At 40.8% G+C, this 265,933-nt stretch overlaps 7 protein-coding genes across 9 annotated transcripts; 4 read left to right on the forward strand and 3 right to left on the reverse strand.

Annotated features, from left to right (window-relative positions):
- Positions 1–19,310: 19,310 nt before the first annotated feature.
- On the forward strand, positions 19,311–39,847 carry nucks1a (nuclear casein kinase and cyclin-dependent kinase substrate 1a). Its single transcript, XM_084927462.1, has 8 exons — positions 19,311–19,635; positions 28,347–28,396; positions 29,843–29,927; positions 30,863–30,909; positions 31,007–31,159; positions 34,415–34,564; positions 35,192–35,341; positions 37,151–39,847. The coding sequence occupies exons 1-8, from the start codon at positions 19,619–19,621 to the stop codon at positions 37,402–37,404; spliced, it is 906 nt and encodes a 301-aa protein (XP_084783588.1). The 5' UTR covers positions 19,311–19,618; the 3' UTR covers positions 37,405–39,847.
- Positions 39,848–49,009: 9,162 nt separating this feature from the next.
- slc45a3 (solute carrier family 45 member 3) lies at positions 49,010–59,642 on the forward strand. Its single transcript, XM_084927463.1, has 7 exons — positions 49,010–49,750; positions 50,539–50,780; positions 52,300–52,412; positions 52,868–53,337; positions 53,416–53,681; positions 54,938–55,207; positions 58,527–59,642. The coding sequence occupies exons 1-7, from the start codon at positions 49,591–49,593 to the stop codon at positions 58,668–58,670; spliced, it is 1,665 nt and encodes a 554-aa protein (XP_084783589.1). The 5' UTR covers positions 49,010–49,590; the 3' UTR covers positions 58,671–59,642.
- A 4,130-nt stretch (positions 59,643–63,772) lies between these two features.
- Positions 63,773–72,725, forward strand: LOC146386422 (uncharacterized). Its single transcript, XM_084927467.1, has 3 exons — positions 63,773–63,955; positions 66,523–67,695; positions 69,892–72,725. Exons 2-3 carry the CDS (start codon positions 66,590–66,592, stop codon positions 70,058–70,060), a joined length of 1,275 nt encoding a protein of 424 aa, XP_084783593.1. The 5' UTR covers positions 63,773–63,955; positions 66,523–66,589; the 3' UTR covers positions 70,061–72,725.
- Positions 72,726–80,175: 7,450 nt separating this feature from the next.
- Positions 80,176–102,192, forward strand: elk4 (ETS transcription factor ELK4). The gene is made up of 6 exons (XM_084927466.1): positions 80,176–80,413; positions 91,033–91,247; positions 93,813–94,586; positions 96,762–97,004; positions 98,516–98,635; positions 98,724–102,192. The coding sequence occupies exons 2-6, from the start codon at positions 91,041–91,043 to the stop codon at positions 98,820–98,822; spliced, it is 1,443 nt and encodes a 480-aa protein (XP_084783592.1). The 5' UTR covers positions 80,176–80,413; positions 91,033–91,040; the 3' UTR covers positions 98,823–102,192.
- A 3,482-nt stretch (positions 102,193–105,674) lies between these two features.
- Positions 105,675–121,699, reverse strand: slc60a1a (solute carrier family 60 member 1a). Its single transcript, XM_084927465.1, has 10 exons — positions 121,275–121,699; positions 117,226–117,424; positions 115,802–116,056; positions 112,266–112,389; positions 112,060–112,175; positions 110,759–110,932; positions 108,355–108,502; positions 106,845–106,915; positions 106,386–106,506; positions 105,675–106,052 (listed from the first exon to the last, which is right to left on the reverse strand). The coding sequence occupies exons 1-10, from the start codon at positions 121,502–121,504 to the stop codon at positions 106,000–106,002; spliced, it is 1,491 nt and encodes a 496-aa protein (XP_084783591.1). The 5' UTR covers positions 121,505–121,699; the 3' UTR covers positions 105,675–105,999.
- Positions 121,700–124,014: 2,315 nt separating this feature from the next.
- Positions 124,015–187,384, reverse strand: cdk18 (cyclin dependent kinase 18). Of its 3 annotated transcripts, none has more exons than XM_084927469.1 (17): positions 187,242–187,384; positions 187,008–187,155; positions 161,220–161,355; positions 155,598–155,734; positions 152,739–152,870; positions 152,292–152,348; positions 141,786–141,900; positions 140,751–140,845; positions 140,595–140,657; positions 139,300–139,423; positions 138,791–138,911; positions 137,995–138,092; positions 133,561–133,666; positions 133,086–133,128; positions 132,909–132,999; positions 131,429–131,506; positions 124,015–130,222 (listed from the first exon to the last, which is right to left on the reverse strand). In XM_084927469.1, exons 3-17 carry the CDS (start codon positions 161,335–161,337, stop codon positions 130,188–130,190), a joined length of 1,413 nt encoding a protein of 470 aa, XP_084783595.1. In that variant the 5' UTR covers positions 161,338–161,355; positions 187,008–187,155; positions 187,242–187,384; the 3' UTR covers positions 124,015–130,187. The 3 variants fall into 3 exon arrangements, with proteins under 3 accessions (XP_084783595.1, XP_084783594.1, XP_084783596.1); XM_084927468.1 differs by having other exon boundaries at positions 187,004–187,155; XM_084927470.1 differs by lacking the exon at positions 187,008–187,155.
- Positions 187,385–222,323: 34,939 nt separating this feature from the next.
- On the reverse strand, positions 222,324–231,446 carry LOC146386426 (uncharacterized). Its single transcript, XM_084927271.1, is given in 4 exon segments — positions 222,324–222,567; positions 222,570–222,986; positions 222,989–223,081; positions 231,186–231,446. Coding segments are annotated over 4 exon segments (1,005 nt in total). The 3' UTR covers positions 222,324–222,333.
- Between the last annotated feature and the right edge of the window lie 34,487 nt (positions 231,447–265,933).

Consider the following 265,933-nt stretch of genomic DNA (forward strand, 5'->3'; position numbering starts at 1 on the left):
CCAGGACTGCAACTCCGACAGAAATGGAGGAAGTCCACTGGCAGTGGGACAAGCTGTTATGATTGTGGACTCTAATCTGCCTAGAGGCCTTTGGCCTGTGGGTACCATTTCCAAAGTTTTCCCAGGGACTGATGGCATTGTTCGAGCTGCCGAGGTCAAGGTTAAAGACAGTACCTATGTTCGCCCGGTAAGTAAGCTGGTGGAACTTCCCAAAGTTCCTGAGAACTCAAATGATACTGTCTCAAAGTAGAAGGACTTTAGGATGAGTGTATTTGCATACAAATACTGGGGCGGCTGTTAAAAGTCCACTCGTTTACTGCACCTTGTTTAGACTAAGTCACCCACGATGCACCTCGGTATTGTACTTCCGGTTGGGAATGTGTTCAGTGCGGTTCTGCACAGCTGAGAGGTGCATCGGAGGAGTAACGTATTTACTTGCATTCCTGTGTGAGTTAATACTGTGTGCGTGCTTACCACATGACTACACACATACACACACTCACACCCCCTTTATTTACATTTGAATATTGTAATTCAATCGCATCCCTACCAACGCTGTTCATCCTGTTGATGCCATCTGCCACCTCCTTATTAAAGTTATTTGAACTACATCACTGTGGAGTACCATTCCTTCTGACCGAGGAGAAGCATGATCGGCAATCAGTGCAAACATATATTACACATCCACTTCTATTTGAAAATCATTTCATGTTAAGGATCACTGCCATTGAAGAGAGCTGGGTCTCCAACAACAACCAAGTGGTTTCATCAGTTTCCCCTGGAAGAGTGCAAAGTTTCCAAAACCAAAGTTGCACAGCTGGTCTGGAGCAAATCTGGGAGCAACTGAATTAGTCCCCAATGAGTTCTACCATAATGTGCAGAGGAATTTGAGTAGTCTGAGGGAGAGCAATCAGCAGAAACTTACTCAACTATGGTAAGTGCCAACTACCACAGACAACACCAGAATTTTTTAGCCACACCAATCTTTGCTTGCCCTTAGTCCTATTTGCTAGATTTATCTCCATGTGGTTCTCTCCACTTCCTGAACATGGAAATGAAGGATCACCATTTTGACAAACAGGATGAGGCCATTTAACACTATAAACCTATAGACTACAGCCCTACACACCAACACAAATCCCTGTCCTAATGAGGTCACACATGATCCTTCCTTTAGTATTTAGGTATGGACACAAAACTGAGAACACAAAGTAAAGCAGAAAAACGACACAAAGAGACTTTAAAGCTGATGCCTGACTGGTCATCATTTCATTACCTAAGTTCAGGGTTTGGCTACTGAGCTGGAGTTTATATTTGACTAAGCAATAACATCACTCTGGGTTCTTGGCTGTATAGCTCACTTTTCACCCAAAAAAGCAAATATCAGCCAAGTGCAAGTATCAATCAAACATTAAACAACATGTTTATTTTTAAAGGTGCCTAAGTAATACTTCAGTCAAGTTTTATTCTTCTGGCAACTTAAAAGACTGTAAGGGCAAAATAAAGCATTGTGTCTCTGATGAAAAATGTGGATAAAAAGGGCAAAGCAAAGCATCTGCATTTAACTTTTATCCTCATTTTAGTCTGGGCCAGTATTTTAATAACTAAATCAGGTTTACCTTTTTCTTTTTTAAAAAACACAAAACACTTTGGCAGAAGTCATAACTGAAATTAAGTACTTTAAATCAAACTCACATTTTTGTTTCTTTGTCTGATTAACATAACAGTGTATGCCACAGTTAGAAGTTTAACTATAACCCCAGACTTATTTCATGACATAGTCTTTTGTTGGGGGCTGTCTTTCCCTTTGCAGAGTTGAACGTGTGACTGTCTGTGTCTGCCTGACATTTTCATTCGCTGCATCAGCTCTTGGTGCTTCTTTTGAGCTCTCTGGCCATGAAACACGTTGCATTCCATCTCTTCCCATCACTGAGAATACATCACTGTTGTACCAACAATGGATTGCTGTACTGTGTCTCTCCTTTTCCCAATGGAAAGGTTTGCATACTCTGTGTAGATACTAGTAGATACATACTGTGTAGAGTGCACTTTTGTCCTGTGTCTGTGCCATTTTAATTCTGATGTGTTAATACTGTCCATCCATCGGCAGAGGCAGGATGTCCAATTTAGTCTGCATTGGCATCCCTCTGAGGAGATGGAAAGGGTACCCACCAGTTGTAGCATAAGGGTAACCCAATAACTGTGAAGAAGTTCTGTAACCACAGTTTTCCAGGCTCGTTGTGTAGCTTGTGCTTTCTGAATAGAGTCCTTCAGTACTCTGTTAAAGTGCTCCACACCTCCGTTCACCTGAGGATGCGATCCGCTTGTCCTGATGTGGTTAATGCCATGCTCAGTCAGAAAATCAGCAAAAACAGAAGTTAGGAATGCAATCACAGTTGCAGTTGTGGCATTTGGGGTGAATGCAGCTTCAGGCCACTTACTAAAATAGTCAATAAGGTTTTTGGTAACTATTGTCCTGTTTTGTGTCCTGTGTCCTGTTTGTTTGTATATGTGTTTTTCTTGCTGCTGTTACAACCAAATTTCCCCTTGTAGGACAATTAAAGGATTATTCTATTTTATTCTATTCAAACCTCCAGTCATAGGTCTAATGTTCAAATGGATCAACAATGTCAACTGCAACATGTTGGAATGGACCTACTGGAAACTTGATGGGTTGTAATGGGGCAGCTGAAACAGTAGCTGTTTTATCACAAGCCTGGCAGGTTGTGCATGCTGAAAGAATTTTTGTGGACAAACTCATCCATGTGTGGCCACCAGTAGGTGGTGTTTGTTGCGAACCATGCCTTGATGTCCCACGTGGGCCAGGTGCACAACTTTTCCTTGCAGAGATTTAGGAACTATGAGTTAAGTTCATTTCAAGGTTGAGGCTTTAGCTTTCAGACTGATGCCCTCACATTTGACTCTAGAATAATTTGGTTTATAGAGGAATTCATCATTGTCTCAATGACTCCAAGGTACCCAGTTTCTGTGAGTACATAACAAGCCTAAATTGTCATACCTCCACCACCTCATCACCTCAACAAGTGGCATCACCTCTCACCCCAACCGGTCGCAGCAGATGGCCCCGCCCCTCCCTGAGCCTGGTTCTGCCAGAGGTTTCTTCCTGTTAAAAGGGAGTTTTTCCTTCCCACTGTCGCCAAATTGCTTGCTCATAGGGGGTCATTTGACTGTTGGGTTTTTCTCTGTATGTATTATTGTAGGGTCTTCCTTAAAAAAGCGCTTTGAGGCGACTGTTGTTGTGATTTGGCGCTATATAAATAAAATTGAATTGAATTGAATTGAATCAGTGTGTGTGCTGATGTGTTTTCCCAAATGTGGTAATATGTATATGTGGGGTGCTCCATCTGGTGACACTGTTGTCCTACTGGGAGATTTCAGTTATCACATGGTCATTGACAGCAAGACCGGTAGGCCTGTAATTGGGATGAACAGCCTTCCAGATCTGAAACTAATGTGATGTTTTGTTATTGCATTTTTGTGCAAAAGGGAAAACTCAGGTGTGGGAGGAGGTCAGTGAGGCCATTGAAAAGGACTTTTGATCTGCCTTGAAGCAATTTTGGCAAAGGTGACTAAGAAGGTAACTCATATGGTGTACACTGAGGGTGAGGTGCAGCTGACTTCAATTGAGGACATAGTCTAGTGACAAAAGAAATACTTCGAGGACCTACTTAATCCCACCGACATGTCTTTTATAGAGGAAGGAGAATCTGCTGATGAGGAGGACAAGATGCCAATTACTAGGGGTGAGGTCACTGAGGCAGGTAAATAACTTCTTGGTGGCAGGGTCTCTGGTGTGGATGAGGTTTGCCCTAAGTTCCTAAATGCCCTGCATGTATAGGGCTGACCTAGTTGACACGCCTCTACAACATTGGTTGGCGATCTGAGGTGCCGCCTCTGGACTGGTAGACTGGGGTGATGGTCCCCATGTTTAAAAATGAAGACTGGAGAGTGTGCTCCAGCTACAGAGGGTTCACGCTCCTCAGCCTCCCTGGGAAGGTCTATGCCTAAGGGTACTTAAGAGGAGAGTTTGTTCTTACTTAAAACTTGGATGCAGGAGAAACAATGCGGTTGTCATCCTGGTTGTGGAACGCTGGACCAGCTGCTTATCCTCTTGAGGATATTTGACGGTGCGTGGGCATTTTCCCAACCAATCTACATGTGTTTTCTGGGCTGGGACAAGGCATTCGATCGCGTCCCTGGGAGTATACTATGGGGGGTGAATCAGGGGCGTCTGACACGTTGCTACTGTTCATTCAGCCACTGTATAACTGTTGCAGGAGCTTGGTCCACATTCCCAGTAATAGGTCAGACTCATTCCTAGTGCGAGTTGGATTCTGGTAGGGTTTCCATTTGTTACCAATTCTGTTTAGAGTTTTTAAGGACATCCCTAACTACATCCCTAACCTCACCTATGGTCACAAGCTCTGTGTAGTGACTAAAAGAATAAGATTGCAGAAACCAACAGCAGAAATGAGCTTTCTCTAAAAGTTGACTGACTTCTCCCTTAGAGATTGGGTAAGGAGTTCAGTGATCTGAGAGTGGCTCAGAGTAGAGCCGCTACTCCCCAACATGAAAAGAAGTCAGTTGAGGTGGTTTGCCTCCCAAGGAGGTGTTTCAAACATGTCCCACCAGAAGGGGGCCCTGAGGCAGACATACCCCTGGAGAGATTACATCACTCAGCTGGCCTGAGAACGCCTCTGTGTTCCCCCTAGATAAGCCAGAGGAGGTGGCTGGGGCGAGGGGGGTTGGGGCATCTTTGCTTATGCTGCTGCACCCTCAAGCCAGCCGTAGGTAAGTAGAAGAAAATGGATGGATGGATGGGATGAATAAAAATAACCCCCCCAAAAAAAACACCAAAAACATACTAGATACACCAGGTTATACACATGATGGCCCTCCTTCCTTGTGTAGGCCTGCTGTGTTTTTCCCCCATTTGGTCCCCCTGTGTTGCGTTGCAGGTTAGGTGGAGTTAATCAGTGCTGCTGATGGTGGTCCATGCCTGCAGCATTTAAGAGCTGTCTATCTCAGCTTTCTCTTTCTTTCTATCTCCGTCTCCCTCTCTTACCAGACATCCAACCCATCCAGCACTATGTTTCTTGTTAGGTTGACTTTGGCATTGCTCCTGTACAGCACCACCACTTAACAGACAAACACTCATTCAACTGCTGTCATGCCAGGAACCTTTTAACACATTTCATAACATCAATTATGGTTTCTGGCTTTTCTTTTCTTTTTTTACAACTGGCATGTAATTTTTCATGAACAGCTGGACATTTTGCAGTCTGAGCCCTCACAGTTGTGCAGTGGAGGGATCTGCCTTATTATATGTTCTTGTTAAACAGAGAATGTGAAGATGTAGAGCAGCGGTCCCCAACCTTTTTTGCGTCACGGACCGCTTTAATGTCAGACAATATTTTCATGAACCAGCCTTTAATGTGTCGGGGATAAATACAACCAAATAAAATGATACGATCAAAACAAAAACTGTGGTATTTTGTAAATATAATAATAATAATTATTAGCAGCGTCCTCCTGAAAATGCACCAACAACATTGAGAGTAACATCATCCTCTCTGCCCTTTAATGCTCTCTGGTCACTATAGTAGTGCGTAAATATTTCTTTTGAAATAAGACACACAACTACAACACGGGAAAAGACCCAGGTAAACCAAGTTAACGATAAAAACCCTGAAAACCATAAATTTCACACCTGAGCCTCAACTCTTGCAGCCCAGTACCAAACGACTCAAGGACCGGTACCGGTCCGTGGCCCAGGGGTTGGGGACCGCTGATGTAGTTGTTGTTGTTGTTGTTAATTTATTTCAAACATGTAAACAATATACAGGTACATTTAGTAAAGAAAATAAGAGAGAGAGAAAAAAAATACTATACAAAAGTCAATACATTTCAATATAGCTACCGTCCTGATTCATTTACATGTTGAAAGGGAGTGGGAAGAAGTACACACTTATTTAATCCCACCCCTTTGCCAGAAGTTATCAGTTAATATTTTGTCATCTTTCTTACTGATATAGTCTGTAATAAAAATAGTGAACAGATTTCTGATATAATATATACTATATACTATAAAATCACATCATGAAACTTTTTAAATAGAGACATTCACTTAATTTCAATATTTTCCCTTTCTTTATAGTTCGAGAAGATCATATTTTTTTTAACTCTTTTTGAACTGTTTTATGTTTGGAAGTTGCTTTAATTCCGTATTCAAACTGTTCCACAGTTTCACTCCATGCACAGAAACACAAAAGCTTTTTCTTGTAGTACCTTCCCTGTTTTGAAGTTACAAAAAACCCTTAAATTATAACTTCCTTCTTGCAAAAAAAACATACTCTGACTATTACCTGGCAGTTTTGCTTTGAATAGAATTTGTGCTGTTTGGAATTTCACTAGATCGTCACTTTTCAATATTTCAGACTGCAAAAATAGTGAGTTTGTATGTTCCCTGTAACCTGCATTGTGGATGATTCGAACTGCTTTTTTTTTTTGAAGAGTAAAAAGTGAATGTAGTGTCGTTTTATAGTTGTTTCCCCAGACCTCTGCACAATAGCTTAAGTATGGTGAAACCAGTGAACAGTAGAGAATATGAAGTGATGTTCTGTCTAATACCTGCTTTGCCTTGTTTAGTATTGCAATGCTTTGTGATACTTTGGAATGAATATATCTTACGTGAGCTCTCCAGTTAAGTTTTTCATCTATTATTACCCCCAGAAATTTATTTTCACTGCCTCTTTCAATATCAACACCATTTATTTGAATCTTAGCATTTGTATTTAAACTACTACGTAGTAGAGGACAGTTAGCTACTTGACTTTTAAAATTTAGCAACATTTTGAGTGCTGTTATTCCCTCAATTTTTTTTTTTTTTTTGGGGGGGGGGGGGGGGGGGGGCTAAAAATGTTTAATGTTTTGATAGACACACACCTAACCTGACCTAACCTCTGTTTCAGTGTCTAACTGCTGGTCACTCATTTGCACCACCAGCTACATCAGTCACTGGCTTTAACACAGACATCCAGGCCTGACTGGCATGTCGTCAAAACTGACACAATGAGCATCTTATCAGACACAAATATTGTGCTGTCGGCTGGTATTAGTTTATTTTCTCAGTCTGAAAAGTCACTTCTTTCTGTCATGTGAACTTTTTAAATAAGGTTATGAATAACCTTATTTATAAGAAAAAACAGCCAAAAAAAGCCCAGCCATGACTCATCTGTGACACACAGCAAGCATAGATGGTTTGTGTTTCCAAGACTTTACTTTTTAAATAGCAGTCGCTGCTGGTGTGTGTGTTCTTTTTTTCTTACAGTGTAATTAGGTGACTGAGTTCTCAGCAACACTCACATTCACCTTATCTTTTCCATCTAAGTTAGCGCATCATGTTGGATGGGTCTTAAAGTGGTCTGAAAAAAAACATTCTTGAAATGAATACGGTGTGTATAAATATATATATATATATATATATATATATATATATACATATATATATATATATATATATATACATATATATATATATATATATATATATATATATATATATATATATATATTTGCATTATTTTAAGATGAAAGTGAGAAGGATTAGTTGTTTCCACTGAATTCCAGCTTGATGTTTTACTGTGCAGAAGTGGGCATCTAAGATCATTTCCCGCTCATGCCTGTGCTTTACATAAATCAGCCAGTTAAGAATTAAGTTAAGCAGCACAGGCTCCCCTCCATCTATCTCTCTCACGCTCTCTGTATTTCTTTTTCCACTTATCCACAGCTTTGCCTGCAGCTACTCATCTGAGAACAGAGCAGAGAAAATGAGGGAATCAACTCCAAAGTGGTGCAGGATGATATGTAAGAACAATCATTGTGCCAGGAGGCACGATAAGCCTTTGAAAAGGAGGCTCATTTATGGAAGTTCTTTACCCTGTTGCTTTTTCTGTTTCCCTCTCAGAGCATCAGTGGGTTGTTTGCAGACTGTCAGACAATGAGTTCATCAACTGAGGGTGTCACAGTCAGGTCAAGAGACATTTTAATCAGACGTTCACACACACACAGGCAGAGGTATTAAGTCAAACATTTGGCCAGCAGGCATCCACCAGTAGTGGCTGACTTGAATTTGTAATATGTTCCCTGTGCCGCCAGGCTGTAATCCAGCCCAACTGCAGTCCTGCACTGCCCTCTTTAGGTCAACATGGGAAGTGACGAGGACAGAGGCAAAAATGTAAAAAGGTCATTTTGGTCCCGTATTCAATAAATGTCCAAATTGTCAGGAGTAAGACTATTTAGTTCAAGCATGAATTTAGCGCTAACCTTATTTACATTTAACCTTTGAAATTTAAAGTGCAGTGAGAGCTGTTATTGTAAAGTCTAGATGAGTTCTGTTATGTTGAATATTGACACCAAAGTTGTAATGGTGGAAAGTAACTGAACGACTTAAACTAAACTAGCAAAACTTGAATTCAGTTGAACTTTTTGTCAATTTTACTATACGTATTTAATTTCATTTATTGCTTTAAAAATGATTGAAGTCTTCTTAAATCATTTCAATTGTAGATTAATCTTCTGCCTGTACCTCAAACAGTTTTACACCACACTCTCGCTGAACTCAATCCTCCTGTGCAAGTATGCTGCAGCTGTTCATTACAGTGAATTGTATTACATACTCATTTTTAATATCAATTGTGAATATGCCCCATGAAAAGCAGTCAGAAACACTGAATAACTCTGTGTTATGCAGTAGCTCCACATTTTTGAAGCTTATATGATGATGACTTTATAGATGGGCTATTTAACAATGAGCTGCTAACATATTTATAGTTTGAATTGGACAACTAAAGTCTTAAATGCATTTTTTTTTTTATAAGAAGCTAATCTTGCTGTTGATGCAGAGTAGGTGACAAACCACTGTGCCGTGCTCACCAGACACCAGATTACCGGGAAAGAAAATCATATCTGGAGATTTTTTTTTCTTCTGATAACAGACAGGCAGCCATGCATGATGTCTCTATGGACAGATGAGGTGTACAGGTTCTAAACCATGATTTCTGGTGTTTCATGTGACAGTAACGGACATTTTCTAAATTATTTGCCTATTTTCTAAAGATTTATTCACTATAAACAGGGAACAAGTGGTAAAATCCAAAGCTATAGGTGCATGTGAAATCGTGTCATGCTCTGCCACTTTGAATTGTCCAGTTGTTCACTCACTCATTCACTGTATAATATTTGCTAGAAGGTACAGTAATAGGGAACAAGTGCAGACAGGTACTAATACATTTCAGACACCACATGGATGTTGTGCTACTACATAATATGCCCTGATATCCCTGATTATTTTTTATTTTAAAATTGTATCAGAATATCTGGGGCTATGGACAAGTCAGGATTTCTGTTTTTGACTGCAAACACTTGCATTTCACATTTTAACTAGTCCGGCCACAGAACATTTTCTACTTTGCCTCAGTCCATTAGAAATTAGCTTTAGCCCCCAGAACAAGGTGGTGGTCTGGATCATGTTCATTTATGGGGTTTTTTGCATGATAGAGCTTTAACCTGCATTTGTTGATGGCACTGTGAACTGTGTTCAGAGGCAATGATTTCTGGAAGCTTTCACGAGCCCACACAGTGATTTCCATGACAAAATCGTGCCTTTTTTAAATATATTGCCACCAGAGGGCACGAAGATCAAAGGAATCCAGCGTTTTGGGGGTTTTTTGTCCTTGTCGCTTGTACACAGAAATTTCACAATTTTTTTGATATTATGTATTGTAGATGTCATGTTTCGGCTGTGTGCAGGCAGGAATTGGACCCAAACGCAAACTCACTAGAAACGGGATTGAACTCAAAATGGCAGCTTTTATTGCTGAACAAAGAACATCTACAAAACCTAAACTGAAACGAATCGACCAAAACACACAGCATGAGGGAGATCACAACACTGACACAGACACACAGGGCTTAAATACACTGGGAAATAATGAGGGGAATGAGACACAGAAGGAGAGCACAGCTGGGAGAAATCGGACATAACGAGACCCAAGGGAAGCGAAACTCAATACATTCACGTAGGACACAGACCTTCAAAGTAAAACAGGAAATGTAACATAGACGCAGACTTGACTAGGGGAGACAGAACAACTAAGAAACACAGAGAACAATAACAAGGAGACAGAGGGCAGCTAAATACTCAGAAAACTAAAGAGAATACAAGAAATCCAAACTAAGACACTAGACTAAAGAATAAACTGGGGCAACAAAGAGAACTAAGATCATAATGCAAAAACTCAGAGACACAAGAAACTCAAAACACTGGGTCACCGACCCAGGACCGTGACAGTAGAAGATGAAATATTCACAGTCTTCACAATTTTATGTTGAAGGAGATCATTCTGAAATTGTTCCCCAACTTGTTGATGCAGATTTTTGCATATTGGTTAACCTCTACCCATCTTTACCTAGAAATCCTTCCTCTCAGCATCAGCAACATCCAACCTTTAGGAGTGGTCAAATCAACAACCTGGTTCATTTTTAAAACGAACGAATCCTCTGGGCACACACACAAATATAAACACAGTGGTATGAAAAAGTGTTTGCCATCCTGTTTGCCACACTTAAATCTTTCAGATCATCAAACAAAATTAAATATTTGACAAAGATAACACAAGCAAACACAAAATGCAGTTTTCAAATGAAGGTGTTTATTATTTAGCGGAAAAAACCCAAACCTATGTGACCCTGTGTGAACGAGTGATTGCCCCCCTTTGTTTTAACATAAATTAGCTGTGGTGTATCACATCTTTGGAAAGTTGAGTTCAGTTTCTCAGGCCACACCGAAGCCTGATTATTATTATAAGACCTGCCTGACAAAGTGGAGTAGACCAACTGATCCTCAAAAGCCAAATATCATGCCCTGATCCCAAAAAATCAGTAAGATCCAAAGAACTGTAGGCCTCACTTACCTGAGTTAATGTCAGAGTTCATGACTCCACCATAAGAAAGAGATTGGACAGAAATGAGTTCCAAAGACAAAAACACGGCTCAGCAAATGGAACATAAAGGCTCGTCTCAGTTATGCTAGAAAACATCTTGATAATCCCCATGACCTTTGGGAAAACACTTTCTGGACTGACAAGACCAAAGTTTAAATTTTTGGAAGGTGTGTGTCTCATAACATCTGCGTAAAAGTAACACAGAATTTCAGAAAAGGAACAACATACCAACAGTAAAATATGGTGGTGCTAGTACAGTTCCAATCAAAAGTTTAAGACTGTTGAATACAACCATGCAAAAAAGTCATATTTTGGATTTAGAGCTTCAACGTGCAACAAGAAGAAATTGGAGTGAGACAAAACATTTTTTGAGCATTCAATTTATTGAAAACAACGATTAAACTGAAACAAGCTGTTTTACTTTCAATAGTTCAGGACAACGTGCCTTTAAAAGGCCAAATCTGTGAAAAATGTGGATTCATTGTCATTTTCTGTCAGGTAGTCACACTGTCATGGCATTCTGATGGCAAAGGCAAAAAAACCCATTTCCTTTTTGAACATGATCGGGTTGTTGAGCTATATAAGCGGGGCCTCTTGTTGCTGAGGTGGGACGCAGTTAGACAGTCCTTTGGAATTTCTTAAGTGATCCTGAGGGTTATGGAACAAAAAAGTCAAGCGGAAGACCCAATAAAAAATTCACCAGCACCAGCAATTGGCTGTCCGTCAAGACACGACGGACGATCCTCGACCCAAATTACGGCTGTTACTGGTGCCAACTACAGCCCCATAACCATAGCATCTAAGACTGTAGGGCTTCAAAAACAGTAAACGTCTTCAAAGCCCTCGTCTCCTTGAACGCCACAGAACTGACCATTTGGACTTTGCAAGAGAGCACCAAACATGGGACACTGAAAGGTGGAAGAAAGTTATATTCTCTCATGAGAAAAAATGTAACCTTGAAGGTCCTGATGATTTCCAACGTTACTGGCATGATGAGCAGATGTTTTCTACATGCCACACAGGAGGGGCGCCGAAATGGTCTGGGGTGCTTTTTCCTTCAGTGGAACAATGGAGCTTCAGGAGGTGCATCAGGGTGTCAAACAGCCGCTGGCTATGTCCAGATGTTGCAGAGAGCATCCCTCATGACTGAGGGCCCTTGTCTGTGTGGTAACGACTGGGTTTTTCAACAGGACAACGCTACAGTACACAATGCCTGCAGGACAAAGGACTTCTTCCAGGAGAATAACATCACTCTTTTGGACCATCCTGCATGTTCCCCTCGTCTAAATCCAATTGAGAACCTTTGGGGATGGATGGCAAGGGAAGTTTACAAAAATGGACAAACAGTTCCAGACAGTAGATGCCCTTCGTGCGGCCGTCTTCACCACTTGGAGAAATGTTCCCACTCACCTCATGGAAACACTTGCATCAAGCATGCCGCAACAACTTTTTGAAGTGATCAACAGTAACGGTGGAGCTGCTCATTACTGAGTTCATGTTTGGAACTTTGACTTCTGTTTTGACACTTTGACACTTCACCTGTTGCCTACTGGTGGTGGTTAGAGGGCCAGTGTCCGATAGCCTCGCCTCTGTCAGTGCGCCCCAGGGCAGCTGTGGCTACAATGTAGCTGCCATCACCAGTGTGTGAATGTGTGTGTGAATGGGTGGATGACTGAATGTAGTGTAAAGCGCTTTGGGGTCCTTAGAGACTAAGTAAAGCGTTATACTAGTGGTTCTTAACCTTGTTGGAGGTACCGAACCTCACCAGTTTCATATGCGCATTCACTGAACCCCTCTTTAGTGAAAAATAAAATATGATTTTTTTTCAAATTCAAGACATAGATATGTTTTTTACTGGTGCACAAAATGAGCTGTGCATGTCACGGCGGACGCTTTGCCGAACCCCTGAGACCAACTCACCGAACCCCTAGGGTTCAATCGAACCCAGGTTAAGAACCACTGCGTTATACAAATACAGGCCATTTACCATTTGGTGGGTTTACGGGCCTGTTTCATTTTAAGCACTGTTTTCAATAAATTGCATGCTCAAAAAATGTTTTGTCTCACTCCTATTTCTTCTTGTTGCATGTTGAAGCTCTACTTGGAACCTTGTTAAGATGCAAAATATGATTTTTTTTTTTTTTGCCAAGTGGTCTTAAACTTTTGATCGGGACTGTATGATGGTCTGGGGCTGTTTTGCTGCCTATCCTGGAAGACTTGCTGTGGTAAATGGAACCAAATTCTGCTGTCTACCAAAACATCCTGAAGGAGAATGTCAGGCCGTATATTCTTGACCTGAAGCTGATGTGCACTTGGGTTCTGCAACAGGACAATAATCCAAAACACCAGCCAGTCTGGTGTACTTTGCTGGTGTGTTTACTTGGTGCTAATTCTGTGTAAATGAGAGGGAGACAGATGTAAGAGATTGAAGACACAAGGAGGAGAGTTAGTGAAAATGAGTGAGTTTAAATACCTGGGGTCAACTATCCAAAACAACAGACAGAGCACAAGAGAGGTGAAGCCTCTAGCTTGCCTAAGCTGTTTTGCAGTTTTGTGGATTCAAACAAATTCAAACTTGTGCACCTAATCCTTTTTCTTGTTAAGTCATTAAGATGTCTGCTGTACAATCACTCCATCCAAAGAATAGTTCAAAGAAATCATTAAAATCTCAAAATTACTCTGACATTCATCCATTCTCCCTCACTATCATCAAAACACCACATGATATGTTTCATCAACCTGACTGTTTCAAACACAGTAAGAACCCCTGAAAGGTTTCCTATCTTTAAACACTACCTCTCAAAAACTGGATGGTAGTATTTGAGGTATTTGAACCTCTGACAGGGTCCTTGATGACCAGGGGGAATCTGGTTGTATTTACAGGAAGTATTTTTGCTGCATTGCAGTTGGCTAAATGGGCCACCTGGTGTCAGTGTTACACAGATGAGGACACAGAATAACAAGCTCCCAACTCCTTGTTTCTGTCTTGCACTTAACATTTTAGTGTGATTGGCACTTAAACATAGAGCACTAGATGGTTTAATCCACAAACACTGTTTGGAATTTTTAGCTGGAGGTCAGTGCTGTTATGATGCACAAATGACGTTCATCATCAAACTTTGAAGAGGTTTATTACCAAGGCTGAAAGGGTCAAAGGCTTCTGCTGTAGTTCCATAGTGATGGTTACAGCGCTCAGACTTGAGCATGAGCCACTGGCCAATGTGAAGCCACCAAAAGAGAGGGAGATGGAGGTATAGAGAGAGCGAGAGGGGGGCTGGAGTTTCTTCCCTGGTTGCTATGGAAACATACCTGCTCCTCACTCACAGCATCATCACTGAACACAGAGACAGAAGTCTGTCTGATGTGGAAGAAACAGAAGACACAAGGCATGCATTCTAACAGTGTTTCATCACGATACACAAAACTCCTAAAACACTGATCAGAATTCAACAGCCTGTCTCCTAAAATCCAGGGTAGCATCATCACCGACACACACGCACACACAGTATAATGGGAATAACTCACATTCCAAACAAACCCTCAACACAGCCTACAATTTGACAGAACCTACTCAAACTCACTGCACGCGTGGGTGGACCTGAAATTCAATGAGCCTAGAAAACAAATGTTACTTCCATTCAGTGTCAGAAAACTCAACTGCAATTCTTAACAAAAGACTGTATATTTCTGTGACAGTCTTAATTTTATATACTCTCAGTAACTGATTAGTTAGTGTGTAAATACCGAACAATTAAACTGCTGTACCTGACAGTTTACCTCTCACATGGCCCGATCAGGTCCAGCCCTTATCCTTTGGACACCAAAGCATAACATACGCAAACAAACATTCTTAGTGATGATATTTAACAAATCTGAATTATTTCAGTTACAATCGGCTTGTAGATCCACTGACCTTCGCATTTCCACTTTAGAAACTGAATGCGAGTTTAATTCACTTGTTCAAGCAGAAAAATTAAACTCACTGAACAAGACTAAACAGCTAAAAAAAAATTGCAAAAGAGCAATCAAACTTTGTATAATTAAGAGACTGAAAGTTCACAAAAACATGTACATTTTGTTTGTGACTGCTTTTTGGGAATGTTGAAAAAATGGTGAATAATTAAAATTTTATTATGCCTCTCTCACATTTTTCTAATGGTAATATCTAGTCTTACTAATAGCAGTTTATAAATAGACAAATTTAATATTGCACAAAATTGAGTTCGGCTTATTGGTGCAGCCCACCACAACAGTGTCAATTTCTCATAAAAAATAATTGCCCACTCCTGGTTTGAAAAAATATGACATAGACCTCTGGGGGCTTAAACCACATCATAAACTGGTTTATATAATTACATAATTGCTCATAGATAAATATAGCCACAATTACAAAATTGCATAAAATACATTTTTCAGGTAGAAAAGTTAAGTTAAGAGAGATGCTTTTGTAAATACACCTTGAGACGTTGCCACAGATGTATGTGTCACTGTCCTGTGAGTGCAGACTTTCCGCATTACATTTGTTCTGTAATTTTCAACCGAAAGCATCCTTTAAAGCTAGCTTCACAAGCTGATGAATGTATTTTGTTTCAAATAGACATTTTTCAGAGTCTTGCTGGACTGACTGACTGCAGCTCAGGGGGTGTTGGGTCATCTATTAATTGGAAGGTTGGTGGTTCAATCTCTGGCTGTAAGAGTCTGCAAGAAAAGTATCCTTGGGAAAAATACTAAACCGCAAGTTGTTCTCTGATGTGTCAGTGTTACACAGAAAGCATTTAGGTATTTGTCTGAATGAGGCACAATGTGTAAAAGTGCATTTAGTCCTTGAGCAGTACAGTAGTAGTGACAAAAGTCAATTATGAGTTATGAATTTCTATTTAAAATGGACTGTAGACAGATGAAACTGTTTCCAAGTGAACCCTGTAGCAAAGATATTTGTTATAGATCATCTCAGTCAAGACTGCTATCTGCAGATGTCAGGTGAGCCACAATCATACATTAAAACATTAAGTAAAAACCCAGCCACAGGCAGGCCACAGGTCAGTGTATTCCTAGTGCCAGTCCCAAGCCCGGGTGAATGGGGAGAACTGCTTCATGAATAGTGTCCAACGTATAATCCTGGCCAAATCAAACATGCAGATCATAAAGAATGAGATTTTTACATTGGATTGGTTAGGGCCTGGGTTAACAACAACTGTCTCGGCTGTTTGTTAGACAACAGAGACAAATGAAGATGAATGAGGGAAGGCATGTTGAGAGGTAGTGAGAGAGAAACAAAAGCTGGAGTATGGAGATGAGAGTAGCGACTCTAAATGTTGGTACTATGACTGGCAAAGGGAGAGAGCTAGCTGATATGATGGAGAGAAAGAAGGTAGATAAACTATATTGCCTGAAGTATTCACTCACATATCGAAATCACTGAATTCAGGTGCTTCTCCATCTGGCAAGCCAACGGACAAGTCTGGGTTTGGCACCTGCCAGGAGAACAGTACTTATCTGACTCCATTATGGCAAGTATAAGGTTTGGTGAAGGGAGGATAATGGTGTAGGGTTGGTCTTCAGGAGTTGGGCTCAGCCCCTTAGTTTCAGTGAAAGGAACTCTTTCACTATAGACAATTTCATGCTCCAAACTTTGTAGCAGCTTGGGGATGGCCCCTTCCTGGTCCAACATCTCTGCCCACCAGTGCACAAAGTAAGGTCCATAAAGACATGGATCATGTCTTTAGTCTGGAAGAACTTGACAACTAAAGGGAACACCTTTGGAATGAATTACAGTTAGAGCGCAAGACAGGCCTTCCTATTCCTACTAACATGCTCCTAAACCTTGTGGAAAGCCTTACCAGAAGAGCTGAAGACATTATAGCTGTAAAGGGTGGGGAGACATCATATTAAACGGTATTGATGAAGAATGGGATGTCACTCAAATTAATATGCAGACAAGCAAATACTTTTTGCAATATAGTGTCTCAGCTGTTTCTAGATGATTGTATTTGCCAGTTTAGCACAGTTAGCAGAGCTTTTAAAAATCATGACTACGACCAGTATGTTGATGCAACCTAAAATGTGACTTTGTTACCTTTCAGTGTCTTCACGTACCTATATGGCTCAAGTACATTGGGTATATTCAGAGAAAGTACCTGAATTTTTAGATCACTCAGATCAATGAAAAAGAGAAAGTGTGGTTCATTTGGCAATATTACATTGTTGTAGTCATTCAATTATATATTCTGTCAATAGAGTTGGTCATTAGAGGTTTGCTTACTCTGCCTGACCAAAATGTGTGTTTAATAGCAATAAGCAGATCCACCATCACTTAAGGAACTACAATGAATTTGATATCTATATTTTATAGACTTTTTACATCAACAACTGACTAATTCTGGTAATTTGACCCATGAATAAGAGAATGTAAAGATCAGCAAGTATCTGAAAAAAAAATTACAATACAGACAAGAAAACAGAAACAGAAATTCATCATAGCTTTTGTATGTACATGTGCTGTCAATGTATTGCATATGTGCCCTTCATTCAAATGTGTGTTAATGAAGAGGACAATCCCTAATTAGATAACACTAGTTGGCTTCTGATTTTATTTCAAATCATATACATGGTTGGTATTTCAGGTTGTTAAAAGCCTTTTTTGGTTCTGTTTTGTTGTTTTGTAGATTTGATACCAGTGAAGAATATCAATGAGAACTAGAAGGGACATTCTGAATTATGTGCCCCTCCACTGTCCTCCAGACTCTAGGACAGGGGTGCCCAACTCCAGGCCTCGAGGGCCAGTGTCCTGCAGGTTTTAGATGTGTCCTTGAACCAAGACAGCTGATTTAAATGGCTAAATTACCTCCTCTACATGTCCTGAAGTTTTCCAGAGGCCTGGTAATGAACTAATCATGTGATTCAGGTGTGTTGACCCAGGGTGATATCTAAAACCTGCAGGACACCGGCCCCCGAGGCCTGGAGTTAGAAACCCCTGCTCTAGGATGTTGATTTCCAAATGAAATGCAGCATTTACTTTCATCTGAAAAAAAGGACTTTGGACCACTAAGCAACAGGCAAGATACCTTTAAAGTCTCTGGTTCAGGAGCAGCTTGATGTTACGAATGCTTTCCTTAAGATGTCTGTGTACGGTGGATCTCAGTCCACTCCTTGTGACGCTCCCCCAACTTTTTGAATATATTTTTCTTGACAGAGCTCTCAAGGCTCCGGTCATCTGTCTTGTTTTTGTATCACACGTTTCCCTTCCAGACAACTTTCCATTAATGTGCTTGGATACAGCACATTGTGAACAGCAATGCTTTTCAGCAAAGATCCGTAAAATAACCGATTGTATTCTGGACAACTTGGTCAAGGCGTCAGTCTTCCCCATGACTGTGGTTGTATGTACAAAACTAGACCGAGAGATAGACACTATTTTAACTCTTTGAACAGTAATTTACTCAAATTAAATGAAATATTCTAATAGTTTGAGGTAATTTCAATTTTGTTTGTTTGTTTGGGTTTTTTGGGGGGGAGGCTAAACAAGAATAGAATAACATTACTTTTGGTTTTTGAATAGCAGGAAAAAAAAATATTTCTAATCATAATTTAAACGAAAATGGAGCAGTCAGCGACAAGTATAAACCCAGGTCAGAAACAGGGCCATTAAACGTAGCCTGAACAGCCCAGTCCAGTCACAAGAACCTAAAAGAAAGGCTTATAAGGGCTCAGTCTGCATTATGAAAGTGGATTTTATTTAGTAGTTTGGAGAAGAAATCTGTTTTCACATCCAGGAGGCTACTAGATTCTCACAGCAGTCTGAGGATGAAACATATGCACAGCAGTATAAATTCTTTTACTGAGACAGGGATAACATGTTAACTACAATGTGGGCTATAAATGTATAAATGCAACCGCTACCTGCGCTTCATGCTGCAGCAGTCTGCCAGGTGAAACAGAGGAGAGAAAGGCTTGTCTTAGTAACAGCCACATCAAAGAGATTAGTGAAATACGATATATGTTCATATGAACATACATGCACATTATAACCTATTGATGCAGCGTTGCTTTATGGTCTTGTGGGACCCACACTGAATTGAATGTATGTATCCAACCTGAGGGCCTCTTTTTGTTTTCTTAACAGTGTCATTTCAACCGAGCCTGTTAACGGAGGCGGGGAACTGTATGCTAAAAATGCTCTGATGAGCAGCTAAAATATCCAAGAAGAAGAAAAGTCGTCGTTTAAATCAGCCAATGGCAGCAGCGGAGCACCGCGCTGCGCCTCTCAGGGTTCATTGGGGGGCGGCCCTTGCCGGGGAGGCCCCACCCCTCAAGGCCGCGTAGTTTGGTTGAGCACAGGCTGCAGTTTCAGTTTGTTTTATTCACCATTTTGAAGGTAGCTGGAGGTAAAAAAAAAATATAAGAATATTTGCGTTAGGAGGACTACTGGCTGCCGTACTTTTATTTTCACGCGCTAGCTCGGACGGTGGAGTTGTGCGTCAACCTCACTCCCCTCGGTATTTTGCAGAGCGGGAATCTATATTCCTTTCCCCCCCCCCTGTGCTTTTTCTTCTCCCCCTTTCTCACATCCTTAACCTCCACAGTATTCCTGCAAAATGTCAAGACCAGTGAGGTAGGTGTGCTAAATATGTCTTCTGCTCTCTCCGAGTTAATAACGACACTGTGCTGGCGCCTGGCGTAGCCGATAACGTGCACGTCTCCACCATGTTGTGTTTTATGAGCTGGGAATTTGTTTATTTCATGAAAAAATAATGGGAATGTGTGCATGCGTGTGTGTATGTGCGCTTCTCTTCTCGCGTGTGCACCCTCATTTTTTTCTAATATGGATCCCAGCGCTGTGGACTGTTCGCCATGTCTTGTGTGGAGATACGCGCAGCCCGCCGCCGTGTCGTGTCTATCATGCTTTTAAACGGATCCATGATGTGCATTGTTGGCTGCTATGTAGGCCAAGCGGAAAATTAGTCGGTGTGATTTAACCAGCTACGTTTTACGGCTCACTTAAGCCAGGCCAGATAACGTTTTTCCCATTTTGTTTGAGAATGAGAATATGGCTACCCATTCATCCAGGGTAGGCTCCAGAAACGCTAATACACCCCCACACGAAAAAAAAAAAATCTCCGGAGGAGGTGGTGGTTGGCCTCGGGATTTGATCTTGTTACCGCGCAGACTGTGCGTGTCGTGTTGTAGTCGCCATTACATCGCATTTCGGGGGGGGGGGTTCGTACTTTGAGAACATTTTTAAAAATGGTGTCAGCCAACGAAAATGTCGTTGTTGTTGGGGGAGGAGGAAAAAAGAGCACTGAGAGCGGGTCTACATTTACAGAGCTGGCAGTAAATTAACACTGCTGGCTGATGTCAGAGGAAGGCGGAGAACTACAAGAAGTCACCACACCCCCTCCAACCCCCATCCCCATTGCAAGATCCCCGCTGTGATTATAACGCACGAGGTGCATTCAGACCTTTTATTCAGATTAAAATGCCTTTTTACGATTACTGTAAATCACATTAATGCTAATCTAATGTAAATTCAGTTCTCGAAATTTTGTGGCGACAACATGGAATCTTTTACTGGGTCATTCTCGCAGAGACAATTGGGTGAATATTTAGGGACTGTATGAAAATTACTCCTTATTTTAAAAAAAAAAGCTGTGAAGTTAAAAGAAATCCGACATTAACTAATGTTCTTCTTAATCTTATATTCGGGTTGAGAAAACAGGGTTTCTGCCTTTCAGAGTTTCTAAGCTTTTAAAGGCATTGCATTAAAATAAATTGTAAAAATAAGGGCTTAGTTGGATTTAAAATGTCTTGAGGTATTTTAAAAATGTTAAAATATGCTTTGTAGGATTTTAATATTTACTTTTTTTTACATGCTTAACACAAAGTCTGTACGTGAGCCCTCAACAGGTATAAAACTAAACATGTCGATTAAGACAGGTGAAGTCAATGAACTTTGGACAAAATAACACTGCCTTACTCTTTTTGTCAACACTCAGATTACAGCAATCACATTTGAATAAACTTTATTGGAATTGTTACTTAACAAAGCTTGAACATGTGCGCCATCCAAATGTTGCATGCCATATACTCATTGTCTGGCAGTAAGTGATGGATTGCAGGGCTGCCTCATATAACTGAATGCTGCACTGTGAAAGATTTGGGACAATGTGCGCCAACATAAAATCTGAAAAGGATGAAAGAATAGTGCTCTCAAAACGATTAAAAAAAAAAGCAAAACTCAAATGTTTAAGCATTGAGTTATAATTTTAAAGTCACGAGGATGACCAGTAGAACAGGACAAATGTCTTTAGGAATATAAATACTTTCATGCTGAAAAACAGCAAAACAAATAATTAGCATGCGTTACATAGAAAGGGCATTTGATACCTTGGGCAAGCTCTGCTGGAAATAGCATGTTTTTTCTGTTTTTGTTTTTTCTACACATAAATAAAAAAAAAATAAAATAAAATCAACTCGATTAGACATTTCCACAGATCCATTGATGAAGTCATTGCAGTTAAGATTTTTGCATTTTGTTCTTTACTGAGGTTGCCAGAAAGTCAATACTAAAAATGACTGTTGGACTAGATACTCATTTACAAAAGTGTTGTGTCCCTCAGCCGAGACAACTTCACACAGCACTGTTGCAGATACACAGGCACACAGCCCCTCCCCTCACTAGCAGCTAAACACATGAACAATAGTTGACATTTAAAAAACTTTGAGGAATTTTGTAAAGCTCCATTTTCACCAACATTGACGCATTACATTGTTATAATAAATGCTAACCTGCCACTGTACATTTTAATGTTAGCTGTTAGCCGCCATCCAATAGCTACATTAGCTGCCTGTTAAATCCTCATTAACGTGGTGGCTAGCGACAGTGGCTATTAGTAAAATAATACATTAATATGGGAGCTATGCTGCAGGCGCTGTCAGTTCTGCCCATCTGTATCATTCATAGACAGTGTTACTTTAACATAATGCAATTATTTGTGCCTATAGTGTGTTACATTTACTCTTAAGACAAAAATTGAAGCAGTCTGCCAGAAATGATAGCAGCCTACTTTACCAACTCTGTTTGATTAGAAATGAAATAAGAAGCCATGTCAGCAGAAGCACAGCTATACCTCAGACACCTTAAAAATATTCTTTTTGTTGTGTTGCACCACCCAAAAAAATCTTGAACACATTCTTTACAGGTATGTTGCTTGTGTTACTCATGCTATTGTTTTTAATGCTCAAATCTCCTGATCAATAATTTACTACTAGTTTAAACAAGGAATAATTGAGACCAATTAACTAGTCTAAAAAGAAAAAAAAGTTATTCTAAACTCAGCAAAATCTAATGGACAAGGTTAAACATTGGCCAAAAAGCTGCATGAGACTATAACATTCCTTGATAATCAAATGTTTTAAATATTAGTGAGAAGTGTGGTACCTTGCGCTGTGTCTACAACTGCAGTATATGGTGATACATTGCTTTGGTAGCGAGGCTTTATCAGTTAACTCTAATATAGCCAACTTCATGTATCTTTTTTTTGGAGGGGAGGCAAGAGCTCCACCTAGACCTCGGCAGCATAGCTTTACGTTTTCACAACCTACTGGGCTACAGAATTTAACCATAGAAAACTAATTACCAGGATAAAACAAATGGTAACTGATTATATCATTTATATAATTAAAGTTAAATTAATAAGCCTATGAAATGGTCATAACTTGTTCGATACTAGCATGATAAAATTGTTTATATACCCTGCCAAATAAACAGAATGTACAAAATACAAAAAGATAAATAGAACTGAGAAAATAAAAATAATAGAAAATGAAATAATAAATAGAATAATTAATAGAAAATAAAACAAATAAATAAATAAAAATGTTATGATTGGTATGGACTAGTTTATTTCTTAAAAAAAAAAAAGTTTTTCTTTTGATTCGTTTGATAAATTATTTGCAGTCATTTGCATTTTCTCAGGGACAAGGGATCCACTGGTGCTATTATTTCCCTCCATGCTACATCATGCCTGGATTATGGTTCGATTGGAAATACACTACACTTTGACCTACGCCGTAACCTGAACTGGAATATCATTAAAATGGTGTTTTTAAAAGAAAAAAAAAAGATGCAATTGTACACTTGTGTGTTCAACCCAGCTGTGATGACAATGGCACAACGTGCCAGATTCTAAAAGTTAAGAGGTGCACAGCAAGTCAGATGGCCACAAAAGCAGTGGTGCATGCTACATGATGTGATGTCAGAACTCATCCCGGGCCACCCACGGTGGGTCACGTGGCGAGAATAAAAACACCATAAGAAAACGAAAGCTGTCAGTCAAATGGTTGACCACTGTCAGGAGAGCTATTGTGTGTAATTAAGAGCTGTTTACAACTGTTAATTTGCTTGTTTAATAAACAAAATCTAACGTTGTGCATAACATTGCGCACACAGTGTCAGATTAATTTGGAAATGTTGCTAATGTCAGCATTGCTAGCACCAGCAGCCAGGGTTGTCAGCCTGTGTACAGGGTGGTTGACTGTTACTCCAGTTGACTGGTTCAGTGCTCATTATTGTGATTTGTCCCCCCGGAGCCTGGTTCTACTGGAGGTTTCTTCCATTTACAAGGGAGTTTTTCTTTCTTACTATCACCAAGTGCTTGCTTACAGGAGTTGTCTATTTTAGGGTTTTTACCTTTACGATATAAAACACTTCTAGATGAATGTTGTTGTCATTTAGCGTTATATGAATTTAATTAAATATGCCAATTCAGTCAGATCAAATGACCAGTTCTGTAGCAGCTTTGTCAAATTACTTAGCCTAATAAACTGTGTGGTTATCTACATCTTAACACTGCTTGTTTATGAGCACATTATTTTATCACTGAAATTATAATGGGTTCTGTTGTAGATTAGTGGAGGTAGCAATTATTCTTTGTCTACCATCTGTGCTTGTATGCTAACATGAGATTGAGTCTGATATTCATTATACTTATGCCACATTTTGCTTCACTGGAGCTCAGTTTGCTTTAATTCTTGTATGAACTGCTAGCTGCGCTCCTTTTTTTTTTTTTTTTTCTTTTAAATGCAGCTGGTAGTTTTACTCATAGGCAGTATAAAAGCTGCATTCTTTTAAACGGCCACCGGGGGAGATACAGTTGCTGCAAAAAGACTGCCAACCCTTTATAGTCAGCATGTGTTGATCTTTTTGATGTTACATCACGTTGCGTGCGCCACTGTATTTGAGGTGCTTCAGTCAGTCGTGCCCCGCTTCATTTTTGTAACCTGGCGTATTGTACCACGACCGTCACAGCTGGATTGAAGACAGTACGATTGTGTCAGTGTTCATCATTTTAATGATGGTCCAGTACAGAAACTCAGTGCTACAGGTGATTGTGTGATGATGACGTGGCAGCAAGCTAAATGACCAATGCAGAGGGTATACTGGCGCCCTGTCTGTTTGAAAACGGCTTTCTGATTTGACTTCTCTGAGTAGTTTCCTGTTAAGTTTGTGGTCTGTTACTATTTTCAGGCTGTGTTGAATAAAATATCATGCCCGCTTTGTAATACTTAGTCATACCGTGTTTCAGGGTAATACTGTGTATCAACGGTATACTCATTAGTTAGAAACTTCTGATTGACAAGGCACTGGCCAATTATCATTCACATCCGGTTTCAAAACACCAAGATGGCAATGGTAAAAATCTTCAGAGAGTTCAAAACAAGATTTCTAATATCAGTTGGTGACATTGTTTTGCTGTATCCATATTTTGTACCGTTTTAGGTTTCAGCAAAGTAACATTACCGGTTTAATAAAAGGCAAAAGCCCACTGCTGATCTTATTCAGGACAGACCTGCTGTTTCGCTCTGGGAAAGTTGCCGTAGTCTAGTTCTTGTTTTCTTCCCATAATCTTGATCATCTGAATAAATTACACTCAGCCTCATTCACCATTAACCTCCTAAGACCCTAACTCTTCCACGGCATGCATTTTTAATTTCTCTTTGATATTTGGGCTGATTGGGGCCCGATGAATGTAAAAACAAAGAATTACCAGATTTTTTTTTTTTTTTTTGCCTTATTTTTGTTTTTAAGAAAAATAAGAGCCACATCTGAGGATATTCGTTTAAAATTTTGATAGAACAGTAGCAGTATAATGTCCTTGTAAGTGGATATCAGGCCCTTGCAGAGCAAAATTGAGTATTTTGGTCTAAATAAGCCAAAATGTGATGTCCACATATGTGGACGGCAGGTCCTAGGAGGTTAAGAAAATGTTCTTAAACCGAAGAAAACATAGTTTCCTGGAAACTTAACCTTGGAGTCATGAAATGTGTGTACCACAGAGTTCTGTCCTCCCCACTATGAGCATGTTAATACATCTAAAGTCATCAGTCTAAATCAGCAGGCTCGTGCTCATTGCCACGCCTCTATTTTGCTTTTGAAGGAAACTCTTTCTCTGCTTCACCTGCCTTGAGGTGAAGTAGGGAAAGAGGGAAAACAGACAGGCTTCAGGCTTGGCTCAGAAGTTCTCAGTGGAAATCAGTTTTTGTGACAGCTCAGGTAGTGTGAAGAACCTCAATGGGAGCAACTTTTCTTTTCTTTTTTTTTTAAATTTCTTTATTCTCGCTTGAACTTGAGCACAAAACTGCAAAACTAAATTTAGACAAGAAGCCAGGTGAATGCGGATGAAAGTCCCATTCCTTGGTCAGGTGACATAAATGACTAAAGGCTCATATGTGGTCCAGTATGGAGAGATCTTGCACAGGACTGCCAAGGAGGCAGTAGTGTTACGATAATGGGATAATGGGCTGGATTAATGCAAAAGGTGTCACGAAGTCTGAAATTTACAGTTGGCACCCTAAATACCTGTTGATCTGCTGAAATATTGGCTGAGACGACTACCAGAGAAGAAATATTCCAGCATGATGAGTCAAAGACCACTGGCAACATCAAGAAGACTTTCTAAGGAAGAAAATAGTGAAATCCAAACTTGAGTTTTATATCAGTTCAGCAGAACGTCTTTGGGGTATTTTAAAGAGAAATAAAGAGCAGCACAACCTCTCCAGCAAATAGCAGCCAAAGTAAATGTCTCTGAAGAATGGCAGATCATCTGTACAGAAATATAAGCGACACTGTGCTTTCTGTGCTAAAGAGATCGGTGCTATCATTAAAATAAGTACTATGCATATATAACTTTTTCAATAATAAGTAATGTCCACAACCCAATACAAGAAGAAAGGGAACTACTTGTATAGGTCAATCTATTCGATCCTTATCGTGTCTTTTTATACGTAAAGAAATCTGATTAAGTAGAAGTGATACAGAATCAGCTCCGCAGTGACAAAAACCTCTAACAGCATTTATCTGTTTCTCAACCTGACCCGGGAAAATGTCCAAGCATCAGGACCTCTAATCTTCACTCCCGCTTAGAGACTAAACATCTTGTAATTTTATCCTTTTAAGGTGTTTTTAGACTCAAGACACAGTCACCAAGCTAGCTATTGAATGCAGTTAGTCTAAACGTGCGAACATGCGTTTAGACAAAGTTTTGACAGATTTAAAAATAAGTTAAAGCTAATATCTTTATTTTTTGGAAGATGCTTTTAAATTACTTTACATTTAAGTGATATTGCATATTGGCCATGTATACTGTTAAATACAAGCATTTGTTTTAATGTATTATTTGCATAAATGTATCTTGCTCTAATAAAGTGGATTCAGTGTAGGGCTGGGCAATATGGCCTAAAATCCATATCACGGTATAATTTGAAGCATGTGCGGTAACGATATATATCGCGATATATTCCTTTCTTCTATTTACACACTATAAGGCGTGCTTAAAATCCTTTAAATTTCTCAAAAATCAACAGTGTGCCTTGTGTATAAATTCTGGTTGTGCTTACTGACCTCGACCGATTTCATGTGGTACACGGCACTCAAAAATCTGTCCAAAATGTTTTAGTACGACTTTGCTAAGCTACGAAGCCGCACCGCTTGACGGCTGCCGTATTCAGGAGCCTCGCAGAGTAATCTGGGTCCTAAACTCCGTCCGATTCAGGTCCCAAAGTCAAACGAACACTACGGCATCACTGAGAGTTAAAAACTGTCTAAATTCTTTCATCTGTAAATAAATGATCAGCGTTGCTGCTTTACCAGGTGTAACAATTACATTTAACATCCAGGCATCCATGAAAACAGAATTTATTAAATTCAGTTAAAGTTAGCAGGAAGTTAGCTCGCTAGCTTCCACCTAAACATGATATAACATGTTCTGATTGAGAGATTTCTGAAACAAATTCAAACGTACAGCTCTGCTATCACTTCAAACATAAATGAAGACAGAAAACTAAACAGCAGTGACGTTTGTAGGGTTACTGAAGTTGGGCTAGCTGGTATATAATGATGTGCTACGTGATCGCTAGCGACACAGCTATGTTAGCATAACATAAACACAGTGAAGCTGGAGGATGAACGCTAACTTTTTTCCACTCGATAAAAGTTAAGTGAGGGTTTCTGGTGGTTGGGGACAAATGTAATCGCATGGCAGGATGCTATAAACGGGCCAAACTTCAGTCAGGAGAACAACTGAGATAATCCATCCACAATACGAGGTTAGTCATTAATATACTGCAACAACACGGGAATAGAGCAGCTGCGAGAGAATTCAGCATTAATGAATCAATGGTAGGGAAGTGGAGGGAGCGCAGTTTTTGGCTTTCCTCATATTCCAAAATTGCTTCGTCTCTTTGCTTTTACTGTCGCCCGGCATAATTTGCAGATGATGTTGTTTGCAGCCGCTGCAATGCATTCGACCAAAACAGGCACAGCTTGATGACACCATCAACATGCGCTATCGCGGTAGAGCGGTATAGTCAAAATCTCTACCGTTGGCCAGATTTATATCGTTTCTACCGTATACCGTGTATACTGCCCACCCCTAATTCAGGGGTAAATTTTTTCCCAATGATTTTAACCTGAACTGTCTGTTTGTCTTGGTCAGTGCTGCTCTTCAGTTTTCCAAAGAGCGTGTTACCTGAAGTGTAGTCAAATACTGTCACTGAGACCTCCCCCATACACTTGGCCAAATTAGCCTTTGTAACTGTAGAAGGTAGACCAGTGTCCAGTTCAGGGCCCCCTGGCTGGAAGGCGTTTTATGTCTCGTACCAAATAATACGATCGAGACATTCATACACAGCCAGCACGTTGCCACTTGCACCACCTGAACTGCTGGACATTACATATGATAGCTTTGTTGCACTCTAGTCTACACTGTCTAATATCGGGTTAAGGCAGTAACTTTGTAATCTAATGCAGTGTGTTCTTCTTCACAGGAACAGGAAGGTGGTGAACTACTCACAATTCAATGAGTCTGATGACGCAGGTAAGTGAGGCTTCAGATGTGTTTCATTACAAATGGAGTGACACAAGGGCAATGTACAGATTAGTCTCTGCTATAGATATTTAGCATCAGTGCACAGTAATGACACAATTTAAGGTAAAAAGTATGAGGTAAAAAAAAAACAAACCTGTCCTGTGAGGCGATACTGTGTTTTGGTACATTTATATGCGCACCGTTTCTCTTTACTTTGTGTCGACCAGTAAATAAATACCTCTGCAGAACAAATGTTGGACAAATCTGTTCCAGTTTTGTGTCTGAAAGTAAACAGAATTTCAGCTGAGATATCAGATTTTAAATCCCCAAATATCAACGTTGGTTTTTAAAATGCTTCATCAGTTGGAATCTAAAAGATATTCAGTCTCCTGAGAAAATCATGGTCCAAGTTTCCAAGTTGAGGCAAAGTGTAAGTTCTTCATGTACTGGTTTGGCTCATGGGGCGAGAAGGTGGCTGGGTACGGCTGCCTTCCTGACCACTCGTTACTGCGATATCCAGCCAAAGCAACAAGGATGAACAAAGTTAATTTGCGCATTTTTGTCCATCCTGTAAGTACAAAACTAATGGTCTTCTGTTAGTTTTAAGTATAAGCAAGCTAGCAATAACTGAGCCTAACAGCTGGTTTTATTCTGGTAGTGTTTTTCTTTTAATACAAAGAAGCGGTTTGTTGCTGCAACATTTTTGCCTGCTCTGGATTATGGAGATATTCTATATATGAATGCTTCTGCTCAGTGTTTCTGGATGGTTGATACTGTGTCTCATGCTTCTCTGAGGTTCAGCACAAACCGTAAATTTCAGTTATACCCTCGGGTATGATGGCCTGCTTTGGCCAGTCAGTCTCATTTATACAGTTTTATATATTAGGCGATACTCGGATTGCTGCCTTCCTATATATGTTCCCTGGTTGCAGTGAAACATGCTGGTCATTATTCTCTTCGTCCGCATGGTTACTTGTTGCTTTCTGTTCCATTTGCCTGAACTGAACTTGGCAAAAGAGCTTTTGTCCATTTAGCCCCCTCGGTTTGGAACGAGCTGCAGAACAACGAAAAAATGACAGAATTCGTTTATTAAATGATTTTAAATCAGAACTAAGAATCTTTGAGGCCAGTTCCATAACATGCAACTGTTTCAATTAGATTGCTTGTCATTTTAATTGAATTTTATTTCATTTATTAAAACCCCCCCACAATATTTAAAATTTATTTGTGTGTGTGTGTTGTTGCCTTTGTTTAATTGTGTAATTTGTGTAAAATCTCAGTGGGATCTTCCTGGTTAAATAAAATAAAAAAATTAAAAGTCATTGAGAGTAATTTAGAGTGGTGACGTTAGCATTTAACTCAAAGCACTGTGATGTCTTAACTGGTATCTTGTAGAGCTGCTAGCATGATATTGAGTTGTGTGTCTTAAAGGTTAAAAGTGCGCTTTCTCCTTAGATGAGGAGTATGGTGACGACAAGCCGAAGAAGGTGCGACCAGCCCCTCGTGAGCACAAGCGCTCAAAGAACTCGCAAGATGACAGGTGAGCACTAAGTGGAGATTTGGTAGGATTGTTGGTGTCTGGTTACAGTTTCTAATGCAGCGTCAGACACTGTGATCGATTTTACACTTTATCACTTGGATCTAAAGGTCCGGCAAACATGTACATGGTGAAGCGTATGGCGATCCGTCCTGATGAGCTGTAGACCTGAGCCTTTATAGGAAAATAGAAAACAGGAAATAAATTGTTGATTAAATATATGTTTGAAAAGGAGAGATCCAGGTGACAGTTATCAGTTTTTCAGACAGGGCTGGAAGAAGGGAGGACAAAGTGGAACCTACATCACATGTTGTGTGTATCATGTAGTTGGCACATAGGAAAAATCAGGATATCAGAATATGCATATTTTTGTTAGTGAAAGATCTCAATGGGAGGATATTAACTGTGCCAGAGACAAACACTGGCACCGTTTATCAATTTGTTTAATAGTTCTTGGATATCAAAGCAAGTGCCAGTGCAGTTATAGTGCTGAGTCTCTTACTGCTGCTGCCACCTGTGGCCCAGCCCACCACAGGTGGCCTTTATTCTCTCTATCATGTGTGATTATCGCGCTGTTTAATCGGCATGTTGGTGTGTTATTTGGCAGATAAAATCACAGTTATGTGAATAAATTAGTCAAGTCTGAGAGACTGAATAGAGGGGAAAACGGTTGTTTTGTATTTTTACATTTTTTACTCAGCAATGTAACAGTAGGCAAAATGAAACATGCTTCCCACTGAATGAATGATGTTGAATCAGTGAGAGTAACACTGGCTGGAGCTTATCAGGACATCTTTCAGACCAGTCCTCAGCACATTACGCCCATATTATTTCATCCATGCCAGTCCATTGCAGTCTGTCTTGTTGATGAGTTCCTGGCTGCCTTTCCTCGACTTACTGAAGACACTGTTTTGTTTATTTCTTGTTCTGCTCCCCAGTGAGGACTCTGATGACAAGCTCTCCAAACCCAAAAATGATTCAGCAGGTAAGTCAGTCTGAGCTACATGAAAAAGGTTGACTCTCTCTGAAAACAGCTGGAGTTTGATTAACGCTCACTGACTTCCTCTGTGTCGATACTAAAGATGACTTTGGCAGCGATGATGAAGACAATGACTTTGGAGAGGAGGAGGATGAAGATGGAGGAAGTGACTATGAAGAAAAAAGAGGGAAAAAGGGAAAGAAAGCCAAGGTGGAGAAGCCCAGCAAGCGGGGGCCGAAGAGAAAACGGGCTGCAGGTAACGCAAGTTTGTTTGAACGCTACTTCTAATTCTCTGCTACAACTCTGGCAGCATGAAACACTGAAGACGTATGCAGCTTTTAATGTTGATCAGCTTTGTTTGTTGTATATGGAATTTTACTTTGGACAGTGTTATGCACACACACGGTCAGATTGACTAAGAGGGGCAAATGATGATGGGCTCGCAATCTCAGGAATGCGGTGATGGAGAATGGGAAGATCTGGGAATGCTCTCAGGGCTTCAATTGGCATTATGCTAATTTATAAACAAAAGAATGCAACAAATCAAATAATGACCAGCAAACCTTTGCAAGAGTGGTCGGAAAACAAGCAATCAATCATATCAAAAAAATTCCGCATAAAATTCAGATCACTTAATGGCAGCTGAGGAAGAATCAACGTTCTGATGTGAATGTGTTTGTGGTCTAACTGATCTAACAAGCTCTGATCCAGACTGTAGCATCGAGGTAGGTCTGGATCAGGGTTTAGGTGGAGATATTGAGGTGTTATTTATCTGTTAAATGCCAGGTCTCTCTTGGAAATGAGACTTTTACCTGGATAAATAAAGGCCTAATAAAAAAAAGTTTGAGTGATCGAGCACATGATTTTGATTTGCTCAGCTCTCGTCAACCCTCTTGAGTAAAAAGGTTCAACCTCTGAGAGCGGTACACGGCGCTTATGTGTTTAACATTTCCACAAAGTGTTTTCTTGAGAAAACAAAACCACTCAAGGAATAAGTCATCGTTTTGAGATTGATATTAGTCATGGACTCTTTACTGGTCGCCTGGTAACTGGTCTAAAGGAAAAACTAACCAAGAGCCTCTTGGTAAAAAGCTCTACCTTTATGTTTAGTTTTTTAAACTCTCAGAAACATGCTGTAGTCTGAGCTTCAGATGTGGCGCTATACATTTTAGCCGCATCAAAGAAACAAAGGAGTTGGCAGCTAAAATGTCAAAACTGTCTAAAGTTTGATCGGTTGTGCTCTGTCTGTATTCTTAGATGTGACCAAACAAGGCGGATGTCAGTTTATCAGCTGTGTTCTGTGTAGCCATGGCGGTGTGTTATAGCTTCAGGAGACTCCACAATGTTATCCTCGTGGTTTTATCTTAAACGATAAAGAGATCATTGACATCGATCGCTTGACATTACACATCCAGCTGGAGGATATCTCACTCAGCCCACCACAGCTCGAGAGCACTGGATGTGCTCTCCTGGACATTTATTCCTCCCACACTTTCAACTGATTGAAGCGTTTGCTGTCCTACAACGGTCCCCGACACTGTGATTTATTATTACTGTGAATGGAAGCTACGGTGGACGAGGCTGATCAGTCACTGTCATCTGCTGAGCTGCGACTATAAATACTGACAACATATCGGTATTTGTAATTAATATATTAATTAATTGATGGTCCGGACAATATCCTGTTCGTATCTGCTGCCCACTTTTTAGTTATAGCGGAGCCTGTGGAAAACAACTTTATGTTGCTGATTTACCGTATTTCCTGGACTACAAAGCGCACCTGAATATTAGCCGCACAAGCTAAAATCAGGGGAAAACCCTGTTTTGTACATACATTAGCCGCACCTGACTAAAAGCCGCAGGTGTTTCAATGTTGACTTATCATATGTAAGAGAATATGCACAAAGGGAATTGTCAGGAAAGAGATGGCTGTTTGGAGACACATCACTTTTATTAATATTTTGAAAAACAAGTTATGGGTACATATTTGCATAACTTTTTAGGTATATGTACAAGTAGAGGTAATTACAAGTACGGAACATGTACTGTGCTTCATAAATGAGTAACAAATGTAGTACATAACAATAACCTACAGCACACCAGAAAAATAGATTGGACTACCTTTTAGGCTCAGGTGCAGTGACACGGCTTTAACAAGAAGAAAAGTCAGTCATTCACCACCATCTTCCTGCGCACTAAAACCACCAAAGTCCTCTTCTCCAGTGTCGGATACGAACAGGCTCAGGATGGCTTCGTCATCCACTCTCAGCTTCTTTCCTTCGTTGTCACTTTCAAAACCAAACAAATCCTCGTTGTCAGTGTCGGAGTCGAACACCCTCAGAAGGGCCGTGGCGGTGTCCTCCTCTCCATCATGCAGCAGTCCAGCCCTTCGAAATCCGTTGGTGATCATGGATGTTTTCACACTTTTCCACGCTGTCAGATTCCACCGGTGGAGTTGAGCATAACTTGCTTTTCGCAAGTTTATCGCCGCTTGTCATCCACGCCTCCTGCTGAACGCGTAGCGCTACTTGTACGGCACTATGTTGCCTGGCGGATGGACATGTGACCAACATACCACTCTTGAACCCCGATACTGTGTGTCTGATCACATGCCCTTCCGCCAGGCAACGTAGTGCCGTACAACAGCGGAACAAACAAAACAAATCGTCTTACGATATGACAAAAATCATGGACAATCCATAGAAAAGCCGCACCTGACTAAAAGCCGCAGGGTTCAAAGCTTGTGCAAAAAGTAGCGGCTTATAGCCCGACAATTACGGTAAATCAGCCTTTATATTTCTGCCTCATCAACAAACAAGTGAGTAGTTACACACAGAGAGCTCTGTGTGTGTGCATGTGCAGTGGAGCCAGCAATGTGGGCCTTCAGATGTCCTACATGGCATAAATGGCTTACCTGCAATGCTCCACTGTGACTTTTCATTACACATCAGGGTTGTACATGTTGTGTTTGTGCTGTATTGCTTTGCTGCTAAGCTGTTTAGGCATTATCCCCTCACGTATGTTCATTAGTTACAGTATGGATGTGAACCGTGCGCTCATGCTGGTAGCCTGCGTTTGTGGTATTCATACTGGAAGTGACTCCTCAACAGCAGCAGTAATAAGTTTTCTGTGTTTGGGGCACTCGGTATACATCATGGAGGGTGGATGGCACCGCCTAAAGGCCACAATATACCAGTGTTAATGGGTGCATGCTAACCACCAGCCTGCACTGGCATGGCTGCAGCTGTTTTGGTTTTTGCTGATCTCGCAGAGGAATGATGGGACAGTAGAACTGTCCTTTTTTTGTTTTTTACGACCAATTGATGTGGAGGGTTTGTTGTGGAATTAGTGGATAGGTCTACGTCTGAATAGAAATAAAGTTGCATGATACCGGAGATCAAATAAAAGCACTATATAGAGCAGCATTAAGGCACTGTTTCCGTTTGTCTTGTTTGTTTTACCCATCATCCTCTGAGTCGTTGTGTAACTGTCTGTGTGTGTTCTTGTGTAGATGACAGCGATGACGACAGGGAAGTGAGTCGAAAGCGTACAGTGCGTCAGGCGGCCTCAAAGGCCGTGTCCAAACAGAGAGAGATCCTGCTGGGAGATGGAGGCAGCGAGGATGAGGAACACGAAGATCAAGAGGAGTCCTACATGGACCGTATGTAGAACACAGCACACTTTGATACAGCAGCTCATGTCTTCAGTAAAAACAATGTTCCTGTATCTTCATTTGCTAGAACAAAGGCAACAGTGAGCTGTTTTTGTAGTATGAATTTTGATCATAGCTTAAATACTATTTTAACTAGTAATTGTTTTCAGACTTTAGGTCTGTTGGTTTTTAGTTTGATCTATAGCCTCCATTCTTCGTGGCAATAGTACTCATACTGTGAGCATGCATGCACCTTTTTTGGCCTCTTTAAACCATAGATAAACCATCGGTCACTACTCCCATCTTTTATGTATAGTCTGTGCTTCCCAGAAACAGATGTAGTAGTTAGGTATCAGTAGACTCCCAAGTCTTGCAAATTGGGTGTGACCCAGAGAGCCACAACAGTCAAACTGGAAATGGAATCATCCTCTAAAGCCGCAGTGCTATCATGGTATTAACTGGAACTGGATGAAGACATTAAAGTAACTCAGTGTTTGAAATGGTTTTTGTTTTAAACTGAAGCTGGGGAGGCTTTAATATTCCAGGCATGCTGTGTATGTATGTAAACAGTGACTCTTGTTCAGTTGGATACCCTCTGTGCTCGCTCTCTGAGATTCTTCTGTGTCCTGTTTGCAGCTGACGAGTCTGGCAGCGATGAGGACTTCATGGTGGAGGATGACGATGACAGCGACTACGGTCACTCCAAGAAGAGAGGCAAGAAGGTGATTCGACGGCGACGGACAGACAAGGAGAAGAAAAGCCCCAAGCCACGGCTAAAGGCCACAGGTGAGGCAGCCAATCAGAATACAGGTGCAGGAAGATGGGTCCCAGTATGCCTGTGACGTGGCTTCCTTGCTCACAGTAACTTCATTGTGCAGTCACAGGAGGTCACTGCAGTATTCTCCTGAACAATAGGTGTCGCCATTCAGACAGTACAACCACAAAAATGCTGATGTAGGAAGAGAAGTAGTCAAAACCGGAAACAACGACTTTCCAAGTGTTTTTTTCCCCCACAAAGTTTTCAAACAGCTGCAACATTTCCCTCTGTATATCTGTGTATCTCTGAGCACACAAAACCTTCAGTTTTTACACCCAAGTTGTTTATTTTAGGAACTGTCAGAATATTAAATGAATATGTTAAGTAAGTTGACATGCTGACTGTGAATCCTGTTCAGAAGTTACAATCTTAAATGCTTATACAAGGCTGGGTTGCAGGCAGAGAAGCCCAAGCCTTCCTCTCAGTCACGTCCAGCTTATCTGGGGAAACACGGAGGCATCCCCGGGCCAGCCAAGCAATATGATCCTTTCAGTGAGTCCTGGGTGAGGTGTTCTAGGCATGTCCCATTAGGATTTGACCCAGGGGGTGACCATCTCCAAGTAGCAGGGCTATTTTGAACCCCTCTTGAATGACTTAACTCAGAACCCTATCGGTGAGAGAGAGGACAGTCAACCTTCTAAGAAACCTAATTTCCACTGTTTGTGTCTTATTTTTGCCTTCAAAATAATGAACGATAATAAGCTGCAGCTCCATCTGGTGGCAGATGGCTACGTAACATTTAGGACACAGCGATTTGTAGCATTTTCAATGGAAATGTTAACAATTAGATTAAATAACGAGTGTGTCGGGTACTAGTGACAATAGCGGCGATCAGTCGACTAGTCATTACCCTGCCCTCCCTTCTCTCACCCCAACCGGTCGCAGCAGATGGCCCCGCCCCTCCCTGAGTCTGGTTCTGCTGGAGGTTTCTTCCTGTTAAAAGGAAGTTTTTCCTTCCCACTGTCGCCAAAGTGCTTGCTCATAGGGGGTCATATGATTGCTAGGTTTTTCTCTGTATGTATTATTGTAGGGTCTACCTTACAATATAAAATGCCTTGAGGCGACTGTTGTTGTGATTTGGCGCTGTATAAATAAAATTGAATTGAATAGTCGCGCACATCGTGTTTTGTGTGCTCTAAAATGAGAGCTGAACAAAATTTTCTTGACAAATGCAGGAGAAAAAACCACACTCCGTTCCTCATACTGTCAGAAAAACTTTCCTGTCAGGATCAAGTTTGTGCAACCCGGCACATTCAGAATAATCCACCTTGATGAAACTACAGCACATCACCACTTCACTCAATTAGTACTGCTCACTCAGCGCAGCCTGTCCCTGAAAGCATCACATCCCTCTGTGTTTATCCGAATCTTTGTCTTGTGAGAGGGAAAAAGTGCTCATTTCTTCCAAAAGTACAAATATGAATGTGGATAATGACATTAAGTCATAAATAAAAGTAAGTCGCTGCTTGCTGACAGAAATACTGCAGCAGGCTATTACAGGACTACACATATGCAATGTACATTAACAAGTACTTGTTAAGGTTGATGGTGCAAAATTGTGTCACTGAGTGGATCCTGATCAGAAATGGAAACAGAAAATATGAATTGGTTTGCCTTTGCTTTGCACCTTTGCTTCAGGTGTGTGCCAGTGCAGAGCAGTGGGTACCGACCAGTGTTAAATATATTCCTCATTGTGAGTCAGAGTTACATGGCAGCCCACCTGTGTGCATTTACCTGTGCGATTAGTCACTGACTGATTTGTGTCCCTCTCTCTGAAGTGACCCCCAGCCCAATGAAAGGAAAGGGGAAGGGGCGCCCCAGCACCAAGGCGATGGAGAAGAGCTCACCCAAAGAGGAAGAAGAGGAGGAGGACCCAGAGAGTCCCCTGGAGGAGGAAGAGGAGGAGCCCGAGAAGAAGGAGAGTTCCCCAGCTCCCAAGAAGACAAAGGAGGCCGCAGGAGGAGAAGAGGAAGAGGAGGACGAGGAGGAGGAGGATGGCTCAGAAGAGGAGGCACCCTCTGGAGAAGACTAGAAGATGGTACCCATTTGAAACCCATCCTCCACATCTCTCTCTGTCTGTTCTCAGTGGGTTTTTTCTGTTCTTCTTTTTGTTGTTTTGTTTTTTTTTTCTTTTTGTTTTGCTCTGCGTTTAGACTTTTGTTTGTTTTTTGTTTTGGTTTTTTTGGTTTGTGCCGGTGGCCTGGCTCAGTGGTTTGGACTTGGTGTGCTTCTTTAACCTCCCCCCTCCTTCTCGCTGCCTCCAGCTTGGACATAGTGCTCCTGTGGCTGTACAGCATATGTAAGGACTTAGCATTTTCTCTTCATCCTTTCTGGATTTCGTGTGAAAACTGTCAGCGCTAGCAGGCATCCGTCCCGAGTGTGAACACACCCCTTCACTGCTGTGTATCTTTGTTTCCTCCTCGCGGTTATCAGGCATGACTGGCCACACTCTTTATTTTTTTTACTGATATGTGTCGGTAAGTTGAGCACTGTATTTGCAACATGACGTTGAGTGAGCACGTGCAGGCAGCGGTCAAGCCTTCACCCTCTCTGGTTTGTTTTTTTGGCACCAGGTGGTTGTTTTAGACGGTTCTTTGAGTTTGAGCAGCGTCTTTTAAATTCTTTTTAAAGCTAGCTCCGCTTCCTTCAGACACTTTGATCTACATAGTTTGCGGCTGCTGCTTCGTTAAAAGTGTAACTGGGTGTTCGCTACATGTCAGACTGCCACCGTTGCACATTTCAAGAAGACACACGCGTGTGTGTGCCTTTGCATACACGCTTAAATTTTCATTGGGGTACTTTTTGTATTTTTCCTCTAAGCCCATCAGCTGCCTTTGTGAAATGGTTTCTGTTGTTGTACATCAGGCTTTCTAATAACCTCCTTTTAAAAAACACACACAATTTCTATTCCCTGCATGGCTACAGCATCTTCTGAACACTCGAGCCCTTGTGCCAGGCATCCTGAAACCGTTTTATTTTAAGAAAGAGGTGTTTTTGTTTTCTTTTCTTTTGTCTTTTTTTTCTTTTCAGAGTTAAAAAATGAATGTTTTTCTCCTGTTGGTTATTGTTCTAATTCTCTATTCAGATTTTTTTTGTAATGTTTGTTTTTTAAGAAAAAGAAATAAAATGTATCTTGATTTTAAAGAAAAAAATGTCGACCCTATCCAATCTGTTCTTGCCTGATGGTTTGATCAGCCATCCCTTCTTTGACTTATTCTGTCCTTTTCATCCCCCCCTCCCACCCCCAAACACATCAGCTTTAGCGAGGTCCATGTTTCCTGGAGGCTTTTTTTTTTTTCTTTTTTGCCCACATTACTGTTTCCACAAGTGGACACCTTTTTGACTCCAGATTTCCACAGTCCTGCGACTCGGGAGTAGATTAAAAGCGGGCAGCTCGGTATATATCCGGCATTTGTTTCTCTGTCAATGCCTTAATTTTCATTGAGTTTCGGTCGTGGCTCTGATTATATCATCACTGGAGGCCCGAGAATGTAATCTGTCCTCAAGTTTTAGGTCTTTGCTACAAACGGCAAATTAGGCTTAAAACGAGTCAACAATCTGTACGATCAGCAATCCAAAGCCATAAAACGATCTCAAAACTAGTGACTCGGAGATCAGGTGCAGCACTTGTGAGATTAAACGTCTTTTGTTGTGTTTTGTTGTGTTTTTTTTTTTTTTGTTTTTTTTTTTTTTTTTGCAACAAATAGTGTTTGATGTCAAAGCGAAAAAACAAAGAAAAAAAGCAAAACAAAAAAAACAAAAAAAAAAAACAAGTGTATTGCGGTCTTGGGAGTGTGTTTTCACATCAAGTCTGAGGCTGCAGTAAACGTCAGTCCTGGATGTGTACAGGACCCACTCGAACCTAGTCCCTGGTTCAGAAGCACATTCGATTGTTTTCCGACTGTCCTCGTTCGCAGGTTAAAGTGTTTTTTCTACGTTCAGGTCCTGAATTGGCACCCATCTGTAGCTACTGTCATTTTCTGATTGGAACTTAAAAAAAAACAAACCTCTGTTTATATCAACCTAACGCTGTTAGCGGTAGGGTCAGATAGCGGCTCGTAGTTCACAGCACTGAGGGCTTGAATGACGTTCCTATCATCTTCCCGCAGGAGCCACATGGCATAAGGCTATGAATTTCTCCTCTCTCATTCATTCTACAACTTCTGTTCTCTTTCTGATGTCTTTTTTGTTTTGTTTTTCTTTCAATCTACCTTCAGTTGTACTGGCAATGTAAATGTAAGCCAAGTTGTGATTCCTACAGGAGACCAAGTGGAGAAGATTTTGTCAGTAGTATGGAAAAGGAACACTGAACTCTTGAATCTTTTTGCATGTTGTGGAAAAGTGCGAAGCGGTGATGATGATGGTGGTAATGGCAATATTGTGGTCTTACAAAAAAAAAGTATTAACAACGATGTTGATAATGTTTTTGGTTTCCCAGCTTCTAATAAAGGCAACCTACTTTTTATACAGATTAACTACTTGTTTTGTGCCGTTGAGCTCTGTGTGGGTGGTGACTGGAGGGATGAGCAAGAAGGGTTTGATGGGTAATAAACTGCAGTGCCCCCTGACTACCACTTGGGGGCGGCGTGTTCAACAGCACCACTATGTTTTCAGATGTTGATCAGGTCTGGTCACCAGATGCTATATTTAGATGGGCTTAGTGACAGTGCTGCTGAGGCACTCCTAACCCAGAGGGGGTAGGAAGAACATTTGATTTGTGTGTGTGTGTGTGTGTGTGTGTGTGTGTGTGTGTGTGTGTGTGTGTGTGTGTGTGTGTGTGTGTGCACGCATATATTCCCTCAATTTTACACTAAATGTGGGACCTTTCTATCTAAATAGATTTTACACAGAACACAGTACAGTTTTGTTTTGTTTTTAAGCTGGTCCACAATTAATTATAAAAAGCCCCAGCCACAAACCATCAGTCTAATGCCACCTGAGCTCTTTAGAGCTTTACACAACATAAACTTTAGTAAGGCCTTGAAAGCCAATAAAACAGGATATAATAAAAGTGAACTTACAACACTGATAATATAAAGTGAAAGGTCAGAGGCTGACTAAAACTACAGCGAGTGGAAATAAGGATTAAAATAAAGTGCAGAGGTAGTTTGGTGTAAGTCAGGGGTCCCCAGTCCGCAAGGGCAGGTGTCCCTGCAGGTTTTAGATCTCACCCTGGGTCAACACACCTGAATCACATGATTAGTTCATTACCAGGCCTCTGGAGAACTTCAAGACATGTTGAGAAGGTAATTTATCCATTTAAATCAGCTGTGATGGATCAAGGACACATCTAAAACCTGCAGGGACACCGGCCCTCGTGAACTGGGATTGGGGACCCCTGGTGTAAGTGTTGCACCTTGTTGCAATCAGTGTTATAGTTGAGAAAAACTGAACCATATCTAGATGTGGTAAAATGTTTAGAAACTGAAATACAAACCAAAACGGGAGTAATGTTGTGTACTCAAGAGTACACTTCAAAAAATTGAAAAAAGGAACACTTTTTAATCAGTGTGGCATAAAGTCATTAAACGTTTTGTGATATTGATCTGGTCAGTGAAGTAGCTGAGGGGTGTTAATGAGATTAACAGATGGTGCACAAGAGAGGCAGCAATGAGACAACCCACAAAACAGGAATGGGTTTAAAGGTGGAGGCCAAGAAACATTTTTTCCTCATCTTTTCTGGCTGTTGTCTAGTTTTCCAGTCGGCAAGGGTCAGTGTCACTACTGGCAGCATGAGGCGGTATCTGAACCCTGCAGAGGTTGCGTACGTCCAACTCCTCCAGGATGGCACATCAATACGCGCCATTGGCAGAAGGTTTGCTGTGTCTCACTGTGCATTCTCAAGGAGATTCCAGGAGACAGACAGTCATTCTAAAAGAGCTTGACGTGACCGGAGAGGGTCCTTAACCCATCAGCAGGACCAGTATCTACACCTTAGTGCGAGGAGGAACAGGATGAGCACTGCCAGAGCTACGAAATTACCTTGAGGAGGACACTGATGGGAATGTCTCTGACCAAACAGTCAGAAAACGGCTTCATGAGGGTGGGCTCACAGTCAGGCACTCTGGAGCCCAATTGATATTTGCCATAGAATATCAGAATTAACAGGTCCATTGCTGGCCCCCTGTTCTTTTCACAGATGAGAGCAGGTTCATTCTTAGCATATCTGACAGACTTGAAAGGGTCAGGAGAAGCCGTGGAGAACATTATGCTGACTGTAACATGGTTCAGCATGACCAATTTGGTACTGGCTCAGTGATGGTCTCGTGATGCGTATCCACAGAAGGACTCTTTGAGTTCAGCTGTCTTAAGGTTATTAGTTTTAATTTCTCTAAAATGATGTGGCATCGTTTCATTCCTAACACATTACCCAGACCTTATCAGGATTTATTTTTTTCCACATTGCGATTTAATGTGTTTTCTTTGTGTTGCTTTAAATTTTTAAAATAGTATATAAATGACATTTCTTTAGTTATTGTCAGTGACTTTATCTGCGACTCACTGAATTTTGGTATAGTTCTGCAAAATGATGCCCAATGCCCTTTTGAAACAAATCAATTTGTGAAATTTAGCTTCTCCTAGATATTCCACTATCATGTGTGAGTGATAGTGGAAAATGGAGGAATCACAGCAACTTAACCACCGTAAAGAACGTAGGTACAAACAGGGGTCGTTGAAGTCCATAGTGCATCTCAAAAGCTCCCCTGGCATTAACATCAGCACAAAAACTGTGCTGGGAGCTTCATGGCGTGGGTCCCTCTGTCTAGCGGTCTGGTGGACATGTCTGGGTTTGGGAAATGCCAGACGATCATTACCTGGCTGACTGCACTGTGCCAACTCTAGAGTTTGGTGGGGTAGGAATCATGCTGTGGAAAATCTTATTGCTTTATCTCACCCAGACATTTTGGATAATTCTATGGTTCAGATTTGTTAGAGCTGTTCTCAGACCCATATAGCAATTTTAGGGTAAACTGAAACAAAAATTGCTCTCATCCAACATCAGTGCCTGACCTTACAATTTCCTTTCTTCATGCATGGACAAAAGTGTGTCCTACTCTCCAAAATCATAGAAAGCCTTCCCAGAAAAGTGGAAGCTGTAATATCTACAAAGGAATAGGAGCAATCCAATGGATGTAGAATGAGATGTCATAAAAGCTGCTGGAGGTGAAATGTGTAGACGGCCCAATACTTGTCTATGTAGTCTTGTCTATGTGTTCTTTCTTTTAACTCTCTGGTATGTCATTTATGGAATCACCAGCAATCAGCTGCGTTGATTGTATAACAGCATGTCTCAAATTAAAGCTCATATTCAATATTTTTTAATACAGACAGTGGAACAAGCAACTGTAGTGTCGGTGCCCCAAATTGTTGTCTGCACTGCAGAGCTAACCTCGCCTTTGTGACAGGTTTTTAAAACTTTACGAGAGTTGTGTTTTGGTTTACATATTTAGTTGAAGCAGGTTTTTGTCCAGAAATGTCTAAAGGAGTGTAGAGAAATCAAAAACCCCAAAATGTCACGTGTCTACAAAAACAACTCAAAGAGGAAGGCTATCCTGCTTGGTGTCTGTTTGATGCTTAATAGTTAGTTACATTAGTAACATATTAGCCATCAACTTTAGAGAAGATATTTGGTTAATGTAATGTATCTCTTCCACACAACCACAAAATATTTTAATGTAATTTATTGAAGGTAGTAGTCTAAAGTAATCAATAAAAAATTACTTAACCTACATTTTCATTTCTGTTTGATCACGCTTGGCATGTTTTAAATGTTTCTGGTAGAATTTGTTCATTTCCTACAAAGAAGATGAAACTTTAAGGAAGAAATGGTGAAGTGTCAGGGTATCAACTAATGCTTGCAAGCTTGGCTCGCAAGCTGCATCCATAAACTGCAAAAATTCAACACACAGCCATGTGTAGCATCCAATTAGAGCCAATTAGTAGAATAGTGAGGTAACAGAATTTGACTGTTCACTGTAACTGAAATACAAATTCGGATGAATGGCAGGCTATATTGTTTGTGAGAAAATGTCATTAAAATGCTAGAAAAGACACCAACTGCATAAACACAGTGAGAGGTTCAACTATCAAGGCCTTCCAGACAGCTATCAGCAATACTGTCCATGGTCCTAATTCCTAACAGCTACCTCATAGTTGGGTGAAAGGGTGAAACTGTCCAAAGAGACCAAAAAAATGGTCTCTACCAGGCTGTAAACATGCTTTTTAATGCTGTAAAGTTGGGCAATTCAACATGGGAGCCAATAGGGATTTACTCTGTTTGGAACTAGCCTCAAGGTCCCATTAGTAAAAGTGCAGTTTTTACCATGCCCTGGCTTCATTTTTATGCTGTGTGGGTCGCCTCTCTTGGCCTGTGAAGTAGCAATGCAAACACACATGTATGTATCGATAATGACAAATTCTTTGGTCATCTTTCTGCTGATTCCTGATGAAAATGTTTATATACCTGTGCTATTGCGCAGGTCAACTTACCGTTACTATTAACAGCAATTCATCTAAGCTGGCAATGCAGCCTGACTGTATCTATGATTCTGGCAGCATCTATGCATGTATAGCTATGAGTTCTCGACCTTGCAACACTAAATCTCCCCATGTTTGCTCTGACACAACAGTGGCACCAATACCCTCTCTGCTGTCTGTGCTTGTGCTTCTTTGTGTGAAGGCATAAGCACATGTTCCCTCTCAGCTTCCCTTTTTACAACTTGTGTACATCTCGGCTCCTCAGCACTTTTTATTGCTGCATTGTTAACACTATGAGTTGAACACACAAAACACACAAACCAAGTCGTATTTAAGGTCACAGCGGTAGAAGCCAGTGACTGCTAACCAGATGGCAACATGCTCGTTTTACTTGGAATAACAAAGTGAGTAATATTGATTTTATTCTTACTGTCTGCAGTTTTGTGGTCTCCAACGCACCAACACTGTGTTTCTTACACAGCTATCTTTCCCTCTATTGTGACTTCAGAAAGCAGCATGCTCTGTAGCTTTGGGGCTCTAGGACTTCTTTTCTAATGTGTAGACATTTTTGAATAAAAAGTAAATAGACTACAGAGCTTGAAAAGCTTCTTCAGAACTGTAGAAGCTTCTCAGATGAGAGGTGAAAAATCTTCAATAAACTTAAAGAAGTCCAGTCGCTTTTCTTTCCAAGCTCCTTAGATGACCTGGATGACAGAACCGACACAGACAGTACACAATAGAGTTTTTTACTTCCACATATCCATGCTATTACACTGGTATAAAGTTCAAACAGATATAAAGGTCATAAAGCTATCATTAAAAATGGCAGTTAGTCAAAGAAAACAGCATTTTATTCACTCCTGAAAACTGAAGTGCTGCCTATCAACGTCAGGAAAAAACAAAAAAAGAAGTAGTTGACTGCTTTTTCAGTTTCTTGCTAAGCTGTAATAAGCTGACACCTCTGCTGCAGTCACTGACTTTAAATGCTAAAAACATGGGAAATTATCAAAAAGGTTTAAAAGATGCATCGACCAGCGAATCAAAAGCTTCTGAATTTTACATTTGTAATTGTGTACAGTGTACAGTTGTGTTTATTACAGGGTTTATGTGTGGGATAGAGAGAGTTTTTAGTAACTTTCAGCCAAGCGGAAATCTGAAGAATGAAGCCGACATTAAAAACACAAAAACAGAAAACCAACAGTTACAGTTCCTCTAATGCCCACTTGAGGCTGACTACAAAAGTGAGTCAATTCCCTTAAACCTGGACCTGACCTCCCCACTGCGTTTGGGGTGTTGCTGCTTTATGGCTGAAGCTTGCTAGCATTAGTAGATATCATAAGCCCCTCCTGCACATTTTGGTTTTTTTTAATTACAATTCAGTACTACCTAATGTGCGTCATTGTCGTCATAGCAACCCATTTGTGGGTCCCGCAATGTAATTAATATGGCACACGAACGCTACAACGCTACAACAAAGATGGACGTCGAAGCAGAAATGTACCTGCTGCTCAGTCTGTGGCTTTTCGTCAGACTCTAGGACCATGATATCGTTTTTTGCAGCCATTGCTGGATTTCAAAAGTGACAGGTTTGATTTTTGTGAATGAGAGGCTCTTGTGACTCATCGAGTGATGCTACTGACCAGCCAATCTGTGGCATGCAGTCTGCCAATGTCACATTTTAGTACCTGCTTGAATCACTTGGGACCCCGGCCGAGCAGGTACTAGAAAAGTACCTGGTACCAGGTACTTTTCTAGTACCTGGTACCAGGTACTATGACCTAACGGAAAACCCTTAAAACCGTAGCGACCCGTGCCGAATCGATCCGAGTAAGTACTAATGGAAAAGGGGCTTTAGTGTTTGGAAACAGGGATGTGGCAGGCAGAGGGTGGATCAAAACTGACTCGAGGCTAACGGGAGGTGACTGTACATTAATTTCAGTTCGGTTTCTACCTACCCTTTATTTGCAGTTGGCCATATTTTGATTGGGCATTCAAGTGCAGCACTGGGAAATCATGGGACAAAGTCCAGATGTTGTGCAGCAATAAGGTGACCATTTTTCCAGAATTTCTCTTGTATCTGCACAACCACAGTGTTACCTGTCTCCTTCATTAAAGCAGCAGCATTGTTTTTATCATTTAGACACGATGCTCTTCCATGCTACTGTGTCTTCTCTTTCCCCTTCTTTCTCTCAGTTGTCTTCTGTTGTTGAAGTAGTACTGCACTGCACAGGTGATGGTCTGCATCAGCTTGTAGAAAAACTTCTAAAACTGTAGAAACACGTCATCCTCCAGATGTAAAGACATGTCATAGATTTCACTGTCCCATCCTGGATCAGTCTCCTTCCTTTTATGTCTGAGTAATGAGCGAATTTGAAAAAAAGATGCAAATAAATCTGATAATAAACACTTTCAAGTCAGAGAGTCTTCCTGAGCATACAAGCTGCAGCATGAGGTTTAAGCAGTGCCGATCGCAATGAACAAATTGTGTATTGTATCATCCGCTTGAATGGCAATGAAAGGGGCTGGTAATACCTGTTTGGCAACCTCCTCTCGATACATTGGACATGTTCTCCAAATGTTTATTTTGAATTGTTTCGGAGCCTTTGAAATAGGGCTGTGAGGCCTCCAACATTTCCACCTCTGCAGTATACCAATGGCACTTCTGTAGAGCAGCCATTATTAGCATTTTCCTGTTCGGCTGTATGACATCATTTCACGACTAGCATGAAGAACTGCTGCTAGCCCAAAGGTACTGCTCATTTTCCTAAGAATCAACAAACTGTTGCTAAGGTGTGTACCAACATGAAGAAGGGACATGCCATTTACGCATAAACAATTACTACTACTAATAATAATACATTCTATTTATAGGCACCTTTAAAGAACTTCACAGTCAACTTACATTAGTACAACAAAATAAAAACATAAGGTAAGCAAATAAAAAACAACTATAAAAGTTAATCGAGGTAAAAAACACAATAAGACCAAGTCATAATAAAGGGTATGCAATTCTGAATAGATCAGTTTTAAGATGTAATTTTAAAGCAGAGAGTTTGTAGTTGGGAGATCTGGTAGAAGTGCATTCCAAGGACTCGGAGCTCAAGCTAAAGGCTCTGAGTCCCATGGTAGTGAGGCGAGCAGGTGTAACAGACAGAAGGGAAGCTGAAGAAAAGCAGGGAGGGTACGCATGGAGAAGATCAGATAAATATGGAGGAGCAAGGTTATGAAGCACTTTGAAAGTAAGAAGTAGGAAATTCACTCTTAGGTGAGCTGGAAGCCAATGGAGCTGTTTAAGAGCGGGTGTTATTTGTTCAGTGGATCCAATTCTGGATATAATACGAGCAGCTGAATTTTGAACTCACTGCAGTTTATGGATGATTTATGAGGTAGACCATAGAGAAGAGAATTACAGCAATCTAAACAAGATGTGACAAGAGCAGCAACAGGTATGGTGGTACTGTTTGGAGTGAGTGAAGGCGAAGGCAGTTAAAATTACTAAGATTAAAATAAGAAGACCCTGTGATATTATTTCTGTGTGCCTTTAAGGAGAGAGTGCTGTCGAGGATGACACCAAAACTCTTAACCCAAGAGGAAGATGTGATGACAGAGAAATAAATATAAAACACAGACATAAAAATAAGGAGTTTGGATTGATTGGCTAGCACAAAAAACAATGACCGTTTTATTTATTCATATTTACTGTTGAACCAGTCAGAGCATTATGCAATAATTTGCATCGGGCTTATGCTACAGTTACAGGAAGTGACAAAAGAAAATGCACTATAGATTACTGAGTGCTGAGTTTCAAAGTAAGTTAGTAATAGTTAAAAAAAAATAATACAATGAACACATTTTTCAGTTGTTCCAAATGTAGCCCCAACAAGTGTCAGCCTTTACAAATCAACAGTAGCTGAGCAAATCATATGAACACACATGTAAAAACAAACCCAACATAGGAATGTCAGTACTAACTGTAGTCCCGCCCACATCCTTAACAGAAAGCGTGACGTGGGTAATAATCTCACCTTTGTTGTCATTTGCAGCACATACACAGCTGTATACACCACAGGCTACTGAACTTTAAAGGAAGAAAACCAGTAGCCACTGCTGGCTTTTCAAACAACTTTTGCTGCTCGAAGAAAGATCAAAGGACTTTGATGAGGCAAGTGGAAATAAAAATACTAGTGGTTTATTGCTTAATGTTTTAGAGTGTGTCTCAGAGAAAGAGGAGCTTCTCGTTTAACAAGTGAGTGAATAACACACATGCACACACACAGTGTGCCAGATGAAATCATTAGGAAATGAATGAATTGTGTGCAATAGCTTACAGTAAGCAGGAGGCATACATACCACAAAGAAACAGACTGTTACATATTAACAAATTATGCAGTTTTCTTTGTCGGTCATTCTCAGTATTATTAACATTGTGAGAATTCAAAGAGCCATAAAGCTCTGTGTACTTATAGCAACACTTAAAACCATAATAATCATCTACATCCCTGACACACCTTACATTCTATACCTCTCTACGTCTAACGCCTAAAGGTACTATTCATTTTCCTAAGAAACAACAAAGCGCTTCTAAGGTGTGTGGGAAGGGACATGTCACTTATGGATAGGACGAGCTCAGACTATAGCCTCAAAAGTCCTCAAAACCAGATGATTTTACAGTCATGTTTACACCTTCACTGAAATCTATAGATAATAGTGTAAGTGACACTAGACAGCAAGAAACACACTGAAACCACATTTATGGCGATGTTCATAGATTTCTAAGCAGTGATGATACTTCCTAAAAAATGAAAGGAAGTCAGAAAGTTCTATCAGGAATAAATACTGAACCAGTTAAAATCCTTTTAATTGCCACTAAGCACAAGATTTCTCATTAAAACGACAAATATCCTTTATTAATGTGCGTGACAGAAAAAAACAAGTTGTATTACATTTTTTAACATACGGATACATACAGGTAGTAAAACTAAGCATGTCACCTCCATGTTTTTATTTTACTCCGTTTTCGAAATTCACGAAATTGTTCTTATTAGTTTTTAGAGTTAGAGGTTTTTTTAAGTCTTTTTTTTTTTTTTTTTTTTAGTTAACTAAAAGGTTTTTCACATGTAGTTTTAGTTTTCAGTTATCTATACATACCTTGATGCACAGTATTGTTTCAGTCAGTTTCCATCTTGTTCAAAAGTCTAGTTTTTATGTACTTTTTCTTCAGTGTTTCTTTAATTCTAAGTTTAGTTTTAGTTCACAGTGATGGTCTGCCCAACAGAAAATGACTCAGTAGATTGATGTGAGTTGGTGAATGGCTAAAATGGGAGTTGAGGTTTTGCTAATAGATTGAACAAAATGACTTTTCCCCATTTCACATTTAGATATAGAAGGTAATCTTTTTCCAGATTTTACAACGATTTTTTCAGGCTTTGCTGTGCTTTCTTTGAATTACGCAGGAAGACACCACACTGGCAGGTGAAGATGCCGGCCTCTGCTGGGGCGCTAATGGAACCTCAAATAAAAAGGAAACTTAAGAAAGTTGTCTTTGCTGTTCTCTGATGACCGCTTCATTCACAAAGCACATCATGACAAGGAAGCTGTCCAAAACTGATGACCAGCCAAAACCCCTCTGGGAAACCCTTTTGTTTAATAGTTGTCTTTACATTAACTTAATATTTCATATCAGGACTAAAGACATTTGTACATTCAAATAAGACACTAAATAAAAAATTGAAGAGCCAAGATGGTTGTGAAAAAGTGGTTTCAGTGTCAGATGTGGAAGTTGTTGCTGGTGAACACTTTATCATGTGGCCTGGAGGTGTGCATGGCTACCGGGACTGTCTACATCCCACCTCTACTGCTGCAGGCCGGCATGGAGGAACGCTACATGACTATGATGCTTGGTAAGTGGAGGGAAAAAAAAAATCACACAAGCATTACAATTTTATAGATGTTCTGTTTGTGTGTTTGAAACATCTGTTTGAAGCACCAGTGCTGACGGTGCATGTCTACAACTACTAACTAGGAAATGTATTCAAATAGCTTCATTTAGTTTTGTCATTATATAATGATTTTTCATTATCAATAGTTTTCATATATTCATATGTTTTTAAAACTAGCGGATCTTAGGTAGCTTAGTTTCAATAACGACTTTGATCCATGGACAGAATCAAAGATGGACGTAGCAACTGTGACATCACTTGTTGCTTTGTCAAGTCTTGTTTTTAAGCCTTACATTGAGGTTTTTCACAGCTGCCATATTGGTTGCCTGATAATAATGGTCGTCTCTGGTTTTAAAACCGAACAGCATGCAGTTTGATCAAAAACAAGAAAAGCAATAACACTGGAGAACCCCGAGTACTGTGGCTATTCGTTAGCAAGATAGCAGAAAGCTAATATTTATTAAGCTAACAAATGGATACACCTAAGTCCTAAGTTAAGCGGAAAAATGTAAATGTCTTTCTTGCTAGCTAACTAACTAGCTGACTTTACTGTCGCTGGGCGGGCTGTAAACCTTTCCCAGACTGTTGGTATCTGTAATGTCGTCAGTGCAGATAAAGTACGACTACAACAGAAGTTTAAGTGCATTATACCATAAAAATAATGACTAGATCCCATCTGATACTTCCCTGGTAAATGATTGAGCTTTGAGGACCACTAAGAAGGTTAACAGGGTCTTTCTTTTTACCAGCTGTGACTCCAGTTTTGGGCTTGATCTTTATACCCATGATCGGCTCAGCTAGTGATTCTTGGAGAGGGCGCTTCGGTCGACGCACGCCCTTTATCTGGATCCTGAGCCTGGGAGTTTTGCTAGGCCTGCAAATAATTCCCCAAGCCAGGCGCCTGACTCTACTGATTTCACCACAGCACCCTCACTGGGTGCAAGCTGGCATGCAGGCTGCAGCTGTATGCCTTGTCGAGTTCTGCGCACAGGTGAGTAAACTTTACAAGTAAAGTTGTACAAAAATAAAAAATATATACTCAGTTATACTATTAATTCTTATTCTCGTGCTTCTTGGGAACTAGATGAGGGATTAACAGGGATCTCTTCCAGGGGTCCAGTTGTAACCAACATGGACAGAGCACAGTCTCGTGTCCTAGATGGCAAATCGGTCTGTGCAGTCAACACCTCCTCTGAACAGGAGATACCCGACATAGCAGATCATTACTGCAACCCGGCTGATGTAAATATATTAAATGAGCCTAGGGCTGCAACAATTCATCAAGTAATCCAAATGTGTAGATTTTATTATTTTTTTTTTTAATCCTGGACATCAGTTCTTTGCTTCGATGCTTCGTGGATTTAGAGTCTGTTTACACACTCACCCACGAAGAGCAAAGAGGTGGAGCCATTAGCAAGTCAGTGAGCTAAGGGGTAGAGAAAGAAAATGTTTTTATATTGTTTAAAGCAGCAGTGCTTGTTCCTGTAATCACCATTAAAACCTTTACTGGGAAAAAGCTAGCGGCAGTCCTTCATCAAGGCACCTATTTAACAAGCACTGACGTGAAGAAAAGTAAACTTTGTAGCTGCTCAATCCACCGCTGTTTGTTTTACACTGAAAAGGAAAGCTACAGCTGTTGTAATAAAATATGTAGATGGACTGTTAACCTCTTAAGCCCCAAGCCTACCTGATCTCCTGCCTTTTGCCCCCGTATCAGGGGGCATTGGGGCTTAAGAGGTTAACTTAAACCATGTTTAAATCAGGCAGCATGCTGAAGGTTGGCAGCAGCCATCCTTTGATACCTGCAGCAAGCAGGGGCGAATCTAAAGTAGCGCATGGGTACTAGATCATACTCATTTCAACACTTACATAACATTATTTTTCAGATTTAAAGTGAAATAACATGAAATATATTCATAAAATGATATTAGTATTTTTTTAAAAAGAAAAAAAGAAAATATTAGCTTTTTCCCAGGCCAATAAAAATGCTCATGGAGCAGTAAAACTCTGAGCCACTAACCTGGGGCTGTTAGGCTGGACATTATTAATATCTGCACCCTCAGAATGTCTGTTTTCAACTGTACAAAAAAACGAGTATTTCAGAATGCTGAAATACTCGTTTTTCTTCATTCCAGCCATCACATACACGTAGGCACACAAACATGTACAATAACACATTCACATGAACACACACCTAATCTACGTCATCCAGCAAATACAGTACAGTCAGAAGAAGATATAGAAGATAGAATATTTTATTGCTAAATTAATCAATTTACTGTATGAGATTCTCTGTCCCGAGGCTAAATTTGTAGTTAATGTAGTTATGAGTGAATTTTTGTACCCCTAAAATCAAATCTAGACCTTCCTGGTTCACTTAATAACTTTGGCAATTAAACACTTGTATTATTATTTTTTATTTCTGAAAGAATAAGTCTTTGTTCATTTCGGAGGCTTTGGTTGAGTATCATAATTACATGTGTCAGCTAACTCTCAGGTTGTCTCCTCAGGCCTGTCTCACCCTACTGCTTGCCCTGCTGTCAGATCTGTTCCCCGGGGAGGAAGAAAACCGAAAAGCATTCTCAGTTAATTCCCTGATGACAAGCCTGGGGGGATGCTTGGGGTAAGCCACTTATTATCTTTTCTTCCGAACTGGTTGTGTCTCATACTTCATTTCAGTTCAGTTATCATTATATAGTGCCAAGTTGCCTCAAGGTGCTTTATATTGTAAGGTAAGACCCTACCATAATACAGAGAAAACCCTAAAATTCAGATGAACCCGATAAGTGACCACTTTGGCGAGAAAGTGGAAAGGAAAAACTCCCTTTTAACAGGAAGAAACCTCCAGCAGAACCAGATTCAGGGACGAGCAGCCATCTGCTGCAACCGGTTGGGGGTGAGGGGAGAAAGACAGGACAAAGACACATCATTATATTAGTTGTTGTACCTATGGTACAGCTGTATTAATAGTAAGATAAAAAAAAATTCTCCAACAGGCACAATACAGTCACAGCATCCAAGTAAGTGAACAGACCTAAAAGACCTAATATTTCAACATTTAAAATGTATTTTTTCCAGGTTTTTGCTTCCTTCCGTGGACTGGAGCCAGGCGCCCATAGCAGCATATTTGGGAGGGCAAGAGGCCTTTGTTTACACCCTGCTCACCCTCCTATTTTTCGGCTGCCTCCTCTCCACAACCTGCATCAAGGAGGAAGCAGGAGTCAGAGGAGAGAGGAAGATTCTTGTTCATCCCCCTTTAAAAAGTTTGGGGAGCAGATGCTGCCCGTTCCCCTTCCTACCTCGGCCTCGTTGTTTACGTGATGTGCTGTGTCGACGTGCATCAGAGGGTCTTTCAATGCTGCATCATTTGTATGTGGTGTGCATACATGTGCCACAGGTCATATGGAGACTTTTTGTGGCGGAGGTGTGTAGTTGGATGGCACTGATGAGTGTCATGCTCTTCTTCGCTGACTTTATGGGGGAGGGATTGTACCAGGGAGTGCCGGGTGCAGATCCAGAATCACAGGAAAGGAAACACTATGATGAAGGTAGGCTAAGTTCTTCCAACCGTTGAAGTCAGTCAGTGAGATTATGTTTTGCATTAAAACCACTTGATTCTTGTCCAGGTGTGCGCATGGCCAGTCTGGCTCTCTTCCTGCAGTGTGCAGTGTCGGTGCTGTGCTCTACGCTAATGGACCGCTGGGTGGCTCTGCTGGGAGCCAAAGTGGTATACACTAGTGGGGTGGCTCTTCTGCTATTGGCCACCACCGTCATGAGTGTCTCAGACAGTGTGATGATGGTCACTGTCATGGCTGCTGTGACGGGGTACACACTCTGTGTCCTGCAGGTGCTGCCATACACACTGCTGTGTCTCTATCACTCAGACAGAAAGGTTAGTTCTTACTTACACCGTGTGCAGCCTTGTGTGTGATATAGTGGGAAATCTGCAAGAATGAAGAATGAATATTCAGGAAGTCCAGTGTTTGTGAGGAAAAGGATACAAAAAATCTTTTAATATTTATTTGTTGGAAATAAAAAGCAACAAAATCAAAAGACAGAATATGAATATCTGCTGTCAGTCAGGTTGTTCTTTTTAACATCAGCACTGATCCAGAATTTTACATTCGGTGCTTGGCTGCCATTTATAATTAAAGCTTACATTTAGCTCGTAACAGCTCTGTTAAATTTACCATTGCATGCATTTCCCTTTGAGAATTAAACCACTTACAGTCATGGTGAAAAGAAAATGCATCCTTTTAAATCTTAAACGGAAGAACTGACAGAGGGTGTATTGTCTTTTTACTGTATAGCATGGCATCACAGGAACTTGTTGTGGATGCTGCTTCAGCACTTGATGGGTGTATATGCCTGACCTTTTTGGGGTCAGGCATCTTTGGGGCATAATTACCATTGTTACAACAACTAAGAAACCACAAGGCAAGTCAAGTTAGCAGCTAACAGTTAGCATGAGACAAGCTACCTGCCTGCTGTTAACGATTCCTCACCACCAACTTTCTGTTACTACTGGATGTAAATCACAACTGGCTAATCACCATAATTTATATTATTTATTTAATTACAATTAATATACAATTATAAATAATTGTTTTCCAAATTATTACAAAGAAAGTGACACACAAAAACTATTTTAAAGCATTTTTCTTCTTTATAGCTTCAAATTGGAGCCAGCAATCGGTCCTCAGCAACCCACCTTGATTGGTTTTCGCAGCCTTTAATCACACTGTTCAGTCTGGTCAATTATTCAGTCATTAAATCTGGCAGGCTGGACATTGCTAGAATGGTAAATGGACTAGTATGTATATAGTGGTTTTCTACTCAAAGTGCTGTCTTACTACTAGCCCCATTCACCCATTTTCACATGCATTCATACAAGCACCATTTCCTGTGCCTAAGTGCTGGTAATCTAACAGTCACACACACTACTCTGATGGATACATCGGGGCAACCCAGGCTTTAGTATCTTGCTCAAGTTTACTTTGATATTCAGACTATTAAATGACTTATGCTCTGATTAGTAGACACATACACATACCAAGTAAAATCACGAAACATAGCAAGTCCCCCTTACATCAGATGATATTGTTTAGTGATGACAGTGAATGTAATTGGTAACCTTTTCTCTTTAAGATTTTCTTCAAGTCATCCAGACCCAGACCTCTTGAGCGGACTGAAAGTAATGACCCAACACTTGCTAAGCCTGTTCCCTCATGTGGTCCACCTGCTAAGCACCAAGCTGTGGGGCTGATACCTCCTGTGGCAGAGCCCTCTGTTGAGTCGCCACATCTATCACTTTTGGTGGCTGGAGGTGATAGAGCTGAAGCAGACTCCACACAAATCTCAAACAGAGGGATGGGCTTTGACATGGCAATACTGGAAGGCGCGTACCTTCTCTCCCAGGTATAGGTGGGCAATTGGAGCCGAATTAATTGGTGGTGTACCTGATCTCATTTCATGTGATATAAAGTATATTCAGATCTTCTTTGAACAGCTAATTGCATTTATTGATCAGTTAAGTTAATCAGTTGGAGTTAATCAAGTAAAGTTATACCAAATCTCGCCGCTTGGTTGGCTTCTTGAAATACTCCTGGTGTCACTGCCAGACAGTGTTGGGCAAGTTACTTTGAAAAAGTAATTATTTATAGTTACTAGTTACTTCTTCAAAAAAGTAACTGAGTTAGTAACTGAGTTACAAGATTCTACAAGTAATTAATTACTTAAAAAGTAACTATTGCGTTACTTAAAAAAAAAAAAAAAAAATGTTTAACCCTCTGTGGTCCAGGGTAAAATTGGCCATTTTAACTACTTTTGATGTTTCCTCTACATTTCACCTTTAAAAACTATTTATTTTGCCTTGTTTGGTATCATTCTTTTCAGCACAACCTCACGTGTCTGAATTTACGGTTATGTTTTCATTTTGATATACTGTATTAACACAATTGATCTAAAATCAGACAAAAAACATAAATCCGAGTAGAAAAAGTTATATTTTTACTGTAACAACCACAAACATGTTTATTGAATCATATTTCAGACCTTTAAATGCAAATATAAATTGTCAATTTTAAAATCATATGCATAAGTTTTGCAAACAACAAAGTTATTTGAAGCCATTTACCTTTTACCCTTTTTCAAATAACCATTTCAAACTATTTACAGAACAATCAGCTGTTCTGCATTCAATGAGATGCCACACAAATTATTTGTGCCACTCCAAAAAAAATAATTTCTGTCCACTATAAAGGAGAACATCACAGCCTGATACCTGCAGGTCTGACAGCAGGTGCTCCTCTCACTCCTCCTGTTTTTCACCTGGAGACAGCAGTCGCCTCATTCTTCTGACACACAACACAAAACTATCCACAACACTACACACTAACTACACAAGACAACACATTAACTACACACTCCAAACATGCTAAACGTCACAAATCTCTCACATCTCAAAACTCGCTCTCTCTCTCTCTCCGTCACTCCTAAAACTTCCCCCTCTTCCCAAACAACCAAATGTCATGTTGCCATATTATTTTTTGATTGGTCGACATGGTACATTTTTCCACCAACACGAACGGGCTGTTTTTTGTTTTGTTTTTTTATTTTTTGCTCATAAGCAGCGAGTGCTCGCTGCACTGTCCTTAGACGGTAAACATGACGAAACCATTGAGAAAAAAACACACGTATATATTGTTTATCATGACTCTGGTTTTACGTGGCCTATCAACACAATTTATAAACTGGTATATATCACCTTGTTGCTTTGTCATCTTAAAGTGGTCATGTGATTGGCTTACCACGACTACTTTATTCTTCCTCAGTCAAACAGCAGCACTCATGCGATTGTTTTGCCCCCTTTGCTCCTGGTGTTGTGCCAAAAAGTGATCGTCTACAAGAAAGTGATTGCCGTCCGCGGGAGCGCGCAGATTGCTTACATAGACAGCAACTGATATAAGATGCGGTAAGCTGAACACAGCTTCAACCGTCTGTTTGTTGAAAAATATAAACACCGTTAGTAACGCCGCTACTTGTAACGCTGTTATTCCCATCACTGCTGCCGGATGGCTGGTGTGTTTGAGGAGTGGACCCGAAAGTAGATACACAAGGGACAGGACTAAAGTTTAACAAAAAGTGAGCCGTTCATTTAGGCTGATAACTGCCACAAAACAAAAGCACAGGGATGAGAAACTAAATGATAAACTGAGAAAACTGGGAAAAACTAACGCAGGACATGGAATTGTAACGATAACCATAAATCTAACATGAACATGACCAGAACCTGAGATAACCAAGACTAGAGAAACATCCATGTAGCATGAGGTGAGATGAACAGACAACCCAACAATGAACAACGGGAGACAGAGGACTCAAATACACAGAAGCATAATGAGGGAAGTGGAAACGCCTGTGGAACACAGCTGACACAAATGAATACGATGCCACAGGGGAAGCAAAACCAAACACACTGAACACGGAACAAGAGACTGTCAAAATAAAACAGGAAGCATGATGAGACGTAGACTGTGACAACACGAGCTTGACAATAGGACATGGAACATGCAGACATGAAACACAAGGGCATACGAGGGCACGGACATAACTAAAAGTTATACAGTGGGGGTGTCCAAATTCATGGGCTGCATCCTCCTGAGGCCGCATTTGTAGGCTGATTACGTCACAGCGACGCAATGAAGGCTGTCCAAATTCGCAGACTCCTCCGAATGCAGCCGACAAATGTGTCCTCCCTTTTCCCGAATTTGAAGGATGGGTCGGGTGTGTCCTTCGTGGCCCAACCTATCCCAGGATTCATTGCGCAGCCCAGCCAGCCCCCGCAGTCTTTCCATACTCAGGTTAAACGTGATATATAAGTCACTTAGATAACTTAAAAATGTAATTATTTGGCTTTTTCAGTGTTTTATTTGTTCGTGAGTAAATCGGTTTTGCTGAGATTAAAGTTATAGTTTTCACACCGCTGAATAAACGCCAAACAGGGAACTGATTAAACAGAAGTGTGAGATGGTCGAGAATTTACGCCAGTGTCCTGTTATACTTTACACAGAAAGGAGCAGACGCCTGAGTTTATTAAACTCCACCGAGACAGCGGTGACGCAAAACTGAAGGCTAGACCGTCCAATTTCACAGCCGCTCACTACCGGTCTACCTGGCCTTCATAGGAAGGAACAGGAAATGACACCTAAAAAAGGAAGCATGGGTGATAACATTAACTAGACTAAAACCTAACTACTTTATAAACACTAGAACTTAACATTTCTCTAATACCTCATAAGAAATCAAAAATACAAAACAAACTCAAAATGCTGGGTCACAGAGCCCTGACACCTGGCCACTTATTTTGGAAGTCATGCTGGAGGAACTTTCATTTCAATGCTTCAATGCTCCATGGGACGTAAAACCTGATTTTAAAAAGTGAAAAGGTTTTTGTTTTTTTAAAACTTTCTTTCCCCCTGGAAGTTAAACTTTTACCATCATCTTTGCTGCTGCAGAGTCCTCCCATAGATTTGAATTCAGGATTCTCTGAATACCGTATCTCTCTTTGATAATGTCTCTGCAAATACTCTTAGACAGTTTAATCAGGTCAAGCAATTAAGACAATTTTGCGGTTAACAGAGAGATGAAGATGGGCTATTTTACAACTCAAAAGGACTGCTTTGTAAATTGTGGTCATGCATTTAAAATGCTGCTCTTTTCATCTGCTTACCTGCAGTTGCTGCCAGCCATGTGTCTCGGTTCCATAGTGCAGCTGACTAACAGCGTGAGGGTGTACATGGCTTGCGCCTGCTGCTTCAGCCTGCTGGCTTTGCTCTTTGCCAGAAGAGTTGTCTACAGCCACGCTGACCTCCAGTGTTGATCGAGTCTCCATCAGGAACATCAGCCGACACAAGAGTCATGTGCTGGAAACAGTGGATCCTGAGTGTTCTCGTGTGGGGGAACATAGAGCATTCTTCAGGTTTTTATAGGCATTCAAGGACCTATTGGAGCTTGTTGGATATAAAGCAGTCACATAAGAATCATGCTGCCACTTTAAGATCGTACCACATGCCAAATGTAGTGTCTTTTTAATACAATAAGGTCCATGAATGCTGTGTTTCCATCACTCTTATTGTGAGTGAAATGACACAGCACACAGAATACACTGTATCAAATAACTTTGTTTTTTGTATTCTTGGATAGGGAACGACAGGGAATGATATCCTGCTGTGTGCTGTTGCTAAGAAACAACACTGGAGTCTTGACACTCCTTGTGTGGTGCATTCTGCTGCAGTCTCCTCATCCATATGCTCAGCTTGGCTGCTATGAAGATTCATTTACAGCTAGCATGTAACCTAATTACCCAGTGATTAGAAAGCATGTTTAAAATACCTTCCTTCTGAGCCGTGTGTTCCAGCCGTTTGCAGCTGTAGTGGTTGTACTCTTACGCATGATGGGCTGAGATATTATGGTAAAATGAACTCTCCACTCCCTGTCCTTCTGTTGTAGAAGAGGGTGTGGACAGATCAATATTGACTTGAGCTTGAGTTTACAATACATCTGTGCAGTCTTATCTACTCTGAGTCCACGTGTGCATCCAGTATAACCAGGGAGGCTGAAATATTGCACTGATGTCATCTTTCTCATCAAAGTTGTCTGGAAATTGTGCAGCTGAAGGATTCCTTTAAAAGGGACAATGAGCCAGTACCTTGTATTTATTCATGTCATTATCTTGTATTCAGCCATAAGGCCCTAATTTATTGAAGTAGACATGACATGTAATTTGTTGTCAATTAATCAGGAGGCAGCCCAGATACCCCAATTCACCACGTGTTTGACTGACGTGCTGGAAAAGCTGTACTAATTACCATATATATATATATATATATATATATATATATATATATATATATATATATATATATATATATATATATATATATATATATATATATATAAATTCGTCACCATTGGAGGTTATAGTTTTGAAAATGACACAACTGCATGTAAAAATGCTCAGCTGGAAATGTTATTGACGCAAAACATGTTTTGTATGTGTCATACTTCTGGGATATATTTAGAGATGGGGTCTTCTGACTGAGATTTTTCTTTTCTTTTTATATTTACATGTGTTTGAGTTGTTTGAGACACTTAATTGCACTAAGTTTATAGGTTATTTGGGAATTCGCTCAGGGGATTTTGTTTTTAAGTTGTCCTAATTGTTTTCTGAATCTTATAGGTTTAAAAAATGGTAGAAGGTTTAAAAAGTCATACTTTGAAATGTAGCCATGGCATGTGAATAAATGTGTTGTTTTACTGGCTTTAATTTTTTCCCATTTTAGTCACGTTTAGTGTAAAGATTCATCTTCTGTCTGAGTTCCATAGCCCTTCCAAACCACCAGAGGGCCCCTTTGCACAACAGAAAAGCTGCACAGCATGAAGTGTATATGCATGAAGGTATCCTTGCAGGGCAACTTTTATATGTTCATTCTTCTAACAGTGTACATGCATTAACAAATGTGATCTTGATATGTTGAGAGTTTTTTTAAATAAAAGTTTTCTGTCCTCAAAATAATGTGGAATATTACAGCTTTCATGTTGATGGAGTATAAATCAAGGTGTGAAGTTTGGTTTTGCCTAGCAGTGAGCTGCTGGCAGAGGTAAAAAAAAAAAAAAAAGAAGAAGAAGGATGCGTTTCATCAGTTCCTCCAAAGCATGAAGATCATTCTCAGCACGTCAACACTTTGTGCCGAGATTCTCTCACATCTCACACAAGGAGATGCTTGAAGTGCTCAAACAAATTTGACTTTAAAATTCTTTTAAAACTTGAACTATGATGTTATTATTAATCTCTTCCTCCCCTCACTCCCAACCAGTCGCAGTAGACGACTGAGTCTGGTTCTGCTGGAGGTTTCTTGCTGTTAAAAGGGAGTTTTTCCTTCCCACTGTTGCCAAGTGCTTGCTCAAAGGGGGCCATCTGATTGTTGTGCTTTTCTGTGTTATTGTAGGGTCTTTACCTTACAATATAAAGCACCTTGAGCTGTGATTTGGCTCCATATAAATAAAATTGAATTGATAATGTTTATTGTATTATATATTACTAATAACTGTCAGTGTTTCAAAATGCGTATGTGTATTTGTCTTCAGATTATTTTCTGATAATTAAAGACTTCATCAATGAATAATTTTGTTAAAGAAAACAGAAAATAGTATCTTATGATATATTTATCTTTAAAGTGTTGATTGCAGCCTTACAGCAAACAAATGAACTCAATATAAAAGAAAACTAAGGCCACTTGGGAAGTGATCCAGATCCTCATTATAACTGGAGAAGTTCCACCAAGTTTCATGAAACTGTAGGTCTTGTAGTTTTTGCATGATGGCCATAAGACACACAAACTTAAATACTGAAAACATACCAGAATATAAATCTATTTTTGACACACAGTCCCAGTACAACACAGGCCTGTCATAGTGTACTTCTGCTGTGAATATTTTAACAGACTTAAATATTAAGAAGTAATGGGTCACCTGAGTGATCAGTGGACACTGGTAGTGGATGGAAATCCCTCTTCTCTAATATCCTTTATATCAACACCGCAGTAATGAAACTGTTTTTGAGCCACAGAAAGTGATGTAGTGCTGCTGAGCCAAAAATGCAAGTCAGTTTTTGGTGTCTGGAAGAGGCCTGAGCAAGGTTGCAAAGTGAAAACGCATTCCTCTTTTGCTGCATCATTACTGACCTCTGGCAAGCCATTGCTTTTCCCCAGCCACATGAGCTCAGCCACAGCTTGCCACAGATTTCTTTGAAATCTTCTGACTTCTCACACTGGAAGTTTGTTCTGGAAAACCTGTGTTTGTACCAGCAGAGGTAATCTGACTAACAAATCGGCCCTTACTTCTCTAATGATGCTTATTGGACAGACTTAGTCATTCAGAGTGCTGTGATCATTATTGGCAAGTTAACCAGACCTGGACTAAGACTGGTCCCAGAAAACAACAACAACAGCAACAGAAATTAATTTTAAAAATCAGGGAAGTTCTCCACAGAAAACGTTTGCGTTCTAGAAGAAGGGTTAATCCACATCTGTGTCAGTTTCTTCCTCTTCTGATGCTTTTAATTAACCAGATTCACGGATGGCACAAAACTAACTACTCAGGTACATCTTCATCAGCAGCACTGTTGTAATCAAAAGTCTCCAGTATCAGACAAAATGCTGTTGAGAACTAATCCTGTAAGCACACTTCTGTATCATTGTGTATTTCTTCAGCAGCATAACAGCGCCCCGGTGTGGTCGGCGTGACAATTACAACTTTGCCCTCTCGAATTTTCATTGCACAACACGAAAACATTAATTCATTAACCAGATATATGCTTTGGATCACTAGAGATCCTGCATATAACAACATTTTTTTAAATCACCTGTAATCATAAATAATCTATTGTGTAATGAGTTAATTGCTTATTCCTTAATGAAACAATAACTAATCTATGTAAATATGAGGGGAAAAAATAGATAAGGTGGTAATAAAATGTTATTTCCGTGTAAACGAAGGTGCAGTAACTTCTGCCAAAGCAGAATTTCTGAAAACTCCAAGTTTCAAGTCCAAGTTTAGCCAGTTTCATGTCTGCACTCGTAGCTTCATGGCAAATTCGACTGAGTTCAAAAAACATCCTGACAGGGGAAAAATAAATGTGCAGACTTTGTGTTAGACTTAAAAAACATGGAGAATGAAAATGAAAAAGACGCGACTGTGAAAGCGTGACTGATGGATAACGGAAGTCCTACCTCAGGAGATTTAGATCATCAGGGGCTTCATTTCCTACATTGTGAATTTTTGTGCAGCAGTTTGAACCTTTTGCATATCTGTTTATGCCAAATGCCTCTGGCCATCAGACCTTCTGTGGGGATTTTAAGTTCTTATTCTTTCGCATTTAAGATGATAACTTGCTGAGCCAACGGCGCACATGGGCATGATTTACTCTTCTGTCCTCCTTTGAATGAGACAGTGTGACAGTTCTGCCTGATTTCATGTAAATTTGGAGCTAATGACCTGCTCGAATGTGCACATATGTCACACGTATCCTGTCATTACATTCATGATGAATTCGTGCACTTTTTACTCATTTTTACTCATAAACACCTGGACTTCAAGAGCTCAAATGTGAACGCATCACACATGTCTGTGATTTTAAGGAATCATAGCGAGTCGCTATTAGCGACTATGTTATTCAGGTTGGCTGGAAATCAGAAGCACAGGCAACATTTCCACTGGATTAGTTATCAAACTAGTAACAACCCTTCTAAATCTTCTAAATAGTGTTTTATTTTTGACACTGAAAAATTAAAAAGAAACTTCTAATATCGGGCACTTTCTTCCTTTTGCTCTGGACCAATGGTGTGTGAAGGGGATAGTCAAGTTTACCTAAAAAGATTCATAGGTGGAGTAAATCACGGTCACGTGATTCAGAGCACTGGTGCCCCACAACTGGAAGATTTGAATCTTCTGGTAGGCTGGAGCCTCTGAGTGTTGAGTCTGCAGGTTCTTCTGGTTCCTGCACAGGTTTCATCCAACTGTCCACATGCATGTTTGTTCCATCCATCTATCCATGTTATGGGTGGATGTTGTGCTATTTGATATAAACAGATTATCTGTGTGCCTCCCTGATTTCTCGCTTCACGGAACTTAGACAACTGGGTAGCAGTGCTTCCACGGCAGCTTTATCTCTAGCAGTAACTGCAGGTTGGTCTGATGGCCCAGGTTAATCTTGACCTCTTATCAGTGTATCCGTCACCCCCACTTCCACCTCCTTCCCCGCACATCTGCTGGCTACGGTGCATCCTGTTAAAACAGCACAGCTTCCCCTCTAACAACACATGGTAGTCAGAATTTATTGAGCGGCAGCCAATCAGCGCGTTCCTTTTTGGGCGAGCCTCCGCGGTGCTGGTCCAATCAAAGACGCGGAAAGGGACCCGTGCCTCCGAGTTGTGCAGCGATGCCGTCACGTGACGCTGGGAAAAGAAATGCCAACATGGACCCGTGGCAAAGACGGGACGCGAGTGCGCGACGACAATAACACGACGGAGACGAGAAATAAAGGCGAAACACGGAGAGCCGTGGACTGCGCCACCTCCGCGAACACTCTCCCCGCTCTGAAGCACGGTAGGTCGAAGCAGCCGCCGGGATCGCGCCGCTCGACTCCTCCGGAAAGACCGAGGAGTATAAATAGAGCAGTTTTTATGACCCAGGCGAACTTGAGGCTCGTGGATGTCTGAGTGGGCACAGTTGTACTGCCATGCTGTCGGAGGAGCGCTCGCTTGTTTCTCAAGCAGTCGGGCCGTGGATTTTCCATCTTTTCTCTCTCGGTGATCCGACGCTCGCACTCTCTGGCGTGTTTGTGGGCGCGTCTGTGCGGCCCTTGTTTACCCTGCGCAAGCGGCCGTGCTCTGCGCGAGCAGCGAGGCCCTGCTGCCACATGTGCCCTCTGACAGCACCCACAAACAGCCTTTACATAAGCACACGGGGTTATTGTGATCAGGACGCTGGCTTTAAACATCAGGGCTGCGGACATGTGAGGGGATGTAAACGCACTCCCGGGGACCCTCCATCGGATTAAATCTGAGTCCCGATGCGTTTTGGGGTCCCAGCACTTGTTGCATAACTCTAGACAGGGTTGCTGTTTCTTACATTGTTTAGCGTTCACATCAGGCTTTTTCTGTGTTTCAGCACCAACACTGCCATGGACGTGAGAGGTCAAATGCACTGCAGCTTAGGAAATGACTTTAAAAAATAAAAGCTGCAAAAGCACACAAAATAAAAGCCAGCCTGTGGTTACAGGGCACCTGTGGTGTAGGCCTGAGTCCATGTGAACCCTGGTTCAACAGCAGACACACCGCCAGAATTTTTTTATAGGGGTCGCCATATGGGGGCCACTAAAAATATTGGGGTTGCACACCAAAAATATAATTTCCAATTTTATTATGCTGTTGTCAAACATAGGTTACTTGAAAAATATGGGGGAAAAAGAGAAGAATTCTATGCCTAGTTAGAAAATTGGTACATATGAAAATCAAATAAGAGGGTGGCGTCCTCTCTCTTGTGCTCACGTTTATTAGAATTACCAACATAGGACAATCTTGTAATGGGAAGCCACTGGGGAGACCAGCAAATTTTGAGGGGGTGGCCAGTGCCCCCCCAGCACCCCCATTGGTGGCACCCCTGGTAGCCGGCCCTTTTGCTTCTAGCTGTTGGATCTCCATAAGATCCATATGTGCATCTCCAAGGCGACAGAGTGGAGCCACAGGTTTATTGTGGTTTATTATTGGCATGCTTGTAAATAAATAAATATAACTAAAATGCAACATGTAGCCTTACATGGATTATTCTAAGCAGTATAAACAGACATGTTTGTTAGTCACTAAAATAACTGGGCAGGAAATAGCCCGGTGACAATAAAAATGTTTTAGTTGTGTCATAAGCTGCTGTGGTTAGATGAGTTATCCTCACACAGGAACGGGATTTCCAGTGTGTGGCATTCATTGAGTAAATAAAATGCTTATATGAGCAATCAACTGTCTGAAAATTTGGTATTGATACTTAGTAATACTGTAAATGTACAGCAGCGCCTCTATTTAAAGGGCCGCTTCAACCCAAATGACTAAACCGCCCCCCCCCCCGGGGTTCCCATATTCTCACTCGAGTGGATAGTTGAAAGGTGGTAACCTTGCTGAAGTACAATGACAGTCAGATTTGTTGTGCCCTGATGCTGTAGCAGTGTGCTGCACGGGGGCCCTTTGTCAGAGTCCACGTTTAGTACCTGACTTGTTTAACGTTATATTAGAGCTCAAAGTATTTATTTATCCAAGTGAGGACCAGAGACTTACACTAACTGGGAGTAGACTCTGCATTGCACCACAAAGGAATTCTCACACTCCTGCTCGTACATTCTTACTTTTCTCTTCACAGAAGCAGGAAATAAACTGCCCAGAAAGTATGCATGTACCAGCGGGAGAGCACCGAATCATGTTTAACCTTGTTTGCATGCAGCAGCAAATCATTCAGCTCATCCCCAGGACATTTGTTAAAAAAGTATAAAGTCATAAAATATCACCACAGAGATTTTTCAAGCCTCTTATATGTCTAAAAACTGCTAATAAGATAGATCGGTAAACTCCAACAGTGTATTGGTTCGGGGGGGGGCTTAGGCCCAGCTGTCCGCCAGGGTCCTAATATGCTGCTATGCATGAAAAGTTTTGCAACAGTGTGACTGAGAGGATGCCATGCACTCATCTGCCAAAACTTGTTATATGTATGGACATCCAGTATTAAAAGAGAAATTTTAAATGATGCCATTACCCCAACCACCCTGCATATGTTTTTATAGATATTATCGATATTGGACCACCTGGTACGTTTATACAGATATGTGTGTGATCTGGTTGACTGATATATGAGTCTATGTCTAATTCAGTGCATCATTAGAATATTTGCTCATTTCTTTTTCTGTGTTCCAGTATTAGTTTTAACCCTCTGACATAATCAGAGTTTACAATATAACTTTGACTTGAATATTAAGGAGAAAAACTGAAGGAGAAAAATGTTTTTTGTTGCCAAATGCATCGACTATATTTATTTTGAAGTCAATAATCGAGTCATTGAGGTCCTCAGGCCCTCCTGCCTTTTTACTTTCTGCTGGGTAATAAAATCTGGTCTCACTGCTGCCTTTGCAGGTCTTTGTGTCTCCTCTTCTGGATCGAGTTTCCTCTACATCCCTTCTGCAGCGTTCGGACAGGATCAATGGTGTCTCTCAGCAGCAGAATGCTGAGTTTGGAAAATGACCTGTTCAGGGACAGCAGCAGCCTCTTCTCCCTTGACCTCGGGGACGGAGACCGCAGCCAGGGGGGCAGTTCGGCCTCCTGCAACAGCCCAGAAGCCAGGGAAGTGGAGGTTCTGCACAGCTCCAGCCCAGGAGAGGATGAGGAAGATGAAGAAGAGGAGGAGGATGAGGATGGAGAAAAGCGTCTCCATATTTTCTTGGGAGAATTGGGAGAAGGGGAAGCTGCCAGTCAGGAGCCTAAGCTGCCTGAATTCTCGTTCCACCCCTGTTCCCCGTTCTCCCCAACCTTGGAGGACATCGAAGAGTTTTTGAGGGAAAAGATGGAAATAGTCAAAGATGGGATGGTTGTTCCAAAGGAGGAGGCCTCCCCTCAACCATGCAGCTCCGCTGACCCTCCACCTGCCTCCGCTCTCCCGGTTGCTTCCTCAGAGACTATCAATGATCCAAAGACTGATGCCTCCCAATGCACGTCTAGCTCAGATGCCACTCAAGGCGGGAGAAATAGCCCCATTCCAGCAGACCCTTCTTCTTGTGCCCAAGTTAACCCCTCACCACCCACCTTGTCCCCACCGGTGCTCCTGGGTGCTCCTTTGGTGCTCCAACTCCAGCCTCTTCCGTTGGCCCAGGCCCAGAATCCAGCAGGCTCTCCTGCAGGGGCCCAAAGTGGGATTTTGCTCACCCATGTGGTCATGGGGCTTCAAGGTGCTACAGGACAAAATGTAACCCTGCTGGCTCCCCAGGTGCCCTCCACCCACACCACTCTGTTATCACTAAACAGTGGTGATAACAAGCCAACTGACCAGAAGTATGTAAAGATCGCCCCTCTGCCAATCACTATGAGGACTCTGGAGATCACAGGCTTGACTGGGGTCGGGGGCCATGGAGGCGGTGTGCTAAAAGCAATGGCTCCTCGGATGACGAGGGTGCCACCTACTGAAAGGGTCCACAAGTGCTCCCACCCAGGCTGTGGGAAGATGTACACCAAAAGCAGCCACCTGAAAGCTCACTTCCGCCGTCACACAGGAGAGAAACCCTACACGTGTAGCTGGCCCGAGTGTGGATGGAGGTACGGAACATGATGCAGACTGTAGCAGGTTTAACAGTTAAGATGAGGTTTTAGGGGTTTTTCCCCCCGATTGATTGTTGGCACTGATTAAGCAGATGGCCTGATCCAGCAAGACTACTTAGAGCAACAGACCCTGCACAAACACGCCACAGTACGTTTATTACAATATGAGGAAACGGAAGAAGAATAAACAATTTCAGCTGCTCCTTTATTCACAAGGGTTTGTTATGCATCCACAGAATACTTTCATAGCAACAAAGAATTTCAGTTTCCATCTCGGTTATACTTTACGTGTTTAACAAAGCATCTTCCTGGTTAACAACCCATTAAGCTTTGTGTCTAGAAGTGCTTTTTGTCTAGTGTTTTTTTCCCTTTGGCTCCAAAGGTTTGATGGTAATCAGCAGTCAATTGTCAAAGCTATTTTGTCAATTGACAATATTATGCACATAAGTTAGCATAACTTTATATGAATACCTTCATGTAAAAACAGTTTACTTAAAAGATGTGTGAAGCTTCCACTTCTGGGAAGTGAAGCCAGTATTGAGGTGGCTAAAACCTGCTTTCCTTCTAACAGTCAGTAGGGGGCAGCACCTCTGGCTGCAAAATGAAGTCCGATTATATCGAAGCCTACAGCAAAATGACACTTGATCTGTGGCCTTAGTAAATGTTTAGCTCATGAGTTTATGAGATTCAAGTATTCTTCAAAACAACATGATGTTAGATTCTTTATATTACGTTCATCTTGACGTCTTGACGAAAAAATCTAAAAGGCTAGCAAAGACCTGCATGTAGTTTAGTAAAAATATAACAAATTTATTATGAACAATGAAACTATTTGAAATTTGGAATACATCAAAATAATATGAATAACGTAAATAATCAAATAGATATTGAGGATTTAATACCCAGCAGGTTGCTTCAGAAAGTGTCTCATGATATGATTATGCTCACCCAGCCTTCGGGATCTTATCTTCATGTTGATGTCGCCTGCTCTGCTGCACTTTTAAGCATTTTTACACTGGCTTATTTCGTCGAAGATAAAAACCGTTAACAAATGTAGAACATCAACAAAATAGATGAACGTACCAAATGTGCATGAAACGTCAACAAGCATGCGCATGGTGAACGCAGTTGTAAGGTCACCATTCGGCGTTCAGTTAACTGTAAGATAGGGAACATACATACATTATTATGATATTGTGTGTTTTAGGGCGGGGCAAAGGTGGTTGAAAAGTACCTGTGAGGTGAGCTGAGATGTGATGATGACCACCGATGAGACTGAGATGGTAGTTATTAAACATAAAACGTTGGTCTCCCCGGGTGGTCTCACTGATATGAAGAGAGAGGGGTGTTTGAGCCTGTGCTACAGTGTCTGCACAAGGCCTTCCTCAGCTGCTGAGGTGGTGCCTTAAATGATTAGTGAGGTAAAAAAATCAGATTTTTCCAGGGCTGTTAACGCACTGGAGTGCTTCATATTAATAAAGAATAATTTGTAACTGAGCGTGCGGAAACTGTTTCATATGATCATTTTCTCATTTTCATCTGCTAAATATTGATTTCAGCCTCTCAGTCTCCTGTTACCCATTGCCAGCTTATTCAGTCTTAATAAGGAATGGTAATTACGTTTGTGTCATTAAAGACTTTTAATGCCTTTTAGTTTTGAGGATTGATGTCAGGGACTTCCAAAGGGACTGAGACTTGTTTTAGCTCCTTATCTAAGTTTGAAGCTCTGTGAAGATAATAGTCACTTCTTAGCTGTTCTACTCTCTCTGTTACAGGACTAAATGACAGACTGTGAGCAATTACAAGATAAATCCTTCTCTTTATGCCAGAGTTCCCACTTTTATTCTGTGAATGCTAAACATGACCTGCAGGTTTTTTTTAAAAAAAAAACTTACAAAAGCACAAAAACATTTGGCCAATCAGCACGCTCGGCCCCAGAAGTTCCTGAACCTTTACTGTACCTCCCACACAGGAGATCTGCTGGCAGAAGTTCTACAAATATCTCATCTTTAACTGCAAAACATAAGAATGGATTTGATTCATATAATAAATCCAATATTAATTTGTGTAATCTTATCCATCATTGGGAGGAAGGGATTTGGTATGTCCCGATTAATGGATATGTTAGCTGGTGTGTCTCTAAACCTCCTTCAAGCTGTGGATAACACCACCCCTCTGCTCTTGTGTCTCCAGGTTCTCCCGCTCCGACGAACTGTCTCGTCACCGCCGCTCTCACTCGGGCGTCAAGCCTTACGAGTGCTCACTGTGTGAGAAGAAGTTTGCCCGCAGCGACCACCTCTCCAAACACACAAAGGTCCACCGCAGCTCCAGGCCCAGCAGGATTATCAGAGCCACCGTGTGATACCCTCAGCTGACCTGACCCCTGCCCAGCATCCACCCACCCACACCTGCCGTGCCTCCCTTGCCCAGCTTCGATTTGGGCAGCGCGGTGAGGGTCCGGGCCTCCTCAGGACTTTTGGTGCTTTACGAGCTGGACTTTCAGAAGAATCTCAGGAGTTGGCTGCCGTTTTACTTCAAAGTTTCTGTCCCGTCTCTTCCTCCCCTCTGTTTTACCTTCAGTGCTCCTTGTGAGCTGCTCATATTGTACAGAGCTAGCAGCCACCTCAGGAAAAAGTCAGCTCAAAGTGGATTTCCTGGCCTTTGCGCACTCATGCGTGGCAGAATGCAGAGCAGCAGACATTCTTATAAGGGCTCCTCATGTAACCACTGCGTGCCCCACTGCTCCAGTTACCAAGCTGCCAGGTGCTGTGGGAAGTAGAGTGCTAACCAGTAATGGCAGCATCTGTAATTATAGAATCTTGTTTTTTCTACTTTTGCAATCGATTTGCTTCCTCAAAGGTAAACTTCAGGGTTCAAATGGTTCAGATGAAGCTTCCGTTGTTGCACTTATGTGTTCTAATCGTTAACGCGATACGCGCGAGAGAGTTCGGAAACCCGCTCCCAATTTCTGAATTCTTCTGAAAGTACTTTCAGAGTGATGCCGAGGCTCCTCACAGCAGAGATAGTTTAGTCGTATTGAACTGGTGGTGTCCCTGATAATTTGGCCAAGTTGAGCAAAACTCCCTGTTTTCTGGACCACACCTCTGGCCTTGATCGCATTCATCCAGTCGTGATCCAAAATGCTTTGGACCTGTATGCCTTTTCTCAGTCCCAGTATGTCCTAATCTCTTTATCGATGCCTTTGTCCATCTCACAAAACCTCTGTTGAGCCTGCTGTTATCATATGACTGCTCTTATTTAACTGTGACTCTGAACACGGGGTTGCCAAACCTGAAATCCCTGTTCTGGCCCTCTGTGGGAGGATGAAAATGACACCTTCGTTTATACGGTTTATAAGCTCTTTGTTCTCTGGAAATCATTGTGCAGCCCACTGATGTGGCTTAAAAAACATACACACACACACACACACACACACAAAGTAGTTATGGGCCTATAAGGTGCAACAGTGATGTGAAACTTTGCTCTTTTTTTTAATTTACAGTAGCACTTACTGTAAACGTTTATTTTTTTGGTTATAGCAGCAAGAAAAGCTAATAGTATGAATAGCTGGAAAGGCAGCTAACATCTATCCAATCATTTGTATTAGCATATTCAATATAATGTGTACTGAATATTAAGGACACAGATGATGTGTACAGCTTGTAGCCTTTATATAGATGTTTGTTTGTTTTGAAATCCAAGGATTTTCAATCAGCGCATTAAGCTATTCAGTGGTGTTCCTGGAGAGGTTTTCAGTCTGTTATGTGAGTTTGATTGTAGCGCGATCAGTCTGTGGAATGTCGGACTGATTATGCTCTGGGATTTGGAGTCCCGCTCTACCCGTTCACATAAACCATTAAGCTGAGTCTGCTGGTCTCAAGTGCACTTGTGCTAGTGAAACGTGAGAAACAGTCAGAAAACACTCCTGCTCTTATGGCAGTTCCATAAAATGCACTGGAACAGCAAAATGCGAAAAAAAAAAAAATAGTGAAGCAATTTTTGTAAGGAAGGTTCAACTGCCCGTGGCGGTCGGTATTACCGTTTGTTATTAGATCTCAACATTGTGGTGCTTGTTAACCTACCGGTGCTTCACAAAATAGGCTGTAATTACAAGCGTAACACCTCACATAGCTGGATTATCTCTGTTGAACAGGCACTTATAATTACAAACTGCAGGCTACCGGCAGTCTTAACTTTAGCTGGAGCAACACTGGTGCTTATGGATAAGCGCAAAAATAGAGCACTTATTTACACAGCAATCGTTCTTATATCTGTGATTCTTAGCATTCTGGAAACCCTAGGTTTCATTCTTTCCAAGCAGCCATGCTCTGTAGCGTAGAAACAGACGGGCAGACGTGTTTATCTGTCTGAACCAGTGCTGTCTTTGTGTCTGAGCCTCCCCAGGCTGCTTCTACTGACCTACATCCAGACCTGTATTCCCTAATCATCATCATCCAATTCTCTCTCTCTCTCTGTGATGCCTGAGCACAGGCGATATTTTCTTTTTGTTTTGTTTTTGTTTGTTTGTTTGTTTTGAATACCAGAAATGCTATTTTCCTATTTGCAGAAATAAAATTAAAAAAAAGAAAAAAGAAAAACACTAATCCTTTTGCTATGTTGTTATTCTAGTAATGCTTGTTAGGCAGACATAGATCAACATTTGCTACGAGGTTTACAGTGACAATGTACCAGCATGTGAGAAAATAACAAGTATAGAAATGGTGTGAAAGTATTTTTATTCACACTCAGTCTTTTTATAACAAGCTTATAGTGTGAAATATCTGTGTACAGTGTACAGATGGAAATCAGAAATCTTGAGTACTGTTCTTAGTGATAGTTTCGAATGCACTGTGGGAAACAAAGGTTTCTTAAAAAAGCTAAGGGGCTATTTGGAGCTGTCTTCTTGGGGTTTTTGTTTTGGGTCCTAGCTTACATGAATAGTCTGATATATCTGTTTACTGGCACTAAATGAGACTTTTTATGTTCTTGTTGAAGACAAAAAATAAGTAAATAGGAAACAAGTTTGACTTTAATTCACCATTTGGCCAGAATCACATGTCAAATTGCTAATTTCACTTTGTGTCCGGTGTCCATGCAAATGTCTGTTATGAGTAGACTCCATTTGACTCGTCTAACATTCATTGATTCACATCAAAAGAAACACAGCAAAAAATTGTCAAGTCCAAGGAAACATTAGCATCGATATAAAAATACACATGCAGAAACAGTGATTGAAAAAGGATAGTAACAGATGTACAACATTCCCCAACAAATCTTGGAAGAAAAAAACATGAATCTTCAAATATCGACAGCTTTGCGGTACTGGCAGGCAAATTTACCAGCTTCTCTCCTTTCATTTTTCTGTAGTCACCTGCTCTCTGATAATACCAGAGATTGGTGTCACTTCTATGAGACGATCTGAATTCCCTGCAGTGCTAAATGACAGCAGGGATTACAGCACAGCAAATCTGGCTTTTAAAAAAAGCAGCAGGCAGGTTTCAATCCTGTAATTACTTTCCAGTACTCTGAATCCTGCTGCATGCTGCACCACCTCTCACTTCGGTAATCTACAAAGCTAAGAGGAAGCTACAGCTCTCTACACATATCATGTTTTGGCTGTCAGTGTTTTCTAGCTGTGCTTGACTGCATGGGGAATGGGAGGGGAACACCTGGAAGGAACTGGGACCAGCTTCAAAGCAAAAAAAACAGTTTCCTCCTTTCCTGCTCTGCTCTTGGACACTTTTGCTAATGTGGCCTGAATACGCAGTCATAAAAATGCTGATCATCTGAGTCCTGTTTTGATTCCTAAACTGTAGGCAGGCATCTGGCAAGAACGTAGACTGAACAGGAGGAGAGAAGCAAGGAGGGAGTTTCCTGTTAGAAATGAAATGTGGCCACAAGCTGTAATGTAATAAGAGTAGTCGACAACAGTCATGACCAGAGGTTACTGTAGGACAAAGCGCTGCACTGCTCTTTAAAACAGAACAGTATGGCCTTTAAAAAGCTATAGATTTATTATGATCAGTAAATGGGACCAGAACATAAAGCTGAAGAACACAGAAGAAGGCTTTCTGTTTATCTCAATAGATTGCCTGCAGCAATTCTTTGTGACTGTTAACAAGAAACTTTGTTGAAGACTACTGCTTTTATTCCTTCTTACCTTCTTTCATTCATCACCCAGCCTAGGTGGAAACTAAATAGAATCCATGTTGGGATAAAAACACAGCTTAAGGAAAGATTAGTGTTTAACAACTGTGTAATTTAAGAGGATGTGTGAAAAATAGACAACACAAGTGAAAGTCAGTGAATACTACAAACAATATGCAGCTAACTAATCAAACCTAGGTAATAAGGATCATTTCAATTGTGATATTAATAATACGTTTTGCAGATTCTGAAATCATACAGAGGCGTTACATACAGAGGACGTCATGCGCACGTCACTCAAGACCTGTCTGCCATGTTGGACGTAATCATCACTAATCCGTTGTTTACATAGAAATTATCACTACTTTTCCCTCATACATGCTGCGGGGTTAGGTGCAGTAATCATCAAGGACAGAGGGAAAATCTTTTTTTAATCATGTTTTTTAGATAGAAGAATACGGGGGAAAAAACGAATTAATGAATAAAGGCATCAGATAAATAGTATAACAGTATAACAATTATGGGTTAGTTGAATTTTTTAAATAACCAGTATCTGTTTCAAACAATATGTACCATTTAAAATTTTTACGTTGATATTTTCATTATTTCTTCTTCGTCTGCCTCCTCCAGCACAATTCTCGCCTTCTCATCTCCATTTCATCCTCTTCCTCCTGAACTAACGTTAGGGTTCTAACATAAGAAGTCTCATATGAACATAATTATTTAATCTTGATATTACTGCAATGAGTTATTGTCAGCAGATGTGACCCTCCCGTCTCTGGACAGGTAACAAGAGATGGCTAAACGACAACGTAACAAGCTAACCATGCAAGCTAGTCATGCAAGCTAGTCATGCAAGCTAACATTAGCCTCTAGCATCCTAAAACTTAATTTCCCTCTGATTAACAGTTTGATTTCACTTTCACATCACAAGAGTTTATTTGCTAAGTACGAGTCTGCCAACGTCAAATCCATTTCAAAAAAAGTTTCAGTAACAGCCGTGAATACCAGTGAACAGGAGCTAACAGCAGAACACACTGATGGAAAATTATGGCTATCCATATGCCTTGCCGAGTTTTTCCAAATAACAAGCAAGATGCTTGTCAAGAAAATGTACTTCCTCCAAGAGAGTATATGTTTACTATGTTTAGTAAACCGTATTTCAGGATTATTACACATCCAAAATGGCCGACAAGTTAATGTCACATGTAGGGTTGCCAACTCTTAACTATCAAAAAAAGGACAATCTGGCCTGCCAGAAGCACAAAGCACAGTCAGCTAGGAATAGTGTAAATAGGAACTGTATGTTCATATTCGTACAATATAAATGCAGTACAGTGTTGATATTCAGTTTAATCAAAACCTCATCTGAAACAATACAGGAAAAATACAGTAAATGATAACAGAAATCACATGGGCATTTCCTTTGAAAAATAAGCAAAAAAAGACAAAATAGGAGCTTCAGTCACCCCGTTTATTATGCAACTGGGACCAAACGGCACCTTATTTTTATGAATCACACATCTGGTGCACATCCTCACATCTGGTGTGCATGATGGGCCATCACTGATGGCTGTGACTGGACACAAGCACAATAGCCCCGGCTAAAACGGGAACCCTTGTCACGTGGTAAGCAGTCATGTTTCTGCAAAACCCCTATAGCCTCCCAGTTTGGGTAATGAAATGTTCTTTACAGTGACACATTTCTCATCATTGTATCCCTTGAGCTCTGCAACTTGTTTTAGTGTCTTTAGGCACATTGTTTTTTATTTTACAGCCTGCTTTTCAGCATTGCTGTTTTGATTCTCTAACAGCTCATATCTACTTACTTTTAGCAGCAGGCAGCTGCTCTGAACATATACAAATACTCACCAGCACCCCATCTAGGGGCTTGTGATTGGACTATTCCAACACAGTGGTGTGCAATTACTTTTATTACAGTGAGACAAACAGAGATGACAGACCACCTGGCTGTGGCTCAGGTGGTAGAGGAAGTTGTCTGCCAAGTTCGGTGGTTCAATCCCTGGCTCCCCAAGTCTACATTTTAAAGTATCTTTGGACAAGATTCTGAACCATAAGTGCCCCCCCTTCTCCCATGTATTCATTGAGATGTGACTGTTTGTGTGAACAGTATGTCTTTCGTCCTGAGCCTGGTTCTGCCAGAGGTTTCTTCCTGTTAAAAGGGAGATTTTCCTTCCCACTGTCACTAGGTGAATTCTCATAGGGGTCATCTGATTATTGGGGTATTATTGCAGGGTTTTTACCTTACAATATAAAGCACCTTGAGGTAACTGTTCTTGTAATTTGTAAATATATAAATTAAACTGAATTAGATCAAAGTGCTTAAAAGCACGAAGGTGTGTGATTGGGTGAATGAAGCTTGTAGCAAAAAGTTCTGAGTGTTCAGTTGGGGGTAGAAAAGCACAAGACCATTTACCACAACAACTGTAGACCTTTGCCTTTTCCACTGCCCTCTAGTGACAAAAAATATATTTAATAATAAAAGCTGGATTTGCTTCAGTGCCAAATATTAAAAGAATGTAAGGCTTCTGTGGAATTCAGCAGTCTTACTCCTGAAATCTAGGTGTTCACACTGACTAATGTGACAGGGACCAAAAATAAAACACAAAACTCATTATAACTGATTTTGTCATGTCTTCAAAGCCCTTAGACTCTCACTGACAGACAGGCCTTTTTCTGGCATCCAGAAATATGAGGTTATTGAAATCCTACACAAGATATTAATTAGGGCAATTCATATAGAGCAGATTTCTACTTCAACTGCGAATGAGTCACTCATCCGCCAAGTCAATCCAGCTCCACCACTCTATAAATAATCACCCTCTGGTGTTCGACTGCTTTGCATTTATGTCTGAATAATGCTGGTATTTGTTTTAGCTAAATGTGCCAGTCGGGTCTGATTCTGTACTCTCACTCTCCAGCCTGAGGTGTATACAACAGCTCAGACTTTTTTTTCGTGTAGTAACATAATGCTGTTTTGTTTTTTACATTTTTATTAATTTTTTAAATAATACATAACCTAACCTGTTTTTTCTCAGTTTTTTTTAATGTAGTTAGGCTACATTTAGCAGTATGTTTGCTTTCTGACAACATCAGATAATAACAGATGAATGTCCACAATAACAAGACTAGAATCTGCACAGGGCTCACTGATGGTACTGTGACTGTTAGCATACGCTGCCACTTGGTGGTTAATCTGACAACATGTAGCTTCTGGACGTGGAGGTTAGATTGTTTTTTGTTGCTAATGATGTTCTGTGTTGATGGAAAATCCAAAATGACGTTTAACATGGTTCTTTTTTACAAATTGCTTTTTGTATAATTTGTATACACACAAAATATATTTAAATTGTAATATTTAGACTCAATCAACTCTTTTTTGGTACACCTTGCTAGAACTGGGCTGGATCTACTTGTACCTATAATTGGCTTAGTTCTTCATGGCACAGATTCAATAAGAGGTTGAAAGTTTTCCTCAGAGATTTTGGTGCATAATAATCATAGCATCACACGTGTGCTATTGCTCACATGTGTGATTCTCACATGTCCTCACATCCCAAAGGGCTATTTGAGTACATTAAATTCAGTGTTATGTTCAAGAAACCAGTTTAAGATAATCTAAGGTTTGTGACATGATGTCTGCATCCACCCTGCTGAAACAGCGACACTGTGGTCATAAATGTATGGCCAGCAACAATACTCAGGTAGGCTGTGGTACTTAAATGATGCTCAGTTGGTACTAAGAGGCCCAGAGTGTGTCATGAAAATATCCTGCACATCATTACACCACCAGCTGCCTGAATTGTTGATACAAGGCTGGATGAATTGAGTAGTTTATGTTGTGTCTGCCAAAATCAAGATTCTTTAGCCCTGGCTGCAATTTAATGTTGAGTGAGAGTCCGTATGAATTACTGTCTCAGTTTCTAGATCTTATGACAGGAGTGACAGTGGCCTGGTGTTCTCCACTGTGGCCTATCTTCTTCAAGATTGTAGATGTCGTGGGTTCAGAGATGTTTTCCATATCTTGGTTGTAATGAGGATTTATTTCACTTCCTGTCGGCTGAAAATAAGCCATTCTCTTCTGACCTCAATGGATAATTTCTCTTTTTCAGACCACTCTTAAAGAGATGGCTGGAGTAGATCAGCAGGACTTATGTTCAGACTGCCATGGATATTTATTTGAGTGTTAAAAACAGGAAAAACTGCCCACAGCAGCAACGTTCTGTGCTTCTTTTTTTTTTTTATCTTTTCTATTACATAATCTATTTTTCAACTTCCTCTTCTTGGTAAATTCTGCTGTCACTTCCTTTGCTGGTCATGTCCACTTTTCAGATGATCAGCATTCTTTCTGTTGCCTAACATCATATGCATCTGGCTCAGTTGAAGGCCCGCACACATGGACTGTGAATAGCCAGTCCATGTGTCAAATACATGCAGTGCTGCGAAAAAGTATTTGCCCACTCGTACCAGGGTGATCAGCCTCTAGCGGGGTTGACTTCCCGTTGCCTCCGGTCCTCTGGGACTCTTTGGCCCTGGGCGCCTCCCTCCTTCTCCTGCTGGGATGGGCGTACAGTTGGTACGCCTTTGGTACTCTTGGGGGCTGCTGTTGTCCTGGTTCCTGTTTGCATCTCTGTATATATAACGACACTCTCTCTCTCTCTCTCTCTCTGAAGATTTCATAGACCAGGGAATATAGGCCATTAAAATTTCCCAACGCCAGTGTCTGCATGTCACTGTAAAGTTCTTCCTCCCCACTGTTGCCAAGTACTTGCTCTCTCTTATATTGTAGTCTTTAATTGAAATTCGATTTGAATAAAGAGACCATTTAAATGGTACACTTTATTATGCAACATGTGTTAAACAGGTGATAAAGTACCCACTCCACAAATAAGAATTTATTTGTTTTTTTAAAACAGTCCCACAAACATAAATCAGAGACACATTGTAACTATTCTGAGAGTTTTCATTTTGAATTTGAATGCAATTACAGTTGTGACAGACTCAAGCAGATTATTCCAGTGGCACAGGGTTTTTAAATCTTTGAAGTTATTCTCAGCTTGTGAAATAAATAATATTTTTATATAGATTTTAGTGAAAAGTCCTTAACTTATATCTTTGTAAAATAGCTTGAAATTAACATTAGAGCCTCAAATAGCTTAAATGTCCCCAAATGGGATTATTTATTTTGTAGTAGCACAAAACAAACAAATGACCAAGTATTAAACAGAAAGTATGTAAGAGAGAGAGTGAAAAAAACCCACTTTGGTACCCTGCAGGTAATAAGGGGAACACTGTGTAGGGGTTAAGTCTGCAGTTGTGAACAGTATGACTCTGCTTCTCACTTTTTTTTTGCTATTAGATTTAATTACTTGGCAGTGCATTAGCTAAAGGAACTACAATGTCACTCATAAGAAACTAGGGAATATACAGTGATGTGAAAAAGTGTTTGCTCCTGTCTGGATTTCTGATTTTTTTTTTTATGTCTGTCACACTTAAATGTTTCAGATCACCAAACAAATGTAAATATTAGACAAAGATAAGACAAGATAACACTTCTACGCGAAGCTGTTTATTAAGAGGAAAAAATCCAAACCTACATGGCGCTGTGTGAAAAAAAGTCTGTATTACAGACTCAATGTTACGAGACGTTTGTTTTCATTTCTTATCAAATTTGATTTGGACTTATATTATTATCTGTAAGAGCAATACGCTGACTACTACACAGAAGAAGCCCACTGATATTTGGAACTTTTAGGTAAAACAATAACGTGACACCAACGGTCAAAACGAGCCGGTGAAGGCTACAAGTATGTGTAAAAACTGAGTGGACACAATCCCTTTTTTCATGTAATTGCCTTGCGATTTCTGCTGTGGGGATACCAGCAGTACTGCGAACTGTGAGTAGAAACGTGTCATTTCCACTGCTGAAGTTGTTTAAATCACAAGTAAGTAAAGTACTATTGTTGTTTAGCTACATAATATATAAATTAACTACAATGACTTTGACACACCTGCAATAAACAAATAACGACAAAGGAAGTGAGCTCAGCGTGAGTTTAATGACGCATTAATGTGCTTTTGGTAGAGCAGGATTTTTTGCAACCAAAAGCAGGTGCAAACACTGAAGATTGCACGGTATAACTTTTAAGCCGATTTAATAATAACACTGCTAACATTAAACGCATATCCAGCAAGAAAGGCGACTATTCTTACACTAGTTTCGTAACTCGAATGCGTTTGATGCTCAGTTTCTACCAATAAAAAAAATCTAGTGCCGCCAGCACACTTGAAGCAGTTGAAGGCGGATAATTCACTGAACTGGAAGTGTACGAGGAACGTTGAACGCGACATTATTTCCTGTTCAGAGGATATCTCGTCAGTGGGAGCCAAATACAGTTTAATGTGTTTGATGTTCAGGCATTTGCTTGACGTTCTGTTTGAAACTTGTTTCCTGAGCTATGGTCGCATAGAAAGCCCTCCGGAAATGTTTGGGGAATATTTCGATGCGGCTCGACGACTCGAAAATTCAGCGGGCTCCGCGAGCGAGGTAATGTTAGCAGGCAAAGCTAACGCCAGGTTAGCTAAGTGCTAACTTAGAGTTAGCAAAATAACAGACTGCTTTGATTTGTTGGTGTACGCGGATGTTTGCGCTCGCGCTAAACGTAGCTTCGAAGCTATAGCTCGAGACTTGCAAGTCTCGAGGGGAAAAAGACGTCCAGCCTGTGTTGACGGTGACGAAACTAGCAAACGTTACCTATCAACAAGTGGTCTTTTATTTTGAACTGTGTGGGTGCTTTGCTGTGACAGGGGAGAAAACCAGCAACTCGGGTCCTAGCGTTCGCACCACACGAATAACACACCTCATTTGACTGATTTGACCTAGCTGACATTATCTGCATAGATAACATTTGCAGCTAATGTCAGGAGTTGCATAACATTCAGTGGTAATCTTCTTCCCTGGCACCAGTTTTGACACTGTCCTATTTTTTGCCCTGATATCACCGGTTTAACACGACAGTTTGGGACAGATTGTGTGAGTGTGTGGGTTTGGGTGTCTCCATCCCAGCAGGTTTCGATGAGTCAGGACAGATTTATTATTCCCTGGCCCATAAGAAGCTTATATGCACACATGTTGACAGATACTGACGAGAGCATAAGTCATATTGAACCTGTTACTTGGACAAAATAACAAGAATCGCAGATGAAAAAGCCAGCGACACACAGCAGCAGCAGCGATCACCTCAGTAATAAGTTGTTGTGCGCAAGAGGAGTGGAGCTGTGAGTTACAGGTACATAAAACCTTCAATAGATGTTATTAAAACTGAAGAGTAAGCATGAGGAAAAAACGAGCTTCTTACAAAATAAGGCAGCCACATCCTTTTCCAAAACTACATCACTTGTAGATTACTGAGACTGGGCTCCAAGCATGATCCATTAGACTTTTTAAATAAAGCTATGATGCATATATATAACTCATCAGAACACCCCCCACTGGGAGGCAGCACTCCAAAAGATAGACGGGGGTGATGTTGAGTGGCTTTTATTACTATCATTTGATAAATGCGTAAAAAAATCTTTCTCACACACACACATACACACATTCAATTCTATGTACTAATGTCCTAATTAGGGCTGCCACAAACGATTATTTTGATAGTTGACTAGTCACCGATTATTTTTGCGATTAGTCGACTAATCAGATCATGTAAAACGTACGGCTTATTGCACCAGCATGCGTCTGCTCTTATATAACTGTCATTAGCTTACAGCTTGATGTGTTTAAGGTATGTGCTAACTAAAAATAAAGACAAGATGATAGTTTATTAAACTTTTGATGAAATTTGCAGATTGTCTCAGTGGAGTTTAATAAACTCAGCTCCTTGCTATCTAAAATATAACAGGCCACTGGAGTAAATTCTCGACCATCTCACACTTCTGTTTAATCAGTTCTTTTTGATATTTATTCAGCTGTGTAAAAACTATCACTTTAATCTCAGCCAAACCGATTTTCCGAGGAACAAATAAAATACTGAAAAAAGCCAAACAACAACATTTTTAAGTTATCTAAGTGACTTATATATCATGTTTAACCTGAGTAGCAAAAGACCGCGGGGGGATTTGAAAATTATGTGCTGAGAGTTCGATGTTCTGGCCGCTCTAGTGAGCCCTGAACTGAAAAACTAGCTATCGAGCTGGTGGGTAACAGACGTCTCCAAAAACGTCGGCGCACTTTTGCAAATATGTGATGTCTTGATAAACCAAGCAGATATTTGAAGTTTACACAGCTACATTCTCGCCTGAAAATATGCTAAAAGTTTATTTTGTGACCCAGAAATAGTAATAAGAGTAATATTAAAACTAAGTAGCTGCCACCATTGTTGGAAACAGGAATTGGCTGGGCCGCACTATGAATCCTGGGATAGGTTGGGCCACGAAAGATACACCCGACCCATCCTTCACATCTGGGGAAATGAAGGACGCATTTTTCGGCCGTGTTTGGGGGAGTCTTCAAATTTGGACAGGCTTCGCCGTGTCGCTGTAATGTAATTGGCCTACAAATGTAGCCACCGAAATGTGGATACAGCTACAATACCGGGCACTGCTTCTTCTTCTTCGGGGTTTAACGGCAGCTGGACTCCTTGTACATGCCGTGCTGCCATCTTCTGTTTCAGTCAGTTATTGCACTCTTAAATCCTACTACTTATTCCTGCGTCTTTCGAGATCTTAAAAGGCTTTAAACGACTCGTCGCCTATTAAATTAGTCTTGAAAGTCGACGTAATCGTGACTAGTCGACTAATTGTGGCAGCCTTAGTCCTAATGAGGGAAATGGTCAATAGATAAGTTTTTTTTGTTGTTTTAAATTTTTTTTAAAGAACAGCCCTTTTTCCATTTATATCAGTGTGCATTGACATATTAGTCAACAAAACACAAACCTTCTAAGCAAAGTATTAAAAATTATTCCTATTCAACAATGATTAAGTCTCTCTAGTGTTTACCACAGAACTTGTGATGGTAGCAGGGTTTTCCTTGGCTCGAAACTGGCCTTTATAGAGTTCGGAAAAAGTGTCAGCTATGTACCATCAGTGTATCAGCTAAGAAGAAAGTTTACTCACATTTATAACGTGTGAATCAGAATCCTTTTATTGTCATTGAACATCATATGTTCAACGAAATTGAATAAATAACAATAAAAAACAAATAAATAGTGAATATTTTAAAGAACAAACAAACAGATGTACAATGTTTATGCAGACGTGCACTGTTGCGCCAAAGTATTGCGCTTGTCCTATGTGGTGGTGATGTTTATGTTTATGTGTCAGTGTTTGTGTTTTATGTGTGTTTGAAGTGCTGTTGTGTGAGTTGTGGTGGGGCGTGATGGCTTGGGGAAAGAAATTGTACCTGACTGTGTAAATCCTGGTTTGGATGATATGAACTGAACTGAAATCACAGACCAGCAAAGTCTTTACTGTATGTGAATGGGCAATTTTATCAGATGCCTTCTTATTAAAAAAATTGTGACTTAAGCAGTGAAGAAAAGCAAACTGAAAATTTGGCAGGTTTAATCTGTGTTAATATGTTTTTCCGGTACAGTCATCTGACAGCAAAAACATGATGTGACCACAGAGAGTAGAAGAGAAGCAGAGAGATGGAACTTTTTTCAGATTATTCCTTCATTGAAAACATGCCTGTTGTTTTGGCAGCATTGCTGTTGGAAATAAGTTAAGCACAGGGTTCTCAGTTCCTCACATATATGGACCTGTGCTGGTGCTGAATGATGGGGCTTGACTCAAAATGCTGGGAATTCTATGATATATTACCATTAAAGCCAGTAGGAGAGTGTTTGTGGCACAGTATTTGGACAATGAACTGTACAGAAATGGAACCCAGTCAAAACCAAAACATTGCAGCTTAGCTAGTCGATCCAGTGCCTTTTGGAAAATACAGCCAGTATGGATGGAGACAAAGACGTTGTATTTATGTGCTGTTTGTGCATTTGATTCATTGCATTCACAGAGCGCATGCATTGCATTCAGTCTTGAGAAAACTCAAGAACTCAAGACAACTGAAAGACGTTGATGACCACCACAATAGCAACCTAACCAACCAGTGCATAGCTAGCTGGTTAGCACTGACTTAATTTTCAAAGAAGAGTGAGTAAATTGTGAAAAGTAAAGCAATTGTGTTCAGTGAATGAAATAATCAAATTAACGCTGGCATACAATCAGCATAAAGCTGTAGACTGATACCATTAGTACTAGGGCTGGGCGATATGAGGAAAATCTAATCACAACATGTTTTGGCTATATCATGATACGCCGTATACTAATGTTGTTTTTAACTACATAGTGCCAAACGACAGCGAGTATTCCCTCGCATGTCTGAAACTCCCGCAGTCTCCATATTTTTCCCTATCTGGTAGTATATAAGCACGCATGCTCAGCGTAGTGTGCTAGGTAGAAAATGTCCTGGTTGGGAGGGGGAATTAATGATGCATTCACAGCATGTGGTAGAAAAAACCCCAAAGCTGATACACTGCAGACAGCTTAATATTTCCAATTTATACGTGATGATTACAATAAAGCCATTTTAACCATTGTACGTGGAAAAACTTGCAAATATGCATGAAGTATATTCAATATATCGCCCACCCATAATTAGTACTACATGATTAATACCAGCTTACTGTTGGAAACCAACAAGCAAAAGCTCCTGTTAGGGTTAGGAGCTTTTGCTTGTTGCTCCACTGCCTTAAATCTGATGTCATTGTTTTGAAATGAGAAACTGTCGCACGCATTCCAGTGGTGATTAAAATGATTGATAAGGCTGCAGGCATTTAATAATTCTATTTTTCTATTCTATTGGAACCAGTTGTCCATTCCCCTTGCTTGTCACCAGACAATCGCAAATTACTGTTGAACCTTTCTTTTAACAGTAAACTAATACCAGAAAACCAAAATATACTGAACATGTTACAAGGAAGCTTGTCATTCTATTGCCCTATCTTTGATAAATGCTGTGATTAGCCTGACCCATGCAAGACTGAGATGAAATGTGTGTGGACAATATGTATGTAGTTGCCCCCTGTGGTCTCATTGGATGTCAATCATTGCTTTGTACTCTTGATTTTGTACACTTTATATATATGTGCTTTGGCTGTTGCCATGTTGGGTTTTTTAAGGAACCAAAAGTGATGTGAATTTTTTTTGTACCAGGCTGCAAATGTGCTGTAAAACCGTGCATTCTAACATGGGAGTCTATGGAGATTGGCTACGTTTTGGAGCAGGAGGGCCAGATTTAATGTGCCTGATGGTCTTAGTTGTGCAGCTCTGTTGTTAACGACTCTTGCTACAATTAGATACAAGTTGTAGAGCAGCTTGCTTGCTTATCACATACATTTTCCGCCCTCCATTTCAGATTTGTTTAGCTACATTTACTCTACACTTGCACGGTCTTTTGCTCTTAATATGCAGTGAAAAAATTGAAAGCATTTAGCTTTAGACTGTTGCTTTCCACAGCACAGCAACTGCACGAAAATTGTTGTCATAGCATTAAAGTGTGAGAAAGGACCAGAGATTCCAGGTTATTGTTTTCATAATTCTAAACAGGTTGAAAAAAGGTTACATGAAAAGCAGGATGTTGTTATAATGAAACTGTCACCTGCCCCCAGCCGAATAGAAAGAGATTGTCCACTCTGTTTTTATGTCCAAAAACTGCACGAGTCCAGAGAGTTGGCAGGATAAGGAGCACCGAAGACAAAGGGCAGCTATACTCTTGTGTACTTTTAGGGTTATGTGTAGTATCCACTCACTCAATATACATTTGTTCCTCTGCTGTCTTCACTATAGGACTTGCAGCAGTGTCACTCACAACATGAACTCAGCTGATTTTTTTTCTAATTCCATAGAAGCCTTTTTCCCTGCTGAGAAAAGGAACTTCTCATTTTTCTTTTTAAAACCATATAATTAGGTGACCCTTGAGAGATGCACCCAGCTGAGGTAACAAGCAGGAAGAACTATAGTTAGGCTGTCTTGGCTGGTTTGAAGTAAGATGTACCAGTTGCCTGTGCTCTTGATTTCAAGATCACAAAGCATGGAACAAAATGAAAGTAAAAGTTGGTGCTTACAAATATGTGAGCTGCAATGTGGAGAGAGATGGCAGTCAACAACATTCTGTACACTCCTACATAGTCCTAATTAGTTATAGTGAGGACACCTGTGTGGGTGTGCCGCCTGTGTTTGTGGGCTGGAATCAGAGCACACTGTCATATCAGTAAAGTCAATCACAAGTATGAAAGAAAATCACACCGAGGACATGATCTGAAAATTACAAAATAATACAGGAAACCAAAGTGTTATCAAAAGTCAGCCTTTTGATTGTTACTCAGTTGTTTGCAGTGTTGTTGAAACAGTGATTTATCTGCAAATAACAGGACTCTTTTCTGCTAAATTAGCATAATAAGCATATTCACTTGGTGTTGTTTCCCACCATGATTCAAAGACAGTCAGAAACACATGGGCCTCAGCAGGCCTGCATATATCTAATATGTAAATGTGGCAAAAATGGAGTTTGTGCAATTCTACTGAGCTTGAAAGTCAATATTTGGTATGACAAAATCAGATTGCTCTTTTCTGTGTTCATTATTCCTTCATCTTTGACAAGATCCCCAAATGCAGTTCCAAACCATGACAGAGGCTCCATCATGTTGTACAGATGCCTGGAAACTAGGGGTGGGCGATATAAACGATATACGATAGAAACGATATAAATTTGGCCAACGATAGAGATTTTGACTATATCGACCAAAACAAGCGCATGTTGATGATGTCATCAAGCTGCGCCTGTTTTGGTCGAAAGCATCGCAGCGGCTAAAACCATTATCATCTGCAAATTATGCCGGGCGACAGTCATAGCAAAGAGATGAAGCACTCTTGAAATATGGGGAAAGCCAAAAACTGCGCTTCCTCCACTTCCGTAACATTGATTCATTAATGTTGAATTCTCTCGCAGCTGTTCTATTCCCATGTTGTTGCAGTATATTAATAACTAACCTTGTATTGTGGATGAATAATCTCAGTTGTTCTCCTGACTGACGTTTGGCCCGTGTATAGCATCCTGCTATGCGATTGCATTTGTCCCTGACCACCAGAATCCCTCACGTTAACTTTTATCGAGTGGAAAAAAAGTTGGCGTTCATCCTCCAGCTTCACTGTGCTAATGTTATGCTAACATAGCTGTGTCGCTAGCAATCACGTAGCACAACATCATATACCAGGTAGTCCAACTTCAGTAACCCTGCAAATGCCACTGCTGTTTAGTTTTCTGTCTTCATTTATGTTGGAAGTGGTAGCAGAGCTGTAGGTTTTAATTAGTTTCAAAAACCTCTCAGTCAGAACATGGTATGAAATGTTTAGGTGGAAACTAGCGAGCTAACTTCCTGTTAACTTCTAACTCCGTTAAATTTAATAAATTCTGTTTTCATGGATGCATGGATGTAAAACTTAATTATTACACCCGATAAAGCAGCAACATTTCTGCACGCCCAAATCGGTTCGAGGTCAATAAGCTCAACCAGAATTCATACATAAGGCACACTCTCGATTTTTGAGAAAATTAACTGATTTTAAGTGTGCCTTATAGTGTGGAAAATACGTTATACAGAAGAAAAGAATATATCGTGATATATATCGTTACCGCACATGCTTCAAATTATATCGCGATATGAATTTTAGGCCATATCGCCCAGCCCTACTGGAAACACACACTGTTGTACCTGTCTCCTGACCTCTGGGTATTTGGTGATAATTTAAACCTAAGATTTGAATCCATCACTTCAAAGGTCCAGCTGCTTTTCAGTCCAGTTCCTGTGTCATTTGGCATACTTCATTCTTTTCTCCCCGTTTCCCTTCCTTAAGAATGTCTTCTTAAAAAGGACAGGCTACGCACCAAAAGATCATATAAGTTATCAGTTTCTGGCTAATAACGCTTTTACTAATAGTATTTTGTGTTTGTCAGTGATGGCAAATTCTGTGTGTCTGAAGATAGAATTATATATCGGTTCTTTGCTAAATTCTCTTACGCTGGTTCATCCTTTGAGTTAGGTGGCTTTTGTACTTGAATGATTCATAAGTCATAATAATAAATCCTAACCCATTCCTCTGAAAATGGTCAGGTAGGAGGACTGGACTGAAAATAAGTGAGTGAAGTAAAAATTTGAAAGACATTCAGAAATCCTGGAGAACTGTTGCTCAAGATTACTGGCTTTTTGGAAGTCAAATCTAAAGAAATGAGAGCTGGCTTGAGGCTTTTGAACAGTACTGTACGCCACGGTATGAAGCCATAGTGAAACTGATTGCTTCATCACACAGCCGGTAAGGATTGGACAGAGTCAAATCGTTAAGGCTGCATGGTTACACTTTTACGGGTGGCAGTCGTATTAATGCTGCTACCACTGTCATTGCTACAGTTATTGTGTTATTTGGGGGATGCACACTTCTGATGGTGACCACCTCAGACATTACCCTTCTTTAAAATTGCTGTCTACTTAAAAACCAGAGTGCAGTTATTTGTGGCTGATTTGTGAAGTGATGTAACCACCGTTCTTATGATGGCAGTTCTACATATAACACTTAGATGTAACTGAGTAGACAGTTCCTAAAGTCATTTGACTGTGCCAGGGCCTCTGACTCACCGTCTTTATCAGACAGTCCATGTATGTTCTGGTAACAAAATAATGATCAAATTCACTGTTGTTCCAAGGCAACTGGCAACTGTTAAGGTGGAATGTTTTCCTACATATAATTTAGTGCATGAGTTGACAGCTTGAGTTGTTCTGGCTGTTTAAATGCTCAAACATCTTTTTCTTTTAGCTTTAAAAAAAGATACACAATTAAAAAACAAAACAAAACAGGGAAACAATGAAAAATAACGACAGTAAGAAGAAAATGAGACAAGAAGAGAACTATCAAAACTGTTGCCACATAAATGGACACTCAGTCAAAAATGAAAGGGTGCCAGATCTTTTCACATTCCTTCTGTTTCATTTTAAGAAAAATCCACTAGCTCCAAGTCTTAGCTCAACTAGCCAACAGTGACCATTTATTTTGGTTTTGTCAGCCCTCTCTCAACATACTCTTGAGTGGTGATTGCATCTTCTAGCATTTGAAAAGATGTGCAGCAATTAACCAAGCTGTAAATATTCTTATAGCAATCTTTGTCCGAGTTCTGTCACAGTTATCCAGAATTGCACATCAATGATTCTCATCCTCAGCTCCTCCCCTCATGTCTTAATCACTCCCACTAGAAATGTGAGCAGAGGAGGCAAGAAAACAGCCTTCTAACTTCTAACAAAAACAAGTCACCTTTGACTTGGATCCATCACTTTAAAGCAGTGCCAATTAAATGTGACCTTTGACATACTGTTCTGTTATAGTGTAACTACTGTTGTGCCTGTGATAAGGAGGTGTGTTATTTTTGGTTCAGAATAACTGGTATTTAGTTTCAAAGTGTAAATGTGCCTGGAAGAACTGGTTACTTATTATACATTTACATGATTTGTGTGTGTGATTCTTTCTTTGCCTTCCAGGCACTTGAGCAGCTGTTTAGTGTATGGCAGAATGAGTCTGTTAGATAAAGAGACAATTTTAGCCACATGAAATCAAATGTAATTGATTACTGTGTGGGTAAATGTGTGTTGAATCTGTTATGAACAAGGGTGCTAATTTTAGTGTAAAGTGGAGGCAGTCACTTATCACTTATACTTATTATACTTAGGACTCACCTGTTTTTCTTCTTTGTATTTTTTGAGGGTGTTCAGGCGACTGTATCCCCAGAGAATAGAAAACAGTCCAAGAATGGAATTGTGTGTGGGATCCTTTTTTTTTATTTTAGATCCTTTAGGTATGTTTTTTTTGTTTTTAGTTTTTTATTAAATTGTTTTAATGTAAATCCAGTATTTGTGTTAGTGACCGTTTCTATTGTAGTTTATAATACGGAAAATTGTTTTGCTTGTCGTAAATGCCTTTTGTAAAATTTGGAAACAGCCCTGTCTAGCAAAGCATGGGCCATTAGCAGCAGGGTAGAAATAGCTGCCTGCTACCCAGTCGGGGGTTGCTGCTTGTGGATGTCACAAGTGCTTCATAGTCCCGCAATGTTGAACACTAAATTAAAGGCATGGTACATAAAAATAACAAACGCTGGTCTGCACCAAGTTCTTCCTCTCTGGTCAGTGATCGAAGCTTAGCTGCTGTCAATTCAATTCACAACATGGTGCAGTGCAACAACATATCAGACACTTTTTTTAAATCACACACAGAGAAACAGTGAAAGGCATGAAGTTTGATCATCTTTATAAAAAAACAAACCCATAAAAGTTCTTTTAAAGAGTCCTGTTCCTACAGTCATTTATTGGAACTGTAGACATAAATATATACATAAACACCTCTGCAAATGACACACCTGTGCATATCCTGGGCCCTTTCAGCAAGTCTCCTTTCTGAGCCGTCTGTATTACATTTTAGGAAGGGAATTTTGTGAATACTTCCCGACATGTGAGAAAGATATTTGGGCCTGAGCAGGACTGCATAGTAACCACATTGCATTGTTAATTTTTATGTTTATCTCTGAATAATTGGCTTAAAGTGAAGTATGTGATTTTCCATTTAGTATGAGTGTGTCGTGGTCGTAAACAACCGCAGTCGTTCAGAATGCTCCTGCTCACCAAGATATGAAGATGAACCAAAGTGACTGTGTTCTCTGCGTATTAGAAATTTCCATAAAGAGTGTGGCATCGAAGTTTTTTGACTCAGTCCAGCTGGTAAAGAAACAAGTCTTCCGTTTATTCAGCAGAGTGTGTGGCTGCATTATTATCTAGCAATTCAGTTCAATTTTAGTTATACAGCGCCAAATCACAACTACAGTCGCCTCAAGGCGCTTTATATTGTAAGGTAGACCCTACAGTAATACATACAATGGCAGAACCACACAGGTGAACAGTGCTTGTAGCAGATATTCCACCTGGTCCTGTAAAAGCTGTAAATCTTTAGTTATAAGATGTAATATAATATAAATTGGGGCCACATTGCTGTGGGATCTCAGTATTTGATTTAATACTGACCCAAAGCGTCATTTTTTGTTTATTTTTTTGTCCCTGCCCTGTTTTTTTTCAGTGAGAGACATGGACAACTCCGTCACCCTGTGGCAGTTCCTGCTTCAGCTTCTGTTGGATTCCAACAATGAGCAGCTCATCTGCTGGACCAATGACGAAGGGGAGTTCAAACTGCTGCAGGCTGAGGAGGTGGCCCGGCTGTGGGGAGCCCGCAAGAACAAGCCCAATATGAACTATGACAAACTGAGCAGGGCACTCAGATACTACTATGACAAGGTAAGCACGTCTATAGTCTTCTATCAGGTGGGATACATCGCAGCTGAAAGCTCAGTTTTTTTTGTTCTTCAAGTAACAGTTATTACACTTTCAGTTCATTAAGACTGAACATAAACCATTCATTGCGCTTCAGTATTCTTAAACATTCAACCAATTGCAGGCCGGTGTTCATGTAGGCCAGATGATGTCAGGATATGTTTTTTCCTGTGGCTGATAGGGTGGGTACTGTGTGGTTGGTGGGCTACCAGCTGCTGTGAGCCTTAACTGCCTTGAAAAGTTGTTCTTTTGTTTTTTTTTTATTATTATTATTTGGGTGTTTTAAAAATCCCCCTCACCCAGCTGAACATGGGTATTTTAAAGAAGCTAGCAGAGGCAAAAGGGCTAAAGCTACTCATAGCCAGTCACAAGCTAGCAGGCTAAGTACAGGCAAAGGATTAAAGTGGTTATGAGGAGAATTATAGAGATAGGTGAAAAAGAGAGTAGCGTAAAAGTCTTTATCGAAGGAGTTTATAAACATACTGCAACGTGATACAAGTTACTGCCATTTGTTTTGCTGTACGAAACTGTTGCACCTGCTTCTGTGTTGTAAGCTAAAATATGTCAGGTCACTTGTTTTCAGAGTTTGTACCTCTTACAGCAGGAGAGCAGCTTATTTTCAGTTGTTTAAGTGAGAACTTGTGAAAACTGTAAAGTTGAATCATTTCTGTTATTGTGAAAATAAAACTTTTTTTTTGAAGAAAAGTTGTTTTTTATTTTATTATAGGTTTTAGAAAGAAAATCGGGTATAAAAAGAAGATCTGTATCGGCGGGATGCAGTTACAACAAATCAGAATCAGCCAAGAAAGTTGCAGTGATTGCAACTGTAATAATCGGAATCTGAGACTGGTCTGTTGACACCACTTAAGTAACACAAAGAGTGACTAGTGAAACAGACTTAGCCTTCAAAGCTAACTGAGGCAGAGGGTAAAGAGCCAAAAGCACACAGTTGTGGCAATTTCTCAATTTTTTTCCTTAGTCTGAAAAGATTTATATACCCTCTGTGGTTTTTGGACTCCTCATTTTGAAACGTGCACTTTGGAGCCAAAGCTGACCATATTTATAAACTGTGCAATGCAGAGACCTACAGACTAATAAAATAACTGAATTTCACTGAAATTGAAGCACAGACTTATTGAATGGATTTTGTCTCACAGCGGGACGTTATTTATGAAATTAGGCCATTAACATACTCAAACCCTCAAATGTGGTCAAGCGATCGAGTTCTTTGACTCCAATTAGCAGAGTTAAGGCCTAACCATAACCGCATCTGTCAATCCAAGCTGACATGCTCCTTACTGTAAACCTCAGTAAAATCCAAACAGGAGAAGTAAAAACAAAAAAGCCCTCAGCTACCATGCAGTTGTTGTGAAGGAGTAAAATAGCCATTAGTTGGAAAACCATTTTTAAACTGGGATGTAAATATGCTTTTTCACAATGTCAAGTTAAGGCTTTTAAACTGGGAGTCTGTGGTGATCACTTCGCTTTTACAGCCAGGTTCAAGTGACCTTTGGAGGACCTGCAGTTTACTCATGGTAGCGTCATTCAGCTTCGTAGATGGCACCTTGGGCTGAGGGCCATACAGGTTCAGATCATCTCTGATTTCTCTAGTAGAGATCAGCAATAGTTTTCCCACTAAATGTGCAGCACAGTCTCCTGGCCTTGTTTTCTAGATACTGATGATTGTTTTCAAAATAAGATAATGCTGGAATATATGACATTACCACAGTTAATCTATGATGAATCACTTGTTCTATTCTTGTCCTATTTCTCGAATTTCAAAAAGCCCCTGAGGTCAGATGAAGTAGAAGGGAATTTTAAATTTGAAAAGTTGAATATTTAAAAATACTCCCCGGCATGTTGTCCGGGAGGCGGAATGTTAGCTACATAAAGACTCACATTCCAAAACGTGTACTGTAAGTTTGATCACATGATGCTCGATTCTGATGTGTGTGAAATCAGGTGTGCAGCTGTTGTGTGTTTTGAAGCAGCAGCTGGAGACTCGGAGGTCGTTTCCTCCAGGCAGCTGCATCAAAGAGCAACCATTCCAGAGTATATACAGACGTATAGGAAAACAGTTTTCAGTAGTAATCTGTGACACATGTGGCACCATGGTTGGCTTCAAAGCAGTAGTAATGTCACCGAATCATTCCCACTTCCTCTTTAAGTACCACACTTGGTTGTCCACAATAAGAGTCAAATGCATTTTTGAGTGTGGGGAGGGGCCTTTCAAACCTACTGCTCTGTGACATGTTGAAGAGAAGGAGAGAGCTGTCTGTCTCCCACTCTGCTCGCGGTTTGGCTGAGTCTCAGGCTGACCCTGTGGGCGTGCTGGGCAGGGCTGGTCTGGTATGTTTGGCTGCAGCATTCGTGGTTAGTAGCCTACAGACAGGAAAGACGGATCTGTCCCACGCACAAAGCCTTTCTGTGGTTTGACTCTATATTTTTTCTTAGAAACATACTACCACAGTCTCACACTGCACTAGCTGTGTGCGTGCATAATTATCACGCTGTGTTTCTGTTTTGTAGAACATCATAAAGAAGGTGAACGGTCAGAAGTTTGTCTATCGCTTCGTGTCCTATCCTGACATCCTCAAAGGAGACGTCACTCGAGCAGAGGGCGTGGATGCAGGCGCAGGGGGTACCACTCCACTATCGAAGAGGGCAGACGACATTGTGCAGGAGGCCGAGTCTGGCGACAGAGCCAGGGTGGGAGTTAGCGCAGCATCTCTGGCCTCCAGCACCAAGCAGTCGAACCGTAATGACTACATTCACTCTGGCATGTACACGTCCTTCACGCTCAACTCGCTGCAAAATGGGCGGCAGCTCTTCAAGTCCATCAAAATAGAGAATCCAGCAGAGAAGATGGCTGAAAAGAGGGCTGTCACTGCCGCTTCACAGGGCCAGGAGACGCTGCCTCAAACACAGCAACCCACTGCTTTGCCCTCAGTCATCAAGTTCGGGAACACCCCTCAAAAACCAGCACCAGCACTGCCTCCTCAGGTTGCTATAGAGCCCGGCCTCATGCCCAGCCCCTTGGATTCTCTTCAAACTCCTCCCCGCAGGCCTGAAGACATCAGCACACACTCCTCCCTGCCACCACAGACCATTTACTCATTCGATACCATCCGCCCATCAGAACCAACGTTCAGCCTCCCAGATCTGACCTCAACCAGCCCCTCGCCCAATCTAGTGCCAGACTCTTCCCAGGAGCTGGTGATTGACAGCGACATTGAGTCTGGATCTTCTCAGCCCACAGACGCTCAGGCACCGGAGCCCACAAATTCTCAGGCACAGGAGAAGGCAAGTATACATTCAAACGCAGAGAGACGGTCACTCTGCTCAGTGGAACAATCACACATCATCATAGTACAGTACTGTGCAAGAGCCTTGAATCACGCCTCAATTTTAGTTATAATTAAAACTGAAATTATTTAAATTTTGCTTGGAGGTGCAACGATTTATTGAAACGTGTGCAAACAGACGTGGAAATACAGTACACACGAGATTGTACAATTTTAAAGAGCTTGAAACTCCATATTTGGTATGACCACCTTTATTCGTCAGCGGTACTTTAAGTAGTCTTTAGGAAAAGTTCTCCAGACTTCTTGAAGGACATTGAAAGCCCTTGTTTGGATGTTGACTACATTTTGTTCTGTTTCTGTTAAAATGATCCCACGCTGCTTCAGTGCTGGCTCTGGGTGGGCCACTGACTGATAGTAGGGCTGTGCGATATGACCAAAATCTCATATCCCGATATATCGTCCCGACAACGCTATATATCACAAAAATTTTACATTTTCTGTAAATTCTGTGAATCTCGGGCAACTCGACCTGCGGGAAGTGTTTTCAGCTGGGCGTTGTGTACCTGGATTTGAATGTTTTGACCGATGCATGAAACTACATTTTTAGACATAGTTGTAACGGCCGCCAGTTACTTTGAGTATTTATTACACGGCGTGCTGCGGGGAAAAGCCTGTTCTAACGTTTGAGTCTAAGGTTTATTTTGAGCACCTGACGGCTTGTCTTTTGCTTCTCATCCATAAACTGTCTCCATACTCTTTCATGTGATTCTTGCATAGGTGGTAGAGGTTTGCCGGGTTTCAGTCTGAGGTGGGAACCGGTTTCCTGCATAATTTGCATAGTACAGTTTTCTGGTCCGTGGCAGACTTTTCATAACCAAACCATGTCCATGCTACAGAGGGAGCCCCTCATTTAGAAATAAGGTCCTCGGTTTGTTTTGACTGGTTTTTCTGTTTGTCATCATTTCAGTTTATTTTGAAAAATCTCAACAGGATCTTCAGCTTTATTGTGTTTATATGAAAAATAAACAAGCGGGCGGCGGAGCCGAAACGCTGGGTTTACCGTCATTGTTGCTATTGACAACCTGTAAAAACAGTCACTGATCCATCCATAGTGTGGTTATTTTAAATATAAGAGAAAGAGAGAACTTTAAGCAATTAATATAGCCACTACAGTGACCATCAAAACCATGAAAAAATATTGCCATAAACAGTTTATTTTGCGACACCACGAAACACGGTAGTGTAATGTGAAACGATGCAGCTTCAAACAATGACACGACCTAATAGCTCTTTCTGAGTCACCTTGCAAAAAGTGCAAAAAGAAATAGGATTGCCAAGTTTTCTGTTACATGTATATACAACACTGTTTATTTATGTGCCTTTCTTTTTTGCTTGAATGATTCATAGGTCAGTGTTAAGCGGCTAAAGAAACAAAACCAAAAAAAAGGACTTGGGGGAAAAGGCAGCCAATGTCTGCAGAAAAAACTTTGGCAGGCCTTCAGAAAGTCTGGAGAACTCTTGTTCAATATTACAGAAAACCACACAAAGTCTGGAGTTTTACACAGTACTGGATATCATACATATTTAGAGTTTTCAAGCAGTTCATTTTCTTTAAAAATGGTAGGACTTTTTTTTATAATACAGGATATTTGATTTAGTTTATTATGTGTGTTGTTATATTGATAGTAATGTCTATAAAAGAACGTCAAAGTGTATTTTAGAATTCTGCAGCTGCTTTTTTGTGATGCCGTAAATACTGGTGATAAAACAACTGACTGGATTACTCCATAAATTTTACAGTCCTGTCAAAGTCTGACTTTAATCTCCTCTCAGCGCTACACTCGATGCACCTTTACCAAGGTTATTATAGTTAAGTAGAACTCAGCTAAAACTTTGACTTGTCTGTTAGAATATATCTTTTTGACGTGGTACACCTGGCAAATACCCCTCCATATAATGAAAAGTAGAACTAATTGAAAACAATAAACACCAAATTAAAACTAGACATTTTAAAAATAAAGTTAAATGGAATGAGCATGCCCACTAAAGTCACTATGGACTCCTGTTCTAGTTCTCTTTGGCGGGTTGTGCTGATTTGCTGTCCATCATATTGAGTCAGATATTAATAGTTTGAATATGTCAGAGTAAAAACAGAGAACCTGTTTTTGAGCAGCAGATGGAGAGCAGCGTTGTCCTGTCTGGAGATGAGACCAGCATGTTGGACACTGAAACCAGTTCCTCCTCAGTGAGCAGCAGCACCACAGTCAGCACCCAGAGCTCAGGAAAGGCACGCAAGCCCCCCAAAATCCTGCAGATCAGCCCACCAGCTCTGCTCGTCACTGCCTCTGACTTCTCCCCCATGAATCTCTGCAGCCCCTCACTGCCTACTGCCTCGCTCACACCAGCAATGCTTCAGGTGAGTTCACAGAAATGGCTCAAACAGGTAGTGATCATGTCCAGCAGGGGGCAGCAGTGCTTCAGGATTAACTGATGCTCCCTTGCTTTGTTGTGATGTTTGAGTCTTCCTGGTCATGCTATTTACAGATCACATGCCTGCGTGCGCTGCTGTATAAAATGTCACAGTCTGTTAGATGTAATTGTGTTGTTGATTCACTGTTTGTCCCCCAGCAGGCCAGCAAGGTCTGGTCATGAGATCCAGCTCAGACTGAGTTCATGTTTTCTCTGTTCGCAGCCTGTGATGGAGTCAGAGCTGCACTGGTAGCATCAGAGGTTTTAGCTGTTGATTTTTAACGCATGGTGATCCATCCTGTTATTTCCTGTCTTTCTATAAAACTAGATCAAAATCCTATCCAGATATTTTTAGACTGAATGGGGATATTTTCAACTAAAGCAATGTGTGAGAGGTCTCAATCACTTTTAATAACAATGAAAGAGTAATTTCCAAGGTGTCATGTAAAAGCAGTTTGCTTCTGTTTGAATGTCTCTTTATGTTTTCAGGAAACTATTGTTCTTTTTTCTGATGTCTAACATAATGTCTGTGTTGTTGGGTAAAGAAGTTTTGCCACTGGGGAAAAAGTCTCTTACGTCACACAGCCTGGGACTTGTTTGTCTCAATTTGGTCACTTGGTATTTATTATTCTGTGTATTGTCTTTGAATGTGTCAGTGTGTGTCCTGCCTTAGACATTGTCATTATATACCACATATAGTGTAATAACTGAAATAACACAAATAGAAATGAGTAATGTTAAGAGTCATGTGAGCAAGACGAGCCTGTAGAGATTCTCTAGAGCTGTTCTTGCAAAAGCAAAGTGTGTTTGGCACCACAAAGGATTCAGATCACAATTCTGATTGCAAAAACTGCCAGACAAAAAAACAAAACAAAAAAGAAAACCAAGTGAAAGTGCTTTGGTACTAACTCGGTGGTAGTTGTTCCTTTGGTTTGTGATTCTCTCTCCACGCCATATCAGATCATATATCACATGCATATTTATTCATTCAAGTAGCTGTGGATGTGCAGATTCTCTATTATCCCCTTGGGTATCCTGCAGCATCCTCAGCATCCTACTTCCCGGTCCTTGATAAGGTCTATTAGTGCGTTGTAATTGCATTCTCAGGGTTCCTCCAAGAAATACATGCTGCTGCTGCTAATGGGCAACAGTGGAGTCGAACAAAAGCATCGTGATCCTAACAGTTAGACTAGAAATAAACTCCAAAAATGCAACGTGACACCTCTGTGCAGCACAATGACTAGAAAGTCATGACTCTGTGTTTTTGCATATTTGGATAGTGAAACAGTGAAGATGGAGAGGGAAGACATGCAGCAGGCCGCTGCTCTCTCACTGAGCCAAACTGACACCCAATGTGTATTTATTTATTTTTAAAAATCTGCTATAAAAACATCTTTATCATTTATGTACATTAATCTCAGTCTAGTTTAAGTGTGGGCCTTGTTTTGTCCTCCTTAGACTCCAACGCTTCTGCTGACTCCAAGCCCGCTTCTCTCCAACATCCACTTCTGGAGCACGCTCAGTCCGGTCGCTCCACTCAGCCCAGCCACGCGACGCCAGGGAGGCCACCTGTTCCAAGTCAGTGCCGCTCTCTGCTCTCAGTATCTGTATCTCAGTATCTGTATCTATCGGTGCATCTAACTCACCCCTTGATAATCTCTTTCAGTTTCCGTCGGTCGTCACCCCCCAGTTCCAGATCCCAGTGCACAGCATGGACGGGACCAACACACCTGGCCCCATTTCACCGGACCCTCAGAAAACATAGGAGTAGCCCGTCTCCTCCTCCCCTCAGTACCAACACATTTGGACCCAGAAAGCCAGACACTTCTCCCTTCTCCCGCTCCTACTCCACCTTCTCCACCCACATCCAGGACGATGATGTTTAGAGCCGAGTGTTTATGTCACATCACTCTGGTGCTTTGAAGTTCTCTGCCACAGGATTCACACTACACTCAGGTGTGTGGAGAAGTGTCGGCAGGCCTGCTGTGTGACTGCTTTGCTGTGCTCGTTTATTTTCATCTTCACTATTATCTTAATAATACCAACACACTTAAACCGAGTCTGGCTTTTTTGGGGCTCCTTGTGTCACAAAAGTTGAAAGAAAGTTGTTTTGTTGAAAACCCTTTTTTATGGAAGCAGATGTAGCAGCCGCAGGCTGCTTCATACCTGGACACACGGAGCAGCTGAATCTTTCCTTTTATAGACTCAGACCTTCTTTTCTCGTGCTAAAGTGTTCTTGCCAAACACAACACCGGGCCTGCTCACAGTGATTCTGTTTGGTTTTGTGCTCAGTCCTTAACTTTTCCTCTAGTTTAAAGGATTTATTTCAACCTGCATGTTTACCTGCAGCTCCTCTATCTTCTAGCCAGGTCTCAACACAAATTTAAATGTTAAGCCTTGCCTCAGCTGCTCTGTCTTACCGTGACATGTGGCCACAATCCAAGCTGAACCATGAACCTTGCCTCGGTGTATCAGCTCTAGTGACTATTGCGTCTCTAGTAGAATAGGTCTGAAATCCAGCATGAGCTGGTCTGCCTCCGGTTGGTAAAGCTTTCACGTGGGAATGAAAGAAAGCGAAGCCATAACTCTTTCTCCAAGCAACGACAAATCCTTCATTTGTAATTCAGGCATCATGTTAACGGCTCTTACCATAAGTGTCTCAAACAAACCATGTAAGAGAAAAGCCGAGAGAAAATAAGGACTTCGTTGCATAGCAGCCACTCTACTGCCACTCCAGCAGAAACCGCTAAAGCTCAGTGATTAATATGCATAACATTAGTTCAGTATGGATGAAAGCTCACCTGTGCCAACACCAGTTTATCATTATCTGACGTAGTTATGCAAAAGACAGGTGATGTGGAGAAGTCTCCAGTACTTTACAGCATTAAAATGTATGTTTACAGCCTCTTGTTTCCTAACACCGAGGCTTCAAAATGTTTAAACCAAAACCAATTGGCAATGTCGTGGAGACTGTGTCCATCTTTTCTGTACAATTTGTTTAACATGCCAAGATCTAGTAAAAATGGCAGACATCATATATACTGGGTTATTCTGTCAGCTGAGGTGGTGTTTTTAAAGACGTAATATCTTTGAGCTGATGTATTAGTTAATTTTTGGTGGGAGCTGAAACCAGAAGGATTCTTCTCCCAGGAAACATTCCCAGCATCTTTTACAGTCTCACTGATATCTGTTGTGTTGCTTGGCGTGTCAGTGCTGTTGTTGGTTCCCAGCACTGGCTGTTAGTCATCTGAACATGCAGTGATGAGCCAAAGCATTTATGGTCACCTCTCATCATATGCTAATGAACCTTCATGTGCCACAGTGCACACCTGCTGTGTTGGGGATTATATCAGACAGTTGAAGGTGGTTTGTTGGTTACTACCCCACACGCCAGCCTTGGTGTTCCATATGTGCTGTCGCTGGCCATTGTAAGAGCTATCTGCTTGTTTCTCTGAGATTTACTAGTTCGCAGTTTGCTCACAGTACCTTTAAACACACCCCAGATTATTCTGTCTTCATGAGAGCAGCCATCATGTTGTGGCTCATCTGCAGAAAAGCTCCTTCCCCCTTAGGACCCTCTATACGCTGATCAGCCATGAGAGGTTTGCACCTTCTTTGCCACTGATTTTAAAGCCATACGTCTGAGTGACAGACTGAAATCCCAAAGGTGGTAAATCCCACCTTTCTATGCTAAACATGCAAATTGTACATGACATGTTTACACAATACTTGGATAAAACACACTGAATTTTGTGTGTTTACCAGACTTTGCACCCCAGGGATGGATGTTGGGGAGTGGGGGAACTTACTGCTCATTTCTGCTCAACTAACAGACCCCACTGTCCATCAGATTGATATATGGTGCCTTACCACAGCCGCGCCCACGTTTCTCCCAATACTGGATGGAGGTCAAGTGATGAAACAGTATACCACAGCTCTCCTCTTCGCTTTTATGCCATATCTTAGACCAAACCCCGGAAGTTTGGAGTAAAACTTCACCAGGGATGTTTTGTGCACAAGCACACTGCAGCTCAAATGTGCCGCAGTGACCTTCTGGATGCTTTACTGTACATATGGACAGCAACATGCACAGCATGTAAAATGTAATCAGGCCGTGTATTAAAGTTGGCAGCCATGTCTGTTTCCAGCCTGCTTCTCAATGTTCTACTCAGAAAGTATATGAATATATATAGAAGACCTGTTTAAGCTTTTGTTTGTGTGTAATCTTCTTTATTTTCCTGTAACACAAATAGAATTTTAAGATTAATTTCTATTTTTGTAATGGCCAAGTAGTTAGATGTCTCCTATGTTGGGTTTTCTGATTTAATGTTCTCTCTGTGCATGTGTTTCCTCTTGTGGATTTAGGAGGAGGTGGCAACGACAGCCCCGTGGCGATGTTGGCCATTTTTGTTTTGTTTTGTAGGGAATCAAAGCCTTATGGGATAAATCTAAATCTGCATTTTCTATGTTATGTGTTTTGATAATAGTGCTGATATTGTAAATGCAGATGTTGTGATGAAACGTTTGCACTTAAATCTTCGGGGTTCCTGTAGTATTGGATTCTGTCACTTTTCTATGCCTCAGAGTTGCTCTTTGAAATGTTGTTTGCTTACTGAGAAATGTCTATTTTCCCAAAGGGAGGAAACAATTATGCACTTGGTATTTTATATGGCAAACAAGAGTTTAATCTTTTACAGTGTATCAAATAAATTTACAATAATTTGTAATCAGGCACTGCCACTTAATATTTATTTGTATGACTTTATACCCAATAGAATTGGTAAGCTATATTGCATATTTTTGCAGTAACTTTAATGAAAAAAAAAACTATGAAATAGCTGGAACGTGACCTCAACTTCAACTCCATTTAAAATTTCCTCTTGGCCTTTTATTCATCGACATATTTGTTTTTGTATTCTGATTTTATTTTTCCCCCCTTGACTTTTCCTTCAAATGTAAAATCTTGTTTTGGACAAATTGAGCCCCTTCTTGCTTTGTATTGTCCAGTTCTCCAACTGTTTGATGCTTTTTTCAAATGTTTACAAGCTGCTTGTCTTAAGTGGCGTATTGATGTGCGAGGAAGTGTTTATATCAAAAGAGTTAGGTGAGACCAATAATAAAAGATCTCTAACTGACTGCGTCTTTAATGTCCGCCAGGAAACGAACACACGCGCATACACTCACACAAATCAGTTTCACTTTTAAATGAATTTCACTTTCTAAACTTATTCAGACTCAGAAAAAGTGAATTTAATTTTATTGACTGAAAATTATCAGGAATAGCCTCTAAATACATCGATTCTCAATCGGACCTCTGTTGTAATTCCAGTAGTGCTGTAGTCCAGCAGCATTAGCATCAAGCTTCAAAACATTGCTACATTGTCTACATCACCACTTTGAATACAAGTTGTTCCAGACTAGGTTATGTGCTTAAGTTACCACATTGATCTGTCCAGTTCAAACAGTGAAAGCGTCTTGACTGAAAACTCTGAGACTTTAAGAATGAACCTTAATAAACTCTCAAATATTAAGAATTTAATGTCCTGCCCAAAGGTATTTTGGCATGCAGACTGAAACAGCCAGGGATCAAACCACCAACCTTCTAATTAACAGATGACCTGCGCTGTCTCCTGAGCTACAGCCACCTCAGGTCGCTCCTGAATGAAGTGTGAGAAGCTTCTTACCTGTGCTAAGGAGACAACAAACTGGACTTTTGTTCTGTGATCCGGTCCTCTTTTCAGATTAAAGCAAATTTTGTACTTCATTTGAAAATCCTGGAGGAAGAGTGGAGAGGCAGCAAGTCCAAGGTGTTTGAAGTCTAGTGTAAAGCCTGTGATGACTGTTGCACCATGTCCTTTGCTGGTATTTGTGGTGGTCGGTCCACTATTATAAAGTCAAAAGCCAAACTTTGCCATGTAATTTCAGAACACTTCATGCTTTAATCTGTTGACAAGCTATATGGAGATGGATTTTAGCTTTCAGAAGGACTTTACCAAATGATTTTCTGGCCATATTCCCACTGGCCAACACATGAACTCCACATGTTGAAAAAAAAGACAAGAACCACCCAACTTCAAACTACAGATGAGCTGAAGACCGCTATCAAAGCAACCTAGGCTTTAATAACACCTCAGCAGTCCCACAAGCTAATGTGGGACTAAGCTACTGCATTTCGTTGCCCTGTACCTGTGCATGAGCAATGACAATAAAGTTGAATTCTATTCTATTCTATTCTAATGAACTCCATCGATACAGTCAGTGTTTAAATGAGCATACTTTTCAGATATTTCTGTAAATACTTTTTTTTTTTTTCTTTTTCTTTTTTTGTGTCCCGTTTGGATCTTTAGCCATCAGAATTGTTGTCTTAAGGCCAAGAAAGATGCCAAGCGGATTTATTTTACCAAGTGGATCATCATGGCCTTGCCATATTGGTCCATTTGATTGACCTTTATTATAATTATGTATTTATTTTATTTTCGGTTGCTACAAACGGGACAGACGTGACTGGGGGATAGGACAGGGAGAAAGAATGAAAGAAAGAGAGGGAGAGAAAGAAAATCAAAGGGGAGAAGAGACGGTGAGAAGGGGGGGAAGAAAGGAAAAAACAAACAAACAAACAAAACACCTGGATCACCTGTATGGAGAAAAAAAAAACAGAAGAGAAAGCAAACAACAAAGAGCAACATAATAAAAACAGCACCATCACAATAAACTAGCTAGCAGTAGATAACAGTAGATACTAAATAATAAACGATATTGTGCAGCACGCAAGATAGACAGCGCACAATGTGCTTTGAGGCAGCAGCCAAGAAAGGTGTAGTCCGCGTCTGTGAACACCCGTGTGTACACCTGTGTGCACACCTGTGTGGATCAGCATGCTTGTATTCCAAAGGTTTCTCCATGTAACGATCTGCTAGGGAGTGTGGGGAGCCATAGCCCCGTCCACCAGGGTATGAAGCAGGTATGGAGGAGATCCAGGCCCCAGATATCCAGAGGCCCCAGAGTACAAGGACCCGAGGAGGACCACCAAAGGGGGGGGGGAACCGTGCCACCCTCCTGGGAAGAGCTGAGTAGAGCCCCAAACGAGAGGTCACCCCGCAGCTACGGAGCAGAGGCCAGAGGGGGTTGCAGTGGCGTGCCCGCGGGCTCTGCCGGCAGCCAGCTGTGCCAGAGAGGACCGAGCTTCAGGCCCAGAGGCCAGAGGCCTGAGGGCATCCCATCCCCCGGAAGGAGCCCAACCGGGCCACAGGCGCCCGGCCCCGCCAATCGACCACCAGGAGTGAGCCGGTACATGCATGAGTGCCCAGCCCCAGATGACAAGGACCACCAACACACCAACGTCTGAGGGCATCAGCCACCGGCAGGGAGTGTGGTGAGGGGAGATAGGCCTCCGTACTTTAGAGGGCCTGAGATGTACCCAGAGAGGTTGAGTCTAAAACCCAACCTGACATATAGACACAGACAAACAGGCACACGCGGACACAGACGTGCATTCCCACCCCCATATGCACAACCAAATACTCGGCACTCACCCAACGTGTAGACAGACACAAATAGACACTGCACAGACAGTCGCACTCCCCAAACATACTCTATATCCCAGGTCCAGGTACCCCCGCCCCCAGAGGGGCAAGCCGCACCTAGACCCAGGAGATGTAACCCTTCTCTCTGGGGTGGAGGCAAGCGGACCACCTCCTTATCTGCAGTAGCAGGGAGGCCCCGCATGTAAATACTTTTCTGCTTGACCTTGGAAAATATTCTAATAATCTGAGATAATGGATTACCGATTTTTATGAGCGGCATGCTACGAAAGAGATGTAACTATGGAAGGTGTTGGGATACTGAGTCGTTTTACCACAGGTCACCATTTTAATGCATTTAGCCATTTACATATAAATGGTATGTTGAACATGGTACACTTAAGCTCCCCAGCCTCCCTCAGGATTCTTTTGAAGGTCTACCAGACGTGGGAATCGTCTTTACAGCACCACTTAGTACCCTTTCAAATGACATATGGCAAAACCAAATTTAAATTTTAGAATAAAAGAACTGTTAAGTCAAATATGCATAACATATAGTATATATAAGACACTTGAATCGAAAGATAAGATCTTTTGGTATCTGACACTTTGCTTGTTGTCTGGTGTGGCTGTAGCTCAAGAGGTCATCTACTAAACAGAAGCTTGCATCCATCAGTGTGTAAATGTTGGATATACTACTTATAAGTACTTAAGCATAGGGAAGAAAAGCACTTGGGTGAATGAGACATGATGTATAAAGTGCTTGGATTGTTCAGGTAGAATAGCAAAGCACTATATAAGAACTTGATTACCATCTATTTTATTGTAGGATCTTTACCTTATAACATGAAGTGCTTGAGGTGACTGTTGTTGTGATTTGGTTCTATATAAGTGAATTGAAACTCTTTGCTGAAACACTTCAGTGAAAGGCCTGCAGTCTGGCCCCATCCAAAACCACTTTTGATGACTGATAATCTCCATTAGTGACTCACTTTATATGCACACACAGGATTGACTGTATTGCGTATTGATGTGTGAGGAAGAGTTCATATATGAAGAATTACAGAGAAACCAATAATAAAAGATCTCTAACCGACTGCATCTTACACCGTGTGTCTTTATTTTCCACCACCGAACGAGTCCTATTATAAGAGTCCATTTACATTCATACTGAAGAGGTCGTATTTAATCAACGCACAGTTTAATGTGCTCAAAGAGATGATTGTGTACACTCTAATCATCCATTGAGCTGTTTGTTGATCATCAGGCTGTGAAAGTAGGGTGCAAATAATTATTCAGCATTTCCATGACGCAGGAGTGTGATTGTGAACCCTCCACCCTGGGGGAACGTGAAGAAGTGTCAGCTTCTCCTGAAGTATTTCTCCCTTTGCTGTATCCTCTGCTCTCTTGGGTTCCAGTGCGTCACGAGTCTCCGGTCTTCGGCTTCTCTTTCATGTCTGTGCATTGAGACAAATCTGAGAGGTAAAAGAGTTGGTTACTAAAGGAAAACAGGAGAAAAAAAAAAAAGACATCCACAGGCTGACACGTCACATCGGATGCGATATTGTCAAGCTGAAAAAAATCTATGAAAAAGGAGGTTTGATTGTTGGTTCGCTACCTGTGAGCGCAGATAGAACCAGAATGAAACGTCAGAATTAGTCCAAACAAGTCCAGGCAGCAACCTCCAGGGCAGAAAATGTGACTGAAGCACAAGTGCCAAAATTGCAGTTCCTCTAATGGCCACTTGAGGCTGCCTTTTGTATCACCAGTGTTTTGGCAAACCATTTAGTCTTTCTGCATGTATTTACCTGTGTGCTGGCTTCTGTGGATATTCTGGATATAGAGGAGCAGCAGGAACAGGCAGAAGCCGATAAAGGACGCTACTGTACCGCACAGCAGGAAGGAGTAGCTGCCCTGACTGTGGATCACCTGCAGGAGCCACACACATAAACACACATTGAGTTCCAAATCGCAAAGATCTCAGCGGTCAACCCTGGGAAGCAATGGAGCCACCAAGCAACGTTAGTGAGGCGCTTTAGCCTAATTCATTCAGACACAGCAGGCTACAGTCACTGCACAAATGCTCAGTAGTGACCTGAAAGCCTGTTCCCCAGTGAGGCGACATGCACTATTATATTACAGTTATTTAAATGTTTCAGAAAGAAACGAGAAATTCATATAAAACACTGAATGTAAAAGCATTTTGTGAAAGTGAATACTTTATAAAAATGTTCAGGAAGACAGAAGAGTCTCGAATCCCTTCTTACCGATCCAACAAGCAGCTGAAGCAGCATCTCCCCCGTGCTGGCACTCGTTACCAGCACTGTTGTGGCACAGCCTGTAACACACAATAAGCACACAGGAATAATCTACAGCTATGGGACAAAAGTTGCACGTTGTAAAAGTGTACATGAGGCAATTAATAAAAAAAGAAAATCAATGCTTATTATTAAGTTATAATAATTAATAATCAAACAAATGAACAAATGTGTTAGATTATGATCATATGTGTGTGTTACATGGAGAACAGGGTTTCTGTTTGTTTATATTAAACACTTGATGTAAAATATATTGAGAAATTTAAATTTAAATTAATTTGAATATTATGATAAAAACTGGATGACATAAAAATTGTAAAAACTAATGAAAGTATAAATGAATCAGTAATATCTGATCATTAAGAACTAATAATAAATCATACTTGAAGACAAACATGTATATTTAAACAATCTTTGTCTGTTTTGGGGGAAATTATTACACTCAAGTGCAGGAATGTGGGGAAAAACCCTCAACAGAACTGTAGAAACACAGTTATTTATGATGCGTATTATAAACAGAACATCAATATTTTATTTTTACATGTAAAAATGCTGCATGGATCTACATTTTTATGTGATAGTTTTAATTTCATGTATTATAAATCTCTCCTTCTGCTGCCTTTGTGGCATGAAATTCAAAGTGAGCACATATTTCCATGCCCACAGTTTGATCTGCTCTTAATCCAATATTGTATTTATATGTTTTGCAAACAAGTTATTCTGTTTTACACTTTCACTGTTAACTTTTCTGTAACTGAGTGTCATCAGGAATGATTTTACTCATTTCCTACTGGTTTACAATATATAAGATTACTTATGCAGCAAATGCAGTATGCACCCTGGTGCAGTGAAAAAGTATTTGTCCTCTTTCTGACCGTTGTTTTCTTTTTCTACAAATCCTAACAAAGACAGAAATATTACAAATGAAAATACTTCAGTGAGCAAACTGTATGAACGCTGACCTTAACTGTTCTTTACATCTTTGTCTGCATTCCTTTGTGACCTGAATAAGCCACGAGTGCGCTCTTATTTTGATAGGAGTCATTTTTTCCTCCTGTGAAGGTTCACCACTGTTCAACATTATATCCATTTTTGGAAATTAGCTCTCTCAAAGTCATAGAAAAGACCTTTCTAGACTGATTTTGTTTCTCTTCTTGAGATTCTTTACATTTTGGCATGAAGTGTTGCTTTATGAGAACTTCACTTGGTCAGATTCTATTTTTTATTTTTTGATTCATCAGGTCTGGCAGTAATCAGGCCAGAGTATGGCAAAACAAACTGAATTTAATTTCATAAGCCGCTGTCTGTTGGGGAGGTTACTATTTTTATACCGGGCCAGGTAGGGTTGGGAAGCCTTCTCCCTTTAATAAATGAAATCGTCGGGTTATCTTAGCCTAATATTAACAATGACTGTTTGATGGCTGTACTCCTGTGAGGCACTGACGATGTGTGTGTGTACCTTTGTATTCTAATATGTCCTCTGTGAAGGCTAACACAGAGGGGAACACACTGCTGATGCACAGGCCCAACACACAGGTGCCAAAGAACAGAAACACAGAGCTGGTGTAGAAGATTAACAGCAGGCACTGAACCAGTATGACTCCCACCTGAGAAACACACACACACACACACACACACACACACACGCACGCATTAAATATAAAATATACATAAACAGAAAGAACAGAGAGGTAATGCACAGACATTGATGGAAATGTACACATACTGTTGTAAAGTGGAAATAACAGGTGACTGGATTTTAAAGCTTAGACTAACACTGGAAAGTCCTGCTAAAGGTTAAAAGGGAACTAAGTGCTGCCAAAACCCAGCAAAGAACCAAAGTCAGCTTCAGTCTAACACTTGACCAGCTGAGATATTCAACACATAACAGAGAGCCTGTTGTGACGAACAATTAGAAAAAGCAAAAATAACTAGAAACCATTACAGGTTAAAACCTGTAAACACGATCATTTAAAATCACATCGGGCTCCAGGAAACTGTAGAAAATTTGTTTTTTTGCATTTCATACAATTTTGCTATACAAACAAAATTAATAAAGACAAAAAAACAACAGTCACACTGTTTGCAAGAGAAAGGCAAACTTTATGTTCAGGCTAACACTGCAGAAAATTGATAATAACAATCCTTATGAGAGCAGGCAGGACGGCGTTTATACGTTTATAATGATCTGCTTGTCCACAGAGACATTACACTACAATGCCGAAACTGAGTGGAATGAATCAGACTGATGTGGTAAAGTGAGACTGAACCAGGTTAGCTCAGACACACTATGTGTACCCACTCAGACAACAATCCTCTTCTCGGTGGCTGCATTCCCACCCTGTTCAAATATTTGGTTTGAACTGTCGTAAGACAAACGTCTTATAGCTTTAAGAGGAATAAAGCCTGACCCCTGATGGTCACCTCTGCTTTTCCTGCCCTGTGATATCTGTGTTCATGCAGGTTTGTCCTTCAGACACGTGTCCATACTAGAGATGGACCGATCCGATATTACGTATCGGTATCGGTCCGATACTGACCCAAATTACTGGATCGGATATCGGCGAGAAATAAAAAATGTAATCCGATCCATTAAATATCAAAAAAGCACCTCACAAAACTTGCTACACGGCGTAACTCGGCTCATAACCGTAGCACGTCGCAGCAGTATGCATCACGTGATAGAGCAGCTGTGTGTATTTGTAGCTTCGCTACCAAACCAGCATTTCATCTCCGAGGAAGTTTTCCCAGAGAGAAGTAAAGCAAGTGTGTAAATTCATCTCTGAATGTTTGTAAAGCATTTTAGCGTTAAGCTTAACAACCGATATATGGAGGGACTGCCCCCCTCTCTGTCTCTCTCTCTCTCTCTCTCCTGCTGCTACTTCAATCGTGAAACTGCTTAATGATCAGCTGATCGGCTTTTCTGTCGTGAGTCCGTTTCTCGTCTTAGTTTTTGGCCCATTTCTCACCAGAAAGAGGAAACCAGCGGTTGAACAACAGCAGCACTATTAAGCTTGATAAGCTGTTGTTAGAATTTATTTAATATTACTTTCTACACCAGGATCTTTTTCTACGTAGCTGGTAACTGTGCAGGGGCGGATCTAGCAAAGTTTAGCCAGGGGGGCCGATAGGGCATGAACAGGGAAAAGGAGGCACAAAGACATACTTTTCTTTCTTATTCTCATTTAAAATGTCTAGCTTTTAATAAATAATTATCTGAATCTTACACCCAAAGTTTTAATCTGATGTAAAATATATAGTAGTCCATTACTGTATATAGTAACTGTTAAGTCTAATATACCCTAGTAAGCTATAGTACTTTTTCCTTTGGGAAGATACCATCTGTGCAGTCTGCAATTCTGTTGAAGAAAGATGTTGAATCTATTTAATTATTCTTGAAAAATAATTTATTTCTGTGCATGTTTCCCCACTGCATCAAATTAAATTTGATTACATCGATTAAGCATCATGAGGTGGAGGGTGGTTCCCTATTTTTTTTTTGCTGGGAGTTTGCAACCCTATTAGTTAGGTTGCTTAATATTTCTGCTAAGTACTCTTTAAAATACCAGAATAGGGAGGATGGAGTAGGTTTAAGTTTATTAGATTGATCAGCGTTGCTGAACTATGAAATATTTTGGGCGCAGTGTAGTTTTTACATACAGGTATAACAGAATAGCTTTAGTGTTGTTATTTATTTAAACTTGAGTATAAACTTATACAAAATGCAGCAAGATATTAAAAAAACGTTTTATTGATTAAAAAACACACTATATCGGATTCATATCGGTATCGGCAGATATCCAAATTTATGATATCGGTATCGGACATAAAAAAAGTGGTATCGTGCCATCTCTAGTCCATACCAGACTGACGGTGAGCAGCTTGGGTGCCGTGTATCTGTAGGACAAGTACATTGAAGCCAGTCTTCCCACGGTGATCGCGGCCCAGAATATGCTGTCCAGACAGCCTGCCATCTTATGGCCCATCAGCAGAGGAGGGGAGACGGCGTAGGTGTAGACGAAGCCAGCATAAGAGCCCTGCAGGACAAGAAACCCGGCCGGAGGTCAGTTAGATCAGGCCCAGGAACAAAGTTTGTCACTCACTTTTTTTCCTGTTCTCATTGGTAACATATAATCAGATCAAATAAGGCACCATAATATCTGAGCCTTGTTCTTAAAGCTTTATATTGCCTGTTTACACTGGATTCACAGACAGCCTTCAGCAGGTCACTCTAATAATGACGTTTCTTAAGGAAACTCAGTTTAAAGGTGCTCTTTTTTGTATGATTTCTTACCACATTTATAGAAGCAATATCCCTTCCCAGGATATTGCTTCTATAAATATAACACGGGTGCAATATAATATATAACACAGTGTAATAAACAGTCATGATGTCACAAGTGCAAACTTTCTATTTTAACGGTGACGGTACATCGATGTACTGCTCTGTGTTACTCCTAAGCAGAGTCTTAGTCGATTAGATGATGTTTTAATACAGCAAAGCCAAAACCACTGAAGCTCTCACATATCATGATCCTGTTTTGTTGTTTCTTGTGTAAAAGGTTATTCTTGGATTGTTCCCATTTTACTTACCTACAGCTATCAAACAAATTTGGACCAGTTCAGGGATCTTTTCCTCCTGCCTGGAAACGCCAACTTTAACATCCTTTGTCCAGTATATCCACTATGTCTCCTCTGCACACGTCAAGCTACTTCAGCCTTCCCTCAACTTTTTCTTCAAACAGAATTTCTCATACAGTACCTCAGTTTCTCTTGCCATCCTATCATATGCTTTCTCTAGATCCACAAAAACACATTGTATACTTCTCCATCAACACTCTGAGTCTAAAAAAGAAAACATTGCATCTGTAAAGCTCTTTCTTTCCATGGAGCCATTCTGCTGCTCACTGATTGTCACTTCTCTCCTTCACCTAGATCGGGGTCCACTGCCCTCTCTCCTACACATCTCCATACCTCCACAGGTTTTCATCTTAACAATCGCACAAACTCTTCATCATTTTGAAGCTAACTGCAGTCCTAAATGGCTTTAATCATTGGAATTGCTATAAATATGACCACCATGGTTAGCAATTCACCTCAGACACTAAAGCAAAGTGTAAAAAGTTCATGTGTAATTGTGTGTGGTGTTAGCTGGAAGCCTTACTATAATCCCATCTGTGATAAAGAGGATAGCTCCTCCTAGAGCGTGGATGATGAAGAAAGTAGCAGGGCGATCCCGGAGTTTGGCAGGGTTACAGCAGCTAAAAACACTCCCATGTCCTGGGGAGACAGTCACACTCAGAGGTCTGCACTTTCATCTCAGCAAAGTTGTCACACAGACACACAGACACACAAACACGTGTGCACTACCTTGGTCCGTGTCCCCCGTGGGGCTCCTGTTGGAGTCTGCATCGAGCAGAACTGGACTGCTTCTGGAGCAAGGCAGCAATCGCTCATGGGACATCAATGCGAGCACTGCCGCTGGGACAGGGAGCTGTCAAAACACACACAAACACACAGACACACAATGAGAACGTTGTTCACCAAATGAAGAGGTAACACTTCCTGTTTGTATGTTTGCGAGAACCTCTTCTCTTCTCACAAACATACAATCTTCTTTTCTTGTCATCCACTTGAAACTGATCCAGCACACTCTGAAAATGCTGCACGCAGTGATGGGGAAGTCTGTTTACTTCATCTGAACTTCTGTTACTTCTAACCCAGATAAACTGTAAACAACAGGTTTAGGCAACTCTGAGGAGCAGCAGTGCTATCTGGAAATGTCATTATATCATTAACTTCCATTTGAGCCATTTTCATGTGAAATTGTTCAGCACTACTCGGGAAATCTAGTCATGGGATACATCAGTGATTTCATTATGGGGAAGAAAACTACGCTAAAAATCCGTGCAGATTGTTTTGTTTCTTCGCCGCCAGCACCCAAGCTAATTACTCGACCAAGCTAAACATTTAACTGAGGTACAAACTTACACACAAATTCAGTGTTTAAGAGAAAGCTGATTATATTTCTTACACTGTTCTAGTAGCATGTTTGACTACTCTACTAACAATGAACTACTAACAATGAGGCAAACATGTCAAACAGGGGCTCTTTGTTCATTCAGAACCACACCTGACTAGTGTTCTATTCATAAGAGGATCCTATTCACAACACACAACTTCATAGATTAACTTTCAAGATCATGTATTATGTAACTATGTGTTTGCATTATTCACATCATGTACAGTACCATGGGAAAGTATGTGCCCCTTCATGACTTTTTTTTTTTTTGCATATTCATCACATGTACACTAGCGGTCAAAAGTCTGGACACGCCTTCTCATTTAATGGTTATTCTTTATTTTTACTACTTTCTACATTGTGATACAAAATGAAGACATCAAATATATGAAGCAAGATATATGGAATTATCTAGCAAAGAAAAAAATTGATCAGTAACACTACGTATTATATTTTAAGATTGTTGAAGATTGCTTTGTTGACAGTGCTCCAAACCGTTGGCCTTCTCTCAGTGACATCATGATGTAGTCACCTGAAATGGTTATCACGACAGGTGTGCCTTGTCATGGTTCATTTCTGGAATTTCAAGCTTTCTTAATGGGGTTGGGAGCATCAGTTCTATTATCTAGAAGTCAGGTTGGTACACAGCTGACAGCCCTATTTGACAACTGTTAGAATTCATATTATGGCAAGAACCAATCACCTAAGTTAAGAGAAACGACAGTCCGTCATTACTGTCAGGTCAGTCTGGAAATGTTCTAAAACTGAATGCGTCCCCAAGTGCAGTCGCAAAAACCATCAAGTGCTACGAGGAAACTGGCTCACATGAGGACCGCCCCAGGAAAGGAAGACGAAGAGTCAGCTCTGCTGCTGAGGATAAATTCATCCAAGTCACCAGCCTCAAAAAGTCCAGAGGAGACTGTGAATCAGACCTTTATGGTCAAATAGCTGCTAAGAAACCACTACTAAGGAAAAACAACAAGCAGAAGAGATTTGTTTGGGCCAAGAAACACAAGGAGTGGACATTAGACCAGTGAAAATCTGTGCTTTGGTCTGATGAGTCCAAATTTGAGATCTTTGGTTCCACCTGCAGTGTCTTTGTGCGATGCAGAAAAGGTAAACGGATGGTCTCCACATGCATGGTTCCCACCGTGAAGCATGGTGGAGGAGGTGTGATGGTGTGGGGTGCTTCACTGGTGACACTGTTGGGGATTTATTCAAAACTGAAGGCACACTGAACCAGCATGGCTACCACAGCATCCTGCAGCGACATGCCATTCTATCCAGTTTGCATTTAGTTGGACCATCATTTATTTTTCAACAGGACAATGACCCCAGACCAGATGGCCTGGCCTCCACAGTCACCTGACCTAAACCCAATTGAGATGGTTTGGGATGAGATGGACCACAGAGTGAAGGCAAACAGGCCAACAAGTGCTCAGCATCTCTGGGAACTCCTTCAAGACTGTTGGAAAATCATTTCAGGCAGTGGCGGTTCTAGCCTATTTGGCGCCCTGGGTGAACACTCCCTCTGGCGCCCCCCCCAAATCATCAAATTTTAAATTGTTATTGATCCCTTTATCCCTAGTCCTAAAGTGTATATTTATTTTCTTACTCTTCTTATATATATTGTTTGTTTACTTGCACTGCTGTAACTGGAGCCTCGTCGTCTCGTCTCTCTATATACTGGACTGTAGCGGAGATGACAATAAAGTTTACTTTGACTTCAGCAGCGAGCAGGCGCACCGAGGGCTCTCGCGCTCGCTTTTCGTGTACAGAATTTCAAAAAAACATCTGTGCAAATTATAAGTCTGTATCATGATGTCTGGTGTTTTCGTGTTTGTTGGTTTGTTTTTATTTTGTTTTATTTTGCGAGTTGGTTATTAGATGCTGCTCCAGCCGGTCAGAGAATCCCCCGCCGCCCCGCCCTCTCCTCTCTGTGCCGCTAAGCAGCAGGCGCACCTCACAAACGAAGGGCGCCCTTACTCCCAGCAAATGGGCGATAGAAAACCGATCGGTGCCTGTGCCATTCCCAATATGCGCTGGCATGACGCCGGGGCAGCATGAGTACGAGCATTTTTTTATTATTTTTTTGCCGATGCCCACACCATGATGCCGCCCCGGGCAACCGCCCGTGTCGCCCGTATCTAAAACCGCTACTGATTTCAGGTGACGACCTCATGAAGCTCATCGAGAGTCTGCAAAGCAGCAATCAAAGCAAAGGGTGGCCCTACGTGAAAAAGTAATGGTTTCTTAAACCTAATAACTGGTGGCGCCACAGACACACTGGACAGTTTTCAAGCATTAACAGCTGTTTAAGGACATTTCAAGACATCAGTCATATCTAAGTCTGGATTTTGACTAGGTCACTGTCATTCATAGGTGTGTTATATTATTTTGAACCATTACCCAAGAGCACTTGAGTTTTAGGAGATGGAGGGATGGCCGGACATTTTCCTTCAGGATGCTCTGTTAGAGAGCAGAATTCATGGTTCCACCAAGTCATCCAGGTTCTGAAGCAGCAAAGCAGGCCTAGACCACCACCATGTTTGACTGCTGGTATGATGTTCTTTTTATGAAATGCTGTGTTAGTTTTACACCAGATATGATGGGACTCAAAGCTTCCAGAAAGTTCAGCTTTTATCTCATCAGTCCAGAAGGGGATTTTTTTGATTCAGTGGGTCTGGAAGTAATTAAGCCTGGTTACTGTAAGAGAAATTGACCTTCTTTCCAAAAAATGTATTTAATCATGACTTAAAAACTCTATGTTGTATTTTCTCGGGTTATCATTGCCTAATATTTACATTGGTTTGATAATCTGAAACATTTAAGTGTGAAAAATATACAAAAATTAAGAAATCAAGGATCATCACATTGAACTCACATTGATAAGAGCCATGATCCAGAAAGCATACGACACCCTGGTGACGACAACCCCGTCAGTATACAGACGAAAGTGAGAGATGGTGTGCAGTGCTGCTCCATGGCCAGCGAGGGTGCTGCGGAGATGCTGTAGGTTCCTGGGAGAGGATGAGTTGGTGGTCAAGTTAGCTCCCAGCACACAGCTGTCCTCAGCCAGGAAGGGATCGGCCACCAGGGGACTGACCAGTGCCCCAAGGCCTGTGAAGAAATGCAAGGCCTAGCAAGAGACACGAACAGCAGCCTCCGTTATTCAAATTAAGAGGATCTAGCAGTCTAGGAGTCAGAACTTTCAAGATTAAAAAAAAAGTTTGGTTTTTACTTTTTAAAATATTGCACCCTCCTCCAGCCCTGCATGTACTTATTCATTTATTTTAGCTGGCATTGTACTATCAGCCAGATCTGTACAATTAATACAATTTTAAACTCAATCACAATTTTGGTTTCCAACAATCATATGAGCATGATCAAGCGATATTTAAAAAGCATGCTCTGTTGACCAAATCAGCCGCTGACCAATTATCACAGCTGTTCCCTGAACCACACAGCTTGAAGTTTCTTGGAATAGTCTGGACAAATACACGGCATCAGAGACAGGACGGAATTACAGACTTTATATTATTTGTCTGCAAAGACTAATTTATTATCATAATGTAGCACAATGTAAAGGTGAAATGAAGTGAAAGTGTCCTTCTGAATTAATTTTGTGCTACATTTTGGTGTGTTTTGTTTTTCTTACATGTATTTTCTACTTTTCTTCTAAGAGATGCTCAGCTCAATAATGAAGAGATGTTATATTTGTGCTAAGATTTATACAGACGTTGAGATGTGAAAGCAGTATTCAGTTTATATGACAGTGCAATAAAAAGACACTTTGTCTCTAAAGCCTTTTAATAATCACTACAAATAAAAGTCATTTCAAGACTGAACAAAATAATTGTGATAATCATTCTTGCCATAATCGTGCAGGCTTAGTGCGGTGTGTCAAGGGCAGCGTGATAAGGGGTCATTTGCAATGACAAGCAAACAGGATTTTCACCTGACTGTGCAGGCGCCTGGTTTCTGTTGGCATGATGAATGTAAGTCACACATTCACTCTCCTTTTAACCTAGTTTGGCCTCCTAATGAGCCCAATGAAAGGAATCCAAACAGTAAACAAATGAGTAACCTATAAAACCCATGAAAATCCAGACACAAAACCATGTGACTGTTTGACTAAATAAAAATGCTCATTAAGACACCATTATTCTCAGTTACTCCCCTTACTTTTTTCAACAAGGCTATGTCAAAGAGTGATTTTCTTTTTTTTTTCCCCAAATTGACCCACAGTCACAGCAGCTTTTTAACTGCACCGACACAAACACACAGACACATCAACATCTTAGTGACCTGCAGGAAGATGGCAGAGTCCTTCTGGTACAGCTTCACTAGCTGCAGGTTGGCGATGGTGTCGATCACGCCCATGGCTTTGCCAGCCAGCCCCATGGCGATGGACAGCAGTATGACGTGGTGACATAGTGGTATGACGGCAAACACCAGCGAGATGATGAGGGTGCAGAAGAAGAGGGCTAAGAGCGAGGACTTAAGGCTAAAAAAAAAAAAAAAAAAAGAGGGAGCAGAGGATAGAATACACATCCAGTGTACACATGATAGAGTTTTGTTTGAATAAATAAACTTCTTATGCTCTACTAACCTAAAATTAAAGGAAAATACCAACAATAATCTTCCGCCTACATTCACACCTACTTACTGCTGCAGTAAAGTCACCTTGATGGTCTGTCGCTTAAAACTTATTTACCTAGCCAGAATTATCACAGCCACCCCCCCCCCCCCCCCCCCCCCCCCAACACACACACACACACACACCTTCAGTAAACCTACATCTTATCTTCACCTTACATTCCCATTCTTCTCTTTCAGCTTGTCCCAGATAATCCTCTGTTAGCTACAGGGACATTCACAAAAACCACCAGAGGGTGAAAGACCAGCAGCAAAAATAATGAATCACACCTGCTGAGTTTGTAAAGGCTTCCTCTTAAATTATATAAATGTACTGTTTAAGGCTTCCAAAGTGCACACAAACACATCCAGGATTAGCTTTTGGGAAATGAATTCACCTACGCAGGTGTGCAAGGTGAGCAGCAAACACAATAAAGATAAAGGAGCTTTCTCAACAGTGATAATGAAAAAACAGTGTAGGTGCACTAAAAGATAATGGTTAAAAAAAAAAACAAATGTCCAAGAAACACGGTTGGCTGTTTAACCTCTTAACAGCCACTTGACTTTGCTTTAGACCCAAGGTTTCCCAGCAGAACATTGACATTACCTTTCTAGCGGCTTGACTTCTTTCTACAGTGCATCCTGGTGCCTGGGTTAGGGTTATGTAAGCATTCGGCAGTGGACAGGGGTCAGCTCTTCTCTTGTATCTGACCACATAGGCCAACCACTAACATGCATCACTGAGACTTGGCCAACCATGACTCTGGTTCACCACTGTTCCTTCCTTGGACTCCCTTTCATAGAGACTGGGAAAACCCCACAAGAGTTACAGTTTTGGAGATGCTCTGACCCAGTCATTTAGCCATAACAATTTGGCCCTTGTCAAAGTCCCTCAAAATCTTATACGTGCCTATTTTTCCAACTGCTTATTGCAATGTGCCAAAATTCTTGTGGATTATTTAAACATACAGTACTGTAGGTCATTAACTATATAAACACAAAAGTTTTTGTAAAGTGCTTCAAGTTTGTTAAATCTATAAGTGAACTATGCACTTCAAACACTTCAAACTGATGAAAGTTCAACACCTAACAGCATATTGGCAAGTAACAGTAACAGGGGAGAACACAGCAATGTACATAATGACCAAAGTCACTTATTAATTATGTTGTTTGTTTGTATGAATGCGGCAGCATTATGTCCTCTCTGTTCGTAATGGATGGTCCAGTGTGTCTTTGGTAAAGGAGCGAAGAAAAAAAAAAAAGCACCTTTCCTCAGTATTTAGAGAATTCCATATGCCCGTATGATAGGTACCAGGCTGAAACTGCGCTGTGAAAAAGTATTTACCCACTTCCTAGTTTCTGTTTTTCCTCTTTTTCCTCACATGTTTCAGATCACGAAACAAATTTAATTATTTTAAAAATAACCCAACTAAATAGAAAATCAGTTTTTTAAATGATGATTTATTTTATTGTGGGAAACGCTATCCAAACCTACTTGCCTCTATGCGTAAAAAATAGTTCCCTCCTTATTCAATCATAAATTAACTGTGATTAACTACATTTTTTGGAAAGCTAATCTCTGGTTCAACAGCCACACAATCCTGAGTACTGCCAGACCTGCTCAGTGAAGAAATCACTGAAGTAGAAAATGTATGTATGTGTGTATTAAGTGAAGTAAGCTGAAAGATCTCTAAAAGCAACACATCATTGCACAAAGAAACATCAAGAACAACTCATCCAGGATGTCTCAAAAGTCTCACTTGCCTCAGTTAAGGTCAGTTTTGATGATTTAACAATAAGAAAGAGACTGGGCTTCCATGGGAACGTTCCAAGGTTCCAAAGGCTTTTTCCCATTAACCAAAAAACCCCAACATTCAGTGAAAGGATTTCCTAATGCTTCAGCATACCAAGACATTTTGGACAATTTTTGGACAATTATATACTCCCACGTTTGTGGGAACAGTTTGGAGATGGCTCCTTCCTGTTCAAACATGACTGTGCACCACTGCACAAAGCAAGGTCCATAAAGACACGGACGAGTTAGTTTGATGTGGAAGAACTTAACTGGCCTGCACAGAGTCCTCAAATCAACCTGACAGAACACGTTTGGGATGAGTTAGAGAATCAGTGTCTGGCCCCACAAGTGCGATTCTGGAAAAATGGTCAGAAATTCCCATAAAAACTAAACCTTGGTGAAGCTGTTATAGCTGCAAACAGCGGCTGACATCATATTAAGCTCTATGGATTAAGAATGGGATGTCACAGACGAGTGAATGTGTTTGGCATTATACTGTATGTCCATTGTGTCCCAACACATGTAGATTTCCATTTCACACAATCTGTCATTCCTGCTCAGTGGCTGGAATTTTCAAACAGAGATGTGAACCAAAACTCTGTCATTTGCATGCCATAGATCTGCCAGTCAAATACAATATTCAGTCCAACTGTCACAGGTGAAAGTCTAGCTGCAGTCAGAAAATTATTTCAACACTATTGTTAATCAGGAACAAAACATTTCATACTGAGCCCTCCATCAAGTCCACAATATTTTGTAAACTCTCAACTTCAGTCACTAAAAAGAAAAAAAGAAAAGAAAAAAAATCCCATTTGGTGTAATAATTCATCTGCTCAGTTATTTTATCTGTGCATTCATAAACCTGAACTCTCATTTGAATGTGTTTATTTACAATGTAACTTTATTCTGTTTTAGGGCCAAAAAGCAAGCTTTAAAGGTAGCAGAGATATCAGCAAAGGCACGTCTTTGTTACCCACAGGGTTAGTTACTGTATATGGCTCTGTACTCTGTGAAACTCTAAACTGCTGTCCTGCTCAAATGTGAGAACCAGTTATTCTGCCAGAACAAGAACGCTGATATCACTGCAGGTAAGTCCTGTAATTAGAAGACGCAGGTGAATTAGAGGACATAAGTGAACTGACTTAAACTTAACAGGTAAAACTCATCCTCTTTTCCTTATTTAAAAACTTTTAACTTTTTTTTAGCTGCTTTCATGGTTAAGTGGCTCCCTAAAACTTAACAAGCTAAAGATCCAAACATGCCACGCCACCCACTGTGGCACCCCCTTGTGAATAAGTGTATTTTCAACATGTAACAGAAGGCTAATAAGACATATTAACTAGTTTAACAATTGTGGTTTTAGTATCTAGAAAGGTTCCTGCAGGCAGTTGTGCTTGTAGTGCACTCACAGAAACCCTGATAACAGACCCACCTGAGAGAGTAGCCTCTCCTATAACCACTGACGTCAGTGGCTTCAGCTTTGCAGCCAGCAGTTTATTCATATCTTGCTTTTAGTACAAACCAGGTTCTTTTAGGAAATGTGTGGAACTGCGCATAGATTGAAAACAGTTCATAGTAACTCCCCTTGCCGCACAGCTGGGACCTGTAAAGGTGAAGTATATGTTCCTTTGTTTATTATAAAGTTCATCACTGACATGTAAACTATGTTATCCTACACACTCCTTGGGTGTGGGTTCACATGGACCCTGTTAGAAACCTTCCCAGTGGGCTTGTGTCTAACCCATCACACATACAGAGTGAGAGAGGATTCACAGCTTTCACAGCTGAGCTCTGATAACAAACACAAGTCAAAGCATTGATGACTGGCAGAGGACGCACTGGATGAAACACAGTGAGCGGTGAGGTGTTTTACATGTGAAGCTAGACCTCATGAAAACACTCGGTGTTCACTAACCAGACTCACGTTTTCTTAAACAGTCCTCCCACGCTGCTGCCCACCAGCAGAAAGAACTGCTGAGAGACAAACACCCAGGTGATCTGCTGCAGGGTCGACTGGGTCTGACACCTCAGGTCCAGGATAGTGGGTCCCAGGAAGGCGATGCACAGGCCGAAGCTGAAGAACACGCTCCAGTAGGTGAGAGTCTGTGGCCAGTGGCGCTTAAACAGCAACCAGATCCGCTCGTCTAGCAGCATCGTTAACACGTCTGAGCAGACGGAAGTCCTGAGAGGCCTCACAGCTGCCAGCTGCTCATATCTACAGAGTGGGCTCCTTCACACTGAACTGAACACACTGCCAGCCGACAAAGTAAACAGAGTGCGAGCACTCAGCCGAGGCGTCCTCCACTGCTGTGCCAGCGAGCTTGTAGTGAAAATCACGTTGATTGGCTGTCGAAAGCACCGCCCTCATGATAATGACAGATCTGATCCGTTTGGTCTCATCCGAGATCCGTTTTCTGTGAGGTCACAAACGTCTAAAAGTTGTTGTGGTCCTTCCTGAAGGGTCGACGGAATTCTCATGTGACTATCATTACAGGAGGCTGTGCAGGCATGCCTGTAGGATTCAAAGCAACATTCTTCAAAAACAAACCATACATGATGCAGATGATGACATTAAATGGCGTATAGAACTGGAAGAAGAAACAAATCATAGTTAATCCATTTGAGCCCAGATGCTTTTTTACTGTCAGGAAAACTATGGCAGAGTCAGTGTTGACAAATTAAGAACTAATTACAGGTTTAACACAGGTATTTTTTATTAGAGTATGTTACAGCTGCTGCGGCGTGTTCTCGCCTCCACAACACAGATACGGATATCCGATGTATGATCAATATTCAGAGTTGTGCAGGTCGTCCAATATCTTGTCTCAACTGTTTAGTTGTATCTTCCTTCTCTTCTGTAATCCTACACAGACTACATAATGTCAAATATGACTTAAAAGGTTAAGCTAGAGCTTTCTCTAGTGCTGTGGTGTCAAACAGTCCGCAAAGACTCCAATCAGGCCCGCTGGATGACTTTGGAAAATCTGAAGGAGAACAGTAATTGGTGAAATATAATTAAAATATTTTTTTTATTTATTATTATATGTGGACTTCTTACACTCATATTTCTTCCAACAAAAAATCTGAGCCATAGGTCCCCAGGGTGAAACAGTTCCCTCAGTTTCCGGTGGAAATGCATTGTTTCCTTTACTGAGAGACATGCGTAGCCTTCTGAGGACCAAGTCACCAGCAGTGACATGTTCAGGGTTAGCTTTAGGGTTTGTGAGTGGGAAGGTGTAACTATAAAAGATGTATCTTTCAAATGAAGCATCATACGTTCATTTTGGCCTTGAAGGTTTACCATTTTTCAAACGGGTGAAGATTTTGTAAAAAGAGGGGATATTAACCTCACCTAAACCCTAACCCTGATTCTTCATGGGTTGCCACTGACCTTGTGGACGCTGAAAGGTAAACTTTTAAACTCATTTAAGCTCATTTATGATGCTTTCCATGGCACACAGGGCAGAATCAGATGTTTCTACAATACATTAAGAAACACATTCATTCTCTCCGCTCTCTTCAGTCTCTCTCTGCTTTCCCCTCGCTGAGCAGGAAGAAGCGTCTGCCTGAAGCTTCTTCCTGCTAAAAGAGAGTTTTTCCTTCCCACTGTTGCCAAGTAATTGCTCATAGGGAGTTATCTGATTATGGGTTTTCCCTCTATCATTTTAGGGTTTTACCTTACAATATAATGTCTCTGTTGGTGTGAATTGGTGATATATAGATAAATCAATGAATTGAATTGCAGGACTGGTTTGTACTGCATGGAGGATAAAAAGGAGCAGAGATCTTCATAACTCTATACATGTAAATGCATATAAATTGTATTATTTCATACAAACAGTAATGATGATCTTGACTCTAAGCTAACAGATGAATCTCATGGCAAACAAAAGTGGAACAACTCTATTGCTTGGTCGCACAGGCTGTCGATACAATGATGCCATTAAATCTGTGACTTCTGACAGAACTAAACATCTGCTTTAGAAAAGCTTTCTTCCCGGGGCGTTTCTTTATTGTTGTTACAACACCCCTGACTGATTTAACCATTCTAACACTTCCTGTTTTATACTGGGATAAAAACTGTGGTTGATGGGTGTTTTCAGATCATCGTCTGGCTGTAGGATAAAAGTGAGAATTAAGGAATTACTTTCTGTCTGCACACTTCTGCATGCGTCTCACTGCTGCCACCATCTGTGCCAGTTACAGAAGCTGCAAACATATCCAGAGCGTCATATGATTTCTATGTTTCACTGACACTCTGGAATGACTTGGATTGTGGCCACATCCTGCGTCTCTGCACACCATCTGTCAGGTCTTTATTTCTTTTAAATCAACTCTTTGAATTCCTGCTGCAGTTTACAGGTCTACAAACTCATTATGCCTGTGACACTGACACTCTCTGGATCTGTTTATCTGTCACAGTCAGTTCTCTGGTCCTCCAATCATTTACCTTAACTAATAATAACAACTGAGTTTAATTGTTGTTAACTGAAATTACTGGAGCTGTCACTGTCCTTATATTCTCTTCATTCATCCAGCAAAAACAGCCTGTAGTTGTCCAGTAGCACCACCTTGTGTTTATCTGAGTTACTACTTCTTCTCCTTGGTATCGTGTCCCCCAAGAGCAGCATTATGGTAAACGTACACAAAAAGACTGGAACCAGTTTTCTCCACAATTTCGGTAGTTTATTGATTCATTAATTGAGCAATTATTCAATCAGTTTTATGCCTATGGCGGTCACAGTACATTCAATTTCTCGTTGTATAACAGTGTAGACAAATCCCACAAAATATCACATCTTATACAAAATCTAAACTCATCGTTTATAAAACATTTAGACGTCATCTACAGTTTTTTTTCTTTATTTTTATTTTAAGAGCTCCGCTTTTTTTTAACATCATAAAACTCACTGAGAAAAATGAGAACATCTGTTAAAATACATATATTATTTATTTTTTCTTTATTACAATATTTAAAATAGCTTCATTTACCACAACTAAACACAAAGTAATACTTCTGCCATTGAGGGAGGAGGAGGGGAAGGTTGGAAGTGTAACGTCTACAGCGATACATCCATCTGAAGTCCCTGCAGGTGGGTCCTGAATTCCTCTCTTCGGTGTCTATCTTTGCTCTAACACGCTGACAGGTGAACAGAGGTTGGGATGGTTTTACCATTATTCTATTCACCCACTTGTAGAGGTAGAAAAAAATTTGAATGGCGTCTGTCTCTTCACTCATATACAAGCGTAACCCCATTGACAGTGCTCAGCAAGCACCTGCTTTAGAGGCTCAGTGCTTGACTTAAGGACACTTGGACCCAGCTCTCTGCTTCTCTACTGCTGTCCTCTATGAGCACTTTAAAGTGACATTTGTTTGCTTGCACTTGGATAGAGAGCACACATAGCCAGTAAATCTGTGGATTGACTTATCTATTCAAGCTAAGTAAAATACAACTGGAGTGGCAGTAGATTTCATTAGGACATATCTACACTCACCCAAAAAGGCTTTTACAGCCTCTTGGAATTGCCATCCCCACTCAACGCCTCATTTGGCATGTTAAATCACAGGCAGATTAAAAACTACTGCAGCCTGTGAGACTGTTCACATTAGATGTGCAGCAATACCCAATACTGCAACATAAAAATCAAGGGTTGGTCTTTTTTAGCAGCCAGGATGACTTCAAACTGTCCTTGACATCAGTAAAACAGCACACAGCCATCCACCATTAGCAACCTACATCACATGGTGTGACATCAGTTACTCTGCATTAAAATTATATTAAAACTAGACTCACATGTACACCAGGAATGCCAGTGACATAGTAGCCCATCCACTTCACAGTCCATCATAATCCTCAGGTTATTGTAATGCGTGAAGCTTATACAATAGCAACACATCAGTCACAGCCCTACAGCATTCCCAGCTTTGCTCTTCCTTTTCACTTTAGCAGGGACCATCATTTAGAACATGAACTAGCATAGGCTGATGGGGACAGTGTTTACTGAGATCACAGGCTTAAGCAACAGACTTCTACTGGACTTCTTTTTGCAACTAGAGGACTTGCTCACAGCTGGCCATAGGAAAGAATGCAAGTTTAAAGCACGACCACACTGGTTGTCTGGAATACACAGCAGTGATTTAGAGCCATTCTGCTCAAAATGCAATGACTGGTCTCCCAACCAAAAGCCTTACAAAGGCTGCTGAGTTGCCTTTCTATATCTATTTACTGTATGGAGAGTGCTTACCAATTTTTTAGACCACCTTTCATAAAAACTAGAAAACAGATATTTTAGATATCTGTTAAAAACACGTTTAAAACTAAAAATGTGATTGTTATTTATTACTGAATTCATGTTTTTATACTCAAATTTGAGCCGACACTGGACTTTAGTCAGACATCAATCAAGTGTAGCATTCAACCACCAAAACTAATTTTGTACTTGAATATCAGCAAAAAATTATAACAATTTAGTTTATTTATCTTAATACAAAAATAATAATGATGTGCTTTTTATTTTATTTTTTTGGATTTATGTATAATAGTAAATTTGAAAGTTCATAGATAATGGCAATTACTACACTGTAGTATTAAAAATATGATTTTGATTAAATATGTTGCACAAACTGGTGGATTAAGCATTACAGAAACAAAACTGTCGGTAATTACTGATACTGTTAGCAAGCTGTGACATAAACCTTACATTGGGTTTGGATCAGTCTTTGTCTAATATTAAAATATTATATTAATATTATATTAATATTTTAATATTAAAACTTGTTTGATGATCTGAAACCTGTAAGTGTGACAGATATGCAAAAGGATAAAAAAAAAAAAAAAACAGGAAGGAGGGACTTTTTCATGTCTCTCTCATACATACAGAGCTGAATTCTTACAAAGGCAGCCAGGCTGGTAACGACAGACAAAACAAACTAATATATCTGCAACGTTCAGCGGTGTAAGCACCACCCTGAAAGTTTCAAAACCAGTGCTTACTCAGTACCGCTTTAACTCAGAGGTGACCACATACCGCGAGGCAGGAGAGCAGTGGTCCGAGTACAGTGGTCTTTGAGATTTTCACATATTTTATGGACCTTTTTACTACAGATCACATACTTAGGCCTTGAACGTGTCACAAAATAATGCCTATCTTCTTTTTCAATGGACAGATCAATTTCAAGGAGCAAGTTTATGAAAATTACTGGCACTCCTTTTTTCTGCTGTCTCAGCCGAGTGTAAAGTAAAGTAGTCATTTGTTCACATTCTGTTGATAGGTTTAATTAATTTAAATAATGAGAGGTTTTCAGCTATTTTAAAACAGGATTTTTACAGGTCACTTTCATAACAGCTGGGGAGAAGCCAGCAGCAGCAGTCCAAAACACCTTCCCTGGCCTGTTGGCAACGGCGCATGATTAGGAACTGAGAGCTGATCTGGCAAAACAGTTAAAGTTCCCTGATGTGGTAGCCAAGACAACGCTGAGGCCGGACATCATTCTTACCTCAGCTGATCCCAAGCACGTAATCCTCTTGGAGCTTACTGTGCCTTGGGAAGATGGTATGGAGGAGGTCAATGAGAGAAAGAGGGAAAAGTATTCTGTGCTAGTGGAGGAGTGCAGGAGTAATGGTTGGCCAGATGCCAACCCATCGAAGTGGGATGTTGAGGATTCGCGGGTCAGTCCCTCTGCAGGGAATACAAAATGCTGGGCATCGTAGGGGCCAGCCAGCGAAGGGCTATCAAGTTGGCCACCAACGCAGCAGAAGCGGCGTCAAAGTCGCTGTGGATCAGAAGAGGAGAGGCGTGGCATGTAGGGTAGCACTACCTGGCCACAAGCTGGGGCTTGATCAACACTAGCTGGGTCGCCTGGCAGAGGGGGTCTGATTGTTGAAAGACCCGAAACCCCCCATGACCTCAGGTTACATCACTGATGATGTGTCCAAGGGCACCAAACGGTGTATCTAAAACTATTAATAATACCTCAGTTGCCTCAACACCTCAGAGGTTTTAATGAGGATACCTCAGCAGCACTGAACAAGAAGGAAGAGGACAGGCAAGATGTCAGAGCAAATTAAGGACAGAGGAGAGTATCAATATCCAAAAGCCATTATCACTTTTGTCTCCAGATAATATTCATTGAACAGGACATACACATAAGCTCTTGGCTCAAATGATCACATGGGAACTATTAAAAACACAGATGTGAAATTCTCACCTGTCTATTAACAGATGAGTGTACTTATCACTGTATGCGCTTTTGTTTAGTGAATCTACTGTGAAAAGCTGCTCTCTAACAACAGGCTGTGCAAATTATGAAGGGTAGTGGTGACCCCTATTAAACTGATACGAGAAAGTACTACAGGGCATATTTTCTCCATTCACTGGTTTAGGAATGGGGGGTTTGGTAAAATATGGGGTCATACTTTGGAACCGTGTAAGGAAAGACACAAAGGGAGGGGAACAGGCTTCAGAGGACACTTCCGGCTTGTGCAAATAGGAAACTACAAAAATACATACACCCATAGTGAGTTATTTACATACACAAAATAAATGCCTCCTAGCACATTGGATACACTGAAGCAAATATAATTTCTTCACAAGCTAAAATATCATGCACAGTTTACTAAGGCAACTTCAAAAAACTGGTGTGAAAGTCAGCTGTTAACACTGTAAGGAATGTTACCCCACAATGAGAAGACACGGGCACTGTAGCGAGGCGAGTCTATCCAGTTTCCAGGTTTATATTCACAACGGAGTCAGATTTTATGGTAGCTTCAGTGGTGGTTACATGACGGCAGAGGTACTGCAAATGAGCAGTGTGACGCTATGCCTACAACTTCAAGACTGTTATATGATAACAGTAACCCATAGCTGCCACACTGGGGCCTAAGAAAGTCGGAGGTAATATCACAATACATCCGATTCCATTCTGTTCAATAACAACAGCTGAGATAAGGTATATACATGTAGATGCTGCAATGCTTACTTCTGTTCATTGGACCATTGTGTCAACACGGTTGCCATATTGTTCATGAAGAGCTGAACCTCCAGTTGTAACTATGGGACAGAGGCTCATACTCAATTAAAAATGACCATGAGTGAATTTTAAAATGATTTTGGATAGGATAATGTGATGTGAGATACAGAGTTATATTTAATCTGTGGGTTTCCCTATAAGAATATTTTAATAACAAAATATCTTAAGTTGTTGTTAGCAACCCTAATACTTCGATAATATAACACTTAAAGTTAACTTTCCAATTCTACAGGTGCTTTTCATAAACTTGAGCGGTAAAAATCAACTGTCAAATGCAACTCACACCATTTAAACCCATTTACTGTGCTGTCAAAGTGTAAGTAAATTGCGACTGCATTTCAGATTAGTGCCGTGCTGAATCCTTGGTCAGGTAAGCGAGAGTGCAGAGAAGCACCTCACAAGACTGAAAGCAGCACCTACAAGTATATATTCATTACAAAGCCAAGAGAGCATCAACGCCTTCTGCAACACACAGTGAACACAGAAACTGAACATGGTTTGACCACTACATGCTAAAACTACCATGCAACCCTGCACTGTTAAACAGACTGATTATTGAGCAATAATATTATATCAGTCTTCAAATATCTAATTTAATATCTGTGTGCCTATAACGTGCCATTTTAAAAGATGCCCTTCCAGAATAAACTTTTAGCTATTAGCATAATTACAAATGTCAGTGGGATTTGGAATAAGTTTTTAGCTAGCTGGGATAGCTAACCGTCACTAGCTAATGCACATTATGCATAGCTCGTCACATTATGCAAAGTAATGAATGACCATGAAGCCTTACTGAGTGTTTTTCTGTGAGCCACATAATGTTTTTGCCTCATCAGTTCACCAAAACACTTTGCAAATGCATACGAGTCCGTTATTAAGCAAGTGCCTAGCAGCACCCAGAGTTATATCTAACATTACAGTTTTTTAAAATTTCAGATTAGCAAAGCAAAGGGGCTTAAAAACATGATATGAATGTCTTGTGTGACAATAAAATATTAACTATATATTTACACAATGTTTAAACAAATTACATCACAAAATCGATAATCCAAGTAACAGAAAAAAATGTGACTATTCTCTTTGGTTTCTGGTCAGCCTTTTCTGTGGGTAGTGGTGGTGTATAAGTTTTAACCCTGTCCTCAAACTACAAATCCCTGGTGAATCACTGTTGAGAGAAGAATTAGGATTCATAAGGGTCCTTGGTTGCCAAACTGTGTCTTTAAGCTACATATCAGTGTTAGACCATAAGTTTTGTAAGATAAAACCAGAAAATAATTTAGAAACCAACTGACCTGGAACAAACTCAACACATAATGCAATACTTGCATTTCTGTTAGGGCAAAGACACGCACACCTGCAACTGTATCCATTGTTCCAGTTGTGATAGCAGCTACTTTGAATGGCTAGAACCCTGGGTGTGCTCTGAACACTATGTAAAGCAGTCCTGTGTAAGTATAGCATAGCAGAGCGTTTCATCTAGTGCTCCGTTTCTTCTTAGGCTGAAATGCATGTGCGTGTCGGGAGGATGAATCTCTCATGTGTCCAGTTACATCACGGCAGCATGTTCAGTGTAGCTGATTGTGCAAATGTGTGCAAATATGTATGAATAGAGAAGGTATATCAAGTGCAATACAAGTTTGTCTCCAGAAACTCTGTGTGCCTCCACGGTCAGCTGCCATGGAAATGAGTGCGTGTTTGTCCGTGCAGGTGAACATGCTGTGAATGTGCTGAGCTGCGATGGCCTTGGTGTTGTGATCTGAAAAGGCAGTTCCTTGCCGTCTTCTCTCTTCATCCTCTCCACGACCTCTAGAAGATGCTTTGTCTTCGGTTCTTTCCTCGACCTGTAATTGAAGTTGACACTTGTCGTTGGCATTGACTAATAGGGCATGACCAAAATCTCATATCCCGATATAAGACATCTATCGTCCGATATCGATATAAATCACAAAAATGTAACATTTTCTGTAAATTCTGTGAATCTCGGGCAGCTCGACTTGCGGGAAGTGTTTCCAGCTGCGCGTCATGTAGCTGGAGTCAAGTGTTTTAACCGATGCATGAAACGATACATTTTTAGACATAAGTTGTAACGGCCGCCGTTTTCTTTGTGAGTATTTATTACACGGCGTGCTGCGGGGAAAAGCCTGTTCTAACGTTTGAGTCTAAGGTTTATTTTTTAGCACCTGGCGGCTTTTTTAACTTCTCATCCGTAAATAATCTGCTCTTTCATGTGATTCAGTTTATTTTGAAAAGTCTCAACAGGATCTTGAGCTTTATTGTGAAAGGTTTATGTGGAACATAAACAAGCGGACACGCGATGGTGTTACCGTCGTTGTTGCTAACGACAACGCATAATAACAGCCGCTTGTCCGTCTGTAGTGTGGTTATATTAAATATAAGAGAAAGAGAGAACTTAAAGAAATTAATATAGCCACTACAGTGACCATCAAAATGATGAAAAAATATTGCCGTAAACAGTTTATTTTGCGACACCACGAAACAAACGATAGCGTAAAATGAAACGATAGACGTTTTTATATCGTCATCTGATATATATCGTTATATTGAACAGCCCTATTGACTAATTCAAACAAATAAAAGCAATTTTTAAAAGAAAGAATGACTCGTGTTTTTTTCCTCAAAGGAATCTCTCAACCTAACATTAATTAGTTTGATTAAAGAGTAGTAGAACTCTCACAATAGCTGAGCCTACTTTCCAAAGAAAAGGAAATGAAAAAGTAGAGAGGGCTTTATTACTTTTACTTGTCTTTCAGTTCCCCTGAGAGTTTTTGGAGTGGCAATTTTATTGCATTAGAATAAACAAACATGGCATGCTGGCCTCTCAGAGTGCTTTGCTAATTGACAAAGTACATGTGCAGACACCTCAGCATTTCAAGAACAAAGTTGTTTTTTTAGAATCAGATAAATTAACAATGAAGGAAATTTTTCTTTTGTGAACAATATGAAGAAAACACAAAGACTGAACGTTATAAATGTTATTTATGTGAACAACAAGCGGCCAGATTTTGCACTGAGGTCAGATCCCTTACCTAAAGGCTGGAATACTGAGCTGCGGTGTCCTGGGTCCTTCTGGAGCTGCACCTCTCTGAGAGAAAACACTGAAGCAGCTGTAACGCAGGTGGAGAACAAACGTAGCACAAAGCAAGTAAGGACACTTTTGTTTGGTCAGTTATTCCTTTGCTCTATAGTAATAGTTCTTCACAATAAATCGTAAACAACTGGAAAGACTTTGTTGCCCTTGAAATGGTGCCACATTTGTAAGGAGTGAGTAGACCACTGAATGTGGGCTGCTCCCATGAAAACCTTGCAAAAGCTTCTCTGTCAGTACCAAACAGCTTATTCTGCTGTTGGGTGTTGTTTGTTGTTGTTTACTGTATTGACAATTTAATGTATTCATTTAACAATAAAGGCCTTCAGTAGCATGCGGAGGAACCATACACAGCTGACACAGGCTGCAACCTCCTCATGCTGATTCACTTTTAGACAAAATCATGGTGAAAATCAAGGCGAAAAACCCCCCAAAACATTTACGCATCTAACATGCCAGTTTGAATGAGCAGAGTAAAAGACTGCAACACAATGGATGAGAAAGATTTAAAGAAAAAGGGAAGAGGCTCTTTAGACATCAGAGAAAACCAGGACAACATCATTGTGAGATGGTATGACAAAGCTGTGAACCTGCGCTCTTCTTGTGTTTAAGGAAGGAGTTCACCTTCTTCATATACCACTTTCAGGTTCAGATCCCAAAGATGGTACATGTATATGTGGTGGCACACCGTTACAGTGGCAATAATCTCTACAGAAGACCAGAAGAAATTAAAGCCCAGGCAGAAACCCATGCCCCTGTGAAGGTTTCAGGCTGCAGCTGGCACCTCTCTCAGCCCAGCAAAGGGCAAAGTCACTTATCCTCTTGAGTAACAGGAGAATTCATTTTTAGGCCCTCCCTTGTCACAAAGGGGTTGCCAGTGCGAGCAGCTTCACATGCTTTATTTGGAGGAGTTTCATACTGGATACTTCTGATTCTGATTCGACCCCAAAGGGCATTTCTGTCTCTGGCTGGAATTGAACAACTGACCTTTTGCTTGTCAAGCAAATGTTAATCACTATGCAATAAGACAAAGTTGGTCCAAATATATACAAATCTGTTCTCTGTCAAGATGACCCCACACTGCTTCAACAATGTTGAAAAGCAGGCTCTGGAGAGGTTCATCTACGGGTGTCCCCCCAATTGGAACAGGGTCATAATTAACTAAATTAGCTACACACTGGTCATACACTGCTATGAAAAGACAAACTGACATGCAGGAAAAGACATTTGTTTCTGAAGAGTGATAATACAGCAGCAGGAAAATATTATCCACACACAGAGTAAAAATATTCCTGCCTACAGTAATTAGAACAAATATTGAGTTTAGTACTTTAACTTAGTACAAAGCACCATCAGCGTTCATGCTTTGTTAGATATTGATTCTCTCTCTCTCTCTCTCTCTCCGTGTGTGTGTGTCTTACTGTCTGCCAAATTATGAATGTTGTCTCCCAGACTCAGGAAGTAGGGGTGACGTAGAGCGGTTTCAGAGGAGAGTCTGCTCCGGGTGTCATACTGCAATCATGAGATAAAAACAGCTCATCGGTGAGTCTGAATATTTAGGTCCTCATAACCAGGAGTGTGGATGTGTGGTCCTTTACCAGCAACAGAGCAGACAGCAGGTCAATCCCTTCTGGGTCCAACCTTAGAGACACAAAGCAACAGTTCAGACTGTATAATGAGTTTAGCTGCAAGAAATACAGTTTCCGTATAGGACACTAATTATGCCTTTAAATACATATTACTACTGTAAACAATGAATAACATTTTTATACTGTATTGTATTTTGTGTTTAGAATTGACATAATTAACTTTGAGTTCAGTTAACTATGTAAGACCTGAAACATGACAACAACATTAGCATATTGGGGACAAATAAAGTTACCATTATCAATGTGATGGCTCAAAAACTAGTTACTTTCTTCAAAAATGTTTTGCATCCTTTAAAAAAAACAAACAAAAAAAACATACTGATACCAGCATCAGCAATTATTCTGCATGTGATGCTAATTAGCAAATGTTAGCTTGTTTTTTGTGTCAGTGAATAGGCAGTGAACAGAAGATTGTGAGTTTTACCGGGGCACATGGTTGATGAGAGCTTGAGGTCTGTACTGAGGAAAGAGGTAGGACATAAATTCCTCATTACTGCTGATACCAGGCCAGGTCTCCTCTGTCGGAGTGCCTGTTGGGCAAAGAAACAAAAGAAATACTTGATCAGAGGACACTGCCAGCTAACATTTTCATACAAATGTTGAGCTGATCTATATCTAAATCAGGAGCAAGACAAACATTAAGCTCACTGAATCGTTACTGAATAGACACCAATAAAATTATGGTGCAATGCAAACTACAGTAGAAGATGGTAGGGAATTAAAGGGCACACTTTTGGGGTTCAAGCACAGTTGGGCAAGAAGAATTTTATTAAAAATCTGCAGGAACTAACAAATGGATCAACAATCTCTGGAAACAAGGCTAAATATTATTGCTAATGAAGGCTTGCTCAAAGAAATTGTCAGGCGCTGGGTCTGTGACTGAGCGTTTTGAGTTTATTTTGCATTTTTGATTCCTCATGTTATATTAGAAATATGTTTAGTTCTTTGTTTGTTATTATTAGTTAGAATTTAATTGAGTTTCATTCTAGTTTTTGTTTCATCTATAACTCCTGATTTATAAGTCTTTTGTTGTCCTCTTTGTAGTCTGTCTTGTCCTCAGTGTTTTTACTTTTCAGTTATGCCTGTGTGTCCGTCTCTCAGCGTGTTCCATGTTCTAATTGTCCGGCTTGTGTTGTCATGTCTACGTCTCTCCATGGTTCCTGTTTTATTTTGAAGAGTTTAGTGTTTTCATGTTTAATGTGTTTAGTTTTACTTTGCCCTGTGGCATCATGTTTATTTGTGTCTCCCCAGGTCTTTGAGGATTGGATGTTACTTATGGAATCATTATTATGGAAAGAATTGTCTTCTCTGTGAGACTTCAGGAGAGTAAATTTGAGAAAATGTAAATTTGAAAGTTATTATTCAATTTTTACATTTTTTTCTCGATTACCTTTGGTCAGTGATGGGAATAACAGCATTACAAGTAACGGCGTTACTTTTTTAAGTAATGAGTAATCTAACTAATTACTATTCCTATCGTTACAACGCCGTTGTAAGAAAATGCGGTCCGTTACTATTTTTCAACAAACTTACGGTTGAAGCTGTGTTCAGCTTACCGCATCTTATATCAGTTGCACGGAAGCAGCTGCGCGCGCTCCCGCGGACGGTAATCACGATCACTGCACAACACCTGGAGCTCAGGGGGCAAAACAATCACATGAGTGCTGCTGTTTGACTGAGGAAGTCGTGGTAAGCCAATCACATGACCAGCGTTTTTCCCTCAATAGTTTCGTCACATTTACTGTCTAAGGACAGCGCAGCAAGCACTCTCTGCTTATGAGCCAAAAAAAACCCCCCAAAAAACCGTGAAGTTTTAGGAGTGACGGAGAGCGAGAGAGAGAGAGAGCAGAAAGAGAGAGAGAGAGAAAGTTTTGAGATGTGAGAGATTTGCGACATTTAGCGTGTTTGGAGTGTGTAGTTAATATGTTGTCTTGTGTAGTTAGTGTGTAGTGGTGTGGATAGTTTTGTGTTGTGTGTCAGAACAATGAGGCCACTGCTGTCTCCAGGTAGAAAAAGCAGTGATACACCTGCTGCTGGCATACCTGCAGGTATCAGGCTGTGATGTTCTCCTTTATAGTGGACAGAAATCATCTTTTTGGAGTGGCACAAATAATTTGTTTGGCATCTTGTTGAATGCAGAACAGCTGATTGTTCTGTAAATAGTTTGAAATGGTTATTTGAAAAATCAAGGTAAAAGGTAAATGGCTGCAAATAACTTTGTTATCGCCCTTTGTGAGGGCGATCGTGGCTCAAGCGTTGGGAGTTCGCCTTGTAATCGGAAGGTTGCCGGTTCGAGCCCCGGCTCGGACAGTCTCGGTCGTTGTGTCCTTGGGCAAGACACTTCACCTACCGCCTACTGGTGTTGGCCAGAAGGGCCGATGGCGCGATATGGCAGCCTCGCTTCTGTCAGTCTGTCCCAGGGCAGCTGTGGCTACAACTGTAGCTTGCCTCCACCAGTGTGTGAATGGGTGTGTGAATGGGTGGATGACTGGGTGTGTAAAGCGCTTTGGGGTCCCTAGGGGGGACTAGTAAAAGCGCTATACAAATACAGGCCATTTACCAGGCCATTTGTTGTTTGCAAAACTTGTGCATAGGATTTTAAAATTGACAATTTATATTTGCATTTAAAGTTATGAAATATGATTCAATAAACATGTTTGTGGTTGTTACAGTAAAAAAATATAACTTTTTCTACTCTGATTTTATGTTTTTTGTCTGATTTTAGATCAATTGTGTTGATACAGTTTGTCAAAATGAAAACATAACTGTAAATTCAGACACATGAGGTTGTGCTGAAAAGGATGATACCAAACAAGCAAAGTAAATAGTTTTTAAAGGTGAAATGTGAAGGAAACATCAAAAGTAGTTAAAAATGGCCAATTATACCCTGGACCCCAGAGGGTTAAACATTTTTTTAAAGTAACGCAATAGTTACTTTTCAAGTAATTAATTACTTTTAGAATATTGTAACTCAGTTACTAACTCAGTTACTTTTTTGAAGAAGTAACTAGTAACTATAATTAAGTAACTTGCCCAACACTGCCTTTGGTGGGGTTTTTGTGTGTTTTCACAGGTGGTTCTTTTCTGCACTCATGTTAACATCAGCTCTTCTTCTCAGTTACGTTCAACTTGAAACAAAGTGGATGGAAATCTTTGCTGCCTATGAACACGATAAACTACAAAAAAGCATGGAGCTGCATTTTATTGTTTCATTAGAGCATTTTAAAAGGTTACATTTATGTGTGAACATGTATCTTTGTATTACATAAGTGTGCCTGTCTATATTGTTACATGTGCTTTGTACAAAGGCCTCTCCTAAAAATGAGCTCATGATCTCAAGGATTAAATAAATGTTTTTAAAATAACAACATGCACAAATGATATTCAGGTCTATACTAACTTACTCTTGGGAGATGTGCTTGTACCCGGCCTTATAAAATCTTGGTTGGCAGCTTTGTGTATGGCACATACAGTACTGTGCAAAAGTTTTAGGCAGGTGTGAAAAAATGGTGTAAACAAAGAATGCATTCAGAAATATAAATGATTGTTTATTGGCCCCAAATGTATTCTGCAGCAGGACGATGATCGCAAACACACAACAAAGTCATTAAGAATTATCTTCAGTGTAAAGAAGAACTGGAAGTACTGGAAGTGATGGTACGGCCCCCACAGAGTCCTGATCTCAACATCAACGAGTGTGTCTGAGATTACACGAAGAGACAGAAGGATGTGAGGAAGCTTACATCCACAGAAGATCTGTGCTTAGTTCTCCAAGATGTTTGGAATAACCTACCACCAGAGTTCCTTCAAAAACTGTGCAAGTGCACCTAGAAGAAGGCAAAGGGAGGTCACACCAAATACTGATTGGATTTACATGTCTCTTTTGTTCATTCACTGCATTTTTTTTGATTGATAAAAATTAATTATTAACACTTCAATTTGTGAAAGAATTCTTTCTTTACAGCATTTTTTCTCACCTGCCTGAAACCTTTGCACAGTACTGTATAAAGACGCGGCAGTTTGTATATGCATAAGGAAGTCAATTTATTTATTAAGTTCAACTTTACGAATCGGATGAGTTTGTATTTGTGGATCTGGGTGGTTTTGTGGAATTTGTGGCAAAACCCCACGTCGGCACGTGATGCGATCTGTAAATATCAGGCGATTGGTGCACAAGCATGCAAAGTTTGGTAAGTGAGCGGGAGAGAGGTTAGACGTAGTCTTAGACAAAGCTTTAAAAAGCTCTTTGAAAGAGAAATTTATCCAATTCAAGAAACTCAACTTGTGTGTAAATTGTGCATAAATAATGACTATTTATTCAGGTTTGCATGTAAAATAGTTTCATGTGTGGTCAGTTGCTTCACATTTGTGTGGACTGAATCACACTGGGTAAATTCCCAGATGATTAAATATGCAACTATTTTGCTGGTAATAACTGAAATGAGTAAAGAAAATCAACAGCCTATTTATGCAAGATAATCCATAATTTTATTGGGGGGGGGATTGCCTGGGTCTGATTATTGGGGGGTCATAACCCCCCAACCTCCCTGGAAATTACGCCCCTGGTGGACCATATCGTACGCATTTGGAACCCTTTTGAGGCAAATTTCTCTCCATAAAAATGCTTCAGAATAACAATTCAGAGCAGAATATGCTGAATGTAGAACATACATGAGCTGTGTCGAACTCTGAATATGCAATATTTGGAATAGAAATGAAATATTAAATATAGTGGCCAAGTCCTCTAAGACTTTTAAACTTGGTCGAGGATGAAGACGATTTAAAGCTTTACTTATTGTCTCTCGCTGCTGTAATATCCTTTAGTATGGCCTTTACATTTGAATAATGTTTTTCTTACCCATGAGCCTAAAAATTAGATGTAGTTCTTCCTTCACAGTGGCACCAGGAAACATAGGACGACCTGTTGCCATCTCATACAGGATGCAGCCTACGCCCCTGTGAGAAGGAGGCGGAGATAAGGAGGCACAGAGGAGGACGAGCTGTTAGGTATAAAAATTCTGAGTGAGGTCGAGTTCAACACACACACACACACACACACACACACACACACACACACACACACACACACACACACACTTCAAAGACTGTTAATTGTAAGTGCAAACTAGTATGCAGTGAGTGGGCACAGTCCAGCCTTTTGTTCCACACAGGATGGCGTGGTGAAGAGGCATCCTGCAGTCTGATGAGAGTGTATGTAGCTCTGTGTGCTCATAAAAGGCTGCTGTGTTGCTAGAGAGCCACATTTATATTTCTGATTTAGCAGAGCTGTGGGGGTGTTCTCACCACAGCAAACTGTGTGCAAAAACACGTAAGGAAAGTGAATGCACGCCCCTTTGTATGACTAGTGACTCACCTCACTGCTAACAACCTGTGACATTTTAATAGACAGAACTGAGTCATGGAAATCCTGGATGGCCCTCGAGAATATTTGAGTGTTTCACCAAGTAACAGGATTTTATTGTAACCAGGGTCGGCACCAATTCCTTTCCTGACAAGCTCAGTGGTTTAAAGTACACTTCTAGCTGTGTTTCAAGCATTTAGTTTCCAGCCAAGCAGGTCAGTGTGCACCGTGACTGATGTGGAAAAATGTAAGGACGGCCCTTCGACAGAAACGTCTATTGTCCCCTGCTTACCACATGTCGATGGGTGTGGAATATTCTGTAGAGCCTAGCAGCACGTCAGGAGGTCGATACCAAAGCGTTACCACCTCATTGGAATAGGTCTTAGTGGGGACGGACTTGGCCCTGGCCAGACCTGGACATTACACAAGTCACAGGACCTCAGTAACAGCACAGTGAAATATCATAAGTCCATCATCTACACACTGTGAGCAGGTATAGAGAAGCTTCCGCTATCCGCTCATTACCCGTGTTTATTTAAAACTTTTGAAATGCAGTCAGAAAGTACTGGTGGATTTAACTACCCATTTCCAGCAGAAAACTGTGAAAACTCAGAGTGAGGGGCACAGTTGCTAGGATACAGGAAGTAAAGGTGCTAAAGTAATTAGGACAGGCGATCTCTTGAGTGGCAGTAAAATAGAACTGGAGAGTGATCATGCCCAGAAATGTGCCGTTTCCTTCACAAAAGTTTACTTGTTAATGTGTACGTGTTGTTGTGTGTTTGTTATTGTTCTCCTTCCTACCAAAATCAGCTAATTTCAATTCGCCCTTATCATTGATGAGCAGGTTCTGAGGCTTTAGGTCTCTGTGGAGGATTTTTCTCTTGTGACAATAGGACAGACCACGCAGCAGCTGGAACATGAAGATCTGCAGACAGAAACATGAAAGGAGGGTGTAATTACCAGCACAACAATACAGGACCAGTCTGAGGAGAAAAAGAGTTGCAGTAGTTGTGTAATAGTTAAGATTTAAAACAAAAGAAAAGATAAAAACAAAACAATCTTTAATAAAAATGACACTAAGGGACGCTTCCACAAATCACCCTCTGTGAACACAGTTCATCGTGCCGTTCACAAAGCAAGGTCAAAGGTCTGTGAACATGTGCACAGCATCTAGAAACAGCATCCTCTTCTCTCGGTTATGCTCATTTAAACTGGACTGTGGTGAAGTGTCAAACTGTCCTGTAGTCAGATGAATCGAAATTTGAAGTTCTTTTTAGAAAACATGGATGCCCCACCCACTGAAAGTGGGAATGGATCTGGAAAGGCAGCATTAATTCTGAGAGGTAAGTACAGACCTTATTTACATCTTAAAATGGCACATTCCCTTAATTTAAACATTTGATATGTTTTCTATGTTCAGTGTATTGCATAACTATCATCTATTATCATCAGAGTTTCCTTAAACAATGTAGTTGTCATGCTGGAGGGAATATATCTCTCAGCTGGCCTGGGAATGCTTTGGTTTTTCCATGGACAAACTAGAGGAGGTGGCTGGGGAGAGGGTGGTCAACTTAGGCTGCTGCTGCGACCAGGGCCCAAATAAGCAGAAAAAAATTGATCAATCACATTTCTGTCAATCATTTAAATACTCTCCTTCCAAAATTTTTCAAGCTGAAAGGGAAGCTCCCATAAATACATATGCAATAAGGTCAGCTTTCCACTGCACAATTTACACTGGACCTAGTTATGAATATGGAGAGCAACTCTTAGTATCAAAAAACTAAACAGTTTTGTCCTGATACAGACCGTAGATCTGCCCAAAGGTTTTCACATTTGCAAACAAATAGTTCGTTTTGGCTGCTCTCTTATTCACGTGGGTCACTGTAGCAGGTGGCTCCACAGTGGCAGAATTTTTTGTTGGTTCCCCCTGATTGTAATTTGGTTTGGTGAGGTTCGGTGACCTCCCGACCTTTGTTAAAGAAATGTTAAATGCATTTTTCAGGAAACTTACTTAGTGCTACAGCTTGCAGCCTGCAACTGAACTATTTGGTCTACAATGTGCAGTATGTAGATGATGATTCATGCATATGACTCACCTTGACATTATGCATGCTCATGAGGTTCCCACAGTTGTCCAAGTACTGTTTAAGATCACTGTCCTGAAACACACAGTCAAATTGATCCATTTTGCTTTTTGGTATTTGAGATCAACATCTTCAGAAAACCTAATAAAGATGAAGTGATATACTCACAAGATACTCAAACACCAGAGTAAGGCAGCGGTCGGTGTGGATGATGTCATGCAGGGTGACAATGTTAGCGTGCTTCAGGTTCTTTAGCAGAGACACTGGTTGGGCAAGGGAAGGAGACATGAAGTGAGCTATTTTATTCAACAAAACCTGACAACACTACACCCGAGGTGTGAAACTAAATGTTCTGGCTTCACTTATTTGTCCACCTTTATATACAGTCTGTGGTCTAAAGCTAGCAGCTGTGTGTTGCTTTAAAGTTTGCATAGCCACTGTACAACAAAAAGAGAGAGGGAGAAAATTTGCAGCTCTTTGATCCTTTTCATCAAATTTAACACACACGCATGTACTGATTTTTTTCATGCTACTTTATACTCCTACTTCACTGTTTCCACACAAAGATTTTGTGTTTTGAGTTTCTGATATATTATGTTCATTTAAGTTTCACTCACTGTTACTATTTAATGAGTTCCCTTTTACTTATTTTCTTTGGCTTGCATTCCCTTTGGATTCTTTGGACATTGTAAATTGTTCAGATTAAATTTGCACTTAATGTTTTGAGTTTGATTTTGCGTCTTCTGCGTCTTGCATTTTGGTCTGCAAGATCTTTCCACATCTCAGCCTAAGAGACAGAATAAAATAACTAGAACAACTAGACTAGAATAAACCAAACAAAAATAAAAATTTAATGATGATCAAAATTCCATAACACTGTAAAATCCCGAGACCGTGACATGACTCACATGAGGAACATTTAAATGACCATTTAAGATAATTCAGCTTCTAAAAAGGATCATACATAAGCAAATTCTTTAGCAAGTTGTTTAAACTAACATCGACATGATATATTGAACTGTATCAACAGTTCTGTAGTATTAATTCAAGTTGCTCTGTTACTAATGCTGCAGGTGAATGAAAGGACACGGTGTTATTATTAGACCTACCTGTTCGGTGTGATTACCAAAACTGCAAGTAGAAGTGCTACACAAACACAGCAGCACTGGACTGTAAAGCGTGTGTGTGTCTGTGTGCACATACCTTCTCTGATAGCAGTGCAAGGTGCCCCCTCATCGTGCTCCAGCCGGATCTCCTTCAGTGCAACCAGGTTCTCAGTGAGTTTGCTCCGCCCTTTAAAGACTGTAGCATATGTCCCCTGCACAGAGAAACACCCCGAAGAGCTTACTGATATTCTGATGTTGCTGTACTACAACAAAATATACTAATAAGTACATGTTCACATAGAGACTATGGGTGTGGCATCCACACACACATCCACATCACTTATGCACAAATAACCCTTTAATATATTTTCAATCGTTAACTGTATCCTTGGCTCTTATTGGTATTCCATCAAAAGGAAAGAGCTGAAGTGGTTCAAACATCTGCATGCTAATGGAGTCATAACGGGAATACTGGGAAGTGCAGTGGAACCATCCATAGCAGGATGAAACAATGAAGTCTATAGTTTATGAAAATCCATAACAACAATAACAATTTTTCTTTTAAAGGAACAATTTGATGTCACAATAGGTTATAATGTTATAATAATATCATTTGTTAAAAGATTCCCAATGAAACTTTTCCGTTCTTTTACAAACTGAATTAAGATTTCACATATCGTGTGTGAAAGCATCAACTTCACATCTCGAACAGCCTTTGTCACATTCAATAATTAAATATATATATATGTATATATTGTTTTAGGATCTGATTATTAAAGTTTGATGATTTGTCATCTAGAATAACCTTCCACTGCTGATTTTGTGTAAAGCTAACCATGCTTTTGTGGACCTCCTATCACTATAATTGACAATAAAAGCAGCTCTTCTTGATCTCCTGCCACCCCTGTTATCAGCTGCTGAGCCTTGTGACTCAGACTGATGCAGGCTGCTTCTGCCACTAAACATTTCTCAGCCCTTAAGGCAATAAATGTTCTCACATGAATAGCATGGTATTTAGGTGCTTTCAGCCCATGAGCCCTCTTCATCTTAGGCAAGTCCATGAAATGTAATCCACTTAGCAATTTGTCATGAAGCCAGGCCAGAAATCTGGACACATGGGTACACTAGTTTGGCTTGGTATATAAGCAAAGAAGGCACATACTGCATGTGGTACTCATTTTGATATGATGAGCATGGCTGATCACAGACAACGTTATCCTCCGGAGACGTTTATCTGTGGACTTGTTGTGTACACTCATATCTCACTGGACTATGATGTGGGTGAAAATCTATTTCTTGTAAAGCAGCAGTTATAGTGACTGAGGAGAACAGAACCACTGTGTCTGACTGCTCTGACACGTGATAATGAGACAGCAGTATGTTGCTGATGTCAGTCTGCTGAGTTGATATCATGTCCCAGAGATGGACTACAAAACTCACATCTGTTATACTTTACCCTGTGCATTGTTTCTGTGTTTTATGAATGGTTGTGTCAACGTGGACAAACCAGTAGCAAAAATCACTTCATTACAAGATTAATTCCCAACCTCTGTAAAGTCTACTGTGCATTCACAGGAAACATGAAGTGTCATGACACTATGTTAGGTTAACTGAGATTACTTCACTCGAGGCAAACTAGAGAGTAATCTTTGTTAAAATATTCAAGCTTTGCAAAAACACGTCAGTTCAGATTCTTGCGTTTCTAGAAATGGACGAGAGGCAAATTAACACCATGTGAAATGAGGACAGGAAAAAAGCAGAGTGCTTGGAGCGAGGTTTTTACAGTTAACTTAAACTAAAAACGTAGTTAACTAAAATGAAAATAAAAATGAGACTTTTAAAAATATGAAAACCTATTGAAATCATTCTGCGAACTTGGCAAACTAATTAAAATACAACTATGTCCAAAATGAGGATAGTAAGACTACAAACTCCACTTTATCATTTTAATACAGCTCAAAATCATGGCAAGAAACTTCCTGATTTACATTTCCTGGGGCCTTTCCTGCATGGTCTCTCTGTAATCCAGTTACTTTACTCATTACTTGAAAAAAGTAAGGGATTACTATTGCAAAAAGGTAATTAAATACAGGTACTTTCCCGTAAGCACGCTGCGTTACTAAACCGTGATTTTGTTTGTGAGTGTCTCATGACAATGACGTACGAGCGTGCGACATCCATGGTAACAGACATGTGCAGATCAACAATGGATAATATGGAGTGCAGGAGAGAACACGACCATGCAGCGTTTAAAGTGTGGAAGTACTCATATCACTTTGAGTTTTAGTCCGTAAAAAGTGACAAAAACATTAGCGTTTAAAATTATTTAATTTTATATGCAGGAATATGCAGAAAATAGGTTTCAATGTTAAATAAATTTCTTCAAGTCAAATAGTGTTGCATATAACTGCATTTAATGCATTGAATTTTTGCTTGATGCAATGTGCATAACGTTAAAAGATGAAAACTAATAAAACAAGTTTTAAAAAGATACTTTTTTTCATTTGATTCAGTTTCATATGATGGATTATGCAGAAAAAAAATAGAATTGGGCTGAAAGGTCTGTTGCTTTATTACATATTCAGGTTGTGTATCGTGCTTTTAAAAAGTAACAAAGTAACAAAGTAAATAATTACTTTTGAAAATAAGTAATGGGATTACTTTCTTTGAGAAGTGATCAGTAATTAGGAACTAATTACTATTTTCAAGTAACTTGACCAACACTGCTCTGTACCAGTGAGTACTCTGACCCATACTCGGAGACATGCATATTAGGTTAACTGGTGATTCCACACTGGTCATGGATGTGAGGTAGATAAAGTGGAGTGGACAGAAGTGTATGAACGTAGCATAACCTTTCTGATTGGTCAGTAAGGCTAGAAAAGCACTATACAAATTCCAGTCTGCTCCATTTCCAAAGTACTTGACACAACAACTACATAACACGACGGCAAAGTGTTTATAGTTCACCGGTGGTATTCTGTCCCTCCTGTTATTTCTAAGGTATGTTTTTTCTAAGTTTGTTATATGGCGTAATCATTCGTTCTGTAATTAACTGTTGCAACGTGTCAGAAAATATGTTTATTCCTGATCTTGTCTGGGCAAAGCCTGCCATCTAGTGAGTTGACAGGGTCGCGCCATGTTAGAGCGCAAGCAGTGGTTTTCTCCCAGGGCTCGACAGGGAAGGTCCATTTCTCTGTGTCTCTGTAATTTCCTGCATCTGACGCCCTTGAAAAGGCATAATCTGTAAGTGTGGCAAAACGGTTTATTGTTCCCACTTATTAGTACCTTGTTCAGCAAAGTAATGAGTTTCTTGTGTGTTTAGCGAGTTTGTTACATTACTAGCACAAGCTAGCTGTTAGCCCTTTGTTTAGCCTGCTAACATGAAGCATACCAGCATGTGGTGTTAGCTATATCTCTTGACATCTCTGTATCTCTTGATTGTGTAGTGACTGTTTGCATAAGTCAACAATATTTAATGTAATCTTTGTGTATTTGTATGGAGAGTGAATACACTGTATTCTGTTTCTGTTATTACAGTTTTACAAAAAAGAAAAATAAGGATCAGTAAAGCTCTGAAGAATGCCACGCGGTCTCCTGAGTGTTTACTGAAGCCATTTAATGTTTAGCTCACTGCATAAGCTGGATAGAGACATTCAGCTGAGGGCAGAAGAGTAAAAAGATTGTCCACGCATCAAGTGCACTGCCAGGATCCTGAGACACTCCACTCCAGCGACAGCAATCATGTCCAACCACGGAGACACCTCGCAGCTTTCACAGCTGGAAGTCAGGTCGGAATGCAGATCAGCAGCTTCACGCCGGTCAAACAGCTCAGCAGCAAGCCTTGCTGCAGCACGAGCACGAGCTGAAGCCGAAGCTGCTCGAGCAAGAGCAGAATATGCCAAACGCCAAATAGACATGGAGGTCGAAAAGGCCCGGATGGAGGCAGCGCTAAATGCTCTGAAGCAGGAGGGAGAAGCAGAAGCAGCACATGCAGCCGCAAGGGTCCTAGAGGCTGCAGTTCTGGACCAAGCAGAGTCTGTGAAGCCATCAGACATCCCTGCCACAATAGCTGCGGCTGTCAGCCGCACTCAAGAGTATGTAGATACCCACTTCCACAACAACACTAATATGGAAGGTGAGTCAAAACACAGTAGAGAGCAAAAATGTGACTTAGACAACACCCACACTACAGGGCCGGACATATCAGCAGCAGCTGCGCGTGGGTACCCCCCCAGTTCTCCACCCGTTTGGCAGCCCAAACTTCCACCTCCCCATTGGTCCAACCATGTTGGAGCAGCCACACCACAACGACAAGCAGATGTATCAGACCTCGTTGCCCTCCTCTCACGTCGTGACCTACTGACAGCAGGACTGACAGTGTTTGATAACAAGCCAGAGACTTATCTAGCATGGAGATCTATGTTCCACAATGCCACTGAAGATTTAAACCTAAAGTGCAGTGAAGAACTTGATCTGCTCACTAAGTGGCTTAGTGGGGAGTCTCTCCAGCATGCTCTGAGAATCAGGGCTGTCCATGTTAACAATCCAGAAACAGGTCTGCAGCGTTTATGGCAAAGGCTAGACAGGATTTATGGCTCATCAGAAGTTATTGAAGCTTCTCTGTTCAAACGCCTAGAGAGCTTTCCCAGAGTTACTCCGAGAGACAATCACCTTCTTCAGGAACTTGCAGATCTCCTCCTGGAACTTGAAGCAGCAAAAAACGAAGGATATCTGCCAGGCCTCAGCTTTCTCGACACTCCAAGAGGCATAAACCCAATTGTGGAAAAACTCCCACATACCCTGCAAGAGTCATGGATCAAACAGGGGTCCAAGTATAAGAAAGAACACAGAGTGCACTATCCGCCTTTCTCCTACTTTGTCCAGTTCGTAAATAGCAATGCTGAAATGAAAACTGACCCCAGCTTCATCCTACAAAATTACAGCACTGGGCACATGAAGATAGAAAGGCCACTGGTGAGACAATCACATTTTAGAGCCCCGCTAACAGCAAACAAAACACAGGTTGGCACACCCAGCAACAAATCTAACACTCACTCTCTTGATCCCGACAAACAGTGTCCAGTACACATGAAGCCCCATTCACTTGCAAAATGTAGAGGGTTTAGGATGAAAACACTGGATGAGCGGAAAAGTCTGCTCAAAGGGCTCTCGATCTGTTACAAGTGTCTCTCATCAACAGAACACAGGGCCAAAGACTGTAAAGCTGATATTCGTTGTCTGGAGTGCAAAAGCGATACCCACATCTCCGCCATGCATGCCGGGCCACCCCCTTGGACAAGTGGGAGCTTTGATTCTACACCAGAGGCACACGGCGGGGAGCCAGACATCCCGAGCTCCACAGTGACTACATCTAACTGCACTGAGGTATGTGGACAGGGACAACAAGGACGGTCTTGTTCTAAAATTTGCATGGTGAAAGTATATCACAGCACAGCCCCTCAAATGAAAACGAAAATGTATGCAATTTTAGACGACCAAAGTAATGTGTCACTGGCTCGTTCTCCCTTTTTTGACATGTTTAATGTACATGGTGAAGCCTTTCCATACACAATGAAAACATGCTCTGGCACAACGAACAAAACAGGCCGTAGAGCTCACGGCTTTGTCATTGAGGGTGTTGACGGAAAAGTGTCCATACCACTACCAACACTGACAGAGTGTAATCAGATTCCTGATAACAGGAGTGAGATACCCACCCCAGAAGCTGCAGCTGCTCATCATCACCTAGCTCACATAGCCGCACAAATACCCCCTCTTGATCCAGAGGCAGATATTCTCCTCCTCTTAGGCCGTGATGTAATTCAGGCTCACAAGGTTCGACGCCAGGCAAATGGGCCCAATGAAGCACCTTATGCCCAAAAGCTTGATCTTGGATGGGTAATTGTTGGGGATGTTTGCCTCTTGGGAGCTCACAGACCCACAGTGAACTCCTACAAGACTAACATACTGGATAATGGCCGCCCCAGTTTTCTCTCTCCCTGTGGCAACAGAATCTACACAAAGGTGAAGATCACAGAAGAATGCCCCCTTTTTGAGAGCACACAGGTCAAAGATGAACTGGGCAAACACATCTTTCAACAAACTACTGATGATGACAAAATGGCACTCTCTGCAGAAGATAAGACGTTTCTGAACATTATGCACAAAGAGTTTGCTAAAGATGATGCAAATAACTGGGTCGCCCCCCTGCCCTTTCGTCATCCCCGACGTCGCTTACCCAACAACAGAGAGCAGGCTCTCAACCGCGTCATGTCCCTATGGAAGACATTAAAGAGAAAGACGGAGATGAAAGATCATTATGTGGAGTTTATGAAAAGGATCTTTGACAAAGGTCATGCAGAAAGGGCACCCCCTCTCAAACCCCACCAAGAATGCTGGTATCTCCCACACTTTGGTGTTTACCACCCCCAAAAGCCAGCAAAAATCAGAATAGTCTTCGATTCAAGCGCCCAGTTCGAAAATGTGTCTCTGAATCAAGTGCTGTGTAAAGGCCCAGATCTCAATAACAGCCTTGTGGGCGTGCTTCTCAGATTCCGAGGTGACCCACATGTTGTGATGGCCGACGTGGAGCAGATGTTTCACAACTTCACGGTCAGAGAGGACCATCGTGATTATCTGCGTTTCCTGTGGTTCCGCGATCACGACCTGGATGGAGAAGTGGACGAGTTTCACATGACAGTCCATGTTTTTGGGAATTGCCCGTCCCCCTCAGTTGCTATCTATGGACTCAAGAAAACTGCTGTGGAAGGAGAGAAAGAATATGGCCGTGATGTAAGGGAATTTATTGAGCACCATTTTTATGTAGATGATGGGCTAAAGTCATTTCCCTCTGAGACCCAGGCGATTGACGTCCTTCACAGAACACAAAGGATGCTGGCTCAGTCTAACATCCGCCTTCACAAGATCTCATCCAACAGCCCTGTAGTCGTCAGTGCCTTCCCAAGTGAAGATCTAGCCACAGGCCCGCAGGAACTCCAACGTGGACAACACGCCCCACTCATGCAACGCAGCCTTGGGTTAGGCTGGGACCTGTCGACAGACCCATTGTCATTTCAAGTTGAAATCAATGACAGGCCTTTCACCAAACGTAGTGTATTGTCAGTCATCAACAGTTTGTATGACCCACTTGGCTTCGCTGTGCCAGTCAGCATCGAAGGCCGCTCCATTCTGAGAGAGATTTCTATGGACATTAGCAAATGGGATGCACCACTGCCGAGGGAGAAACAGGACAAGTGGCAGCAATGGAAAGATTCCCTAAAGCACTTACAACAGCTCAAGATCTCCCGCATGTATACATCCATCTCACTATCTGAATCTCAGAGAAAAGAAATGCATGTTTTTTGTGATGCATCCACAAAAGCTGTTGGAGCCGTCGCTTACCTGAAACTCACAGCAGGCAATGGGCTCAGTGAAGTTGGGTTTCTTCTTGGAAAGGCCAGGCTGGCTCCAAAACCAGACATCACAATTCCAAGACTGGAACTTTGTGCTGCTGTGCTGGCTGTAGAAGTGGCGGAAATGGTCCAGCAGGAGCTTCACACTACTATCGATGAGGTGAACTTCTACACCGACTCGAAGGTGGTCCTTGGATATATTTTCAATGAAAAAAGATGCTTTTATGTGTATGTGCATAACCGTGTGGAGCGCATTAGGCGTTCTACCCAGACCCACCAATGGCATTACGTACCCACACAGCTAAACCCAGCTTACCATGCCACACGAGCACTGCCCGCTGAGCATCTGTCTCACTCTACATGGCTTAGCGGACCTGCCTTCCTTACAGATTCAGGCCAACGACAAATACAGAAAGAACCTTTTGACCTTGTTTGCCCTGAAAACGACACTGAGCTGCGCCCAGATATCGTATCCTGTGCCACCTTTCTGTCAAAAAAAGAGCTCGGGACCACAAGGTTCGAGAGATTCTCAAATTGGAGCCGTCTGCTGAAAACTATTGCCAGACTGCTGCACATTGCCAAGTCCTTTAAAGGCGAAACAGAGAGCGCATGTCGTGGATGGCACAAGTGCAACAACTATGCTACAGAAGAACAGCTCCAGCAGGCCAAGGTTACTATCATTCGTGCAGTTCAAAAAGAGGTGTATGCGGATGACATCAAGCGCATGGAGCAGAGTGAGTCCATTCGCACACAAAGTCCACTTAGCAAGCTGAGTCCTTACATAGACGCTGATGCAGTTCTTAGGGTCGGTGGCCGGCTCGCAAGAGCTCAACTGTCAACAGATGAGACACACCCCATGCTCATTCCCAGTAAACACCACATAACCCAGCTCATAATCAGACACTTTCACGCACAAGTATGTCATCAGGGCAGACACTTCACCGAAGGGGCAATCAGAGCTGCAGGTTTTTGGATTGTGGGTGGGAAAAGAGCCGTCAGTAGTGTCATCTTCAACTGTGTCATATGCCGCAGATTAAGGGGCAAGCAACAAGAGCAGATCATGTCAGATCTACCAGAAGACAGAATGTGTACAGACCCTCCTTTCACGTGTGTGGGCCTAGATGTTTTTGGTCCGTGGCCTGTTACAGTCAGAAAGACACGAGGAGGTCAAGCAGAGGCCAAGAGATGGGCAGTGATCTTTACGTGTATGAGCACTCGTGCCATACATATCGAAGTGATAGAAGCAATGGACACTTCATCTTTCATTAATGCTCTGTGCCGTTTCGTTGCCATGCGAGGTGCTGTTAAGCTACTCAGATCCAACTGCGGCACAAACTTTGTGAGTGCTTGCAGAGAACTCCAAATCGACAAGAAGGGTTGTCATAATGACAAAATCAACACGTATCTTGGAGACAGAAGCTGTGAGTGGCAATTTAACCCTCCACATGCATCGCACATGGCTGGATCTTGGGAGCGCATGATTGGCGTCAGTCGGCGGATCCTTGACGTAATGCTGCTGCAGCACGGAAATGCAAAGCTCACACATGAGGTGTTAGTGACATTCATGGCAGAGGTCACTGCAATAGTCAACTCAAGGCCACTTACCACAGTTTCTGCTGACTCAGAGCATCCTGAGATTCTCACTCCTGCCATGCTACTCACACAAAAGGTTGGTGCGCCCCCAGTACCACCAGGTCAGTTCCACGATCAGGACCTGTTTAGATCGCAATGGAGACGTGTACAGTACCTGGCCAACGTCTTCTGGGGATGATGGAGGAGAGAGTACCTCAGCGGACTACAGGGTCGTCGCAAGTGGAGGGCATCAAAGCCCAATCTACAAGTTGGAGATGTGGTCCTGCTCAAAGAGGGACAAGAAAACAGGATTGACTGGCCACTAGGGCTAGTCACAAAGACCTTCCCCAGTCAAGATGGCAGAGTAAGGAAGATCGAAGTCAAGATCATCCGCAGTGGCGAATGTAGAGTGTACCTGAGACCCATCAGTGAAGTCGTCTTGCTGGTACCTAAGAGCTAAGTCTGAAAGACTCTTAATATCCTTTGTAATAGTGGGATTCAGCTTTAGTTGGTGTGACGTCCTGCAGACGTCAGGCGGGGAGTATTCTGTCCCTCCTGTTATTTCTAAGGTATGTTTTTTCTAAGTTTGTTATATGGCGTAATCATTCGTTCTGTAATTAACTGTTGCAACGTGTCAGAAAATATGTTTATTCCTGATCTTGTCTGGGCAAAGCCTGCCATCTAGTGGGTTGACAGGGTCGCGCCATGTTAGAGCGCAAGCAGTGGTTTTCTCCCAGGGCTCGACAGGGAAGGTCCATTTCTCTGTGTCTCTGTAATTTCCTGCATCTGACGCCCTTGAAAAGGCATAATCTGTAAGTGTGGCAAAACGGTTTATTGTTCCCACTTATTAGTACCTTGTTCAGCAAAGTAATGAGTTTCTTGTGTGTTTAGCGAGTTTGTTACATTACTAGCACAAGCTAGCTGTTAGCCCTTTGTTTAGCCTGCTAACATGAAGCATACCAGCATGTGGTGTTAGCTGTATCTCTTGACATCTCTGTATCTCTTGATTGTGTAGTGACTGTTTGCATAAGTCAACAATATTTAATGTAATCTTTGTGTATTTGTATGGAGAGTGAATACACTGTATTCTGTTTCTGTTATTACAGTTTTACAAAAAAGAAAAATAAGGATCAGTAAAGCTCTGAAGAATGCCACGCGGTCTCCTGAGTGTTTACTGAAGCCATTTAATGTTTAGCTCACTGCATAAGCTGGATAGAGACATTCAGCTGAGGGCAGAAGAGGTGGGTTAAACAAATTGTGCAGAGTACAAAACATGTATTAACTCACATTGTAGCCTGTAAGATAAGAAACAGAGCAGCAGCTTACATGATAACCTTCTGTTGATGGTTTGTTTTTGTAGTGTGTCACTGTGAAATATTGGACGGCATTATCTCCTTTCCTTTCACAAAGGATGGCCCTCTGATAAAAGAGGTAATACAGGAAGCAATGATGCCATTTCAGGTGTTTAGAGAATTCACCCAGCTCTTATTATGGCTGCTATGCAGATGTGTCCACGTCATTTCGCTCGTTTCAAAGCCTTTATAAGCAAAATTGAGTGTTTAACCTATGTGTATGCTCTTAATGAAACATGAAAACTGCTGAAAGATACAACTTACCTCACCCAGTTTGCCAAGCTTAACGTATGTTTCCAGTTTCCCAAATCCTATGTCAGACTAGGAGCAAGAAGAAAAGGAAAGCTTAATTTTATAGCATCCACTGCTGTAGTACCTTCAGTCTGATTACACCCTGCTTTCATTAGCTAATGCTTTATATTAGAGCAAGAGAGTTCATTCTGTCAAGCGAGCAGGAAGCAAATACCTCTTAATTGAGAAGAAGGTCCAAGAAAACAATTGGCTCATAATTAGACATTATATTATTACAGAAGGAACTCGATAACAACAAAAACTCAGAAGCAAGGTAAGAGGACTTAATAATCTGCTCAAAGGAAATTGAGATGTTCTTTCAATCAAGGGCAATTTCTTCAAAAGCCAATAAAGTCACTAAAATGAGAAAGTTCTATTAAAAAGTCAGACAAACATGGCAAAAACAGACACATCACTAACCAGTGAGGCGCGTCGAGACATGCGACTGAGAGGTTTGCAGAGCGGTGAGTTTTCATTCTCCATCTGCAACTTCTTCAGAAACTCTGGAGGCAGGCGGATGTCCATTGGCAGGGACATGCGCTTACTAACGTCCTGCAAGAATAAAAGTGATTCATAAAAACTTTACGTTCTCATTTCCAAGTGCTTCGAGGGACTGATCCTGGCACAAAAACCGTTCATGCAACAACACCATCATACAATTTGCGGTTGACACAACAGTCATCGGTTTAATCGCCAGCAATGAGGAGACTGCATACAGGGAGGAACTGCTAAACCTGTCAGCTTGGTCTCATCCTCAACACACGGGTCCATCCAACAAGAGAACTGACCTGACCTCAATAAGTAGGCTGGATATTTCTTGGAGTGAATATCCTTTAGGCCTTCTCTTGGTCTCCACACACCTCAGCTGTCATCTGTAATCCACAATAATGGCTTTACTGTTCCTGAAGGCTGCGGAGAATCTGTACTTTTTGAGCCATTGTCATTAATACTGTTAATTCTTTTACCATTTATAACTATTATTATTTTTAAATTACGTCATTGCTTAACACTTTTTATTGTCTGTTTATTTTCACTCAGTCCAATTCACTTGTTAGTCATGCCTGCCTTCAAAATACAAAGTCCACACAATGCTACACAACCGACATAACACAACCTTATTAAATCATGCCAAAGTCAGACTGGGTAAAAATAGTGGTTGGAAACTGCGGCACTACCACAATTATTTTGACCGTGTGCAAAGAACATGCAGTCTTGTTGCCTTTCAAATGGCTGCTTCAAAGATGGGGACCAGATCTGCGATGACTCTCCAGTCAGCTGTCATCTTCTGAGTGTCTTTAGAGCATCAGGACTGTGATGAAGCAGCAATAAGACAATCAGTCTGCTATCATTCTGTGATGGAATCAAACTGGCAATGTGTTTGTGATAATACAGGGATTGAGTCTAGTTACTTGGCATGTAGTTGTCTACATTCATAGAAATTCATATTAAACAGAAATTAATTACTTGCAGCCAAAACCTCAAAGATCTAGTAAAAGCTGGAAATTTCCCCACAAATAGTAATATAGTTACTACAGGATGATTTCAATTCAATTCAAGTCAGTGTTGTATAAAGCACCAATTCACAGCAGTCATCTTAAAGCACTTTACTGTAAGGTAAAAACCTAAACATTAGAAAGAAACCCCAACAATCAAACAACCCCCGTATGAGCAGGACTTGGCGATCGTGCGAAGGGAAAGTCCCCTTTAACAGGAAGAAACCTCCAGCAGGACCAGGCTCAGGGAGGAGCTTAAGTGAGACGTTGGGGAGCAGGGGGGTTAAAATACATATCAGATTTAATATGTCCTGCATACACACTTAAATAAGGCAGTGCGCATTTATTATAGGTTAAATTCCATTTTGCTCTTTTGCATGTTAAAATGAAAGAAATGACACTTTAATGAAAACATAAAGTGAAGTAACTGCGCTGCTATTAAACAGTCATTAATGACTGCCCTTGAGCAATTTACTCAGTCGGTTTTAGAAACTGCAACATGACGTGTAATTAAAGAGTGTGTGGTCAAAAAGTGTTACTTGATAAGACAGCACCCACACAGGGGCTATTTGGATTTACTGCAACTCTGCTCAGACTGAAGGTGAGCAGAGGAGTGCTGAATCCATGAAACGATCTCTTATTAAAGCACATTAATTAGTTACAGTATTTAAAGCCTTTTATTAGAAAGAGTTGCACACAAAAGCTGTCCAAGTCTGTGTAAGCTCGCAGGCTGCAACCTATTTCTGTCTTCTCACTGAGCACTCATTTCTCTCTTGGCTTCGCTCGACTGTCTGTGCTGTGTGGCGTGAATGACTTTTGCTCCACGGGGACTTTTTCTGCAAAGGTAGAACTGTGAACTCTCACATTTTCAATAAAATGTCTGATGCAGCGCGCAGGGTTAAAAGCTTCTGACTCATCTCACTGAGCCCACGGAGGTGGAAATGGAGAAATAACTCCTGGGGAGGAGGACATCTCCTTGTGTAACTGCTGATATCTGCGCCTGGCTGATGTTTCATGTTTTTAATATGCACTCCAACCTAGACAGTTTCCTTTCAGTCAGTTGGCAAAACACAAATTAGTGTGAAAGCAGCGTGTGAGATGGAAGGCATTACAGGAATCCAAACCCTACCATCTATTATATTACAGTTTTTCTGTAGTGCTGTGACACGACATGTTTTAACACCTCACCTCTGAAGATGCTTTTCATGAAAGAACTCATACACGCAGCAAAGTATTGATTTTACATCAAAATCAAATCTTTGCATGAATAATTCACTGCCATCAAAATGTCGTCTTCCTTTGAGAGTCTTTATTTCAGTGACACTGAATACTCTACAACACTTAGATATCCTCAAAAAATACTCTAAGTATTAAGAGTTTTCTCAGTTTCTTTTGTTCAGTTCTCAAATGACAGATGAAGGTTTTAAAAGAAGCTGTAAAATCCTTCAGAACAATCCATTACCTCTGCACATAAGAAGGAACATTTGTCATTCTGTTATCATCCAGATTTTTTTTTCTAGACATGATGGATTTGAGTTCACATGAGTTTCGGCTCCTGTTTGATTTCTTTATTTATCTAGCGATCAGTTTCTATTTGTCCCTTGTTAAGTTCGTGGAGGCAACAGTCTGAGCAGAGAAGCCCAGACTTCCAACATCCCGGCCACCTTAACCAGCTCATAGTGTCGACAGACACACACACCCACACACACACACACACATACCTTATAATTCCACTGCACTGGTTGATTTACTGTACTGTAATACTGCAATTTGAGTTTTTACTTACCTCCATGGAGAAGCGTCTGTGCTGGGCCTTGCTGTGGTAGTGGAGGTGGGATGGAGACTGAGCTCCTGGAGTGGTTGGTTCAGGGCTCACTGGGCTGACATCATGAGATGGAGGACCCAGTCTGTCTGGAGTCAGGCCTGACAGAGGGGAAATATAATCAATGATGGTGGGCCACCGAAAACTCTGAGAACAGCTTAAGATCTCAGTGGGATACGTTCTCAGAGACATTTTCTGGAGAGAAGAACAACATTTAGTTGGGTTCAAATCTGGTGACTGTGAAAACATATCATGTGAATTTGAAAGTTTTTAATTTTTAAATTTGACAGAACAGTCAGCGACTGGCACCTTAGCTCCTGTAAAGCGTCGGCATTCATTGAGTTTAAGCAGTAATTCAGTTTGTCAGTCATGGTCCTTTAATCACACAACTACAGCTGACTTTCAATATCAAGGGAAAACATCCATCCCCAACCCATGTAATTAAGTCTGACTTCAAAGCTGTACATCTGACCCTGATATCCATGTGTGCACAAATCTGTGTTTTTCCCAAGAAAACTGCCTTCTCCTTTTATGTTTAAAACTCTGCTTATGTACTTTAAATGCTTGTGTGAAATAAGGACGTTGTTTTTAAATGCCCAACTAAATGCCATGTTTACAGGGTGGAACAAAAGAGCATTCGATTTTATGGATATTTCGTCTTCCATTTGTGTGTGTGACTTTTTTATTTTTTTACAACCATTTTGATGAGACTTTTTGAATGTTGACCTGCTTTGATTGACAGCTGTGCCAGCACAGGGGTAGTAGCTCCTCACTGTCCATAAGCTTCATCTCATCTGCAGCCTCCAGGCATGTGTATGTGCATTAAAATACAAAGCGCCCCTGTTTCCATGGGGATACTGGTTAACAAGGGAAGCAGGTCTCGTGTTAAGGAGGAGGTCTCAGACAGTAGGTTTCTTCCTAGCTTCCGCACAGCACACACACACTCACATTTATATGTATACATGCTAAACATTTACTGTGTAACTATGGCCTTTCTCAACCTGCCTACACACACCCAGCTCATTCATATATACATACACATATATGCATACACATATAAAAAGATAAAGCAAAACTAGAGGCAGGTGCTCAGATTTGAGCATGCCTGGTTGGGTTTGATGCGACGTTTTAACAGCACCGCAGAGAGGCTTTTAACAAGCCATGCTATGCGTTGTATTCAGTGACTGTCTAAATGGGCCGGGGGGATGAAATGACAACCTGTTTGCTGGTCATTTGAATATCACAGCTACAGCACTCCTTTGATCTCTTGATGCTAATTAGGGTCGGTGAAGGTGACACTGATATGAACACGCGCTAACGAAGTGTCACATTGCTGTGAAATATGGATGGATGCCTGCTAGAAATCTTGTTAGAAAAAGGACAATCCAATATGGTACGCCGCATGATGTTTTTGTAGCATTTCCATCTCAAACTGTGCTCATAGTGAGAGGCTGAAATAGGAACAAATGAGCGGGGAAAGAAATACCTTCAGTACTGACTTGTACATGTTAGATTATTTGCTTTGCTTTTCATCAGTGTTGCACGTCGTCTGCGCAGACAATTGACTGAGAAGAATTTCTGATGTGGTATAGCTCCTTAAGGGAAAACACTTGACATTTAAATATCACACTTATACAAAAGCATATTCAGCAAAGCGGCTTTAAATTACCCATTAAAATAAAATCACTCTCACGTAGTTTCATGCAAACAAAAAAATATTCCTGCAATGTAATATAATAATTTTATAATGACTGAAAACAGCACTGAAAGTGTGTGTTTTTGTTCATGTGTGCATGAATCTATAGGTTATGCTGATGAGCTGATTGTACTCCGTGACTCGTCTCTGTTTGATGCTGCAATGTTTTTTTTTAAAAACATGTAATAGAAACCAATGATTTGACAGGATACACTACATTAAAACTATTATAGTATGGATAGTGGGATCTTATAAGTTGAGCCTTTATTTACATCTTTATGACAAAGTACCATCGTATTACTACAATGATAGAGACAATTTACCAAAACAACATATATTATGCAACATATACTACACTGTCCTGCACTATTGTGTTTCACTATTACAGCGCTGTAGTATAGCTCTATATGTATAAGTAATTTTTCATCAGGTGTTTTCAGTCCTGTTGCCACACGTCTGTAAAATCATTCAGTTAGTCATGTAATTGATTATTTTTAAAAATAGACACGCCAGCTCATGTTTGCATGAATTATTTGACCACTTATACACTGCCAGTCAAAAGTTTGGACACACCTTTTCATTTAATGGGTTTTCTTTATAGATACAGTCATCAAATATATGAAGCAAGATATATGGAATTATGTGGCAAAGAAAAAAAATGATCAGTAACTCTAAATATGTCTTATATTTTAGATTCCTGAAAGTAGCCACCCTTTGCTTTGTTGACAGTGCTCCAAACCGTTGGCCTTCTCTCGATGAGCTTCATGATGTAGTCACCTGAAATCGTTCTCCCTTCACAGGTGTGCATTGTCAACTGTTACAATTTATATTATGGAAAGAACCAATCAGAGAAATGAATAAAGAGAAACGACAGTCCGTCATTACTGTCAGGTCAGTCTGGAAATGTTCTAAAACTGAATGCGTCCCCAGGTGCAGTCGCAAAAACCATCAAGTGCTACGAGGAAACTGGCTCACATGAGGACCGCCCCAGGAAAGGAAGACCAAGAGTCAGCTCTGCTGCTGAGGATACATTCATCCAAGTCACCAGCCTCAAAAAGTTAACACAAGTTAACAGCAGCTCAGGTTAGAGCCCAGAAAAATGCCACACCGAGTTCCAGTAGCAGACACATCTCTACATCAACTGTGAGACTGTGAATCAGGCCTTTATGGTCAAATAGCTGCTAAGAAACCACTAATAAGGAAAAACAACAAGCAGAAGAGATTTGTTTGGGCCAAGAAACACAAGGAGTGGACATTAGACCAGTGGAAATCTGTGCTTTGGTCTGATGAGTCCAAATTTGACATCTTTGTTTCCACCCACTGTGTCTTTGTGCGACGCAGAATAGGTGAACGGGTGGTCTCCACATGCATGGATCCCACCGTGAAGCATGGTGGAGGAGGTGTGATGGTGTGGGGTGCTTTGCTGGTGACACTGTTGGGGATTTATTCAAAACTGAAGGCACACTGAATGGAAGACTAAGAAGGAGAGCGATGGAGTGCCACACCAGATGGCCTGTCCTCCACAGTCACCTGACATATGGAGGCTGACCTCCAGTGGAGATGGTTTGGGATGAGATGGACCGCAGAGTGAAGGCTAAAGGACCAACAAGTGCTCAGCATCTCTGGGAACTCCTTCAAGACTGTTGGAAACCATTTCAGGTGACGACCTCATGAAGTTCATCGAGAGAATGCTAAGAGTGTGCAAAGCAGTAATCAAAGCTAAGGGTGGCTGTTTTAAAGAATCTAAAATCTAAAACATGTTTTGAGTTATTTCACACTTTGTTTACTACATAATTCTGTATCTTTTCATTCATAGTTTCACTTCAGTGAGAATCTACAATGTAAATAGTAATGAAAATAAAGAAGAAACAGAAGAAAAACGTGAAGGTGTGTCCAAACCTTTGACGTAGTATGGTAGTCTACTTATTTTGCTGCACGAGACACAATTCTGGGTTGAATTTAAAAAAACCAAAAACCATGTTTGCTGATGCCGACCAAACTTTTTCCATCACCACACAAATTTTGACGTTGGCATACAGCAACAATAAAATGTTAAGGCATCTCATGATTTTTCCATGTGATGCTTATATCCGAGATGTTCTTTATTCAAGTCTGCTACACTATGGGACATGATGCAATCCTACATGCTTCAGATGGAACAGAGCAAAACAAAAAAGAGAAATGATCAGTAAGAGCTACGAGTGGACTGTAAATATCAGGAGGTAGCTGGGTTTGTCTGCTTACCTCTGTCCTGACCTTCAGTAGCAGACAGTAATGCAGACTGATGGACTCTGGGGGGGTAAGACTACATAGCCAGCTGCTACTCTGTTAGACAGCTGAATAACATCCTCATTCAAATGTAATATTTTCATAGGAGGCAAGCACTTTAGATGCCTCATTTTGATTACTTATGTGGTAGTACATACGAACGCCTAACGTATCTTATAATAACACGTCATAATAATACTGAAAGTCAAAGTAGCACCGTAGCAGTAGGTGCTGTGCAAATAAAATTGAATTGAATTGAACCCGGGAACAAATGGTTGGAAATTGTGATGAAAGTTTAAATCAGATGCATTTTATAGACTCTGCAGTGTTATTCCATCTCTCAGTATCAGACGTGGTTTACATAATCAAGCACAGGCACTCAAAGATCTACTTGTGAGTGCATTCAGCTCCCTGGTATTATCTACCCCAATTTATCCTACTATAACCCTTATTCCCCTTTGAAGCCTGCTGATCCTCTGGCTCCGACTTGGTGGTGGTACCAGTCATAGCCGGAAAACCCCCAGTTAATCTGTGAGGGTCTGCTACAGACACGGAAGGAAGGAAGGCTTTTGTATTAAAACCCAGAGCGGTATTGCAGTTTGTGCTCTATTATTAGACACAAGCCATTCATGCTCACATGGAGACCAAAGATGCAAAGAGGTAGAAGAGCTCATAGGTTGTGAATGTGAATGGATTTGAATGCTTTTAATTACCCAGTGCTTTATTGTTTTTAAAAGCTCGTTCAGCCTCTGAATACTCTGAGAAATCACACATTCAACAGTTAAAGAACAACGTCTTCCATTTAAAGCTCGTGCTCACCTTACAACCTTAAGTCAGATATGCACTATTTTTTCTTTAAATCTAGAACGGCAGAAATATCTGGCTTTTCAAGCTCCTAAATGTTCCACCAGCTACCTGTTCTAACAGTAAAGTGATCAATTCCACCAACTCTGCTCTGGTCTTCTCTCTAGCTGCAGATGCTAAATGCTCCACTGCATTCAGCACCTAGTTGTTGACGTGTGGATTTTTGTTTGTTGTTTTGGTGCCAAAGGTTGTTGACGAGAGTGGACATCTTTGAATTGGCAGTTAAATCAAAACAATGCATAGAAAGTTGTTTAGTGAAGCAACTAAATTGAATGATGTTTGTATATTTAAGTTTACTTCCCTTGTCTTTTTCTTAATTATTGGTTATTTGCATCTGTGTTTTGTCACTCTCCCTGATTGCCTACTGTATATTTATACCCTCGGGCTCCCCTCAGTTCTCTGTTGTGCTGTTGATTATCAGTCCATCCTTTCTTGGTTTGGACTTACAGACTTTGCTTATCAGTTGCCACTTGGACTTCTCTGGTACACCTGAATAAATGTTTGTCTTTTTCTTTATGAACTCTGTCCCACAACTCGTCCTTTGGGTGCTCAATTCCACATCATATGACACTATGTGGCTTAGCAGTGGATGTTACGACAAATCGACCATCATAGTGAGTTTTGAAGAGTTATTTGCTGTTAAAATGTTTGCCTGGCAACAGCAATGGTTTTCATAATCTGTGAAATTTCAAAATTGAACAGATAATTGTAGTAATCTCAGACAATGCTGGTGATTTGAGGGGGAAAGGTGTTCTTACCCTGAGTGTGCCGTATGTTGAGCTGGTTGATCTGCTCAGTGAACTCATTTTCTTCAATCGTCTCAGTCCGAGGAACCGACAAAGAGAAACGTCTCTTAAAGTTCTTCATCTTGTTCATGATGCTGAGTAGTTGACGCTAGGAGAAGACAAGCAGAGAGAGATTTCACAAAAACTTTCAAGGTGTAATAAAGCCATGCACACTACACTCGGTAGTCCGTCATTTTGAATGCAAACTATTTAGAATGAGTGCACTGGGAGAGATTTTTTCCTTTGTTCTTTTTGTGTTAGGGGGCTTTTGCATGACCTTGCTAACTAAAAAGCGGCAGTAAACACATACCTCCATCCAGGCAAAGAGAATGATTGATGTAAATAAAAAAAATAAAAAAAAGAGGACAGCATCAATACAAGTAACTAAGTGTTAATCCTCCTTGGTACACTGTCTACATGGCACAGGCTGCAGGGCATGTTGTACAGCTCTGATCTTCATGTGCAGCTTGACCAAATAAAGTCATCTGTGTTGTCTAATAATGAGGCAGAAAGCAGCAGGAAAGCAGCAGATCAATATACTCCCTCTCTCAGTAGGTTACACAGCCAAATTCTGCCCTAGCAGTTAGTTTTTACTTTGTTGGTCTTGTTTTTTTGATCCTCCTCCTTTCCTGTGGTCTGTGTGTCGCACAGACTGGTATCGTAGGGTCGCCACCATTTCTTTACTATCTAAGATTTCCACATATAGCATATATGTATATGTGTTTTTGCTCATTACTGCAAAAAACTAAGAGATGTGTGTGGTGGGTTCAAATACAACCAGTACTCTGAGCCTTCGCTCATAAGAGTATTGCTATCTCAGAGAAACCTTCGTAGGTACTAAGAGAACGTGCGTCTGTACACAGTGCAGGTCAGACGGCGGCCTAGCCCAGTCAAGAAAATGTGAAAAAATGTATGAATGCATCAAGTAAAATACTGTGCTTGTCCATTATATATCCCTGTAAGGCATATATAATGTAAAGGATAATGTAAAGGAAGTTGTCATCTGTGATTACGCTAACCCTGTGCCTTGAGGCGACTTTTGTTGTGATTTGGCGCTATATAAATAAAATTGAATTGAATTGAATTGAATTGAATTGAATATATAACTGAAACATTTCAAAAACTATTTACATTTTCCTAGAAAAGGGTCAAGGTTAGGGTTTGGAGCCAGGTTTGAGGTTGTTGGTGATGCAGAAGTCTTAAGAGGGTTAGGAGACAGTATTCTCTATTTTTAAGAAGTCTGCCAGTAGCAGGTGCAATCTTCCAGCCCACTACCAAATATTTGAATATACGGATTTTAATGTACAGTGCAACCTGTTCTCACTCCCGAGTCTTAGCCCCCGAGGTTTATGTCATCATCTTTGACAGCCCCATCCCCCTTAGTGAATCAGAATATGTCCCTTTTTGCTTTTATTCAATTGCTCTCCAAGTCTCTGGTAATTAAGGAACATAGTAAACAATCACACTATCTAAAAGAAAAGAAAAATATTCCCAAAAACTTAGTTTTGCCTTCGCAAAAATATTGTTTAGGGTTGGGGTTGGCACTTATCATGGTTTAGACCTCAGATGGTTAGCACAATGATGTGGTCAGGATCCATCCCCGGCACAATATAGTCTGCTGTAAATGTTTTTAGCATCATTTCTCAGTGCACAGTATTGTATTGCTCTACAATACAATACTGTAATCACTTTTATTTACCGAGTAGCGTTAGTGTATAGACATTATGCCCGGGCCCAACAACACATCCAGGGAAAAGGTGCAGAACAAAAGTAAAAGGAAAGCCTGCTGCACTCAAAATCCTTCATTTGAAGGTTTTGAGATGGAGTCATTGCCACTTCATCTGCATCTGGTGACTTTTGCAGTGGCAACGTACAAACATTTTGACTTAAAGAGACAACAAACTCTGGAAAAAGTTGAAGTAGAAGATTAACTTGCATTGAAAAAGTGCAGGTTGTAAAAAGCACATTGTTGGAGGGCATTTCTATCAGATCATTTTTGAAAAGGAAACTGTACAACATATCATATTAATATATAACAAAATAAATCACTTTGTACAGGGGAGTACAAACTTTAAATTCAAATTCTTCTGAATGTGCTCAATTTGAACATCTATTTAGTAGAAGAAAAGCAGGAAACAGGGAATTAAAACATCCAGCTGTATTTGCTGTTTCTTACATTGTAGATGGTTGTCTTTACCTCCTCACCTTAACAGAAAAAGTTAAGTCCAGTTGAGTCCCGTCAGGTCCATTAAAAATAGGTTAACATTTATGTGTATAGACTGGGATGAGAAGTTGTGCTCTCTTATCTGAGATTCACTGCTCTTTATGGATTTAGCCAAGAGAATTTAACAAGATATACACAGACGTTGTTGCATCTGTGATGGTTGATTTTCAACCTCTAGACAATATAAACCCAGTATAAAGCTCAATGAGTTCTGCAGATCGACAACAGCTTAAATTCAGCTTGATTTGATTAACATGAAACTGCCTAATATTTTCATGCTCAAGTTAGTATACTTCTTGTTTTTTTACAATTTGTTTTGGAAGATATTTTAAAAAGAAAAAAGAAAAAGAAAAAACACATCAGCACCAAATCATCTGGCTCTGTTAAACTCTAACAAAGGACATCACATGTAGGCTTTAAATGTCCAGTTTATCAAATGTCATGGAGCAGTCCTTACATTCAAAAATAATTCCTGCATTCCTACATGACATCTTTCTCCATCATAAAATGATCAAATATTTTTTTCTCTCTCTGGGAAATACAGCAGCTGCACCTTTACCTCGCTAAACATCTGCACCAAAAATGCAGGATGAATATCAGGAGTTATTTTGGTGCCAAGCAGAGCAATTCACATGTAATCAGTGGGAAATTGTTTAATTTTCCAGGAAGCGAACATTTTAGGTATTCATGATTAGTGAGCTTGGTTTCACAAAGATCTTTTGTAACTGCAGAAAATGTCAAACTCCTGATATGAATCTGTTACCCAGAATTTTCCCTCCTACACAATCACTAAAGTTTTTTAATAGATAAAAGCATGATTGAGAAACCTAATCAAACTACTCATCTCCCTTTACCCTGACATTACAGGGAGTGCAGAATTATTAGGCAAATGAGTATTTTGTCCACATCATCCTCTTCATGCATGTTGTCTTACTCCAAGCTGTATAGGCTCGAAAGCCTACTACCAATTAAGCATATTAGGTGATGTGCATCTCTGTAATGAGAAGGGGTGTGGTCTAATGACATCAACACCTTATATCAGGTGTGCATAATTATTAGGCAACGTCCTTTCCTTTGGCAAAATGGGTCAAAAGAAGGACTTGACAGGCTCAGAAAAGTCAAAAATAGTGAGATATCTTGCAGAGGGATGCAGCAGTCTCAAAATTGCAAAGCTTCTGAAGCGTGATCATCGAACAATCAAGCGTTTCATTCAAAATAGTCAACAGGGTCGCAAGAAGCGTGGGGAAAAACCAAGGCGCAAAATAACTGCCCATGAACTGAGAAAAGTCAAGCGTGCAGCTGCCAAGATGCCACTTGCCACCAGTTTGGCCATATTTCAGAGCTGCAACATCACTGGAGTGCCCAAAAGCACAAGGTGTGCAATACTCAGAGACATGGCCAAGGTAAGAAAGGCTGAAAGACGACCACCACTGAACAAGACACACAAGCTGAAACGTCAAGACTGGGCCAAGAAATATCTCAAGACTGATTTTTCTAAGGTTTTATGGACTGATGAAATGAGAGTGAGTCTTGATGGGCCAGATGGATGGGCCCGTGGCTGGATTGGTAAAGGGCAGAGAGCTCCAGTCCGACTCAGACGCCAGCAAGGTGGAGGTGGAGTACTGGTTTGGGCTGGTATCATCAAAGATGAGCTTGTGGGGCTTTTTCGGGTTGAGGATGGAGTCAAGCTCAACTCCCAGTCCTACTGCCAGTTTCTGGAAGACACCTTCTTCAAGCAGTGGTACAGGAAGAAGTCTGCATCCTTCAAGAAAAACATGATTTTCATGCAGGACAATGCTCCATCACACGCGTCCAAGTACTCCACAGCGTGGCTGGCAAGAAAGGGTATAAAAGAAGAAAAACTAATGACATGGCCTCCTTGTTCACCTGATCTGAACCCCATTGAGAACCTGTGGTCCATCATCAAATGTGAGATTTACAAGGAGGGAAAACAGTACACCTCTCTGAACAGTGTCTGGGAGGCTGTGGTTGCTGCTGCACGCAATGTTGATGGTGAACAGATCAAAACACTGACAGAATCCATGGATGGCAGGCTTTTGAGTGTCCTTGCAAAGAAAGGTGGCTATATTGGTCGCTGATTTGTTTTTGTTTTGTTTTTGAATGTCAGAAATGTATATTTGTGAATGTGGAGATGTTATATTGGTTTCACTGGTAAAAATAAATGATTGAAATGGGTATATATTTGTTTTTTGTTAAGTTGCCTAATAATTATGCACAGTAATAGTCACCTGCACACACAGATACCCCCCTAAAATAGCTAAAACTAAAAACAAACTAAAAACTACTTCCAAAAACATTCAGCTTTGATATTAATGAGTTTTTTGGGTTCATTGAGAACATGGTTGTTGTTCAATAATAAAATTATTCCTCAAAAATACAACTTGCCTAATAATTCTGCACTCCCTATAGATGTAGATCAGGAGGGAGGTATAATGAACAAAGGTCTGACGCAGGACCACAAACATATCCAATTCCAGGAAAAGCAAAAAGACTGGGAAAAGCACGGGGATGTGTTTGTGGAGGCAGAACTGTTCATCTGCAAACTGGAGGTTGGATGGTTCAAGATACTGAGCTTCTAATTTCCAGTGTGAGAGAGTGTGGGCAAAACAGAAAAAGTATTTGAAATTAATGTTTTATAAATGTGGCTCATGGTCATTACAGCTAGAAAAGTGCTATGTAAATACTAGTCTATTTGCCATATTCAGTGAAAACACCAAGGCTGGAGACACAGGAAGAGACAGAACAAAGGAACAGGAAAGACACAAGGTGGCAGAGAAACCAAGACTGAAAGCAAAAGCAACAAAGACACACACAGAAAATAGCAGCAATCTAAAAGTCATGACACACTCCAGCAGCACTCTGTTGTCTGGGAAGATTTATTTTATGTTATCTTGTTTTATTCTTCCAAAAAACTAGAAAATCTGATATTTTGAGCCATGATATCTTATGTTTAGCATGTTGCTATTAATGACAGAGCAGATTTTACTCTTTGCTAAGATTGAATATTTTTAGTTAGTCTCTGGTTAAGGTGGGTAACATTTTAGGTTTAAATTAAAGCATGCCCATACAGTGTCTTTCAATAGCTGACAATCAGGAGGCAGTGTACAAACTGCATTCAGATCCCTCTAACGTGAGAACACTTTCAGTTAAAACTTCTGCAGCTTTCAGAAAGGAGGTCTTTTCTGAAAAGGACAAGAACATGATGGTAAAGTACACACTGTGCCCGATCCTACACAACAGCTCACTGCTGCAAACGGACATCAAATCACTCTTAGCATTTCCAACATGTTAACACAAAGCTGGCCACAAAACCTTGAGGAGAAAAATCTAGACTTGTATGTGGAGATCTGGGAATGGAATTAAAATTTTGAAATTTTCACTCACAGACAGTGTTGGTCAAGTTACTTGAAAAAAGTAATCAGTAACTAATTACTGATTACTTCCCCCCAAAAGTAATCCCATTACTTTACTGATTACTTATTTTCAAAAGTAATTAATTACTTAGTTACTTTTTAAAAACACGATTTACAACCTGAATAGGTGATAAAGCGATAGATCTTTCAGCCCAATTCTACTTTTTCTGCATAATCCATCATACAAAATGTAATCAAATGGAAAAGTCCCTTTTTAAAACTTGTTTTATTAGTTTTATTAGTCTTTTAACTTTATGCATCAAGCAAAAATGTAATTATATGCAACATTCTCTGCCTGGAAGAAATTTGTTTAATATTTAAACCTATTTTCTGCACATTCCAGCACATAAAATAATTTTTTTTGTGTGTGTTTACACTCACTCTTTCAAATAGATGCAAGTAAAACACAGCAGAAAATAAATAAAGTCAAAGACTAGCGGTCCTTTTGCTCTAGTTTCACCTGTAAAGCAGGAGTGGCGTAGGCGGAGGTTTACCCTGGTGCAGGTGTGCCGCAGCGGTCAGTGGAAGAATCCGCGAGTTTCTCTGTGAGTTTCCCATTACGTCGTAGCGCACTCGGTGCTTGCTTGGAAGTTTAGGGGGTTTTTTTCGCTGTAAAAAGAAGTTTTCTTCCCACGCACAACGGACACTAATGTTTTTGTCACTTTTTATGGAATCAAACTCAAAGTAAGGTCAGTACTTCCACGCTTTAAACGCTGCACGCTCATACTCTCTCCCGCACTCGATATATTATCCATTGTTGCTCTGCACACAGCTGTTTTCAGAAGGTCGCACTTGCTTACGTCACTGTCATGAGACATTCTCGCAAAAAAAATCACGGTTTTAGTAACGCAGTAACGCAGCGTTCCTACGGGAAAGTAACGGTAATCTAATTACCGTTTTTGCAATAGTAATCCCTTACTTTACTCGTTACTTGAAAAAAGTAATCAGATTACAGTAACGCATTACTGCCCATCTCTGCTCACAGAAATGATTCATACACAAATTTCCTGTAAGTGAAGTTAGATGAATTATTCACAAATATGCACACAGAGCTAAAAACAACATTTTTAATTTTAATTTCAGTTATTTTCTTGATCCTTTCCCAGTAAAGGTAAAGGCAGTAGTACGACAATGGTCATTTCCAGAATTTTCCACAACATTCCAAGGAATTCTAAAGCAGGCAGGCACCGGAGCAGTCAGTATGACAAAGTCTGTGCACCTTCTGAGTTCTAAATGGTCTCTGAGGGAAGAGTGCCATTGCTGGACTCGGTGATGTTGCCCCTACAAACCACCTCCCCCTTCCAAACTGGTCAATCCAGGGGAAACACTGAAGGTGGTGAATAACCTTTAAAATCCAGCTTCAAGGTAAGACAACACAGGCTGCTTAGTCAATATTGCGACTGATACTTTTGATAACAGTGGGACTGCAGACTAATGAGATTAGCATGAATAATGTTAGCCTTGTGATGACTCAGAGAAAAATCATTAGAAACAGGTGTGCACACACTCGTTCATAATCTTGATAGGTTTTTGTAGCTGATTAAATATTATTAAATGGAAAAGTTTGATATGAGGCTAATTTCAACATTAGCATTAATCTAATATTAGGTTTTGTGTATGTGGCAGATATCCATAATCTCTTAAAACTTAAAGTTAAGTGGAAGAAGTTTAATTCATGCTGAAAGTATCAATGTAACTGTCAAACAAATTTTGATACATACATAATATTTTTGTAGCGTACTCATCATAACCCAAAGGACACAAGCCTATTAAGAATGTTCTGGATATTTGATGATTTAAAAGTCTGACACTGCAATATAGAAGCCAATAGTTTTTTCTTCTTTTAAACAGGAAATATAAGCAGATTTATAAGTGCACTGGCTGAGGTCTGATTCTCATTTTAGTAACAGGAATCTGGATCTTCATACAAAAGGAGACTGGAGAAAATCAAAAACTGATTTATTAAAGTTTGCTTTAACTGTTTTGGTTTGATTATTTAAGATTCCTTTGATGGCTTTGGCCAGACAGCAATAGTTATGAGACAGTATCCTCAGCCCTGCCAGTAAGCTTGTGTTCAGCTGATTGTCATTTCAACAACCAGGGAACAGTTACCACATACTGTGTATATATTTAGTTATTTTTCAGCTCTACAGATGACAGTGCATAACTAGTTTGGTGCTTTAATCTGTTATAAAAATCATTTAAAGGTGTGAAAAATGAATACAGGCCGGGGGGTTGGGAGAAGATAATGAATGCATTCTCAGAAGCAAAGACGTGTAGGTGGCAGCCATAAATTGAACAGTGAATGAGAGGAGAGGAAGCCGCTCACAAGAAGATGGTGGAAGCAAATAATCCCCAGATCAGTGCAGAGAAAGAGAGGATTTCTAATTTTCTAAAAGGGGAAGCCTTTAGAAATCAAATTCAGCTCACGTGAAGCCTCGCTGTGGAGGGAATCTCACTCTTGGAGGCATAAATCACAACAGCACTGTCATAGCAGAGCTACAAGAACTAAAGATCACCTTTTTTTAAAGACCTGATAGTATCAAGTCAAATGAGCAGCTGACATTTCACATTTTATGTATGCATTAGATTAAGTTAAATGTATCAGTAAAATTGCAGTTGTTCTCACTACCAGTAAATATCTTTGCTGCAGTTATTTAAAGCAATGTCCATAATATGCCAATAATAATCCCATAAGCCCAGAGACTAGAATAAACAATGAACCCTGACGACTGAGGCATTTATTGTGAATTGTTGGAATGCACAATAGTTCTAAATTTGGGAAGCTGGAATAATAAAAGCCATCAGATAGAAAGCAGATTAACGAGTTGAGAATGGAGGCGGAAAGAGGCTTACTGAGAAGACAGAAATCAATACCAGCAGGCTGACTGAAGTGTTGCTTTGTTTGCAGTTGTGGCAAATGTTTTTCCCCATGAGGATTTGTGGGGCTGCCTGTGTGAAGGCTGAATGAATTCCCCAGTGTATCAGCAGGGTATGGAAGTCTGCTGCACAGACAAGGAGTACCTCCGATGCACTTTATCCAGGAGCTGAGATACACAAAAGGAACATTGTAGCTCAGTCTGTGGTCTAAAACTGAAGTCAAGGAAATTGATCTAAAACAAAGCAAAAAAAACAGCAATACAAACACTTCCTCGTGTTACATCAGCACTGGCCTACTGGCTGAGCTGTTCTTTCTAAGGAGATTGAGGAGGTGTTTTTTTTTTTTTTAATCTTTATCAGCATCATTGAAGAAAATAGTTTCCAGTTTTTATTTTTAGATAAACCTCCTAACCCCTAACTCTGCCCCCGACACTGGGCCTAAAACCCTAAGTAAATATTGTTTTTACATACCAGTCTTTGCCGATTATTTCACAGTGTGTCGAGACAACCAGATGCCATACAGCACAGGTGTCAAACTCCAGTCCTCGAGGGACGGTGTCCCTGCTGCAACACACCATTAGCAAGACTCTATAGAACTTGATTGCATGCTGAGGTGGGGACCGCTAACCCTACTCAAGTAAATCTAAGTAAATTTAAGTGTTGGGAAAATGTAGTTCTAAAAGTACTTTCATTGCACCATGTTCATTCACTCATGAGCTGCTGTTACATGAATCAAGTGGCTGAATTGCCACCTCAGCATTCAGTCTGGTTCTATAGAGTCTTGCTAATGACTGTATTCAGGTGTGTTGCAGCAGGGACACACGGAAAAGTTTCAGGACACCGGCCCTCGAGGACTCGAGTTTGACACCTGGGCCATAGGGCAAGGTACAGCCTGGATAGTTTGCCAGTCCATCACAGGGGCAGGATTATGACTTAGACCCAAAGGGTTCAAATCCACCAGATCACCCAGTGAACTACTTAGAACTGGGGTTAAAGTTGCATTTCAGCAACACACTAAACAAGCTTAGTTTCAGAAGCCAGATTGTTTCCTCCATAGCAGAAACAAACCAGGTGCTGCTCCTTCACGGAGTGAGGTTAGTAAGTATGCATTAGTGTTGGAGGACTTTAAAATCCACTTAACACTACTTGGTTTGACACAGCACTTAATATGCTGGGCACTCCAAGCTAATGCACACATAGCATGTGCAGGTCAGAGAGACAGACAACCACACACTGACACTCACAAAAACCACAAAAATACAGGGAAAACATGCAAACCCCACACAGAAAGGCCCCAGATGACCAAGAAGTGTGAATCCAGAACCCTACGGATTCCAGTGCTAACCACAACACTGCCCAGAGTATTAAAATGACATTTGTAAACTTTATTGCTCTTCAGTTATTTCTCCAAATTACTTTGTCTAAATTTCATTAAGATTTAATGGCAACCCCAGCGCAATTGAAACCCCATGTACAGTATTATGCATATGTGAAATGATTAATTTCCAAAGTTTAGACAGAGAGCAAAGTGGAAATAGTCTCTGAAACCTCAGATTTTAACCACAGATCTGTTCATCTGTACTTCCCCTCCAACTCTATTCACACAGAGTGCCAATCAGCCACATGTTTTCTGTTTGCAGTGTCCACACAAAGATAATATCAGTTGATCTTGCCCTTTTGCTCTCCGAAAGAAAATCAAAAGTTTCATTTTCCACACAGGACTTTGAAAAACATCTGGTTGAAAGCTTCTATTCTCTCTGCTCCCTCATTTGCCCTCTTGAACAACGTAATTGCATAGGTCATGACGGAGAAAGTTCCTGATTGCAGTGGACAGTGTTTGTGTGGTTTTCTGTGAGACCAGCGGTGTGTTGTATTTATCTTCCAGACAACAGACTCCTCTGTTTGGAGAAGAGTGCAGATTTAGGTCCTGGATGGTTGCATCCAATCAGCAGAATCTGGCATCACACTCAGAGTTACTCCATCAAAGGGAGGAAGCTGGTCTTTGTGGTTGTAGTTGTGTGATACTGTCTGACCACACACACACACACACACACGCTTGATCTCATAAGTGCATCTGCTCAAAGCAAGGTGCCAGCATATCTCAGTTTTCCCCTCACTGTGATCCTGCCTGGACACTTCACGTTGCTACAGCACCCACTCTCCTCTTTGATCTCTCTTTGTCTTTCTCCATCAACCCTCCCACCTCTCATGCATCTGGATGAGGCCTTCTTTCATAGACGTCACTCACGTAACCTTAATTTGTTCTATTAGAAATGTTGTAAATCAGCATTGCACCCTCGGTTCCACTGCAGACAGAAACATGCCAGTGACTTTATTTTTATCCTCTTAACACTAACAAGCCTGTCTGTGGACCAGTTAAGGTTAGGCTACAATTAGATTCTACTTTTTATTGTATTTTTTAATGAAACATCTGGCACACCCGAGTTGTGCTCGTTCAGCACAACAAAATCCAAATCTTCACCCTGAATAAACCGCCAGAGATCTGGTAGTTTAAAAAATAAACATTGTCACTGTAAATACATACGATGAACATAAGATGATATTCTATAGCACAACATTAAAAACAGGATCTTGACTAAAACATTGGATGATAGGTAAGAGAACAGAATCAAGAAAAAATGAAGGTATAAAAGGATAAGCAGAAAGGAATGGATGGAAACCTGTATGAACATCATGTTCTTCCATGAGGAAGTCTAGCTGATTATAGTCTGCTTATTTGTGAACGTAGACAAAGCCCTAACCCATAGAGCTTATAGAGCCACTGCACCTGCTGCACCACCAGCTTTTCTTTAAAACATGCTGTTTTTACTGTGAATAATTTAGATTTGAGCTGGTTAACACAATGATACGTATGTAAAAGAAATTAAAATACTAAATGACTGTAACTGTCAGAGGCAGACTGGTCACTATTCCAGGGGACACTGGATATTTCCTGGTGTCCCGGTGTTTCCTGCTATACATATTCATGTGTGTTGTCTTAGTGTTATTATCAATTAGTTTTCAGCTCTGAAAATTCAGAATTTCTTTTCATGCATAAATAATGTGTTTTTCCATTTTTAGATGTTTTTATGGATTTGAGTTATATTAAAATACATTTCTGTTAGCATTAGGAATCCCACAACACCATGAGCCACTTTACTGCGATTCCACTTGATCAGCAAACAGTTTATGTGCCAGGTGCCAGAGTCTCAGCCACAGACTGCATGCTCTCTAATGGCTAATTACACACGTAAATGGACACATGGAGCCAATGTTAGACACATCAATCAGGAAAAAGGAAAGAAAGAAAAGCAAAGTAGAGAGGAAGAGAATAAAGAAGAGATGCAGCTGTGAAACCTGTGAGTCTGGAACCAAGTCAATCTAAACAATCACTAATGATCAGTTTTTAGTTAATGTGTGTTTGTGTTTGGGGTTTTTTTGTTTTGTTTTTTCTTATCCTTTTGCTTATTAAGCTTCAGATTAAAATCATTGGGCAGTTTGAGCTTACTATGACTCAGTGTCTGTTTAAAAAAATCTAGTTTAATTATTTTGCCTGGCCTTCTACATCCAGGCAAACCACAGCTTTGAAAACTTTGAAAATTACATTTTGATATCATGTTGTTAACAAACATATTATGCGAATAACAGCCAATCAGAAAGCACTTGGACACATATGGCTCTACTCTCAGTATTTATTTGGCAATTAAAAATGAATTGGGCATTAGTACATTAATGTTATTTTATTAACAGGATGGAATATTGTTTATTCTTCAAAATATCTCTAGGTATTAGGATAACATTAGAGTAAATTATTATGATGATTTAGCCATGGATACAGAGAATTTTATATTGTGATTGCAAAATAAGCAGTATGATGACTTACATGCACAGAGTGACCTGGGAATATGTCCCAGCCGACCTCTGATTAATCCGTTACAGTTAGAGGAGACTGGAAGAGTTGCAACATTCCAAAACAAGTTAAAGTAATGTCACCAGTACCGCCACAATGGTTACTCTTCTAACTGATAAACTAAATAATTGGGGGAAACAAAATTTGAAAAATTTTGATGTATCCCCCCCCCCCTTTGTTTTGCCAAAATATATGATTAGGGGTTGGCACTCATGGTGAGTTGGACTGCAGAGGGTTAGTTACACTCTCACCACAACCAAGCAGATAGAAGACACTTGTCACTGATGCCTGTCCTTTTCTGTGCTGGGGGGTCTTGCTGCTGCTCTCCCTGCCTCTGGCTTTCCACGTATGCACATGAAAGGACGGGGAGGTCCAGTGCAGGCTTAGCTAAATATAAAGTACTGTGGATGGAAATAACAATCTGCTTTTCACTATCGTGGTTTAGATCAGCGGTCCCCAACCTTTTTTGCGCCACGGACCGGTTTATGCCCGACAATATTTTCATGGACCGGCCTTTAAGGTGTCGCGGATAAGTACAACAAAATAAAACTAGTACCGGTACCGAAAAAAAGAAAATTTATTCATAACACACGTGAAAAGACCAAGGAAAACTGAGTAAACGATAACAAAATAACGCTGAAAACCGATAAAAACCCTGAAAACTATACATTTCACACCTGAGCCTCAACTCTCGCGGCCCGGTACCAAACGACTCACGGACCGGTACCGGTCCGAGGCCCGGGGGTTGGGGACCGCTGATTTAGATAATCGCAAAAGCTGACAGTAGCCCTGTTAGTTACGTACTTATAAATGCATCAAGTAACTTGGCTCAGCTGCTGAGTGCTAACAAAATATTGCACTTTTGGGTTAGAATCAGATCTACTGGAGTAGTTCAGTGGATGTTGTGTTTGATTCAGCAAAAAGCCATACACCCATGGCCCAGTGAACCGTGGCATACACAGCTCCCCTTGTGTGCGCTTGTTTAGAATGGGGCCAGCTGATGGGCTTCATGGTCAGTAAGCACAGACCTCAGAAAATATGACACATTCAACAGTCCATCTGCATTTAACAGAACAGGCATGACTATATACCACTGTGACTCAAACCACAGTTCACATGTGCACTCATTCAGATATAGAGCCTTGGGCAAACATATATTTTTATCTCTCCATTCAGTTTGTTGAAAGTGAGTGAATGAATGACCCTGAGAGGCTGGTAAAAAGCAGCTCTGGCGTAGCGTCAGAGCAGGCCATAAGCCTGCTATCACTCAGACTGCTGCATCATCTGACTGCTGTGTTTGTCCAGTGAAACCTGACATGGCCGTTTCTTGTTTCTGACAGCACAAGCTGTGATCTGATCCACACTAGGATCTACAAAAAAGGTTTGAAAGACTTTTTCCTTTAGAAATAAATCACTTTAATGCTCAAAGTTTCACAAGATTAAAGCTGTATTAATAACTCACTGTTTGATCAAAGGCTCACATTACATCATAGATACTAAGACAAAAAAATAAAAAGTACCCTTATGTAAATGTTTACTTTGGTAATGAATAAGAGAGTCTACCACACATCTAAATCTCTTCCATGCACCGATGTCAGTGGAACAGCTAATATATTTCAGCTGCTAATTAGCTCTCGAGGGGCAGAGGTAACCACCATTTTTTGAAGTCTCCCACAGATTTCTGTTCAGGATTCTTTGAGTATCATGACTCCTCCTGCAAGAACGTCTCCAGCTGCACACCAACAGCACATGTGGTGGAAAGGTAAACAGTTTGTTGTACTGTATATGTGCATTCCACAAGGTTGGTCTTGTTATCACACACTACTTTGTTATTTTCTATGTAGTTCATGCCATGTTCTCGCATGTTGTTCATGTGTGAAAATCATCGTCATACATGCTTTTCTCTGCTTTATGTTCAACGTGTGTGAGAAACAGCGGGAGTAGAGTTCAGCACGTGAACATGTCTGTCAGTGTCTTCTGTGTATTCGTTTGATGGCTCATGCGCTCTTAACTGACCTTGAGCCTGGGGTTAAATTACTGTGTGCTCCACTGCTTCATATAGACTGAAAAAAAACCCCTTTGCTTGCACAACACCCACCATCACACGTGCACAAATACATGCGCATTTTCCCTAAAAGAAGATGAATGGGAGTGACAGTGCTGCTCACAGAGTGGTGAAAGACAATCACTATGAAATAGCTGCTGTACAGTCTGTAATGCAGCCAATCAAGTTTTCGCTGCCATTATCCAGCCATACTGCAACAATACACATATATACACAAATACACGTCTCTGTATGAGCAAAGTGTTATATAATCTAAGACATTACATAAATAAACCCTGAATACAGAACGATCACAATGGCAATGAACTCCTTATATGAATATTAGTAAAATTAATCAAATAAGCACTTTATTTAGATGGAAGTGAGCTGTCTTCTTTCTACTGTAGCCCAGAACAGTCATCAAAAGCTAGTTGGAGTTGAAACCTGGTTGTATAGGTAATTCTCTAATACAGAGTATCCACCCTGGAACCAACGCCATCACGCTATGAATGAATTCTTCCTGTGCACAGTCCCACTGAGTTCTTTGAGAGCACAAAAACCGTGCTATGATCCACTAAGTACCCCCCACCTACCCATCAATCAACTCAACTTGTTTCCATTACAATCAAGTAGCACCTAATGTGCGTAGGGTTGCTATAGCAACGTGCCTGAAAGTCCTTTGATGTCATTTATATGCAACACAAACAACACAATGGGGGACGTCGTGGTGATGATATACCTGCTGCTCTGAGAAATGGCGGTTTTGATTTTTAGGAAGAAGACACACACTCATGATTCATCCAGTGACGCCACTGACCAGCCAATTGCTTGAAACCCTGCGAAGTAGGTACTAAAGGGCAGGTACTACCACCTAATCGAAAAGCCTAAAAACCAAGTCGAGTCATGCTGAGCTGACCCAAGCAGGCACTAGTGGAAAGAGTCTATAGCAGTTATTTCACCCGTTTTTGCTGCAAGTTGCCGAATTTCTTTGGCAATTCATGATCGCTGGTCTCCATGTTGCTGCTAGTCTCTTCTGTCCTGTGTGGACTAAAGATAAGGTGTGACAGAAGGGTACACACTGATTTCAGTCTTCAACTTCTCACCACAAGAAGACTAAATGTTAAATACTGGTCATTTAAATGTTAAAACAGGTCAAGTCTTGAACTTGACCCATCCAGAATATAGAAGATAGAATAACCACCTTCTACTGGTAAAACAATGAACGTGGAGTTGGTGACCAAGAGGAACCAAAGCAATTTGCTAAAGCTGCTAAAAGCTCTTTGGAGCAGAGCAAAACTGAGGGATTGTTACACGGTTAATGTTGTCACCACCAGAAGTACGATTACATGTAGTCATTTATTATCTGATGCTTTAAAAACATTTATAATTTCAGCTTTAAAAGCAAGCTGTAACTGAGGCCTGAGCTTTCTGTGTTTAGTCCATGACAGTGTGAGCTTCCTGTAGCTGGCTGACATAACAATACAAATAACAATCGTACATCTCAGGAACTTCAAACCAAACTTGAAGAAGAGCTCTCAGCAGTCTAACATGTCCTTTAACATATTTAACTAAATCTGAAGTTACTGTGGACAAAGCAGCACCGTGAATGCTTACTCTTTACTTTTCACAGGCTTCAGCACAGTTTTAAGAAGAGTTTAGAGTTAAAGCACATTTGATAGGGACTTGACTTAAGTCGTGTCAGGAACAAGTGTGATTAGCTTAAGAGGTAGCAACCCAGACATTCCCCCTGCCTCCATGTCCCACAGTGATAATCAATTCTGCCAGACGTCTCTGTGCAGTGTTGTGTTAAGCAAAGTCGAGCCTGAATGACTTGACATAGGCTTGTTTATGAGTCGGTGTCCCCCTTTTATCAATGATGAAAAATCAAGCATTGTTGTGCTTAACATTTGTGTGACATATTACACAATACTTGTAATTAGAAATATGATGTCACATTCTCGCCTCCTCTTTGTCTCCAGGCTGAAGCCTTAATAAAGATGGCATTTTGTTTTCTTCCATCCCATCTATTCTTGTTTTTTCAATCAAGGCTGACTAGACTACAGTCGCAGCCTTCTGTTCTCTGCTACACATTTCCATCACTTTGTTCATCTCCCATCGCTCTTAAATTCTCAGTTCACATCTTCGATGATGAAGATAAATGCTAATAAATGAGATAAAACTGACAAGACGTTTGACAGAAACAATAAATCTCTTTGTACTCTGCTGTTTTCTGTTACATGTCACCCCATGTCCCCGTGTCAACAGTAGCCCCACTGTATTCATGAGTGAATAGCAAAAGTACTGAGGTCAAACAGGTCAGACTGGCCTATTGTAACCCAGGCAGACATGGTTTGTGCTGCACGTGTTAAATGTCATAGAGGTTGTTCTGTTTCCTTGTTTATCATATCCTCTAATTCATTTAGTCAGAAGTTTTAATAAAACAGCAAATGTGTTTGTAAGAGCTTTAGTATTTATTTTAAAATTAATTCTTGCTCTAGGCAGTCAGCTGATGGACATTCCCAGAACCTGCATCTGACTTCCTAACAGATGAATGTGCTTGGAAAACCTTAACAACTGAGCACATAAATTGCTTTGGCCTCTTTGGCCAGTTTCCCCTTTCATAATAACTCTATAGTGGGGAAAGTTTGTAAAACTTTATAATAGTTAATAATAAATATAATAAGATAAGATAAGATGACCTTTATTAGTCCCACAGGTGGGAAATTTGTTTTGTTACAGCAAAAGTGCAAAATTATGTAGCAGAAATTAGAAAACACTGGAATGCAATAAAATAAAATAAAATACTATATACAATAGAATAAAATAGAAATACAAATGCTATATACAACTGAGTAAGAAATATTGGTGAGACTTACAGTGAGGGGCATGACTACTCTGACTTATGTGGAAACAAGGAGCTGTGGCCACTTGCTTCAAGGCTTAATTCAAGTATCACTTGGACTGTCCAACTGTGTTTGTGGTCCTTTCTGATTAGTAGCTACAGCCACCCCACAGAAAACTCCTAATTATGATTAGGTAACGGACTAAAAAAATACCAGTCACCAAAACTGAGGCCTTACCACAGGTGACAACATTTGTCACACAGTTCGATTAAAAAGACAAACTTGGTGGTACTGTCAAGGACCTGGGTCTGTGGACCCAGGTCCTTGAGTAGCTTGTGGAATTGTGTATATTTGCCGGTCCGTGGTGCTCGTGTCCCTCGTTTCCAGGTTTGTGTGTTTAGGTGTTTGTGTGTGGGTGTGTGCGTGTTCCGGAGGACCGGTTTACAGTAACCGTCAGGCCTGTCAACCCTGTGTCCCGGGTGTGTCCCATTGGGAGACTGGCCACACCTGACGAGGATGATCTCACACACCTGCAGCTCATCAGGATCTTCGGGGGAGCTACTTAGCAGTGTGGCTGAGCTCCCATCGACGCTGGATTGTTGCATGACTGCGTTTCTCAGCAACTGTTTGTAGTGAGTGTGAGTCTGCTGCATTGTTAAGGTACTTATGCATTCATTCATTTCTCTACAAATGAGGGTAAAAATTTTGCATCAGCAACCTAAAATGAATGAAGGGATTTCCTTTTTGCTGCATCTATTTAGACTGTCTACACCTGCATAGTGGCTAACAGGGCACGCAACATGTTAAGTTAATATCCTTACAAAGAACAGGGAACGAGTGTCTGCACTCCACCACGAACAACAATAAAGACATAGATCCAACATAGACCATCCTGCTAGCTCAGGTTTACTGTTAACTTGAAGATATGGAGATTTCACATTGACTTCAGTGCTCAGGATTCAGACTGAAATGTGGTATCATGTGATGCAAAGTGCAGCATAAATAAAATGTCTCTCCAAATAATTTAGCTGCCAAACAGAAAAACAAAGGGTATAAGAACAAAGAAGAAAAACTAATCCCAGACTATAAAGAATAAAGGAGCAGCGTCACTGAAAGGCTATCATGCTCAAACAAGCTCAGCTCAGCCTAATGGACATTTGTTGTGACTGAAAAGTGAGGCCAAAAAGGCTCAGTGCAAAATTAGAGTGAGGGACTTCCTGTTGACAGAAAGAAATGTTAAGTTTAGTCAGGGCGTTCTGATCGGCACCATACATACGCTTTATTTGACACTGGTGTTGCTTTTTATCTCAGAAACGCCGTCTGAGGAATTACTGAGGGCACGTTTCAGGCTTATCTTTCAGGTCATGTGTACTACTGTTGATATTGCTCCGCACTCCTGATAAGGAGCTGTGCATTGTACCAGCTACAATTTAATGTCCTTATAGCTTAACCAATCAACATCCAAAGTTTCACTAGCCACACCCAGGCCTGGTTACTGCCAGACCTTAAACAGAAATACATCACTTAAATAAAACCTGTCTGATAAAGTGAAGCAGGCGAAAATAGCTCAGAAAGAAACAAATCATGCCACTATCAAAAGAAACAGCTGAGAAACAAAGTCATTCAAATCTATGCAAAAATAATTAAGAAAGGGGGCAAATACTCAAAACAGTGTTCACTGAGAGATATTAACTTTCAGATTAGGGCTGCTAGATGTGATTTTTAGCTTTATGGATCTTCTGTTTCTTTCAGTTTGTATAAGCGGAAAAACAAACTTTGGTTGTGAAATTAACATATTTTAAAGGCAGAAACAGGAATCGTGTTTCAGACATTCACACCTGTCAGACCGCCTCACATCACCTGGTGTGTGTGATTATTCTGGTGTTTTTGAGACTCTTCCCTCAGGTTTTAGCTTCTGGTCAGGTTTCTGACAGGAGCAGCTTGGTGACTCACAGCTTACCTTACACCACAGAGGTGTCTTCTACATGTCTGTGTGTGAGCGGGCATCTAATAAGCCAACGCAGCTGCAGCACTGTAGCAACTTCTGAGAAAAAGCCCTGCAATTATCCAGAGTGTTCAAATACAAAACTGAGCTCACAGTTTAAAGTGTTTATCCTCAACAGAGAAGGAAGCAGATCCTAGATGTCCGTTTTCCCATGCCATCACCGAACCCCCCCTCGAGAAGGAGCCTGTCACAACAATTGCTTTTGTCCAACATTCCTGAAAACAACAGTTATTCTTTAAAAAGCACTGGCTGTCTGAGATAGGGTGGATCATTTAAATGAGCTGGACTGCTAGGCTGCGAAAGCGCTGCCCACACACCTGTGACAACCATTTGAAGCGTGATGGGTGTGAGTGAGGTAAGAATGCCCAGCAACACTTTACGTCCTTTAGGGCTTTAAAAAAAAAATAAAAAAATTAGTGTGACCTTGGCAGCAGCAGCAGCCAGAGCTGCACATGCTGCAGTACGTGGTTACTGCCTGTGCACATGACAGAATCTGACATGCAGTCTGCGAATGCTTGTGAAATTTGACCATTTCATATATTGACTGTGTGTTATAATGCTCACAAATGCATTCATGCAGTGCTTTTATCTAACATCCACACTCTCTCTCACACACACACACTGATAGATGCATCAGGGGCAACTTGGGATCCAGTATCTTGCCCAAGGTTACTTTGACACGGACTATAAAAGCCAGGATTCGATTCACCGACCTTCTGATTGACTTGACCGTGCACTCTACCACCTAAGCGGTATTGAAAATGGCTGCTTCACCAATAAAACAAAACCAAATGATGCACTCATCGTGTATTGTGCACCTTGAAGTTTCCTGTACTAGTCTGGAAGAGTAACACTATGTTAAACAAAAATCAAACGGCAGACGGTGAAGAGTTTGTCCCTTGAAGAGGACCATCATCTGTTGTTTGGAAATAATTTGGACTGAGCACAAGTGATCAAGAACAAATCATATGCAGAGAGGTCTAGAGCTTTGTCTGTGCTGTAACGCAACACAACTGATTTATTCAGCTGCCTGGAAAGCCACCACAGGCTGCAGTATAATTACTGCATGAAAGCAAAGAAAAACAATGTAAGGTAACTAATGTGAATGTTACAACATCAGCTCAGGCTTATATAAAGATGAGCCTGTACAGCTGGTTTTACAATCCATCCAGCTCACTAAGACACACTGAAATCACCAAGCAGTCAGATTTGTTTTGGCCAAAGACATCTGTCCATTAAACACAGTGAGGAACACGCTTCAGGAAAATGGTCAACGTACAGCTGTCAAACAGCTGTTGAGTGCTTTGATATGGGTTTTAGTCACATCCATAATGCGGGCACAGTCAACAGAGTGAAAGACTTTACATTGAGCTTCTAATAGATGCACGTAGGTCAGGTGAATACATACCTTGTTTGCATACATAGATGTTTAAAATAATTCAATTCAATTTCATTTCTGTGGTGCCATTTCACAACAACATTTGTGTCGAGGCAGCTTTTACTGAAAGGCAAAGGGCCTACAATAATACAGAGAACGCTCCAACCATCAGATGACACTCTGCATTTGGCGACTGTGGGAAGGAAAAACTCCTATTTAACAGGAAGTAACCTCTGGAAGGACCAGGCTCAGAGAGGGCCAGCTTTCCAATGCGACCAACAGGAATAGAACAGAATCTAAAAGTGAAAACAATTCCCTGTTTTTGATGCAGTTCTTCTAATTATATTTTTACACTTTTCTTTTAAAAGATAAAACTGAATTTAGGTGAATAAGTGTCATCAGTTTTATGTGATGCAACAATGTATACATTACCATGAATGTCACCCCAATATGGATGTGAAACCAGTGTTATGTGGAATAAAAACGTTTTTGTCACTGAACCCACTGCATAATCTTGACAAATGTTTATCATCTCAATATTAATAAAAAATAATTAAGATAATCATTTTGGCAATAATTGTGCAGCACTAGTTCAGCCCTTTTAACCAGTAACATATGGCTCTGCACAGTGACAGTGCAAAATATGAAGACATATCCATTTTTCACCTAATTTCTCATTCCTTGGAGTCTGTTATCAGTTAAATGAAAGTTATGAGTTAATTTAATTTAATGTTTTTGATTGCTGTAGGACAAGTATGCTTTAGTCAGCCAGGTGAGGCCACCATAGCTTGGATTATGCATAATAAGAAAACAGAATTCAGTTGACTGCTACATGCAATTTACTAACAGTTTTCAGTTTGTCCACATATTGTAACATTATAACACTTTATAAAATGTGAACATGATTTATAGAAGATCGTATTTAAAGGTCCCACCAGCAGCCCAGCATTCATGCGAAGCCACTTGCAATATGATGCACATTTGTGGTAAGGATGTCAGGCAGTTCTGCTAGTTTATGATTACAAATGTACTATTAAAGACTGACAAATGATTTATGAGAACAGCGAGTAAACATAACTTTTTGTACGTCTCATGGAAAACAAAGAAACAAAGTGGTGAAGTGCCACGTCCTGTTTAAACAGATTACACGAATGAAATACAGCCTTTGTAATAATGCAGACACAGTAAAGACAAATGGAGTCTCAGGTGACGGACACGGTGGATATATTTGCACAAAATATTCTGGCTTGCTGGAGCATTTAATCTTTTAATGTTTCATCACATTAGTTGCGAGAGAGGCCTGGTGCTGTGTGAAAGGCAAGCGATCTTCCATTTGGTGTGTTTGACCAAATGTTTGCGTGTGTTTGTTCATCTCAGAGCTGGTGCCATGGCTATTGTTGAATACGATAAGGTCTATCTTCACATTATCATGGCTGAGTGGGCCTAGAGCTCTGTAATTAGGAACTCAATAATAAGCTGCTTATGGAAATATTACTATTGTGCCTCAGCTGCACACATGATGATGATTTCCAAATTATACAAACCTCTCTGTGTGGCAAAGTGTTACTTTAAAAAAACCCACAACCACGTGACGCATGTGATAATGTCATCTGAAACGGGAAGCTGTCATGAGGCTGACAAAGACTAACAGAATACAAAAAAGCAGGAGCAAATGTTGTGTTTGGTCTGTTGGATTAATCCTGGAGCGATGGGACAAATTCAGTGTTAAACACTTGAAAACTAGAAAGAAAGTGACTGTTTATGGAACGTCCCTTTATTCACATCCAAGCTGCTGTCTTGCATGCAGACAGGTGAGCCTTCACATCCCGTTCAGACCCCTCTGAGCCACTGCTGCTACACTTGCAATTCATTTTTGCTTGACACATATGCAGTTAACAAATACAAAAATAAGCATGTTTGCCAGGTAAGCTGGAAACTGCTAATGGGAGTTTTAGAACTACTAGCTAGCCAGATAGCCCGTTAACATTCAAATTGTAACCTGATAATCTATTTTACAACAAAGAACCCTGCAAAAAGCTACGATGTGTCTATGGCCTCTAATTTTTCACGTGTCTGAGCGAACACACAAACTCCCTGAGCGATCCCTTGGACCACTGTGAGCAACATCAGACGTGTGCACTGTGGTCACACCAGCATCGAATCCATCCAAGTCACATGGTTTATTAAAATAATAAAAGTACAACATTTACATTTATGTTAGACTACTTTTAATTAACTGCTTTAGCCCACTTACAACGAAAATTTAAAAAAAAAATCTTGTTCATGACCTGTGTAATATGTTAACACTATTGGAAGTAAAAAATAACTTGGACTCCAATTTTGAAAACACAACTTTATTATTATTATTATTTGCTCTGACTTGTATTATGAGTCTGTGGTCTGGGAGAGAGTCCTGTAACTCTCTGTCTGCAAAATACAGTATATAATGACCAATGTTGGGCAATTAATTATATAGTTACTTCTTCAAAAAAGTTACTGAGTTTTGCAAACAACAAAGTTTTTTGCAGCTGTTTATCTAAAAATGCAGCCAAGGCATTTTTTTTAAAATAAACATTTCAAACTATTTACAGAACAATCAGCTGTTCTGCATCAAATTTGATGCCACATAAATTATTTGTGCCAAAAAATTATTTCTGTCCACTATGAGATAAAGGAGAACAACAGCCTGATACCTGCAGGCCTGACAACAGCAGATGTATCACTGCTGTAACACCTGTAACATTCAGCAGTCGCCTCATTGTTCTGACACACACAACAAAACTATTGACTACACTACACACTAACTACACAAGATTTGCGCTAAACATCGTAAATCTCTCACATCTCAAAACACCGCGGTCACTCCTAAAACTTCCCCTCATTCCTAAACAACTAAATGCGATGTTGCCATATCATTTTTTGATTGGTCCACATAGTAGATTTTTCCACCAATAGGAAAGGCTGGGGGGTTTTTTGGTTTTGTTTTTGCTCACAGGCTTTCAAGCGTTTTCCTTATGAAACGCAGTTTTTACCGTTTCTTCCCGCAGTAAATATAAACAACGACAGTATTCAGAAAGAAAACCAAACATTGCAGATATTTTTATCATAACTCTGGTTTTACGTGGCCGATCAACACAATTTAAAAACTGGTATAAAGTCCACACTTTTTCCGTCAATTGTTCCGTCTGTCCTGCTCACATCTCCAATGATTGTACGAGTTGTTATTAACGTGGCTTCACTCCACATCAGCCGCTTTGCTAGCTAAAACACCGGTGTCGGCACATAAGGACGCTGTCATAGCCTGTCAACGACGTGGATTAGCTGCATATATACGAATGTGAATCGCATCATTGGCTGGACTACGGGATAAGGTGGCATCGTTCTAATCCCATATGGGAGCAGCCAGTCACTTACTGACTAACACTGCAAAACAGAATTGTTAAAGTTTTAATTTTAATTTCAATTCAGGTTGGATTTTTTTTTGTGCGCAACGCAGATTTTCTGTGCGCAGAGGCCGTGCCAGCAGTGCGCAATTGCGCACGTGCGCAGCTTAGAGGGAACATTGTCTATGGCTACATATTTATGTTCACCTGACACTTTATTAAGCACCCCTGGCTACCTCTTGCTCAAAAGCTAAGGTCATCTGCTAATCGGAAGGTTGGTGGTTCCATCCCTGGTTGCTCCAGTCTGCATGCCAAATATCTTTTGGCAAGAGGAAAAAAGTGTTTGTGTAAATGGGGGAATGAGGCAAGTTGTGTAACCAAAATGTCTCAAAGAGATGAAATATCTTCATGCACCTAAAAAGGAGTCCCATTGACTTTAACTCAACCACTTAGGATTATAATGACCTGGATGGCTTAGCAACAAGTTCAAAGATTCACTTTTGGTTGTGTTTTTGCTTGCAGCTCTGTGTTCAGTATATTTTGGTCCTGAGTGGCTTTTTAAGGTTACCCATAATGGCAGCTAATATCCACACAGCACTAAGGTACCACAGTAGGCAGCAAGCTAATGGTAACGTTGGAGTAACTAAAACACACATTTTGTCTCTGCACCTTTACTGAGGTGTTTTGATAACTTTAAGCCCTGCAGACACTACTTTTCTATTTTGATATAATCAAAGCCTGTCAAACATGCCAGGCCAGCTTATAGTTGCTGTCCAGAATAAGGGGAGATCAGTTATTGCCAAACTAAACATTTGCCAACTGTATGTCACTAAATGCAGTTGCAGAAAAATGAAACTGAATTAAAGTCGAAGCTATTTGATGCCTGCGAAGACTTCACATTCTTAGCGTGCTCAGTATGCAACACTTAAGCAGACGTAAAACTTCTCACTAAAATGTTACAGTCAGTTATTTTCGTGATGCCATCGCAGCAACGCTGCAGACTTAACTCTGCATGATTCAACAACGTGTGACAATGAAGTGGAAAAGAGAAGCTGGTCTGCACACACATACACACACATCAGATGCACAATTACACCTGCAGGCCCTTATGGGCAAACACTGCAGTGTGTACAGTGTTTGTAGATGGATCTCTGTAAATTGGGGTGAGGGGTCCTTATTACATCACAGCTATCACTGTGTCAGGTTACATGTGAGTACTAATGCATGAAGCTGATCACAGAGAAGAGACCTTGAGGGGAGAGGTGGGAGTAGGCAGGGATTTCAGATGTGCTCAGATGTTATTTTTGTAGCAGCTACAGTTATTGTGCAGACGTACAACTTTAAGAAAAATGCTTCCTCATATCAGTACCTGTTGTACTTAGAGCATGTTATGTAATAGCAGCTTTTATTATGTGTAAACAGTCTCTAAGTCTGACCTTGTATTTGCACCAGACAAAGCGTCAAACCGAAACTGGCAACTTATGTGGCAAATTACAGCTACCGAATGAGATATTCAGTGAGGTAATGATGATTTCTAAAGAAAAAAGAAAAAAAGAAATGTAAGTATGCTTTCCCTGAACCCCTGATCGGTGCTATGAAGTCTGTTCGCCTTTAATAAACATTGTGAGTGGATGTTGCTGCAGCAGAGCTACTTACTTACAGAAGAGCAGAGGTCATCTACACACACACAGAGGATGGATGGATGGATAGATGGAGGGAGTGAGAGGCGAGGTGAGGAGGGGATTTGAGCAGCCTCCTGCCTCCTGTCTCTCAGGTTTCTCCTCGCCTTCCCAGGTGTCACTCACAGTCTTAAACAGAGATAAATCCACAGGATGTAAGCAGCTCTACCACAGTGATGGGCAGATGACTTGGCAGGGTAAAGAAACTGACCAACCTGTCCACCAGTCCTTCTGACAGCTCACCCTTCCACCCTCCCTTCCGTCCTCCACGCAAAGCGTCGCTTCACTGGCCAGATAACAGGAAGGACTAAATAAAGACAGAAATACAGTGGAGACAGCTCAGGAGAGGAGAAACTGCTGCCGAGGAGGGCTTTTTAATCAGCCTGCAACTCCTCCCCCACCAATCTCTGACTTTGGCCCTCCCTCGTTGGTATGGCGACTGCCAATTACCACTCGGGAAAACATGAGCCTCTGCCTCTCAGCCCTCCCCCTCCTCCCCCAGAGCCAGCCTGTGGTGTTGACAGGGCGCACACACTAGCGTGGCGACATCTATGAAAGCATGTGTGTGTGTTTCTGTGTGTGAAAGAATGCATATAGCAGTGCATATTTGTGTGTAAATCTGAACATGCACAGTATCCTTGTTTCTATGTACTGCACATAAAGTGTCTGTGTGCGTGACTCCAACTCTTTAAGGAACAAAATGAAACACTGACCGCCACAGTGAGGGGATTTTGTTAATCTGTCATGCTGTGGGGAAGTTTTGCTTTGGGTCTACTTGTTCCCTTGGAGGAAAGTTTCAGGATGTTCCTCTAAATGCTCACCTGTAATCGAACATTTCTATAATAATTGGTAATAAAACACAAGATCTCACAGAATGGCTGCTGAGCATAAAAAGTTATGTGTGCAGGGCACAGATTTTATTTTTTTGTTTGCCTCATGTCTTCATTTTTTAAATGCTGCTTAGTGGTTAATTAGCGAGCGTGGCAAACAAGTCAGCATCTTCCATGCAAACTATGGGCAAATGAAGCAATTAGCTAGGGGCCAAAGAGTTCTAATTTCACCTAGCAACAGTCTTTGCCCTTCAATCTCAGGTCCTCTACCAGAGGCCTGAGACTGCGCTCTTCTGGACAGAGATCTCAGATGTTGTTCCTGGGATCTGCTGGAGCCACTTGCCCAGTTTAGGGGTCAAAGAGCTCATGTCTTCCTCTGCTTAAAACAACTTCTTCCTAGAGTTCTGTCCTTTTAGAATTACAGGCCTACTTCCAAACTGCCGTTTATTTCAAACTGCCATCGCTCATTGAGTCCACTTTACTGAAAATTACTAATATTTTTGTGCACTTAGACAAAGGTGAATTTTCCATTTCAGTTTTTCAGCAACCTTTTTCTTATTAATGGATTATAGAACTGTTTTCGCATCACTGGCACAGTGATGTTGTCAAATGGGTTTCATCATAATTATTTTCAATTTTTCTGTTAAGCCCAGCAGCCTCAAAACAACCTCAAAAGCCTCTCCATTTCTATTAAGAATTGGATGTCCCCATATTTCCTCCATCTCAACCCTGGGATAACTCGGGTTCTTGTGTTTGACCCTGACAGCTTCTCTAAGGAGGCCGGTCATTATATCGGCCCCCTTTAAAGCAAAACCACAGTATCATCTTTGACCATGATGTCTTTTATCCTGTCTTTCTTCTCTCTCCCCAACCGGTCGCGCCCCTCCCCGAGCCTGGTTCTGCTGGAGGTTTTTTCCTGTTTTTCCTTCCCACTGTTGCCAAAGTGCTTGCTTATAGGGGGTCATATGATTGTTGGGTTTTTATGTATTATTGTAGGGTCTAGTTTATCCAGTCTTGCAAAAGTATTGCAAAAATTAAACACTTACTGTCATTCAATAATTTGGAACTTTCAGTATGCACTTGGATTCTCTCCTGCTGTGATAATTGTAACTATTGTGTTACGTGCATCTCTGTCTTCCTTAGCCTGACTTCACTTGGTTGAGAATGCAGCAGGTAGGCTGCTAACAAGAGCTAGAAGGCAGGCGCACAACACTCCCATTCTTTCTTCACTTTACTGGCTTCCAGTGAAATTCAGCATCCACTTTAAAATTCTATCATTAATTCATAAAGCTCTACATAGCCAGGCTCCAGCTACCATGGAAGAGCTACTGAGACATTATCATACTATGTTTTCTTGACTAGAGGTACAGGTTGGACTCAGGAGAAAAGTTCAGCGTGTTTATTTACAGTAATTAAAGATTCAAGGTTAGCTTAGCCTGGGCTCCCACAAACACATGCACAGAATAAACCTCTCTCAGGAATCTCTCTCTTGGTAACTCACTCAGGTTTCCACTTCCAGGTTTTCTACACAGAGGAGAACAGAAGGTTAGACAAAGTCACAGAGCAAAAATAAAGCAACAGGCAGGTAAGGAGGCACCATCACTAACTCGGTCCCAAAAAATGATCAGCCATCAGCTGAAGGTCTTCCTTCCTATTAAGTAGAAGACTCAGGTAATAACCAACAGGTGAATTTGTTAGTTCCAGGTGTGCAGATTCTGAGGGTGGGAAACCAGAGTAGGACCCACCCCTGAAACACAGCGTGTGGCTAGCACACACACTGACACCAACATTCAGATAGACAGGGAGAACGAGAGATCGTGCAATAAAGAGAAGAGAAAAGATAGAAAAGAGTGAGGCGGCATAGGAGGACTTGAAGACCATGACACATCCAGTAGGTCTGGTCCATGTTATAAAACTTAATCAAAGACTGTGAATAGAAGAAACTATTAAATGACCCCAGAAACTCATCGGGAAAGTGTTTACTGCAGTCAAAGATAAAGGAAGCAGAACATTTTGCAAACAGAGGAGTCACTCCCTGCTGGCTATTAGAAATAATACAATTAAAAGCCACACAACCACGCCCATCTTTCTATACAGAAGTTATATTACTCAGGCTAAATCAAACAAATGTTCATTCATAATCCAACTGTGGCTACACTGATTTTAATTCAGTTTGACACTATCACGGTGATTCAGAAGACAACCCTTTTCCCAGTGGGAATCTAACCCTAACCCTACGATTCTTCTCCTTCTTTTTCTTCTGATCTCTCATTCTCTGTTGTGAATGTACAAATTTAGTAACGCCCCTTCCCCTCTAGGTAACATTGAAGTCATTGTGGCAGTGGTGACTCGACTGCTACCACATTCCATTTGTAGACATTTCAGATAGATCGTGTTATATAAAGAGCAGCTGTGGCTGGTCACTGTGTTGTGTGTTTAACACCGTGGTGATTAGTGAGAGCAGTAACATTAAAATATAACCTGCTGTGCAGGCGTAGTTATTCAAGCCCGACTGGGGTTTTACGCAATGAGTTTACGTACAGAAGAGTTGTGAGTTGTTTCTTTCCATGCTGTCTGATCATCAGTGTTGGTCAAGTTACTTGAAAAAAGTAATCAGTAACTAATTACCGATTACGTCCCCAAAAAAGTAATCCCATTACTTTACTGATTACTTATTTTCAAAAGTAATTAATTACTTAGTTACTTTTTAAAAACACGATTTACAACCTGAATAGGTGATAAAGCAATAGATCTTTCAGCCCAGTTCTACTTTTTCTGCATAATCCATCATACAAAATGTAATCAAATGGAAAAGTCTCTTTTTAAAACTTGTTTTATTAGTTTTAATCTTTTAACTTTATGCATCAAGCAAAAATTTAACTATATGCAACATTCTCTGACTGGAAGAAATTTGTTTAACATTTAAACTTATTTTCTGCACATTCCAGCACACACATATATATATATATATATATTTTTTTTTTTTGTGTTTACACTCACTCTTTCAAATAGATGCAAGTAAAACACAGCAGAAAATAAATAACATCAAAGACTCAGCGGTGCTGTTGCTCTATTTTCACCTGTAAAGCAGGAGTGGCGTAGGCGGAGGTTTACCCTGGTGCAGGTGTGCTGCAGCGGTCAGTGGAAGAATCCGCGAGTTTCTCTGTGAGTTTCCCATTACGTGGTAGCGCACTCCCGGTGCTTGCTTGGAAGTTTAGGGGGTTTTCGCTGTAAAAAGAAGTTTTCTTCCCACGCACAACGGACACTAATGTTTTTGTCACTTTTTATGGAATCAAACTCAAAATAAGGTCAGTACTTCCAAGCTTTAAACGCTGCACGCTCATACTCTCTCCCGCACTGGATATATGATCCACTGTTGATCTGCACCATTGATCTGCACACAGCTGTTGTCACAAACGTCGCACTCGTTTACGTCACTGTCATGAGACATTCTCGCAAAAAAAATCACGGTTTTAGTAACGCAGTAACGCAGCGTTCCTACGGGAAAGTAACGGTAATCTAATTACCGTTTTTGCAATAGTAATCCCTTACTTTACTCGTTACCTGACGAGTAAAGTAAGGGTAACGCATTACTGTCCATCTCTGCTGATCATAGACTGTGTTTAAAAGATGGGGAAAAAACTGCTACATTTTAATTAGGCCATTTTTGATGACGCTTCATTGAACAGTAGATTCATCTCTCAGGTTCTTCCTCCTGAATGTTTCATAGGTCAGATTTAAGTGGCTTAACAAAAAAGTAATGAAAAACACATTCCGAAAAGGAGGATAAAACAGATCTACATCATTGCTGAGACATTGTTGGCTCATGAGTATGTATCCAAGTAACCACTTGCTCATCACGAACCCTCGCTAACCACTGGGTGGCGTCATGGCGCTCACATCCATCTTTTATACACAGTTTCAGACAGTGACATTTTAGGATAATTAAGATCATTTTTGGCCACAGTGAATATTTAAGGACTCAATAGGATAACTACACAGGTAATGAAACTAATATTTCACAAAGAAGTCAGTCCATTCAAGTTTATGTAGAACTTTTGCATTAGTCACCTCTTATCTTGTACAGTGGTCCCTCGTTTATCGCGGGAGTTACGTTCCAAAAATAACCCACGATAGGTGAAATCCGCGAAGTAGCCAACTTTATTTTTTTACAATTATTATAGATGTCTTAAGGCTGTAAAACCCCTCACTACACAATTTATGCACTTTTCTCAGACAGGCATGAACATTTTCACACTTTTCTCTCTTGTTTAAATGCTCTCAAAGTTCAAACCTTTGTAAAAAAATAAGTCCAGTATCATAGAATGAAACCAAAGGCACCCGCGGTTGCCTTTGACGGTGCAAAACGTTTCGTTGACATTGTTTTGTTTGTTGGGGAGAAAACTTACAAACATACAGTAAAGCACTTCAGAGTCACACTGCTAGCGATCGAAGATTTATGTAAATTTGACAATCTGAACGCATTCTGCATTAACAGACTTAAGTTCTAATGTTAATGCAAAGATTGCTTCTGTTGGTCCCTATTTACCTTGATGCAAAACTTGACAAATAAAGGTGGAAATGACATACCTAGCTCAAAACCTCTCATATTCTCTGCAAGACAGCAAGCTGATAAAGAAAAAGTCTCTGAGTGACTGTAAGGTCATATTCTGCGACTCTCCATAGTCCAGACTCTACAGTTTACTGGTTTACTGCAAAGCTGCAATCTTGGCAGTAAACCAGTTTAAACACGTCTTGTTACATCATTAAACACAATTAGTAGGTTGTAAAAAGGGAATTATTATCACCATTGATGTAATTACCTGTTGATTTTAAATGTATATCTCCAGTATCTTGGATTAGAGTAATTTGAGGTAAAGTATTGCCACATTATGCTAGTATATTTTGAGCGGCTCCCATTGGTAAAGAAGCGCAGCTGAGGTCAAGCATGATGAGGATTGTCTGCGTCAGTGATGGGTATTCACATGCTGACAGCCTCAGAGCCTTGCACATGTACAAGCTATATTGAGTAAGGTCAGACTTTCCAAAAAGAGGCTTGTCAGATGTTGCGGGACCAGCTGGAGAGTCTTTTAAAAGAACTTTGTAGCACATGGTGAAAAAGATGTTAGAGGTGAAAGTTCAGCTGCGTTTTTCTGGAATGAATCCTGAAGGTGGAAAAGAAAAAACAATGAACTACTGAACTCTCCGCAGCAGATTAATTACCCTGTTACAGAATTAAAATAAATCCCTTTAGAGTTCTTTGCTGCTGCCTTGCACTGAGTTTTCACTGTTTGTTCTCTCTTTGTTTAATCTGTCTTTATTGCAATGAAATTATAATAATTACACTGGTGCCCAGTCACATATTTATGTATTCTATGTGCACTTTAAATTCATATAATGTAGATGTTTTTTTGTTTATTTCTTATTGTTTTACAATTTGGACAGAAAAAATGAGAAACAGAAAAAAATCTATGATGAGGACACAGACTTCATTTCTTATTTGTCCAATAATTTTATGGTTTTGATCTATTTGACTGATGTTTGCACTAGTTTATTCGGCGGGGTGTGGCTTGTGGCTCAGCTGCAGGGGGAGGGGTGGAGCAGTGTGTTCAGGGTGTGGTGTCAGGGGAGGCTGACTCACACACCTGACCTCCATCATCGAATCGTGTCTCCCCTTTAAAGGATGTTGCCGGCACTGGAGGGGAGAGCGGTGTAGCAGCTGGAAAGCTGCTCAGAAAGAAAGTGCCTAATCGTATACACAATAAAGCACATAGCAATGTGCAATGGTGTGTGTGTGTCCTCATTTGTCTCACAGTGATATTTTTGTGATCTTTGCATGTAACCTGCCAAGGGACTACACATGCCAATTAGTTTTAAGCTAACTCTGGTATATTTCATCAAATGGCAAGATTTCTGTTTATATTGTACATCATCCCTTTTCAAATAAAACCGATTAAATGAAATTAAACTAGTAGGCCTCACTTTAGTATCTGACTACACTTCTCCAGTCCGAATGACATTCCAATGTCATTTCTGTATATCCTGGTAGTGTGGATCAGTGAAACAATGTCTTGTTCACTCTTGGCATACAGCTTGATGTCATCCATGTAGAGGAGGTGGCTGACGATTGCTCTGTTTCTTAGTTTGTATCCGTCTTGTCTTGTCAATGAGCTGACTGAGGAGGTTGAGGCCTATGCAGATCATCATTGGGGACAGAGCATCTGCTTGGTAGATCCTGCACTTGATATTGACTTGTGCTGCGGCCTTTAAGTTGGCCTCTAGTGTTGTATGCCACATCCCCATTGAATTCCTGATGAAGACTCTTAAGGTCCAGTTGATCTTGTACAATTATAGGCATTCTAGGATCCAGTTGTGGGGCACTGACTCATAGGCCTTCTTGTAATCAATCCAGGCAGTGCATAGGTTGGTCGGCCTGGTCTTGCAGTCTCAGGCGACTGCTCTGTCTACCAGTAGCTGGTGTTTCGCTCCTCTGGTTTTCTTGCCATTTCCTTTCTGTGCCCCGCTCATGCATTGAGCCATGTGGCTATTCATCTTAGCCAGGATGTACTTCCTGAGGCAGCTGAAGAAATTCAACCTGCCAAAACGGACGATGATGCAATTCTACACTGCAATCATCGAGTCCATCCTCACCTCCTTCATCACCGTGTGGTACGCTGGAGCCACTATCAGGGACAAACAGAGACTGCAGCGTGTTGTGCGCTCTGCTGAGAAGGTGATTGGCTGCAGACTCCCATCTCTGCAGGACCTGTACACCTCCAGGACACTGGGGCGTGCAGCTCGGATCACAGCTGACCCTTCTCACCCTGGACACAGTCTGTTTGACCTGCTCCCCTCAGGCAGGAGGCTCCGGTCCATTCACACCAGAACCTCTCGCCATAAGAACAGTTTCTTCCCCTGTGCTGTTGGACTCATGAACAATAACCATGTGACTGTTCCCACCACTAACACATGACCCTACACTGTGTTCACTGCATCATTCCATGTTTGGCACTGATCACCACCTGCACTCATGTATATATCTATCTACTTAGCACTTAATTTTTATTTTTATGTTTATTTAAGCGTTGTCTGACAGTATGTTTGCACTAAGTACCGCAGCAATTTCCTAATGTTGTAAACCTGCTCAACATTTGGCAATAAAACCCTTTCTGATTCTGATTCTTCTGATGCCTGTGGTACTGAGGCAGGATATCGGCTGGTAGTTGAATGGAACCAGTCCCTCCTCTGCTGCAGGTTTCTCCAGAAGCCTTCCAGGCTGTCCTCACATATGATGATAATCCCCTGACCCGTTGTCCTGGCTCCCCCTTGCCATAGCATTTGTGTTGTACCTCGTCAGTCTCTAGCCGTGATAGCAGTTCCTTCTTCCCAATTTTGGAACACTGAGTTACCATTGTTTCGCCATCAATCTGGATGCTGGGTATCGGAGATTTCATAAGTCTCTCATTCTATTCATATAACCCCTTCTGCTGAGGTTACTTGCGTAGTAGCATTCAAACAGCACCCAATTTTCATCTCTTGCCCACTTATGCCTTCTTGTTCCAGTTGCCCACTTTTCAGTGTGTCCTGGTTCCTCAACACCTGACGTGGACCTTGTTAATCCGGGTGATGTCTGAGCTGGTATCGCTTCATTTTTCTGTCTCTTGCTCATGTCTGAGGTAGGCTTGGTTGGCATGGAAGTCTAGCCTAGGGACCTTTACTGGACACAGATGCACCAGTTGGGAGTGTATATCTAGTATATCTATATATAGTCCAGTCCATTTGGTGGACATTGTTTATAATCGGTCATTCTGCATTATCGCACACACACCCACAAGGGAAATCTGAAAAATCCACTTTTGAATCAAATGATTAACACGACGCAGCATGCAGCCCTTCTCAAAACATCAAGGTTTATTAACTTATATTAAGAGAAAAAAAAGAAAAAAAAAGTGAAGCTGATAATGACGCTGAAGTCTGATGTAATCATGACACTCACGTTTGTCCTGTGCAGTGACAAAAAATGAATCAATGCAGGCGAGTGTTTCATTTTGCAGAATAAGGTAGAAAACATTCATTATATTATTCCCACGAAATTAAAAATTACATAATGTTGGTTTTAACTCATCTGAACTGCCATAAAGACACATACACGTGTAAAAACAGATGGAAACACACGCTTACACACTGGATTGCCCTCGTCCTTCGGCAGCAGGCAAGTATCTCTCTTTCTTTCCTACTCAGTCATTAACACACATACACACACACAGGGAGATGGTGTACGAGCACACAGCATTACAGAAATTTAAATCTATCCTGGGGAGCTGCTGCCACCAAGGAGGCTGTTTCATATTTGATGAGCAAACACAGAGATCTCGCTTTCTGTTTCTATCCTTTCATTCAAGCCTGGCTGAATGCACAGTTACAGACATAGAGATGACAAACATTCATCTATATGGTTTTTCTGAAGACAAACCAAATTTTCAAAGGGAAATATTGATGATAGAGACCACACTCTTGTATAGCTGTGGAAATGCGGATGTTTGGAAAATCTGCTTACAAAATCACAACAAAATGTGCTAGCACAATCTGTTTTCTCTTTGCAACAGACCCAACTAATTAGCATGTATTGCAAAATGAAGCATTTGGACAAAGTATGTCCTCTGGGAAATTCTTTAAATGCAAAACGAAAATGCTTATTGTGGAGGATCAGGAGAGTCAAGCACATCAAAATAAAGCAATCTGAGTTATGGTTGAGTTATATAGTTATAAAAATATAATAATATAGTTATATAGTCCTTTGGTCCAACTCCCGAAAACTTGTTTACGTCTTTGAGCTGACGGTGCCGTGGGAGGATGCAATTGAGGAAGCAGTTGAGCGTAAGAAGCTGCGGTATGCCAACTTGGCAGCTGAGGCAGAGGACAGAGGCTGAAAGATCAAGGTGCGCCCGGTGGAAGTGGGGTGCAGGGGCTTTGTTGCCAGTACAACAGAAAAACTGCTTAGAGAGACTGGGATCAGAGGACAGGCGCAACGTCAGGCTATAAGAGAACTAGCTAACACTGCTGAGAGGACCAGTCACTGGCTGTGGCTAAAGAGGACTGACAACACTTGGACAGCTAAGGCAGTCAGCTAACCGTGAGACACACGCCCAGGATTGATTAACCTGTGGTGGGCCTGCCTTAGTAGAGGGTGTCAAAAGGGTAGAAAACACTAGAAATTTTGCTGGTTGATTGATACAGCTGTCTCAGGGCCTCCTGGGGGCTGTGCAGTCAACCTCATGGTTGTGAAACTAAATGAAAGAGAAATAAAGAAAAGAAAAATGTTCCGCTTTTCTCCCCTCTGCTCTTCTTCCCTTTTCTGGGAGGCAGTGGGGAGGTAGAGCGTACAGCCAGATCCACCGGGGAGGTGTGTCCTCTCTGCTCTCTCCTATCTTGTCTCTTTTGTCTTACTTCTCTCTATCACCTTTTCTATCCCTTTGAAGAAGTGAGGCTCCATAAATATTAAAGAGGTAAGTATTACTATTGTAGAAAACTAAACAGAAGAAAGCAGTAGAAATAACAATTTAACATAAACCAGTGACACACTGATCAACCCTAGCAGGGCCTCCTTGGATGAGAGTGTCTAGTAATAATGGCTGAAACACCCGATGAATCCAAGGTCCACTACTGACGATGTGTCCCAAAATTTTAATATGATAATCTAGATCAGATCTCTAATTCCTAAACCCTAACCAAGGAAGGGAAAAAAAGGGCAGATTAGCCTGGGATACAAGACCGAAACACCCTGTGAAGTTGAGGCACACATAGATGTGTCCCACTGGTAAAGTCTCTGGACTGCCTTTCCTAATAACAGCCATCCCTCAAGACTTTCTCCATTTGAAGCAATGCATTATCAGGGACTGTAACATCTAGTCCTTTACTGAATTATTTGAGAGACATTGATGAAGTAATTCTATATTTAATCATTTAAATTTACAATAAAAAGCCAAATTATAAGTAGATATTTCTAAATGAACTATTAATGCATTAATAAATACCCAAATAAATGGAAAGTGGAATTAGAATAAAAAACCTTCATTAAATTCTTAATTAAAACCTCATTAAAAAAATGTCACATTTAGGATTAAAAAAAAAAATCCATCCATTTTCTAAGGAATGAAGCCGAGACCTCTCTTTTTCCCAGCCACCTTCTCCATGCCAGCCGAGGCTAGCTGAGAGATGTAATCTCGAGGAGACATCCTGGTCATATGCCCGAACCAGCTTAACTGCCTCCTTTAAATGTGGAAGAGTAGCAACTGAGCCACAGATTAAGGAATTCTGTTTTATTATTCCAGCATTAATTGTGTTTCTCATTTTAACTCTTTCTCCTCTGCTGATGTTTTTATGAGCCCAGTTCCTTCAAGTTAAAACGTGGTTAGATGTTTCGAAGTTTATTGATTGTGCCATTTTTGTAAACATGATGTGTGACGATGAAAAAATGATGGAAAATGTAAAGATTCTCTCGTTGTGTGTGTTAAGCTGACCTGGCTGAACGGGAGGTTCCAAAGCATCATTTATATAATCTTTGAATACAAGATATAGTCGACTATGAATGCCATTTGTTTTGCATGGAATGTCCGTATTGTATGCTGTGACCATAGCAGGGAGATAACTTGTTTCTATAAATGATTTGGTTTTTGTTATTATTCTTTCTCAAAAGCCACACAGAGTGCTGTTGTGCTCTGTATTGTTGTTTGACCCCTTTGCAAAAGGGAATTAAAATTTCACAAAACAACCTATTTGTGTGAAAATCGATTTATGTCAGCTTTCCATAATAACCCATCTAATATTATGTAATGATAAAACTACTTAAGTGTGTGTAGAAGGTGCTTCTGGACAGTGTAATTTCTGCTGAGTCTACTGGCTTCTATGGAAGCTTGAGGATGGAAGGTCATGCTACAGAAGTTGGCCGTGGTAACTGGGAAGGCACCTGGAAACAGAAAACAAAAACAGCATTGACAAGAGTTTCCAGTGAGCCAACGAACAAAATGCATCATGTTAAGCACACAAACATGCTTCAATAATCATAAAAATGTAAACTCACAGGGTACTGTCAGTCAACCCAGCAAAAAACATTTTGTGTGATTAAGTAACATATTCTCATGATACCTTTTTCCCCACTTCGAAACCCCCCCCATCCAAAGCGGTCATGGATACGTTTATTTTTAGTCCCCTTGCTCCAGACTTTGCTTCCTCTACAGACGACATCTCAGTGGGATTAAAGAAGTCCTCAGATTTCAGTTTCATATTTATGCTCAGCTTTCTCATCAGCATCAGTACAGCGTGCGCATCATTGAAGACACAATAGCTGACAAAAGGAAGCCTTGGTGAAGTCCAATACCCTACCAGAAATAAGTCTGACTCATTGCTGACAATGACCAAGCTGTGATTGTGGTTGTGTGGGGATCAAATACCTCATACGTAAAAATGAGCCACATACCCAGGCCATACTCAGGCTGCTCCAAACATATAGGTTTTCTACACATAAATCTATATTATGTGAATCATATAGATCCATATGTTAATCCCAGGAACTCAGCTGTAAGGTAAACTTTCAATAATTCAAAGTAAAGAACCTATTTTCCTTGTTCCTTTTTCTGTTAGTGTAGCACTTCATGTACTGTTTTCCTATTTTCAACTGCAACCCATTACACAATCATCTCCAAATAACTGAAGAGACAGCACGCACATGGACAGACACACGTTACCCACCATCAGTGGCTACAATCGTGGAAGCTGTCTCAGTCAGCCAAATAACATTTTCCCTGCAGGGAAACAGATGGGGGAGTTTCCCCTTCAGACTGAACAGTGCAATGAGAGATGAGACGCTGCAGTGTACCTCTCTTCTCAGCAGAAGGATAAATACACCTCCTCCTGTCTCTTAAACCTGCTGAGATCTCTATTCTCTCTAAACAGTTGCAGCACCTCCGATAATGATAGCAGGGGTATTTTCAGCAGCAGGCTCTTATCTATATCAATGCCAATTCATTTGGCTCAGGTAGAAGGTGAAGAGGCAATAATGTCCTTCCAGAAAAACCTACTATTCACAGTAAAATCAAATTCGCAGCATCTGTGGGATGGGTTTTTGAGACAACAAATGAACATAAGCACGGGAGTTTCATGGCAAAGCTTTATAAATTCTGCTGTCACCAAAAGGAGGTGCATCATTCACCTCACCTGAGTTAGAGAAGAATACACTTAATGCCGGAGGCAACAATATTATACAATAATAACAATAATACCAGGAGCAAAGGTCGTGAACACCATTTAAACCATCGCATCCTGTTTAACCCTTTTTAAAAACTAACAACCTGATTACCCCACAAAAGAACATGTGTTTTGTTCAGCCTGCTATCACACAGCTTCCCATTCAGTGTGCGAGGGAATGAGACACAGGAGGAGAGCACAGGTGGGAGTAATCACACACAAGGCTGGGAGGGAAGCAAAACTGAACACGCTACACACCAGACAAGGAACTAGCAAAATAAAACAGGAAACATGAGACAGACTGAGACGTGGACTTGACACTGGAACTGGGGAAGACATGAAAAGATGACGTGACACGAGGAACACCGGGGAGGCACAGAGACAGAACCCAAGATAATAAATTTATTTATGAGCGCCTTTCAAGTCACCCAAGGACACTTTACAATAGGATAAAACACTTAGTAAAACAATGGCAGAATAAGAACAATAAAATAAAAGCACAAGATAAAATTAACAAACAGTGGATTCACAGTGAATATGCAGATTTGAACAGATGAGTTTTGAGTTGGGATTTAAACTGGGGGAGAGAACCAATGTTTCTTATTTCTGGGGGCAGAGAGTTCCACAGCCTGGGAGCAGAGCAGCTGAAAGCTCTGCTTCCCATGGTGGTGAGGCGGAAGGAAGGTACAGTGAGCTGGATAGAAGAAGAAGAACGAAGTGAACGGGCAGAACAGGTGGTGGTTAACAGGTCAGAAAGGTAAGGAGGAGCGAGGTTATGAATGGCCTTGAAGGTGAGCAGAAGAAGTTTGAAAATTATCCGGAATTTCACAGGGAGCCAGTGAAGTTCCTGAAGAACAGGGGTGATGTGCTGGTAGGAGGGGGTTCTGGTGATAATGCGAGCAGCAGAGTTCTGAACCAGTTGAAGCTTATGGAGGGATTTTTGGGGGAGACCATGCAAAAGAGAATTGCAGTAGTCAATACGGGAGGTAACAAGACTATGGACAAAAATGGATGTAGACTGGGTGGAAAGAGAAGGAAGCAATCTGTTAATGTTACGTAGATGGAAGTAGGCAGAACGGGTGAGATTATTGATGTGAGATTTATAGGAAAGTGAACTGTCTAGAATGACACCAAGGCTCTTAACCTGAGGAGAAGGGAAAACTGTGGCGTTATCGATGGTGAGTGAGAAATGGTTTGCCTTCAAAAGGTTGGATTTGGTGCCAATAAGGAGGATCTCAGTTTTATCCTCATTGAGCTTTAGAAAATTAGAGGTAAACCAGGATTTTAACTCGGATAGACATTCTGTAAGGGAAGAAGGTGGGAGGGAGGAATCAGGTTTGCAAGAGAGATATAACTGGGTGTCATCAGCAAAACAGTGGAACTGAAGATCAAATTTGCGGAAGATGGTACCTAGAGGGAGGATGTATATTATGAAGAGAATAAAGAGACTAGAAACTATAAATAACAATGAAGTCAAAGACTATTAATAATTCAAAAACACCGGGTCACAGACCCAGGCCCATGACACAGACACCAAACCCCCCACCACCTACAACAAAATAGCTAAAATAGGTCAGTAAGAGAAATACCATATCACAGGATGAAATCACCCACTAAGGTAAGAAAAGTGCAGAAATGATCACAACTAAATAGAATTAACAAAAGTGTGTAGTTGATCTAAACTCAAGGTTAGCAGAATAAAAACTGCATAGAGTATTTAATATTTTAAGTCATCATAATACGGAACAGAGAGTCTTTCCACTACAAGGGTGCACATTGCTGTCACATGATTTGTAGACAGTACACGTTTCGTGAGCAACTTTTATTGTTACTGGGACGATCTTAGAAAATATCCCACTTCTATAACTTTCTTTAATTGTTTTTTTTTTTAGGATTTAGATGTATTAGAATAGCATTAATATCAAGCTTTGTGAATAAATGGCCCAAGTATTTCTGTCAGTAGTTAGTACAGACCAAAACTTTAACTTAAACGACTGGAAAATGTTCCAACATTTAAAACTCATTCCAAAACAATTGAATTGTTCCCTTATACATTCTAGATCTGTAAATTGGTAATTCTACAGTTTGTAAATGTTGTTTTTTAAGCCTTCAATGTAATACAAAAAAAACAAAAATGAACAACTTTTCTTGCTCTTATTAGAATCAAAGTGTAATGCATCTATGCATTTTGTATTCCACTGAAGAATTAAGCAGGAACATTTATAGATGGTTGAAACCCACTTACTAGGAATTTTAAAAGTCATAAATGTGTTTTTATTTTAAATGATTGTAAAGTAGTTTGTAATGAGGCATGTATATAATGAGGTCGGTTTTCATAATGAATTATGCAGTCCAGCCTTTTCAGACACAGATGAAAGGAAAATGAATGCTGAGGGTTGGACCTCAGACAGATGGCTACAAAGGGAGAATGAACAAACAGCAATGAACACATAGTTATAAGAAGCCCACTGTGATTTGGATTTACTGTTGTACATTGTTTTGATTTAACGCTTCCATTAAACTAATAACGAGCAAATGACAAAGAACAAGTGGAGCTGTTTGACTGCAGTACTGTCTGCTCCTGTGAATTCAGAACAGACTGACAATGAACAAAAAGAGAATAACAGATGGATTAACAGAAGCAAGAATTCAACCATGCTGTAGAGCAAAGATATTTTTTTTCCAACTGAATATCATGTACTTGTGTATTTTACTCACTCAGGTAAAAAAAAAAACAACAAAAAAACTGCTATATTGGGGGAAAAAAATAAAGGAAATAGAAAATCTTTTCTTTTTTATGTCTGCTCCATGAGGTGGAAAAAACACATCTTGGTGGGAAACCAAGTGGAAAGCTTGACAGACGGACAGGCAAAAAGACAAGCTGATGGGTCCTGGTACAGTAGTTAACCAGGGAGAGAGAGCGAGCGAGGCAAAAAGGACTAGGGCAGTCAGGCAGGACAGAAGTTTTCTTCCTCAGTGTAACTTATGTAATTAGGGTTTGTGAGCACATTGAGTTTATTACAGAAGTTTTTCCTTTGTGGTGATAACCAGCACATGTGTATTCATAATATATGAACACATGAAGTATTCATAAAATATGAAACAAACAATACTCCTTAATTATCGGTTGTACTGAACTTAGTTAAAACGTACAATCGATGATTTTTTAGGTTATTTAATAAAAAAAATTATGTTGTACTCACAAATATATATATTGACTAGTGTGTAACTGCATCTCTCAACAAACCGATGCAGTGTCATAAACTGACAATTTATCCATTAAACAACATAGAAGCAAGTGCTGGTTTGCGGAAGCTGCCGTGCTGACCCACATCTCAATAAAATGTCATCCTATTCCTCCTTACCTCAAGCCACATCTCCTGAACTGAAGTCAGGCCTCTAACACAGGAAAATGTGCACGAACAGAATGCTCTTTGAAACGTTTCAAAAACTGTCTGTGTTTTGAAAAGACAAGCAATGCTTGTCACTCTCTTATGTTGCGTTATGGATTTCAAGGGAACTATGGAGAGATTTGATACGTTCCTTTTCTTGACAACTAAAGTAAAATCTTAGCAATTCACCAATTCAATTCCTCACTGAGTTTTATATCTAAAGATGAAGATCCTACAATAATACAGAGAAGATCCCGACAATCAGACAACCCTTATGAGCAAACACTTGTTGACAGGGAGAAGGAAAAACTCCCTTTTAACAGGAAGAAACCTCCAGCAGAACAAGGCTCAGGGAGGGGCGGCCATCAGCCGACAGGTTGGGATTGAGGGCAGAGAGACAAGACATAAGATGCCGTGGAGAAGAGCAAGAGTAATAACAACTAATGATTAAATGCAGAATAGCATATAAAACAGAGGGAAAAGAGGTGAGTAAAGAAGGAAAAGTGCATCATGGGAATCCCCCCCCCCCCCAGCACCCTTGATCTCTTGCAAAATAACATAAGGGATTGCGATGGTCACTCAGGCTAGCCTTAACTACAAGTTTTATCAAGCAAAGTTCACAGATCATTAAATGGAAAACTGCTATTAATGGGTCTGGCTGGTTATGGTACCGGACTAGTGGGGCACTGTGATATAGGCATGTCTCCACACCAGGAATTGAAATAGATAAGAATTTAGCAATTCTGACTCCATATATCACTTATCAATTCGATTCCTTATCAATTCTCACTGGCTCCAACTTGAGAGTCACCATCATCTCTAAGCAGCATATCAAAGACATTACATTCATGCAAATTAATTTCATGCTGGGTGATCAAATGTTTTGTGCATATTGGAGGTGTGATCAGCATCAAGGTTGTGATCAGTGTTGGGGTCATTACTCAAAAAAGTAAAGTAAAAACATTATTACGCATATTATTGAGAACGCTTTTCTTAAAAGTAGTGCAGTATTGTTACTTAATTACTCCCAGGAGAAAGACAGTCGTTATACTACTCGTTACGTTACTTTCACGTTACTCTGTAAAATGAAAGGCACTGTCGCATAATTACCATTTAACAATATAAACCTACAGGCTACAGCACCACACACCATCATGTCGTCTTTGCAGTGCTCATTTTGAAGAAAATGTCATCATCACGGACTCAAAGGTTAATAAAATCTATAACTATACAATATGTAATATTATAAAAAATAACATTAAATATAAAGTTCCTCATTCTTATTTTGTGCTGCTTTAGGAAATCTGTTGCCTCAGTAGCACAGCAGTTCCAACTATTTTCAGTTTTTCATGTATTCAGGTGAAGTCAACTGTGAGAAGAGCAAGATGTAAGATTTTGGTAGGTACTGGCACAGAGGTAAGTGGCTCTCCAGGTTTATCAAGCAAAGTGTCAGGGAACAGTAATGTTGGTCAAACACATGCAAAATTCGACCACAACATGACATCTGCTGCCAATTACAGCACCTTGATTGAAAATGACACTGCCGTAACAGTGGATATTAACCATCAGGACCATAGTTACGCATTATTAACAACTACATTAGCAAAACTGAGCGGTATTCAAGAGGATCACTGCTACAACATTGAGTCTCCAAAGTCTTTAAAGCGTAAAAATCAGGCTTCAGAAGAGATGCTAACAAAGTACAGGAAAAAGCTGAGACTAAAATGCCAAAAGTTTGTACCTTAAAGAATGTCACCAAAGAACTCAAGAAAAAGCTCTTGATCTCAAACCAGTGTGCATCTTTGCTTGAGTCAATCAGTGAAGTTCTAAAACACATCTTGCGTAAAATACAAGAGGGGAAAAAAGTCAGCTAAATATTCTGAGGAGCTGAAACAGAATATTTCAGCTCCTCAGAAAACACTTCATTTTTACTGCCTGAAGGCATATGAGTATGTATGGGAGAATTTTAATAAAGCGTTGCCACACAGTCACATGGAAAATTCCCATGACTCGTTGCATACGTCCTCATCGATGGTATGCATGGATCAGAGAAGGCCAATGTTATTCGGGAAAGCCTTAGCAGGCTTCATGAGGTCATTGTTAAAGTTGTCTACCTTACGTGTGATACTCCTACAAGTAACCTCGGCATGATAAGGGAACTTGGCACAGAATTAAATATCGACAACATGAAGCCCTACTTCTTTCATCCAGAGAATCCCACACAAAAAGTGCATGTGATCCTGGATGCATGCCATATTCTAAAGCTTTTTCGTAATGCCCTTGCATCTTCGATGGAATTTGAGACAGAAGATGGGAGGAAGATTAAGTGGAAGTACTTTGAAGCCCTTAATAAACTCCAAGACATGGCTCATTTACAGTTGAAAGAACAAAAACTGAAAGTCCACCTAGCAGCACAGCTCTTCAGCAGAAGTGCAGCGGATACAATGGAGTTCTGTGAAGTTGGAGGAGTTTAAAAGTTGTGCTGCAACTGTGGAGTTGGTGCATGTAGATGCAGCTTTTGATGTGCTCAACAGCTGTAATCCTCTTGGAAAAGGTTACAAAGCTCTAATTAAGCCAACAACTAAACACAGGACTGAGACAATCTTGGAGGATGCAGAAACCTTGCTTCGTGGGTTGAAGGTCAAGCATTATGACAAGATGGTGCCACATCAAACAACAAAAAAGAAGTCTGCCATATATGGCTTCATTGCTAATAGCATAAGTGCACTTAACATCTATAATGAACTTGTTGAGAGGACCCATGCAGGTATCTTCTGACCTACAAACTGAGTCAGGACCACTTGGAGCTCTTCTTCACTGCCATAAGAGCAAGAGGTGGGCACAATGACAATCCTAATGCCAGACAGTTCAGGGGAGCCTACAAACGTTTACTTGTTAGGCACCAAGTTAAAACAGGCACAGACAATTGTTTACTTCGAGACAACACATACATTCTCGATTCAACATCTGCAGCTGTAAATGTTGTTGCAGAATGGAAGTGCACTTTGTGGAAGTAAATGACACTGAAGATCACTCGATTCCTGACCTCCCAGATGTATGCAACCTCTCTGAATACAAAGAGGCAGTGGTCAGCTACATCACAGGATTTGCACTTGTGAAAATGGCCCCCACGTGGTACTGCAAAGTCAGATTTAGTGACTTTGCAGGAAGAGAAACTGAAATGGCAAAAACAGGCAAGTTGCTTTGCAGACAGATGACCAAACTGATCCATTTTTATGGAGAGTAATTGTCACGGTCTGGCTGGCAGACCGTGGGGATGTGGGGAAAGGAGGACCCAAAACGCAGACTCTGCGATGCAAACAGTGCTCTTTATTTACAGTGAAAAGCTGTAAACACAATAACTCCCTGTTGCTCCCTTGAACCCCGTGTGCGTGCTTCCCTCCGACGTCTGTGCTCGTGCTCCCCGCTGTTGTGTTTCCGCACACCCCGTGCGTGCTGCCTTTCTGGACCACTCTTCCTCCTGCAGGGAAACCATAGAAGCAGCCGTCAACACTAACCCTCGGCGGGCATATACGAACAGCACTGACATATGCTGACACACACTAACTTGGTACGATAACTCAATGATCCCGCGCCGGTGGGAGCTCCAACACTCTCCTAAGTAGCTCCCCCGACGAGCCCTGATCACCAACAGGTGTGGCAGGAACTTCAGGTGTGGCCAGTCCTCCCGCAGGGCCACACCCATCAGGCCTGCAGGTGGCTGTGCTCCATCCTCCAGCCACACCCACAGACATACACACGTACACACCCACACCCTGCCTATACATACGAGTGGGACACAGGCTACGTCCACACGTACACGGGTATTTTTGAAAACTGAGATTTTCCGTTTTCGTTTTAAAAAATAATCCCGTCCACACGTAAAGGCAGAAATGAAGGAAAACGCTGCTAGGAACATGCCAAAGCAACAGGTGGCGATATATTCCTAACCGTGCAGAAATGTTGGCCAATCAGAAGTCTAGAAGCCTCAGTGGGAAAAAGTAAACAAAGCTGGGGCATAGAAGCAGAACCGAGTAGTATGTGTGGAGGGACAGTAACTGTGTGTGTATATGTAAGCATTTAAACACTGCAGAGAGTACAATTAACAGTAATAGTGTTGTAGAAATTCATTTCACCGAAACAATAACTGGCGCACAGTGTGACGTCAAAAAATGCGCACACCTTTGACGCTGCGTTTTCTGCGTTTTTCTCGTCCACACGTAAATGCAAAAACGGAGTTTTCAAAAATATCCACCCTGGCCGGAGTTTTTAAAAATCTCCGTTTTCAGTGACCAAAAACGCCGTTTACGTGTGGGGTCGGGTAGTACGTCACGAGCTCCCTCGGTGGAGTGAAATGCTGCCGTCTGCTCCTTGCTATCTAAAATATAATAGGGCGCTGACGTAAACTCTGGACCGTCTCACACTTCTGTTTAATCAGTTTTCTGTTTGACGTTTATTCAGCTGTGTGAAAACCCCGGAGGAACCCTCCCAAGGGATTAATAAAGTTACATTTAATTTAATCTAATCTAATAACTTTAATCTCAGCCAAACCGATTTACCCACGAACAAATAAAACACTGAAAAAGCCAAACAATAACATTTTTAAGTTATCTAAGTGACTTATATATCATCTTTAACCCGAGTAGTGAAAGACCGCAGGGGTTTGAAGACGATGTGTCGGTCGTGGAGCAGGGCGATATGACCAAAATTATTTATCACGATATACATTTGAAAATTTGCGATAACGATATAACTGACGATATAATTGACACTAGACAAAACACTTTACAATTCCACAACTTTATTAGTGCAAAAAAAAAAAATCAATGTATTTTCACTTAAACAAGCAGCTGTTTTTTATGTGCATTAAAGTTATAAAAATGTAACAGTGCAAATGCAAATTCCTTGATAACAGTTTAACCAAAAGGCATTTCCAGTGGAAATTGGCCGACATATCCTCAGCATAACCATGTATAATATCCACAAAACTTAAAAAGTGGTTATACACACACAATACGGTAATATTATGTTGAAGCACATTTTCGATTTTCGGGCACCATGTACCACATAAAATTGTTTCGAGGTCAGTAAACACAACCAGAATTCATACATAAGGCACACAGGATTATAAGGGGCACTGACGATTTTCAGATTTTAAGTGTGCCGTATTTTCCAAAAAACACGGTAATAACGACGGCTCGCTAGCATGCTCTACCAAAATTAGTGCTTTGTTGTCAGGGCTCTAGAGTGCGACCAATTTGGTCGCAAATGCGACCAAATTTTTCAGTGGTGCGACTAAAAAAAAATATTTGGTTGCACCTGTGCGACCAACTGTTCGGGTAGCAAAAAAAAAAAAAAAAATCTGCAACCTTCCCTGTGGTCAACAACAGACACACATTATGCCCCTATCGTGGACTTAACCAATCAGAGATAGTAAGGGGCGGGACCTCTCTGATTGGCCGTGGTCCAGTTGAAAGTGCAGGTGGAAGTGGGAGGTGAGTAGCTTGAATAAAGCGATATCAATTCATTAAATCCTGAATCGACTTTTAAATATAACTGTGTTTTGCCAGAAACGCCAGATTCTCAGATCAAAGCTCACAAAACCATTTCAACAACAACCAAACAGCAAATGAGAGCAGGTACACGGATTCCACACAAAGACGTAAACACAGAACGGACCCGACGCATCAGAATCAACTTTGTCTTTCCCGGCTTTCTCACCCGACGGCCCGTAGACGGACACGCTGTCGGAGCTTAGGGATTCTGATGCGTCCGGTACGCGCTGTGATTACGTCTCTCTCCAACCAAAATTCACCGAGCCAGCAGCAAAAGAAGCAGAAAACTGCGCTTCACATTTGATCAATGTCGTCATGAATTTTGCTGTTTTGCTTCCACGACTATTAAAATCACACTTCATGCACAGCTAGCTCTCTCTCTATCTCTCTCTGTACTTCAAGAACAGTTTCCCGTCTCCAATCTCTGTTTTCTGTATTATTCATTCGCTTATTACCCACCAGTCTACCGTTGTTTACAGCGCTGTCGGCTGCTCTCTTTTTTTTTTCTTTTTCTTTTTTTCACTTAAATGACCTCGGACAAGAAAGCCTATTTTTCTGTTGTTCAATACTGAAGAAATTTAAACTTTATATGCAGAACATTGTAGAATATTTTTAAGGTTATCTGCTATAAAAAGCCAGACCAGGAAAATCTCCTTCGTGTTTTTCAGTGTTTTATTCTCAGTTACTTTCACACAAAGGCATCTGCTGTGATGTTCACAATTCTGATGAAGTCAGTACTGATAAATGATCAGAATTATAATATTTCTGACTGTCTGAGGCTAAGTTGAATCGAATCGGGACTTTGAAAACCGGAATCGAATGGATTATAGAAATCAGTGATGATACCCAGCCCCAGTGAGCAGCCTAGGCACGACAGAAGTGGATGTAGCTGTAATAGGAAAAGAACTATTGCTAACTTTTCTGTTAAGTTAAGGCCTGATCCTTCTGAAATTCATAGCCAGTGCTCTGACACGGTGTCATCAATCTTTGAATGCTGAAAAAGCACAGTGTATCCAGAAAAACACATTATATTATATAAATTATTATAAAATTTGTGTGCGCCTAACTTTTGTGCCGGTACGCCTAACTTTTTAAAGTTAGGCGTACCAGTACGCCCATGGCAAAAAGTTAGTCTAGAGCCCTGGTTGTGTATCTGACGGACGAAAGCTAAACCAGTTCCACACCACTGAAGTTGCAGCATTTTTACAAACCAATTCTGGTTCATTCGTTTCATTCAACGATCCGCTTTCGCCCTCCTCATTTTCCATCGCCGCCATGCTTTTTCCGGCATGTGCGTATGAAAACAAAGGCACTGCGCATGCGCGTTTACCCATATTCTATCGCGATATTTCATTTTCTTATTGTTGCCCAACATTATACCGCTATTACCGTGAACGGCTCAGATATTTGAAGTTTACACAGCTACATTCTCACCTGAAAATATGTTAAAAGTTTTTTTGCGACCCAGAAAGAGAAATAAGAGTCATATTAAAACTAAGCAGCTGCCGTCATTGTTGGAGACTGGAGTTGGCTGGGCTGCGCTATGAATTCTGCGATATGGTTTTTCAATTTTGTTGTCCGGGTGGAAAATAGGGAGAAATTCGGGAGAATGGTGGCTCCGGGAGATTTGCGGGAGGGGCACTGAAATTTGGGATTCTCCCGGAAAAATCGGGAGGGTTGGCATGTATGGTTGTGGCAACATCACTAACCTTGTCAAACACCTCAGAGTAAATATCACAGAATATGACAAGCGTATGTTGAGGTGAACTGAAGAGGATGAGAGGGACAGGTGCTGCTAGGGCGAGACAGAGTCTCTCATTATTAAGTGATAAGAACAAGTAATCTGATGTCCTGTAATCATTATGACGCTATAATTTGAGATACAATAAATAAAATAAGTTTTTGTACATAGTATCGGTATCGGATCAGTATCGTCGATACCACCCTGAATATTACTTGGTATCGGATCGGAAAGGAAATCAGTGGTATCGCACATCACTACTGCAAATGAATTGCGCATGAGCGAAGCCACTACTCCCGTATTGACTGTAACACAGTCAGTTCTTCTTTTACTGTTATGTTGTTATGTGGGTCACAAGGTTTAAAACTACTTATAAACACACACACACAAAGTAACTCCACCAGAGTGCCTATTGGCGGTCCACTTTTGCCGGTCAAAGCCCGGATAAAGGAGCAGGGTTGCAATTGTGACATTAAAAAAAAACAATAATTGCTAAAAGAAATTTAATCTGTAGTTCTAAATAAATTCTAAATGCATTTAGGACGTTTTTAGCTCACTTTATGTCTCTTCCACGATGTTATTTTTCTCTCCTATAACTTAGGTTACAATTATATTAGCATGACCAGTTATGCAAATTAGGCGATGACATCATTTAGCGACTTCTAGCGACTTTTAAGACAGCAAATAGCGATTTTCCTTACTGAGGAGTTGGCAACACTGCGTACCATAACAGGCAGAGGACAAGGAGCAGCTGATCTGTTGGTCCAAGCTGAGAAACTGGCTGCAGTGGGGACATATTCTCATTCACATCTGTGGGATAGTGCCAAGAAATAAGACACTATGTAATGATATCCAACAAGGGTAAAAGTCAGTTCTAAATAATTATAAGGTAAGATAATGGATATTTGAATGATTAAACGTTAGAACCCACAAATTTTAATTTAGTATTTTTTTCCCCTTCATGCAGTTTAATTTTTGATAATTTAATTACAATTCCGAGAATTTGACTTTGTGTAATATTAACTTCATTATTTTTGGTGATGGACAGCTTAATGATTAAACATTCTTATTTTCTTCGTACACATGGTGATAGGCACTTATAAATTTTTAGTTAAATATTCATGCATTATCAATTAGTGCATGAAATATTCATATACATGATTTGTATATAAGCAGTGTTTGTAATTTAGCCCCATTGACTGCAAAGAATTTAAACCAATCCTCACAACCAGAATACTTTTTAATCCCTAAAGAAATTATATGTCAAATTATGTTCTATTATCCCGGGACTTTTGAGCCTTTTGCTAAACCCTTTAAATTAAAGCTTAAAGTCTACACTTCAATCACATTTTGAGGAATGTATAAACAAATACAGAACAAATAGGGAAAAAAAGGATTTTTAAGTTTTAATTTTCTTTTGAATTCAAGTATACAAGAGTTTATTCCTCATTTCTTTTGAATATGTAGTTATTTTAAAGTTCTGGTTTTCTGTGCCATGTTTCACTTGGATAGAGTTTCTGCTTTAATTCTGTTCTTCATATGAAGAGATTTTAAAATATTATATTTTGTATGGATTTTTTATATTTCATTTTCTAAAAGTTTTCCGTTTACTCCTGCCTCCCCTGTGCTCCTCGAGATCTGTGGTCAAGTCTCCTTCGCTGTGTTTAATGTGTTCATGTTTTCTTACCTCCTTTTCATTATTTCAGTAGTCCTCAATCTCTTGTGCTGTTGTCTTGTTATCTTGATTCTGTTCACCTGTGCCTTGTGTCCCCAGCTATGCTTCGTCTTCCTGATTACCTCACATATCTATTTAAACCCCCAGTGTTGCTCATGTCTCTTTCCTTGTCTCTTCCCCTGTGTATTCACATTTTGCCATCTGTGGGGTTGTTATGCTGTTTTGGTCACATGTTAAGAGTTTTTTCACCTTAAAGATTTGTTTGCCATCCAATCCTGCTTTGGTAACTGCATTCTAGGTCCTCATCTCCTCATGAGTAGATTTAAATCTACTTAGAGCTATTTGGCCAGCTGTGCCATAATTTAAACATGAAGGTCAAATTTCAACAGCACAAAGTTTTGTCAAAATAATTTTTAAATAAATAATGCAAACATATGCATGTGATATGCTATGATGGTCACATTAAGGTTAATCTTTTTGCACAGCAGATACGCCTTTATGCAAAGCCAACAAACCGTGCACGTGATTTTTTTTTTTTTTGGCAGGATGTCACAGACAGCAGCCTCGGCATTAAGCTGCTGTTTAGCAAGCTTTAAGAACAAGCTGCACAGCTCACCTCTGTAGGAAAATTTGTTTTTATGGGGTCAGGCAAATGGCTGACCGTGGTGTGTGTGTGTGTGTGTGTGTGTGTGTGTGTGTGTGTGTGTGTGTGTGTGTTTTTTCTCCCCCTCCTGAGTCTTCCAATGCTCTGAATCTGAATATTTTCTATTTTATTTAGTTATACCTCCTGCTCTGAAACGGAGCGCATTTTGGCTTTAATAAAAAAAGCCAGGAATGGCACTGACCCTGATCATCCTAACCCACACAATCTCATCAAACTGTAACATTCAGAACATGATTGCCTAAAGTGATAGATGTGATGACATAACAAGGATATTATGCCACGTTACAGCAAAGATTGTTAGGTGAGGCATTTCGGAGTCTAAAGACTAAATTTAAATATTATTGAACATAATGTTTATGGGACATTGACTGTATAGTGACTTGTTTCTTACAACTGCCACTTGTATAAACTCTGATAGTGGGTTTTTATTTATAATTTTGGTACCACAGGAAAATATCTGCTACCTGCAGCTTCCATCAGAAGGCTCAAACAGTTTGTGTGCTGGTCGACAGAGCAGCAGTAACAGGCTTGTCTGGTTTCCTCTGGGTCTACCTTCTCAGAGATTTGACATTAATTAGGCTAGCTGATACTAATTGCCATCATCTGTTGTCTGCTAGAGAAGATCTCTTGATGTTTGCCAGGCTACTCTGGCCTTTTAAGAACTACAGACTGCTGTCGCTGTTGGTGGGAGTAAGCGACAAGTGAAAGAATCACTGGGGGGGGTTTGCCTACAAGGAAAACGTTCGTAAAATGAATAAGGGGATACTGTAAGGTTGGAAAAATTAGTCTTACTCTGTTACTGTCAGTCTTTGTATCGGTGTGCTGCTCATTTATATGTTGTGGATCAGAAACTGCTCAAACTTTCTTTATTTTAATTTATTTTTAGTTTTGCATGTTATGTGCAGACAGTGAAGTTAAGATGACAAACACTGGACATGCTAAAAAGTCTGTTCCTCATTGCATCAATGCTTGGCTGTTTGTGTGTAGCCAGGATACTCAAGAGCCTTACGATGAAGCATATCTTGCCTTTGGCTTCAGCTGCACAATGGTGGTGCCAAGGTAGGTATTCATTTCCCCTGCAATGGGAGCATGCTCTGGGCTATCCAAATCACGGACAAACAGTATCTCTTGATTTTTAGTTCACAAAAACATATAAAGACTAACTGCTCCTGAAATTCTGGAGATGTTTGCTCTTTATACAGTAAAGTTACAGTGGGATACAAATAATATCTGGCTGATGCTGGCACAATCTGTTCCCCCGTCCAAATCACAGACAAACAGTATCCCACAGTCGTCTGTTTTTAAACCCATTTTGCACAGAGGCATTTTTATTCATTTATTTATTTTTAAAGGTAATGATAACAACGTTGAGTATTGTTAAATAGGGGGGGCAAAACAACGACACGTAAAATAATTACGCCATAATTTGTTTTTCTGTTATTGGCTTTGTACACGGGTATGAAAATGGAGATTTTCCGTTTGGGGGGGAACTCTGTCTGAAAAGTTTGTTTTTCTGGAAAGCCAGCTAATTTTGTGTTACTTTTCAAGTGCCTTCATCTCAAATGTTAATAGCTAAAGACGGTATTTTGGATTTTGTCTCACTGACTCTCTTGGTCAGAGTTGGTCAAAAAGGAGACTGAAAATTTTACATTAGTCTGAGTGATTCATAAGTCACAGCGCTGTGAAATATGGCTGGTGTAGACTCACAACGTAAGAATGGACAAAATGCATACAGCATACATAAATTGAATTAAAAAAAAATTTATTTGGTCGGGATTTGGATTGTGAAAGTGTTTGTGTTGAATGTAGAAGTTCACTGTGAGGCCTGTTTTTCTAAATGGAGGAACAGTAACTGTGTGTGTCTATCTACGTGGTTTTAAAAAACAAAAAACTGCAGAGCAAGATTAACAGGAAGAGAATTTTGTCCATATCCGCCACTGTAGAAATTAATCTCATGTAAACAATAAGGTGGCGCACAGTGTGACGTCAAAAAAGGCACACACTTTTGATGTTGCGTGACTAACATATAACATTTGTATTCTATTTTTATCTTATTGTATATTTTATTCTACTGTATATAGTATTTTATTCTATTCTGTACAGTTGTGTACTGTATTTATTCTTATTGTATTCTAATTTTTGCTTCATAACTTTTGCACTGTCCACTTCCTGCTGTGACAAAACAAATTTCCCACGTGTGGGACTAATAAAGGTTATCTTATCTTATCTTAAATCTCCCTATCCCTTGTCCACAGGTAAACGCAAAAACTGAGTCCTCAAATCTCCACCCTGGCACGAGTTTTTAAAAATCTGTTTTCGATGATCCAAAATGCTGTTTACGTGTGGACGAAAAGCCCTAAACGCATAGAAAAGCTGCGTTTTCAAAAATGCCCGTGTAGGTGTAGATGTAGCATAAGTTTATTTTATTGCTACCTGTAATTTATTGCAATTTACTTTAATCGTTTAAATAAAAGGTGAGGTGTGAAATAAAACAAATGGGGGTGTGTGTGTGGTTGGAGGATGTGTTTGTGCCGGGGAGGGTGGGGGTGAACAAAGGGGGGCCTAGCAAAAAAGTTTGGGAACCACTGCGTTAACCAGCACTGTAAGAACTGTCTAACACCCTCACTATCAACATCCAAACAACACTGTCTTTTGTCTGTCTAGTTAAATATGTACCTTTTACTCTCCATAGTTGCACGTTATGTCTTACCCCGGCTTGATGTCTGTTACTGCAAATAAACAGAGATGAGGCTGTCCATTCATAGTAATGGTCTTTATTTTGCTGTTTGGACTCACATGATCATCATTAACAAGTCTGCCCAAGGAGTCATCCTCTCTGGCTGTATAAGTGCTGAAACAAAAAAAATTGCAAGACATAAAATGACAAACTTTATGAACAGGCAGAATAAATTCGATTACATTTTTTAATTATATGGATTTGCAACGACTAGCAGTTTGTCTTAATGTGGTCGTCATAACATTTGCAAAAAGTATACTTTGCATAAATTACTCTAATTTACATACCATAATTGTTTTCCATTTTATCAAAATTCGAACAAAAAGACCTTCAAGGCATCATGGTACAATCTTACGGTGCATACACACCGAACGCGATAGAAGCGACCAGAGCTTCAGGTTTACATGTACAGTCAATGGAGAAACGCGATGAAGCGTGACCTGGGGTCTCGCGAAACTTCAGAAGCAGATTGGCGTTGTGAAAACTCTTTTCTGCCTGATTCACGCGAACAATTAGCGTGACTGATGTTATCGAAAATACGCGCTGCAGTTTGTGTGGTGCATTTTGTGCATTCGCGTCTACTGCTCGAGTTGGATAAATCTGAACTCCAGCTTCAAGTCGCGCCGCAACAACCAATCAGGAGCCTGGTGACGTGATGCTCTGACCCTAGTTCAAAGGGGCAGGTCCGGCCAGCCAAAGCCATTCATTCTTCAGTCCTTTTTATTCCTGTCTCTCTGTAAATAGGTATATTTTATATATTTATGTTTAATGTTTTTTTTTTGTTTGAGAATTTTAATATTATTTCCAAAAAAAAATTGTAATGACTAATGTCTCAGTTCTACTACACAGCAAATATTGGCACACAACTTGGCACATGTAGAATTTTTCATATTATACTAATGAAAAAAATATACTACTATATAGGAAAATAGTGAAGACAATTATTTAAGAGAATAAAGAGAGGTTAGTTTATTTTGGAGGCAAGCTCCATTTATTAAGAAAATGTAAAAAAAAAAAGAAGAAGAAAAAAATGCAGGAACGCTCTTTAGAGGTTTGTGGGTGGCTCTTAAAAGAGCCGTTGTGGGGAAGTCACTGGGACTTAAAATAGGCTATGCTTTTGGCTTCCAAGACACAGCTCCCTCTGCCGAGAAGTGGGCCATGAACTTCTCCTTCACTGGGACAGCCTCTCTGGAGGAGTTGTTGGCTGCTACACGACCCAGGCCTGGCAACGGCTCCACCACAGCAGGTGCCACACCCCTCACAGCAGGTGCCCCTCTCTCGTCCAAACCGCGCAGAAAATAGTGGAGAACACACGTCGCCTTCACACACTTCTCTGCAACTTCAGGACTGAGCTCCATGGAGCGCCATTACAACCTCCACTGTGAGGAGAGGACACTGAAGACACACTCCACTATCATCCGGGCCCCGGAAAGGCGATAGTTAAAGATCCTCTTCTCTAATGGCAGGAGGCATCCAGGGAAAGGCCTCATGAGCTCCCGCCGCAGCGGGAACGCTTCATCAGCCACAAAGACATGGGGCTGGGCTCCACGGTGTTCTCCACCCGGTAGAGGCTGGTCAGGAGGCAGATGGAGAGTCCCAGCCCGAAGAGCCTGACCAAAGGTGGAGTTGGCCAGAATACCACCGTCGCTGGTCCTCCCATACCCCCCAACATCAATGACGCGGAAGCGATACCCTGCATCCACAACCGCAAGGAGAACAATGGAAAAAGTTCCCTTGTAGTTGTAGAACATGGATCCCAGGGCTCTAGACTAACTTTTTGCCATGGGCGTAACTGTCACGGCTGGCGGGGTGAGCCGTGTGGTGTTGGAGGAGAAGGAGGACCCAAAATGCAGGCTGATGCAGCCGACTGATGATATGAGTGAGGGTTTATTTACAGGTGACAGTGGCAGAAACAGACAGCGAAGCATGAGAAAACAACTGAAGAAACCTAAACTGGAAGAACTAAATGACAAACCTGAGAGCATACAAAAGGGGTGCGGGGCAGAGAGACGCAGAGATAGGAACGAAACACCATAGAACGCAGACGAACCGACAACTAACACAGACCGACACCCACTATATATACACACACACACACAAGGTAATCGGGTAATCGCACACATGAGGGAAGAACAGCTGATCTGAATACACATGATGACTGGAGGGCACAAGCTGAACACAATGACAACAGACACAGACCTTCAGAATAGAACAGGAAATCCAGAACACGAGCCTTCAAAGTAAAGCAGGAACACACAGACTGATTTACAACACAACACGGGGACATGAACTGAGCACCGAGGACAGACACCGGTAGGGCTGAATATACACCAAACTTCAGGTTCAACCCCAAACTAATACAAAATCAGAATAAACACAAGTCACACAAATGAACTTCAAGGAAACACAAAACGCTGGGTCAAAATGACCCAGGACCATGACAGTACCGGTACGCCTAACTTTAAAAAGTTAGGCGCACACAAAGTTTATAATAATTTATATAATATAATGTGTTTTTCTGGATACACTGTGCTTTTTCAGCATTCAAAGATTGATGACACCATGTCAGAGCACTGGCTATGAATTTCAGAAGGATCAGGCCTTAACTTAACAGAAAAGTTAGCAATAGTTCTTTTCCTATTACAGCTACATCCACTTCTGTCGTGCCTAGGCTGCTCACTGGGGCTGGGTATCATCACTGATTTCTATAATCCATTCGATTCCGGTTTTCAAAGTCCCGATTCGATTCAACTTAGCCTCAGACAGTCAGAAATATTATAATTCTGATCATTTATATGTACTGACTTCATCAGAATTGTGAACATCACAGCAGATGCCTTTGTGTGAAAGTAACTGAGAATAAAACACAGAAAAACATGAAGGAGATTTTCCTGGTATGGCTTTTTATTGCAGATAACCTTAAAAATATTCTACAATGTTCTGCATATAAAGTTTAAATTTCTTCAGTATTGAACAACAGAAAAATAGGCTTTCTTGTCCGAGGTCATTTAAGTGAAAAAAAGAAAAAGAAAAGAAAAAGACAGCAGCCGACAGCGCTGTAAACAACGGTAGACTGGTGGGTAATAAGCGAATGAATAATACAGAAAACAGAGATTGGAGACGGGAAACTGTTCTTGAAGTACAGAGAGAGATAGAGAGAGAGCTAGCTGTGCATGAAGTGTGATTTTAATAGTCGTGGAAGCAAAACAGCAAAATTCATGACGACATTGATCAAATGTGAAACGCAGTTTGCTGCTTCTTTTGCTGCTGGCTCGGTGAATTTTGGTTGGAGAGAGACAAAACCTGCAGCTCAGAATCAGCGCAAAAAGACGTAATCACAGCGCGGACCGGACGCATCAGAATCGCTAAGCTCCGACAGCGTGTCCGTCTACGGGCCGTCGGGTGAGAAAGCCGAGAAAGACAAAGTTGATTCTGATGCGTCGGGTCCGTTCTGTGTTTACGTCTTTGTGTGGAATCCGTGTACCTGCTCTCATTTGCCGTTTGGTTGTTGTTGAAATGGTTTTGTGAGCTTTAATCTGAGAATCTGGCGTTTCTGGCAAAACACAGTTATATTTAAAAGTTGATTCAGGATTTAATGAATTGATATCGCTTTATTCAAGCTACTCACCTCCCACTTCCACCTGCACTTTCAACTGGACCACGGCCAATCAGAGAGGTCCCGCCCCTTACTATCTCTGATTGGTTTAGTCCACGATAGGGGCATAATGTGTGTCTGTTGTTGACCACAGGGAAGGTTGCAGATTTTTTTTTTATTTTTTATTTTTTTGCTACCCGAACAGTTGGTCGCACAGGTGCAACCAAATATTTTTTTTTTTAGTCACACCACTGAAAAATTTGGTCGCATTTGCGACCAAATTGGTCGCACTCTAGAGCCCTGGATCCTGAGTTGGGGGGTGCCTTCGTCTGGACGTGCTTCCCATCCAGAGCTCCACAGCAGAGAGGGAAGTTCCAGCGCTCCTGGAATCCCTCTGCAATGGACCGCCAGTCTGCAGTTGAAGGCATAGCCATGAAATCATCCACTAGACAGTCCCAGATGGCCGTCGCTACCTGGGGGATGATCTGGCTCACCGTGGACACACCAACTCTGAAACTGGACGCGATGGTCATAAAATAGAAAAGGCCTTACCCAGCTAAGGAGGATATTAACACCTCTCTCGTGCCCGGAGAGTTAGAGAGAATGTCTTTGGGATCCCTGCTGCACAGTTTCAGGTAAAAAAAAAAAAAAAAAAAGATCAGGTATTACAAATGAATAGGGGAGACAAAATTAGTGTAGTGTAAATGTAAATGCGTTCATCCCCTTTTGTCTGATGAAAATAACTACATACACACACACTTTTGTTATTTTGGGGGATTATTTGCGATGTGCCCCTCCCCTCACAGCAGGTGCCCCTATCTCGTCCAAACAGCGCAGAAAATTATGGAGAACACACGTCGCCTTCACACACTTCTCCGCAACTTCAGGACGGAGCTCCATGGAGCGCCGATACAACCTCCACTGTGAGGAGAGGATACTGAAGACCCACTCCACTACCAGCCGGGCCCTGGAGAGGCGATAGTTGAAGATCCTCTTCTTTAATGGAAGGAGGCATCCAGGGAAAGGCCTCATGAGCTCCCACCACAGCGGGAATGCTTCATCAGCCACAAAGACATGGGGCTGGGCTCCACGGTGTTCTCCACCAGGTAGAGGCCGACGCGGGACAGCAGCTCTTCAAACTGGGCGAGGGACAGACGGTGGTACCGCTGAAAGCGTCATCCAGACGCAGCTCCTGGAGCAAGTGGTGAAACTCACCAAACTGCTCACGCTTCTGGAGGACCTGATGGACCCAGGTATGGCAAGGACGTCCTTTACGCCGCTGCTCTGCTCTCCACAGTAAATAGAGAAGGGAGACTCTCTCTGCAAACGCTAGATTGATAGCTGCCATCTACTTCCTCCCACATTTCTGCTTCATGCGCGTGAAAATTGCATATTTTAAAGCGCGACCAGTTCGCCTTGGACACGCTTCGGGGTGCGAATGTGCAAGCGACCAGCTAGGGGCATGTGGCGCTTTTTGGTCGCTTCTATCGCATTCGGTGTGTATGCACCGTTAGTCTTCCATGTTCCTTCTTGCTTATGACATCTCCACAACATTTCACAAGGAAGTCTCCTTTATCAAAGTAGCCACCTACTAAACACTCCTTGACCTTACAAAAAAAAATAGGAAATGTCAACATTAATCTACCACAGTGGTTAAACTTATGACTATACCAAAAATCTTCAAGTATCTTAGTATCTCAAGTTTGAATAAATTGATTAATTTCACCTCAAATCCGTCTTTGTCCCTACCCAAAAATGAAAAAATTTGCAATTTTGGGTTTAATCTTCACTCTTGGTTGCCTCGTTGCAATACACTGTACAATTTCTGTAATATTTCAGGAACGTAGTTTACAGTGAAAACTAATCTTTTACAGGGGGTGCTTTTAATCCTCTGGAGTCAAGGGTATAATTAGCAGTTTTTGACTACTCTTTGATTTTACCTCTATAATTCTGGTGCCTGAGTGCTGTAATTCTTTTTTTGACATGGAACTTAACTGCTTTCCATGTCCTTTGTCCAAGTTCTTTTGGTGAAGCTTCAATAAACTCAATACAGTCCGACTTGCCAGGAACTCTGCCACCTTCTATGAATCTTTTTCAAGTGTTTTGGGGGGGTTTGTTTGCTTTTTTTCCCCCCCTACAGCACGAGTCTCTTCTGCAGACCAGCTTCTCTTCTATGAAGCTCCTGAGAACAAACAAAAGGTATTAATAGATCTGTTATCATTTTACTTGAAGGGGCCTCTATGGCACTCAAGTACTCTGCACAACATTACAAACAGTAAAATACAGAAACGAGAAACAGCACTGGTTAAAAGGTGACACTGCTGTTACATTTGTGGATTGAAAGAAAATTTAAACTGATGAGTCTTGAGTGAGGATTTGAAAAGAGAAAGTGAAGTCATATTTCTGATGTTAGTGATTTCCAGAACATAGTAGTGAGATGGGTGTGAGGGACAGACAAGCGAATAGGAAACCAAACAAGTGAAAATACAACATGCGAGCAAGTAAAATAAAAAGTAACAACCATTTGTTTTTGCCATTTCAGAGGAGATATTGTACTGCATGTTGTAAAAGCCTCAAAAGTGTCAAACTCCAGTCCTCGAGGGCCAGCATCCTGCTTGTTTTTGAGTTATCCCTGCTCTACCTGCTGCTGATTACCTGGTTCAGGAGTGCTTTACCAATAAGAAGCTACAAGGGCAGGCTCGTTAAAGCCTGGAGTTTGACACCCGTGCTGTATGGTGTTATACAAATGTTGTAATTATTCAAACACGTCCAAATGAACCTTCAATATCAAACTTTGGGATTTTGTGATGCATTTGCAGACATTTAGCACAGCTTTCAGTGGCTCGTTTTGGAGTGTTACCTCTTCAGTAGCTTTTCACTCCCGCTTCGTCCGCCATTGTTGTCTCTCTATAATAGAGCATGCCCTGGAATGATGAGAGTTGAAGTGCTGGGCTCCCACACCTTGAACTGGCCTCTTGTAGAGAGTGATGAGGAGGAGTGGATGTTGGAGGCATGGGTACCCTCCATCTGCAAGGATGAAATGCACCGACCCAGGCCAGCCCACGTACGTGTCAATGAAGTGGCCCTAATGGTCACAAACCGCCTGCAAAAGATGATAGATAGTAACAGGAAACCGTTTCCATAGCACTGACCATAAGACTTGATGCGGATGTGGCAGCCGTTGATTGCACCCACCGCTTTCAGAAAAGCTTGGTGGCGTGCCAGCACTGCAAACCCACAGGACACTATCTCCATGTCCTTCGGGGTCTTTGGGAGGTGGATGATCTGGTGGTGAATGGCCACTACTTCTTCTGTGACTCGGTGAACAATGTAGTGGACAGTAGAACGAGGCATCCCAAACACTCTTGAGACCACCCTGTAGGATGCTCCACTTGCCAACCAGAAAAGGAACACCAGGGTCTCAATTGTGGCACCTCAACTATGCTGCCGATCCTGGTTCAGGAGATTTAGCAACACTGCCAGAGACTCCCTGCTTAGCCAAAAATCAGGCCTCGGATTCTCCTGGTTTAAAAAAAAAAAAAAAAGTCCAGGACTAGGACACTCATGTCAATCCTGCAGTACTGTGGTCTGGTCTTGTCATTATTGTGAATGTTGCTGTTCTTCTTAGAAAACACACAATTTAACATGTTAAAACATTATTTTGATTATTATACTTACGTAAAAGAAGAGAAAAAGAGTGAGAGTTTATGAATATCATTTCACCGAGGGGGAGAAGTGTTAAGGGCGGGAACAGCTGGTGATGCAAATCTGAAGGCTAGCCCGTCCCATTTCACAGCCTTGCACTTCTGGCCTTCAAAGGATCCGGCCTTCTTCTAAGGATGTGGCCTAGGACTTGGGACATAAAGTCTGACATCTTTCAGATGAAACTTAATGGAAGCAGGCGTGCAGCATAACTCTGGACTCTTCTTTGTCTGGTTTTTAAGCTGTCTGCCGCACATGATTTTTTTTACTTTTGCACGACGACTGATGTTTCCATAAGATCTTTTTGCTGAACATTCCAAAGCAATAACAGCAAGGTAAATAGTCTCCAACCAATGCTTTATTAGATGGCTGCTTCCATATTACAACTTCTCCTCTGCCCTTTTGTAGCACTTTGCTGTTGTGCTTTAAGTCTCCTTTATTGCGTAGTTGTTTCAAAAAGACTCTTCCTTTCTTTAGAACTCGGGGGGGGCAGCTAAAGGCATATGCCAACTCTGCCATCTCCACGTGCTTCCTCTGCAGATGTCTTGAAATTGAAATGTTTCCTTGAGACTTACCGCAGTAAAGACATAATGCCTTTTGTCCCATACTCGTTTGTCCTTGCTTTTTGTACAGGTTTTTACAGGCACCTTTGATTTCACATTTATTTATTTTTTCTTGTGATTATTTCTCCTTTTCCCATGTGTTCTGGATTTCTTTTTAACAGTCACATTTCTCATTTCTTGATCATCTCTTGAAGTAGTGCTAGGAACTTTAGGGATCTTACTTGGCAGACTGTGGGTTTCACCAACACTTGATTTTGAGCTCTGACTTGTTGTATTCTGTGTCTGAGCAAATGGATAACTCCAGCTCTGAGGAATCACTCTGGTCCTCCTGAATACCTGACTGTAGGTAAAGAGAATAATTATCATGAGAAGAAGTCAAACATTAAAGACACCTTAAGTGTCATCTTGAAGATGAACTATCAAATGTAATTATAAGGATAGTTTTACGGCTTTATTACATAATTCCAACTCCAAAAAGTTGAGACGCTGTGTAAAATGCAATGATTTTCAAAGCCCACATCTGAGGGTATGGGGGAGCATTAGTGCCTATGGAACTGGCAGCTTGCACATGTGGAAACGCATCATCAGCGCTAAAAGATAATACAGGTTATCGAGCAACATATGTGCCCATCCAAACTTCTTTTCAGGGAAGGCCTTGCGTATTTCAGCAAAACAAGGACTGTTGAGCAGCTAGAATCTTACATCAGACAAGAATGGGAAAACATTCCAATCCTTAAAGTCCAGCATCTGGTCTCCTCAATTCCCAGATGTTTACAGTGTTGTAAAAAGAAAGGAACACTACACCGTGGGAAACATGGCCCTGTCCCAACTTTTCTGGGACATGTTACTGCCATCAAGTTCAAAATGATCTAATTTTTTTTTTTAAAAATAGAAAACATCAATTGCTTAAACGGAGAATTTTTTCCATGTTCTACTATGAATAAAATATGAGTTTAGGAGATTTGAAAAACACTGTGTAGAATGTAAATAAAAGCAGAATTCAGTGTCCCAACTTTTTTAAACCTGGGACTGTAAAAGAAAAATTAACTAAAATGAGATGATACAGTATGCTGACACCTTTTATTGCATGGAAAACTTTTTGTCAGTCACACTAGTGCCATACACCAAAGATGACTTTTTGTTTTCTTTCCACAAACATTCTGTTGTATCAACCCACATGACAACAGTTTGCAATTAAATCAAAAAGTTACAACCATACGAAGAAAATCTGGTATAGTTCTGTGGAAAACCTCCAAATTGCTGATCCTCTGCTGTCAGCTTCGTCCATGCTATTTTATCTGTGCTACTGTTGACATAGTAAACATAACAGTAGAAATTACATGAATAGACTGGTTTGTCGTCACCAATATAACTTTTTTTATTCTGAATTAGACTGTTTTCTGATATCTGGCTTACATAATTTATATTTTAAAAATGCTGAGTTTTAACCATGTGTTGTCTTTGTGCCATTTTCAAGTACAAAGGCAAGATCAGTGTCTTATTTGCATTTTATGTAGAACACGGGGCTGACCTCACAGACATGAGTATCGTGCTAGCAGCAGTTGTTCATAGTAAGAGCATCAAAGGATCACGTTGTTGAAGACAATCACGTCAGATCTAAGAATCATTCCCACCTTAACTGTCGATTCTTGATGCAGATTCCAGTTTGCATCTGTTGTCATCTTTACCTATTAGACATTAATAATTGTTACTGAATTGTATGTAGGAATTTTAAAGACTACATTGTTCTTAGTAGAACAATGTTCAAATATTTTATAACAAGGCACATACCTGTGTTTGGCTTGCTGGCATGGCTTCCTTGACCTAATACCGAAGACAAAATTCAAGGTCACTACTTAGTTAAATTTAAGTAATCCAGTTACAGTCAATGACTTGGATGTGATACAGTACAACTGCACCAACAGTTTTCTTAGTGGGTACACTGTTGGAGTGACATTATTTCCTTTTTAACATCAGGACAGGATCTTATCATTTCCTCCAAGGTGTCTTATTATAACACTAAAACAGTGGCCAAGAGACGACATAAACACACTTTCCATAAATAGTGAAATTTTGGCACTAAACTACCCCACAGCCAAGATTGTTTCAAGGCACAGTTATAAAACACTACACAAAATGTAAGCCTTTGTATAACTATTTACCTTATTTGCTCTAAATAGCCAAATAAATATTGCATGGCAGCCTTGATCTTCCATTAAAAAAAAAAAAAAAACTTTCTGAAGCCCACTTTAGCAGCGGAATGCCAGGCTAACTGTCCGGTTGTTTGACAGTGGAAAAACACAGACAACAAACATGAAGAATATGACAACAAATATCAGGAATGAGACAAACAAGGCTACACAGAGCACCCTTGCTCAGTTGGGTCATGCTGATGTGCGCTACACCAGTAAATATAGTGTACAGACGCCGCTCAGTCACTGAAAACATCTACACTATTTAGTCATCACTCATTGGAAAGCTCATGCTACAGGCTGACAGGTGGTTTAATTTTTAATTGGGTCTGAAACTCAGATAACAAGCAACGCCGTATAAAACGCCATGTTGGCGTAAACATGTGTTAACGTTTATATTTCAGATGAGATTTGATGGATAAAGGAGGACGATGATTTCAAGCATTTTGGATTGTATACACGTTAAGACAATGAAATTCAAAGCATTGCTACTCGCACGCGTCACACTTCACTAGTTTCGTTTACATATTTTGAAACGCTAACTTGAATAGCGGAGATGGGCAACCGGGGTAGAGGTGGTGATCTGAAATGGTTTTCCAACAGTCTTGAAGGAAATTCCCAGAGATGCTGAGCACTTGTTGGCCTGTTTGTCTTCACTCTGTGGTCCATCTCATCCCAAACCATCTCAGTTGGGTTAAGGTCAGGTGACTGTGGAGGCCAGGCCATCTGGTGCAGCACTCCATCACTCTTCTTGGTCACAAAGCCCTTACACAGCCTGGAGGTGTGTTTGGGGTCATTGTCCTTTTGAAAAATAAATAATGGTCCAACTAAACGCAAACTGGATGGGATGGGCTGCTGCTGCAGGATGCTGTGGTAGCTATGCTGGTTCAGTGTGCCTTTAGTTTTGAATAAATCCCCAATAGTGACACCAGCGAAGCACCCCCACACCATCACGCCTCCATGCTTAAAGGTGGGAACCAAGCATGTAGAGACAATGATAGAGGGATGGTGGATATATTGGACAAAGGATGTTGAATATGGAGCTGCCAGGTAGGAGGAAAAGAGGATGACCTCAGGGGAGGTTTATGGATGTAGTGAAGGAGAACATGCAGAGGGTTGATGGGGGTGCGGGGGGGTGCCTGGTTACACTGGCACTGTGGACACTGAGCGACATGAATTTGATTAATTTAACAAACATAAATGATTAAGATTACAATAGTCAATAGTCGGCAAAGGATTCATAGCTGGGGGTCGTTAGTATGACACACAACCAACCCAAAGAAGCCAGTGTTTGAGGATCATTTTGAATTCTACTCACCCACTTTTGTCACCATCCACCCCAGGCCAATAATACTGTGCTTTGATAGTGCTGTGGATCTTTTACTATCCAGTGTCCACCACAGTGGCTGGCATGAGGACAGTTTTGCCAAGTGCTAAATAGGGCTGGGCCATATTATACCGTTCATGGTAATACCGGTACAATGTTAGGCAACGATAAGAAAATAAAATATCGCGATAGAATATGGGTAAAACGCGCATGCGCAGTGCCTTTATTTTCAAACACATGGCCAAAAAAGCATGGCGGAAATGGAGAATGAGAAGGGAGAAAGCGGATCGTTGAGTGAAACGGATGAACCAGAATTAGTTTGTAAAAATGGTGCAACTTCACTGGTGTGGAACTGGTTTGGTGTTTGTCCATCAGATACACACCAAAGCACTTTTTTTTTTTTTTGTAGAACATGCAAGCAGACCGTCGTTATTGCCGTATTTGTCGGGCTAAGGTGCTTGTAAATCTGGTAGTAATCTGGGTCCTAAACTCCGTCCCTTCAGGTCCCAAAGTCAAACACTGCAGCATCACAGAGAGTTAAAAACTGTCTAAATTCTTTCATCTTTAATAAAACGATCAGCATTGCTGCTTTACCAGGTGTAACTATGAAGTTTAACATCCAGGCATCCATAAAAACAGAATTTATTACATTTAACGGAGTTAGAAGTTAGCAGGAAGTTTGTGGAAATTAGCTCGCTAGTTACCTAAACATGATATAGCATGTTCTGACAGAGATTTCTGAAAAAATTCAAACGTACAGCTCTGCTATCACTTCCAACATAAATGAAGACAGAAAACTAAACAGCAGTGACGTTTGTAAGGTTACTGAAGTTGGGCTAGCTGGTATATCATGATGTGCTACGTGATCGCTAGCGACACAGCTATGTTAGCATAACATAAACAGTGAAACTGGAGGATGAACGCCAACCTTTTTTCCACTCGATAAAAGTTAACGTGAGGGTTCCTGATAGTTAGAGACAAATGCAATCGCATGGCAGGATGCTATAAACTGACCAAACTTCAACTGAGATAAATCCATCCACAATACGAGGTTAGTCATTAATATACTGCATCAACATGGGAATAGAGCAGCTGTCAGAGAATTCAACATTAATGAATCAATGGTACGGAAGTTGAGGAAGCAAAAAGAATGAGTTGAATAAAGTTTGATTTATCTGACTGCTTTGTTTCGCTTAATGTGTCTTATAATCCCGTGCACCTTATGGTCCGAAAAATACGTATTTGACTTTTTTATTTGGCACACTGCAGTTTAATGTAGCAAAGAACCTCTTTTTAACTTCAGTGGATATTATACATGGTTATGCTCAGGATATGTCAGCCCATTTCTACTGAAAATGTTTTTTGGTTAAACTTTCAGCAAGGAATTTGCATTTGCACTGTTAATTTTTTATATAGCTATAATATACATAAAAAACAGCTGCATGTTTAAGTGAAAATAAATGGATGGGAGGGGGGTTTGCGTTGTGGAGTTGTATTTTGTCTCGCATCAATTATATCGTCAGTTATATCGTTATCGCAAATTTTCAAATCTATATCATGATAAATATTTTTGGCCATATCGCCCTGCTCTAGTGCTAAATTCTGTTTGTTTTTTTGTTTTTTTTATTCCTCCATACATAATACAGGTCTCCATCTAGATTAACCCTTTAAGACCTACCATAGAAGCAAGTCCGCCAGAGCTTATATTATATTTTTACATGCTGTAGTGCCAGTTTTGGGAGCATTTCAAGTTGCTATACATCAATACAACCATTATAGCCCACATTTTAATAATATGTATGCATTAAGTGCATAGAAATTACATAAATTGCAAGAAAGTGCAATAAACTACAAAAAAATTGAAAATCATTTTTGTTTTTTTAACATGTATTTCTAGTTAGAGAAATTTAAGAGGCATATCCCTCAAAAGTGTAAATACAAAAAAGTTGCACAAAATAGGTTCCCACCACAGGAAATTTATTTTGAGTGTCTTCATAGTTTTATTTTTGAAATACACCAATTTTATATACTGCAGGAAAAACGAAAATAAATATTATAGTGCAAATTTGCAAATAAGCAGCATATGCATCAAAATAAACTATTTCCAGCAGTGCAATTTGAGTTCTAAGAATCCCAGAAACGACACAGAAAGTCATAAAGTCAAACATAACTTTTAAAAAGTATAGGCTCATGAGGCCCTGATGGTAAAAAACTACATTTCCGCGAAAATGACGTCACTTCCGGTTTCGGGCAGGTAATGGCGGACATGCGATAGTTCACGCTGACGTCTATTCTAACATAGGAAGTGGTATGAACAGCTGATCGGATCGGCAAAGCATGTTTCTGGAATATTATGTTTTTGTTGCTGCAAGTGCTTTTTATGCAGTTTTTGCAAAGCTATATGTGGAAGGAAACCGTGACCTAGGACAAGCTGATGGCATAAGATGTAAGTACAACTCCTCCGGTTTCATATGCTAAAAAAAATTATTGCGCTAGCTTACGTGTTTGCAGTTCTACAAGGATTTAAAAGTAGTTGCGCAAAACGGAGCGTGCCCGCTCTGAGCGGTTTTAAAGGGTTAAGCATGTAAATGGGCGGGGGGCAAGGGGAGTGGAATCACATTTAAAAAAAAAAAAAGGGAATACTACACTTAAATTCAACTTGAAATGAGCCATTATACTCTTTTATCCTGAAGGTCTCAGCTCTTCTCTTGATTATAGACCTTTCTTTGCTGGTTGACACCTCAGGATAACAATTGTGGAATTTCAAATCCAGAATCTCCCTCAAAATTTTAGGATCTGTTTCCCTCCCTCACACCTATTCATTTATCTAACAAACCTAATGACTTGCTTACTCCACTGCGCCATAGACTCACAAACTCAAAAACACAAGACAATCCAAATGGCACACCTGAGTCACTCACTTTCTTAAATCGACTCACTTTCTCATGCTCTACTTAATCACACTGGCTTGAGTTGCTTTCTATTCACTAACTGCTATCGCCTCACAAAGCCACAAATGTTTGTTAAATTAATCAAGTGTATATAGACTGTACATAAGTACCAATTCTCACCAGCTGCGTGGATCAATTATTGCTTGATTGACTGACGGGATGGTGGCCTTAGTCCTATTGCATCAAAATATCTATTGCAGTGCCATTTTTATAATTCAGCATGATAGCTGAAGGAAGGATTTCCGGGGTGTCAGGAAAAACTTTCAGTCTTACAACTGATGGGATCATGTGGGATGTTATTTGAATCCAGGACCTGGCCGGCGGTTCTGGGAAACCTGGGAGTAAACTTGTGGATCCACGCTGAATAGGGGGGGAGGACTTCATGCCCAGTGTAAGACCAGTACTAACTACTAACAGCATCAAGACACTACAAAGTAATGAACATCTTCACCACAGTTAATGTGTGTGTGTGTGTGTGTTCAGTTGATGTGAGTGATTATTATTGGTGATTCAACAGAAATTGGGGGGGATGACAGCCTCTCTCCACAGTGCCACTTTGACCTCTGACTCATCCTTTAATAATAAAGGGTCCAAGGGTTCCATCTAAATGTGATAAAGAAGGGCAACTTTTTTTTTTAAATAAAAATGAATGAATAAAAATAGCATTAGGTAACTTCGCATTATTCTACCTTGTATATGGTACCTACCATGTCTTTACTGGAGTTTTAATTTTAAAAAAAAAGTTTAAAATCTTAAACTACATCTAAGAAAATAAATGTGAGGAAACTGACAGCTTTGACCCATCCCTTGACTATTACATCTGGCTCAGTGACACCAAAGTAAAAGGTGGCCCAGGAAGTTGCCTTTCCTCAGCCTCCAGCAGCCGATCGATCCGGATGGGAGCAGTCACATACTGCAGATAGCTGTGTCTTTACTTGTCAGCATAGATCTGATGCGTCCACAGATAGCCGACAGAGAGCCGATGGGACTACCTGCACTGTCGCAGCCATCAGGCCCATGAGGCGGAGATACAGGCCCCAGCTCACCCGAGAGTGGGGGCCGAAGTGGTCAAGGCACGTCCTGAGGGCTTGCTGCCGCCGCTCCACTGTGACGGAGTCCAGGGACATGCCCAGGGACACGTCTGAGACGGTTCCAACCTGCACTTCGGTGCCCCAGAGCCCGAATATGAGAGACCAGAAGGGCAACATGGCTGCGGCACTGTTCTTCTGAGGAGGCGCAGACCAGCAAGTCATCTAGGTAATTCAGGATACTGAGGCCCCGCAGCCTCATAGGAGCAAGGGCCGCATCCACGCACCTGGTGAAGGTTTGGGTGCTAGGGAGATGCCGAAGGGGAGGACGCGGAACTCGAAGAGCTGCCCCTCGAACCCGAATCTGAGGAACCGTCAATGACCCTGCCAGATAGGGATCTGGAAGTAGGCGTCCTTCAGATCGATGGTGGCAAACCAGTCCCCTGCATTGACGGCCTGATGCACCCTGGGGACCATCAGCATCTTGCACAGCTCAGGGGCCTCAACTGCTATCTCCGGCCCCTGAGCTCCAGAATGGGACGAAGACCCCCATCCCGCTTGGGGACCAGAAAGTAATGGGAGAAAAACCCTGCTTGGCGATCCCCAGCGTCTACCTCCCGTATGGCCCCCTTCAGCAGAAGTGTGGCCAGTTCCTCCTGCAGCACCTGGGCCTGCACCGGGTCGCTCACGTTGGGGTTGGGGTGGTAGTTACAGGGGGTCTGCGGCAAAACTGCAGGCCATAACCCTTGGTCATGGTGGAAACCACCCAAGGGTCCGCCCCCAGGGCTGACCAAGCCACCCTGCGCTGGGAGGGGGCAGGGTGGCCCGGCTCCGAGCGATGTCAGGAAGGAGGGGGAGCAGTTGGAGGACAGCTGAGCCTTGGCTCCACATGGCCGCACCCGCCTGCCCTGAGCGCGGCTGCTGCGTCTACGAAAGGCCTGTTAACTAAGCTACACAGGCCTATGTTGCCATAGCCCTGTGTAGCTTAGTTAACAGGTCATCCATGACCATACTTGCCAACCTTGAGACCTCAGAATTAGGGAGACATTCATAAGGGCTTTTGGGGGGGGGGGAAGGGGTCATATGTAATGTTGTCCGATAAATAAACTCTGTAAAATGCAAGGGTTTTTTTGTGTGTGTGTGTATGTATATAAGTTAAATTAAATAGTTGTCCATTACTTGTGCAACAGATGGTAGTGATGGTTCAATAGAACCATCCTATACAACAACAGCTACAGGTACATACATAAACAGAACTGGGGATACTCTTCCCTAACTGTAACAATATCCGTAACAACAACAATATCCATAACAACAACAATATCCATAACAACAACACTTCTATTTGAAGGTGCAATGCTTCGCAGCCAGCAGCACATCCCTTGAAGGAACATAGGTATGGGCAGCACCTGTGAAATTTAATTTGCAGGAAAGAAGTGAGTTAAGGGTTGAATTGTCCATCTTTGTTCTGTTCTCTGTCACTATCTTTCTAACCATGCTGAACACCCTCTCTGATAATGCATTGCTGTGTGGCACACACAATAGTGCATGCACCAGAGTCTGGAATCTTCCAGCTCTCCCTAGCATAGCCCAAAACCTGTCAATCCTTGCTTCCTGAGGAAGATCTTCCCTGCCAAGCACCTTGTACTCCACTACTTCTTCCCTAAGGCTATCCAGGTCCAACCGCAGCTGCGGCAGACTTTTCCCTAGCTCTATAACTGCAAATGAACATGAGCAAATTAAGCACAAGTGAGCTGGAGATATAATTGCTTTCTCTATTATTATACTCTGTAACTTTTGAAGTTGATTATTAAACAACTACCGGCATCAATTAAAAAAGGGGATGCACCTGAGTTTGGAGAAAATAGATTTTTTTTTTTTCTTTTTTGCCTGTCCCATTTGGCTCTTTTGCCATCAGAATTATTGTCTAAAGGCGAAGAAAGATGCCCAACGGATTTACTTTACCAAATGGACCATCCCAGCCTTGCCGTAATGGTCTATTTGATTCACCTTTTATTGTTTATTTTATTTTATTTTTACTTGTTAAATATGGGACAGACTTGACTGGGGAAAAGAAAGGGGAGAAAGAAAGAGGGAAAGAAAAACAGCGGGGAAGAGGGACGGGGATAAGAGGCCAGGGGGGGGTTGCAGTGACGTGCCCGTGAGCTCCGCCGGCAGCCAGCTGTGCCAGAGTGACCGAGCCCCAGGCCGAGAGGCCGAGGGCCCCCCGAAAGGGCCCCCCGAAAGGGCCCGAGCGAGCCCCAGGCTCCAGGCCCCGACAAGCAGCCACCAAGGAGTGAGCCGGTGGGTACTCGGACGTCCATCCCCAGACACAAAGAACCACCAACGCACCAATGTCTGCGGGCGTCTGCCACTGGCAGGGGAAGTGGTGGGGAGAGATAGGCCTCCATACCTTGGAGGGCCTGAGATGTCTCTAGAGAGGTGGCGTCTGATACCCGACCTGACATATAGATACAGACATCCATTCCCACCCTCATGCTCTCATATGCAATTACTCAACACTCACCCAACGTGGAGACAGACATAAAGAGACACTGTACACACAATCACACTCCCCAAGCGTACTCTAAGCCCCAGGTCTAGGTACCCTTGCCCCCGGAGGGGGACACCGCACCAAGACCCGGGTAGTGTTACCCTTTTCCCTGGGGTGGAGAGAAGCAGACTGCCCCGGCTCGGCAGCAGCAGGGAGGCCCCACATTCCAGACCCCAATCGGACGACCAACTACTATTGAAGTTGATTATTAAACAACTACCGGCATCAATTAAAAAAGGGCATGCACCTGAGTTTGGAGAAAATTGATGCCATGACTCTGGGTCCAACACGGTTAGGTTTTGGAGGATGATGTTGTCGAGGGGAACATAGTCATCATCTTTGCGGTCACAGGTACAAAGAAGTCTCTTACTGCCCTGTGACACATGATCGGATCAAAGAATACAGGCATTGTATGATGGATTATCAGTCAGCTCTTAGGAGGTAAGCTTATTTGGATAACACAATAATCATAATGCTTACTTGATCATCATTGGGACAGGAGGGGAAAGTTCATCCATGTTGTCCTCCAAGAGGCTTTGTGCAGCTACTCCAAGAAAGAGTTCTTTGTCTGGCAACTGTAGGCTGGCATCCTTGAACTTGATGTGCTTCAGTGGGATGTCAGCAATAAGGCTGGCAGGGAGAAATCTTCCCATGAATCTTCTCACCAGGCTGGTCATCTCCTTGTGTAGAGGCGGATCAAGATAAACAAGGATTGAGATAGCAACTGAGGAGCTTTAGATAACTAGATGACTAACATAAAAGAATATCAAAATACAAGGTAACTCAAATCATAACTAATAACAAAACAACAAGAACTTAGCATGCCTACAATAGTACATAAAGATGGTGCAAAATCAACACAAAATGTTGGGTCCCAGACCCAGCCCATGACAAATACTGCAAGCAACTAAGAAAAAAAAAATACACATAAGTTTACTTAAGCTTACATCCCTTATCAGATATTTGTGGTAAATGTTGTGTAATAAAGTGATTCTTTACCCCTGAAATTTTGGTTGCTGTTACAGTAGTATGAGTTACTGTTGTTACCTCTGGAAACACTTTATTTTTATGTATTTTCTGTTTTGTAGCTCTGCTTCAATACAGAAAATACTTGAGCTGAGAGCATCATCTCAATTGTTGTTTTTAACTGATGTTTGTATTGGGGGAAAAAAATCGTAGTTTGATCGCTGAATTTGGTAGGACTAAATTTTATTTCCACACACACTTGTAGATGGATTTCAGTTTGCACACATCATCTTGAAGACTAACCTGTGAGAATAGGTTTATTTTTAGTGTGTGATAAAGCTGTGGCTGACTGTTGTCTAAGTCTTAATGATAAACAATTTAAATTCTTGAGACTGATGCTGTGGGCCAAGTTTATGCAAATTTATTTGACCACCTGTCATAAAACAAAAATAACTAGTGCTGTCAGCGTTAATCTCATTAAAATGACGTTAACGCCATAACCGCATTAACGCGGCAAATCTCTGTGAGCAAGTTAATGCGGATCGCTCTGTGCGAGGGGCTGCACGAGCTAACCACAATAACTCGTTGATGCCGTGCATCCCTTGCACGGGGCGTAAATCTGGAACTAAGATGAATAGTACAAGCTTACCCTCAAATCTTAGATTTTCTTTGAGCCTCGCCTCTGTCAGTGCGCCCCACTGGTGATGGCTGTGGCTACAATGTAGCTTGCCATCACCAGTGTGTGAATGGGTGGATGACTGGTTGTGTAAAGCGCTTTGGGGTCCTTAAGGACTAGAAAAGCGCTATACAAATACAGGCCATTTACCATTTGAGGGACTATTAATATTATTGTACATTAAATTTATTAAATTTATTTATTTACATTTCTTAATTCTTTCTAAGAACTTTCTAAGATAATACTTATGTGTTATTGAAAAAATAAACATTTAAGAAACAAAAAAGCATGCAATAAAATAAATGCATGATATCCTTGTGAACTGGACACATAAATTATTCATTAATTTTGGATAACAGGGATCCACAATGTGACGAAGAACAATGGAGAGACTAATGAAAATTGTGTAATGTGTTTGAGTTAAAATAGGAGTTTAATGTACACAGCACTGCTTTTGAAATAACCTGTATGTTGGATCTGCGCTTTAGCAGACCTGCTAGTTTAGAGACTCATCACTCATGAAGAAAGCAAGACAATGACAGAACCGGGTTTTACTTGCTAGCAAGGAATTCAAATAAACAGCCTTCCTTGCAGCCTTTTATTCTGAGAACACAAGCACCGCCCATTGTAAAAAAAAACAAAAAACCCTATGGTCACAAAAGGTTAAAACACTGTGTCTGTGTGTGTGTGTGTGTGTGTGTGTGTGTGTGTGTTTGTGCACCTGACTTCCTGCCACACAATATATGCTTACAACTGTTTAACCACATTTCCTGGTTATCCAAAGGTCATCCCCCCACACGCTTATATGGCTTAACTTTAATGGTTCACCATATGCAAGCATAGGCGAGCCCCTAAATGGGGTGGACATCCCTCAGAAGATAAGGAAACCAGAATCTCACATGGAATGTGCCTGCAGTTAAACAGCTACAGCTAATTACCTCCCCCAGCATCATAGATGTGTAGGGGAGGAACAGACGAATATCTAACCATGCAGTTTACTTACAAATTTAAGTACAACAATGACAACATTTAACAATTTCAACCTAACACTGTATTTTACTCAGTTTTCTCAATAGTACAAATAAATACAGTAAGGATAGAACAGAATTGCATATACGGGCCATTTGTCCATGTTCTAAAGTACAGAACATATAGTATGAATATGAGGAGCAGACAGTCACCTAACCATACCAGCAGCACAGAGGCAGCCAAGATCAGGTCAGCTGACAATCTGCCTGGATATTCATTCTTCTTCTAAGAGTTCAAGGACTAGTAATACATTTATATACAATACAATACAATACAGTGTTTAATGAGTTGTATACCACAATAAGACTGAGTGCTCTGAGATCACATCAAACTGTTTCTATTCATCAGCTACATTAGTATAAATAAGGTGGTCAAAAACTGATTTTAGCTTTTAGACAGGCAGTACCAACAAGGATGTAATTCACTTTATGTAAACCACAAATATATTTGACTGGCCAGAATGACAGGGCAATCTGGAGAGTAACAGACAAGTGATGGAGTATATGTATATACTGGGGGAAGAGATTAGCTGATTGGGAACAAATGGTACAGAAACTGTGCAGATAAACAAACAATAACTATATTTATTATAATTAAATAAAAGAAAAAAATAATAACCATGACACGGCATAAAGAAAGATGTCTTGCATAAGGTTAACTTCTCAGCTTTTACACCATATAATCATGTTGTGTAGGTACCCCATATTTTGCCTGTAACCCTGGAGGTTCCTGGTCTGTTTGGAGTGGTGGTTCATGTCACTCATACTACAAGACCCAAGTTTTCTCAGCAGAACAAAGTGATCAGTATTATCCACGTCACCTCTCTAAGGCTGGCTGGCTGTAGGAATTGATGGAAATGCAATGTTGGCGTTAAACCACTGGATGGCAGACAAGATACACCTATCAAGAGTGTGTGCCCAGACTCAGTCCAGTTGCACAGCTTCCCATTACTCAGTTTAGTTGAAGCTACGACTTACCTACAGGCATGTCTGGAGCTACTGTGAGGCAGTTTACTGGAAGCAGACAAACTGAGAAGAATGGATCACAGAAACGTCTTTACTGGCATCTAGTGATGTCCGGTGAGAAGAGGAGGTTTGAGGACTTCTTGGCATTCTGTGTGGGTCTCCAAATCCTGACACTAATTTGTCATTTGTATGAGGTAACAAAACAAATAAAAGAAGCTCCTCAATGGCAGCAATAAGAGTGGAATGACGGGACAGCTCCTGATGTGCAGAAAGAGCATCAACTAAACAAAGTAATACATTTCAGTCTATTTGCACTGGGTAGTGTTTAAAGTGCTAATTAGCATTGTGTGTTAATGACAGACTTCACAAGATTATACACTTTAAACTAGTTTATACTCGATGGCAAATATAATCATCTATTGTGGATCATATCATAAATATCACAACAGATGGACTCAAATGCAGATTTATTTACAATTAGAACAGTGACAGGAGCCGGTAACTACAGCTGAGGATATTTTATCAGGCCCAGAGTGAAGAGTCTTCTGCAGTGGATGAGTCTAGAAACTGGTAAGTATAATATAAAGAAACATTTACAAGGGGTCAGTCTGTGGAATAGGAGATGCATATTAATATCACAGGTGGAAATCTGAGTAATACTGATGCACATCCATGTTATTGAGTGTAAAGAAGGAGTCAACTGGAAATGTTTCAGACATGAATCCAGTAGCAGGTGGAGAATAGCAGTAGCACTGACTGAGTGAGGTATCCTCATATTACAGATGAGAACACGTAGAGTGCTGGAAAAAGGTATTGACGCCCTTCCAGATTTTTTTTTTTTTTTTGAAGAAATTATCCCCCACACCGTTACACACACCGTTGCATCTCCACCAGCAGCTTGAACTGTTGATGCAAAGCAGGAGTGATGAGTGCTTTCATGCAAAGCTGTCTGTTGTAAAACCTAGTCAGCATAATGTGTTTAATATAGACATTTAAGGGAGGGGCAGTTGGAGCAGTCTTCAATGGACATGTAGATGAAGGGAACAGGGGTGAATAGTGGTGGTGGATTTAATGGAAGAATGGCGTATTGATGGTGAACACTGAACACAGTAGAAGAAGAGGCAGGACCACAGTGCGATGTGTAAGAGTGGAGGAAGTTGCACTCAGGTGGACTAAATCTTGCACAGAAATTGCAGTCTGAAAGACAGGAGAATTCAAGATAGTGTAAGGGCAGAACAGAGCTAGACAACATCTGGCTCTACCGTTCTTGATTTCCAAAGTCATCCTACAGACTAGCATCAAAGATTAAATGGTGGAAATTTTGGAAGGAAGAATGCTGTGCAAGGGAAGAGTTGAGACAGGCTCTGGGTGGTAGGGAATGTTACCGGGTGACTGAATAATTACAGGTAAAGTAGTGAGGTAAACTGCAAAGGTGTTTGGTGTAACCTCTGGACAGAAGAAAGATGATAAGAAGACTTGGTGGTGGAATGACGAAGTACAGGAAAAAATTCAGAAGGAAAAGTGGGATAGCCAGAGAGGAATACTGGGAGCAAATAGAGAGCTGACAAAAGAAAATGCAAACGGTGAGTTGTATGTGAGGCTGGACACTAAGGAAGGACAAAATAACTTGTATCACTGCAGAGAGATTGAGCTGGAAAGGATGTGCAGCAGGTTAGAGTGATTAAAAAAAACAAAAAACAAACCTGTCCTAACATGGGAACAGAGAGCTGGGAAGATGGCAGGAGCACTCCGAGGAGCTAGTGTATGAAGAAAATGAGAGAGAGAGGATAACAGGAAAGTTAGTGAATCAGGAAGTACAGAGGATTAATGACAAAATGAAGGCAGCTATGAAGGCAGTTGGTTCAGGTGACATACCTGTGGATATTTTGAGATATGTAGGAGAGATGGCAGTGGGTTTTTTTTTAACTGAGATTGTTTGATACAACTCTATGGAGAGGTAGAGGTACGTACTGAGAGCAGAGGAAATGAAGTAAGAAGAAGCGAGTAGAGTAGACTGTGTGTGGACACGAGGTGAAGAAGAGAGTGCATGCAGCGTGAAGAGGGTGGAGAAATATCAGTAAGAGTGAAAGGGAAATTTATAAGATGGTAGTGAGACCTGCTCTGATGTATGGTTCGGAGACAATGGCATTGACATGAAAACAGGAGACCGAACTGGAGGTGCCAGAGTTTAAGATGTTGAGATTCTCACTGGGAGGGACCAGGATGGAAGTATATCAGAGGGACGGAGAGGGCACTTTGTTTTTGTTTTTTTTGTTTGTTTGTTTTTTGATAAGCCACTTAGCACCGACCTATGACTCATCCAAGCTATATGAGGCACCTGGGGATGAACCAGTGAGTTCAGGCTCTCTTGAAGAATAATGGTGGTCATACCAAACATGGACTTGTACTCTGCCTTTGCCTTATGTACCGTTTCCATTTATCTCTTTACATTCCAATAAGTCTCTCCCTCCATTTCCCATTTTCCTAGCAAAATAAATAGCAGATGGCTCAAGATTTTTGCACAGCACTGTCTGATTCTTGTGTTTTTAAAGATTTTTGCTGTTGTTTGTTTTAAAATTGCAAAAACAAAACACATTGTGATCATCAGTGTTCTCACTTTGGTACAGCAGTGGAGGAAACAGGACACGTGCGCTTGTTGATTTTGTGACACTGAGTTTTTACACTTCTGACAACTTGGGAACCTGCAGCTTTCTTTCTAACACACCCCTCACAGTGTCTTATGAACACACACACACACACACACACACACACACACACACACACACACACACTCACTACTGAACATCCCAGAGCAAAAACAATGAGATGCTGAAGAACGCTGCTTTTGTAACTGGAGCACACACAGCTTGCCCGACAGCATTTTCTCCAAAATCCTTCAATTGAATTTTTCTTTCCGTGAGGGGAAGACGCTGCTCTCTTTCCATCCCAATATCCCTGAGCAAACACTTGCGTCAGCTGTTTGTGTTTGCCAATACATTATGACTATGAATATTTTAAAGGCAAAATGGAGTTGTGTATCTGCAGTCACTCTGAGGAGGAACCACTGTTCCGAATTAATTCACATGCATTTCATTTAGCAGTGCAGAATTATACAGCTCGTGTCAGATAATTCAAAGTTACATGCTCAGCCAAGTAATGGATACATTTTTTCTCTTTCTTCCTTCTCCGTGAGCCTCTGAAATCTCCACATCAGCAGAAATCAGCTAAAACTGAAACAGTTTTTGTGTGTGTAAAACTTTGTGCTGTTACACACTAATGCAAAAAAAGAGAAGAAAATACTGTAAAGAATCTCCCAGAAGTCTCATTAAAATGTAAAAACGTGCATGTGTTTGATAAGTGTTTTTTCTGTCCAATCTTTGATTCTCTGGGTAAAAATAAATTTCAATTTTAAAGCGGGCAGGTTTAGTTATGAGACAGCAGCTGCTGCTAGTCGAAGTGACTGCATGTCTAATAGTCTGATCTGAATTGCTTCAGTGCTATTCAGGAGAATGGAGTATACTGTTATCAGCAATGTTTATTTTCTGTGCCCTTTCTTTGTACTTGATGTCTATCAGTGGCGTTATTGATTAGCAGAACAGCAGCAGCTGTTCAGACTGGTGTGAGCGGGGAACGTCCCTCCGTTTCATTCAGCCGTGTTTACTTGAGCTGATATAAATTGAGTGAATGCAATTGATTTTGGGCATCTGCCTTTCAGCAAAGGGGAAGTTAGTGGAAAACGGAAGAGACGACAGCATCTCGGTGCAGCAAAGAGGAGGAGAAAGAAATGTGTGTGAGAGCGATAGAGACAGACAGATGGTGTTGCTGCACGGGAACCTGGCCTAATGTAGTTTCATTCAGCCCTTATCACCGCTGGCAGCGTATTGGCACAATTTAAACAGATAGAGGGAATAGTGAAAATACTCTAAAATATTATATTAGTACGTATTTCACAGCGCGTTTTACAATGCAATGATTTTGCCTCAAATTTTCTTTAGATTACACCTCCGGTTAGCAATGGTAAATACTGTAAATGTGGGCATTTTAAGTTTAAAATCTCCGTTTTTGTAGTTACAATTATTGCGTAATGTTGGATAAACTGCCAGTGGAAGATATTTATGCTTCTTGAAACTGTTCAGAATCTCGGTGCTGATTGAAATTTCACTTGCACTTTTTTTTAAATTTATTAGGGGCATCACCTTCCTGTAGGAAATTAACATGTTCTCGCTTTGTCTGCATTGACTTCATCTGGGCAATCCAAACACATTATTATTAGGTTAACTGGCGATTCAAAATCGGCAGTAGGTGTTGAGGTGACCCTGTGTGGTTATCTGTCTGTGCGAGCCCTCTAATAGACCAGTGACCTGTCCATGTTGTATACTGCCTCACACTCAGTGACAGCTGGTGTATGATCCTGGCCCCTTGCGACAAACTGGAACAGCACATACAGGCAAAACAGCAATGTATCGCTGTTTATAGTTGAGTGCTAGCATCTGGCAAAAATAGCGGTGGGCTGGCGTATCATGGCTGATGGAAGCAGTGTGAGCTGACAGGATGGAAATAACAGAAAGCTGGAGCTAGTTCCTTTAAATGGGGAGATTATGTGGTAAGGTAACAGTTAATACCTCAGTCACACTTGAGAAAAAATAGGTAAACTCCTTGTTACCAACTGCTTGTACAGAGGTTGAGCAACCTGTCTCTAAGGCTACGTTCACACTGCAGGTCTTAATGCTCAATTCCGATTTTTTGATCAAATCCGATTTTTTGTCTGCTCGTTCACACTACAAATAAAATGCGACAGCAAACGCGCTCTAGTGTGAACGCTCAAAGCGGCCCGCATGTGCAAAAGAAGACTTCACACACAACGCGCTCTGTTTAGACCCAGAGCAAACAGTATTGTTTGACTGATGGCCGTTAATATAAAGACTTCGGACTTTACGTTTCCCAATTTTTGCTTTAAGTTATTTTGTTATTTACATAATAATGTAAATAACCTAATAATGATCCTTATTGCTGTTTTAGAGGAGCGGTGCTTCAAAGGATAGTTGCAGATTTCTGTCAGAATCTGCAGATTATACAGTACAAATAAAATGTTCACGTTTCTCCAACGTTGTCTTCCCAACAGTTTCACTGACATCTACACGGGATGGCCAGGAAGCATTCGCGATGTCTTCTCGGGCGCTTCTCTGGCGCTGATAATTGGCGTCTGTCTTGTGTCAGTGATGTAAAAGACGGATTTAATGCGACATGACCGTTCAAACAGCAGTCGCTTTCTAAAACATCGGATATGTATCGGATTCAGTACCACATACGAAAGTGACCCAGATCGGATTTGAAAATATCGGATTTGCGCCGTTCACACTGTCATACCATGATCGGATATGGGTCGCATAGGGTCAAAAAAATCGGATTTGATGCGCTTTCGCCTGCAGTGTGAACGTAGCCTTAGTCACCATGGTCTGCACTGATTGCAGTCAGTCTGAGTCAGCTTAGTGAAGCACTGTAAATAATTGTTGTCTAGTTTATAAATGCATACAACATATTATCAAAGCGTTCCATTCAATCAGGGTCAGTCTATGCTGAGGAGACCAACTCCTCTGTGATGTGTCTCTTTGCAGCAGGGGGTTCAACTCAGCTGGTTTCCAGCTGCTTGTTTTCTGACTTTATGCTTCTATGGAGGTAAGGTCGCCGAGCACCAGGCCTATACTGGCAATCTGCCTGTTGGGGTGAAGCACCAGGATCAATGTAATTTTTTCCCTGTGTTGATATTATTATGCAGGCTATGGGCTGGCTGGAAAGGTCGCTGCTCAGCAGCCCTTCAAGCACCGAAGTCAGCCCATTCATTCTTTTTTGTTACTGACACTGGATTGCCCAATCAAATCTCTTAACACAACCAACCCCTCCCTCACCTTTGCAGTGCTCAGAGCAGACTTTAGTGTTGGTGTTAAAGATGGGTAAACAAAAGCGAAACAGTGGAGCTGAAAGCTAAGAGAGAAACAGAAAAAGCAATGTGTTAAATTAACCAACATGTTAGCTGTCGGTGCAGCTGCTGCACCATCAACAGTAGCACCAGCAACAACTAATTTAATAACTAGCTCTCACAGTCACAGGAGGCTGCTGTTGATACCACTAACTGTGTAACTGTGGATAAGTGCAGGGACAGCACTCCCAACAACAGACTGGGGGAGAGACCAAGTTAGATATAATTACTGTGGTAAGAAAGTAGATGGAGGGACATAATGAGGAAGAGAGAGATTCAAGTAAAATGAATGGCTACTTTGAGCGTAAGCCACTGCTAAAAGCTAAAGTGTAGCTTTTAATTGTCACATGCTGCACTACAGTGACACTAACATGTCCAATCATGGTACGCCGCCTGAACCAAAAATGCCAGGGCTGATTTTTATTTTGTCCCAGTTCAGACTAACCTAGCACTTGTGTCATTTTGCAGTCAAATCTCCATCCTGCAGCAACTCCATCACTGTTTGAGGTGGAATTTCTTATTTTCTGTTTCAAGCCCGTGAGGTTCCAGCTGGAATGCAAGCCGTTAATGTGAGTTTCTGTGCGTGTAGATGGAAACAGATTTCCAAACAACAGCAACAGATTTGAGATTTTTGCCACGTTATCAAAAACAGATTGCATGTAATTACAAACTTGACCCAAATTGATAGCAGACTGACTCTGGTGGAACAAGACTGTACACTTTAAAGATGACACGGGTCACGTGCCTCGTTCAAATGAAGCAGCCGTTTGCACATGGTCGCAATAATTCTGGTAGTGCTACAGTCTCCAACCATGGATTTCCCTAGTGCAACTGTAGCATGATACATTCATGGTTTTCAGTCAAGTGGATGGTGTGGATTTCTGGAGGGCAGAATAATTGGCAATGTGCCTTTCAGATGGGCATTTCTATAATGATGTGACACTGGGTGAAAACAATGGACAGTGTCCAATAATAGGTGTAGAAGACCTCTGATGTTTGGTGAGTTTGAAGATAAACCTGCATTAGTTACCTGAACATCTACAGAAAGCTAAAAAAAAATACTGCAAATATCATATTCTGATGAAATGTGTTTTGTTTTGTTTTTTTATGGTAATTGATTGGAATGAAATCACACATTCAGCTTTTAAAGTATGTTAGCATGTTTATCATAAAGAAGCTACTGCAATTTCCAAGCTACTAGTACAACTATTGCTGCTTTAGCTATATCTAAAGAACTGACGTTGACATGTGATAAGGATCCAGTAGATGTCACTGCTTTTGCCCCGTTACACAGTTAACCTTTCTTAAATGTATTTCTTCTCAGTCTGATTTATACATTGTCAGCACATCAGTTTTGCACCGGTTACAAAATGTCAAAACATATTGAACAAAACTCTGACGAAGCAAGGTCATCTTTTATCACCCATATTACCAGAGATCATTCCTGCAGGAAAAAAAGAGCTCTGCTGTAACACCTGTGCAGACGGAGTTAGTAAGCAGCCATAAATATCCACCGCAGGTAGCAAACAATGACTCGAGAAACATACAAGAGTAATTTCCTCACCTTCGATTATCATGGGTGGTAAAATACAGTAGAACATATTGGTTTGGCCTCACTATTAAAAATGTTAAACGATAGAAGAATGCATCACAGCATGACACAAAGTCATCAGTAACACAACTGCATCCACCCCTCCTCTTTGCTGCCAAGGGCCATAAGTTGGATCCCTGCAGTCCACAAATTTGCACTTTTTCTTTTCTTTACACTAAAGAAAAGTCATTAAATATTCACAGGAATCTGAAGCTGTTATCCTAAGTGGCAAGGCACCTTTCTAATCATTAAAGTTTATGGGCTTATTTCCTGCAAATTGCTTCATGTACCAATGTTACCTTCCAGGGCCTTAAAAATAAGATCTAACTTCATTTCCAACATGCCATATGAAATCAGTTTAAGTGCAACACTAATTGTAAGAACTCTGGCTTTATGATTTCGTCTGGTAAGATAGTTATCTTCTCTCAGACTTTCCACCCAGTTGCACAGGCTTTTGTGTAAATGCTTCAGTTGATGCTAAAAGTTATTTATGGAAGCTTGTACTAACAGAAGAACAAACACATTAACACCCGGTTTAAACGAAGCACAGGATTACACAGTGAGACAGTGAAACTGAAGAAAACTAAATATCTGCTGCATTACCCATCCATCCATTTTCTTCTTATCCAATTCAGGGTAGCGGGGGGGCTGGAGTCTCTCTACTGCATAATTCCAGAGTAAATAAAGATAAAATTAGCATTAAATTTCTTGAACTTGACAGAATAATTTTCTAGCGATGTTTTTTTGTGCATTTTCAGTGAGAAGAATCTATTGTGTGCTAGCAGAAGTTTAATCTATCCATCAGTCCATCCATTTTCTACTATTTATCAGGGTCTGGTTCACACTGGCAGACTAAAACAGCAAAGCATCCCACAGCAGCAAATGGCATTCAGTGTCCTTGCTGCTCTTCACCAAGTAGAATGTGTCAGAAACATATAGCCTTTGAGCCAACCAAGGGGCATCCTAGTTAAATGTCTGTACCACCTTAACTAACCCCTTTCGGGGCGCCTTTTCTGAATGAGTGAACTCCTTAACCCATCTCTAAGGCTGAGCCCAGACACCCTTCAGAGGCAGCTTGATTCTGTCTTTCTTTGTATATGACTTTGTGGCCTATGTGAGGGTAATTAGGTAGGTCAACCAGTCAATTCACAGCTTTGCCTTTATTCTCAGCTCTCTCTTTTTACCAAAACAGACCAGTATGACTTTCCAGTCACTGTAGACATTGCGCCAGTCTTTCCAATCACCTGTCCAGTGCTGCTTTGCAATCCCAGCACACGCCCCAGCACAAACTGGAGGTTACTGTACATTGAGGTGAGCATGGTGACACCATCCCCAAAAAGTAAAGACTTGATCCTGAGAGCACTGAACTGGAAACCTTCAGCCCCTTGGATACGCCTAAACCTACTGATGGCAATGCAAACCAAGCTTTTGCTACATTTGGGATGGTGGTGGGTGGTGGTTGGTAGTGGCTGGGTGGGGGAAGGGGATAAGACTGATGCGTTCATATGTCCTCTCTTTGCATTCATTACATATGACCGTGTCAATCACATGTTGACTAACTGTGTACACTCCCACACACGGAGAGATAGGAACTGCAGTTCTAATACCAAGAAATATGTCCGTTTATGTACATGGTAAGAGTCCATCAACAGCTTACAACAACAACATGTTTGTTTCTTTGCAGCTCAACTGACGGCTGAGCTGGCTCCTCACCTCCTGCTGTCTCTCTGAGGGGAGGAATGGAGAGGAATTATCATCTCTCACGGCACTGAGTAATTGGTTTTATTTATTATATTTAGTGATACATATTCATCTGCTAGATGATTTACTTTTTACTTCTGGTAATGCAAAGCGCTGTATGAAAAAATGTGGAATCTGGAAGCTGTTTGGGTGATTATTAGATTTATATCTCACAAGTTGATTTAGAACAGATGTTCTACTGCAGGCAATGCAGTAACTACCAATGACAAACCTGTTAGGGTACATCAATACCAAATTATGCAAAAAAGGCTTTAAACTTATTAGACCAGAAAAGTCCTCCTGAGAGAAATGACACAGTGTCAAAGGAATTACTCAAGAATTGACTCTTCGCTTGCAAAGAGCAAAGAAAGTCCACGAAGGTAAGTGACTGGGATGGGCACAAAACACAAAGGTTTGCTTTTTGTTTCACTCTCTTTAAACATTAAGTAGGTGCTTACAAATGTAACCTGTGATGGTCCGACCTGTCCTCCAGTGCTGACCTGTCACTTTTTATCTATTCCTTCTGTGTGTTTGCATATGTGCTGGGCCTTGTTTGTTCCACAGTGTTCCTGCACATCTCTCACCTGGCACACATTGGCAAAAACTCATCTAATACAAAAAAAGCTCTGGCCCTACTTCCCAATTATTCCTAAATTGTTTTGCAAATTTACGTAGAAGAATTACTCAGACTTTCACATGTTGTCCTTGTCTTTTTTCATCAGATTTGCCCTTTTTGGTCCTCTATTCTGGATTGGGTTAGTTTGATATTTTGGGATATACACATTTTTCTTTTCAATTCAATTCAGTTCAATTGTATTTATATAGCGCCAAATCACAACAGTCGCCTCAAGGCGCTTTATATTGTAACGTAGAACCTACAATAATACATTCAGAGAATTCCTATCATTCTGGTAAATGCAGAGCTATGGCCAGCAGTTAACTTGTGTAATGATGGAGTGCAAGGAGAAAAGGCAATGGCTGTTACTTTTTGTTTTTTTGTTTTTTGACTTTATCAGTCACTGCCTCTTCTTTGTAACTGTTACGACCCCTGGTTGGAAGAAGGGAGTAACGCAACAACCACAATAATTTGATAGAATCCTCTTATGTAAATCTCTTAACATCTTTCATCCAGGGTTTGGAGACTGTTTTCTAATAGAGTCTAATACATTGTGGCGAGGTGTTAGGGAACTATTTGATATTAAGAAGTTCTGATAAATCTTCCCCATTTTCCCCCCTTAAGAGTGGTTTTAAGTATCTATTTGAATTACTGAAAACAACAGCTTGCTTCAACTGTACATTATAAATTACCCTTACATTCTGATATCCTGGGCTAAGAGTATCTTTGTTTTAATAAATTATTCTCCCAGATCTAGCCAGAAAGGGAACAAAGAAAATTATTTTTCTGACACACATTAAAACCTATTAAGACTTCTGTCCCAAAGAAGTCTACTTTACCTTTTTCTAAAATCTAGGGTGAGGTTAGAGTCATGGGTTGCCACCCATGATGGCTTATACCCCAAAGGGTTAAATCTTTATGATGATATGATGCAGTAAGTGAAAATCATAATGGTGTGAGGGACACTGCCTATCATGAGGTTAATGTAACACTTCAAAACCAAGGCTTGGGGTAGTGCCTTTTTCTCATAGATGAGGAGTAACAGATGAAGGACCACATGAATGGGTAGCCTTTGTGCAGAGTACAACATTACTACTGGAGCAGAATAGAATGGATGCACATCAGCCATTAGGTTTTATTCTCCTCTCATTTGTGCCCAAGCTGATCACCTCCAACCATCATCTCATCCTCAGGGTACCATAGTTGACTCATAAGGATGACGAGTTGGCAGATGTATTGGTGTCCAGAAGATTCGATCAGGTTAACTGCAATGAGATGAAGATGGAACATGTTACCAAGTGCTGAATGGTAAATTAACCACAAACTCAAATTTATGTCGGTTTAAGTAGCCGGAGGTAATTAACATGTAGGTGATTCGCACAAATGAGTGTCATTCAGGCTTCATCGTGTTAGACACAAAGACAAGTCTGTGATTTAATTTCTGATCACTTCCTCTGATATAAGCTGTGTTTGCTGTGGGAAGTAACACAGCTTCAAACATAAAACACATCGTCTCCCACCTGAGGCATAAACCGCAATCATTATCAGGCACTGCTCTCTGACAAGGACACTGTTTGAGTTCAACCCCGTCACGGACAACATGGAGCCTGTCTGATTATGATTAGGAAAGTAATCAGAGGTAATTGCAGTTCTGTCAAACTATTCATGCTGCACATCTCTCTTGGTCATGACTTGCAGGTAGAAAATTAATCTGAAAACTTAAACCATTTGTCTTCGTGACCATGTCAAGGTTTAAATGTGCTGCACGTTAACATTCAGATAAGGCTACTGTGACAGAATCATGACAGAAATTTGGATTTTATGTCATTTCTCCCATTAAAAGGATCACAATGACAGCAGATGTAAAAAAAATCATTACCATCAATTTTCAGAGGCCTAAGTGCAACAGTACACATTAAGAATTACAAATATAAGGATATATATAAGGAAGACATAGATGTAAATACTCAAGCATTAAGTCTGGAATTCAGTAAGTAAAAACTGTGTACGGTTGGCTTGAGTTTATCACGGCATTTTACAGTTCGCTAAAATAATTTTTTTTTAAAAAGGGTGAAACATACTTTTCATCTCAATAATTTCTCATGATCTACCAACAGTATCAACAAAGTAAAACTGTCGGTGAATTGTCCAATGACTCCTGAGTGCTATTCCCAAAAAAGTACACTTTACATGGAGCTTGTTGTATTGGGAACAAAGGTTGTGTGGTTGGAAAATGTGTGAAGTTATTTGGATGAGCAGGTCTCAAACTCTGATTCAAAGCTGTTTTATGTAATGAATTCATAACAACAGGTTTCAGTGGGCAGTGACACTGTGTTTGCAACAGTTTTTCTTTACGTCACATTGACTGACGCGCTTTCAGTCTTGTTGCATACTACAAACTCAGTCCCTCTTATTTGCCTCGATTAAACATCATATAAAATGCCACAGTGTGCCACATCTGCAAGAGTCTAACTCTGCGACACTGACAGTCTTTGCCTTTGAGCAGTGTGGCTCAATAGGCTGCAACCACCTTAACATAGTTGCACTTAAAATCCACAATTGCCAGGACCCAAGGTTTTACAGGAGAATAATGTAGTCTAAAAGTCAAGTCAAGTCAAGTCAAGTTTATTTATAAAGCACATTTAAAAACAACCAAGGCTGACCAAAGTGCTGTACAATAAAATACAAATATAAAATACAATAAAACACAAATACATAAAACACCTCACTGATAAAACAATAGATTAAAACAATAAGTTAAACCTTACTAAAAAGAAGATGATTAATGGTACTTGCTTCACCACCCAGTAGTTTTCTTCTTATGGCTGCTTGGTGTATGTCTCAATTGTGCTTTCACCTAATCTCACTGGTCTTGTGCTGCCAAAACAGTAAGTGTTGCTTTACTTACAGTAATTGTAGTTCCAAGTCAGTCCCTCTCAATTTCCCCTGCTCTGTCTATGAGAGTGCAAGTAAGTGCATGTTTGTTAGAAAGTGATTCAAATATAAAATACAGTGAGGTTTGACTGGGTAAAGGCAGCTTATAGTAATTAGCACTTAGCCCTCAGGGTAGAAGGCGATATAGTCCATTTACCAAGTTAGCATCGCAGTGTATTATGAGTGATAATTATTAGAAGTGACCAATTCCTGATGCATTCACATGTAACTTGAATTTTAACCCTCTGAAAAAATGTTAATAGATTTTAAAGCATGACCATTAGGGCAATACCCTTATTGCCAAGACTTGTGAGAACAGGGTTTAAAAGAATAGAAGTTGGCAGTGTTGGGAAGGTTACTTTTAAAATGTATTCCATTACAGATTACAGAATACATGCCCCAAAATGTATTCTGTAACGTACTCCATTACGTTACTCAATGACAGTAACGTATTCTGAATACTTTGGATTACTTAATATATTATCATGCTTTTTACAACTACGTGAATGTACTATTGCTGTGTGATTTATTACTATTACTGAAGGTCCGCGGCTCCGAACCGTAGTAAAGGGACCTCTGACTAATACGGCGGGGTCCGTGTCGGCTCGTAGCCGAAAAATAGCTTTACTTTGTTGTGTGGGTCAACTTTTCTTGCAAGAGACAGAGAGAGGCGTTGAAAGGCTGCTCCAACAGAACTTATTGTTTTCGGAGGAAAACACGAACACTGTGTACAGTCGGGTCTTAATAGCTTACTTACAACTGGGCTCGTCAGGCACTCTTCTTGGCTGCAGTGGTTATTATTATATTTACATGCTTCCAGCTCCCGTTTTTGCTCGATGACAACTCATACTTTTCCACTATCCTTTTTCTCCGTCCTCTTGCTCACAGACACATAACGTGTATGGCGGTCCATTCTCCCTGCAACACGGACTACACTGCCCATGAGGCTACATTCTTTAGAGCGATGCTTGTAGCATTCTGCCTGTTAGCTTAGCACAACAACAACAACAACAAAAAGGCGTTCTCTCACCCAGGAAACACACAGTCGCAGAGAGAGAGAGAGAGCGTGTCGCCCTGTAACCATGGCAACCGTAACGCTGCCGCCTGGAACAACAGAACAGCTGTCAAACAAAACCCAAACAGTCCTGACCCACCACAATATGAAACAGGAAAGTACCGCAGTGTAATCCATTTATTTCAACAAAGTAACTGTATTCTAAATACCACCTTTTTAAACGGTAACTGTAACGGAATACAGTTACTCATATTTTGTATTTTAAATACGTAACGGCGGTACATGTATTCCGTTACTCCCCAACACTGGAAATTGGATATTGTGATGGCATGTGATTTGGGTTAAGGTCATTACTGATGATGACATCCACTTCAGAGGGTTAATATTCTAAAGGGCTCTAAGACGCCTTCTGGCTTGTCTTTTAACTAGTACAAGTCTGGATAGGTTCCAGCCCCACACAGGTTAGGAAGCGAAGTAAAATATATAGATGGATGTGACTTTAATTAAAACCAGGATTACAGTGACATACTTTTTTCACAGGGTAGCAGAATTATTACTTGGAGATAATTTATCTAAATTTCAGGAGCGGGGCCATACCTCCGTATATGCGAGAGGAGTATCTGTACAGATGGTCTGTACACCACATTTTACTTTGCACAAAAGTGTATTTGCTGTCTTGGGCTGAGCTTCTCATAGAAACTAAAGAACTTTGCTTTCAGTCTGTGCCACTTAAAAGACCTGTAATGCACAGGTAGATGCCCATATGGGTGATGGTTACCAAGACCAAGATCAAACATGACTACAATCTACAGCTACACTGTACTGAATACAGCTGCGAGGCTAAATACTGTCAGCATGCAAGCATGAGATAAGAGAAGAGAAGATACAAGAACAATGAAAGGCAGTTTGGCATCTCTCCACTAGCAGAATGCAGATTTTTATTTTAAAATTACTTTAAATTTAAAGATAAAAGATACACAGTTGTATACAAGTTATATATGCTATAAGGTGCAATACAAGGAGCAAGTGATCAGTGCATGCTCACATGCTTACAATGTTAACATGCCAGTGTTTTAGTATTTATATCTTACCACAGCCATCTTGTTCTTTAGTTTATCGTGTTAGCATGCTAATATTTGCTAAGTAGTGCTAGACACAGAGTTTGTAGTTATGTGGTTAAAAGCAACAAATGAATGGAGATCAGGTCATATTTCAACCTGATGATGGCACTAGAGGAAAAGATTACAAAATTTTATTTATTTTATACTGAGGCTACATGATTTTCTGTAAAGCCTAACTTATATATGTATATACATATATATATATATACTCTGAGATATTTAAATCAGGGTCAAAGTGCCAGAACATTTATCAGCATCAGGCAAAAGGCAGAGTACTTCCTGGACCGGTCACCATAACAGCACCACATATCACAGAGGAGCAACCACCTCTTTGATGGGCAGTTGTGAACAAACAACCTTGTTTCTGTGAGGCAATATGTTTCCTAGATATTAAAAAGTGTTGTGGTTTTCAGAAAATACATTCAAGGGGACACCTCTTTTAAAAAAAAAAACCCAGCATCTTCTTCAATAACAAGGAAATAACAATGCAAATAGGCAAACTAAGTACAAAGGAATGTGCTGAGACAAAATTTCAAAACAAAGGTAAGTTTAAAAACAGGTTAGGGAACAAAAGGGGTTTGTCAAAGAACAGAGTACCATAAAGAAAAAAGCAAAATAACTGGCCAAGAGCATGTGGAAACAACCACTATGTGCTGTAGAAGAGCAGGTATGAGAAAAAAAAAATACTATGCTCTAAGTATGTTCATATTGCTCTCATATGACAGGAACGTCATCTAACAAACATTTTTAAGCCTGGCCAAAAAAAGTCTCTTACATTTAAATGTTCTAATTGTTGACTTTCATGTGCCACAGAAGATATGTCAGGGCAGAGGTCAGAACAAACGGCATACATGTTCAAATCATTTATTCTTGTTAAGAATAAGAAACTTTATTAAACACTTTGTCAGCACGCTCCACAGTTGGTGTGCAGAAATTTGGTACACAAGCAACACATTTAGTTAGAAGAAAGGGTAATAGATAATTTACTCCTTTCTTGGAACTCAAGCTCTATCTGATGCATTCGTGCAGTTTGGTCCACTTCATTGTCCAACTTTCTGATCTTAAGTTGGAACTGGAACCTACTGGTTTGTGAGCCTTTCTATCAGAGATTATGTTAACTCTCAAACACCAGTAGGTACTTTACTGTAACTGGTGACCATCAAATTGTTGATACTGCAGGTATGTACCAAATATAAAGCGATCAACCTAAGACACAGCAGGGCACACACACTCACAGAACAAGGTGTTTCAATAGTTTCTTCTGAACCAGAGTTGGACTGATGGCAAAGCAAAAACCACTGAACAATGTGCAATAATAACTCCACACTTGTCATATAAATGACAACTGAGAAATGTGCATATCCTAACTGTGCAAAATCTGCAATATCATTAGACTCGTGTGTATATAGTGCCACCCCTCTTGTAAAGGAGGGAAATTTATAATTAACAATTTGTATTAGCATTGTATTGTCTTGTTTATTGTTGTTGATGACTGAGAGAGCTCTCCAAAAGTATTCCGATGTGCCTTAACTGCTGGTTTTATGCACAAATGGCAAACATAGAACCTTGAATGATATGTGGCAGATAATGCTTGATTGACGAGGTCAAAACTAAGCTGTATCTACGGCCTAAACCCACTGCTGTAATCTGACATGTATATCTTTCCACGAATGTAACTACTTGTCAACACAGACTTCAGTTCAATTTTCATTTTAATTATATTTATACAGTACGGTGCTTTATATTGTAAGGTAGACCCTACAATAATACATACAGAGAAAAACCCAACAATCATATGACCCCCTATGAGCAGCACTTCGGCGACAGTGGGAAGGAAAAACTCCCTTTTAACAGGAAGAAACCTCCAGCAGAACCAGGCTGAGGAAGGGGCCACCTCTGATGGGTGGCAGTACCCAGCATGCATTGAGTAATACTGAGTTTATAATGGGGATGTCATTGTACCAGTCCCAGTACAAGATAACATGGAGCTAGCATTAACTACAGTGAGTAGCTAACTAGTTAATAGAGAAGTAACATCACCTATTAGCTGCGTGTAACACGTAGTTACAGCTTTGATATTTTACTGTAAAGTTTTTCTCTCTTTAGACTGACTATATTTTTAAATGGATACATAAAACCAGGTACTTACTGAGTAAACTGAGATAATGTAAAAATATCCAGTGATTTATCAATATGGTTGACATTACCTCTACATTAGGGTGGTTATTTTTCCTTTTAAAAGGAAAAAGGATGATGACAAAATTATTTAAGTTTAAATTTTTGTCAAAATAATTCCAAGTGATTTTCCAACCTATTTCTAACTATATTAGTTTTCTTTATACACATAAATTATTTCTATTTCCAAAGGAGTCCATTTAGACTGGAAAAAGAACTGTTGATCGAAGCAGGAGATGGATACACAAAGTTATCACAGCATTTAAAAGACCCAAGAACAACTGCCAAGACACAAGAGAGCGATGAAGTTGGGCATTGTGGTCTCAAAGAGGACAATCACTAGATCTCTGCACAGGAATGACTGAGGTTTCAGACCAAGAAAAAACTCCACTTCTGCAAAAGAACCACCTTCGAACCAGACTGAAGTATGTAAAGATGACCTGAAGAAAGATTATTTATACTGGATGAACATCCTTTGGTCTGATGAGATGAAACTGCATCTCTTTAAAGAGATGCTGCTATTGTTTAAACAAAGTAGGGAGATGCAAACAACCCACAGAACAATGTCCACAGAGTGAAACCCACTGGTGAGAGTATTATGCTGTGGGGATGCTTGTGTTCCAGACCCAATGCTTGTGTCTGGAACTGGGAATATTGTCCAGGTAGAAGGAATCATGAAGAAAGAAGGATGTGTGAAGATTGTGAAAGAAAACTTCAAGCAGTCAGCAGCAAAACTGTGACTTTGTCCCCCAGCACAACAACGACCCAAAACATACATGCTCCTGGCGAAGAATGACCTCCAGAAGAAAAGGGGAGCATTAATGACAGGCCTACACAAAGCCCTGACTTGAATCCCACTAAAATTTGTAGGATAAACTGAAGACCAAGGTTCATGCCAAAAGACCATCAAATCCTGACGAGTTTGGGAGATTTTCCAGCAAACGACTGCAGGCTGTTATCTATCAAAAGTGATACACAACTGACTATTAGCTCATAATTCTGACCTAGGTAGTTTTTCTTTTTTTGTGAAATAATGTTTCTGTGTGTAAATTAAAATAATGTAAGCATCCAAGATACAATTGGGACATTTGGAAAAGCTGTATTAAAAATCTCTTGCTCTGTTCAACAGAACTTGGAAACTGTTTTTTTAAATTGTTTTTTAATTGCGATTTTTACAGGGTGGCTGTAGAAATCAGTTTCTAAGTAACATTTCTGTGTTGGACCATCTGTATGTATAACCAATGCATATTTCTCTTCGTAGCCAAAGAACAAGTACAGTTTTAATTCTTGACAGAATTTCAGTTTTTAGTTGAGTTTATCTGATAAAAAGGCTTGAAAACTTTTGAAAGGTTCACTAAGAAATGCTGTTACATTCATTCAGTGAAATATTTCAGTGCTTTGGCTGCTCGCATTAAACTTTTCCCTCTACTAGATAAATTGTCTTTATGAGCCGGCTGAAAAACAGCAGGGCCTTTGATTAAACATTGTAACTCAGCAGACAAAGTGAAATGGCTCGTTGAGAACAATGTGAAGAAAGAAAAACAAGCCTGAAACACTGATTTGCACACAATCACTTTGGATGTTTAGAATCAAAACTGTAACAAGGATAAGCAGGGCTACAATCTGCAGAAATTTATGAAGATGGAACAACAGGGAGGAGGCGTATTTGTTTGTGTGTGGGAACCGTGTTTAACGTCTCCTAGCTGAGCCGTGACGTACTGGCTGGGTAGAATCGGCCTCCTGGCAGCAGCCTGCCTGCATGCCTTGGTGGTGTGAAACAGCAATACAACAAAAAGCCCCTCAGTGGATGATAAACAGTCTGGCTAGTAAGCATTGTGCAAATCAACAGTGAAATCGGTCAACATACTGTGTGAAAATTTTGTGTGGCTTGGATGTCTTGCTTGGGAGAGGAAACATTTCTGATTTGTATTATCTGATTTAGCCTGACTAGTGAATGAATTTGACAAAGTGAACAAAAGCATTTTAGCCTTCATTAGAATAGGTTTCATTCATTTTAACATCAGAATAGTTCTACATTAGACAATAAACCTGCTGCTCTCCAGGAAATGCTGCTCTGTCAGTCTGTCACATCAACAATTATCAGACACATCGGTCAAGACAGAAATAGATTTCCTTTCATTTTTTCTCTTTAATAGCGCCAACAATTTCACACATTCAAATGACTTAACAACTGTTGTGTGCCATGAACTTTGGTAGACACATCCATGTCATAATACACCCGATGCCATTTTTCAAATGTTTGACTCGTACTCATCTGACTGGACAGACAAAGCCCAAGTTGGGCAGTTTTATGTAGATTTAAAGATTTTGCGAACCACAATAAGAAGATGGTGAGGGGCATCAGATGCTTGTCCTTTGGTGGCCCATTCATTTCATGGGATCTGGCAATTGCCGGGTCACTGGATTGCACAAGCTTCTAACCCTCTGAAGCCTGAATCATTATATATGGCACCCTTAGGCTAAGCCCATATTTTGGAGAAAACAAGGCATGCCAGTTAGGAGGACTACTTTACTTTGTACCCTGATTGCCTACAGTTGGGTAAGCATTTCAAGAAAAACAAAAATGATCAATTCTGATTGCCTAACATTAGAGTTAGGGTCATCACTGATGATGACTTAAACCTCAGAGGCTTATAATGCCTCATGTTTGCTTGTAATTGATACTTGCAAGCTTTAAATACCTTTATATCATTTTTTTAATGTTATGTGCACAATTATTAGATCTTAGTGTAGACAAAATGCATGTGACATATAGCTCAATATTGTGCCTGATGGTGGCTTGGGAGTCAACTGATGGGAAATGGTGCTAACTCTCTACTAAGTCACGATACACAGGGGAAACAGGTCTTACGTTTCAGAACGGACTGCAAACAACATTCATAGCAAAAGAGGCTCTAGTCAGTTGTCTTGTTTAGAGAACACTATAGTGGGGCTGTGAGTCTTAAGCCAGGGGCGTTCCAGAACAAGCGGCGTGCACGTCATATCAAAAATGTAAAGGTAGATATTTTAACTGTGATTTCCAGAGAGCAGAAGAGACTGGTGGGGGTAATATGGGCAAGATTGTTGCCACTTAGAGTGGAGACCTGGAGTGGGCCTTCTAACAGAATGTCAAGTTGTTTAGTTAGTTTTTTTATGTCCAAAAAACTTAGTTCCTCCCTGGAATAATTTAAAGTTTGGTGAGACACGGAATCATTTTCACATCAAATCTTGGCTGAAACCATTAAATGAAATAGGAGGTCTTTTGGTCACTGGGGGGCAGGATTCAATGAAATGTTCTTTCTCGCCACAGTATAAACACGTCCCAGTCACAGTTCTTCTGCTACTTTCCTCCAGAGATAGGTGAGACCTTGGAATTACATCGGTTCAGCACCTAATTCATCATACTCGCTCTCTTTCCATGTTTAGTGAAAGTGGAAGCTATCCACAATGAAGCCTCACAGGAACTATAAGCTTAAGTGAGGCAGTCCTTATGAATGTGGTTGTCCATCCCAATACCCATAGAATCAAGTGAGTGAAGGTAATCAGGCAATACTTGAGCAGCTAATTCACTCCTCGTGTAATTATTTAATCAATGAGAAAAAGCCCAATGGGAAGCTTTGTCCTCCCAACTACTGTCCTCAGCCAAAATCCAAACAAATCAATGGAGTAACCCTCCACACTTCTTCCTGTCACAGACTAAATATTCTGGGAGCAGCACCATCTGAACTTCAACCTTTATCAAATACAAAATTTGATAAAATTAATAATGAACTCAGGCAGTAAGAAATGCTAATAAAGCTCTTGCTTATACTAAGTCCATTTGAGTGTTCTGCCCCTTAATATATGAATAATAAATAACGTCGACAGAAGACGTCTCGTGTAGAGGCGAGATGACAGAGGACTCACTCATGTTCTCCCAGCAGCGCTCCATGAAAGGTAATGGCTCTCTGGATTAGGTACATGTCCGTCGAGTCCATAATCACCAGACCTGAACTCACACTCAGCACAGAAGCATCAAAGTTGAACAGGTTTAATGCAGACAGCAGAATGTTTGACTCAGACAATAACAACAGAGGGGAGCAGGTGGGAGGGCTGGCTGGGTTTTAGCTGAAGCTTGATCCATAGGAAGTCCAAAGGTACACATGCGCACACACTTCACAATGACAGTGGGTTTGGCACAGAAAAGAAGTTTCTGTGTCAAACATGGAGCCGAACTCCACCCTACAGTAGACTCAGTGGTCTGGTAACAACTGAAAAATCTCGTCAGCCTTAAGAAGGCAGCAGGTGATGACCGCTTGCAAAACCAGTGAGTTAATCAGCAAACCATTTTCAGGTATGCTCGCCAGGAGGGCTGAAAGGCACAGAGGTGCACCCAACTCTGAAACCAAGTAACAGAGTAAAAATTACTCACACTGACTGGAGAAAGAGGGAGCACAAGCAGGATCGACATACAGAAAAGGTCAGCACAGGTGGATGATAACTGACTTTGGTAGCTCCTATTATCACCTGTAGCTCAGGAGGTGGAGTAGGTCATCCACGAATCAGAGGGTTGGTGGTTTGATTCCTGGCTGTATGCCAGAGTATTCTTGGGAAAATAGCAAAGTCCCAAGTTGCTCTCTGATGCGAATATCAGAGTGTGACTGTTTGGTCAAAACCACTTAGGTGTAGAAAAACGTGCTTGTGACTGGGTAATTGAGGCATGTTGTATAAAAGCGCTTTGAGTGATTTACCACTTACAACCCTCACACATAGTTATAAGCTTTGAGAATTCACTGAAAGTTCTTTTGTGTGGTTTGGGCTCACCATTCATGGGGGCTTCACACTAGAACCCCTGATCCTTTGCAAGAGCCAGTTCAGGTGTCTGATAAGGATGCCCCTCCACCCCCACCTCCAGATCCCAAAGTAGATCCAGAATACTCTGGGGGGATTATTTTCCAGGTACTAGACCTAAACATTTCATTGTCAAATGCCACTGTTCTGACTTTCTCATCAGCCTACTGCAGTGTGCTGGTGGTGTTAAACTAAAATAGAAATGGTAGTAAACATTACACAGACCCTATGACTACTACACGCTGCCATTATGAGCATGTTATCATGCCCACATACAATATAGCTGCTTTTGATTGTTATAAACTTCAAAAGCATAAAGGCTGTCACACTGTACTTATAGTAGATTATAGTATCTTGATTACAAGGCATATGAAATACCTAAAAGCAGCAATGCAACATTCCTTTTCTCAGATTTTACTCAGAACTCTTTTCCTTGAGTGGTGCTTCTTATAAAATGCTACTTACAACTGTAATCCATTAAATGTCGCACAGCAAAGCAATCTATTACTTTATCTGTTCAAAGTAGGGCTGTCAACGTTAATGCGTTAAAGTGGATTAATCCATCATCACGATTAATACGTGTCCCTGAAATGTCTCTGTCAGCGCATCTCGGGCAGTTTGTCCAAAGCTTGTCCATTCTGCGCTTCAGATTTGTTAAATGCGTTAAAAATTTTAATCGTGTTAATCACGATGAGGCGTTAACGCGTTAACGTTGACAGCCCTAGTTCAAACTAATTTTTTAATGCTACTCATTACTTGTAGTATTATCCAGCAACACACATATCTGTACTACAGTTTAATCCAGGGAATTCCCAGAAAGACCAGTCAAGACCTTTTCCCAATTCCCAGAAAATGTAATGACAGGAAACAGGAAAAAAAACAACTTGGGTGCAACACATTCCAAAAATGTCTATTAATGAATACAAATCCTTGTGGCTAATTAGTAGAAACATTCTCCAACTTCCTAGAATGATCTTGAGGAACTATGTTTGTATGGTAATGCCTCATTCAGCGCATCAGGCTGCCTGCATCATTACTGCAGTTAGCCTCATACAGGTAGCTAGTACAGGTTACAGGTAGCTAGGACAGGTTACAGGTAGCTAGGACAGGTTACAGGTAGCTAGCAGCCTATTTTGTCAATCAAGCTAAACACAATGTCTGTTACCAGCTTTGGCTTGCAGCACGGAGGACGGTGGTGCTAAATGCAGATTGTGTGACCAGGTAAGAAGATCTTCAGGAGTGTCAACAAGCAGACTGTGTGATATTTAGAGTCAACATTTCTGAGGAAAGGGCCATAGCATGGCGGGGCGTGGCCTGTGGTGCCGTGCAGGGAAGGCGGACGCACCTGCATGGCATCTGGAATCACGCCCCGCCGACTTAAATATTGTAATGGGTGCTGTGTTTGTGGTGGTTGCGATAATGTTGAGCGGGCAGCGGGAGAGCTGCAGCTCTGTGAGCATTGTGAACAGCAACCGTGTGAGTCAATAAAGTATGCTGCAAAGCATGAACTTGCACCCGGGTCTGCTGTGGTCATTTACACAAAGGCTATAATTTATTGCTTTGTTATTACAGTAGATTGAATACTTTGTGTTCACAGCCTCACACCAGCAGAGAGGCTGCATGCTGGATGTGAAAGTAGCTCATATTTTACTAATACTATTGAACATAAATTCTGGGTTTTTTGGCCTTAATCATGACTCGAATAATTGACATGTCATGTTGTGAACACATGTCTAGATACTTCTCCTTGTTGTATTTAGTGCTACTTTAAAAGCCTAAGGCTTACCTGAAGTTTTTATTAGAAAGAAGCATGTTTATTTGCTGGTATTCCTACAAAAACTGGCTTCAGTTCCTGGAATTAAAATGGGCTGATTTCAGGAAAAATATTAAACACTTCTTCTTTTGTCTGCTCCTTTTTCATCTCAAAGCTGCTCAAACTGTGTTGTCCCTCTGAAATATTAATTTCTAATCTTGTTTATCCTGCTCACCCCCAATGAAAACCTTAAAATGTTCAACTCTGCCACCACCAGCTCCTCCTCCTGTGTTTTTGTCAGTGCAACCATCTCCAAACTATACATCATAGCAGGTCTCGCTACCATCTTGTAAGGCTTCCCTTTCACAAATCACCCCTGACACTCCTCTCCACCCACTCTACCCTGCCTGCACTCGCTTCTTCACCTCTCTTGTGGAGTGTACATTGATTCGGGTGGTTCATCCCATGTATTTAAAGTCATCTTACCTCCAATACCTCTGCTGTTTGCAGCTTTACTGGTACACCTGTCTCCCACACATTCACGCAGATGTATTCTGGCTTGCTTCTACTGAGTTTTGTCCCTTTTCTCTCCAGAGCCTAGCTGCGCCTGTCCGGGCTCTCTTTCACCTGTGATCTCTCACTACAGCTCACAGTGTCATCTGCAAACGTCAAAGTCCACAGAGACGTCATGAGTCAACCTATCCATTCACCACTGCAAACATGAAGTGTATCAGAGCTGATCTCTGATGTAATCCCACCCCCACCTTTGACTAATCTGTCACTTCTACTTCAGCAACTCGTTCCCATATCTTCATGTTGTGGCTCATCAGCTTTAACTCTGTAGTTACTCAGCTCTACACATCAACCTTGTTGTTGGAAATTGGTATAATACACTTTTTCGCCTTTTTCAGGCATCCTGTCACTCCCCAAGATTATGTTAAACAATCTGGTTAAAAAGGATATCTCCTACCTGTACAAGTATGTCATCTGAACCAACCCTTTCCATTCTAAATCCTCTTCATAGCGTCTCTCACTTCCTCCTTACAAATCGTCTGCACTTCCACTAACTATCCTCCATCCATCCTCCTCTCACTCTCATTTTCTAAATTCATTGGCTCCTCAATCTACTTCTTCCATCTTCTCAACACACTGTCTTCACTAGTTAGTACAGAGGTTCCCAAAGGGGTGGATGAAAAGGAAAAAAAAACAACCAGAATGCTTGGACACTGCTAGCATAATGGACAGCTTTTTGACAGGGCTCCCACACAAACGCAAAGCAGGAGATGAAGCATCGCTGAATATGTTTCCAAACCAAAGACTAGAAAATATGATGAAGCATATCTTTCCTTTGGCTTCACCTGCACAAGTGCCAAGGTGGGTCTCTGCGACAGAATTTGTTTTCCCTGTGTCGGGAGCAGCGCTGGGCTCTCAAAATCACAGACAAACAGAATCCCACATTTTTTATTTTTAGTTCACAAACACTTGTTGTAATGACTAACTACTCCTGACATTTTGGAGATGTTAGCTCTTTATACAGTAAAGTTACAGTGGGATACAAATAACATCAGGCTGATCCTGCCATAATTTGTTCCCCCTGTCCAAACCATGTACAAACAGTATCCCACAGCTGTTTATGTTTTTAAACCCATTTTTGAAAAATGTATTGATAGCAATGTTGAATATTATTACACAGGAAAAAAACAACTACACATAAAATAATTACACCATGCGCACAGCGTGACGTGAAAAAAGGCACATACCTTTGACATTGCGTGACGAACTCCGTATTACTCGTTCACACGTACGGCGTTTAAAATCACTGAAAAACTACGTTTTTGCCTTTACGTGTGGATGAAAGACCCAAACGCATAGAAACAGCAGCGTTTTCAAAAATACCCGTGTAGGTGCGGACATAGCGTAAAAGAATTAGTAGTTTATTTCATTGCTACCTGTAATTTATTGCAGTTTACTTTTATTTGTTAAATTTTTTACGAAATCTTTGAGGTGTTAAATAAACCGCAATGGAGTTTGAATATAAAATATGGGTGTGTGTGGCTGGAGGATGTGTTTGTGTGTGTGTGTGTGGGGGGGGGGCGCGAAGATTTTTCTTGTAAAACAAAGTGGGGCCTAACAAAAAAAGTTTGGGAACCACTGAGTTAGTACATCAATGTCTTCTTTCTTATGTCCAGAGAATATAACAAGAAAAATATTAGTCATCAGTATTAACAAACCCTAATAGGACTGATTAGGTTATACCACAAGGTTGATACCAAACTCAGTGAAAAATAGAGCACATAGAGCACTTCACTAAAAAGGTGATTCTTCTACCAAATATATGACACTGATACCATCCATCCCTCCATCTTCTTCCGCTTTATCCAGGGCCGGATCGCGGGGGCAGCAGCCTAAGCAGAGAAGCCCAGACCTCCCTCTCCCCAGCCACCTCCTCTAGCTTATCCGAGGGAACACCAAGGCGTTCCCAGGCCAGCCAAGAGATATAATCTCACCAGCGTGTCCTGGGTCTGCCCCGGGGCCTCCTCCAGGTGGGACATGCCCGGAACACCTCACCCAGGAGGCGCCCAGGAGGCATCCTTGTCAGATGCCCGAACCACCTCAGCTGGCTCCTTTCGATGTGGAGCAGCAGCGGCTCTACTCTGAGCCCCTCCCGGATGGCTGAACTTCTCAACCTATCTCTAAGGGAGAGGCCAGCCACCCTTCGGAGGAAGCTCATTTCCGCCGTTTGTATCCGCGATCTCGTTCTTTCGGTCACTACCCACAGCTCGTGGCCATAGGTGAGGGTAGGGACGTAAATTCATCTCTGCTACACTTGATGCAAACTTACTCTGACCATGAGCACCACAACCACTCTGCACCAGTCCAACACAGTGCTTTGCATTTGAATAACACAAAGTTAGTATAGCTTGGTTTGGTTTGCAGGATGGTTGCTTTGTACGTTGTTACTTCCCACCTCTGATCAGTGACAAGTTGGTGCTGTGTTCACGCTGATGGATTGTTGTTTCTGGTCTGAGCAGTTTGATCTGTACCGTCTCATTCTTTATCCTTCATGGAATTAATCAGAAGTAATTTTAATTCTTGAAAGGTTTTAGGTCACCATACTCTTTCCACATAAACTCAGTTTAAATGTCAGTATTGGTTGATTAGTAACTGCTATGTTGTTACTGCATTTAGAACAGTAGTTCAGGATGGTGACCATTTTACACATATTATATTGCTGTGGAGTTGCACCTGACACTGACTGTAACTAAAAGTACAGCCAAACATTTTTCGGTAATGAAAATATTTCCATTTTTACTCACGCGATTTAAAAAAAAAAAAAAGAACTTATCAGAAATTTTGATTTTCGCTCCATCCCCTTGTATGTGTATCTGTGCTCATAAGACACAGCCATTAACAAGAATGTTACATGTGTGTTAAGGAGCTGGAGCACTTTTGTCACCATGCATGTGTCTGTGGGCTGATGATTGATGATGAGCATAGTGATAAAAGTAGTAATCACCCTGCCAGGGAACTGAAGGCACAGTGGCTGCTGTTTCTAAAAAGTGGTGCATTTTCATGTGTGTGGGTTCGCAAACAGATGACATTTGTGTGTATGTCTCATCAACACCCCCTCGCCCAACTGTCTGTCCATCAAGATGTTCCGTGGCACAAGTTTGTGCATGTGTGTGTATGGCCTTTGGATGGGCGCTTGTCGCCTGCTACTACAGTGTAGTGAGTGCGTGCGCGGCTTGCGTAAATGAGCTACCGAGCATGTGTGACATCTTAAATTAGACAACGTTCCTGGCCGCAAAACCATTCAACCCTGCCAAACACAACGCGGACAGCACCATTCATGTGTGGCAGACTATGATGATGAGACACACACAGTCTCTGTCTCTTTCTCTCTCTCTCACACACGCACACAAGCGGACATGGTGACTCATACATCTTAATTAGAAGCTAAGCAGCATCGTGTTAGTATTAGCGAGGAGAGGCGAGCCTGTCACTGGAGGCAAATGAGAAGGGCCACGGTTATATGCACAGTCACATTAATGCATATGAAGTAAATGCATGGCCTAAAGTCCAATTAGTTTACTACCTGTGCAGTTGGCAGATTGTGTATGTGTGTGTCTATCTAGGACAACACACATATTGTACATAAATACCAGGTACACACACACTAGTATAAACTTTTGGAAAAAAATAAAATAGCAGTAGCAAAGAAGGGTAAAAGATGTGTATGTTTGTGTGTGAGCGTGGCCTCGGCTTTGTAAAGCCAGCGCTCCTAACACGATCTGAAAACCCTACCAAGACCCTGTTGTTTGGCTTGATAGTGTCACCGGTCAGTGGCATTTGTCAGAGTTCAGGAAACACACAAATGCGTGTACTTCCACGCTCACACACACACACACACACACACACACAGACAGTGGCATTTGGCCAGAGTCGTGTTGTGGTTTCTGGGAGCAGTGGCGGTGATGGTAGGGGAGTTCACTGACGTTCCATGTTGCCACGGGGACGAACTGACCTTAAACAGCTCGTAGTGAGGGACATACGGGGGAGTTTCCAGTGACTGATCAGCTCACCTTAACATCAAATACACCACATAAACACACAAACGCACCCACACACACAATCATATACCACATTGTTGAGTGAGGTGTAATAATCAACAGCCCCCTTTCCAGTTATCTATCACACCTCATTAAAGCTGTCTTCTGTTCTCATATCCTCTTTGCTTATTCTCCATCTGACTCCATTCAGATTTCTTCA

This window comes from Perissodus microlepis, chromosome 5 (assembly GCF_051167445.1).
Source record: "Perissodus microlepis isolate ML-2025 ecotype Zambia chromosome 5, ASM5116744v1, whole genome shotgun sequence".
Taxonomy (NCBI): Eukaryota; Metazoa; Chordata; class Actinopteri; order Cichliformes; family Cichlidae; genus Perissodus; species Perissodus microlepis.

Excerpts from the sequence above, each read along its gene's own strand:
- nucks1a (XM_084927462.1), top strand. Across the intron at positions 30,910-31,006 it reads ACCCAAAAATGATTCAGCAG|ATGACTTTGGCAGCGATGAT; the intron begins GTAAGTCAGTCT and ends TCGATACTAAAG. Across the intron at positions 34,565-35,191 it reads AGAGGAGTCCTACATGGACC|CTGACGAGTCTGGCAGCGAT; the intron begins GTATGTAGAACA and ends TCCTGTTTGCAG.
- slc45a3 (XM_084927463.1), top strand. The coding sequence starts at position 49,591 with ATGGTTGTGAAAAAGTGGTTTCAGTGTCAGATGTGGAAGTTGTTGCTG. Across the intron at positions 50,781-52,299 it reads TTGTCGAGTTCTGCGCACAG|GCCTGTCTCACCCTACTGCT; the intron begins GTGAGTAAACTT and ends TTGTCTCCTCAG. Across the intron at positions 52,413-52,867 it reads AGCCTGGGGGGATGCTTGGG|GTTTTTGCTTCCTTCCGTGG; the intron begins GTAAGCCACTTA and ends TATTTTTTCCAG.
- LOC146386422 (XM_084927467.1), top strand. The coding sequence starts at position 66,590 with ATGGTGTCTCTCAGCAGCAGAATGCTGAGTTTGGAAAATGACCTGTTC. Across the intron at positions 67,696-69,891 it reads TGGCCCGAGTGTGGATGGAG|GTTCTCCCGCTCCGACGAAC; the intron begins GTACGGAACATG and ends TTGTGTCTCCAG.
- elk4 (XM_084927466.1), top strand. The coding sequence starts at position 91,041 with ATGGACAACTCCGTCACCCTGTGGCAGTTCCTGCTTCAGCTTCTGTTG. Across the intron at positions 91,248-93,812 it reads TCAGATACTACTATGACAAG|AACATCATAAAGAAGGTGAA; the intron begins GTAAGCACGTCT and ends TCTGTTTTGTAG. Across the intron at positions 97,005-98,515 it reads TCACACCAGCAATGCTTCAG|ACTCCAACGCTTCTGCTGAC; the intron begins GTGAGTTCACAG and ends TGTCCTCCTTAG.
- slc60a1a (XM_084927465.1), bottom strand. The coding sequence starts at position 121,504 with ATGCTGCTAGACGAGCGGATCTGGTTGCTGTTTAAGCGCCACTGGCCA. Across the intron at positions 117,425-121,274 it reads GGAGGACTGTTTAAGAAAAC|CCTTAAGTCCTCGCTCTTAG; the intron begins GTGAGTCTGGTT and ends TTTTTTTTTTAG. Across the intron at positions 112,390-115,801 it reads GGATCATGGCTCTTATCAAT|CTCCCTGTCCCAGCGGCAGT; the intron begins GTGAGTTCAATG and ends GTGTTTTGACAG.
- cdk18 (XM_084927470.1), bottom strand. The coding sequence starts at position 161,337 with ATGAACAAGATGAAGAACTTTAAGAGACGTTTCTCTTTGTCGGTTCCT. Across the intron at positions 140,846-141,785 it reads TTGCACTGCTATCAGAGAAG|TGTCTCTGCTAAAGAACCTG; the intron begins GTATGTGCACAC and ends TTGCCCAACCAG. Across the intron at positions 133,000-133,085 it reads TGCTGTCTGCTCTGTTGCTG|TATGACACCCGGAGCAGACT; the intron begins GTAAAGGACCAC and ends TCATGATTGCAG.